At 42.1% G+C, this 288,358-nt stretch overlaps 2 protein-coding genes across 4 annotated transcripts; one reads left to right on the top strand and one right to left on the bottom strand.

The window, feature by feature from the left end:
• The first annotated feature begins 7,406 nt into the window (after window positions 1–7,406).
• On the top strand, window positions 7,407–177,894 carry PTPN14 (protein tyrosine phosphatase non-receptor type 14). Of its 3 annotated transcripts, none has more exons than XM_090049008.1 (19): window positions 7,407–7,907; window positions 83,222–83,546; window positions 93,936–94,105; window positions 125,392–125,489; window positions 129,923–129,990; window positions 132,771–132,841; window positions 136,115–136,202; window positions 140,139–140,224; window positions 141,906–141,993; window positions 142,922–143,004; window positions 145,325–145,382; window positions 147,309–147,387; window positions 149,498–150,963; window positions 154,118–154,261; window positions 156,363–156,581; window positions 161,785–161,913; window positions 162,985–163,219; window positions 165,539–165,702; window positions 171,244–177,894. In XM_090049008.1, the coding sequence occupies exons 2-19, from the start codon at window positions 83,373–83,375 to the stop codon at window positions 171,370–171,372; spliced, it is 3,549 nt and encodes a 1,182-aa protein (XP_089905134.1). In that variant the 5' UTR covers window positions 7,407–7,907; window positions 83,222–83,372; the 3' UTR covers window positions 171,373–177,894. The 3 variants fall into 3 exon arrangements, with proteins under 3 accessions (XP_089905134.1, XP_089905144.1, XP_089905153.1); XM_090049018.1 differs by having other exon boundaries at window positions 7,407–7,903; XM_090049027.1 differs by lacking the exon at window positions 7,407–7,907 and adding an exon at window positions 8,214–8,318.
• Window positions 177,895–179,319: 1,425 nt separating this feature from the next.
• SMYD2 (SET and MYND domain containing 2) lies at window positions 179,320–227,275 on the bottom strand. Its single transcript, XM_090049041.1, has 12 exons — window positions 226,896–227,275; window positions 219,807–219,870; window positions 210,292–210,402; window positions 207,866–207,926; window positions 206,477–206,601; window positions 202,374–202,441; window positions 195,382–195,484; window positions 192,366–192,476; window positions 188,281–188,401; window positions 185,303–185,477; window positions 182,289–182,397; window positions 179,320–179,762 (listed from the first exon to the last, which is right to left on the bottom strand). The coding sequence occupies exons 1-12, from the start codon at window positions 227,093–227,095 to the stop codon at window positions 179,682–179,684; spliced, it is 1,329 nt and encodes a 442-aa protein (XP_089905167.1). The 5' UTR covers window positions 227,096–227,275; the 3' UTR covers window positions 179,320–179,681.
• Window positions 227,276–288,358: the final 61,083 nt, after the last annotated feature.

The raw sequence follows: 288,358 nt of genomic DNA on the forward strand, positions 1-288,358 counted from the left end.
AAAGTGGTGACCAAACTTAGGTTAGCAACGCGAATCAAGGACAACAAGAAGTCCTTCTTTAGGTACATAAGGAACAGAAGGAAAACAAATGGGAGTGTGGGGCCATTAATCAATAACTCAGGAGAGCTGATTACCAGTACCCAGGAGAAAGCTGAACTCCTGAATTACTACTTCACTTCAGCCTTTCACTGGACCAAGGGGAAAACCACACCAGGTAGAGCAGAGGATGAGCACGGTAGGAATAATCGCCTTCCTACTATTGCCATAGAATTGGTGTATGACCAATTAAAAAAATTAGACCTATACAGGTCAGTGGGACTGAATGATCTTCATCCAAGCATGCTGAAGGAGCTGGCCAAAGTCACTGCAGAACCCCTGGCAAAACTTTTCCACAACTCATGCCGCTCTGGAGAAGTCCCTGAGGACTGGAAGATGGTCAATGCTGTGCCCATCCACAAGAAGGGCAGGAGGGAGGACCCAGGTGTCACAGGGACACTGAGGTGTCCTGTGCCTTAAGTAAAGAAGGTGGGCTGATGTCGATCAGCAGGGCAGCCCAGGTGCTGGTTGCTATGGCAACCAAGTAGGTCATGTGACCTGAAGGGGACAGGGCCGGCCCTGTATAAGCAGCTCAGGCTGGAGCCTGAGGGCAGTTCCCCTCTGGCCACTGCAGGAGCAGGAGCTCTGTGGCGGAGAGCTGAGCAGCAGAGCCTACAGTGGCAGTTTGACCGCTGCAATGATGCGAGGGGAGGGAGAGAGCCCTGAGAAAGGTATTGGTGAGAGCCAGCATTGTGTGTGGTTTGTATTATAAGCCGGTGGGCTTTTTGCTTGTGTTGTAGCCTCACGGTTTGTTATGACTACACCGGAGGACCGGGTGAGGCTGTAGGGGTGAGAGGAGGCCTCATGGGGGCTCCCCAGTAGCTTGGGGTCTCCCGGTGCCCAGCGGGGGCACAGTGAGTAGTGCCGCAGGGGCACATTGTGACGAGTGCCGCCGAGGTGCTCGGCGTGGCTGTGAGAGGCGCAGCTAAGGCCCTAGAGAGGGCGAGAAGCACGGGGAAGCATGGTAAAGGCCCTAGAGAGGGCGAGAAGCGTGGGAAGTGTGCCATAAGCGCAGGAAGTGCGACTTAGGCCCTAGAGAGGGTTGACAGGCCCTAGGCGGGCTGCGTAGTATATCAGGACCACCCCAAGGTGGGCGGCAGGCACTTTTGATAGGCACTCAGGATGGGTGCGGACCGAAGGGGGTTCCAGAGGGCTTCCACGGCAAGAGGGGAGCCCAAGGAACCAGAGGGGCCAGGTAAGGCTCCGGCCGCCTGAACCTAACTGGACTTACAGAAACAGACTACCATTAGTGACAGGATTCAGAAGGGGGCCAGGCAAGGCTTGGGTCGCCTGAGCCCAATTGGATGGTTGTTATTCGTAGGACTTGGAGAGGGGACAGGTAAGGCTCAGGCCGCCTGAGCCCACCAAAGTAAAAACCCAATGTGGATTGCGGGATAGGCCCAAGGACTCCCAGAGAAAGGGGCGCTGGTGGCGGGCTGAGCCCAGGGGGCGCTAGGTAGGGCGCTAGTGGCACCAAGCCCAGGGGTGCCAGAGAAAGCGGGCACTGGTTGTAGACCAGGCCCAGGGGTCCCATGGAGGGGCGCTAGTGGCAAGCCAGGCCCAGGGGGTGCCAGGTAGAGTACTGGTTATGGGTTCAGCCCAAGGGGGCGCCAGACAGTGCGCAGAAGGTTAAGGACCAGACAACATCCGGGAAGAACTGCGAGGCTTGGGGCGTGCTAAAGGGGAGGTAAGGAGGCACGCATAGCCCTTAAGGCAGGGGTGCGCAGAGGCACCCATATGGAATAGGGGTAGTAATATTCATACCGTTCACCAGGGAAAAAGGCAGCCTCCCATCTGAACCAATTATCATCAAAGACGTGGCGGGTGAGAACCAGAAGGGACTGAGTACACCTTAGGGGACGGTAGGGGGCGCTAGGGAGTTCATGGCCGCTCCTAGGCCCCACTCCCTGACATCAGGTAACTATAGTCCAATCAGCCTAACTTCCATCCTAGGGATAATCCTAGAAAAGTTCTTCAAGGAGTCTAACTGCAATAAGTTTGCAGAAGGTAAGAGTCTGAATGATGGCCAGCATGGCTTCTTCATGGGCAGGTCTTGCCCTACCAACCTCATCTCCTTCTATGACCAGGTAACTTACCACCCGGACACATGAGAGCAGGTTGACATTGTATACCTAGACTTCCAAAAGGCCAGTATCCCACAATGTCCTTGTGAGAAAACTGGAGTATTGTGGGCTTAACTCTGAGACAGTCCGGTGGGCGAGAAACTGGCTGCAGGACAGAACCCAGAGAGTCGTAGTGAACGGATCTGTGCCATCCTGGCGAGAAGTGGGCAGCGGTGTCCCACAGGGGTTAGTGCTTGGTCCAGTACTTTTCAACATCTTTATTAACGATTTGGATATGGGGGTAAAGAGCTCACTGGCCAAGTTCGTGGACAACACCAAGTTATTGGGGAGCGTGGTCATGCTTGAAGATAGGCTACAGATACAGGTGGACCTAGACAGGCTGGAAAGTTGGGTGGATTGGAACCTGATGAAGTTCAACATTGAGAAATGTAAAGTGCTCCACCTCGGGACGAGCAACCACCAACACACCTACAGGCTTGGTGACACCAAACTGACTAGCACCATGAATGAAAGGGACCTGGGGGTAATAATAAACCACAGTATGAATATGAGCCAGCAGTGCAATGCTGTAGCCAGTAGGGCAAATAATACTCTGGCATGCATCAGTCGATGCATCTCCAGCAAAACCAAGGAGGTGATTCTTTCGCTCTACTCAGCACTGGTGAGACTGCAGCTGGAGTACTGCATCCAGTTTTGGGCACCACACTTTAACAAGGACGCGGACAAGCTGGAGAGAGTCGAAAGAAGAGCTACCCATATGATCAGAGTCTTAAAAGGCAAGCCGTATGAGGAAAGGCTGAGAAATCTGGGACTTTTCAGCCTGAGGAACAGAACGCTGAGAGGGGACCTGGTAGCAGCTAACTGCTACACTAGGGGAGTACATCAAGGGGTTGGTGAGCAACTGTTCACCAGGGCACTCGAAAGGAAAACCAGCAGTAATGGCCATGAACTCCAGGAAAATTTCATAGACATTAGGGCTGGAAGGGACCTTGGAAGATCATCAAGTCCAGCCCCCTGCCTGAGGTGCAAGAAGTCAGCTGGGGTCATAGGATCCCAGCAAGATAAGCATCCAAATTTCTCTTGAAGGCGTTAAATATGAGTGCTTGAACCACATCCAATGGCAGGTTATTTCAGACCTTGGGGGCTTGGACAGTAAAGAAATTCTTCCTTATGTCCAGCCTGAAACAGTCTTGCTGGAGTTTATAACCATTTGACCATGTCACCCCTTGGGCACTCTGGTGAACAATCATTCCCTCAGATCCTGGTGAACACCCCTGATAAACTTATAGGTGACCATTACCATCAGATCGCCCCTGAGCCTGCGCTTTTCCAGGCTAAAGAGCCCCATAGCTCTAAGCCTATCATCATAAGGTCTGCTTTCCTGACCTCTGATCATGTGCGTGGCTCTTCTCTGGACTCTCTCAAGCTTCTCCACATCCTTTTTTAATTGTGGAGCCCAAAACTGGATGCAGTACTCCAGCTGCGGCCTCACCAAGGCCGAGTACAATGGGAGAATGATGTCCTGGGATTTACTTGAGAAGCATCTATGGATGCAAGCCAGCGTTTTGCTTGCTTTGCTAGCCGCAGCATCGCATTGCAGGCTCATGTTCATCTTGTGGTCAATCATGACCCCCAAGTCCTTTTCATCCATAGTGCTAGTCAGCGTAGCACTGCCAAGCCTATAAGGATGCTGCAGGTTTTCCTTCCCCGGTGGAGTACCTTGCATTTTTCAGTGTTAAACACCATCAGGTTCTCATCTGCCTGTTTCCTGAGCCTGTCAAGGTCAGCCTGGATCACCTTTCTGTCCTCAGGTGGGGATGCTTTACCCCACGGTTTGGTATCTCTGGCGAACTTGGCCAGTCCACTTCTGACTCCAATGTCCACATCATTAATGAAGATGTTGACCAATACAGGTCCAAGGACAGAGCCTTGGGGGACCCCACTGGTCACAGGGCACCATGACGATTGACTTCCATCAATTACTACCCTCTGGGTCCGACCATGGGGCCAATTCCCCAGCCAGTGGATCGTGGTGGACCCAAGGCCACATTTGGCCAGTTTTGCCAAGAGGTGATCATGGGATACCAGATCGAAGGCTTTTTTGAAGTCAAGATATATAACATCAATCTCCTCTCCCTTGTCCAGGTCATAGGTAACCTGGTCATAGAAAGAAATGAGATTGCTCAGGCAAGATCAACTCATAACAAACCCATGCTGGGTATCCCTCAGGATATTGCCATCAGCTAGACTGTTAAGGATGGCCTCCTTGATAATCTTTTCCAAGACCTTCCCCAGGATAGAGGTCAGGCTGATGGGCCTGTAGTTTGCCAAATCTACTTTCCTCCCTTTCTTGAAGATAGGCACCACACTGGTCTTCTTCCAATCTTTGGACACTTCACCAGAGCACCAGGAGCTCTCAAAGATCCGATTCAGGCTCAACATTAAGAAAAGCTGCTTCACAGTCAGGGTGTCCAGACTGTGGAATAAGTTCCCTCCAGAGGTGATGCATTCACCTCCCTTGGAAATCTTCATGAGGAGACTTGGTAGTCACCTTGCTGGAGTCACCTCACCCCAGTTATCTTTCCTGCTTGTTGCAGGGGGATGGAGTCGATGATGTTCTGAGGTCCCTTCTGGCCTTACAATCTATGAATTAGTGTACCCCTTCTGGGCACATGTGGTGGGGAGGGTGGTCCTGGGTCTGTGTGCGGGGCATGGGTGGGCTGGGACCAGTGCTGCACTGGGCTGTTCCTGGGGGGTAGGGAGAGGCCTGGGCCAGGCTGTGCTTGGGGTGGGCAGCAGCAGTGCTGGGAGAGGGGCCATGGGGGGGGGGGGGGCTGCAGCCACCCCAAAATTCGTCATAGACCCCACTCCACCCCTTTTCTCAGCACACCGTGGCCCAACACCCCCATCAGGAACAGCCCAGTGCTGGCCTGGCCCCAGCCCACAGTGGCCTGCACCCACTGTGCCCTGTGTGCAGATCCAGGGGCACATGCCCCATGCCCTCTCAGGGTGAATGCAATGGCAGGAGCTGCTAGCCCCTGCATGCCCCAGATGTGCCACTCGCAGCTCTGTCCCATGCTCCACCCTAGCTGGGCAGCACCTACCCGCTTCAGCCCCAGCGCCACTCCCTCCCTCAGCGCAGGGGCCTATGGGAGTGGGGCTATGGGGGGGCTGCAGCCACCCCAAAATTTTCTGTAGCCCCCCCAATCCCCTGCCCAGCACCGCCACCGCCCACCCGGAGCACAGCCTGGTCCAGGCCCCTGCCAGGAAGAGGCCAGCACGGCCCCAGCCCCAGCCTGCCCCTCCCCATGCACAGATCTGGGGGCACCCCCGCCCATGCCTTTCCAAGGTGCGCAGTGGTAGGACCCGCCCCCACCCCACATGGTTCAGGCCCGTGCCCCACCCCAGCTGGGCATCCCCTACCCCCGCCCCACTCCCTCCCCGCACAACAAATGTACCTGCCAGATCTGCCAGACCTGGTTGCTCTCCATGTGGCCAGGCTGCATCCTGGCTGTTCATGTGCTGTGCTGCGGCTGCATGCATGCACGCAGTTCTGCGTACCCCCTATGACCCTTATAAGTACCCCTAGCAATATGCATACCCCTGGGTTGACAGCCACTGGGGTAGGGTATTTAGGAAGGAATCAGGTAGATTACAATGAGCCATCAAGTCAAGTTTGGATTTGGATTGAAGTGAGTCTGTCTCAAGTGGGTTACCTCTGGAGGGCCTTTCCAGCCCCGTTTCCTCTGTGCTGCCTGAACAGAAATGCTGCTGACACTGTCCATCAGGTAGGGGTGTGTGTGTGTGCGCGTGCGTGCGCGTGTGTGTGGAAAGCCACTGATTTTACCAGAGGCACCGTCTCCTCTCACAGTTTGTAAGCCCACTCTGCCCTGAGCAGCTGTGCTGTGGCTCTGTCCTGGCAGCCCGGCTCTCAGACCTTAGGGAGGTGGCCAAGGTGGGTCAGTGCACAGCTCTCCCCTCAGGCCTGAACAGAGGAAACAAGCAGGTGGGAGCCTGGCAACCTTACATATGTGGCTGGTCCCTTCATATCTCCCCCACATCTCTGGGGCAGCCCCAGCCCAGCTGCACCCTGGGCTCCCCCCTCCCCCAGCCCCTCCAGCACAGCTGTGGCACTTGCCCTGCACCAGCACCTCCATGCCTCTCCCCTTGGCTCCCGGGCAGGGGCTGGGCAGACACCATGCAAGCAGGGGCAGCAGCAGCTGCAACCTTTGAGGCCCAACCGGGGCCAGCAGCCAGGGAGCTTGGGGCGCTAAACTGAGAGGTGGGTCTGAGGGGGCTCCTGGTGGAGCATGGGGGCAGAGGGCAGAGCAGTCCTGAGCAGCCAGAGGTGGGGAACCGGGGGGCAGAGGGGGTGGGCTAAGAGGGCAAGGGCTGTATGTATATGTGTGTGTGTGTGTATGTGCATATGTATATATGTGTTTGTGCATGTGTGTATATGTGCATGTGCGTGTTCATGTATGTATTTATGTGCATGTGTGTATATGTCTGTGTATATGTATGCATATATATGTGTATGTTTATGTGTGTGTGTATGCCTATGTGTATATGTGTTTGTGTATATATGTGCATGTATATATGTGTGTTTGTATATATGTGTATATGTGCATGTGTATATGCAGGGTTCAAATTATGGGGGAGTTTGGATAGGGAGGGGGCTGAGCCCCCCTAAGAGATGAGAGCCCCCCCTGTAAGATTTGAAAATCATAATCTGGGGGGAGGGGGCTCCAAATTTATTAGTGTATTGTGATGGGCAGCCCAATTTTTTTTGCATACCCCTGCCCTCAGTGTCAAAGTGTAATTAGAACCCTGGGTATATGTGCATGTGTGTGCATGCACACATATGTATACCTGTGTACATGTACGTGTGTGTATGCACATGTGTATGAGTGTATATATGTGTGCATGAGTGTGTACACGTACATGTGTGTCCATGGATGTGCATGTACAGGCATACATGTGTCTGTGTGTACACATGCATGCAAGTGTCCATAGATGTGTGTGCGCGCACACGTACACGTGTGTCCATACATGCGTGCGCGTGTGCAGGTGTGTGTACATGTACACGTGCGTACATACATATGTGTGCAAGTGTGCGTACACGTGCGTGTGTGCAGACATGCGTGCGTGTGTGTGAAGCGCGGGGAGCGGCGGCGAAGCGGGCGGCCCTGACAGGGGGAAGCCCCGCGCCGCCCTGCCCTGCCCTGCCCCGCCGCGCCGCGGGCCCAGGCCCGGGCCGGGATTGGCAGGAGCCTGTTCCCTCCTCTTCCTCCCCCCGGGCCGCGGGGCCGAGGCGGGCTCCATTCCTCCGCTGTCGCAAGTCCCGGCCGGAGCCGCCGCCGCCGCCGCCGCCCAGCCCGGTGCAGCCGCCGCCGCATTCCTGGCATTCCAGGGCGGGACCGCGCCGAGCCCAGGGCCGCGGGCGCCGCGCTCGCTGCTGCGGCGGGACAGCGCTCCGCTCCCGCCCCCAAACTTCTGCCAACTTCCAGCGCCTCGGCCTCCCTCCCCAGCCCGCAGCCCGCAGCCAGCGCCGGAGCTTTGCAGCTTGGTGCCCCGCGTCGTCCCCCCTCCCAGACGGCAACCTCCGCCTCCTGCTCGGCCGGGAGAGGCTGCGCAGCGCACAAAGCCGGACCTGCCCTCAGCTGCCTCTTCCCGGGAAACGGACATCCCGGCGCCTCTGCTCGGCTGCCCGGCGGCATGTGAAGGCAGGTAAGGGGCGCTGGGCTTGGCCCCCGGAGGCTCTTCGGCCCGCCTGGCCGCTCGTTTCCCCCGGGGGTGGGTGGGGAGTCTGCTTGCTGGCGCCTCCAGAGCCATGGCCACTTCCACCGGGGAGAGGCAGCAAGCGCGCTGGCATCTGCCTCGGCTGATGGGGGACCGGGCTGCACCTTCGATGGGCGAGAAAACATTTTCCAGCTCTTTGAGTTGGTCTAACAAAAGACATCCGATTCACCCAAAGAGCCTCGTCTGCCTGTGTCCTTAGACCAACACGGCTGCAGCCTACACCCCTGTAGATTATTAAGGGGAAACTTTCCCACCAGAAGGGCTGGAGCAAGCTCCCGGGAGAGGTGGAGGAGTCTCCATCCTTAAGACTCGGGTAGACAAAGCCTTGGCTGGGATGAGGTAGGTGGAGAAGTGCTGCTCTGAGCAGGGGTTGGGTGATGCAGGCGCCTACCCTGGAGATCTTCAGAAAGAGACTGGACGCGCACCGTGCTGGGGGTATTTGACCCCAGCAGTCTTTCCTGCCCAGCGCAGGAGGGGCTGGACCTGATGATCTCAGGAGGTCCCTTCCGACCTTCATTTTCTAGGAGTCTGTGGCTGCTACATCCCTGTGTGCCGGTCAGGGAAATTTTATGGTATGTGAGCTGGGGGGAAGCCAGAGTGCCCAGAAACTGGCATGGGTTTAGGTAGGTAGGGCCCCATCTAGGCAGCCCACTTCCTGATCATGCCTCCCTTGTGCCTCCAACATCCTTGCAAATAGCTGGAAATGGGCTAACAAGGTTGTTTGGGTAAATCCGATATCTTTTCTAAGACCAAGTGAAATAGTTGGAAAAATTCTTCTTTGCAAGCTGTTGGGCGCAAACACCCTTTTGTGGGGCTGAGGAAGCATCTGCAGATGGTCTGTGCTGGAAGAGAAATGGGCTATGCTTTCTGCTGAGCTCTGATTGCTTATTGACACTTCTGTGTGACTGTTTAGCTTTCGGCCATCCTTTCTCCCGCTTGGATGATTTACCTTGTTCTTTGTTAGTTACTAGGGAAGTCCCCCACTGGCCACTTGTCTACAGCAAACAGGGGCTGGCCAAGTTAGGCAGAAAGTCTTCCACCAAGCCTGTGTAGGCATTTATGACATCTGCTCTCACTTCTGGTAGTGCAGACTCCCTCAGTCCCGAGTTAGCTGCCTTTCTTACAGTCCATTCGAGGTCAGCACTATGTGGGAGTGAGGTGCACGTATGTTGGTGTGTCGTATGTGACATGCAATGGCTGTGTGACTGCAGCTGCACAAAATAGTCAGGTACTTCTGTTGCAAGCACTTTTCTTTAGTTGCTTGTAACTAATAATATGGTGGCTGGGGAGGGGGCAGAAATAGGGGAATATTCATAGGTTCATAGATGTTTGTGGCTGGAAGGGACCTTGTAAGATCATTGGGTCCAGCCCCCCTGCGCTTGGGTAGGAAAGACTGCTGGGGTCAGATGACCGCAACAAGGTGGGCTGCTTGTAGGTTGTTCTTGAGACTGTGGTATGGAGCCCAAAACCAACCACAGTTGAAGGAGCTATGCTTACCTGATGGTGGCTGTTTGGGGTTTTTTTTTGATTGTTTCCTTATTTATTCTATAATAAGCATATTACTAAAAATACTACATTGAAGTTCTTCAGAGCTTGTGGCTTATATTGGCTCCCCCAAATGGGAATTATTGAAGTCACCTGCCACCCCTCTTCACAATGGATTTTGATGGAAAGAGCCACCTCTTACTGGGATATATTTAGGGGGGTGGGGGCACTATGTAGGTTGGTCTCTTCTGACTATCTATTTGACATCATGTATTTCAGGCAGAATTCAGGACCTGGAGAATATTAAGGTCCAGCATTTTCTTTTGCTCTGTTTAGGGATCTCTAGCTGCTGTCAAATATTGGTCAGATATTTTTAAAACATGGGTAGTTTCAATGGTGGGCTTTATATCTGTGTAGAATAGGAGTTGGGCCCTCGTTTGTTAGGGGACTCTCCAGTCTTACCTGTGTTGATTTCATGGACTTTTTGTACAGGAGCTGCTTGCAGGAGGGGGCATAAATTCAAATCTAGTGTGCCACAGTGCCAGAGTTTCTGAGCCAGGTCATTCTGTACTATTATTCCAAGGTTAGTCTCTTAAATAGCTCATGGGCCCTGGTTTGTAAATACATCTGCTTGAGGGAAGGCCTTGAACCTATATAATACCGCATTGCCTTTGCCCATCAGAAGGGATTGTCTTGCAAGCTGTAAGTGCTGGATGAGGGCCCACATAGGTAAAGGACTGCAGGACTGAACCCGTGGCATTGGCGTAGTCATTTTAATTGTTCAGCCTATTTAGTAAAAGAAAATTCAGTACTTAAAATCTGCTTCTCCTGCATTTGTATAACAATAGCAGTAACAACTTCTGTACTGTGTTGTTCCTGGGATTTAATTAGCCCCTGGTGTTAATGGCAGTTGATGCAGTTCTGCTGGTCCTTAATCACCAGTGGATGCCCTGTGCTCCAGTTGCTGCTGTTTAAATATGGGACAGCCTTCTCTGAAAAAGCTTTTTGCACAAATTGCCTCATTCACAAGTGACTAAACCACATGTGGAGAAAATATTTGACCCAAAGGAAGGTCCCTTAGGCACTTCTAAAAAATTAACTCCTATTCTTTCATAGCTGTCTGGTACCATTGCAGCTAAAGGACACTGGAAGTCCCTGTTCACCTTTTTTGTCCTCCTGGTGAAATTGGATTTGATTACTTAGGAAGAAAGCACAAATGTAGTATTCAGTTATGAATTCAACAGCTTTGCATCAATCTGTGCAGTGTGAAAGTACAGTTCAGTTTGTTTTAATTTAAGTTGGGCTCTTCTCTTTGGTTGGAAAGTAAAATATTTTTTGTTGAATGCACACTGTAGCTAGCTACTGGATATAACTGCCTTTAGAATGCAAGTGTTCAATATGTCTTTAGTTTTCGGTATGTTTTCTAAATTAAATACAGGCCCTAGACTTCAAGGACTTACCTGTGTGCTTAACTTCATGCATGTGGGCAGTCTCAGTGAAGTCAATGGTATTACTGGTGTGAAAAACATCTATTTCTTGGTAGGGTCAGCATCATAATAATTGGTTTGTATAGAATATATTTGTGCATACAGAGCTCAGTTAGAACAAGGCTCAGGCACAAAAGCAAAGATGTTATTGTATGATTGCTGTTGTGGTCTTCATTTAATTCTGTTGTTCTTATTTAATTCTTCTTGTTCTCTAGAGCGGGTTCCTCAAGGGTAGTGCTTGATATTATGCAGTAGTTCTGTAGAATTTGCTATAAAGGAAATCCTGAATTAAAATCTCTTAGCTATTTAAGAATTTCTTTCTTTTTTTTTTTTTTTATATTATACAGGTAGTTCAGAGTTACTACCCTACAGAACCCTGTTGATTTAGTTTTTCCAATTCTAAAAGACTTTTCTTCTTTGGAAAGTAAACATTCTTTGCAGTTTTATGGTACCTCCTACCCGGGAACCATAAAGTGCTTTATAAATTGTTACCCTAACTAATAGACAGGGAAGCAATAAGACAGGGCTGTCCAACTTGTGAGCAGTTGGAGGCTGCATGCTACACTGGTTACGGGCCCCAGGCTACATGCTGTCTGGACTGCATGGGGTGGGTTGGCCTGCCACATGGGTGCCTTGGATTCCCGGTGTGCAGCCAGCATAGTTCTCCTTATCACATGGGCAAGGCAAACCCCGCTTGGCACTGCTGCACAGGCAACACAAGACCCTTTTCACAGTTGCACTGGGAGAATAACACCCCTTGTCCCCCATGTGGTCATTTTTTACCATGTTGCCCTGCTGCAGAGATCCTGGTATTTGCAGCAGCAGGAGCAATGTGGAAGGTGGGCATCTGTGGATTGCATGTCAACCCCTTGCAGGTCAGATGCAGCCCACAAGCAGCCTTGCCATAAGATATAAAGCTGGAATGACTTGCCCAGGGCTAAACAGGAATTTGTGTCAGTCAAGAAGAGAAATCCAAAGTTTTTTGAGACTGCATGCGGGATTTGTGTCCCTATTTAGCTTTTATGCCTCCATGATAAAAGTTGGCACACGATGAAGAAGGCAGCAGAAATAAAGTCACTTTCCTTCTCTTCCCAGCTGTTTTCCTCCATGTACTATCTCCTTTCCCTAGTTCAAGAGAGAGGCTGCTTTGCCTTTCCACTGAATCAGTGAAGAGCTGTAATCTATTGAGACCTATCTTCCAACCAGCATCCCAGTGTGCTCCTCCTTGCTATGAGATGGTTTAGAATAACTTGAAATGAAGGTACACTGTATCTGAACAATGCAGCATAGTGGTGGGGGGGTACTCTTTCATCAACAGTGGCTTCTCATCTTGGGCAGCATTGAGTAGCCCACTATGAGACTCCTGGGGAAGGGAAGTTTTTATGATTCCAGGAATTTGTTTGTGTATGTGTTTACCGATGGAGTCTGTATTGTTTTTGTGAGATGTGTGAGCTGACTGGAAGATATTTTAGTTTGCAGTCAGTATGTACATATAGTGGAGGGAAGTTGTTAGCTATGTCAATCTGAAGTTAGGCAGAAAGATATAGACTAACTGGTTTAGAGAGGTATGAGTTTGGTAGGCTACAGCATCTGATAGAATAGGCTGCAGAAACTGTAAGTAGTTGCTTAATTACTACTGGTAAGCATGCATACTTCACTAGTTCTGTGCCATTTTCTTTAGCCATCGTCTATGTTTTTCATGATTTGCATGACATTCTCCCAGTTTTACGAATTGAGAAACATACCTGGATACCATGTTCTTCTAGTTACTAATCTTATGTTTTAACCACAAGAGAAAATAGTCACTATGCATTCAGTTTGTGTCTACATTTTTCCCTCCTCCCTATAAATTTCATCCATATAGTAAAAGAAATATTTGATTCTTAGTAACATGTGTTGTCACAGATTTCCAAAATCTGTGTGTCCTTGGTTCTGGACCTTCTGATATGTGATTTCAGAACACAAAAAACATGAACGATTAAGATTATTGTGGAACTATGACTCAATTTCCATGGTTTTTACAGTCCTGCATCTTATCATAAACATTCATATAGTTCTCTTGATTCATTTTCTTTCAGATATAGAATTGGAATATATTTTATTTAAAATCATAATATTGGCTGCAGTGATTTGATCTGCTATTATTCTTTTGTACTTGGAGAAGGGATGTTTTTGAAATCATTCTCATTGAAGCCAAGGGTAGTCTTAACTGAGGAAGGCTTTCAGGATCCAGATTGTTTAACTTAATTGCCTGTAACTTGTAATGAAAAATAATAAGAGAACATAGTAAAAAAACTAAGCTACTGGTGGTGAATAAGCAATATTAGAGTATGGTAAAATAAATACTATGGTACTGTGTGTGTCCAATGGTTTCTCTGCCATTCATACTTGAATTTGGGTTGACCCTTTTTGGCTTTAGATTTCTTCTGCATTTGCATGTTTGAGCTTCCTACTATTGGGCTCTTTTGTGGTATCTCCTGCCCTACCTCAGATGCTCTTATTACTTCTCCGGATAACCACAAAGAAATTGCTCAAGGGCAGGAGTATCAGTTTCCCCCCACCCTATGTGTTCATTCTCCACAGTTTATTCCTGCCATTGTGGGCCTACTAATCCATTTTTTATATTTTCAAGTAACTATGAAAATATTTTGATAGTCTGGAATGTAATGAAACTGTAGTCTTAATACAGATCTAAATAAGGAGGGAGTTGACAAGAATATCTAAAATACAGACCTGTGATATTTCCAGCATGTGCAATCTAATCCCAGTTTTTTTAAAGGTGCTTTTTTTCTTTCTGGTGCTTTCCTAATGGACGATTAAGGCCAAATTTAGAAACTCCAGCTTTCTTTTTCATTGTGTGAAAAATAGGAGCAGGACATACTTTCCTATTATGTTTATTATAATAGTGCCAAGTGATTGTCAAGATGGGGAGTACTGCTTGTGAGAATGCTTTAGTTTAATTTTGTAATAGCAATCTGAACTTTGATATTTAGATTATAGTCAAGAAAAAATATCAATAGTTCTTCAGAATGTTGTGAGTGTGTTGGTGATTATTAATAAAGTGGTTAAACAAGATGTAAAAATTGATGCTGATATAAAATTATATGGCTTAGTTAATACTACAGAATGCTACTCACAGTAGAAAGGAGAATTGAACTGTTTTTTGTGTTACTTGTTTCTAAAACCACTACACTGAGAAAAAAGTCCAGTGATCATTTCTCACTGACCTCTGCATCTGCCTTTGTGTGGACAGTAAAGCCAACCAAATGCTAGGCTGCATAAAGGATAGGTTTCAATACTGAAAATAGTTAAATTTAATACTTATTATCACCCAAAATGCTTTTCACATATCTGGCCATCCTATCTCCAAAAAGAATTAGAAGGTGAGTAATTGAGAGACTTGCATATGGGTTAAAGACATTGGAACTGTTTAGTTTAGAAGGAATAAGAAGTATAATATGGGTATACAAAATAAATGCTGCAGTGGTAAGTCAGGTTAACCTACTTATCCTTTGTTACAATACCTGCCTCTGATACAGTCAGTGAAACTGAAAGGCAAGAAATTTTAAACTGGTGTATACTCTTGTATGCAACACATACTTAATCAGTGATATGCATTGCTATGAGCTTGTCAGAACAACAACAAAAGGAATAATTTATGTGGAAAGCTTTTTCAGTTGTATACAAGTCAACCACTGTATGAGAGGAATTAAAAACAAACTACCTCTAAGACAGATTATCCCAAATGGGGTTCCTTTACCACCTTCCAAAGCATGGAGGTTAAGCAGCATCAGAAAGAGGATGTTGGCTTAGATTGGTCACTGGTCTCACCCAGTATAAGAATTCTTTTCTGGTTTGCTACTTATGATGAAGACAATGATTTTGAACAAAAAATATATGAAGTGAAATAGAAAGGTTTTATATATCTTCTAATGCTGGCAAGGAAAACATATTTTGGGTCTTTTATTTGTCATACTACTAGACACAATATTGTGTGATGTTTCGTCAAGGGTCCACTGGCTTATGACAAGAGTTGGACAAGAGGAAAAAAGAAATAGCTGTTAGCATTGGCATCTCTCAGTAAAATAATACAATCTATATTATATTATTGTATTGTATATTCCTGAGTTCTGGGAGATGTGGACTGGGATAAAATTTACATTGAAATGTTTATATTAAACATCCCAGATCAAGGGTGTCAAACATCCAGTGTGCAGATAGGATTTGACCTGCAGAACCCTGCCGTCTGGCACTCCGTGTTGCCTCTGGGTTTGATCTGACCTACACAGGGCACAATGCTTGTCCATGGTGTGGGACAGGTCCTTGGGCTGCATCCGGCCTGTGGTTCCCCTTCCTATCCTCTTTCCCTCTCCCTCCCCTGGCATACCTGATCCAGTGGCCACTCCAGCTGGGCTGGGACCCATGTCGTGTACACAATGTGGATCCCAGAGCAACTGGAATAGGCTGTGTGTGTGGTGCAGTCTAGCTGGACCTATACTGTATGTGGTGGCCTCCCTGACTGCTCCAGAACCTGCGCTGCACCCAGTGCCTGCATGCAGCACAGGGCCTGGGCCAGCTGGAACACAGATGCTGTGTGCAGCCCACATCCCAGGGCAAATGCTGCTTGTGGCACAGTCTGGCCTCAGCAGCCACCACATACAGAGTACCTGCTGGTATGGTTGGGTTGCACTGCACATGCAGCTCTTTCCAGCCACTTGGGGATCTACGCCGCACGCAGCACAAATCCCAGCACAAATCCCAGACCGGATGGAGTGGCTGCCAGATCAGATCAGGTGCATTAGGGAGGGGGATGGGAAGGGGAAGGAGTCTGGGGGCCTGATCCACCCCCTAGATAGCCCCACACCATTCATTTGGCCTACGTCTGTCCTAGATGTTGATATTTTCTGAATGAAAGAAATATAAAGGCCCTTCTTTGAACATAGGCAATAGATCTTTGTGAGTGTGGGGGCTTTCCTCTCACAAAAAATTGTAATTTATAGCAATAGAGAGCTCTTACTGTCTGGATTATCTACAATGTTTAGATCTCTACTGCATTTAAAATCATGCTTTAATCTATATCAGGTATGAACACAAATAGAAACCATTTAGTATTTAGGCAGCTTGTGACAGCTTTTTGTCACATTACCAGGGAGAATTGCAGTTTTTTATTGTAAGGAATAAGAAATGCTTCAGAACTTTCTTGAGGTATTGAGAAGGCCCCATTATATGTAGGATCAAATCCCTCCATTAGCTCAGGTCAGAAACATCATTGCGAAATTGCAAGAAATCATACTTGTACTCGTGTTTGAAGACAGGCCCATTTGTGTTGTTGAAGAGCCTAAGGACCATTGCCATGGAGCAGAACCTGATTATACTGTTCAGATACCACAAAAAAGAAGATCCTCGCTCCAAAGAGCTAGTGGTCTGGTTTAGCAACAGAGACAAAAGATGGATATAAATAGACTGGCCAGCCTCATAAGCAAAGGTATCAGTGCAGCAGCAGCCTAATTGCTATTCAGTTTTATGACAATCTAGCCAAGGAGTTTTAGGGAGGGACCTGAAGGACAACGATCAAGTCATTTTGTGAAGGTTGACAGGAAACTCCTCCTAAGTGTGGAGGACAGCATGAAGGCAATGCTAAAGGTTAGTAATAATCACTAGAAAAAACAGGACTACAAAATGATAGACACTGTCCTATAAAGACTTTTCAAGGCATGCACTCAATGCTTTACAGGGCTTGCCTCATTGGCTAAGATTTGCCTATCTATCTGTTTTAGCGTGCGCTTAATCTGCAGGAGAGAGGGATTTTGCAGATGAAGATGACGCTAATAGTGCTTCTTGTTCATATTGGCACACAGAAGCTGGGTTTTTGGTTGGTAACTTTCATAGTATAAATTGTATGTTACCTAGCCAAATTTATAAGCTGTGCAATGTTCCGTACAGCCAAAGGGGGACAGCTAATAAATTGTTCCCAACTCTTGCCACCTGTTTCATAAGAATCTCTCCCTCTACAAAAGGCAATGTTGCATCATAAGCTTCTGTACATAAAATGTGGAAACTCTTACATCCTTCAGTTTTAGGCTGGCTGGAGTCAGAATTGTATTAAGGTAGTTTAAACTGTTTTTGAACTCCCACAGCTTTATAGATCCTATGTATTTCCAGTTTTTTGCCCACTTAGCAGTAAGCAGTATTCCATATCATCTTTGTATCATGATATAAATTAGGAGGTTCACTCCCACTGACCTGGAATTTGGTATGTATGTATTCAAAGCACCAGAAATAAGAAGCATTTTTCTGTCAGCAGACAGAGTTAAAATAATTCATGCAATGCCAATATTTATAGGTTCACTCTAATGCCTAGAAGAGAGTCTTAATTTGTTAGCACAATGATGGTTTTTTATGGTAACATAGGCAGCATATAACTTTTAATAAAATACTAGGATCGTTTAAACATTGCATACGTGCTCCAAAATAAACTTATAAATACCTTGCATATAAAGAAACAAAACACCCTCTCTTCTGTAGACATTAGTGAAAAAACAAAACATTTCAGAGGTGGTGCTCTTCAGAAAACAGATTGAATTATTATTATTCCTGATGGCAGTGTGTCCAGAAAGGATGGCAAGGCCATTGTATGTTGCAGGCTATTGAGCTTCACCATCAACCCTGTCATGCAGTATGTGCTATACATATATGCATTCTGAAAAGCAAAGCTGTTTGTCATTTACCAGCAAAGCCATCACAGTGAACTGTTCCACACTAGACATTTATGTCAGGAAGCAGTGCAGGTCCAGATATGACAAGAACTGGCCAAGTAACTTTTTGCCTGATTTTCCCCCCCAGCATTATGATACACCTAAAATTCCAGTTTTAGTCAGGGAGAGCCATGAATACTCAGCATCTCTGAAAACTAGTACTTTTCTCTCTCTGCACTGTGGTGTTTCTCTCTCTTTCCTTTCTTTTACAAACCTGAGATCTCATCCAAGCATGTTGACTTCAGTGGCCATAACAGGAAAAGGATCCAACCCTGGAGAGGAGTCTTTCCAGAGAGAGTTGAGGTCAACAGGAATCTTTCTACCTTTGTGCTTGTGTGTGTGTTTTCACTAGCAAGAAAATAGTTTACATTCTTCAGGTGTCTTAGATTAGCTCTTATCGCAGGACTCCCACTTTTGAGGGAGCGAGCACTGAATGGCAGATAAAAGGATGCAGCCCCTTTTCTGATTACAGTGATTCAGATAGGCTTTTGGACAGGCCTGAGCAGAGTCGAGGGCATTATCAGCTAGCCTCAAATCCAGTTACTAGCAAGCCACATTGCCATGTTTGAGCTTTCTAATGTTTACTGTATTTTCTTTCTCTTCTCCCAGTGGAGACAACCTTTCTGGGCCACAATTAGCTCTCACCCTGACTGAATGCCACTCCAATCCCTTTCCCCTACCCTATATACTGCTCTGTTTTCTACTCCATATCTTCTGCTCCCTGCTTGAGTGGTGCTTTGCTTACTGCTCCCTGCCTTATCTGCCACTGTGTTTCTAGTCTTCTTCCCAGTTTGCCACTTGCCACCCACAGAGGCTGCCCATGCTACTTGTGGAACCCATGTCAAAAGTTGGCCACCCCTACCTTTAGAATAGATCATTCACTTCCCACAGCGCAGCTAGTTTCCCAGCCCACACGAAGCAGCCTTTCATAGCCTGAACTAGGAACCCCTTACTACCAAAACTTGTAACAGGTGAAGTTTTCCTCATCACTCTTTATATGCAGTGCCACAAGCTTTGACCTTACTGATGATAAAACATCAAGAATGGGATTTTCAAAAGCTTTCACAGATTTGGCTTAATTATGCTTGTGCTTGAACGTAATAGTAAATGGCAATGCCCTGCTGACATCAGTAGGAATAGAAGTAGACCGATGCTTTGAAAATCCCACCTCAGTGAAGGTGAGTAGGACTTCTGAGGAAAACTAATTCTATTCTTTATGGAAGAACTAGTTGGAAGGCTAAAATGGATAAAATAACCTTAGCAAGACCATTGGACAGTGGGATTAAAGAGAAGTTATCTCCAGAGCCTTGAACATGATCAACAGTGGGCTTCCTTAAGCTTTCTTTTTGCAGGCACAATTTTTAATTGAGTTTTCCAGCTATTGGATTAGAGCCACCATTTTGGGTTTGGCAGTTTAAAGACTTTCTGTCCTTTTAGAAATGGTAAAGATTCAAACTGTCAAGGGTAACCTGTTGACCTATTGCAACCCAAGAGTACTTTTGCCATTAACTTACTCTAGTTCCTCTGTCTTCCTGCTTTGAACACCTTTTTTTTCCTTTAACATGTACTTTTCAGCATCTGTGAAATGGCCAGATCACTGCTTTGTAGCCTTCCTACCAAGTGACTGCAGCCATCAGTGTAGTGGTTGCACATGCTTTCAGCATTTTGAAAACACAGAAGAAAAATGGTGAAATCATTATCTCATTACTTATTTGTTGCAGACACCTAAAATTCCTGTCTGCAAGGTTCTCAACAACATCTATTTGTGCTTGAAATAACATATGTTATCCATAAAATTCAAATAATTAAAATGTTGCAGATGACTATAGTCTAGATAATTTAGTGTTTAGCAGGGGAATATTAAGTATGTTCTGTCATTGCTGATGTTTGCACTTCAAAAATAGGCTTTATTCAGTTCCTTTGTGACATTTAAGACATAAAAGCTACTCAAAGTAGCAAATTTACCCTGCACATTATACATTGTACAGCCTCTTGCTAAATTTTGCTCATTTAATATTATTATATGATAGAATAAAATATGTTGTTAGAGTAACAGTTTTTTTGGCCTTGTCAAGTGAGATGGCCCTTTATTTTTCCTATTCTTTATTTTTATATTGTGATATTAGTGAAAATGTACTAGGTGATGTGCTAGTATAAAGAAATGCACATTTCCTGTTTCAGAAGAGCTTACAGTGTGACGGGGAAAATGGAATGGTATGGGAATTAATGCTACAGACAGGCAGGGTAGAAGCTAGCATTTGTACTGGATTTGTAGGCTGGATTGCCCAAACTGTTCTCCATGTGTCTGTTCTACATTGTGATTAGCTGGCTAATTTCCTGAAGGTTGGTTGTTTTTGGGTTTTTTTATTTTAAATTCCTGATATAATGGAAGGCTATTACCAACATGCATGGTCAGAAACAATGCATTTTCTGCATTACATGCTAATCTGAAATTATGGCATTTGCAGTCACATGGCTGTGGGAAGATATCTTTACTGTCATGGGGCTGATTTTATGAAGATATGAATACCTCCTACAAGAGTTTGACCACATTGATTTTCCTTTGGGGTCAGGAAGACACCAGAGTGCTCCATTCCTCTCAGGGACAACTCAACACATCATTTCTCACTCTTCTTCCTTCTTACCAGCCATACACTGCTTGGCTCTATTTCCTTTTACTTTTTTCTCTCTTGTCAGTTTAAGTGACAGCTAAAAATACATTTCCATTGCTATCATAGAGAGACTCCATAATTTTGTGACAAGTTGTGAGTCATGCTGTAGTGCTGGAAACAGCAAGAGAAAGGAGCTGCATTTCCAAAACACTCTTAAGATTTGCCTAATGCATGCCTTGATGTTACCTCTGAAATACAAGTGGATTTATCCACAGAAGTTGTAAATGTGATTTGTATTTGTTTCCCCTAAAGTCTGGCTAGGATTTCTGTCTTGTCAGCCATGTGGTAGTTAATGTATTTGTGCCTCTTTGAAGTCTTGACTGGTAATGTTAACCTTTGTTAATATGAATATAGGATTTCTCCATTTGATTTACAGATATAACTCTTGTGTTATACAAATAACAAATAGTGCAGTCCTCTAGGCCATGCTGAGTGTACTTGACAACTGTTATTGGATCTCTGGGTATCCCTGTGAAATTTCTTTCTTTCAGTCTTTTACATGGAATATCTGAAATAAAGACTAAACTCTGGCCAGTATAAGCAGTTCCAGGCAATAAAATACTTGGAGCTAACTTCAAGGAACAATGCTTTGCTGCTTCTCTGTTCATAGTTAGCAAAGTTCATATTGCAATGCAAAAATTCTAGTGATAAATAGGGACCAACTAATTCCTGGTGGCTGCTGACTGATTTTATGGGCATAACATGGGGTCTGGCAGTCATTTCTCAGGCAGAGCGTGGCAGGCCCCCCACACTTCTGATTGGCCAAGAGCCCCAGTGACCCTGCCCCTCACCGCTAATTTGCCGCGAGGGTTGCCTGTCATACAGTCCTGCCCCTCACCACTGATTGGTGGAAGAGGTGGAGCCACATGGCAAGCAGCCCTCACAGCCAGTTGGCACCAAGGTGCAGAGGTGGCAGCCTTCTTGCCAGCAGAGCCCCTCTTCCCTCGTTCCCTGCCCGGGTGGGCTGCTGCAGTGCCCTGAAGACTGCTGGCTCCCACTGAGGAGCCAGCATTTTATTTTTCTTGGGGTTTTTTCCCCTCACAGATTTTGTAGGCATTGCCTGGATTTTGCAGGATTATGAATGCTTTGATCATGGGGAAGCTTTCTTACATAAGAATGGAACATTTGCACAGTCTTCATTTATATTTGTACAGGATTTAATACTAAACCACTAATATTCCTGTATGTAAAAAAAAAAATTGGAAACGAAGGGAAAGAATTTTGGATAGTCATTCTAAGGTCTTCTACTAGAACCGGTGACGTGCGGTACTACTGGGGTTATTAGGTAGGCTTCATAGAAGTTCACAGTATTGGAAAAGAAATGACAAAATGAGGTTCAAAACTGAAATGTTGGAAGAGACATAGTGATGAAAAAGCAAATGAAGTGTGTCTGAACATTTAAGAGAAGCAGCCTAAATTTTCTGTCAGGAAAATCTTGTGAATGAGATCTGCTGGGCTTTGGAGTAACCTCCCATGTGTGACAGTGGGAATTGGAAGATGGGTGAAAACACCACAACATATGCAGGAGGCAGCCCTCGCAGCCAATCAGTGGTGGCTTTCCTAACCTACTACTTCCAACTTTCCTAACCTACTAAGCCTCCCTCTTGGAAGTATTTGATTTATAAAACAGATTTTCTAGGAAGCTTTTTCTTCACAAGGTTTTTTTTTATTCTTATGCAAATCTGAGAAGATGGAGGAAATTTAATATTACACATAGATTCATAGATTTTTAGGGTCGGAAGGGACCTATTAGATCATTGAGTCTGACCCCTTGCCCTGGTAGAAAAGAGTGCTGGGGTCAGATGACCCCAGCCAGTTGTTTGTCCGATCTCCTCCAAAATACCTCCAAGGAAGGGGACAGCACCACCTCCCTTGGAAGCATATTCCGTATTTTGGCAACCCTCACAGTAAAGAATTTTTTCTTGATGTCCAGTCTGAATTTGCTCTCCTTCAGTTCATGGCCTTTGTTTCTAGTTACCCTGATGGGTGCTCTGGTAAACGTTGTATCCTCTATTTCCTGCTATTCCCCTCCCCCCCCCCCGCCATGAGTTGGTAGACAGCCTTAGAAGGTTTTAATATTCTCGGCCTTGGGAAAAGGTTTCAATAATTTGACATCATGTACACTTCTTAAACTTTATTTAGCAATGACACTTGAATAACCAATTATGATAGCAAAAAAAGAAGCTGTTAGGAGGTATCTATTGTGCACTTTCAGATAACCAGGTTTCTTAGTGCCTTTATTCATTAGGGGTTTTGTTTTGCAACACAATTTTATATTCTTGGTTATACTTGGAGTTTGGGGCATATTGGCATGCTCTCTCTCATTTGCTGCTTTTAGCCTGCCTGTGAAAGACTATGTATGTATACACATAGGGAACTTTTACTTGCACCCAAGGAAATAACTGCAGAGTAAAAAGATCCAAGCTAAGTTTGAAGTAGCTTGTCTGTATAAATGGAAGCAGTCTAGCCAAGGGGACAGAGATAAAGTGACTGTCAGGGCACATTAGTTTTGTAGTGGGCTCTCTGCTGTAGTGGCTGGACTCCTTCCAATATCCAAAGTAGCTAGCTCAAAATTAGTTTGGGTATACTGTGCATTGGGGTCAGCAACCTTTTAGAGCAGCGCACTGCTGCTTGTGACCTGGCCAGCACCACAGGCCACAGATTTTTTTTTTTTTTCCCCTCCCATCCCCCCAACAAGGATCTCCCTCTGCACTGCTTCCCTCTGCAGCAGCGAAATCTCCTGTGGCTGCATTCACCTTGTGGTACCAGCTCCACCACTGTCTCCACCACGTACTCTTGATTCCCCTTCCCAACAGCAGTTCAAAAAAGCGAGATGTGGTGGCACTGGTAAGCAGGACCTCCTGAGAGGTTGAGAATTTACATAGATTTCATAGACATTTGGGCTGGAAGGGACCTTGGAAGATCATCGAGTCCAACCCCCAAAGGGCAGGAAGTTAGCTGGGGTCATCGGATCCCAGCAAGATAAGCATCCAATTTGCTCTTGAAGATGTTCGATGTAGGTGCTTGAACCATCTCTGATGGCAGGCTGTTCCAGACCGTGGGGGCTTGGACAGTAAAGAATTCTTCCTTATGTCCAGCCTGAAACGGTCTCACAGTAGTTTATAACCATTTGACCTCGTCATCTCTTGGGGTGCTCTGGTGAACAAACATTCCCCCAGATCCTGGTGGTCATCCTGATTAAACTTATAGGTGGCCATCAGATCGCCCCTGAGCCTGCGTTTTTCTGGGCTAAAGAGCCCCATGGCTCTCAGCCTGTCGTCATAAGGTTTGTTTTCTTAACCTCTGATCATGTGCGTGACTCTCCTCTGGACTCTCTCGAGCTTCTCCACATCCTTTTTGAACCGTGGAGCCCAAAACTGGATGCAGTACTCCAGCTGCAGCCTCACCAAGGCCGAGTACAAGGGGAGAATGACGTCCTGGGATTTGCCTGAGAAGCATCTATGGATGCAAGCCAGTGTTTTGGTTGCTTTAGTAGCCGCAGCATCACATTGCAGGCTTGTGTTCATCTTGTGGTCAATGATGACCCCCAAATCTCTTTCTTCCATAGCGCTAGCCAGCGTAGCACTGCCGAGCCTATAAAAATGCTGCAGGTTTTTCCTCCCAAGGTGGAGAACCTTGCATTTTTCGGTGTTAAACACCATCAGGTTCTCGTCCGCCCATTTGCTGAGCCTTTCTAGGTCAGTCTGGTCAGCCTGGATCACCTACCTGTCTTCAGGTGTGGATGCTTTGCCCCACATTATTAATGAAGCTGTTGAACAATACGGGTCCAAGGACAGAGCCTTGAGGGACCCCACTGGTCACAGGACACCAGGATGAGTGACTGCCATCAATTACTACCCTCTGGGTCCAACCATGGAGCCAATTTCCCACCCAGCGGATCATGGTGGACCCAAGGCCACGATTGGCCAGTTTTGCCAAGAGGTGATCATGGGATACCAGATCGAAGCCTTTTTTGAAGTCAAGATATATGACATCAATCTCTTCTCCCTTGGGAAAGAGAGCAGGGAGGGCTGTGGAGGGCGTGCTGTGAAGGATCAGCAGCATGGTGAAGGGCAGAGAATGGGGTTGCGCCATACCCACTTATGCTGCTGATTCGCTGCCCCCCCCGCCCCCCCCGACTGGATCCAGTCACTTAATGGGCCAGATCCAGACCACAGGCCATAGGTTCCTGCCCCTTGCTCTACACTCCTCTGGAGTCACTTTTGTGCATTCTTGCTCCTGGGGTTGCACAAGGTATCACAGCAGGGTTTTGGATTAGAATCTCTCATTAAAATTGCTGATCTTATTTGGTGTAATGCTAGGGGGACAGGAATTGCTTACATGGGAGCTCAAGTAGTGTGAAGAGTCTCCTCAGTTACAATTGTACAAGGCACAGATCAGTGTCTACAGGACCTGTTTTGTCCACCTTGTGCATGGGGGTCAAGCTTGCCTGAGGCAACTGGCTCTGATAATAGTATTGCCATGGAAGTTATTCTGACTTGTTTTAAAAATATGATATTAGCAAAAAAAATCCATACTATTTGACTTCCATGTAGATAGAGCCTTAAGCCTACATGGAATAAAGTTGGTGGAGGCTTGTACTGGTGCAGGATTTAAATGCTTTTATTACAGACTGCAGATGGTTATACTGTTTGCAACAGCAGTGTCATGTCGCCTGTTGCACATACATTGTAAGCTGCTGCCTTGAAAAATTATGTCTAGACATGCCCATAAAACATCTCCACTGTTATGATCCCTAGGAGAAAAATATGAACTCGTGAAATAATGAAACAAAAGATCATATTTTAGGGGGAGTGTTAGGGACCTCGGAATGCTGAATTAAAAAAAAAATCTGTACGTTGGATTTTATTGCATATACCCCTGACACATGCACACCTTATTTAAAGGTGCACAGTCACAAGTTAATTTTATCCAGTAGCACTAGCTTGTGAGTCTCTGTGAACGGTGATCTCTGGTTTAAAAAAAATAGGAAAAAATTACAACTGCATGTGAAAATTGGTGGAAGTGTAGTCAAAGTATATGACCAGACATATGTGGTGGTACCTAGTGAATGAGCTATTTTAAACACAGTTGTGTTGGCTGACATATAGGGAGAAGTTACAAAGACAGACTCTAAGACAGTGGTTCTCAACCTTTTTTGTACCAGGACCCATTTGTAAACATCAGTAGCCAGTCCTGACTCAGTGCCCCTCACTCCTGACCTGCTGCCCCCTAGGCCCAAACCCCTAGCCCCTCAGTGTATGGGGCAAGGAGTGGGTATGTGTGTGGGGGGGGGAGAGGAAAGCGATCCTGAAAAGGCAAGGTTTTCCATGTTTTTCTCCTTTAAAGGAGAATCCATTTTTAAAGTGTGTTGATCCATTTTTCAACTTTATTTGTAACCCTTGCCTATATTCTTGCGACCCACTTTTGGCTTGTGACCCATGGGTTGAGAAACACTCTAAGGGACAAAAGAAATTAAAAAACAAACAAACCCCAAACCCTCCTGACTTTGCCGTGGTGTAGAAGCCAGCTGTATTTGTTTTCAAATACAGTCAGCATGAGAGTGGTTGTTAATGATATATGAAATGCTAAATAAAGTGGTGTTAATAATACATTTTAGTATATAGAGTACAGGTATTACATTCTAACATAGTGAATATTTAGTGAGACATTGAATTGGGGATCTGTTTACTATATGATAGTTCCGGTAGCTCAAGTTGTGAATGATAGTTGTGATTATATGTCATAATTAGTCATCGTCTTATTGCAACTGTCCCACAAGAAGTTTAGTTAGCTGACAGAACCCAATTCTGAAAACTCTTCCCTGTGTTAATAGTCTGCTCCTGCAGTTCTCCGTCACAAAATAGGTTCTAGTCTAAGATGAATGCATAAAAGAGCCTGGACTTTTAGCAGCTTGTTTTAAGGTTAATTATTTTTTTACTGATCATGTTTATTTTCATATTTAATTAATATCAAATTATTACATTATTTTAAACAGAACTGTTTTTCAGTCTCTGGGTTTTCTCATTTGTCTGAGGAGTAAGCAGTATTTCTTGTATCACAAAAGTCATCAGATTGTCTTCCTGCTTCACTTTTTTATTATTATTATTTCAAGGTAATCTTTTAAAAATCAGTTTTCAACTGCAGTTTTTCATTTGAAATTTTAGAATATATTCCTCCCTCCACCTTGCTATGTGTGTTCATATGCACACCCCCCACACCTTTCCTTTCTTTTACAAATAGACCTTCATCATTTTGCCTCCCTCAGATTTGCTTCAGGCTTAATTTTAAATAGCAGTTGCCATTGTGGTGATAAACCTCACTGTAGGACAGAGGTTGTCAACCTTTTGACTTAAGAGACCCTTTGATAGGCTCATGGAACCCTTGGAAAATGCAGCTATTAGTTTCCACTTGTTTTTTGACTAGAGAAAAATAATAGAGCAATTGTTCTGTTGCAGAGAACTCTAAAATATCTCAACAGATCTGAATGCTTTTGACATTATGGATTCCTGTTTGAAATCTCTGGGTTTATCTTGTGAAAGGATCTGAGAGCACCCCTGGGTGCTGCAATACCCTGGCTGAGACTCACTGCTATAGGGACTCACAAGAATATTCCTTTGTGAGACTGGTGCTTTTCAGCAGCTTATGCAAGTAGCAGAGCTAAACAAGCTGTTCAGTTCATTGCTTCCTACTTTAGCTTTGTAAACTGCAGTACCATGTATACTTTTTAACTCTAAACTCACTTGCAAGGATCTGATCCTGCAGCATGCTGTGTACTTCCTGCAGATGAACGCCCTGTATGAACTCTGGCACTTGGGAACTTCAAATTTCAGTTCACTAAACTAACGGTTGAGGGTCCTTAGCATTTTACAGATTGGTGCTTACATTTAGCTGCCAGACTCACTTGCTAAGTTACTTGAGGTGCACAGTTTATTTCTGGCTTTCATCTAGATGAGAGGTTTGGAACATGCAAGTACCTAAAGTGGGAAGGGAAGCCGAGTTGTTTGTTTTGTGTTGTTGAAAATGGAAACTAGAGGTGCACAAATACATCAGTCCAATTATCGGATTGGCACCAATATAAAGAAAATTGATTGTATCAGAAATTGGCCTGATTTCACCAATAAATGCCCATGCATGTGCACAGCTGCAGCACAGCACACAGGGAGTGAGGAGCACAGCCCAGCAGCGTGGAGAGCTGTGTGCAGCTGGTAAGTCTGGTGTGGTGAACAAGGATGGGGGGAAGGGGCATGGGTAGATCAGTGACCCCTGCGGTGAGGGAGGGGCTGGGGCAGGCATGGGACAGAGCTGTGGGTCGTCCTGGGGTGTGTGCGGGGGTAGGGTGGCTCCTGCTGCTGTGCATACCCTGAGAGTGCAGGGGGGGTGGGGAATGTGTCCATGGTTCTGCATGGGGGCGGGGGGCAGCAGCTGTGGGCTGGGGCTGTGGCTGCTCCAGGCTCTTCCTGGTGCATGGGGGCTGCTCTTGGGGTAGGCAGCAGCAGCAGTGGGAGGGGCCTACAAGGAAGTGGCTGCAGCCCCCTCTGCCTACCCTGGGAGCTGGGAGCGCAGCACTGAGTGCAGCCCTATAGCCCTGAGTGCAGCCCCCATGCACTGGGAATATACCGGCACAGCCTCAGCCTGCAGCCCCACCCCCATGCAAATCCGGGGCACATGTTGTCCCCCCATCGGTGTACATGCAGCGGTGAGAGTTGTCTCCCCTGCATTTGTCCCTTGATGAGCCACAGCTCCATCCTGCACCCGCCGCACCCTAGCTGGGCAGCATCTGCCCCAGCCCCACTCCCTCCTTCACTGCAGGGGCCTTGGTCTGCCCCCTCTCGCCCCTTCCCTCCACCATCCCTGTCCACTACACCACACTTACCAGCTTCAGGCAGTTGTATCAGAAATCAGATCAGTATCAGCCGTAATCCCTCCTTAAAAATCGGCTATTAGTATTGACCCCCAAAATCTCTATTGGTGCACCCCTAATGCAATCGTTTCTTTGAGAGAGGTTTTTTCCGTGTTAAACACTTTAATGGTATAGGTATTGAACTGTGAAAGTCATTTTGAGAGATGGTAAATTTCAAATATGGTCAGAACTGGTAGATCAAAGCACAAGCATAGTCTTGGAAATGAGGTGGTAAATCAAAAAGCAAAATATATTCTCAGACTTGGGACGCCCCAAATTATTTCTGAATCTATATCCTTCCAGCATTGATTAGACCTTGCCCAATACATGATCAGGGCTCTGGCTGCCTTTTGCGTGTCTTTTATGATGTTATAAGTTTAATTTGGAAGTTTTGCTTGCTGGATGGATTCTTATGGTCAGTCTTTTTTATGGCTGCTAAGTGGCACAGCTGCCACTTCAGATCACATAATCAAAGAAAAGGAGAGCTAGAAGGGGCCTTAGAAGGACATTTAGTTCAGCCCCCTATTTAAGGGAGGATCTAAAGCTCTTAAGTCAGTGTGTGTCTGTTAGACACTGTCTAACAATTTCAAGAATGGTCCTCACACATTACTAGGTGTAATGCCTGAAACATCAAAAACTGCCTTTAACTTGTCACATATAAAACATGGAGACAAGTGTTCCTTCAGTGTCCCACCAGTGGAAGGGCAGGAAGTAGTTCATTAAAAATGTGTTCAGGGAATCCAAGGAAGAGAACTATGCCCCTGCTAATGAAGAAGGCAAAACCCCCCACAGTCTTTGCCAGTCTTATTGTGGGGTAAAAATCCTTCCTGATCCTGAACTTGTCTATTGGTCTGACTCTCTGAGCAGAGGAGGAAGATCATTTAGCCAGGACATCCAATACTCTGAAGGAAATGAACACCCCCCTCCCCCCCACCAACACAAGGAGAAAAACTTCCTTCTTGGCCCTATGTAACACCCTGCAAGGCCCAGAAGCATAGAATAAGCAGACAACTTCCATTATGTACAACAACCTGGGAACACAACTCCTTATATTGCATACTTTGAATGCAGAGCTGGAACTCCTTTTGTAATCATCTTATCCCATCCATGTGTTTATCCCAGCTCCTTTAATCTTTCATAACTGGTTGGAGAGTTTTTCTTCAGTCTCCTGCTGCTAAGTATGGGCCTTTCTAATTTCCATATCCTCTGGACTTCAGGTGTTCTCTTCTGCACCTGCTCTGATACTGTAGGACACAAGTGTCAAAGTTGTAGCTTATCGTCCAAATCCATCCTGCGGAGCCATTTCATTCAGCCCTTGAGGCCTCTGGAGGGGCTGGGAATTTGTGGTGGGGCGAGTAGGGGTAAGGCTTACTGAAGTCTGGGGTATGGAGACCCGCTGGGGACTCATTTCACTGTTGGGGGATGAGGGGGAGGAGCAAGAACTGGTTGTATAATGGTGAGAAAAAAATCCTCCAGCAGCAGAGCAAACAATCCAGAGAGGAAAGGACCAGAAGAAGAAACTCAACTGTGGGAAAGGACCAGAGAGCCACAGGACCAGTAACAAGTAGTACAAAAGGAAAATGAGTAGATCAGAATGCCAAATATGGCGTGTGTGTGTGTGTGTGTGTACTAATCTGAGAAGTCTGGGGATCAAATAAGCTGAGCTGGTAAGTTACAGCCTGTGAAAGGAACCATGATGCGATTGGCATCACAGAGACTTTGTGGAACAGCTCTTATGACTAGGACATCAGTATTGTGGGCTACACTGTTTCAAGAAGGTCAGGGTTGGGAGAAAAGGCAGTGGTATTGCCTTGTATATGTGAAAAATACATATACTTGTTCCACGGTTCAGAAGGAAGAAGGTGGCAGATCAGAATGTATTTGATGATACGAACGGTGATGATAAAAGGTAAAAGATAGAACACTGATATAATGGTGGGGAAGAAGCAGATGATGCTCTCTTTAAGGAGGTGACAAAATTATCCAAAAGTTTTGAAATGGTACCGATGGGAAACTTCAGTTTTCCAGGGATCTGCTGGAGGAATTATATACCTAAACAAAATGTGGAGCAAGTTCCTAACTTGTGTGGAAAACAACTTTCTATTCCAAGAAGTTGGGGATACAACTTCAGGTATAATCTACTTTGTTTTGCACTGACCAATAGGGAAAACTGGTGGAGGATATGAAGGGGATGGGAAAATTGGGAAGAAGTGATCGTGATATGAGAGAATGTATGATCCTGACATGGGAAAAGCATGAGGTCAGCAGAATTAACGCGTGGGGGTTCTCTCTTGGCAGCGTCGGTCCACCGCCGGGCCGCCCGCCCCTCTGTGCGGTCCGCGCCCCTCGCTCGTGTCCCTGGGTTTCCCTCCCCGGCCCCCTCAGCGCTGGATTTAAAAAAGTTGGATTTCAATTGACGTAAGGAGATGGTAGGTATGGTGCCATGGAAGGACAGACTGAAGGTTCAAGGCTCCCTAAAGGGCACTGTATTGGAAGCTCACCAAGAAGCTTTTCTGACACGATGGAAGCACAAGAATGGTAAGAGCTCAGCGTGGTTGTACCAGGAGCTTCTAGGATGCCTCAAATGCAAAAAAGAAACATCTAGGAAATAGATAGGCAGGTCACCTAGGGAGTGTACCAGGAAATAGCAAGAACTTGTAAGACAAAATTAGGAAGGTAAAGGTAAAAATGAACTTCATCTGGTGAGGCAAGTTCTGTAAGTATGTTGGCCAGAAAAGAAAGACCATGGAAGTTGTGGGCTTAAACACTGCTTAAATAGCCCAGATGAACTTGTAGCAGTAAATGCAAAGAAGGTGACACTGCTCAACAACTACTTTGCAGCTTTAAAAAAAAAAAAGGTTGTAATCAGACAGCTAACAAAGATTATTTGGGCAAGGAAGGGAATAAGCTGAGGGATGAGATAACAAAAGAAAATCAGAGAACTGTTTATGGGTCTGAATGGATTCAAGTTTGCAGGGTCATCCCAGGGTACTGAAGGAACTGGTAGAGGAAAACTTGGAGTCCTTGGGAATACTTAAAAAGTTGTGGGAGATGGGCAAGGTATCAGAAGAGTGGAAAAGGGTCAACGTAGTGCTCTTCTTTAAAGCAAAAAAACCAAAAAAGGCAAAAAGGAGCACCCAGGCAACTGTAGACTGGTCAGCCTCACCTTGATACCCAGGAAGTTTCTGGAGCACAGCATAAGGAAGTCCATTTGCAAGCACTTGCAGAAGAAATGGCTGATCAGGAGGCGGTGGCATGGATTTACTATGAACAAATCAGGTCAAACAAACTTGATCTCTTTATTTGACAAGAAGAGATTCAAAATAAACATGTTGAAAAGCACCAGACACGGCTGACCTTTCTGGAGCCCGTCTTCAAATCTCCTGCCATTCCAACATTGATCCATTTATAATTGCCCTTTGCTTGTGGCTACTGAGCCATTTATCTATACTTTGTAGTAATTGTATATAGCCCAGGTTTCTCCTGCTTACGAGGAAGTCATGTGGGAATTTGTCAAAAGTCTTATCTAAGGTCCAAGTACACTGTATCCACTGAATTTCTTTCATCTGCCCAGCTACTTACTTGATTGAGAAGGAGATAATTGTTTGGCACAATTTATTCTATGTGAGCTGCTCATGGAAAGCCTTTTTCTTCCAGATGCTTACAAACTGACTTCTTCAGAATTTGCATGAGTAACTTCCTGGTTATTGATCTCAGGCTAACTGGTCTATAATTCCCTTCCATTTTGTCCTTTTAAAGAGGGAATCTGCTGGCCATATTCCTGTCTTTTTGTACTTTACCTGTCTCCCATGACTTGGTAAATATAAGGCCAAGTGCTCCACAGTCCCTTCTGTCAGTTCCTTCAGTACCCTGGGGTGAAGTTCATCCTGCTGCCTTGAATTAGTTCAGATCAGTCAAAACTCTCTGATGGGCTTTTTGTTTATTCTGAACCTCAGCTGTTTCACTTCTGTGTCTATATATTTTTCATTAGCTGTCTGGGTGTAGCTTGGTGTTAGTGTGTGGTTTTGGGGTTTTTTTTGTGAATACTGGGGCAAATTATCTGTTGAGGAGCTCTGCCTTTGCATCTTCTTTTAAAAGCTCACCTTGACTATTTAGCAGTGGCCCCGCGGCTCCTTTAGCTTTTCTTTTCTGACCAACATATTTATAGAACCCTTTGTTATCTTCAACTTCCCTCTCTCAATGTAACACTTTTTTCCCCTTTCGCCTTGCCTCCCTGGTTTTATTCTTTCAAGCTCTTGCCATTTTTGGTATACATTTCTTAGTGACCTGCTCAGCACTCCATTTTGTGTATGTTTTTCTCTTGATATTTAGGCACCCAAGAAGTTACTTGTATTGGCCTCTTGCCATTCTTCTGTATCATATTAGACTAACTTCTTGGTAAGCTTTCTATACTATGCCTTTTAGAAACTGCCAGCCCTCCTGGGTTGCTTTGTCCTTCAGTCTGTTCTCTTATGGCACTTTGCCTTCTGTTTCCTTTAGTCAGTTGGAATTTGCCCTGTTGAAATCCAGCAGAGGTGTAGCAATTTCACTGAGTGTCTGAGGTGGGGGGTATGCCAGCCGTAGCAGGAGAAGTAAGTGAGGGGAAAGGAAGGCTTACCTTCCCAGGCTGCTGCTGCTGCTACTGCTGCTGCATTTAGCAACCTAAGCTCCACTTGGTGGCAGTTGCCCTGTGGTGGTCTGACCCTGGTGTCCCATTCACTCCCTCCCGCGATGCTTCACCGTACATGCATATTGGCCCTAGGGCTGTGTCTGCTTTGCAAAGGCTCACAGACAGTGGGGAACGTCATTATGCTTGTTCCACTTGCCCCACAACCTCCTGATACACTGCGTGGTGTGGCATGGCAGTGCTCTGTTTGGCTCCTATGGCAGAAACTATTGTGGGGGACAGTTCTGCACTCCCTCAGTTGGTGCCTGGGGCTGGTGCCTCACTAACTCCCTTCTAGTTACACTACTGAAATCCAGGATCTTGGTTCTGCTGACCTCACGCTTTCCCTATCTTGGAATCATGACTACTTCCTCCCAAATTTCCCCTCATCTTCAAACCCCCAACCACTTTTTCCTGATTGACTAGAATAAGTTCCTAGATGTTTGATTCCCCCAGCCATATCCTCAACTTCCTGGAACAGAAAATTGTCTTTCATGGAAGTTTGGAACTTGCTTGACATTTGTGTCGGCTATATCATTCTTCCAGCAGACACCCAGAAAGTGAAAATCCCCTATCAGTACTATCTGCCCCATTATCTTCTTCCTGATATGGCAGCCTGAAACAGACTCCTGTTATAATATCATAATTATATTTTCTCCTTTTATCTTATTACAGATGCAGTCAGATCTGCTATATTCTTTTTCCTAGACCAGAATAACTTGTATATTTTTTATGTATAATGCAGTCCTTTGTTCCAAAACCTATCCTTCTTAAACAGAGGATACTCCTCAATGTTTAGTCATATGAGTTGTCCCACAGAGTCTCTGTGGGTGTGTCTATACAAGATGCTTACTGCATAGTGGGCTAATTAACTATGCAGTAAATGTCTTTCAGACAAGGCCCTTTGGGTAAATCCTATATCTTTTATTAGACCTAGTCAAATAGTTGGTCTAATAAAAGATATCAGATTTATCCAAAAAACCTTGTCTGCCTATGTCCTTAGACCAACACGTCTGCAACCTATACCCCAGTAAACATCTTTGCATCTGCATGTGCACCCTTAGGGCACACAAAACGAATAAACTTTGCAGCAGGATAGTCTTGTAAAATACCCTGCTGTGGAGTTTTTTCATGTATGTTAATCACATGTAGATGTGCCCTGAAAGACTTACACTAATTAATTTATAGCTTGCTTTACAGACTGAGACTTGCATTTCATCCTGTTTGTTCTTCACACTCCTTGGATTTGTATACATGTGTCGTTAGATTTTTCATTTTGACCTGCTTGCTTTTGGGGGTGTACGAAGCAGGTAGTATTCAATTCAGATTCGGCCCGATTTGGGGGACAGTGATTCGATTCGCTGATTTGGATCACTGTCCTGATTCGATTTGGCTGAATCAGAAGATTCTGTTCTGATTCAGAGAATCAGTGATTCGGCCATAGACACAGCTTTATATGTTTTTTCTATGTACCTTGAGGTACCAGGCATGGCTTCTGAACGTTGAGATGGTGGAGCGGATGGGCAAATCTCTTTCAAGTTGAGTCAGCGACCAAAGCTTTGCACAGCCCTACTTGCTATCCTTCTGCATCACTTTTTGCTGCTTTATGGCTTTCCAGCTCTTCCTTTGAATTAAACTCCTCATCCCAACCTTTGGCATTCATCCTTAATGCAGATCCTACATGATTCCTCCTCTTGACATCATTAGATGGAAGAAACTGTTGAAATCTAATGAACGATAACGTTTGTTATAAGTTCATTAATAGCTGGCATTTTCCTGAGGCTTTGGTTTAAAGAGGCATTTATGAGTTTTTTGTGATGGGTGGATTTCCAGTACAGCCATATTCTAAAATGGAAAAAGGTTTTAGTTGAGAAGCTGTAGTTTTCTCTCTGAGGTCTCTTTGACTAGATCTTAATGCTTATAAATGTGGCTCTCCCCTTGCCATGTTTTATGGAGTTCTTTCCTTGTGAATTTGTCCAGTAGTTTGTATGTACAAGGTATACAAATTTTATTCCTTTGCTTTCTGATGTAATGCTTGGGAATTACTGGGATTCTGATTACACTTTTTTGGCAATTTTCAGCAGTCTTTGCTTGTATGTTGGTAACCATATTTACCATCATTTATGGTATCAGAAAAATATCTCTTAGTGTCCTGTTGAAGCCATGTCACTACTTGTGCAGTATGTATCCATCTATGCTTTTTTTGTAATTATGATGTCAATGGCTGTTCCAAACTAGAGAGGAGGAAATGACAGTAGCTTGACACCAGTGTGTGTGCTCAAATCTGCATTTTCCTATTCTGTGCAAATGGCACTTTTGACATAAAACCTTGATGCTGATTACATCCTGGCTCTTACCCTTTAATAGTTGCTATCATAATGTAAAAGCTAAAAAGGAAATGCTTATTAAAATGGAGTGTGTGTGTGTGTGTGTGTGCGCACATGTATATGAAAACTTGGAAATCATTTTGATTTTGCTGTCCTGTTTTTGCATCTGTGCATCCCCGCCTTGATAGTGATTAAAGCAAAGCCCTGTGAAATGTCAAACACCATATTGCATTAAAGCAGAAGGGTTTGACAGTTGGAGAGAGCAAGTTTTATGGCCAGGTTCCTTCTGTAGAGAACACCTTGCTTGACTTTTTTTTTTTAAGTGATTCAGTGTATTTAGCCATTCACAATCCATTCATTTAAACTTAATAGAAGTTACACAGCCAACTCCTTTTGATCTGGTTTTAAAATGTCAACTGCAGTACCTCCAGTCCTGGACAGCTAGATTCTCTATTCCAGCAGGTGTGCTTCTCTAGATCTTGAATTGTGAATGGAAGACAGAATGGGAAAGCAGTCACCCGAGATGTTCAAGTTTAGTGCTTTGTAATAAGGTTTACAGGAGAAGTTGGATTCTTCTTTATACAAAACAGACCTCTTTAAATCAGTCCAAAATTGATGGCAGTGTTGTTAGTATTTAATATATTTGAGTCAAGAGCTGCTAATGCATCATTGCTGACTCTTAAAATAGTAGACTTTGAGAAATGCTGTACAAGAAAAATGGAGGGAGGCAGGAGAATGTATCAAAGCAGTGGGTTCTCAAATGCTGACTGTGATACGCAGAAAACAAGGAGAAGGCATATGGTTAATGGGGAAGGATCCATGAGAAGATGCTGCTTTTGCAAAGGTCTGTAGAATAATAGAGTTTAAAGCATAAATACGCATGCAAGTTTATATAGGAAAAAGAATAGCATTCTGATCTCATCCTTACTGTGAATTTGCTTCCCTCTATTTACTCATCTTTTTCATAAGACAGCATATCAAAACCAAGATTGTCAGCAGTTCAGATTATATACGTGCATTTTCACATTTGTTTTTTCTGATTTCCACTCTTCTGTAAATGTTCTTGACCTCTTTACCATTATTAAGCAATAGCTTAGATAGTCTTTATGTATTTAATCCTTTGTAAAGTGGCCATCAATGTAGCAGGGTATCCTTCCAGGGGTGGCTTTGAAGCCCCTCAAGTTCTTTCAGCCCTCTCTTTCTTGGTTAGTCACCCCTTCTCTTTTCTGCCATGCCTTGATGTATAGTGTTATTTATATAAAGGCGGCTGCCTAAGGCCTTCCCAGTCCTGATTTTAGTGGAGAAGTGTTCCGGAATCAAGGCTTACCTGTAATGCTTTTCTTGTCTTTTCCCTTTCTTCCCTTTCTTCTTGAAGAGCATTTAATGAATGATGGGGGCTTATATGTTTTCCTTGTAGCTTGAAATTAATTTTGGGAAAAAAAAAAAAGAAGACTGAGTTGGTCTGAGCATATTCCTTTATCCTTCAGCATGGAGACTCAGCCTGGGCTGCCATTCCTGTATTTCTGGAGTGGAATCCAGCCCCTAATTATCACATTAGATGCACATTCTGGTTCTTTGGCTCGACTTCACTGCTGCCCATCTGTTATTTTGGCACTGTGCCCACTTACAAAGTAACCTACTGGTTTCAGCAAGAGCATAGGAGTCGACCAAAGATGGGTTAAGAGGGACAGCCTGCAGAAGCATTTATGTTCAGTCTCTTCTGCCAGAGCTCTTCCTGTTAGCAGACAATAGCATATAAGCCCACATGCTTCGCTACATGAGATCACATCTTGGGAAACAGATGTGGACATAGTTGTACAAACACTTGATAAGGGAGGGCATACCAATAGGTGCACCTTGGACCCCAGTACAGGTTTCTAAAGCCCTGTCTTACGGGATATTTTTGTACCTTTGTAGCTGAGCTTTTCAACATCACTGGTATGAATGCCAGGCAGAGAGATGCATGTAACTGGTTGGTGAAGTAGATTAGATAAAGTAATGATTCATTTGTACCACAAAGAGAGGAATGAGAGGAATCTGTTTACTCCTTCTCCAACTATTCTGGGTTCTGGTTTAGAGTGAAGTCACTCTTTTTTCCCATGGACTTGTCTTAGTTTGAGGGCCATTGGCATGTTTGTAATGCAGTTCTTTCCCCTGCAGTAAAATTAAACCAGGTAGCACTTCAGGGACAAACCAATATTTAGTCAGTTTTTCAAAAGAAGTTCCAGGTACTACTTAGTTTGCCCCTGAGTTTGCCTGACAATTTTTCTAGTTTTATGGTTGCTTTTTTAAAATGTTTCTCCATTTTATTTATATTTATATTTTCTCTATTTAAAAATATTTCTCCATTGTAGCTATAGTAAAAACACAGAGAAGTAAAGGACTTGGGGCTACACTTTGAGCCCCTTATGCCAGTCTCATGAAAAAACAGTGTAATAACAATGAAATACAACTACTCTGGAAGGAGAGGAATGGAGCAGAAACTATGGGACTAGATCAGGCTGTTATGCTGTAGTCATCTCAGCAGAGCTGATGGAGAGAAGGAAGAAGGTTGACCTCAGAGCAAGTGGCCACTGGGCCAATGGCTTCCACCATTCACCTACAGAAAGGAGAAGGAAACAAGAGCTCTTTAGCAAAATTGCATGAGTTGACCACCATTGCTATCTCCAGAAACATGTGTGACAGCTTCTGCAGTGGCTAGATGTTCACCAGGAGGTGTAGACATACCTGGGGGTGGGGAGGAGGGGATGTTGCAAGACCAGTGCCCACAGATCTGGGGCTGAGGCTAACCATCAGCTACTTGTTGGTTCCAGCCTCCCCCTTCACCAGGGTCTTGAATCAGCTCCTGTGCCGCCTAGGGCTGACAGTCATCTCATTGTTAGCCTCTGGATCATACCAGGGCTGATTCATGACCCTGGTGCAGTACTGGGATTTACTGTCAGTTGACTGTTGGTCCCTGCCCAGACAGCCCTGAGTCCAGTTCACCAGAGATGTCTGATCAGACAACGAGCTGATTGTCAAAACCCCTTGCTTGGTGGCTCTGGCTAGGCTATTGGGAGTTGGGAGTGAGAGGCTCCTGGTGGGGGCAGCCAAAGGGCTTCATGGCAGGAGTCTTTAAACTGACAAGTGTGAGGTTTAGAGCCCTTTGCCCTTTCCCCTTTCCTTCTCTCCCCTGACTCCTGCCATGAACAACAATCAGCTGATTGTCACCCCCAGCTACAAAGTAAATTCAAGGTGTCATAGAAAGCAGGTGTAAAAAAGCTATATATCTGGATGGGTGACCCCTGGCATGTGGGCCACACCATGGCATGTAAGGCTATTTTTCTTGGCATACTATAGCTGGCTTGGGCTGCAGGCAGGAGCTGCCGGCCATGGAGTCCAGGCTGCTTGCTGCAAGCCCTGTTTGGGCTCTGTGGCAGGCAGCAGGTGCCTGAACCCAAGTCAGATATGGCAAGAAAGCTACAACCAGAGCACCAGGGTCCAGAGCCTTGGCTCAGCTCTGTGGCCAGCAGTGGCTGCATGCATGCCTTGGGGCGCACAGTAGGGAAAGGGCCTGAAACAGCGCAACTCCAGCCCCTTCCCTACCATGCTCCCCAAGGTGCACATGCAGCTGGACCAGTGCTTAGGACCCTGATACAGCCACTTGTAGCCTTGTGGCTGCTTGCTCCGAGCAGCCAGGGCTCCACGGCGGGTGTCAGAGGCCTGCCCAGAGCCCAAGTTGATTGCAGCAGGCAGCCACAAGGCTACAAGTGGCTGCACTGGGGTCTGGGGCCCTGGCCTGGCTCACTGCTGACAGCAGCTGCATGTGCACCTCGGGGAGCATGTCAGGGCTGCACTGCCACAACAAGGATTGGACCCCTCGTGATTCTCCCACTGTCTGCCTTGGCACACCATCATCTTTCAAATCCAGGTTGTGGGGGGTTTTGGCACTTGTCCCAAAAATGTTGCTGACCCCATTCTGTATTATTTGTGGAACATTTTTAAGGCTTATTTTCCATTGTATGGTGCCTTAAATTGCGTGCACTTGTGGCACCCTTGCCATTTATGTGGCAATTAACAAGTTAATTGAGTCTTGTGTGTAATGTGTGGAGGGAGCCAAAGTAACACATTTGGCCTGGCAGTGTCTCAGTTTTGCCATATATGTGGAATTAATAATGCCTTCCCATCTTTTCTAAAGCACTTCAAGATCTTGGTATTAAAGGTGTTGAAACTTCATTATTTGTTTAACCCAACTTCATGCCTAATTTTTATCATCAGAGTTTGAGCATGTCTAATCCCACTTCATTCTGAAGCTGTCTTGGCAGCTGCATACTGAATAAATATTTATGGTTTCTGATATATTAGATGAAATGTCCATATACATACTTCAGAATACCATAGAGACTGCATCATGTACCAGTATTAATCTTGCTACAATGTTAAGATGCTAAAAGGATAGCTAGTCAGAAAATCAGCATGACCATATGAAACTGTCTGTTTTAGCGGAATGTGATATGATTATGTAATATCAGTACTTTGTGTGCATTTTGAATAGGTGATTGATTTCTGTTCTGTTTGAAATGGGAGTTTGTGGATAGCTTTAATTCATTTCCTAGTATCATATTTGACCTATAAAACATTTTTTTTTCTTCAAATTATTTCTGGATGTACAAACATCTATAGCTATATTATAGCTAAGTTGTTTTTTTTCTAGTTCCAGGATAGTTGATTGGGCACAGAAGAGGGTCAGATTTTGGTTAGTCCTTATGGTGTTTTACTGAGGATGCTACTATGTTACAAACCAAAGTAAATGGAAGGTAAGTTACTTAGCAGAGTTACCATAATAGTTTATTTTGTGTATGCTCTCAGCAACTAGTTCCTCAATTGCTTGGGAAGATCACAACTTACATATCCCACTAAATAATGTAAGCTGCTGCTGTCATTTGCTTTTTGTGCAGGGCATGTGAGTCTTGCTCTGGCTAATGTTTCTGAATAGTCTTGCAGAGAAGAGCCAGTGACAAGGAGATTCCGGACCTCTGACTTTGAATTAGCTTTCCTTTCCAGTAATAAAACAAAAATGGAGACAACCTTGTGAGCAATCAGTTAAGGTGGAATAAAGGGCTTGTCAGCTTCTCTTTCTTTTCTTTTTTTGCTTTAAGCCCAAGGCCTTCTTTCCTTACTTCATTTCATATAACCATTCCTTTTACAGTGCTCCTGCTGCTCTTAATGGTGTGTTCCACATACTGAAATGTGAGCAGCCCTTTGTGACTCGGCCACTTTTGGTTGCAGAAACTCCCAACTCTTCTTTTGGACAGTAGGCTAACTTGCGATCTGGCAATTTTATAGAATTTTGACTTGGCTTGATGGTTGGAAATGACTTACGTGGCCACTTTGAAAAATGTGGTGTCCAATCAGGACCTACAGTAAAAATAATTCTCCGGTACAGATCATCTCTTTTCAGTGGTGGTTAGAGCATTCAGACATTGGAAGCATTTTTGGATATTTCCTTTCCAATACTGCTGACTTGATAATTCACCCTGAAAAGGCTGTTTATCCGAGCTCTTTGCTGTCATATGAGCTCAGGAGTGGCAGCTGTTTATAAGGAAAGAGTAGGACAACACGGAAATGCCATCTGGACCAAGGTGCGGGTCAAACAGTCTCTGTTACAAGCAGGGGTACTGGAAGAAATTCCAACATTGGGGGGGTGGCTGGACAGATGGTCTGTGATTGCTGAGTACATTGACACCTGCAGAAAGCAATGAGCTATAACAGCAAAGTACTTTTTTTCTTTGGAGCTTGTTAAACTTGAGAACAAATAAGCACAATAAATGACTTAAAATAGCTAGCACTATCGAATGCACTAGCAAAATGAGAATGGCACCTGCTTTGCAGTGACTGATGAATGAAAGATTGGCCAGGGGAAAACCAGCTTAAAAGGGGGTTTTCCAAAAGATACGGAAAATTCTGCTTTCTCCATAATTAATTTCTTTGTCAACACAGTCTTTAGTGACCTCCAATAACTGGGAAAACATTAAATCTTCAGTTTGTGACTGTTACGAGACTCAGGGTGTCTGTGCCATTGAGTCAGAGGATTAAGATGTAGTAAATACTTTTAGATTTTCTCATACCATAAGCATTTGTCAGTGGTGTTTTAGGGGAGTGAAAATGTCACTAACCAGATGGTTAACTTGAGCAACACATCATACTTAAAAGCTACTGTCTGGTGAGTCATGTGCTGAGAGACAGTTGTAGTTCACTGATTACTACAGTTGACTGAGACAAAATGTATCTTAAGTTTAGAGTATCTAACTTTTTGTGAGTTGTAATCACTTTAAATACATTTTACATTTACAAATGTAGGTACAGTGTAACTATATCAAAGCTTCTGATATGTTAGTTGAAATGAACATTAGCATAGGATCACCTATTGAGGAACCTTGCAAATATCTGGGTTGCAACCCAGCAAATATCTCCAATACTTTTACTAAGTATTGGAACTGTGAAATAGTCAAACTTGGGTGCCTACAGTTAGATTGCTAAACTAGTGTCACTGTGCATCCTGTTTTTTACTGGGACAATCTCATCTGAAACATCATTGGTCAAATGAAGACTTTTGTCCCATTTATGTGACCAGATTCAGCAGTGGCAGTGGTTTCCAGAGAGACAGTATGAGGGATTGCCAGTCCTCTGGCATCCTGCAGCTCTCCACATGCCTGGCTCTATCCTTCTTCCTGGTGCCATCAACTGAGACTGGAGCTCAGAGACAGCTGAGTGTGTTGGGAAATGTGGGGTTGGGGCACACAATGTCCTTTTTTTGAGTCATGGGAGATACTGTCACTGTTGTAAACTTACATTTAGCCCTGACATCTCAGCACCTTTGAAAATTAAGCTGTACTTGCATCCTGGTTTAAACTTCTGCCTACACATTTTTGTCTGTCCAGACAGCAGAGTTTTTGGGATGGAAATGATTTGTCATAAAAAGTAAAATCAGGGCTTCGATTATACACTATTACCAATGAACTAAACTTATATATATGGGTTTTTTTTCTTTCTAAAGCCCTCCTCTCTCTCATTTTGATCAATAAAGTTTTAGATTTTTAGTACCAAGAGAAATGGATAAAAAATTAATATCTGACAATGTGCTTGCTATCTATTGAAATATGCTGAATCTTGCTATGAATCTTCACTCTTCACCCATATTTCTGATCTAAGGAAATGTGAAGAGTTCTGATTTTTGCCTCCATTCTTTTCAAATCCAAAACCTGCTAAAAATATTTGTAGCTTCCACCAATGTGCTATATAAATTAAAAAAAAAAAATGAGATGACTTGGACAGACATGTTTTATTTTGGTTTCTAAGGAGATGGTGTAGATTTGAACAGAATTTCCCATAATGGGGAAAAATTCAGAATAAAAAAAATGTGTTATGAGTGATATTTAATTTTTGTTTACTATTCATGCGCTATAATGATGTCATATGAGATGAAATGATGTGGTAAAATGGAGTACTCTGTGAATTTATTATGTTTTAACTTAAAACAACTCAGGAGAGCTGCTGCTTTAATGAATGTAACATTTTTAATAAGATGAAACTATTCTTTCTATTGAGACAGATGAATGCTATAATAACTGGGGGATAAGATGATGATGTTATTCACAATGGGATACATTTTGCACTTTGCTTCACCTTGCACTGATTAGTGGGAATATATAGAGTAGACTATAGAGTACATGTAAGAGTACCTTTGGCCTTGTTTCTTTTCAGTCAGAGAGGCATTTGTGTGGAGAAAAACCAGAGAGAGTAAAATTATTGTTCCTTCCCAAAGCTTTTATTCTTACCGGTCTTTAAGAGATGGTAGGAGATCACATCTTAAACAGTTTACATTTTTAATAAGTCTTAGAAAGTTTTAATATGTGACGAGCCAGTTGCAGTTTGACTGTCTGTCATGCACCTCAGTAAATGGCCTGCTTTTCAGAAGTGTTGCAACTCACTGGGTGTGTTGAAAATTCAAGTACTTGCGTATGAATTTAGGAGTCTCACAATAATCGCCTATGTGTATACTTTAAATCTTGGCGTGACCACTTTACTGTCAATATAGACTTCCCAGAGCTGTAACAGAAACCCTGTTTATGACAATGATATTTTGGATATAAATAACTATTTTCTGTGCTGGATTCACTAGTAATTAGTCATTTCCAGAGTGTGGTGCATTTCATGTAAAATTACTCATTACTTACAACATTTACACTTGGCTAATGAAAGCTATGGAACTGGGTATGCTGTGGAATTCTGAGTGACTAATCCAGCACACTACTTCTGTGTTTATAGACTTTTTCGTGTGTTTGGAAGAAGATAAGAGCATTGTTTCTGGTATCATAGACACACAATGCACAGGGCTTTTAGTAAATTGCCACTTAATTTTTTAAAACAAATATAGATTGAAACATTCCATGCTATAAAAACAACTGCATGTAAGCCAACTTCTTTGTTAGTGTGGTTTACGTATCACTTCCCCTCAGGAATTAACAATGTACCTTGAACTCTACTTTTTAAACTGATTGAAAGAGAGAACTTTTCACACAGAAAAATAAAAGCCCCTGGACTGTAATCTCTTAATCTCCATTAAATGTTTGACTGTTTAGCTTTGATAAAATATGAAACAAATCTGGTGGTCCGTAACATTTCTGAAGTTCATTCTCTTTTTAGAAGCAAAAAGAAAACAAAGCAGACATAAAACAACGCATGACAGATAGGTTGATCTTGGTAAGGGTTTGCCCTCGAGCATGAAGAAATTCCACGGCTGAAACTCTACCTCTTAATAACTGAGTAGAAAGGCATTTTTGGTGGCCTGAGATGATGATGAGATTGTTGATTTTTCCTACATGTAGCAATTTTCCCCCACCAGAAGACCCTCAATCACTTTTCAAACTTTTATGTATGGCCCATTCTGGACTATAGAAATAACTGTGACAGGAAATTGTTTTAAAAATTGAGCTTTTCAGTTGGCATGGTTTGGCTTTTAAGGACATGATATAGTTTTAAGAAACTGTTTTCAAGACTACCTACTGGTTTAAATTCAACTTGTCAACTAGTGTGAAAAGATAAACAACTGCTTCTTTGGTTTAACAAGTGGTGTTTTTCTTTCAGTTAAAAGGTAGAAGGCAGGACATGGTAACTGCTAGCTAGCATTTTCAACTGGAAGATAGTCAATCAAAGTAGGGATAGAAGTCCATCTACTTTTTGTATAAAATTTAATAACTAATATGGGTTCATATACAGCAGTATTGTAGACCATAAAAGAATCTATACTGACACAGCCTCGTTGTTCTTTCTGTGGTGATACCATATGTAGAGAAGTAACTGTTGCAATTTGTGTGGTTTCCTACACATACTTCCATGAGGGTTGGGCCCCAGATTTGGAGCTCTTGTGGGGTGAATGGACTTATTTAAAAAAAAAAAAAAAAAAGCCTTTTTCCCTCCTTTTTTCCATTGGTGGACATTAAAGGGCAGCACTGAGCTCTGAATTTGGCACAATCAGACATTTGTGGCCATACTCAAAACTGGTATAATTATCAAAGTCATTAGAAATGAAACTTCTTGCAGGAGGACTGCATATAACCCACTGGGATAGAAGGACTTTTATAAGGGTTGACCAGGGTGTGTGCAGTCAGTCTGAGCAGACCATGCTTGGCCAGGGGTTTACAGTAGCGGAAGCCAAGGTCAAAACAGGGTATCGGTATAAATTCAGGGTATCAGGTTGAGGGTTGGGACAAAGTTGTGGTCAGGGCCAGGGGATCCAGAACAAGTGAGAACAACCAGGAATAAGCAGGAGGGTCCGGGATAGTAACACCTAATACCCAGGGATCCTGACTTTCTCTGATTTAAAAAAAAAAAAAAAAAAAAAACATTGACAAAGAGGTTATATTAGCTTCTCGCCTTCCAAAGGGTATAACTGGCTGATTTAACCTGACTTGCTACCAAGTGACAGTGTCCTTTCCCAAGGGATCTGACTTTATCTTCTTTTTCTGTTTTTTAAAAAGAAAAATCTATCTGGTCTTTTGAACACTAGCTCATCCAAGATCAGGAATAGCAGGAGCTAGAGCTTTAGATTTATTGCTAGAGTTGATTTCCTGTTTTTGATAGGATATGGCCCCTGCGCTTTCTAAGCTACTGAGCTCCGTCAAAGAGACCATATCACATTTCAGATCACCATGACTTTTAGTTGTTGAACAAATGCATATTACCTGTGTCCACGCTCCTTAGGGAGTCTTTCTGGTTTGGAATTATAGTTCTTATTCACTGATCTCTCTCAACCACTGTTGACAAAGATTTAGAAGTCTTTGTTTAATCTGTATTTAGTCAGTACCAGTAGCTGTAGAAGTCCAGAATCTGTTTGCTGAGGTCTGCTTGGTGTGTATAAAAGTAGGGTACCAGGAAGCAAGCCCTAGCTTTCTGGTATAATTTATTCCACAATTTATGGGTTAGGGAATTCCTAGCTGGCCATTCAGAGCCACATTCTTCCACTTTGTATTGCCTGAATGGTTGGAGAAGGGGAGGAGAATCTGACTGTTAAATTTCTAGTACATTGAAATTCAGAACAAAAAGCCACACTTTAATAGAGGGGAGAGGAGACTCAGTTTGCAAGACTAATGTGCGAATAGTTGGCTGTTTCCTTGATCTGCTTACCATTTATGCAATACTATATGCTAACGTCAGATGTTTAATATGAATAACATTTACAACTTGAATAAAACTAGTAGTTTGAGCCATGAACTTCATCCCCAAACTGTCTCACTGCCAGGAGTCTTACCTCTGTGGGTTTGTTTTTGTTTTTGTTTTCCACTGACTACTCTGAGACCATCCTTGAGGTCACAGATTTTTTTGTGAGAGAAAAAGTGCAGAATTCCAGGTTTTCTCTAAGCCTTTTGTTTTGCTCTCCAGGCAGTTTTTATTGGTATCATCATTAATGAGTAATTAAGATTAAAGTTGGTTCTTGTTCTTTAATTTAGTGCATTTTATTCGTGTTGTTAAGCTGGTCCAATTGCTAAATTGACTGTATTCTTGTAACCTAATTAAGAAAACATAGCTGTCTCATACAGTGGGACTGCGCCAGCCACTGACTTTTCTGCTCCACTACCTCCACAAGTGCAGGGAATAAGTTGTACAGGTCCAAGGAATGAGATTTGCTGCATACATTTTTGGCCTAGTGCCCAACTGAAAAATATTAGTTTGAAGGATTCAGAAATACATATCTTAGTCATTTAGGAAGCTGACATTATAAGCTGTTCAGTTAGAGACATTATTTCTGCCCATGGAGAGTCGTGGTATATTGGGCTTCTAAAATCACAGTCTTCTCATTTAATTTGACATAATTTTTGTGGTTTCTGTTTTGAGAAATGCATGAAATCAAACAACAGCACTTCAGATCTGGAATCTCTGACATATAATAGTTTCCAATGACAGATTCATGAGCTGCTACAATTACGTGGAATTTTTGAAGTGTAGGGTTGGGGTCAAGAAAGATCAGGATAAGAATATATATATATATTTTTTTCAAAGTCCAAAGGACTTGGCAAGGTAAGAGAGAATTAGTGTAATGCTTCAAGACCAATATTTTTTTCTGCTGATACATGGCATGTGAGGAACAGAAACAGAATTTTTCTTCCTAGAGTGAGCTGACAATTTTTATTTCCAAGTATTAGGGAGTGTTTTTGTTTTTGTTTTTTTTGTTTTTTTTAAATAATTCAACAGTGCTATATAAATTGCATAACACAGTTGGAAGGTATTGCTGAATTATAGGGTAAATTTGTAATTGAAATTATCCCATTGTCTAACCTGCTTATTAGGTGTATTTAATTTTGCTTAATGAATATTTTGATGAACTGTATACTAAGAATGGATTTGTTCCAGTGCTGAGCCCTAGTCACTCATGAAGGAACCATACAGTCTTTTAACTTAAAGTCCCCCCCGCCTTAGATCTGGCATTAGTTTTCCAACATAAAAGGCTTTCTAATATAATAAAAGCCTTAGTTTGTCTGTATGTGTGTCTGTCCGTAACACTTCTGGGCAACTGCACATGCGCCACCGAGGGGGCAGGCGGCGATTTGGCTGTGCGTGGGTTGCATGTGCCCAAGTTTGCACTGCTGCCAGGGAAGTTGTGGCGGTGGCAAACGCACCCCAGCTGCCCAAGCAGTGGGGCTTCCCCCCTGCCTGAGGGCGAAGGATGGGGATCATGGTGGCAGTGCCGTCCCCCCCGTTCCCCCCCCTGCCACCACTGCCTATCCCTGCCACCCCCCAGAACAGCCGGCAGGGAGAGGGAGGAGGACAAGAATGCAGAGTTGGGGGTAGAGTGGGACCAGATGTGGAGTGGCAGGGAAGTGGGGTAGAGCAGGGCTGGACGCAGAGTGGCAGGGGGGAGGGCAGATGCAAGGCTCCGGCCCCTCTGCCCCCCCGGTCATTCTTGCCAGGCAATTTACTAGTAGATATTATATTCATAAGGAATGTATCTTTATCCAATCACCTCCTTTAGAATGAATACCGAACTATTACTTTGCATAATTCTCTTGGGTATCTTTCATATTTGTTCCCTGGGAACTAATTTTGCAGTAACAATGGGTTACTGAGCATAGATGTTGCTTAAGGGGTATAATCACATATAACCTTACATAAAATAGTTGAATATGAACTTAAATTTTGAAGTGAAGAATGGTTTTACATTTGGGAGAATGAAAGAGTACATGTATTTTCAAAACCAGTGAAAAAGTATCCCAAGAAGTTTTCTGTAACACCATGGAAGACCCCTTTGTTGCTCTAACCAAAATCCTTAAGAGGAGGAGCTTTCACTACCAGAGTTTCTGTGTTGTGTCATTATTGTCTCATTTTGGGAAGGAAGAAGTTTTCAGGTCACAAAAGTCAGCTTACTTGGTCTGCCACTTACAGATGATTAGCAGTTTGTCATTTGATTCACCTTCATCCTCTTTTGGTATCTCCATCGAGGACCACTAATAGTTTCCTCACCATTAGGTCTTTTATGCTGCTTGGACCAAGAGGGAGTGGGGGGAGCTGCTGCTCCAGACTGTGCAGCAGCTGTTATGCTGTAACAAGGTTATGTGGGTTTGTGTGCAGGAGGCAATAGCCATACAAATATAACAAAAAATTGAGCACTTTTTTGCTCATTTTTATTGCTATAGGCTCTTCTACAGCTAGCCAGCTACAGGGTAACAGCTGGTGCACTCTCAGGCATCAGCCCAAGCAGTAGCTTCCCCTTCTCTTTTGAAACCACTCCACGTGAAAACTCCTCCGTGCTTTTGGACATACCAGCGCTCTCACCAAAAAGGGAATAACATCCAGTATGTCCCAAATATACACAGGACTTTGGTAGAAGGAATATGAACCCAAAAAATTCCAGAGTTCTTATTCAAAACTTCTTTCCTTTTGTAGGTTATATTTCATTTGTGATGCTGAAGAAAAAAAATTTCAGGTGAGATCCAGATTTCAGCTGATTCGATGGTACTATAAAAGTCAACAGTCAATGAAAATGACTCAGAATACTAGCCTTCAGAGAGGTTGAAGTCACAAATGGCCAACACACAAATTACTCTCTGCTTCAGACTTTAGATATGACTAGACACTCAATTAATTATGGTAAGCTTTCTAGCCACTATCTCCCATCACCACACTTCATGCTCTGCATAGGAGACAGTGTTTTAACTAATTGTATGCTTGAGTCATGGTCATGCAGTCAGAAGAATTTCTGTCACGCTGTTTATGAACATGAGATGAGACTTCAAAATGTCTGCTAAGATATTAAGAGCATACTGTCTTTCCTAAGGTCTGCCTGCCTCATAAGGTTTCAGAGTAATATCTCTTTGTGTACAAAAGGATCATAAGGAAGCAGGACTGAAAATGACCCCCCCAAGGTCATCTAGTCCAGCCCCCTGCCCAAGGCAGGATTATCCCTTACGAAACCATCCCAGCCAAGTGCCTGTCTAACCTGCTCTTCAAAACTTCCAAGGATGGAGATTTCACAGTTCCTTTAGCTAGCCTGTTCCAATGCTTGAGCACCCTTATGGGAAGAAAGTGCCTTCTAATTTCCAGCCTAAAGCTCCCCTGCTGAACCTTGAGGCCATGTGTTTAGACTCTTTCCAAATTTTCCATATTCTTTTTGGAGTGTGGGGCCCAGAACTGGACACAGTACTTCAGATGAGGTCTCACCAGTGCTGAATGAAGCAGAAAAATCGATTCCCTGAGTTGCAAGTGACTTTTCTGTTAATATAACTGAGTATGCTGTTGGTTTTTTGCATCAAGAGCACACTGTTGGCTCGTATTCAGCTTATGGTCTACTAAATCCCCAGGTCCTTCTCTGTAATGCTGCAGCCTAGCCATTCATTCCCCTATCTGCATGTAAATATTTCATCTCAAGTGTAGGACTCTACATTTATTCTTGTTGAATCTCATCTGGTTGATTTTGGACCATGTCTTCAGTTTATCCAGGTTATTTTGGATCCTAGCCCCACTCTCCAGGGTATCAGCAACTCCACCCAATTCGGTGTTGTACACAAATTTCCTAACTGTGCACTCTATCCCACTGTCCAAATAATTAATGAAGAAGTTGGAGGCTAGATGTACACCTTGCTGGGGTCATTTGACCCCAGTACTCTTTCCTGTCATGGCAGGGGGTCGGACTTGATGATCTGCTCAGGTCCCTTCCGACCCTATCAGCTATGAAACTGACTTGAACAGTACCAGACTCAGGACAGAACCCTGGGAAATCTCACTTGATACCATCTCCTAACTAGACATTGAATCATTGACTACTCATTCAGTATGATGATCCAATCAGTTATGTTTCCACCTTTCAGTACGTTTACCTAGTATATACTGTATTTCCTTAACTTGTTAATGACATTGTCATGAGAGACTGTCAGAAGCCTTGCTAAAGGCAAGATATATCATTCCCACTGCTCCCCCCTCTCCCCCCATTCACAAAGTCTGTCTCCTTGTCATAGATGCTTTCTGCTCTGAACTACTGCTAAACTCCCCAATCTTGGGAAAACTATGTGTGTGTTTGTTATGACATATAAACAAGCTCCAAAGACTCTGGTACTTGAGGACCTCTGATCATCCAAGTTCAGTGAATCAAAACAATACATCTTCAGAGCTGGAGGTAGCTAAAATGCTTTCATTGATCTTTGGGTCATTCTACCTGCAGAGTTTAGCAGCATTTAACTTAGCGGCTCTCAACCTGGGAGGAAATGAGAACCTGCTAAGGGTTTCACAGTGCTGGCACTGCCACTGGTATGGCAGAATTAAATTGACCCCTGCCACCTGTTTTCTGGAGGCATGTTAGAGCCAAACTGAGAGCCACTGTATTAAGCAGGGAGGTACGTTTCTGTTGCAGCCGTTCCTGGTTCGGCTTTGATGTGGCTCCTGAAAATAGAGGTACGTGGAGCAGTTTTACCTAGTGAGTTGTCATTTATCTCCAGGCTGCTGCTGCTTTCAAGTAGAACACACCTCTTTTCAGGATGCAGGTCAGAGTCGAACTTGGAAGAGCTGCAGCAGAAATGGCATGCCTGTTCACATCATGGAGTGCAGATAGCTGCAGGAAAAAGTTGCACCTATGGGATAGTTCTGTCTGCCCTGTGCATCTCTGTTCCCAGGAGACACTCTGCAGGGTCACACCAGAAAGGACTGCAGGACATATATGCATTCCTGTCACAGCAGCCTTTTGATCTGACTCTGCAGGAGGTATGGTGGAGTAAATATAATACAACATATAATTAATTATTAATGTATTAATAACAATGAATATATAGTAATTAATTATTATAATATATAGTATAATAAGTAATTTATTTTTAAATGGGGTGCTGAGTGTGAAAGTTTGAGGACCACTACGCTACATGGAGAGAACAGCTGAGTTAGTTAAGTTAATGAGACATGCTAGTATGATTATTCTTAACACTACTGTAAAAATGTTTATGAAAAAAGGGGCATATAATGCCCATGTCAGGGGGGTCATCCCAATTTAAACAATTTGGTGCCAAAATGTTTACCTAACCATTTTTTTTCCTTCGGTGCACGTTTTCATCCATTTTTTGTTTTCATATATCTTTCAGTTGCTGCCAGTACATCAGCCTATAGTATTTTCCATCCTTTTTAACTGAAAAATCCAAATCATCCTTTTTTTCTGCGTAGGGATTTCTCTGCCAAATTTTTGCCCTGGTCATAACTCATACATACCAAAACAGCTTCTCTTGTATGACTTGTAATAACTGCTGTTTTCCTACCATCTTTTTTCAACTACAACAGAACTGTTTGTCCTTCTAAATTTAGATGTCCATGGATACATATAATATTTTTCTCTGTTTAAGCTTGGCAGTATAAATTGCATATGAAAAGAAACATGGATTCTACCTCAGGAAGTCTGTGCTGTACTTTTGGCTTAAACAAGAATAAGCTATTACTTGTACAATTTAGCTCTGTTTTTTTTAAATATACTTCTATACATAAAGGTTTGCGCTTCTCCACATAGCCAAACTCTTCCTAGTCTGTTGGGAAGTATTCTGACAACCAGCCTTTGTGTGGGAGATAACTATGTCAGTTGTGTGTTTGTATATGGTTTTTCATGCAAGGTAAAACTACTGAATTTTCACTATTGATTCTCTCCATGAAGAGAGATTTTTAGGTTATCTCATAAGAGAGACAGCATCTTACTACAGCAGGTCTTTCAGTGTCTGCAAGATCTAATGACACTGACATTAGTTTGAAGTAGTTTAGGCATTCTTGAGTTCTATTTTTTTTTTTTTTAAATCTGGTGAAAATCTACATTTCACTGATACCATTCTGTTGCTTATCAGTATTAGAGTCAGATCAGAGTATGACACCATACCACTTTTAGTAGGTGTTTTGTTATTTTGACAGTTTTCCAGCAAGCCATTTAATCAGGGATAATAAAAGAGAAGCACCAATATACCTAAACCTGTACTTCAGTGGAGACTGCTCAGACCCATAAACTGTAGTGGAAAGTGTTACATTACTGTGTCCTGGTATACTATGTCTAGGGAAATTGAATTTGGTATGCATGCTTACTTGTTTAGCTGCAGTGTCTTCTAGTAAAACTATCTCAGGGAAATGAGAATAATCATTTTGGACAGCATCCTTTGTTAAAAATAAAAATAGTAGTAGTCAGCATCTATGGATACACTTTGCTCAATGAGCCCAATTTTTCCATGAGCATAGGTTCTTTTACCTGTCTGGGTCGGTGTTTTCTGGCGTCTATAACAAGCCCTTCTCCTGTAAAATACATCTTTGGCCCTACTTTTAAATATATCAGCTCTTTATTGACCTTCATGTATCTCTTTTAATGTTTTCTGTGATGTCTTAAGAGTCGTCATTCCAGTGCCTTAAGCAAAATTCCATTTAGCATTGGTAGCTCCCCCTTAAATTAACAATAAGGGCTAGAAATAAGTCATAGCCCACCCAGTGCGAAAAGCCTTAGTTACTTTGTAATAGCCCTTCTCAGAAAGCCATTGACAATGAGAACCCATGTTTCAGCTGAAACCGAACTATTTTTTTAATCCTATTGATGTATAAATAATTTAGTTCTTGTCAGATGCTGTAGAGCAGTGGTACTTAACCTCTTTTGTACCAGGACCCATTTTTAAATATTGATGGTCAGTCCTGACCCAGTGCCTCTCACTCCTGACCCACTGCCCCCCACCCCCAGGCCTCAGCCCCCCAGCATGTAGGGCACAGGGTGGGTGTGTGGGACAGAGGGGCCCCAAGCACCCCCTCACAGACTGGAACTTTGCCAGCTTGCAAGGGAAAAGCCACAGTTTCTCACATTTTTCTTCTTTAAAGGAGAATCTATTTTTAAAGTTTGTTCACGGACCTTTCATATATTCTTGCAACCCACTTTTGGGTCACAACCCATGAGTTGAGACACTATGGTAGAGTATACGTTTGTATCCACCCAGTGTCTTCCAAGTTTGGATTCAATTTGAAACTTAAAACCCCCCAAAATAGATGTATTCTTGAGAGGAGGTGTTCTTGGCCTTTCTGGGCTTATATTCAGTTTTCATTAATACTGGGCTCCGTAAGTAAAGAGGTAAACCTATTTATATACTTTTGAATTAATAAGGCAGCTTTGGTCTTAAGTGTATTGACATTTACTTTTTAGTAGTAACTCTGTTCCACAAGTGTCTGGTTTTATACTGCTTCCCCCCCACCTCCTAATCAAAATGGAATCTGTTTAGACTGGTGGTCCAAAGGCCAGATTCAGCCCCCCAAAGTGATTAGATCTGGCCTGCAGCACAAGGGTGCGTGCTTGGCCTGATGCATCCTCTTCCCTGCCCAGTGCCATGTCTTTGATCTACTTCACAGCCAGAGGGATGCCATCTTCCTTTCTTCCCCACGCTTTCCTTTCCCTCTGACATTGACACTGGCAGCCAGCTTCCTCCCGACCTTTGGCTTTAGACTGCTAATATCATGCATAGTTTGTACTATATATAAGTAGGTGCTAAAGTGCTGCTCAAAAGTGTGTTTATGGAGCATCTGTCCTAAAATTTGCAGCAGTTTTAAAAAAAGATGATGTGTATTCATTCTGAATAAGTGTATGGGTACTATATAGAACTTGCTGCGGTTATGTTTAATTTCAAGGTTATTGTTTCTGAATTTGCTTCTCACTTCCATGTGCTCGGGGAGAGCAGGGTCTGACAGCAAATACAGGGGGAAAGGGCTGCCAGAAGAAACAGCTGGGGGGAAGCAGAAAGCAAAGGGCTACCTGACCGACTCAGATTTATTTTTCCTGCTGTAACAATGGGAGGAGGACAAAATCAAGGCAAACCTCCAATAACTAGATTCTATACCTGGATAATTGTAACAAATTTATAAATTTTCCTTATATCGAATCTAATTATTGGGAAGTTGTCTAATGATCAGGGTTATATATTCGAGTAAATACAGTAATGACCATATCCAACAACTTTTTTAGCCTCTGCTTTAAGATGAGAAGAACTTTCCAAGAGGCATGAATTGTGGGGATGACTGGACTTTTTCAATTCTCTTGTGTCCTGGAGAGTTTCTCTGTCCCCTGAAGAGCTCTTCAAATTCTTCCTCAATGATTTTGGTCCCTTGCCATACCACACTGACCCCTCCTACTGTGATCAAGAGTTTTTAAAATATTTTAAACCTAATACTGGGTACACCTCCCTTCCCCCTCTTCCTCCCCCTCCCCCTCCCCCCCAGTGTTAGATACTTCCTTTTCTGATTTATTTACACAATACATTTAATTGCAAATCTGCTTAGTTGAGATCACCAGTGTGAACCCTGGGGTTCTTCACCCATGTACCTTGTATTGTCTTTGCCTTTTCTTTCAGTACTGATATTGCTGGTTCTGGTACCATATTATTAGCTTGAACAGGTACACCCTACTTACAGTTAGTAAAAGTTTTATCGGGTTTCAGGCTTGCAGTCCAATAATCATGTGCTATCATGAATAATACTATTCATTTTTCCTATGAAGAATTCCTCTGAACTGATGGTGCTGTTGTCATCCTCTTTTTCAATGTTGTGCAATTATTACAGGCAAGTTCTTGAAAAGTGATGTAATCTATTTCAGTTCTTGCATCTTCTTCCAAATGAAGTGTCTTGACTTGTGATACTTAGCACAGCATGTGCAGCTCCATGTGCTGCTTTCTGTGGACTCTGAATTCCTGTGCTTTTCTTGTTTAATTTTAAATTATCTATGAATTCCTCGGTGTCAGAGCACAGTCCACCTGTGTAGCCTTCATTATGAATTCAGTTAGTTCTTCTGCTTGTCAAATTGGAATTGGTTTGTCAAGGGTTAATTCTGGATTTTTCACTAGTCTAACTCTGTGATTTGGATCTTGGACAAAACATTGAATCTGTCTTCTTTTGCTAGCAACTCCATCCCCAGAATTGCAGTATTGATACTTCAGCCTTAAATCAAGTCCCAGACTCTTCTGTGTGTCTACCTGTTTTTTACTCTGTTTCAAAGCATATTGGTCATGTATTTAATTCTTACATGGAATCCGGCATTCCTTAGATTTCTGTAATACAGTTTCACAGTTAGCTTTCTTTGCTGGTAAGAACTGAAAACTCCTAAAACATCAACAGTTTCATAAACAGCTTGCATCAGAAATAAGGCTGTCTTCTGAATGTTGGGTTTTTTTGCACATTTACAAATATGCTTTTTAAACCTTCTTCAGTTGTTACTTTAATTTTTGGAGAATTTGTAAGTGGATAAATAACGTGATTACAGTGTTTACTTGGTTTGTGTTATTTCTGGGAATGACACAACCTGGATAACACAGTCTGGGAATCGCAGCATGAATCCATTACTGGAACATCATCATCAATCCTCTGGACTGAGGGAGGGAAGATCCTAATACTTTGTGTGTAAAAATGAATTGGTAAAATTCACTTGGGTTTCATAGTATCAGTTCTCTACAAATGAAGTAGGTAAGTAAGATGTCTTGGAGAAATCAGTGCTGGGGGCCAAGAGAACTTCATGAAGATATCTAGCCTTCAGGATTGTTATGGAATGAATCGATGGCTGAGTTCAGGTGTTAAAGGAAACACGTTGGCTACTTCACGTTTGGTGGTTTTTTGTGCAGCTCAGTTCTCCTTTCCCTGTTTTAGCATTCTTCTGCTGCTCTTCGTGTCTCTATTTACCTTTCTCTGTCTTTCTCTGCCTTCTCTAGGTAAGGTAGTTTTCTTCCCTAGAATTATTTTTCCCTGTGCAAACAATGACAATGTTAAATATCATGGAAATTGTCAATAGGAGACGGTCTCTGAGAGCCTACAGAGGCATACAGTCTTTACCAAGGTGCAGTGAAATCTATTTCCAAACTATAACAATGTATACAAATAAAAAAACAAACACTAAAGTAATGTATATTGTGTGATTGATGTATATGAAAGTTAAAACATTCCCTGTTTAAACCAGTGGTATTTCAATATAAACCATGTTTAAAATTTAACATGTGTTTATCAGACTTCCCTCAAAGCTAAATCTTCAGTAATATCTACCTGATCTGAAAATCCTAGATAGTGAAATAGTGATTTTGTACCTAGTCAGGAAAAAATAATTAAACCCCTTCTCCTTCTGTTAAACCGAAATTTCATTAATACATTAATTCATGAAATTTGCCCCTTCAGAAAAGAATCTGAACAAAGCGTATTCCCAGTTATTTTAAATTAAAAGTAATCTGTATTTTCAGACCCTCTGATGGAAAACAGTGTGGAAATGTAGAGCATTTTATTGTTACTTTTACCACCTTGTGTATAGGTCTCTTTCTTTTTTCTATTTTATTGTGTATGAGAGAGCATTGCATGCACCAACAAAAGGTTTCCTTAAAGTCATCCATTTAGCCTCCATAAAGCACTTCCTGGAAATTCTGTGACATCTTTCCATGCTATTTTCTGTTAGGTAGGCAGAAGGCAAAACACCTGTAATGTTAAGCGTTTTCACTACTGTGTACATGCAACTTATAAAGTTGCTGGTATGTTGTAATGATTACCAGGGAGAGTGTCCACGGGCCCGCCCACAGTGGCGCGAGTTTGGGCGCCCGCGGATCGCTGTGGTGCTTGCCGTCCTGATCCAGGGGTGGCTCCCGCTCCTGGTATGCTCTCGCCAAGTCCGCCTGCCACAACTTTGCTGTTATTAGGTCCAGTGAATTCCCTGGCGCTCGCACGTCCAAAAGCGGTACCTCCTGTCCAGTCCGGTCCGGGGTCCTCGAGGGCTTCTGCCTCCCCTACACCCTCGCCCAGGCCTCCGTAATGAGTCGAAAGGGGTGTCCCCTTCTCCTCAGCTGAGGTGGGGTAGTCCCTCAAAAGAAAATCGTCCCGTTAGCAACACGCGAGCCGCTCCGCCAGCTCCCCGCCGGGGCTGGCTCAGGTCTCTTGTTGAGTCCCGTCCGCCTCCTGCCGGAGGCCTGTGTTCCCCGATTGGGGTTCCCTCTGTGCGGCCAGAGCACGCCGCTCCTGCCTGGGCTCTGTTTTCTGCCCAGTACAGCACGGGCCGGCCCGCCTCCGCCGCTTCCGGCTATGGGCCGCGCTGCTTGGGGCTGGGATGGGGAGCTCCCCCACCCTGGCCTTCACCATCTGGTCCACGGCTGACAAGGCCCTCCGTCCCTCGTGTCCTGCCCCTGCGGGGCCCTACCCGGCTCCAGAAGACCCTCCCCAGGTGCCGATCTGCCGTCCTCCGTTGTGCCGCTTCCCCGCCAGGAAGCTCCTCCTCCTCCTCCGGCTCTTCCGATCCACCAAAGCTCTGCGCCGGCGCTGCTTTTGAGCCACCCGGCTCCTTGCATCTGGGGAAGTTAAGGCGCGGGCCGCCAAGCATCTCGTGGGGTTCGCCTCCCGGGCTCTCGTCCCTGCCGCGGCCGCGCCACCACTCTCGCACCCTGCGTTCCTGCGCTGCCGGCCCCGGCCGGGCGTGCTCCGACCGGCCTGGTCAGCCCTGGGGCTCTCTGGGGTCAGGGCTCTTCCACAGAGAGATAGTTAGCCATGTTAGTCTGAAGTTAGGCAGAGCTCAGGGTAAATATACACCTTTATAGATTACATGAGTTTACAAAAGCTTGTGCTGTCATATATATAGCAAGTTCAGTTCATCAGATGATGTGAGAGGACAATCATAGAGCAGTGTATAAAGTGGAGTGAGTGATTTGAATACAAAAGGTGGGAAGAGGGAGAGGAGGGGGCAAAAACTTAATTGTTGAGTGTGCTTCCCTTTATGTGAGTTCAAAATATTTATTGCTTCACTGAACCCTGGACTCCCGGGCATTAATTCGTTAAATGTGATGTATGTTACAACCAAGTTACCTTTTTTATGTTAAATTCTCTCCCCGCCACCTGACCTGAAAATTCCATTTTTCCGTTTTCAGCCTTTGATGCCACTAGATATTTTAAGGGGAGGAACCCTGACAATGTGCTCAGAAAGGGGAGAAAACCAGTTAAAACCAATGGCTTTCAGTTGGAGTATTTTCTACAGCAGCCATGACTGCTCTGGGGAGGTCACTTACTCTTTCCAAACTTCAGTTTACCTGTTTGCAAATGATTATGATAAAATCCTCTTGTCACATGAGTGTTGTGGCATGTATTTTATGCTGCTAAAATGGTTTGAAATCTTTGGACAAAATAGCCATATACATGCAAATGTTTTTACATTTCTCAGGAAATACCCTGAGCTTTTTGACTTTTTTAATTGGTTAAAAGTCAGCTGTTTGAATGTTTAGCAAAAGCAGTCACATTGGCTCTGGACTAGCATTACATTTATGCCTTTGCCTGCACAAAAAGAGCATACAGCTGTTCAAGTAGCTTTACTTGGAAGCGTGTGGACTTTTCCACAAAAAATGAGACTGCTTCCAACTAGGCAGATCGCTCTCAGTCAGAATTAAATGGGTGTATGCTCCTGAGAGCATCCAGTAGCCACAGTAAAAGTTATCACCAAAAAAAAAAAATTCTTGCCTTGTTATATTCGGTTGTTTGTTTGTTTGGAGTTTTTTTGGCGTTCTGGTCTCAATGATTTTATAACTCAGTATACTTTTTTTTTTTAAGTAACTCACTTCTAACAGGTGGAGGTCAGCAGTTGGGAGGCAGCATTAAGTGTTATTAATACTCATGTTATGAAATTGCATAAGGATGCCAAAATGTTCCACAAGTTCTTTTTGTTTTCACCACTCTTCAAACCCAAAAGTCCTGTGAGTAGTTAATTAAGCATATTTCATATTATTTGCCATAGGGCTTTTAAAAACTTGTTTGTAAACATTCCAGAGCATGTCAACGATAGTTTTATAATTGTTCCAAGGATATCCTGAGTTTGACATGCTAATACATGATGCCTTTCAACAGAAACCTTGTTAAATATGAGTACATGGTTTCTCTTTTTGAGGCTGTCCTTTAGAAGGATTTTACTGTTGTTTTTTTTTCTTTTTACCACAAACAACTGTCTTTATATTATGCATCCTCTTAAGATTCTGATTGGATCTGCCAAAGGAGGTTGCTGCCTGAAGAAGAAATGAGATGTTTCTTCTTTTACTGGCAAAAACGTGATAATGGAGTCTCCACAAGAATTCCTTTATGGGAGGTGAGGGAAGAGATATAGGGACACATTCCCGCTGGCCCAGGTAGTGCAGGATGAACTCTGACTGCTCTGTCAGTCTTATCCTACTGTAGCCACATATTATGCTTCTGCATTGGGCCAGAAGCCTAATCGGAATACCATCTTGGGGGGTGGGGAATAGTTCCCAGGAAATCAAGCAGCTGTTGATGGCACGCTAGGACCTGGACTTCAAAGTGCCATATTCTGAGCCCATCTTTATATTGACTTTTACCTTGCTAGGGCTGCACTGGAAGTTCAGCTTCTGATGGGTGTTTAGCTCAAAGGGAAATTCTATCCTCCTTTTTTCCAGTCATTTACAGATTCACAGGATTTTAGGTCTGGAAGGGACTTTGTGAGATCATAAGGTCAAGCACCCTTGCTCTGGGCAGGAAAGACTGCGGGGGTCAAATAACCCCAGCAAGTTGTGTATCACATCTCCTTTTGAAGATCTCCAGGGTAGGTGTCTGCACCACCCCTGCTGGGAGTTTATTCCAGAGTCTAGTCACATGAACCGTGTAAGTTTTTCCTTATATTCAGCTGAAAAGGTTTTCCATTCCTCACTGGGGAGAGGCATTGCCCCTTCCTCATGCCTTCTGGCAGACAGCTCAATTTATCATTCTCTTCTTTCCTTTGGAACCCATTCTGGTGTAGGTGGGCAACCATTGGTCCTTCTGGATCATAGTGTATGCATGAGAGGTGACCCATGCCTTCAACATACACCTAGGCAGGAATGTGGAGGGGTGGAGGCTGCCCAGGTCCTTCCATCCCTGTTGTAGGCCATTGAGACAGAATCCAGAGGCCAGACAGTCCAGAAATTTGGTGCCCCAATGGCTGTAGTTATGTGCTCATTCAGGGATCGAACTGGGGTCTTCCACATGGCAGACATGGATTCTACTGCGGAACTACAACAACGGGTTATTTTGGTGTAGGCCCTATGTAAGATGGGAGAGGAGGGGAAGCTGAACTGAGTTCCATCCCTGCATGCTGACACTGACCATAAATTTTATTCTTGCCATCAGATATTAACAGACCTTCCCACTTTCCACCCTATAGTTAGATTCCCTATTCTGTGCCAGAGCAAACTTGGAAATCATGGTTGGCTGCAGTTTTAAGATATGCCTGTATTCTTTGGGGAATGTCTCATTTCTTATCTTTGTGATCTATGTTTGAAAGTTACTCTTGCCCCACTACCTCTTAGGGTAACCTTATAGGTCAATGTTAAAAGTAATTTAACTGGAAAGAAGTGTTGGATTTCCAGAGTGCATTAATTTAGCTTGGCCTCTTAAAAAAAATTGTTTGTAAAAGGCAAAGAAGTTAACTTCTGACAAGATTTCATGTCAGCCGTATTATAGTTAATAGGAGTAGTAGTGGGCTTTTAATCAGGACGAGATGATCAGCACAGCAGTTCAGTTTTATCTGTTCTTGTAGGCCATGTCCTGTACTTTGTGAGTAATCAATGTTTCCTAGCATGTTGTGTCTGTTACTGGAACATAAATGCAATATATAAATGGTTTATTTGCTATACTTTCATCTTTGTGGATAATGACTATAGCAAGTTGCGAATCTATTATTATAAGAAAAGTATTCTAAAGTGTGTGCTCCTTTTTTTTTTTGATGTTGTGACTGCTCGCTCTTATCACCAGCATCGTGTTGTGGCACATCAATGGGTATAATACATGATTTCTAATACAGCCCAGTGCTGTTTATAATTAGCTGTCCAAAAACTGTCATTGGATATATAGTTCATTTGTGCATGTTATGTGGGTTTCAAAGATATTGGGGCCATATTTAGCATAGTAATCTTAATGGAGTTGTATTCCCTAATGTAGTGTTGAGCTGAACACTTGATCTTATTTATCTTGGTTACTGACCATAGTGCATAATCTGGGTTGGTCTATGACAGAAATAGATACCACAAAACTTGGTGATTTTTTTTCTCTTTGGAAGTAAATCCCAATACAAGGCCTCTAAGCCTTCAGTTGTGGTGCTAAATTGTTTAGCCTTTTTAAGGCATTAATGTATTCTCTTGTTCTTATCCACAATAATTTGCAAAGGAATCTGTGTATCCGTGTTTAATTGAAAGAATCAACTGCTTCTCATTGATTCGCCGAAAACAGAATTACAGGAAGAGCAGTGTCATATGGTCTTTCCATGTTCTTTTTCTTTTTCTGTTTATCTGTTAGTCTTTGGGCTTAGCTTGATTTTTAAGTTTAAATATTAGAGATACTTAGTGGGTGTTTTAGGTTGCTAAGAGAGCATTTATGTAAGGCCAGAAACCATGAAACTTGTCTCAATAGAGCCAGACCAATTTTTTTTCTTCCTACTTGGCCTTCTTAAAATTATATTGTTGGTAGCACTGGTCTACCATTTAGTTTTTGTATAACATATAACAACAATCTTACAGCCTTGATGTTTTTTCTTTAGCTGAATTGTAGCTCTTACAGGACCTGCCACTTATGTAGAAGTCTGTCATGCTATCATTGTATATGTAGGGAATAAATGCTGTCAAAATTAAATAGAGAAGTTATCATTTTATTTTTTTTAGAAGGTGGATTACGAAAACTGCAAAGGAATGTTTCGATCCAAACACATTTTGCAGTCTGACTGCATATGAAAACTACGAAGTAAGAATGACTTTCTTGAATTATTCAAGACTAATAATGGGCCCAAAACATAGAAAAGTAGATTGCTTGTTTTGTTTTCCCTGCCCCCTCAATATTTTAATATTAAAATATGTTTTGAATTAATATAGTTAAGGAAACTTCTGGACATATTTTACCATTGTTGAATACCAGAGTATCATCTTAGGATACATAATAGGAATAATGTGGTGGTGAATCAAACTCTATTTTCAGATGGAGGTTCTAACCTGCATATCCTGTGAAATTTTCTGTAGTGTGTCATTCAAACAATTACTTTAAAAAACAATGAAAAACTAAGGGATATAATACAAAAATGGCAGATCTGCTGTGCTTCCCAAGATACGCACTGTACGCTAGGGCCAGGTTCAGAAGTTGCACTTATTGCACAGTAGGTGTACAGAAAGCGCTCTACAACTGTAACCGAAAAGATGATCAGGACACACAAAGTCCTGTAAAAATGGCAGATCCTGCTCTGAGATAACCCTGAATGAATTATCTGTACCACATCCTATCATGGCTCATGGTAGGTCACATTCCACCGACATCTCATGAAGCATTGTGGCAACCTGGTCACCTCTCCTCCCAGGGTGGTGCTCTAGCCTTGCCCAGAGCTCATTTGGTCTGCTTGAGCACTGGCCTGTCCTTCTCCCAGGCTGTCTGTGACCCAAAGTGGTGAAACCCCTGTTTCCAACCCCGCTCCAACCCTTTGTTCTTTCTGGCCTGTGAGCACCTGTCTGGTACTATCACTCAGTGTTCAGATTCTATCTACCCCATCTAGGCATTTGTAAAGGCTGCAGCTTTTGATTAAATGCTGTGCTGTTTGATGGAAACCACGTTCACACAGGGGGCTCTCCAAGATGTTCATCTTGTACAGTGTTGTTTTGAAGTATTGATATCCAGATGTCAGCCTGTTCAGCTTGACCTGTGTTCCTCTGTAAAGGTTGTGGCCAATGGAGCACTTGTTTGGCATTGGTATAAAATGCTGTAGGAATAGATTTTAGACCAGATTACTCTGAAGGATCATTTCATTTCTATTAGCCCCACCCCTTATCTAAATTTAGCATGACACACAGTACCTGGCCTGCTGCGGTTTCTACGGGCCCAGAAACCTGGCAGCAGGGGAACTGTTAAGGTTTGTCGTCTTATGACACTTGGTCTAATGCCAAAGAGTGCAGGGAGCACGTGTGTGTGTGTGTGTGTGTGTGTGTGTGTGTGAGTTGTGCAGCCTGTTTGAGTCTCCGCACGCTTAAGTGTAGTGTCAAGTTTTTAGTGCGACAACTTCTGGGCCATAGAAGAGCACAGAAATCTGATGGGGTATATACCATTGCAAGTGTGGTGGTTCTGTGCACTTTTGAACTTTGCACCCCATGTCATGCTGGTTAAAGGTCTTAGCTACCTGTTCAAAGACTTTACTCTTGACCTTCTGAATGCGATGTTTATAGGTGAGGGAATGGTTTACTGTGACTCCTTGGTAGCTTGGGGTATGCTTATAGGAAAGGATGTGTTTGCCTACTCAAATATTTAGCATGCTCGTGGCTTGATGATTGTCCACATGGAAGAAGTGATGATACTGATTTATTGATGCTCCCCACTAACCTCATGCCTTGTAAATGTTTCTTCCCCACCCCAACCTCCACGTCACTGGCTTGGAATGAAACAGAGGTGCCAGTGTTGGGACACCTTGCTGTTGTGGGGGGCTTATCAGTCTGTGTTATGTTGAGTGGGGCCAACAGTCAAAAACTACACATTTTCTCTGGTGATCTTCCAGGTACTGTTTGACAGAGAAGCTACAAATGAGCACTGCTGCAGGTAAGGTGCAATAGAAAATGGGAATTCTCCCTAGCAACCTTCCCTCCTGCACCAGTCTCTCCATCCCTCTCCTCCCAGAGAACCAAAGAAGGCATATCCCTCCGGGTCCTTGACACTTGGGTTTCTGAGCCGTCCTGGCTCCCACCGCAGGGAGGTGGAACCCAGGTCTCTGGGTTTTCACAGCTGGGAGGTGAAATGCAGGCATTTTGTGCTGTGGTCAGTGCCAGGTTGCGAGGAGCTGTGCAGTTGCCAAACCCTAGCAGGGGAAAGGGTCCAGACAGGGGACTCACCAGAGGTCCCTCTGTGTCTCCCTTGTCTGCTGGCTCTGCATTTGTGCATGGGAGGCCCAGTCATGGAGCCCGAGATGCTGGATCTAGGGTGGTCAGCCAGATACCTGCAGAGTGCTGGAGACGTGTGTAGATGGCACTCGTGACATGAAGACTAAAGGGGATCCTTGATGTGGGGGTTAAAATGGATGGTAACGGCTTGCACACGTTGTGCTGCAGCACTTCAGTAAGTGCCCAGTCCCAGAAGATGTTGCTAAGGTCCAAGAATGAGGTCTATGAATGGCCAACTGGTCTCTGAGGGAGGTCGCATGTACCACTGTGGAGCTGAGAGAGTTGCAGTGCCACGATGAGGAGTTTTTGCATAAGATCAAAGACTATGACACCCCGATCAGCGCCAGCATTACCTCCCGCAGGAAGACTGTTGCCCTCCAGACCAGAATGGTGGGGCAGGCTGCTTCCCACCCCCTGGCATGGAGAGCCCCACTCCAGGGACTTCTTCTTGGGACAGTGTGCCTGGGGAGGCCCTGGATGGCACCTGAGGGGGAGCACTCCACACTGCACATTGATTGTGGCATGCTGAGAGACAAGGGTGCCCTGGGACAGGAGATGTGGTGCATGGGAGCCACTGACTTGTGGTCTAAGGAGCCAGAAAAGCATCTGATGGGGCCTGTTCCAGGAAGCAGCAGGGTAGAAGGGGAGGGGAACCATGCTGCCTGAAACCCAGTGCCAGGGCTGGCACTGATTCAGCCTGTCTACCAGCCCTTGCTACCCGCAGCTGCTGGCAGTTGCCAGCGCAGGTGCAGGGCCCCAAAGAGACCAGGGTGACGGGCAACCAACCAGCCCATTGAGCCAAGCCAAGGATGGTGCAGCCTCTGCAAGGATAGGCAGGCCCCTGGGCTCCAAGTTCTGGAGCAGGCAGTGTTCCACAGGTTTAGTTTATTATGCACACAAAAAGTTTGGCAGCTGCAACATTTAATTAAACCAAGGGATGGCAGTTTTGCTCATGGCGTTCCCCCTGCCACCCGAAGGTTTCATGTTGATTAAGTTGAACCTCCGCAGCTGCCCATCCCCCTCTTCCGCTTCAACGTCATAACTGTCCAGTGCAGCCTATGTTTTTCTCCACTCTCTCAATGTTAACTGAGATGAAGGTTTCAAGTTCTGGAGCGGGCAACGTTGGATAGTTCTTGTTTAATAAATGCACTAAAAGTTTCGCAACGTCAACATTAGTTAAAACGAGGCATGTCTCTTCCTCACGCCACATTCCCCCACATGCTGGTGTGTGCCCCTGGGGTGGGTTGAGTAGGGAGAGATGAAGGGGGATGGATGTGGGTTTGTGGGCAGCAGTGCCTAGGACACGGGGCCAGATGAGCCTGGGGCTGGAGACACATGGCCTAGTAACAGGGCATGGGCACTTGAAGCCCTCTGGTCCTCCTCATCTGGGGAGGGCTCTGGGTCCACACGGGTGAGGAGCTGCCAGGGCTTCATAGATTCAGACAGCCTGCCACAGTATGGCACCAGGACCACCATGCACACACGCACATGCACCCTGGGCCCGCCAAGTGTGCATATGCAGGATGGCCAGCTGATGGCTTATGGCCATGATGAACTGCAGCTGCATCAGGTCCAGGTGGGCAGCTGTGATATTCCCACCAGCCAGTCATGGGTGGCTTAGCCATTTGGCTCTGCTCGGGACCCATTGGCAGCCCAGGGAGTCTGTGGGGCACACTGGGAGTCATGCAAGAGACCCCCCCCCACAACCTGCTGCGCTCAGGCCATGCGAGCACACTCCAAACCCTGCCCCTCCTCCCGAAGGCGAATATGTTCTGCTTCTTCCTGCATTAAATGGGCGCGCTTAAAGTAAAGCTTGAAAGTTAGAGTGCTTCTGCCGAGAGCTACTTAGCCAAGAAGACAAATGTTTCATCTGATTCAAAGTTGAAAGCTTTATTTGGTGTGCTGCTTTAGGTTACCATCCTACTCAAAGGCCAAACTTCATGTTAAATCCTCCTAAGAATAAAGATATTAAAGGACTTATCCTTATGATATTGTATACATTTTTTCCAACTTGAGTTCAGGTGTTTTACACATACAATTATAACTTAGAGTTTGCATTCCAAAATCTAAATTTACTGGCCTTTACCTCAAAGCTATTATCTCAAGATTAATTAAAGCTGAATAAGATGTTGGAGGAAGTAAATTATTAACAAGCTTTTGAATTGGAATGGGCAAGTTATTTTGATCATGCTATAATTAGACTTTTGAATAACACTTTTGCATTAAGAAACCATGCTTGATTAGACTTTCTACAGTTTTCCTCATCTGTAAATGGGGATAACAAGGGGCACAGTGAAGCTAAATTCATTACTGTTTGTAAGGACTTAAAAGCATTTTTGTCAAAGAATCCGAAACTCTGAAGGATTAGACTTGTTTGTGTGTTTATGCAACCATGGTAGGCAAAAGTATATTACTCTCTCTGTTTAGAATTATTACAATAATGGACACCTGTTTTAAATAATATCCAAATTCTTATGTGCTGTTCAAATCTACTGATATCCACATAATTGTTTTCAAACATTGTTTATCAATAAAATCATATGCAGCAGAGATGAAGGAAAAATGTAAAGGGCTGCTCACAGAGAGAGGTCCCTTTTGAAGCTTTTGTAATTCTGAGCCACCAGGCAAAGAAGTCAGTCACTTCAAAGAGAGATCCCCCTCATTTCAGCTGTAAATCTTGCTTCTAACTGTGTTGGCTGTTTCAGGCTAGTGTTTTAAGCCCACACAGTGGGTACTGGAAAATAATCTTGTAATACAAAAAGAACTGTATCATTAGCTCATTTCCGACCAGTACTCTCTGTTCAGAGGAGGTGTTATTCTGTTTTGCTATTGAAACAAATGCAGTTATTCATAAACTAGGGCTGCATGATTTACATCAAGGCTTATATTCAGTTAAAAGAAACAGATTCACTTTCTTCATGCATGCATACACAATATACACTTTCTTTGATAGGTCTTTAAAAGGTTTTTTCAGTGTTTTATACAATCTGTGTTTTGTGGAGATGGGGGGTAGTAGCTAAACCTCAGCTATGGTTCAAAAGTTCATGTTGCAAGCTTGTACCAAATAACTACTTGATGTATTTACAGTACTTTTTTTGTGTTCAGATTTGGCTTTTGGTAACCATTCCCAGTTTTCCTGTACCTCAGTTATCCAGCTTCAGTATCCAGTGGTTGTATTGAATTAAGATAGTACAGTTACTTTAGGCATCATGAAGAGAGTTGAAGCTTTACTGATTTTGCTGTAGGTAAAGCTGTAGGTATTCGGGTAGAGATTTTGCTTTACATGTTGGAATAACTTGTGTAACAAGTTGGAGTTTTGCTATGGATTTTACTGAGGGCAGAATCAAGCCATTGGTCATAAAAGGAAAAAAAAAAGGAAGTTCTAAAAATCTGCAGTCTTTTCCTGCACTGATTTGTTTATATTGGTTTGGTTAGCAAGTTAAGCATGTGTCATACTTTGTTTGGGTTTTTCTTTTCTGTGTTTTTTTTTTTTTTTTGTACACTGCTGAAATGCTTAGTCCCCTCTCTTATGTTTTGCGGTGTATATATGTTACAGATCACATCCTCTCCTGGATTCCAAATACCATAAGCTACTGTGAGCTTGCTTTATTGAACAGGTCATTTTACTTTTGTATTCTTTAAAGGTAAATGTGGCCTTTCTTGTGTATTTTAGAAATCTGTGCTAGTAAATTAAGTGTCCCCTATATATGTGTGTGTTTTATTTGTTTTTCTGTTTCTTTTTTTTTTAAAGAATGCATGAATAGTGCTGCTAGTTCCTCATCATGATTCTGAATGGTGAAGACCTTGCTGAGAGCTGAGCAAAAGGGGCAGCATGAGTGGTTATCTATCAGTTAAACCAGAAGTGTCAAACTCACCCAGGCCCCTAGATTGCGTCCAGCCTGTATTTCAGCATTTTATCCATCCTGCTGCACTGGGGGACTTAGGTGGTGGGAGGGCCTCAGTGGTAGCCCAGCCACCTGGAGAAGTGGTGGCAGCAGCACTGTGCAGGTTTGGGTTGGAAGTGTAGGGGTGCATTGAGAAATTTTGGGGGCTGATAAGATAGCCGATTTTTAAGGACGCATATCAGCTGATACCAATCCAATTTCCGATACAGCTGCGTGCAGCTGATAAATCTGTTTTGGTGAATGGTAAGGGGGGAGGGAAGTGGCGGGGGGGGGTAGATCAACACCACCCATGATGAGGGAGGGAGTGTGGCTGGGGTGGGGGTAGGTGCTGCCCAGCCAGAGTGGAGCGGGCATGGAATGGAGCTCGTCCGGGGAGCATGGTGGGGTGGCTCCTGCCGCTTGTCTGGGAGTGAATGGGAGTGGGGGGGTACTCCCATATCTGGGCAGGGCAGGTTGCAGTTGTGGGCTGGGGTCAGGGGCCATGCTGTGCTGGGCAGGGGACTATGGGGTGGGGGGCTGCAGCCACAAATTTCACCGTAGTCTCCTCCCAGCACTGCTGGTGCCCGCCCTGAGTACAGCACAGCCCCAGCCTGCAGCTGCAGCCTGTTCAGCCTGGCCTGGCCCACCCCATACAGATCCAGGGGGCACATGCTTCTCCTCCCACCCCCGTGCCCTCTTGGATGAGTTGCGGGAGCCACTGGACAAGCCACTGACAGTCCTTCCACACACCCCGAGATGAGCTGCAGCGCCCACCCCAGCCTGCTCCCTCACTGCGGGGGGGTGTTGCTCTCTCCTCTCCTCTTCCCTCCCTCCTCCCCTACAACAGACTTACCAGCTGCGTTCAGCTCTCCAAGCTGCCAGGCTGTGCTCCTTGCTGCCTGCGTGCTGTGCTGTGCTGTGCTGCGGCTGCACACACACGGGCATTTATTGGCCACTTCAGGCCGATTTCCAATATAGTCAATTTTCTTTATATTGATGCCGATCCAATATTGGACTGATGTGTCAGTGCACCTCTAGTTGGAAATGGCCTGTGCTCAGAACCAAACTCCATTAAAGTGGCCCCTAACTCCAAACCTAACTCCTGACTTTCCAGGATCAGGAATCCTAGGGGAAAACCTGGGACAAGAGATGGGGGAAAAAGTAATGAGAAGAGGGAGGGGAAAAAAAGACATGAATAGTTCAATAAATGACAATGCTCATTTTCCTAACTGGAAGAAGGTGTGAGATACAATGCAGTGATACAAATGCAAAGACTTTGACATATCTAGTGGTTATATAAAATTCACACACACAGTCTGCTTTCACAAAAATTCTAATTATTGTGCTTCAGGGTAGGAAAATTTAAATGGATTATAATATAGTGAAGAATAGTTTGAAAACATTTCAGCCTTACAATGTGCAATTGAAATTTTCAAGGAATTTGGTGGCAATATTTTTTTTCAGCATTAACCACAGTGGTGTAGAGAATGCTTGAAAATGTTTGCTGATGATTTGTAAATACTTTGCTTGCATCAGTAGAGATTACATAATACATCAGTAGCTGGCACTAGTTTATACTAATTTTCATTCTTTCTCCTACCAGCTTTTCTGTTGGTTGGCTTAGCAGAAGAATTACTGTTCATAATGCTTATAGTCCTTCATTAATCTATGTACTTTTATTGATCAGCACACTTAACACATTTCTGGACAATTTTTACATATGCGTGCCCAAAATTTGGATCCCAAATTTATATTGAATAATTTAAATTGGTTGCTGCTACAAAGACCAAAGTTCTCATAGATGCTGAGGTTAGGCACCTCATAGTGGCTTGTTTTATCCAAGGGGCTGAGTACCCAGCACTACTGTGGACTTAATACATGTAGGTGCTGCAGCCGTAAAGTAGGGTGTCTGATTTTTAAGCACCTAATTTGCAGCTTTGGACTATGTAACAACAACTGATACATATTTGTATGATTCGCCTTTCTTCTTTTGTGCTTTTTATTTTAGTTACTTGCAGTAAGTTTCTCTGATACTGATGATTTTGTGCCTATAATTCCATCTGTTTCAGATCACATGTTCTAAGGGGCAGTGGCAAGCACACCTGTAGCAATAAGTACATTTATTTATAAAATGAATCATTTAAAATTATTCACTTAATTGATTCTTTTTAGTAAATACTTGCTTCTTTCCATGGCTATTTCTCACAACAGTCTACTGATTGCCTGCTCCACTTTGGATTAGTTGAGTGTGTTCCATCATAAATTGTATGAAAATGCATACAGAAATATCTGAAAGTACTGTATATGTTTCTCTTAACACCATTTCTTTGCTGCTTGCTTTCTTGTTTTTCCATACCATTATTTGTCCGTTGCAGGAAATAACCTCTTATTTATATAGTTCTGTTTTTTGTGAAGACTCTGAAGACATTTGACAAATGTAAAACATTGAGATACATAGTATGTGGGGAGAACACTTTGTTGCCATTGAATCACCTGGATGTGAAGCATGGACAAGGTTTAGAGCAAGAAATGAAGAACCCATAATCCAATTAAAATTGGATTTGAGACTTAATGAGGCAGAATGTAATTATTCAGATTATCATTTGGCCAGGCCCTTGGGGCTTACACATTCCTCTCTTTTCACCAAAATACCAAGGGATATGTTATAAACATAAGGGGCTAGGATTTGGGTATTACGTCTCATTGTAAGATGGCATCCCCAGCAGTACAGGTAGTCACAACACTGCATTACCTTGAGACATGCCAGGCATAATTCTGTAGCACCTAGAGGGCTCGTCTGCCCGATTGCTTTATTCTATGTTAGCTATTCTGGAATAGCTCCCTGTGTGGACACTCTGTGGTGAAATAAGTCACTTCATTTCGAATAATTCCAGTATAAGTCCACTGATTAAAAGTCTTAATAGTCTGAAATACTTTGGAATAGTGTCCAGTCAATGAGCTATTCTGGTCATCAAACATTAAATGTTCTGTAGAGGCTCTCCATCCACATGTCGGTTATATTGGTCAACAGTTTTGCCTATGCTTAGTTTGAGATCTGACATAATCCTAGCTGAGGTAATAAGGTTGTGAAGGGTTAACACTCCTGTATTCTTCAGAGTTGTATAATCCTTTAAAAGAAAGGTGGAGTCCCTAGGAATGCATTCCTGGCATGAACAGGCAGATTATACATATTCAAAAAGGAAAATAATTTAGAGTATTTTTTTTCAGATATGAAGTTGAAAAAGGTAAATGTGCAAGAGGGGAAAGCTACTTTATCATTGACATTTTGAAATGAATGAAGTAAAATAATTATAGTATCACATTATGTATCATTCATGCATATCGCTTCTTAAATGTGTTAATATTAAAGCTGAACACCTATTCAAATCAAAGGAGAGCTAAGTTTGTCACAATAGAATCACAATACAGTACTTAAAACTAAAAAAGATCTATAATAATGAAGAAAAATGATCTCCTTGGTATTTGGGAAGCAGAGGTTTAACTTTCGACTCTTGCACAAACTTTTTGCGTGTCACAGAGAGGTCACTTAGCTGCTTTCCACCTCTGTTCCACATCTGTAAAATGGTCAGTTGCACTTGCCTATCTCATAGGGGTGCAAGGATGATGACTATGCTAATGATTATGAAGTGGTGATATACTAAGGTAATGAGTATTATCAACATGATAGATGACAATGATAAAATGCTGTCATCCAATATAGGACACTGTATTTTGCAAGGATATGACATTGATTGTAGGCAAAAGGTAACAACTAAAAGACAAACATTGCAATGATATTTTACTAGAACATAAGAAACCAGGGATCGAGTTCTAATATTACACCAATATCAAAATAAATTTGTTCAGTTGCCAAGTATGATGGGATTGGTGAGAGCAGAGTCTGGCCCAAAACATATGCTGCTTTGCGTGGGAGGAATGTGGTGCAAAGTGCAGATAGTATATATACTTTTTAAACACCTTGTTGCAGAAGGGTGCTGGGAGGAAGAGATGGCAGTGGTATGAAGCAGTTGCTATTTTTCTTACGCTAAGGTGATTAAGGAGGAATCTGAAAAGGACAATCTTGTCATTCTTAGTGTTGGCAGTGCTGATGAGAAAGTGCACATGGTTTGGGGTTGCTAAGGATGTGGACAGATACACATTTGAAGTACTCCTAAATACCACTTTGATTGGGAATGCATCCAATTCTGACCACTTCAACTCTGTGCAGATATGTAGCTCCCTCAACCTCCCCTCTCCAGTACACTTCATCATGTCATGAAGGCATAAAGCAGGGAAGCTGGAGAACAGAAATCCCTGCATAAGTCTTTGCCTCTGGATTGCTCCAGAGGTTTCTGAGGACAGCTATGAGTACTTTTTGGATGGATGGTCCTCCATCCCTGCCCCGCTGGGGTGGGGGGAGCACTACGGGATGCTGGAGGATAGATTCTAGAAGGAAACCCTTTGCATTCTGTTGGAGTATGTGGATGTTTCAAGAAATGGTTCAAAATGAAGCACTTCAAAAGTTGCTCTTTTTTTTGAGGATCATTTTTTGAAGCACTCGGGACATTTTTGAAGCTGTACTTTGGGTGTGAACATCTGGACTCTTGTTGCTTGTAGAGCTTCAAAGACACTTACAGCACTTCAAACACCATGTTTGTCCATGGCCTATATAACGGTGGTACTATATACCATCACAGGAGACTGCCCTTATGAGTTACCCAACATGAGGCAGAGAGTGCAGCAGTAGTAGTATACCCACCTGCTTTGGTTGGTATCCAGTGGAGTTGAGGGGCCAGCGGAATCTGTTTTGAAGAATGTTTTATGGTACATCTCCAATGTAAAATTCTATTTTAAATATGAAAATGAAATGCAATTGTAAATTGAGTTTTTTCCCATTTATCAAAAAAGTTAAGTATGAATATTGTGTTTGTGCATGTGTGTCTTACAGTAATATATAAGAACTCCAGCTTAGGATCAGGGCCCTATTGTGCCTTATGCTTTACAGACAAGTAACTACGATGGCAGCCTTTGCCTTAGGAGCCTTCTCAGCCCAGGTGGGAAGTATTTTTTGTCCACAAATATAATTGACTCTCGTGAGCCATTTAGCATTCTTTATCCAAATCCCATCTATGTATCTTATCATGAAGACACTTCATTAACCACAAAAATATTACCTGTCTTGTTTGTGTGTTAACCTGGATAGACTTCTGTGTAAAGTCTGTGGAGGAAAATTTCATGTAATAAAAGTTAATCAACATGGAAAATACTAGTTAGGATGCTCACAGAATCATTCATCTCTACCTCCTATGCACATTTATTTTTCTTCTTTAACACTGCAGGCTTTTACACCATAAACAAGTTTCATCAGTTATTCGCCTCTCACACCCAGCCCAGCGTTACATAGTTTTGTTAGGTGTGCTGCTGTTCTGCAATATATGGAATGCTGGAAAAATTCCAGGGGCTGTTGGTAAATACAGGGCTCAGTTTAGCAGTAATTGGTTTCTTCCTGAATTTCATAAATTAAGGTAAAGAACAAAAGTTGTAAGCAGGAAGTAAGCTGTCTTCCGAAAATTATTTTAGACAGGATGCTAAGTGCTCACTCAGTTCCTTCTTTGCAGAAGACAGTACATTTTAAAACATTTGGAACCTGTAACAGCAGGAGCTGTTCATGTGTGACAAACTATCTTTAGAGTTGTCTTGATATTAAGATTAAGGCCAACACTGAAGAAGAGCCTTTTCAAGGGGAGGTGAGACAACTGCTTGTGTCGGGAGCAGGGGACGCTTTACTGCCCTTCGCCTTAAAAGGAGGCTTCTACTGCTGACTGACCTGAATATGAGGGTCAGTCAAAATTAATGTCTCCTCATTTTTATCTCCTAAGTAAACTATAGAGTGGACAGGCTTTCTTCTTGTAGACTTGCCTAAAGGAATAACCGTAAACTCAGAGGTCTATGTCGAGGCCCTGAAGAAACTGAAACATTGCATGCAAAGAGCTCAACAGAGAGATGTCTGAGGTACTGCTTCTGCACTACAACACCTGCCCATGCACCAGCTTGTGCACCACAGAGGCAATTTCACTGTATGCTGCTCCATTTACCATCTTCCATATTGTGTATATATACTAGGGCAACATTTTGGGGCTAAGAGAGAAGTGATGGAGGCTATGTGACAGTGGCTATGCACCAATGCCACAGTGAAGAAGGACATAACGTATCTCTTCTGTTTTATCCAAGCAGTTGTCCCAAGAACATATTTATTTTTCACTATACGTGATATTACATGTGAGACGTGGCTGGATCTGAGAAATTGGGCCTTACTGGACTATTTTAAAATGTATACCATTGGGGAGAAGGGGCCTTTAATGTTTTACCAAAGTACTAAAGTCAAGAAGGAAGAAGCATTTTGTAGTCATATATGGCAGATTTGTATGTGTATGGAGACATGTATACATAGACCAAAATCATTTTTTAAATTTAACCCACATAAGTCTCCTCTCTTCCTCTGATCGGGTAGTGCATACCAGATTTACCAGTTTTCATTTTCACATTGAGAATTTCTGAAGTATAGAGCATATGGATTCATTCATTCACTGCTTTACGTTTTAACTTGTTAGAATTCATTTTTGCAAAAAGAAAAGAAATAAGGGCACTTACTTCTACCCTTTCAAGGAGCTGTAACAACTGTATGTCAGCTTTAAGTTATTTTTCAACAGAGACACAGAAGAGTGATGCATGTATGATATTTTCAGTGGGGACCTGGTGGTTTGCAAGATCTAATGATCCTCTCTAGCACAGGGGTTGGCAACCTTTTAGGAGCAGCTTGCCAAATTAGCCTGGCTTGCTTTGAAGGCAAATTTTCCCCAGCTGCTGAATTACTGCTGGACGTTCTAATGCACGAAAGAAATCGCTTCACAAGCCAGCTTTGGCTTGTGGGGCTTTAAGTTGCTGACCTTTGCTTTAGAGCATAATCCCATAAGAATATTAGCATGTTATTTTTCCTTGCATAGATGCCTGAGATCTAGGAGAGTGGATCTATGTCACTTCTTCAGTGATTAATGACTTGAACCATTGTTTTCAATGGTGAGAGAAGGCACAAACTTCAGCATTAAACACACAAAAGCTGAATCACTTGACTCCAAGAAGAAATGCCTTCTTCAGTGAAGAGGTAGCTATTTCTCTGCAAGCCAGACACATTAGAAGAAGACCTGATATCTCTTATGTGTATGAACATCAGTTGTTGGTCTAAGTATTGTTTTTTACTGCCCAATTGGAGAAGTGCCAACATCTTGCTAGCATCTCATGATGTTTCTTTTCATAAAACTAATGTTTGCAATAGCACATATCCTTCCCCTTCTTTTTTTTTTTTTCCAGTGGGATGGTAATGATTGCATCTCAAATAGAGGAGCCAAATAGCAACAGAGGGGATACTTCAGTAATTTAGTTTTTACTGTAATATGCATCCAGATTGCCTGTGTGTGGGAAGTGTTTTGGCAAGTCAGTAGGATGTATGATAGGGAGGTAGATGAATGATCATATCTCCAGTAGAACGTGGAGCCTGAAATTAGCAGCCTGTAATTTGGAAGGTGTCCAGGAAAAGCTGTGAGAAATTTTATTTTGGATTTGGAATGAACCAGGAAAAGGGAGGAAGTTTGGTCCTGCATTGTGCCAAATCTGTGTTCATGCTTTATCTTCCTAATGATTTTATCCACATGGCTTTCCAAGCAAGTAACATGGCAAATCAAATTTGACATCCATGGTAGCAGTGGATTGGTTGGTTTAATATTTCTTGGTATAATATTTATTGTTTAGCTGCAGATTCTTAAAGCTTTCCAGATCACCTCTAGGATGTTATCTTTTACTTGCTCCTTTTCTAATGGAAAGGGAAGATAATGGTAAATAATATGCAACAATTTGTATGCCATAAAAATTCAAGCACAGTATTCTGTCAGACAGTGGCTGCCTCTTTAAGTCCTGAAAGGAGCTGGAAAGCTTTAATTGCAGTAAGAACACTGCATGCTGGCCTAGGCCTGCACATGCAAAAAAAAAAAAAAAAAAAAAAAGGATGTTATATTGTTTTTAATATTCCACCTTCCATCTTCAAACCCCATTCCAAACTGGATAATTCAGTGAGATATTACCATCTCCTTTATGTATTTGCATGTTTTTAGTTCTTAAAGAGTTCTTTAAAATACCACAGTTTAAAAAAAAAAAAAAAAAAAAAAAAAACCAACCCAAAAAACCCACACTTTTTAAGGAGATCTCCAGCCTCTAATTTAGGAACTTCAGGTTTGAGCTGGTGATTAAATGTAGATACCAGTGATGAATTTAAGTATCTTCTTGGGTAGTAGGTGAAGTCAAGTGGTAGGCAGACATTTACATTCACCATTGCACCTCCAGTTTTTCACCCAGAGGTGTTTGTGGATGGAAGGTTGTTGGACCTTAAAAAGTAGAAATTAACTGTAAGAGATTTTTTACCCCCAGCAATTTGCATAGGGCAAGAATGTGAGGTTTAACGCAACCTTCACTGTATCACGTCTGTTGGAGTACCATCCATTTCCTGTTTCCATGGAATATTCCCAGAACTTTGTGTGTTTATTTGAATAAAATCTGCCAAATTAAAACATGTTTCTGTGACGAACAGAATTTTCTTAAAGTGCATGCTAAGAGCACAAAGAATCTCCCATTTCAGATTAGAAAAACAAATAGGTTCTAAATGGTAAACTTTTTAAATTTAAGTTGTCGCTTCTTTCTCTCACATCAGTGATACATTTAGCTATAAAGAGAAGGCTTGGTTGAAAGCAGAATGAAATGTGCACATTTATTTATTTATTTTTTTGCTGTTACTGATTTCTATATGTGGAAGTACGTTAGCTGAAAGTTGATACAAATATTTGTTTAGTTTGTCAGTAAAAGTTAACTTGGTTAAAAATGGTAGCACTCTGGCAACTTTTTTTAACTAACAGGTTGGTCCTGTAATTATATAACTATGAGATTATTAAAATTGCAGGGGTGTGTATGTGTGTTTTCTCAATGTTTATATATACAGTTTACTATGTGGACATTCATTTGCTTTAGAAAAATACAAAGGACAAAATCAGCTTTCCCACAGCTTATATTAAATAGTATCTTATTTGTGATTTTTTTCCACTTGTTTTTAATTAAATGACTTCTAGATACGACTTAAGTTTAAAATTTAGTACAAGATACCTTGCAATAAGAACTTTTTTCCATGCATCATTCAGGAGTATGAACAGAATCTCTATCTAGAATTCATTGGCTTCTGCAAAAGTTCTCTTGAAGGTGAAGAACAACATAAGCTATTATCTTCAGATGCAGGAACCTTGGGGTTGGGGTAATCTTTAAATTATGTGTGTTCACAGAGCCTGTTTTAAAAAAAAAAAAGGGACATCAAGCTGAACTAGAACCTTTAGGCCTGTTGACCACATAAATATTCATGAATTGAGAGAGAAGAGATATCTTTAGACACTTTTAAAATGCTGTGGAGTTTTGTTTAATTCAAAACAGTCAGTTCTTCTTGGAAGAGAGTCTCTGAGGGTAATGGGTGGGTATCACTCCTGTTCCTTTAGCTGAGGCCCAAGAAAATTTTCCTAATGGCAATTTACCTGATTTGCATTCAGTGCCGAGAAATGCAAGGTGCTCCCCCTTGGGAGAAAGAACCCACGCTACTCTTATAGGCTCAGCAGTGCTATGCTAGCTAGCACTGCATCAGAAAAAGAATTGGGGGTCATGATCCACCAAAAAATGAGCACGAGCCACCAATGCGACACCACAGCTGGCAAAGCAAACAAAACTCTGACCCGCATTTTTCCGATGCATCTCAAACAAGACCTGGGAAGTCATCCTCCCACTTTACTCGGCCTTGGTGAGGCCACAGCTGGACTACTGTGTGCAGTTTTGGGCTCCACAATTCAGAAAGGATGTGGAGAAGCTCGAGAGAGTCCAGAGGAGAGCCACGCACATGATCAGAGGACAAGAGGGCAGGCCTTATGAGAAGAGGCTGAGAAATGGCACTCTTCAACCTGGAGAAACAGTCTCAGGGTGACTTGGTGGCAGCCTTTAAATATATAAGCGGTGTGCACCAGGAAGTGGGAGAACAACCATTCACCAGAGCATCGCATGGGAAGACAAGGTCCAATGGTCACAAACTCTTGGAAGACCATTTTAGGCTGGACATAAGGGAAAACTTCTTTACTGTCCGAGTCCCCAGGGCCTGGAATAAACTCCCCCCAGAGGTTGTGTAGGCACTTACTCTGGATTCCTTTAAGGAGCCCTTGGATGCCTATTTTGCTTGAATCATTTGACCCCTGCTGACTGTCTGCCCTTTGGGCAGGGGGCTGGACTTAATGATCTTGCAAGGTCCCTTCCAGCCCTGACGTCTATGAAATCTATGTCTATGAGGTCTATGAAATCTTATTTTTTTCTACATAGTTCTTCAACAAGGGTAGACACACATTCAAAAGTTTTGCTGCTTTTATCATTTAAAAAGAAATAAAAAGAAGAAAAGAATATTTCAGGCACTTTTAAATATGTTCTAATGAAGGGATAAAAGCACAATATACACTCCAGTGAGAGAATAAAAGCACTATGCCTCTTACAGATTACATTTAAGGACCAGAATTGAGTACAGCTTCTGTGTTGCATCTTAGTCTGAAAGCTTTATTTAAACCTGAAATGTCACCTTCAAACAGTGAGGAAAGCCAGAAAGCAAACCTGTCTTTCTTCTAGAGGAGTGTTGGATGTGTGCACAGAACTGAGAGTACCACTTTCCTTTGATAACAGTTATTTGTCAGAACAGTTCTGGCTGGCTCAACATCAGCTTTCTGGGCAGTTCATGGGTGGAAGTAAAACTGGATTTTTTTTCCAGTTTATCTTCTACTTGGAAAGTAATTTAGAGTAAGTGTTATATGAAAGGTGCATTGGGTGCCCACAAACCAAATAATGCAGGGGTGGGCAAAATGCGGCCCTCCAGACCATTCTATCCAGCCCGCGGGGCCCCTAAAAAATTTAGAAAATTAATATTTATCTGCCCCTGGCTGCCTGTCATGTGGCCCTTCATGGCTTGCCAAACTTAGTAAGCAGCCCTCCACCCAAAATAATTGCCCGCCCCTGCGATTAATGATATAACATGAAAAGTGCTAACATAGCCATTCAGAAAATGTCCCTTTTCTCCCCTTAAATGTTGAAGATTTGTCACTATTGGTAGGACAAGAACAGTGGTGACTGAATTACTTTAGTTGATACTGTTCTAGTTAATATATTATGTGCTTGTCAGTGTGCTGTGTATAAGAGATTTGGGGAATTTTAACTGCCCTGTAGAGCTGTACAGTTTGGTTTACATCTGTTAGAGCTATTGTTGTAGGTTGTTAGATAAAAATGATGAAGGTTAGACACTTTGATTTTTTTTTTTTTTAATGAAAGCCAAGATTCTCAGATTCCACGAGCTACAGCTGTAGGAGGGACCTATAGTGTCTGGACCGTAATCCTGCCCACTAATGGGGCACTTCAGAGTCATTTGGAAACTGGAACTGGCTCAGAAAACAGTTTCACAAGACCACCCAGCAGTTGTCGTAATACACTGGCTACCTAAGGATGGAGATTAATGTGTGGAGTCTGATTGATAAAGCTCTGTGGCTTGTGATCATCCAGTTTGAGAGAGAGGTTGTTGTCCTGGGTCTTACCTCCACACCTGAAATCTGAAGCAGCTCTTCAGCTGGAAATTCTCTGATGTTTGAGAGAATGGATGGTAGGGAGTTCAGCTTTGGAATTAATTCATTTCTCATCTTGCTTTGAAATAGCCCTACATTCAGACATTGGTTCAAAGCTTATTTTTTGTGAGTGGCAAGGATTTTTGTGTGTGGTGGGTATTTTTATTGGACCAATGGCACAACTGAGATAGACTTAAACCAGTTTTAGAATCTGAAATATTAGAAAGCTTGCCTAATTCTATCTCAGAGGTTCCCACACTTTTTTTCTTCTTGTGTACCACCTTCCATATTTACCAGCTGCCCATGTACCCCTACTAGCATACGGTTTATATTTTAACCCCTTAAATGTCATTTATTATTATAATGAAAATGAAATCTGCCATTACACAATTTCTCCTGTGTGTCCCTCAGAGATGTCTTGCGTATTCCCAGGGGTATGCATACCACAGTTTGGGAACCTCTGCAGTAAAAGATAACATACACAAAAATCCTTGTCTCTTGCATGCTTCCTAGATCGGCAGTGTTTTTGGGCAGAGTGCCAAAAACACTTTCAACCTTGACTTGTAAGATGTTGGTATGCCAGGGAGAGATGGCAAGGGTGCTGCAAGGGGTCCAATCCTTGTTTTGGCAATGCAGCCCCCGCCCCTTGCTGCCATCTGCCCTAAGCCACCCTGCCAAACAAAATGCCTTTGTGTAACACACTTGGCTGCCCGTGCCAAGGGTTGCCTACCTCTGTCCTAGACCTTTACGGCTACAATTACTCCAGCACAGTCAAAACATGGAAGATATATCTTTTTGAGTATCATTTCATAAGAATAGAAGTGAGTCTCCCTGGGAAAAAAAATTTTGCCGTTCCAGAGTAAGTGAGCAAGCAGGTTTTTAAAGATTTATTTGTAATGTCTTTATGCTGTGCATTTTTAATTGATGGCTAGGATACCTAGAAGAAGAAGATATTTTGGGTGTTCGCTTGCATTAAGTTAAATGAATAAAATGTCCTCTCTGGCTTTCTTCAGCCAAAACTAATACTATGGGGATGATTTTGTGCTGCATATTGTCTGTGTTTATATACTATTGCATCCTTGTTATGAACTGTTGTGCAAGTAACACCCAGAAAACTATGGCAGGACTGTTAGAAACCAAATTATTATAAGATATAGGTTCAAAAGAGTAAAATTGTTGGGTGCCCAGTTTATACTGACTTCCTTTGTAAGTTGGGCACATAATACCCTCATGCTCCAGTTGAAGATAGTTCTAATTATTCAAGTAAACTACCTCATATACACAAGGTCAGTTCATATTATTTGTATACCAACATAATTTATTACCTTCATATACTATTACAGTCATCTAAGAGTTAACGTCTGAAGTGGTAGCCTGTGTGTTGCAAGGAAATGTATACAATTAACAGTTACCCAAGATAAAGGGTTTCTAAAATAAGACTGAGTCTTTAAAACTTTCCATGTGTCCCCACTAAAAAATAATCTGCAAAACCAGAGAGCAAACAAAACTGTTTGATAAGGCATGGATTTACCCACGCTAAGCTGTGTCTGTGATTTCCTTCCATTCTTCCTACTTCTCAGCTTCAAGCTGTTGTCTTGGGCACATTGATGGGAAAAGTAATTCTCAGACAGCTCACCAGAGCAGAGGGTTAAGGCACTGAACTTATGGGATCTGGACTGAATTATTGCTCAGCTCACAAAGTCTGTAGGAGGCACCGTCTCGGAAAAGTTCCTTAATCTTCCTTGGTCTTAGTTCTTCATTTGTGAATGTTGCTTCCCAACTTCACAAAATGGTTATAAGCATAATTCATTAATGTTTGATGTTTTCAGAAATGGTGATGTTGTGAGGCATATAAATATTTTAATATATACGTGTGTGTGTGTGTGTGAGAGAGAGCAGAGGAATTAGAGATGGATTAGAGAATTAGAGATGGAAGATACACCTACAGCTACTAAACTGTCTATATCAGTCTCCTTCACTTCTAATTTTTGTGTGTTGTGGGTGTGCCTTTGTTCTTCAGGGAAAAGTTAGCATGCTGGCTTGGTAATTGTGAAGCTGGACAAAGAGGGTGGTCTGAATGTTTTTTTAACCTCCTAGCAAATGCCAAGAAACAAGGATGTTATGAAAAATATGCTTAACTAGTAGTGTGTTGGTTGTTTGCAGATGTAATAGTTATTATTGCAGTCAGCTGGGTTGCTTCTAATAAGTACCATAGCAACTAAAGCTCAGAAAATACTGAAAATAACTGCTGAATGCAGCTTATGTCTTATAGTGCACATGGCCACTGTGTTATCTCTTCAGAATGTCATTGCATTCAGTTAAATGTAATGTATAATATGGAGGCCGTGCTTTATATTATTACTTTTTAGGAAGAAAAAATGGTAGCTTGATGTTTTTCAATATTGATCTTTTTAAAATTTCACAAATGAAACAAAAATCCAGCAGACTTTCCTACTGAGACTTTCCTTTTTTTAAAAAATGTAGTCCTGTCTCCATGAGAAAGCAACACTTTTTAACTTAATATATCGTTTTGAAACTAGCCTGGTTATACCCAGGCAAACTCTTTATTTTGCCTTTCAAGTCTTTTTTGAGTTTCTCTTAAACCTGACTTCAGCTGACTTTGGTCTTCAAAATGAAAAAAATAACTTCACTATATGCTTTTGGAAATCTGCCTCTTTTTTCTTCTTCTTCTTACTTTTTAGCCCATAAAGGCAAGACTTGACAGGGTTGTATATGATTAAGAATATTTTAATTAACAACCCCCCCCATATCTAGAATATGTGATCTCTTCCTCCCACTTGGCTTTACCTTCTTTTTCTGCTGCAATCATAGTTACATATTCCAGCTCTGAGGCTGAGAAATGTAAATTTGTTGAAGCTGAAATGAGTTAGAATGGCATGAATTGCTCAACAGGAAACTTCTGCCTAAAGTTTCAGATATTTCTCTTTCACATGCATACATGTTACTTTGCGCCTGACTTTTCAAGTGGTGTTGGAACACCTGCAGCTCCTGCTGACTTCAGCACCTATGAAAATCAGGCTCCTTTTGAATACTTGAGTCTCATAGTGTGTTAATGGATGCCCCGAGGTACCAAAGCTTTAAATTGAGGCTTGGTTTAGGCTCCTGAGTAGGGCTTAATTGTGGGAGAGTTAGCACCTATGCATGACTGCCCTGTATAGCAGCTGCTTGTCTGGAGTCTCAGAAGTTTGCTGCTGCCATTACAGTCCCATTTTTAAATTCAATACCAAAACATATTTGTGAACCACTTGTATGTTTTGACAGGGTGGACAAGGAAGAGCTATAAAAAGTTTTTTGGAATTTATTGCGTGTCAAATGCAAGTTCTTTTCTAAATTGAAATCCTTTAACAGTTCTGCATTTCCACTGACCTGTGGTATCATCCCATTCCACATTACGTCGTTAACTGTAGTTACTACTTATGTTTTACAGGAATCCCTTGGCACTTGATCCAGGCATGGCCAAATATTTCCAGTTCTGGAGGAGAGTGCTAACTTGGGGAGCGACTGTTAAGACAAACCGAAAAATTTGCTGAGAACACCAGAAGTGTGACAGGAAGGGGCAGCCTTCCAGCCCAGGAACCATGCCTTTCGGGCTGAAATTGCGACGGACCAGGCGCTATAATGTCTTGAGCAAGAACTATTTTGTGGCACGGATCCGTCTGCTGGACAGCAATGTGATAGAGTGCACGCTCTCCGTAGAAAGCACAGGTCAGGAGTGCCTAGAAATCGTGGCCCAGAGGCTGGAATTACGTGAGGTAAGGGTGACCCAGGAATGACCATCTATCACTTGTAATTTGGCATATTTTTAGCTCAAGAAATTTAGCATTTGGAATCTGTTTATTTAGAATCATGTTATTCTTGGAGTTGGCCTGATCCTATCAGTGCATGGCACTTCAGCAAACACCTTCTGGTCGCATGAAAAATACGGGCAGTGTGCTACCTATGGCTTGTGCTGTGATTCACATTCACCTTTTGGAAGAACTTACATTATTTTCAGAAGATAAAATGAATCATTTTATTCCTTGCCTGAACAGCAGATGTTCCCACATCTTGGCACACATTAAATATTAAACCTCCTACTTGTGGTAATCGTAGTGGCTCTGGGTTTTTTTTTGGTGGTGCGGGGGGTTGAGGCGGTTGTTTTTATTATTTATTTATTTTAAAGGACTGCTTTTAAAAGACCACAGACAGCACTGTAAAAAGATGTCTTAGAAAACGGTACTAATATTACATCATACAGTCATCTGGTTCTTGCATAGTTCTGATTCAGTCCTTCTTCAGAGAAGCTAGAAATAGGCTGGATTTTTTTTCATTCCTTAACTTTATGAATAGTTTTTGTTTCTTTGATCATCTGTCTTGTTTTCCATGGATATACGGTGTCTCCATATTTTGCCTTTTTTAAGGTTGAAATGAGTAGAGAATGAGATCATTCCATCAGTTTAATTTACCAACAACTCTCTGGGAGCCAATTGTTTGTGGGATGTTACAGTCCAAAGTTATAGGCATGTGAAAAAATAGTTTACTTTACTAGAGCTCTTCAGAAAAGCTGTGTAAAGAGTGTCATGAAGACAGTCTTTCTGCTTAGAGCTCAGTAACATCAAGTTTCTCTTGGTGTAACAACACTGATTTCAGTGATTCTACTAGTTGAATTACACTAGTGATTCTATTTAAGCATTGTAATGCATTAACATTTCTGCACTTTGTCCCACAGGCCAGTCCTAATCAAGGTTAGATGCTTAGGTTTCCTACTTAGATGTAAAGACTTGGTTACCTCCTAAAGCTGATCCAGATTGCCTAACTGCTTTTCAGCAAGGTGTCTTCAGCTTACCAACAGGAAATGCTAGGCCCAGAGTGTATCTGAACTCCTGCTGCTCCTCAGAAGATGGGTGTCTGACTCAGGTGTGCAAGGAGGTGTTTCTATTGTGTCTGGTCAAAATTGTCCAGAGGGGGAGATGCTGATCTAAACTAAAAGCCATTAACTCACAGCAGTGTTGACTTAAATAGAAAACAGAGTATCGTAAAGAGGAGCCCACCTTTTGCCCATTAGCCTAGTAGTTCGAGACTTTACTCCATCACAGATCTGAGCTCTAGACTCTCTCCAGCCACAGGTGCCACTGTCAGCAGAGTGCCCTAACCACTCTCTGTGATAGGCTGCCTGAGGGTTTCCTTCATCCTTTCAGTAGAAACTGGCCCACAGGAATGGGATTATAAAGGTAGCAAGCACAGTGGGGCTGGGGTTCCTGACCCATTTTCAGGGGAATGTCCCCTTCATTGGGCTACTGCCAGCCTCCCTCTTCCTTGCTGTTCTAGACCCATGAATCTCATTGTCTTGGTTGTCCTGTGGTATACCTTCCAAAAACTGGAAGGGTGGTTTGAGTCTCCTTCAGCTGAAGATAGTTTTGAAACTGGGTCTTCCCTTTTCTAGATGTGTATTCTTGGCACTAGACTATTGGGAAAATATGAGTTCCTCCTCTGTTTTCTTTTGAGAAGCATGCAAGCTTTCAGCGTGTAAACAGTGACAAGCCTGTTCTGTCCTCATCTAAAGAATCAGGTACTAGGTGATGTTTATTGTTTTCCAGAACCAATGTGGATTACAACATGTGTAGGCAGAGGTTAGTTTTGTAGGTGGCTGATCTGGGTTGGTTCTGAGCATTTGCAGTAGTCAAAGCCCCAGGTGCTTAGGGATCTAGATGTTTAGGCAAAAAGGGAGGTGCCTGCTATATCTAGATGTCTGAGCAGCTTTGCAATTGTTGAGTAGAGCACATTAGGATTACTTTTTTTTTACTTAGAATTTAGGCACCTCAATCCTGTTTGCATGTCTACAGGGTCATTTAGGATCTGGCCCTGAAATCTTTATTGCTTGGTAAGTTTCTCAACCTGGATTTTCCAACAAGAAGCATATGTCTTAAAGGAATTTCCTTTCAACCCCTGCTGGCAGAAGGTCTGTTACAGCGTCTGGATTGACACGTTTCTCAAGTATTGTTTAAAAATATGACAAACTCATGGCATCACAGTAAGTTCTGTACCTGGAGATTATGTTGTCACAAATGGAAGAATATCAATAGCCAGAAACGCTTATTTTAATTGATAGCAAAAAAACCAACCCTGTTAAAAACGAAATTTGTTTCCAGGCCAATTTAGTAGTAATAGAGAATGAAGGAAGAACGCATCCTGTGGATATGTGTGCACATGTATAGGCAGACAATGAGGCAAAAATCAGCATGTTAAAGAGCAGTTTTTTTCATAAGCTGTTATTAGCCTTGACTTTTTGAAAGTAGCATGGTATATGGTGCGCTTTTTGGGAAAGCTCAGAGTTGAAAGGTTTTGATGCTTTGAGAAACAAATAATGTCTTGTCTTCCACAGCTGCCATGCAAGTTTCCTAGTCACAGTGTAATCGGTGGGGTTCTATTCATGGAGAGAATTTGGTGAACCAGCGTCCAGGTTAGAAGCCACCTGGGCAGCTTTGAGTGTAGTTCTTCTCTTGGGCTACATACCCGTATTTAAATAATCTGAGAGAATTCTTCCAGGTTTGTTCTCCTGGTAGGAAAACTTACAGCCTCATGTACAGACATTTGAAAGCTGAACCCCTGAAGAGTGGAGAGCTTGTAATGCTGACACCGTGTAGCCAGAGGGGCCCTATGCACATGTCTCAGCATGCTCCCCTAGTCTGCCTAGCAACAGATAGCATTAGTGCATAGGGCAGCCATTTTTACTCTGGAAGAGAACAGCTGAGTATCTGTACACTCATAGTTTCTCCTGTGAGAGCAGCCACTCTCAGGAGGAATTGAATGAGTATATGAGGCATTGATTCCTATTGAGCTCTGCTGCATAGGCTGAGAGGAATGTTGGGCTGGCAGACCTAGCACTCTGCATTCCCATCTGGCTTTGGGTGGTGGTCTTTTGCTAGAATTATGCAAAAGACCACAGTTCCATGTGGAGGTAGATTTCAAGATTTCAGAATCTAACTTCTTGCCAAACAGGAACAAGCTCTATAACTGTAGAAATTATCTGGAAAGAATGGGGAAAATCATTAAAATATTTAAAACAAGAAGTTATTTCAGAATGTTGGAACTGACATTTGTTTTTTTTCAATGTTCCCAAGTTTTCTTCCAAGTGAAATATTGACAAAATTTAAAGCATTTTCCAGCGCATTCTAATTTTTTTTTGTTCCATATTTTTATTGGTGGGATATGGTTCTCCAACCCAGTGTAGTAGCAGTCGCCAGCCTGATCCATTAGTGTTTTTTATTCTGGAGCCAGGAGAAAAGTTCTTTACTTTCCAGCTTTGTTTTTTTTGGGGGGAGGGGTTTAAGCCCAAAGAGCTGTGGTGTATTTTCCCTTTACCAGCTAGGACCAATGTTTCCTTTTTCTTTTTATCTTAAACACTGTCCTCACATTTCCTTTACCTACATTATTTATACACAATCCTTTCTTCAATCTGCTTTAAGATTGTGTGATGTAATTTAAAAAAAAATTGAGGTAGCATTTTGTGCTATTTCATATCATAAACTGTATTTGCGTTTTTGACACATCTGCACAAGTCTTCCTATTGTATAATTTCCAGGTGTGCAGTAGTCTGTATCTTCAGGATCAGGAATAAATGCACCTTCAGTCGAGATGATTTGTAAAGAAAAAATTTTGTTAAAAAAACAAAGCTCTGCTTTCTTGAGTTGACTTTGTGCATTATTGTGGAAGAGCTGTCAGTCATTATCCCACACATGATTGAAGAACAGTATCTAATGGATTATGTATATTTTTATTTGATCTCCAGGGAATGCAGCACTGAGTCAGGGTTCAAGCATGGGTCAGCAGAAAGTATGTACAGCCATGTAAACTATTGAAAAATGTGTTTGAATCCTGTCTAGCAACAGCCTGAGCTAGAAGACCTGATACATTGACAACTACCAGTTATAATAAAAAAGAGCTTTATCTGGTAGCATTGTCAAGGATTAACAGTACTAGAAATGAAAATCTAAGAAAGAAAAGCTACAGAAAAGATGCCATCAACCTGTATCTTTCGCACAAATTATAAGGCTTTAGAAAAAGACTTTAGTATAATAGGACTTATTCTTTCCAATAAAAGAAGTAGTAAATATGTACTAACTTATGATCAAAATTAGTTTGCTGTACTTCCTAGTCACTTTCTTTTCTGTTTTCCTTAAGTGTATGCAATTCAATAGTCATGCAGTGTCTTCAGTGGCCAAGAGGTGAATTTGTTAATACTGAAGCAAGTGCAGGAACTATTTCAACATTAGGCTCCTTTCAGAAGCCTGAGATAATGGGCTTGTGCGTTATCTACTGGATCACCAGTACCATTTACTAAAGCACTCTGGGCTTTTCCTGGACGGTCTCTCATCTTCACTGGACACAGTGGCTGGGCTGTATTCTGTAGCTATGCTGTCTTGGGCAGGTCACATTGGACTTGCCTCGCAAACTAGGTAGGATGATATTTACTGTGAGCATGGATGGGAGACCTTTCAAGTACAGTAAAAAGTATTGTTTGCTCTTGTAAATTAGCATTGAACTAATGCCTAGCCATGGGATTTGGAGTACTGTTCCTTAAGAGGGAATTTTTGTACTTTACACCAAAAGGGTCTGAGACCATCTCTCGCTCAGAGTTTATTTTTTAGTTGGCCTGCTGGCTGAAGTTCCATTAAGTGTTGTGTTTGGATCATCAGATTACTTTGAGGGAAGTTGCTTAGTCTGGTGCTTGTCAGCTGATGAGCTTCCTTAGGTCTCCACCTCCAGGCATTTCTGCCATTCTCTCTGATAGATGAGTGAGGGCATCTCCATTAGACTACAGGATATAGCAATGCTTATTCGTTGCAAAGTTTCTACAGTGGTCTTGTGTAAACACAGCTTCTGTTTTTACTGAATAATTATCTTTTTAACCACCGTAGCTTACTCCATAGGTTGCTTTTAGTTTGTTGTCCTTAGCTGACACAGGTTTCCTGCTTTGTCTCATATCTAACAAAAACAGGCAGCTTTTAAACCAGAATGTGCTTGATAACACCAGCCTTACATATGTTATGAGGTATTATGTAGAACACAAGGCAATTTGAGAAAAAAGTTACAGCTTCTTGCTTTTAGAGCTCTTCCAGTATATTCAAGGCCCCTTCCACATGTTACACTTAAGGTGTGATTAACCAAGTAATCATTCCAATCAAACCAACTACAGTTCAACCAATTAACAGCCTGATAAAACAAGCAATAAGCTACAAAGTTATTCCATAAAAATGTGTAATAACTTTGTAGCTTGTTCTAAGCACTCCATTAACTGAATGTGTGGCCAAGTGCTCCTCTGTGGCAGGAAACCCCTTTAATTGTGGGCTTCCCAGCCCTGCAGCTGAGGAGGCTTGCAGTGGTGGTACCATAGTCAGCTGCAGGGCTTGCAGTGGGGAGAACACTGTCCTCTCTGTGAGTCTCCTTGGGTGCAGGGCTCCCAGGAGGGGCAGCAGGGAGAACGCTCCCACCGCTGTGAGACGTGCATCTCATGGTTTGCAGTGGTGGCAGTGTTCTGTGCAATGGGATCTAATCTGTGATCCCATAGTTGGGCCTCCTGCCATGCACATACGACATGGAAGGAGGTGCAATTGTATGGATTATGCATTTGATCCCATTGCACCTTTACCCATACATGTTGTGGGGACCCATAATGCACCATCCTCAGAACATGAGCAACCAAACTTTACAGCTCAACCACACAATACGTAGTGCATAGGTAATAGTATTATACTTTGTTTTGCAGCCAATGTACCTTGGCACTTCTAGAAGCAATCTAGAAGTTTGCTTCAATCACTAGTCTCACTGTAGTAAGAGTGCTCACTGTTTCAGTTACTGCTGCTTGTGACAGTGGGCTCTTGGTTGGTTGGCAGAATGGAAATAAGACTAAAATCAACAGTTCATTTCATATAGATGACCAAAAAAGCCATCTGATAGATCATTTCCAAGTGCCAGTACTATCTGAGCAGACTCTTGCATCAGTTGCCTGAAGGAAAAGACTGATGCATCCCATAGCCAGTTCTCTGAGACAGGTCTCCATATTTGTAAATTATATACTGGTGTAAGAGTCTGGTAATCTTAAAGAGTGGGGGATGGTTGCTGTTTAAGTCCTTAGGTATTATGAAATGGTTGTGCCCTAAAAGAAATAAAAATTACTGAGGTGTTAAGCTGGGGAGCTGAATCTTAGCTTCTTGGTACAGATTTCTGTGATGGGTGTAGAAATGAATTCTTTGCGTTCCAAGTGACTTGCTTTCTATCCTCTGTTTAAGCCTATACTATATCACTTCTTTTCTCCATCGCAACAAAGTCCACTCTACCCTCCTCTGGAGAAGAAGGCTGTGCAAACATACTTCAACTGGTACAGTCTTCATTTAATTGTATGAGATACATTGGACAATCTGTCAGATCCACTGAAACATATGAGGTACTTCAGATATAATGCTTGGTTCATTTTCCTTGGAAAATTGGAAGCAAGTCAGATGATACTTCCCTTCCCCCCCCCCCCCACCATTGTGTTACTGTAGCAATTTTCCATAGTAGCAAACCTGTTTTTTATCACTGGAAAAAAAAACTTTTGCAGCTTTAAATCTGTTAGCTACAGTACTTATTTTAACTAGTTTTTGAATTAATCTAAATTTTAGACTCCATGTCTTGGTTACTAGATGATTTTAAAATATTTGACATTGGTAACCTGGACATTAGCCTACTTTTTGGTCACTGCTAATTTTTTAATATCCTTCAAGTAAGTACAGTACAGCATTTTCACTTAGAACTGTGCTATTTCATGTTGAGACTGAACTCTTGTCCTGCAGTTAGTTTCTAGAGTTCATGTATTAAAGGATTTCTCTTATAAGACAGTGAAATCTTATATTTGTTTTTTCTGACCCCCACACATTCCTTTTTCTTACAGTCTCCACTCTGCTCTTACCTCTGATTTTAATCTAATCTGCTATTGCAGTGAGTTAGTAAGAAAGAACATTTGTTCAAAGATAATTGCACATATGGAATGACCATATAGCAATGAATTTATTTTAACTAATTTTTTTTTTGTGGGGGGGAAGCTTAGACTTTGAGGCACATTCTTTCAAGTTATTGCTGCCTATTCCTTTAGAATATTGAGAGAACTCTTACATTGATTTTCGTCAAACAGGGATAGGTTTTTACTTCCATATATGAATAACAGTTTTGAAGGGAAAGGAAAAACCAAGTTCCAAACAGCCTTACTTTTAATGATAACATTTTATTTTTGTTTAAATATACATTTTCAATGAGAATTTGAGGTGGTGGAAGTTTTGCATTTTTAGTTTTAAGTTATTTTCACTCTGCAGGATTCAAAATGGATCCATTTTCCATTTTGTCATGAAAATTTTTATTGCAACTTTTATCAAAAATACCTATATATATCTATATCTATATATGTATATATTTGAAACCATGTAATACTGGAGGTAGCAGTGGAAATGAAGATGTTAGTTAAAAAACCTTTAAATGCTGATGTGGATAGTTATTCAGAAATAAGGTGGCCATAGTTTCCTAAAGTTTAATATGTGTTCATAGGTTTTAAATTCATGTTTTTGTGTAATTCAGTATATTTTCCAAATGTGGGTATGACCTGAGACTACTAACAAGAGTTGAACAGGGAAATAGTCATAAGTGTCTAATCAATTTAGGAGCATAATCCTCAGTGACTTTGAAATTCACTGGAATTTGAGTAATTAAATCCCATGGATCAATGTTTCTCAATTTTTGTAAAGCCCTCTAACTTCAGGAAGATAACACAATAAGCTTTATTGTAGCTTTTCCCTCTACGTTTTTAAAAAAACAAATGGTAATTTATAATCTTCCATGTTCCTTCACTGTCTCTCCAGTCACACCTCCAAAGGGAAGTATATCTGGAATTCTGCTTCCAGGATAAAACTGACGAGTGTCTAGATGGGTCTTTAACAAAGATGCTGACTATGTCAAGTTAAATGGAGTAAATAAACTCCAAGAAAACAATCTCCAGTGTGTAGATTACCTGACCTTTTGGTTTAGCTCTTTAGAGTATGATCCTTCTTGCTTTGAACATTGAAATAGTAATGCTGCCACAGTTGGTTTTTGAGGTTGCAACCATAGACTCAGTGGGCACATCCAGATATGTTCGCACATGCGGTTTACAGTTACAGTGCTGCAGACCCATCTGCGGCACCTTGCCCTGCACCAAAGCATGTATGCATGGGCATTCCCCAGGGACAAGTAGCAGTGGCACAACTGTGCTGCTGCTATTTGTCCCAGGGGAAGCACACTTGTATGGACGCTCCTACTGTGTCCATGCTCTTCCTGGCTAATATATCCTGGCCCTCCTAAGACACCTTTTCTGCATCATTACAATTCTGCATTAGGCGCTTTTGCATGTTATACCCAGTTGCTGGAGATGCAGTGATTTTGGAGGTGTAGTCCTTTCCAGGACCAACTCTTGTTTTGTGATGGTGTTTCCAGGGTACTGCAGTAGTTTGTCTGCCCTCTATGGAGAGCATTGGTGTAAATGTCAGTTCCAAAATTGAACATAGTTCTTCTTCATTGCCTGATTTATTTCCATTCAGCAACTTTTATTTGTTTTACAAGGCAATCCCTTTTAATATACTTGTTTAAAAAAGGGGCCTTTTAACATGGCAGTGAATTTTTTATGTACTTTTCCCCCAGGTTTGAGGAAATGCTCTGTATGAATTGAATATTGTTACAGAACGTAGACTGATTTTTTTTTTTTTTTTTAAATAAGAACTTAGTTGCATAGTACTCTGTTAATGATACCTTGCAATATACTATTTTTAGATGGATCTTATTCAGCCCAGATGAAAAATTCCCATTGATTGGAATGATGCAGAATCAAGCCTGAAGTCCTTTTCTCAAAAGAAAAGCAGGGGAATATTCAGAAGGAGGAATTATGATCTTGTTTTCAACTTTTAAGTCTCTCTAAAGTCTGCAGAAGTCTCAGTGCTTTTATTTTTTCCTGACAAGAGGAGAAAATCTTTAAAAAGTGTTCTCAGCTTTGGTGCAGATTGCCAATTCATCTGAAGTACGAGCAGAGAACCAAGCAGTGTGGAAGAAATTAAGGTTCATTTAAATTTTCCAGGCAAGGCTGGGTTTTAGTCTCTCTATAAAACTTGAAAAATACATTTCTTATTCCAACGTAGCTATTTTCCTAACCAAAAATGTCACTGCTTATTGTGACGAGTTGCATGTAATTTTCATGCCTAGAAAGAAATAGGATTAGAACTATTAGTATGATAGCTCAATAGCTTTTTGCTGAACTGCCTTAACTGGTGGTTGCTACTATTTAATGATTTGGGCCTTTGTCCTGCTACTGTTCTGCAAGGAGAATACACTGCTGAATAAATGACTGCACTGTCCACTGCAGTCATTGGGACTTTTGCAAGTATGGCAAGTATCCTCATTTTTAAATGAGTATGTGTATAAGATCTGGAGTCTTTTGTTTTAATTTACAGTTCTCAATTTTCTTGTCTGGGAGTGTCTAGAATTTCTTGCTTTTACTCTAAAATTCCACAAACAGATTATTTGCAGAGGAAGAGGATGGACCTCCTCAGACCCCTCTACAAAATAGATTTTGTTTCAAGTTTTTTTGTTAGCTGTCTGGTTCTAGTTTCTTTGAGCTGTGCAAAAATGGGTCCCTGCCTCTGCCAACAATGGGCCTGATCCACAGCCAAGTGAAATCATTGAGAGGCTTTTCTTTGGCTTCACTGGTCTTTGGTACAAATGCAGTGTTTGCTGTTTGGGCATGAAGCCTATGCATGAGCATGTCAGGTAAGAATTGAAATTCTACAGATCCTTTTTAAAGAAAAAATCAGATATCTGTCTTGTAAAGTATTCATTCCATCAGCACCATAATTTCAGCATAGCCATTTAATGTACAAGCTTGGTTAGACACTGTGCTCTGTAAACTGGATTTCAACATTATTAACATCTTCTTCAGATTAGTCCTGAGAAGCAAAGGAAAACAACAACATTTAACTCTGGCTTTGCATATGGAGTGGAAAAATTGACACAGTGCCATTTGTTCATAGTTGCATTTATGTCTTCAGTTGTATGTGTGGTCTTGGTAAACTTGCCCAGAGAATATACTGACACTGTTTTACTTTATCTAGACGCACTACTTTGGCCTTTGGTTTCTCAGCAAGAGCCAACAAGCACGATGGGTGGAACTGGAAAAACCTCTGAAGAAGCAGCTGGACAAATTTGCCAATGAGCCTTTGCTTTTCTTCGGGGTAATGTTCTATGTGCCCAGCGTATCCCGACTGCAGCAAGAGGCCACAAGGTATGAGGATTCCTTTTGTTCACGCTATTGATAATAAATCTGTAGTATAGGTGATTGTGGATGAACAACTTTTTCTGTTTAGCTTGGGATTTTAAGATTCCTTTTGAGTGCTCTGGTCATCTCTTTTATTTCTCCTCCTTCCTGGTCCCAAGTAAAATTGGTGAGAGAAATCATCAGTTATTCTATCCATTTGAATAAATAAATTATGTGTCTTGTATGAGCAAAAACGAGGGAGAATACATGTTAAAAGAGGCAATTCTACAAAGGAATGTATAGTAGCTGTTGGATCTTCTTGCACTTTGGTGTATTTTCATGAAAACTAAAGCTTTATACCCATGATATCTGCTTATATTTTGGTTTCTACCTTATAATGGCTTTATGTCTGTAATACCATTTTATCTATATTTTATTTCTGTTTTTCTGATTTTTGCAGTTTTGAAAAAATTCAAAATTAGAACTTTTTAAAATCAAGATAACTGTTTATGCATCATTTTCCACTACAGTGACGACACATTTCAGGACACTACAGCTGATTCCCATAAATGAATAGATCAAAAGCAAAATACTGCATTTAATAGGTTCTGCATAAAAACTGGTGTCTTCATAACACTGAAGTGGTGGCTCTTAGTGTGAGGAAATGGACAGGTACATGCTTTAATAGGAATGCTGTTGCCACTTTGTCCCTTTGTAAGCAGATATTTAGGGTCTGAGAAATAGTCCCATCAAACTCTGGGCTAGCCCTTAAACAGATAATCTACCTTGATTAAGGTGCAGTCTAGAACTGTACTGCCCAAGGCACTGACTAGATAGTGCATGGTGACTCCCAATAGTCATGTTTGTACACTTGTGCACCCATAGTTGTGCATTTACCACCTGCAACACAGAAACATTGTGCCCTAATGTGTTTGACTATACCTTGCTGATTTGTGTGGAAGAGAAAACAGTGGCTCCTTGGATACTGTTGTATTTTTGGGCTGCAAATTGCATTGCTCATAGAAAAACAGATCCTTATACCTCTGCCTGTGTATGTAAAGCAGTTGGTAATGTTGCCTTAAATCATTTTCAGAAATTTAATTCTGCAGCCTTGTTATACCCCTGTTGCACTTGACAGTAATGCTAGTTTGAATAGCTCTTGGGGTTTTTTCCTCCTGAAATAGTAGACAAAAACAAGTCACTGTGGATTTTTGTAATTGCATGTCCTTTAAACTGTTTTATCTTTCTTTTTGTAAAAAGATCAAGATAGTAATAGATGACTGGTGCAGAATACTCTGATTTAAGGTTTTGTATAGCAAAGAAGCTGCATAATTTTGGCACTTGGCATTTAAAAAGGTAAATAAGGGCAGTATGTACCATATTTAAAGACAGAGGATGGTCATTGTGGGGATTGGGAAGGATTTTTCATTCCATCACCACCACCATGGATAATAGAAGGCATCTTTATCTGAAGGATCAAGGAACAGTTGATTGAAGTCCTGATGGACAAATAGTCTCATAATTTCTGACAAAGTATAGCTTCCTGTGCTAGTCAGAACTTAAAATGTGAAGCATGCAAGTGGAGGGCTTTGTACAACCCCTGCTCTGGTAGAGGCTCCTGTACACCAAAGTGGGGACCTCCCTCTCCTAAAAATCAGGAAGTTAGCTTTAAATTCTGATCTGGGCCCCTTAGACTGAGTACAAAATATTCTGCAAATCCCTGGCTGCCCATGCCATGCCCCTCTTCAGACTGCAGTGACGTGTTGTGGGATGCTGAGTAGAGCTTCAAGAGTGATCCGGCTCCAGGGATTCCTGATCATCAGTGTACAATACAAGGCCTGGTAAACTGAGAGCTTACCAATTGGAAGCGCAGCTAGCACAGCTTCCTGCCACCATTGCAGTATGGAAAGCAGTTTTTTTCTTACTTAAGATGTTCACCGCAATTTTGGATGGCTACGTTTTGCAGGGAAAGTTGCATGTAAATAAGTATGGTAATTGTAATTGCTTTTCTTGGCATCTCCTGATTAAACACCTCCTTCGTTCTTTCTTTAAATTACAAAAGTACACAAAAATGAAAAACGACACCAAAAAGAGAGTTTAAAGAAAAAGAGAGGTTAAAACCCTAACATCAGTGTCAGTGCTTTGGAGAACTCGTGAACTTCAGAATTCACTTCTCCTGGAAAAATGTCTAAACTTGAGGTTGCCTGATCATGTTTAATCTGAGCTAAGATTCATCATAGTCCAGGCTTTCCAAAAACTGCAGGCTCTAGAAATCCTGGTTTTAATTAATATAAAAGATAATTAGAAATGCACCTTTTTAAGAATGCACTTCAATAAATACACAAGAGCCACAAATATGGAGATTTTAAAGTATTTGGTTCACTGGCAAAATTACCATTGTCTCTACTATATAAAGGCAGTACTATTTTCTGTTTTTCTCATTTATTTAGTCTTTTTATTGTAAGTTGCCATAAGTCTTTTTGGGGAGACTGTGTAAAAAAAGGAAATAATTTATGGGTTTGGGACACTGCTGGTAGAGGGGAAGATGGATATTGTATTGGCAATGTGGTGCTCTAGTACACTTTCCCTTGTGACAGATGGACTCTAATACGTTAATTATCCATGATACAGAGTGAAAATACTAGTAAGAGGAAATGTCAGTGTTTTCATTTTAAAAGCAGAATGAGCTTGACTCAGTCTGATAACAGACATACCAATCAGGAGCCTGTCATTTTGAACCTCTAGGCCCAACAGGTACAGGCAAGATCAAAGGGGTATTCCAAAATGCTAGCTTTTGAGAGGAATTTGGAAAACTGTTCTAAACTATGTAATGGGCAACTGGAGGAATAAGGTGGGGACAGTTAGCCCCTGTGCTGAGAAGAGATGGTATCCAGTAGAACTTAGATGCTTCATCTAATCATACATGGTTCAAGTTGAATTTTTCACAGTGCTTATCATTGGTCAAATTCAAGAGTGTTTTACCACAGTCTTTCAAGAGGGAGCAAAGTGAGTTTCATATTGAGTGCTTCTGAAAATCCCAGCTTACATTGCTGAAATGCTGTGGGGAAATTCACACTAGCATGCTATATTATACACAGATTAATTCGCACCCTTAACATAAAAATAGTCTATCAGTTAAAAGGACTGGAATCCACAGGATCAAGATATCTGAAACCTTGTCCTCCTTTGACCCTAAAAACAGAGTACAAATCTGTAGTCTACACAGGGTCTGTGTTTGGAAAGATGTACTGGGTGTGTGCCCAGGTACAACGATGATGGATGCTTTTATGTAGTATCATCATTAGATGAGTGAGTAGAATGTCTGTGCTGGCAGAAAATTCTGCATCTTGATTTAAAAGGAAAAACAAATTTCCTTCCAGTTCAGAAATTCACAGCAGATTTGAGAACAAGTGCATTTTTGGTGTAATCAGTGACAGATTTCCCCCCCCCCTTAGGACTTGCATAATTTGAGAAATCCTATGAGAATCTGGGGATAATAAAGCAAGTAGTAAAACTCTCCACTCCTGATGGCAGCTTGAGCAGAAGCAATTGGAATGGAAAGATGAGATTGGCATATCTGCAACTTTCCAGTCACCCAGCTGTTTTCAGAGTTGCCAGCCATCACAGGTGGAGATGCTGTGGCTGCTTTGGCATATTTAAAACACCTGGGATTTGCATAATATGCAAATTTTAAATGGCATAAAACGATCTGTGTGATGCCCTGTAGAGTAGATATTTTGCATAGATTAGAAATATGTCTGCCTTTTATTTGCTACCAGCTCCTCAGAGGAGACATCCTTTCAGCCATTTGTGCTTAAAAAATAAGCCTTTGTACAAATGTCTAAAGCAAGCAAACTGTTTTCACTGCACTCTTGTTATACAAACAGACCCTGCCCCCCGCCATACTGCTGTGGCTTCTAACATGGGCATAACACTGTTTTCTACTGTCAGGCCATCCATGCTTGCTTTGGATAATTCCAAGAGAAGCCTAAAGAATAGGTTTTAGTCCTTAAATCATTATACTCTTCAGTCCTGATTCTTCTGTACCCTGCTTTGATGTTGTGGGACTCTTTTAAATTCTGTCTTGTAAGAACCACTCTACCCCATTGCAAGATTGAATTAACTCTTTAAGTGGTAGTTGAAAGTGCTCAGTCTCTTGCAGACCTGTGATTTAGGGCCTAATCCTGCAGGATCCTGAGCACCTCACATTCGCATTGAAGTTGGTGGGGTTTGAAGACCTGCACTCCTTCCAGAAAGTTATTCTGTCCATTGGAAGATGTGCATGGTCTCTGAAGGCAGATCAGAATGCTGTTCCTATTACTTGAGGCACTCGGCATTATGCTGGATTGTGGCCTTTAATTTCTTCTCATGCCCAGCTCTGCATTGTCCTTGGGGAAGCTACTGTACAGCTTTTAGATGAAGGAAAACATTGAGGGGCCACATTTGGAAGCAGACAGCTGCACCTGCAGAATATGGGAATCAGTACATTTGCAGGTGGAAAATGAGCATTGGTGGCTGCCAAGAGAGTTTTTTGAGGCTCTTTGGAATATTGGCCCTCACACTTTCCTCTCTCAACTTTTGCAGTACATTTATTCCTCCTTATGTTTCATTTTCTCTGCCTTTTCTTTGCCAATTTTCTGTTTGTTTTAAACAAAGCCTTGTTCTTCTTCTCAGCCCTTCTCTTCCCACTTTATTTTGCTTCACATGCAAAGTGGGGAATTTATACAGTTACCATTTACATAGCAACAGATTGTTATGAACATACGATTTTGACTTCACTGGAGAACAAGGCAAAAGGAAAAATCTGGTTCATGACTACATGTGGAAAAGAAATTCATACAGGAGAAAAAGCAGAAAATTGCTGGCAAAGCCAGTTTTTATTAATCTCTGGTGGGTTTTTTTTTCCATTAAGAAAAAGTTCCTCTTAAATTTCTCAGTTATGTGAGCTTATCTTTACTTCTAATCAATTTTGTTTTGTTTTTAGATACCTGGTGTTGCACATCTTCATCAAGTGTTGCAGAGTATGATAACTGTTTTATAATGTTAAATAGTAGTACCATTTAATAGTTTTTGCATTAGTCACTGTGTTGTTTTTAAATTGTGCTTTTAATTGCCTTGATAAGGTTGGATAGCATATCCTCCTATTCCAGACCCTCTTTGTGGCAAGCTCATTGATGTGGAACGATTTTGGCTGTTAATGTGGTACAGTACATTAAACTGCTTTGCTTTTTAATCTCAGTTGCATCTGTACCTTGTGGTTGGCTGAGAGTCTCTTTGTCTGCCTCAGAATTCAAAGTGGAGTAATTGGTTTGAGCAGTATAGTGACTTTGTTGGCCAAAACAGATCTTGAGTATGTCATAATATATGTCGAGAGAACCATGGGATATGTGCCATAAGATTTGTTCAGGATGGCCAATGGTGCATTTGCCTGAAGTAATGAGATGCGACAGGCTGTGGGGTAATGCTGATTAGTATACACCTCTGTATGAAGTGAGGCAGGAAGCAAAGAAATACTCCACACTTGTACTTTGCTGAAATTTTAACAAATAGGCATTTAGAGCGTCAGTAAAACATTTAAGATCTTTAAATAGTAATGGTTTGTAAAACATTCCTGTATTTTTTTCTCTAAATGATATTGTTTCACATTGAATGTTAACATTAAAAAAAATCATAAAATCTTCCTTTCTTTTCTGTCACCTTATGAGGTAAGACACATGATAAACAGTGGAAGACAAAAGAAACCAATGGCAAGCAAAGAGGATGGATTTAAAACATGGGCAGAGTCTTCTCTCTCTTATCCATGTAAATCTAGCTTAACCCCACTGTAATCATGACTGTTGGTTCAATCTTTTCTTGGTGTACCTAACCTAAAACTTTGGGTATTGCAGTGCAGTCCAGTTCTCAAATGCTGGAAGCCTTATCAGGCTGTCCAGAATCTTATTCTGAATTGCTTTATGAATGCATGTGAATTCATTCAGTGGCTAAATGCTGTACAGAAGGCAGGATAGCTATGTACTTTATAAACTAACTAAATAAGATATAGAGAGAGGATAAGCTTTCATGAGCTTGAGCTTAATTCCATGAAAGGACAAGCATAGAGCAATGTATAAAATGTAATACAGGGGCTGGCAATTATTTTGGGCAGAGGGCCGCTTACCTAGTTTTGGCAAGCTGTCGAGGGCTGCATAGGTAGCCCTTGACAGGTGCCCTGCCCTCTGGTCACCATCTTTGGACCAACATCCTAGGGCCAGTGCTGGTGGGGCCACAAGCAGGGTGCAGGCTGGTAGAGGGTCTGTAGAGCCGAGCTAGGCTGCACCAGCAGGGAGAGGGGGGAGCTGGCTTGGCTCCATAGAGCCCCTGCCAGCCAGGACACTGTATTCCTGCTGCCCTGCTCTGGGCCCCACGGGTGCTGGCCCTGGGACACTGGTGTGGGCCCCATGCACCCTTTCACTCTGTGCCTCCCCAGTTCCGTGGTACAGGCAGGGGGCAGGTCACAGCCCTGACCCCCTGCTCTGCAGCAGGGAACGAGCTGGTGCTGAGTGGGGGAAAAGCAGTTCCTCCCTGCCCCATGGCCGCCACTCCCTGCTGCAGCCGCTCACAACTGAGCAGGCACAGGCAGGGACCTGCAGATGAGAGGCAGCAGATGTTTGCAGCTGCCCCAGGTTCTGGGTAGCTGCTGACAGCTACAGAGCCTGGGCTGGAGGCTGGGGCTTTGGGTGGAGGGCAGGGGTTATGAGCAGGGCATCCTGCCATGTACTCCCTGCCCTTATTTTGTTTTGAGCAGGCACAGGCAGCTCCATGTGGGCTGTGAGCAGCAGCAGCACAGGGCACCGGCCACAGGGTGGGTGAAAGGCCGCTTTCCCCCCCACACACTCAGCACCAGCTTGTAACCCACCCCTGCTGCCAGCCTGGGTCCCGCACTCACTTGTGGGGCGGCACACGGTGGTAGCAGCTGTGGCTCCCTGGTTTGCTACACCAGGCAGCATTTGCCACCACTGCCTCTGGGCTGCCCAGTGTGTGAGCTCCGGCTGGGCAGCAGCAGACAACACTGCCTGTGGGCCAGCCTGGAGCCAGTGCAGGGTCCAGGCTGGCAGTGGGGGCAGGTTAGAAGCTGATGCTGAGCATGGGGGAGAAATGCCGCCCCTTCCCGCCCAGTGGCTAGCACCCCGCATTGCAGCCGCTTGCAACCCAAAAGGGGTACCTGTACCTGCTCTGGACAGCCCCATGCAGGCTGCAAGTGGCTGCAGCAGGGAGTGCTGGCCATGGGGTGGGCAAGAAGCCACTTTTACCCACACTCCACACCAGCTCCTCCCCTGCCCTCCCCACCCCGCCTTACCTGAGGTTCTGGCATGGGGCAGCCATGTGGTCCCAGGCCAGAAGCCCCTGCTAAGCTGGGGCTTCTGGCTGCGGGGGCAGGGCCGGGCGGGCCCTGCTGTTGCAGGAGCCTGCCAGGCTTCCCCTGGGTCCTACTGCCCCTGGTTCCTGTCATTTTTGGCAGGAATGAAAGATAGAGAAATATTCATTTTCAAAAATTTTTAAGGACCCCACAAGCCAGATAGAATGGCCCCATGGGCTGCATCTGGCCTGCAGGCCATATTTTGCCCACCCCTGGTGTAATGCATGATTTTAATACAAAAAAGGAGGAGGGAGGGGAAGTGGGGGCAGGGAGCAAACAATAAAACCCCTTATAATCTGTAGTGCCCATTAAACCATAATTTACACAATCCAGTCTGTTGATCATTTATTGTTCTGCAGTTTTCTGTTCAAACTGGTTTTAAAATTTTTGCTACCTGAGAGCAGCAGTCCTGAGGTCAACAATGGGGTGTCCAAAAAGGTTAAGTGTTTTGCCTTCACTTCTTTCTGCAACTGATATCAGATCAGCGTCTATTCTTCTTACAAAAAGAGATTGCCTCATCTGGCTGATGTAGACAACAGAGGGGCACAGTAACCAAGTGATGATGCATTGGTAGTATTGCAGGTGAATGAACCTTGGATGTTGTACTCCTTGTTCTTTGGTCCAGTGATGATGTGGTCTATATTGAACTGAGAGCATAGCAGGCATTTGGGTCCATTGCAAAGCCTGCTGCCTCGATGAGGATGCGAGTTACTCTGTTGTTTGAGAGATGCTGAGGTTGGGGGGCTGGCTTTAAGTGGACAGATTTGTTCTTCATAGCTACCTTGAGATGGTTATCTTTTTCTAGGAGGGGCTGGAGGTCATTAATGATGTCTTGGGTGTTCAAGCTAGAGGCTGAAGGTGATAGCCAGAGAGAGTCTGTTGTCCTTGGCCCAGGTTTGGTATTGTAGCAGCTCAGAGGGAGGTCTGAGTCTGGCATTGTTGATTTGAGTGGCTACAATTTTGGGATTGTATTGTAATTGTAGGAATCCCTGCTCTACATCCTATCATAGCAGGTACGGTTGTAACAGAGTTTAATAGTGTGCTTAGGGTGAAAGCTGATGGTGTGAAGGTAGCTGTAGCGCAGTCAGTTTGTTTCTAATACATGTGGTGACCATTGCAAGCCTTCACTATAGTATCTAGGAAATGAATCTATTGGGTGGAGTATTCCAGAGTTAGTTTGATGGAGGGATAGAAGTTGTAAAGTCCTGGTTATTTTTTTTTCTAGAGACTCATTCCATCCCTTTAGAGATCTTCTATGCATCCTAGGTATACCAGAAAGATAAGAGGGCAGCTGCACAGGAAATGGACCTCAAGATCTGTCACATAAATAGGTTGGCATACTGGGGGGGCCGTATGTGTGCCTTTGGCAGTGCCTTTCATTTGTAGGTATAGGGAGTCCTCAAACCTGAAACAGTTGTGTCTGAGGACTCAACTCAATCCTTTCCTTTAAGAGTTTACTAGTTGTTTCTGGTATTATGCCATGGGGATTTTGGTCAGGAGTTCTAAAACACTGTGTTGGAAACTTGTCTCTCACCTTCCCATATATATGCTATTTTGTCTATGACAACAGGGACACCCCGCTTAACAGCCTTACCCCATGATAATACCATGTTTACTCAAATATAAAATAACCCTGATTATAAGATGGCCCCCAATAATTAGATTTTGTATATAGAAAATTTATAAATTTGTTATAATTTTCCAGGTGAAGATTCTAATTGTTGGAAGTTTACCTTGAATTTATCCCCCTCCCACTGCTACAGTGAGGAAAATAAATCTGGGGCGTCAAGTAGCCCTTTTGCCCTCTGCTTCCCAAGTGCCTTCCCCCTCTCCTTACTGTTAGACCCTGCTTTCCCTGTGCACATGGAAGTGAGGAGCAAATCTGAAAACAATAACATTGAAATTAAACATAACTGTAGCAATTTTTATATAACACCAAAAGATTGTAGTTCATCCAGAATTGATGAATGTTACCTTTTTTGAAACCGCTGCAAATTTTAGCACAGGGACTCCATAAACACACTTTTAAGCTGCACATTGGCACCTACTCCTATATAGGTGTAACTATGTATGATCAGTCCATAACTATGCATGATTAGTCCAAAGCCAAAAAGCTAATGATTTACCACGTAGTTCACTGGGCTGGGCTGCACCCAAGTCAACAGTATTTCAAACCCCATGGTCAATGTACAGCTCAGCACTGCTGAGTGTGTATGTGTACTCCAGATTCTGTCCCCCCCCCAAAAAAAGTAGCCATTTGCTAATTAGCCCCCCACTTATGACTGGAATCAGATGTTCTTGTCGTGAGTCCCAGGATCCTCCAAAAATTTATGTGCAAATGAGGTGCAGGACCACCTGGTCTGGCTTTACCTCATGGAGGACAGGGCCACGCTAATCATATGTACCAGCTGGAGGCAGGGAGTGATGTAGAGATTCTGGGTGAACGATTTGGGGCCCTGTTTGGTGATGTTTGCCAGACATTTAAGGCTGGTGAAGAAATGGGAATCTTTGCAAATGGGAGAAAAGTGAAGAGCAAGTTGAATTGCATGCACTTGTGGTGGCTTACCATGACTTGTAAGAGTCGGCACTATGTGGGCTTGTGCTTAATGGATACTACCATATGTTTTATTTTGATGGCCTGCGCTAATCTATCCTTATGGTAGGTTCCCATCAGCATGATTGCCCAGTATGGGCCATGTGTTTTATAGTCATGCTCAGTGTTGGCTGCATTTAATCAGCTTCACAGTTAGTTTCTGTTAGTCAGCACAAGCTGCTTTTGGCAGAAGTCTGATGATGGATAGTGTATTTAATGAGGTTTCCTTGTATACAAATATAAGGCAAGGACCTTTTTTCCCCATGCTGATTGGCGGAAAAAGCCTCAATCTTATTTGAGATAATACAGTATCCATGTTATTTTTAAGACTGAGTATGGCTCTTCATTCTGTAGGCATGAGTTGTAACATAAATGTTGCTGTTGTGGATTTTTTATTCCATTACCTGGATTAATTGTTGTGACCCCTTTGTTCCTATGGATTCTTTTGTTTGTTGCCTCTCTTCCTCCATCCCCCTTCCTCTCCTTCCTTTTTCCCCACCTTTTGTCTTCAAATCTCTCACTGCATTTTATACATCGCTCTATGCTTGTCTTTTCAGAACATCTGATGAAGTGAGCTTAAGTTCACAAAAGCTTATGCTCTCTATATATCTTATTTAGTTACTCTATACGGTACATATCTATTCTGCCTTCTGCCTGACTTCAGACATGGTTAACTACCTCTATCTGCTCATGTGTGAGACACCCAGCCCATGCCACAGAAAGACTTACTTAAGATTATGGCTTTAATTGTCTTAAGAGCCTTTAATTTTCCCCAAAGCTTTCATTTTGCAGTAATGTTTAGCAATGCAGCAGCTTCCCCTTAAAACAGGCTGTCATTTATTTAAATCAGTGGGTACAATTTGATTTCTCCTTCAGTGCAGACCTCATTCATTCTGTTCAGTTTACTGTCAGAAGTTGGCATCAGGCTCTCAGTGTTTCTGGACTCTAAATTATCAGTTCTGCAGCTTATCAATGCTGTATGGGAAAAGAAGACTCCTCTTGGCTAATACCATACTTTCTCACATATAACTTGCATCTTTCCCCCAAAAAAGCAGATGGAAAAAATTGGGATGTGCACTACACATGAATAAAAGGGGTTTTTCACATATCCATAAATTTGGTGGTGGTTGGAGGGAGGGGAAAGGGATACAGAGGTGACAGTATTAGTTGCCATGGGTCTGGAAGCCATAGTCTCCCACACTCTCCTCCACCACCAAACTTCTGGAACTGTGGGGAGCCTCCTTCTCCATCCATGCACCAAATCAGGCTGTAGCTGGAGCCAGCATATGGTGTCCAACCCAGCACATGGCCCCAGACCTGGTGTGCTGGATCTGACTCCACCCGCTGGCTCTGGAGACCCCTCCTAGGTTGGATCCAGTGTGTGCTGGCTCCAGAGCTGCATGCCAGGTCAGACCCAGCGAGTGGCTCCAGAGCCAGTGGGTGGTCCTGAACTCACCATGCCCTCCAGCTGTGCAGCCCCAGACACATGGGCGACTGGTGCCTCCTGAGTTTGGGGGGGGGGGGGGGCATGTGGTCTCCCAGTGGCCAGTCAGCAACTGGGTGGAGTGTCCCCCCTGGCCGATCATGCTGACCCAGAAGTACCAGTGGCACTTCTCCTGGCACCCTCACTCCCCAGCTGGCGCTCTCAGGGGAGACACCGGCGCTTCTGCCTACCCTCCCTGCCCGTTGTCTAATTGGGGAGTGCTGGCTGTCAGCATGACATTCAAGCCCTGCTGGTGCAGCCATCAAGTCATAGCCCCTGGGAGCTAGGAAATGGGACAGTTCTGGATTAGATAATCTTTCTCTTATTTCAGCACTTCCGTGATTTTATTTTTTTTTTTTTAAAGTACTGGTAGTTGCTGCACCATGAAATACATGCTTTGGGCTTATTGCACACCTAATTGTAAACAAGGAACTGTCCATTTCATTTTAGCATATAAAAAAGGGATAATGAAATGCTCTTTTGGGCTTAAAAATAAGAGCTCCTTCAAGGAAGACTTAAGATTTAGCATTAATTCTCTGTTTATAAAATAATTTGCTGAGGAGGGCAAACGCTTCTCCCTGCTGACTCCATCGGATGAATGGGAAGCTTGTTCTCTGTGTGTCGATTATTGAAAGCTGAGCTTTTCGTGCCAGATATTTTAAGAAGCTGTTGACACTCAGATCTAATCTAAAGCATTATACTATGCTTTTAGCCCAGAAAGTATGTTTTCATGAGTGTGGAGGGGGTGGATGTGGGAGTCATTCTACTGAAGATGCATAAATATAAACATTAAATCCCAGATTCCTTAACCAGTAATTTTTCTTGCTTTACTGTGTTTTGAAGGTGAGAAATCTGATGGTTATAAGTATTGCAACAGCAATGACCTGACATTTGAAAATATTATGTTTTCATGTTAATTGTTAGGAAATAGCACTTCATTTTGTTTTAGGAGGCTTGTTCTTGTGTTCATCCATACATCTGCCCAGTGGGAATTTATTTGTACTTTAATAATGATAGAAGAGATACTTTGAAAGTCATTTTGGGTGGGGTTTTGTTGTTGTTGGTTTTGGAGGGTTTTTTTTAAATAGTACATTTGTAAATGGCAGCATTTCCCCCAGGGTCAGGTTTTGAGTTCCTTGCATTCTAGAACTTTGTATCTTTATTGGATATTTATACACATGGGGCCATATCTTCCTCTGCAGACATGGGGAAAGTACATTGTTGCTCTGCTGTGCCATTGGGAAATACTACTTGGCTGCAGCATTCACTCCTAGGAGAAGGCAGGTGCCAGTGCTGCCACATGCCTCCCTGGGCATGCCAAAGAAGATTTCCAGGGCCGGCACTGAACGAGTATGTCACTTAGATGGTCTGATCTAAACATACCCCCTTTGTGGTGGCTGCTGGCTCTGGTCTTCTTGCTGTGGGGGCTGAATAATGCTAATGGTGTGCAGTATGGATTCCTATTCTTATTCCTTTACCAGGGCAGGGACCGAGAAGTAATTGTAAAATGATCTAATTTTATCTGCCTATAATATTTAGGGAAGAATATTGTAGGAATTTGTGTTGTCAACTCTTGTGACTTTTTTAATTAAGTGTCTTATAGTAGCTAGTGACTTTCTTAAACCCTAGGGCTAGGGACAGATGTTCAAAAAGCCTGAGCCCAAATTGATTCAATATTTGCATGTTAGTCTAAACTGGCTAAGCTGAACTGGTTTGTAACCATACAGACATCCCCTCTGAACTGAAGAAATGCAGGTACATGCCTGCAGTGGCTCAGGCTAGAAGTCGGGGGCAGCCCTCCCTGCCCTTCTGTAGTGCTAAGCTGAAGGCAGGGGTGTATGGCCAAGCCGGCAGAACTCTGATTACGAAGGGGCTCCCCCTTTCGCTGCTCCTGACCAGTGAGTTGATAACACAGCATTTAGCACCCCATCAACAAAACAAAAGTTTCTCTCATTAGTTCAAGCTCTTCTTAAACAACTATTTCCAAGGAAAGAACTGAGGCACATTACCAGCTGACCTCATGGTTCCCTCCAAAAAGCCCTAAGTGGACACTGTCCTGTCTGCCTTACCCAGGCACCTCTCAACATTAGCTAGAATGTCATATGCTGGCTACAGTCCGTGCTGTGAGAGAGGGGAGGCGGGGGAAGCCAGGCAGGCCCTGCTGTGCGTGCTGTCTTTGCCAGATCTCCAGCTAGGGAATGGAGGGGCAGGGCCAGCCCTGTTCTAGAGCAGACAGCCCAGCTCAGGGCTGCAAAGCATCTGGGATGCTGTGGAACTCTGGTTTAACTTAAACCAGGAAGGGGTCTGGGTCAGATGTTGCGTAAACCAGTTTGACCCAAATCGGTTAAGTTTGATACCACATTCAGCTAGGTTTGCACTGAATATCTGTTCTATTACAGATTTAAAGCAGTTTCTGATCACTTAAATGGGTTTATGTATAATGTTTGTACCTCACGTAAGTCACTGGAATTATGGTTTTCTGTGACAGTTTCACCTTTGACGTTTCAGAAAAGTAGTAGTTTTTCAGGAGCCATCCATGCCAGAAAGCCTTTCAAGGAGGGTCAGAGTCCTTGGGGTGGACAATACTGGAATGGAAGCAGTTGATCTTCACCTCTGTTAGAAAGAGAGTCCTGGATGATCCAGTACAGCAACTTTTGTATTCCTCCAATTTAACGTGACATTTTATTGCCCTAAGTTTTTTCTGCATTAGATTTTCCAGTGTCCTTTGTAAGTGTGTATAATTTCCTTAGTTATAATGTTGATAATACCTAACCACTGCTGTTTGTTTCAAAGAAGCTTCCATTTGAAATTTATTTTAAAATGTGATTTGAATGTGTTCCCTTGTTTCTGTTTTATGCTTGACTGAGTCTCATTTTCTTCAGTGAAGCCAAAGTGTTGATTTTAAAACTTCTTGTGATGTTCTATAGCAGAACATGCATGAAAATTAAAACTTTTTTCCCTTTTGAAATGAAGTGGAAAATTATAAGTCTAGCTTCATTTGTGCTGCAGACGGTCTGAGGGAGAAGAATAACTAGATGAATAATGAATTTTAAAAATAATAGCCTAAGGATTTATAGCAATCTAGCTGATCATATAGCATTGCAGATGACAGTGCAGCAAGCCATAAGGTATCTGTTTACTTTTAGAGATTTTGTCAAGACACACAGGTTTGGTTTGGGGTAGAATGAGAAGGTGAAAAAACTGCTTGTTAATAAAGTGAAAAAAATTAGAATTTCTGAGTAACATTTTCTTGGAATGGAAGTAAATTTAGTGGCTTCAGCCCATTTCCAAATGGACAAAATCACCAAATCTGGCACCAGAGTGGACAATGGATTACACCCTGCCTTCAAATGAACTTTGAGGGACACGAGTAAAGTGACAGGCACTATTGCTGCTTCTCATGGGGCTTTCTCATGGACTAAGGATTTCATTCCCTGGAGTTCTCTATCTGTCACCTTCCTCAATTATTTTATTTGCACCTAAAAATATGAAAGAGATTGGATATATTTGTCAAAGGTTTCATTTCATATGTCATAAATCTTTCAGATTTAATTAATATTTTTTTATTCCATGAAGAAGAGTGACCTAAAGCGACTTCAGTGTAGAGAGTCATTAGTTTCAGCTAAAAAGAAATTTTTGTGTATAAGCATTCTATGCAAATTGGTTTTAGAGACTTGAGTTTTTTGTTCCCCATTCCTCTTTATTGCAGAGGAATTCTGAGGTGAGACAATGGCATCGACATGTAGTAGCAACAAAATATAAATAGCTCTCTCATCTGAAATAAAGCAATGAAATGACTTCTGGTCTATTTCTTACCAAGTTTAGTTGCAGTTCTCTACCTTGTATTCGGCAAGGTGACAATACAGAAAAAAATTCAAAGAACCAAAACTGTTTAGCAAGTTGTAAAACTTAGGTTTTAGTGAGCCCGAAAGATATTTTGGGATACTGCTCTTGTCTGGGACTCCAAAACCATCTATGGACTCTGTCAGTGAACATCTTAAAAGCCTGGGCTATATCAATTGACGTTTCAGAGTTTGATGTTCTAACTGCATTACACTGATCTGATTCCACAGGCCATTGAATGTCCTACTGCAATAGGTAAGCATTAGAGGTCCCCAGCAACATACAGGATCAAGCCCTTAATCTTTGTAAATGCTAGAAAGCTTGATGATGTCTGCAATAAAACTTACCAAATCAGAACATCTAAATGAGTTGTGAAAACTAAAGACATGGTTTGGGTTGGTTTCTCATGTGGAGCTTGTAAAGCACCTAATTTGTTAGCTTAAAACAGCTCATATTTTAATAGTTTTATGAAAATATGCAAACAAGCCTAGAAAGCTTTAGTAGCAGGAAGGTGATGTGTTAGAAGGAAAACCGTTTCCTTTGTAAAGCTTATTTTTCATTTCTCTCTTCTCTTTTCAATTAAATGTCATTGTCCATGAATTGGAAGGGAAACATTTCATTAAAATGAACTACTTCATAACTTAAGACCAATACAGAATTATTCCCCAATGAAGGACAGTTTCTCCTAAACATACCGGAGACCACCCTGCATCTTTCCTTTGGTTTATGTTCCTTTCTGCCTTTTATGCTAATATTAGGGTTTACTTAACTTTTTTAGGGGAAGGATTTTGTCATGCTGCATGGAAATACAAAATTTTAAATGTTTGTCTAAAAAATTAATTTATTGTTAAACTGACCAGATCTGCTCTTGTTTTGTTTATGCTTTCATCCCTGAGGCTGACTGAGGGATTTGATCATAGTTATACTGAGTTTTAGTGAATGGATAACCTGTACTAACTAATCTGATGCTGTCCCTTTTCTCCACCGGTAGGTTTGGCAGAACTTTAGTACAATGGGTATGCAGATGATTAGTACATGAGAGCAGTCTGTGAATTCCCCTCTCCCCCACCAGAGTAGTAAAATAGAAGCTTATTCCACCAAGCTGCTTTGTCAGATGAGGGAGGGAGGAAAATAATGATTTTGCATCCCTGAATGTGCAGATGGCAGGTGTCCTAGCAACACATGCAGCATCAGTGAGTACACAGTAACTTGTGGATGGTTTTGCAGAGTAGCTACTCATGCTACAAATGCATGGGCTAATGAGTTTTCACTTTTTTTTTTTTTAAAATTCAGTATGTCAACAGTCAAGCAGAAAAAGCCTTATGCTGCAATAATGCTGCTTCTCTGCATTAAAACGCGATTGAATGTGATCATTAATACTACGTGGTAGTGGAGCAAATTCTTTCTTTCGCTGTCGCTAAGACACAATAAATGGAACAAGTTCTAGAGGCAGCCTTTTTCAGAGAGCCAAAAATCTTCAGTGTTTTTTACACTGCTGGCAGGGTCCAACTAAAAACACTACAGTTAGATGTCAACATGATCCTGAGGTCTCTGAGTGAGTTTAAAAGAAGCATTTGTGTGGAGGCCCTTATGCAGTTGAAAATCTCAACAAGAATTTGGCAGAAATTTCAGTGTAGGAAGATGGCAAATTCCTGTGCAGTGAGATGTTTACTGGTCTGCTGTTTTATCTTTGGCAGCTGCTGTTGCACTTGATATCTTCAGCTGTTTTTGAAGGTTTTACAAAGAATAATTATTCATTTCATAAAATAAATCTACTTCACCCAGCAGGCAGGCATTGATTCACATAGCTGCTGGCATAGTCCTGCCTTTTATCAGGGCAACATTCAGTAATGTAGAGTTATGCTTGCGGAGAATTTAAAATCTGCCTGTCTTCCATCATTTACACATTGTTTGCTAATAAGGGTTGACTAGTTTGTGCCATACCTGTGGAGCTGTGAAGGTCTCCAAGACCTCTGGGCAGAGGATGGTTGGGGTTTTATTGAATTTTGCAGGATTGCAAACTATTAATAAGCACTCCAAAGGGAATGTACTTTCAGTGCCCAACAATCCTTACACAGGAATGTACATGTTACATAACACTGATGCTTAATAGTGATCAGTTGTCCTGGGCTTCTGACTTCCTTATGGTTCATTTTAAGCACTATTACCTTAATAGTTTCCAAGGTGAGTTAGCATAAGAAAGAACCTGCAGTGAATGGCCTAGATTCTTATACAGCTTCAGGATAGAAAGCCATTAAAATGAATGGCTTTTACACTTTTGTGAGGCTGGAATCTGATGCAGAGGATTTTTCTGATGACTTTTAGACAGTCACACACTAACTCCTGGCAGCCTTGTAGGATTTTCAGCACTAAAATACCTAAACATACCTTTTCAGGTAATTTATCATTTACTGCAGGCACCAAAGCCTGCATTTTGCAAGCGCATATAGATGTACTCCTGTCCTTTAACTAAACCTATACCCAAAGACACAAGAAAGTTGGAAATTATACCACAAACCTCACTGTTTTGGGGTGGTGAACCTAAACACATGAGTACATGTGAGTGCTATTGTGAACACTGGTGTTTGTGCCTGCTGAACAGCAGTGTGCGAATGCAGCTTTCTACTGAGAAAGGGAGGGGGACCTTGACAGTATAGAATTTAGTGCTTTTTAGGAGCAGAGTACTTCTTTAAAAAGCCTGTAGTTGGCTTGTTTATACCTAAAGAATAAATTTAAAGGGGATTTCAAGCTATGTCTGTACTGCCCTATTAAAGAGACATCTCTCCTACACAGTTCTCTACTTTCCAGAACATGGTCAACATTACGCTTGCTGTAGTAAGCTCTACTAGTTTTTTCAGCATGATACTCTAACCTGTTTGACCATTAACCTGGCTGGCTACCAGAAGAATTTTTAAATTGTTGACTCACTCTGCTTCTACATGCAATGTATACCCTGTTTTCCCACAGTAGAGATGGCTCTTATATTAGTCACATATACTTTTTAAGACAGGCAACAGCATATTTTGAACTGAGTCAGTCAGTGTTAACAAAAAAGTAGACTGTACTTTGGACATCCGTCTGTTAGGACATGCATCTAACAAGAGTTTTTCTCTGGTTCTGGAAGAGGCATCTGTATGGTGTTTGTGCTGCTTTTCCTTGCCAGGTGAATTATTTGCTGGCATGAGCAGCTATGGATCATTTTTTAGTTTATACATCTAATGCTTAGGATTGCAGTTGCATAAGGTAAACCAGAATATAATTAAACCACACAAATATAATCCACTGAGCTTCCCATTTTTACTTTGAACTCTCTTCATTACTAATAAAAAAGAAGGTGGAAGTTTAGTAAGAGATTTTTCATATCAAGTTTGCTATCTGCTTGACCTGGAGGGATCCTAGTGTATCCTAGTGGCTTGGTTACTAGACTGGGACTTGAGACTTCCAGGTTCAGTTCATGGTGCTACTATGTTGTGTGATCTTATGCAGCTCCCTCCCCTTCCTATGTCTCAGTTTCCCCACATGTAAAATGGGTAAACTGACCTCTTGTGAAAATTGGTTTGATTTCATGGGTGAAAAGTGAGAAGAGGTTTAATTATTGACTTCAGAAATAATTTGCCTATAAAAGATTCTCCTATTAATTTAACATTTTTATATTTTGTCACTCAGGCATATGAAATGATAGGAGTGTCAGTAACTGATCACGAATTTTTAAAACTTTTTTTTCCTTTACATCGAGGTCCAGAATAACCATAAAAGGTCTTGTTCAATGGGGTGGAAAGGGCGCCTTCAGTTAAAGCCCTCGTTCAAAACAGCATTTAGGCATATGCCTAACTCTAAACACATGAATGGTCCATTTAAGTCAGTAGAGCTATCGTACTGGAAATTAGGCATGTGGGTAAGTGTTTTGCTGGATAAGAAGCTCAGTACCTTTTAGAGGTCTATAGCTAATGAATCATTAGCATCCAAATGTCTTGTACTAGATTTTCTATATAATGTGCATACTTTTAACAAATGTGTTATCTGTACTGAAAGTCTGCCAAAATGCACATTTTTCCCTTCCTTGGCTCTGAATGTGCTTTTCTTATTTTCTCAGTTCCTCTCTATGCTCTGGAAATTGTGCTAGCTGAACTGTATACTGTTGTGTTTGTTGTCACATTGGTGCAAATTTACTGAAATCCATGAAAAAGTCCAGCTCAGCCTTTCTTGTGAGTGTCTGAAAAATGAGACGACAAGATTTGTCTAATTTTTATTCTCAAAAGAAAGTTAGTTTTTCACTGAATATGTCTTTTTTGTATTTTGGATTCACTCTTATAAATTTAAAGATGATTATTAGGGAGTTTATCCTGCTCATATATTATACTTTAGCTCCCTGTAATTTGTCTGAATTAATTCAGGAGTTCAAGGGTAGAAAATTGGGATCATGTTGTGGCATGCCTTCCTCTCTTGCAGAAGCGTGCTATTACTGGCCTTTTTTATCTAAGGTTTAACTTCACAACTGTGGGTTTATTTGAACCTGAAGAGTCCAAAAAGTATAATGCACCATTAAAAAAACCTAAAGATTCTAGGTTGGAGGTTGGACCTGTTGTGATTTGGGTTTTATTCTCTCTAAATATGGAAAAAAAAAAGATGGATAGTAAAAGACTGAATGTGTTGGGTAAGTCTTTGAAGAAAGAAATGTGTGTTTTGGAAGGCTCATATCATGCCTGCACGTCTCAACAAGGCCAATACACATGTAACAGCTTGTGGTCCATAGGAAACGGCAGGGAAAACAAAACACTTTGCAGAGCATTTTTTCATCTCTGTTTCTTTTCTTTCAGAAGAATTTAATGCTGGTGAAAAGTGCTGGACTGACAGCCTAGAGACAAAAGGGGTCCTCTGTTAATCAACAGAAAAGGCACGGTGTGAGCAGCAGTGGCAGAAGATCCCCCCCCACCCCACCCTCCCCCCACCTGTCTTGTCTATCTACTTCACTTCTAACACAGGGAAAGAAATTCTTGGGCTGAGTTAAGTCTCCAGACTTGCTCAGTATTTGGCCTTTCTGCTGAGGCTGCCAGCAAGGAGGCTGAATATGATGTTGTTGTTTGGCACCTGATGACTAGGAATTTCGTGAGCCGTTCATTCAACAGGGGCCACCAAACAGCAACTGCTCTTTTGGCACAAATGAGTTTGGCTGGATTTGAGTCAACAGTTTACACATGAAAGGTTCCAAACCTTGTTTTGAGTGCCCTAAGCCTCCATTCTCCATATGTATACTTTCCAGTTCTCCCTTAAATGCCTGGTCCTTCTCTTATACCAGATTAACTTCCTTTGCTTTCAGTTAAGTTTCTCCTGATTTCCAGCTGTCTGAGAGCAGAATCAAGTCCATCATCTTTGGAATGCACATTTTTGTTTGCAATCTGATGTTGATTAGGAATAAGAAAATCCAAATAGGTTTGACATGTTGATGTCATGTTTCACAGAGTGTGTGAAAGAGAACTACTATTAAAGTCAGGCTTGTCTAACTAGCAGCTGTCAGTCTGCCCAGAGCCCCAGAGCCTCCTGTGGCCCCTGGGATCCTGGTCCAGGTACCACTCCTCTCAGTCCTCCAGTGGCTGCCACTACTGCCTCCAGATTCCTGATCCCTTCTTCTGCTTTCACTGGGGGTCAGGGGCAGCACTGTACATGGGGCCAAGGGTGTCTGTGGCAGGGGTGCCTGAAACCTCTATGTGGTGTGTTGGCACAGTACAGTGGCAGGAGGGGGCAGAGGTACGCTCTGCACAGTGGGGCAGGGGAACATGGCATGGTGTACAGAGCTCATGGGTACTGGTATGGTGCAGTGGGGTGGCTGCTTGCCACATGGCACAGCAGGTGGAGGACACATGGCGCAGTGCTCAGCTCATGGAGCATATGGCCCATGCACGGGACATGTGGCCTGTGCAGTGTGTGGCTGAAGGGTGTGTGGCCCCTGGCCACTTACAAATTGAACAGCCCTAAGTAATAAGTTGAATGAAGGGAGCTTGCAAGTAACACAAGTGATGCAATACTATCTTTGATTTGAGTGGACTTTTAATTGTGCTAAGATTTTTCACACTGGAGCTCCCTTAGGTCATAGATTATACTGCAGCTTAACCTCGAAGTTTGAAAGTATTGGCAACACTGGCCATTTTAGAGCTGGAATCAGAACTAGTATTTCACCTTTGCTTATGTTTCTTGGTACTGGTGAAACAAAGGAGGTCCACTAACAGTATTTATCTTCTCTCTATGCCCCCAAAAGCACCTGCTGAAATGTGAATGTGAATATAGAACTATAGGGTTGGAAGGAACATTGAATCATGTGGTACGGCCTGCAGAACAAATGAAGGAAGTGCTGTTCCAACACTATCCCAGATCTGTGCCTATGTAGCTTGTTCTTTGAAGGCATCTTCTTTGGTCCTACCAGCAAGGTTACACAACTTCCCCAGGGCAGCTTGTTCTACTCTCCTACTGTTCCTATAGTATGGATTTTTTTTGTTCTAAGAATTAATCTAAATCTGCTTTGCTGCAGTTTAAACCTTTTGTTTTGTGTATTCTGCTCTTCAACAAGGGAGGACAGTTGTGTTCCCTCTTTCAAATATGAATCTACTTTTCTCCAGACTAAACATACCTAGTTCTCTCCACCTTTCCTTGTACAGCTTGCAATCCAAACCCTTCATCATCTTTGTTGCTCACCTCTGGATCTTCTCCAGTTTCTTCACACCCTACTTAGATTGCAGAGTCCAGAGCTATCTCTGAAGATGGTATTTTCTGTGCTCTTTTGTTGTCTTTTTGTTGTTGATTCCACCCAAACCTTGTGTTGGTAGGGCCAAATGATGGCTCCTCTTATCAGATAATCATAAAATTCACCTGGTACATCTACTACAACAAAGAGTTTGATACATTTCCCAATGAGCTTTGTGAAAATAGTGGGCCCTTCAGAGGACCATACCCTACGACTGACCATGGAAGAAGTTCTTTTGACAAGTTACAAGTGCATTTAAAGAGTTTTGTTTGTTGGTGTAGGTTATAAGAACTCTCCTTTTTTGGTCCTGTGAACAGATACAGCAGGACTGTGTTCCTGTGTTATCACTAGATAGACCTGAAGAAATGCCACAAGACTTCCATCACTCATTTTTTAAAAGTTCAATAATGTTCAGTATGCTTCTTCACCCAGGGCTAGAAAGGACACAGGTAGATGATTCTGGTTCTGGTTTTGCCTGACCTCATTTTTCAGCTGCTGTTAGCTTTTCACTTCAGCTTCAGGAATTCCTGGCTGCAGGAGCCTTTTATTTAAAACTGCATTTAAAAGTTGGCGTTGATTAATGTGTTACATTCAGTATTAGATCTTCATTTTCCTTCAGTGTTTTCTTTTCTGGCAAAACTGCTGATCTTTTTGAAGGTCTGCTGCAGGGTGTGGTAGACTTCTACTAATGATACTTTTCCAAAAATATTACCCTTCTATGGTGACACAGTTGCTCTTTTTGATATTCTACCACAAATCCCAAATAAGCGGTACTCATGTAGTATCCAAAAACCTCAGGCTTCCACTGGTTGATTAGCTAATAGAATTCCAGTAGAGCAAGCTAGATTCATTCTGGTATTTGTCATCATAAGCTAAATTTATCCACTTGCAGAGAATGAGGCCTTGCTGTGGTTTCACCAATCAAAATGTCAGCAACGTACATAATGTTTTTTAAAATGTCTTTAGATTAAAGTGTGGTGATTGAATTACAGCTTCTAAAATGTGTTTCAGCATGTGTGGGCCTATGTATCATGTTGTGATATTAATAACATTTATGCCATTTCTGAGAGGACTGAGCTTTTCAGTTTCTGCATTATCATTTCAAATTCAGTTCAGGTCTACAATGAATGTTATTCCTGTCCATTGGCCAACCCACATGAAATTAATAGGACCTAGTAGTCGGAGTACTGGACTGGAACTCTGGAGACCTTGGTTCTAATCCCGCTCTTTCACTATTCTGCTCTGGGGCTTTGGGCAAATAACTTCACTGCCCTGTGGCTCAGTTTCCCCATCTGTAAAATAAAGTTAATGGTACCAACCTCCTTCTGTAAAGTGCTTGAGATCTACAGATTAGAAAGGATGCGAGGCATAATTATTGTCCCAGAGGCTGGTAGACAGCTGTCTCCCACTACATTCATTATCCATCAGCACCTTTTTATAGTTTCATAGTTGGTAGGGTCGGAAGGGACCTGAGCAGATCATCAAGTGCGACCCCCTGCCTTGGCAGGAAAAAGTACTGGCGTCAAATGATGTCTTTTATTTGATGTCTTCTTACACAGGGCCATGGCTAAATCATTTTGCAGGCTGAAATTACAAAAGATAACCAGTTTAAAAGGGGAAAAAAGGGGATCTTTATTTCTTCAGCACAACATAAGTAACATTTGATGGTGCCTGTGACAAATAGCATTAATATCAAAACATTTGCAGGATAAAAAAAAAAAAAGATATGTGTGGATAACAAAACCATCCATAGCTGAAACATTGATATATAAAAAATTACCTTCAGTTACAAAAGAAACATCCCTCATAGGCACCTTGTTCTAGAATTGCCCGGTATAAGATTTCTCATTTCCCACACTCAGATGCAATCCTGCACTAGGCGGACTAGTGTTTTGATACAATATGGCATTTGTCAGGTTCCTAATGTGATAAATCCACTTTATGATCTAATTAGGAATAGGCAAAATACAGGCCATGAACTGGATCTGGCCTGCCAATTGATTGCATCTGGCCCACAGCTGCCTCACCCCTGCGGCACCTGCCTGGGGCCAAGTCATGCCTGCTCCCTCCCAGACCAGCTCATGCTATGTTCCCATCTGCACATGCCCCATGCCCACTGACAGTACCACCCCAGTCTCAGCCCTGGCTGGTGTGCACAGTTTCCCAGTTGAGGAGCTGCTGCTGCAGCTGCAGCCACAAAGCTACTGCTTGGTTCCCCCTGCCTCCAGTGGCTCCTCCTCTTCCTGCCCCTGCTGCGCCACTTCAGGGTAGGGGGGGAAGTCACAGCCAGTCAGCTCCTGCCTCCGTGTGTGGGGCTCTAGCTCCAGGGTGCCTTATACCCACTCAGCATGATGAGCAGCCACCTGTTGGTGGCCGAGTGGGTGGAAGGTGGGTGAGGGTTAGAGCTGGAGCCCTGTGCACTAGGACAGGAGCTGCCCAGCTGCAGAATCACCTCCCCACCCCACCCTCGAGCAGGGGCAGCCATGGGGCAGATGGGGGAGCAGAATGCACCAACTGGAGAAGCTGTGCTGAATGTACCTCCTGGCCCCCCACCCCTGGCTTCCAGGACCCAGCGCACAGGCAGCTGTTATGCAAGAGTAAGGTTTTATTTCGAGCTGTTATGCAATCACCTCTGTATACACTACTCAAAAAAACATAAATGAGGATAAACAGTGTATTTTGAAATAAAACATTATAGTAGGTGGCTGATTTTTAGTATATGATTTGTTTTTATCTGTGGTTTGTTAAAATGATACCTTCTGAAAGATTTTGTGTGGCCCTCAACAGCTCACTTAAACTCATTAAGTGGTGCACCAACCAAAGTAGTTGCTCACTCCTGATCTAACGGCATTTAGTATCCTGTTTTTATAAAACTAAAAAGAGCTGAATAATTGATAGTTAAAATCATGAACTGTAACTACATGACAGCAAAAGCACCTTTTCTCCTTCCTGAGGATTTTTATTGGATCTTTGTAATGCTGGAGCCATTCTCTTCTGTCCTCCATTAAAAAGAGAAAGAAAAACAACATAGTTATGCAATTATCTAATAGATAGGCTTGGCTCCAAAAAGGTACCTAATGAGTTACGAAAAACTGTTTGTCAAGCCAGTAATTACATCATTAGGAACAATTGTAAAGGAATTGTACCTCTTAGGTAAGTAGTGCACATTTTGTAAGTAACTAGTAAAAATGTGTATTTTGTTTTTCAGGTAAGTCCAAGGTGATTCATTTTTAAAGCTTCTTAAAATTAGTCAGCTACAGGAGAGTGAAAGGAAGCAGTCTGATTGCCCCTGATCCTATTGTTTTGTTCTCAGTAGTGGGTAGTTGAAAATAAATAATTAAGTGTTTGATGCTAGGGTGGTAGACATACCTGCTATGGCCACATTTAGACAAGCAGGGATGCCTGCTTGCAACAGCACAAATTTGTGTCACTACTTTGTACTTAAGGGCATGCCCCTGCACGTGCTTTCTTGCAGGACACATTGTCCCACTTTGGGCAAACTGCCCTTTTCCAGCTCCTCCCTGCTCCCGGTGCGCTGGCTCAGTCAGGGCACAAATGGAGCAGTAGAGACACTGGCTGGCAGCCAGAGCATCGTATTGGAGGACCAAGCCTCCATTTGTTGCAGCGCATGCTTTCACATGCTCTGCGTCAATTTTTTCTAAGGTGTTTTTTTTTTTTTTTTTTGCTACCAGGAAATCCTGGTATCAGATTTTGCCCCTGTGCTGCAGATTTGTGGTGTAGAGCATATTTTAACATTCCACACTTGCGGTTTGGGGTGCCACAAACTGCACATGCCTGCATGTGGGGACACAGTCTGTGACACTGTCTTTCCTTAATTCATATGTTTTCGTGCTCTTGGGGAAAATCTCTTATGCAAATCAATGCATACAGGTTTGCCAGGAAATGTGAAACCAGAAAAAGGAAGGATAGCATTTCCTCTGTGTGTGTGTGTGTGTCTTTATATCTAGATGTAGATATATCTATATTTGTCTTCAATATTAGCTGGCAGTTATCTTGTGTGCTGTGTAGCAATAAGTTTTTATTCCCCCTTGCCCCCAAGCAGGGATCAGTAGGAGGTATTGAATAGGGAGCAGCATTGTTCCTTGCATTCCCCTTTCTGGCCAGAGTCTCCCTCTCCCACCTTCTCCCCTTCCCCCCATTATTTCTGGTATTTGTATTCCACCTAGCACAAGGTGGCTCTGGTTCATAAATAGGGCTTCTAGGTGCATTGGTTCTACAAACAATACTCTTCCCTTTTTCTCCCCTTATCCTGCCCTCTGAACTCTTCAAGATCTTTTTTTTTTTTTTCAAATATTTTCCAGAACATACTTTGCTTAGCTTATGAGATTTAAGAAAGTTACCACCCCAGATAACAGAAATCTGTATAAATGGTGTATATATTAAGGATGAGCTGAGGAGCTAAGTATTTCCATGAAACTCAAAATGAAGGGACCAGTTATGTATCAAAAAAGGTATCGAATCAGGTATCCCATTAAGTGAAGTCAGATTACTTGTACTACAGTAAAAAATATGCTGAAAAGATAAACAGAGTTTATTACTAATATGTGCTATGCTACACACAATATGTAGTCATGGGGACAAATGGAGTTACTCCAGATTTACACAGCTGTATTAGAGACAAAATCTAGATCTCAGGATGAAGTTTTAAATCATCACATTTTGCTTTTATTTCTAAACTTCTTTAATTTCTCTCTTGTGATCTTGACTGACTTTAGAATCAATATGTCTGTATTTTAATGACATTCAGAAACTGTCTGATAGCTCTCCAACTTCTTTGCTTCTTAAAACATGGAGCATGCTTGCTGAAGAAATAGAAAGAAATATATTCTTAATGTTTTTTGTGTTTGCTAAATGGAGTTGTGGGAAATGATATCCTTGTAATTATGGCTTTGTTCAGACTTGTTGTCCACTCCCATTCCCCTTGGAATTAGCTACAGGCTGGCAAACTGCAGTAGCATTTATTTTATTCTTCTTCTTTCATATGGCTTTAGGACCAAGAGCTATCATCACTGTTCTAATTCCAAATTCCCCAACTAGACCATTTTTTTAAATACACACAAAGTATGATCAAAATGTTACTCTAAAATGGCAATGTTGCTAAAATATAAGGGTGAAACCTTAATTTTCAATTTAATTGGTTGTTTTTTCCCAATTTTGTCATTACTGAATGGACAAAAGCCTTACCTTCAATTAATTTGTGTAAGTTTGTAACAATGTGCAAACTTACTCATCTCTAATAAATTTCTTTATTTCTCAAATAAACAGCAATTTTTAATGGAAGACCTCTAAAAGTACATATTTATCTCTTTTGCTGTGGTGTTTTTTTTCAAATGGAAATGTGTGGATAATATTTGGAAACTTTTATTTATATAGGATGAATAAAATCTTTAGATAAAACCAAAAAATGCATCACCTTGACTACTGACTTAATAACAAGTGTTAATTTCAGATAAGAAGCCCTGTTTATTTCAGTCATGTTTCAGCACCTCCTTGCTTTTTGCAGTGAAGAGGGTTGTTGGGTAGGGGAGGGGGTTAAGATAATACAAGGGAAATGTAGGAGAAGAGAGACGCAGTACCTTACAAATGATAGGCCAGGTTCTGATCTTTCTGAATGGACAAAGTTTAACACAGCCCTGCTACCCATCTGAATTGTATACTTTTAAACCAACAGTGGAGCTTTTCTTAGTTTCTTACATGATGGATGCACTGTGGCAACCTTAATCAAAGTATGGACCACATAACAACACTGTCCTCTATTCAGATTTGATGGTGACATTCCAAAGATACATTCTCATTCCTCAAGACCATTAGATTGGTTACCTACCATAAACTGGATTTATAATTGTTGCTCCAAGGCAGCCATACAAAATAAGATTGCCTGATGGTCCAACACAATCTCCTGAAAAGCAGAGATTCTTTTTCTTCCCTTACACCACCACCATTGAGCGTGATGTTAAAAATGCTTCCTCAGGAACCTTCGTGGTTGAACATCACCACCCTGTATCCAGGAGTAAAACTAGAATTGGCATCTAAAAATACCTGTTCCCCACTCCCTTTTACCTTTTAGCCACTATAGGATCCTAAGTTTTATTCGGCTCCTGGTAGGGCTCATTTTTTAAAACGGGTGTTTGTATACTGGAAACACTAACAAACATTCCAAAATAAAATACCAATTTTGAATTTGTTTTTCCTCTTTATCTACCAGGTCCTTTAAAACCCTTTAGCTAGTGTTAAACATTAAATGCAGGATTTTTTTTAAACACTTGTTCTACTGGCAGCCACGTACTTTTGTGAGTTTAGTTTGAAATGTCTCTGAAGGGACTGTCAGAAGGTGGGATTAAAAGCAGGTCTTTCGAAGTGGGCAAGTCTAGAAATTAGGGTACCGCAAGTCATGAAATGCATAGAAATATCTGGATCATAGCATTTTATCTAGTAATCATAATATCCCCCTGTATTTGCTGCTGTTTCTATATGGTTACTGTGTAGTCATATGCAGAGGGAGAAAAAAATATTTGGGGGTGCTGAGTGAATGCTCAGCCTAACCCCCCCCCCTCCCCCCAGGGTGCGGGATGGGAGGAGTGGCTCCTGCCACTGTGCACACACTGGGAGGCATGGGGAACATCTGCCCCCGGATCTGCATGGGGCAGGGTAAGCTGCTACTGCAGGCTGGGGCCAGAGTTGCACCAGGCTTTTCCCAGCAGGGTGGGGTTAGGCCGCACTGAGCTTGGGGTGCTGTAAGAGCAGGTTGGGGAGGGCTATGGTGAATTTTGGGGTGGCTGCAGCCCCCCACCCATAGCCCCCTTCCCAGTGCTGCCGCTGTCTGCCCCAAGTGCGGCCTGGCCCTAGCCCACAGCAGCAGCCTGCCCTGCCTTGCACAGATCTGGGGGTGCATGACCCCCATGCCTCTCGGGGTGCACATAGCAGCAGGAGCTGTGCCCCCCAGATGAGCTGCTTGCGGCTCAGTCCCCTGCCCCGCCCTGGCTGTGTAGCGTCTGCCCCAGCCCCACTCCCACTCCCTCTCCCTCTCCCTCCTCACCCTTGCTGCAGCTGCTGGAAGCCCACAGCTGGGCTGCCTTGCGGTCCAACAGCTACCCTGCGTTTGTGGGGCTAAGCCCTGTTAGCCCCCACCTTCTGCCACCTGTGTGTGCAGTGTGGCTTATCTAAGGTTTTTACAGGAATCAGGGCTGAAGTCCCAGTTCCAAAACTAGCAGGAAACTCGATTGTTGTAGAGCCAGAATTCCACTGTTAGTTTTACATTTCTTGGCAGTCTCTTAACATCATGTTTATTTCATAGTCATGTTTCAGCACCTCTTTGCTTTTTGCAGTGAATAGGACTGTTGTGGTGGTAGGGGGGGTGGTTTTTAAGTAATACAAAGGAAATACAGGAGAAGAGAGATGCAGTGCATTTACTTACTATTTAATCACATCGTGGTTTGTGCACTTGTAGAACCTGACCCAGTCAATACATGCACGGGGGACTAATCTACAAAGGTGCTTTCATAAGTAAAGTCTCATGTACCTGCATAAGGGCTGTCAGATTTATACATATTGTACAGAATTTAAAATTACAAGTATAATTAGTGTCCCTTCTGCTGCCACATGGCAGCTTCAGGCAGGTCTGCAAATCTGGCAGTCTTTTGATTTGATTCTAGTACTTTTGTTTTTCAACCTCATGTTTTCTGTGTTGCACAGTGCACTGAATTCTGAACCACGCAGTCCAAAAAATTGTGAAATTCACATTGAGAACACAATAAGCCAAGAGGCAGTGTGCTACTGTTACTGGCGAATGACTTCCTCTCTGTGTCAAATTTGTTCAAAGCCTATTGAAGCTAATGGGAATCTTCCAGTTTTTTCCAGTTCGTATGATCATATCAAGTCTAAGCTCGTGAAACAACTTTGTTTTCATGTTATTTGAGCAGAAAATACATGAATTTCTTAGCTGGTGTTAAAAATGTATATACTTTTGGCCTACTAGACTGTTTTTATATTATATATAAAGATTTTCTTTCCTCCCATAATTCAACCTTTTTGAGCTCATGAAGAAAACTGGTTTGGAGAGGAACTCTTCAAATGCTGAAAAATAAAAACAAGCCTTATGCCTTAATGCTTTCTCAAAGCCAGCTATAGTTGTTACCATGCTGTATTCCTAAGCATGCAGGCCTGGTCAGAACTTTGGTGCTGTCTAGTGGCAAGTTACTGCATCTCACTTGTGCTGGCATAAGAATTGTCTGTGGAGGATTGTGAAAGATGATGTTAGATTACTATACAGAAATGTAGGATGGAGTTTGGAATGACTTATTCTTGCTGTTTCAAGTGCATGGGTATTTTCTTACGTTATATTATATTATGGCTTCATCTATCGACTTTGATTCTGTACATAAAAAGATATGCTAACAGAATTGCATCATTGCTAGAAGAATTGTATGTACAGAAACTAAGCTTTAGTGGTCTGTATAACGCACTTATATGCTGGTATAATGATTTCAGGAGACCTCTACAAGTTGTTAACTGTTTTGGTTAAAATAAAAAATTGGACCTGAATAGTTAAAAACCTAATGCCAATCTTAAGGCTCTGAGAAGCCCTATACCTTTGCAGTTCTGTAGATATGGTACCTACTATTAGTAAGTCTGAGGAGTTTGGAGGTGTAACACTGTCTGCATACATAAGTTGTACCTTTTTAAGTAAATATATTAAATCAGAAAAATCCCTTTAATGTGAACACAGGAATTGCAGTATGAAGTTGCCCTTTTTTCTTTTCAAGAAGGTTGGTGTAAGTCAGATGCAGCAGTTTAAATGTGATAAAATATCACATGCCTAATTTATAATAGTACAAAACCCATGTAAAAGGAGTTAAAATAATTTCATTCTGTCCCATACTTGTTTGTGATTTGGGAATGCATTTTCCTTGGTTATGCCAACAGTGTTGATTGGAGGGACATAATTCCAACAGATGTCATTCTTGGGGTGTGGTCCAATAAATGGAAAAAATGTTTGATTTACTTTTTCATGTATTTGGCACACTCACGGGCAGCACACTGACTAATCTACCCTACATGTTTAAAGTGCTATAATTTTTGGTTATGTGTGGAGTTTGTAACATCAGGCGCACACAGATCTATTTATATATACAACCTGTTTATATTTTTAAAAAATCAAACAAAAACCCTTTTATCTTCAGTAATCTCTTGTTCTGTAGAAATTATTATAGACTTTAGGTCTCAGTGTTTCTCTTCTTTACAGATATCAGTATTACCTGCAAGTGAAAAAGGATGTTCTTGATGGTCGATTACGTTCGTCATTAGATCAAGGAATCCGACTAGCTGGCTTAGCTGTGCAAGGTGAGTTAGCTGTTAAGCGAGGCTAACAAAGTTGCCTTTTTAATTTCAAGTATCTGTTTGCCAGAAGTCAGGTCACATCCAACTCATGTTAACACTGGTTAGTTATTCCACTGATTTTAGTACAAGTGAGATTGGGGTTTTTTTTTTTTTTGATGAATTACTTGTTCCTGCATAGGTAATGGGTTGTATGGTAGGTCTCATATGATGGGTATTTTTCACGCGAGCATAGGATTTTGCTAGATTACAAACAAACACAACAATTCAAGTTGGAGGGGGGAGGTTAACAATAACTGAAGTACTTTAGATATTATATTCGCATTTTCTTTTTGGTGTCATTCCCTTTGAAGCCAGAATAACAGTAGGATATAATTTGTACTTTAACTGAAATTTCCCTTTGCTATATATGGCACTTCCTATCAGAAGTACATGAACAGTTGTTGGTGGCTGTGATTTGTGGGTCAGTATTAATTCACAACAATTACATGACTCTCAGAAACAAAAGATCTTGCAATGCAACAGATTCTTGTGCCATTTTGAAGTCTGTTTTGAAAATTTGATCCTTAAACAGCCTTTGAATTCTGGCTCCGCTGATTTATGGAACAGTGGTTTTGGAGTGGAAATTTCTAGAGCTTTGTTGTTGATCTCTTGGGATAAGTACAGACAGTCAAAAAAGCCAAGGCTGAATCAATTCAATCTTTGCAGGTTATTTTAACCTGTGTAGCTTGAACAGATAAGCAAGTAAACAGACATTCACTATTGATTCCAGAATTCCTGCAGTATCCCAGCACAGAGGCCAGGGGGTGCCGGAGCATGGCTCGCTGCTCAGCTGGAGTAAACAGCTTGAGCCAAGACTAGCCCACCCATCCTGCAAGGGGGAGTGGTTGTTGGGGAGGTACAAAGCAAAGTATTAACTTGAATCTGGAGGGGATCTGGGACCAGAAGTTCAATAAACCAATTTAACCTAAATCAGTGAATTCTGATACTACTACACCCATCAAGGTTTATATTAAACCAGTTTCAGCCATTTTGAAAGTGGTTTATGTTCACTGACTTCTGTTGTGTTATAGATTTTAACTGGTTTCTGATTACTTATACCAGTTAGTGTGTAATTCTGTCCCTCGCCTTGCAACTTCTGTTTCTACTGAGTCTGATGGTTAGAACAAGGAACTGGCTGTAGAGAACTCTATATAGTTTCTGACTTCCACTTATCTTTCCTACACCATTTACAGACTTTTTATGGACTGATTTTTTTTTCATAGTTGCTGAGTATCTGTCATTACCACTGACATCAGTGGGAGTGGCCAGTGCTCAGCACCTTGTAAACCAGGTCATTAGCACCCTTTGATCCTCATTTTTTATCTATATTATAGAAATACTAGTTATCACCTGTTTAAATCACTTTGAATTCCCAGGATGAAAATTGTTAGATGTGTTGACAGTAGCGCTGTTAAGAATGTTGATATAATCTTTGCTACAATTGGTGTAAAGACATTATGGTGTCCTTGTGAGGATTTTAAAAACAAAGGGAAAAGTAAATGCTAATATTTCTATGGAATGAATATTGCTTTGAAATCTGTTTGTGCAATGGAAAAAGACAAATTTGCACTAAACTTTGCATCATGGCTTCATGAAGTTTTCCAAAGTATAAATGTGAGAACTTGGTGATGGACACACAGCAGACTCTGTTACCCTTAGGATTTGGGACCCTTCCACTAGCTTTATGATTGCCTCACTCACCATGTAATTGTCCTTGATGCTACCTTTTGTAACTCATTTATTATAACCACTTTTTTCTGTGAATTTTCTGCATAATCTGTTATCTTAACAGAAGCCACATCAGAAATATGCTCTATTTTTTCTTGCTTTTTTCATAACATCATCATGCTCTCTCTCAACCAATGCATGCAACCCACTAGAAATACTTAGAATATACTCAGGATCCTTTTTTTTTAATTACATGTTTGGTTAAAATAAGTCTGTGGTAAAAACAAAACAAAACAGTATTTTTGGCACCCTGTAATATGTGAAATTATCTAAACACTTTGCAAGAATGTTTACCTAATGTAATTTATGATGGGGATTTCCAGCTTTTATAACATGAAAATCTTTTAGATAGAATATGATCTGGTTCAACTGAAATGAAATGAAAATCTCCCAGAAAGTTACTACTTAGATGTCAGTTGCTGTATATTTAACAAGTAGAGGTTTGTTTTGTTTTTAAAGAATTTTAGGAAATTGGTTCCTTAGGTAGCTAACTGAGTTTTAGAAAGAGCCACTTAACAAATTTTGGTGAACTGTCAAGGGCTGCATACACAAAATATTTCAGAATATATCATTTTAACAAATTATAGATAAAAACATATACTAAAATTAACCATCTACTATAACATTTTTAAATTTTATTACAAAACTATTTTTGTCCTGTTTTAGGGTTTTTTGAGTAGTGTATATAGAGGTGATTGTATAATGTCTCAAAATAAAGTCTTACTCTTGTATATTATGTGTGGGGAAGGGGGGGTGTAGGGAGGGTGTGTATGCATGTCGGGGGGGCTTCCCACATGCTAGGTTTTGGGTGCTGGCCGGGAGCGGGGAGGGAGTGGGGAAGAAGGGGCAGGTGCAGCAGAGCTCTCCTGGGCTGTGCATTGGGCCCAAGGCCACCCCCGTGATGCTTTGGATGAGGCGGAGCTCTCCCAGGGCAGCCCACATCACTCTCCCATCTGCACCCACCGTCCACCGTGTGCCCACTGATGGCACAGCCCCAGCCGCATCCCCTACCAGCTTGCACAGCTTCCTAGTGGACCTGCTTTCACTGCTGCTGCAGCTGCCCAGGTACTGCTTGGGTCCCCTGACCTCCAGCAACTCCTTTTCCTCCTCCTGCTTTTGCTGCACCAATTTAGGTGAGGGGAAGCTGCAGCTGGGCACCTCCTGCCCCAGGGCTCCAGCTCCTGGCTGCCCTGCACCCATGCAGCCACCTACAGGTGGCTGCTCATCACACTGGCTGGGCAGAGTGAGTGGCTGAGAGTTAGAGCTCTGCATGCTGGAGCAGGAGCCACCCACTGCAGCTTCCCCCCCCCCCAGCCTGGAGCAGTGCAGTAGGGGCAGGAGGAGGAGGAGCTGCTGGAGGCAGGGGGAGCCAATCAGTACCTGGGCAGCTGCAGGAGCAACCCCACTGGGAAGTTGTCCATGCTAGCAAATGCTGGGGCTGGGGCTGGGGCTGGGGCTGGGGCAGTGCCATTGGCAGGTGCTGGTGGAAGTGCGGCGCAGGCTGCTCAGGGTGGGAGCAAGCATGGCTCAGCCCATGCCAAGTGCCTCAGGGGCAGCTTTGGGCCAGATACAATTATCTAGTGGGCTGGATTTTGCTCGCTCCTGTTCTACAGGTTATCTGTTGGTGCTTTCCAGCCTTTTGTAAGTGCCTGTGACTCCTTATTCTTTGTGTAGAGTATGTAGGTGCCTAAGTCTCTCAGTAAGTCTTGGGTACTTACAATGTCTGTCCATTGACTGTGAAGGAGCTTAAGTATCTGTCCTGATCACAGGTGAATCACTGTCCTGGTACAAGATGTTTGGTACTTGGTGTTTCAGTGTCCAAGTGAAGGAATCTAAGGAACCAATTTGAACCTTACCCATAGCCTTAGGAAACACTTTCAAAACTCCATTATTTTAAGAATGTTTAACCAGCAACAGTTTTTAGCAGGGTGATGTGGATGAATAAGTGCAATGTTGTGAATATTAAGATCATATTAATGCTCTCATGGATGGAAAGTTAGATGGGGTTAAGATAAAAAGCAAGAAGGTAAAGAATAGATGAAATCCAGTACGAGACTAGAGAGCATGGCAGTAGTTTTTGACTAGCCCAGTATATCAGTCGCAGAAGGAAAGTCCAAGTTTTCATAAATCTGCTAGTCATTGGTACTTAATCTGTAACAATTAATAGAACTGGATAGAAGATTTGGCCTCTTGGGTTGTTAATCCAACAACTCTACTATGTTGGGGGAGGGTGAGCATGCATTAGATCAGAGGGAGCTATGACCAGATGATCTCACCAGGATCTTTGTGGAGTAGCAAGAGCCTCATGCAGGCATTTGTCAGGAGTGATCTCTATATGCCGGTTGGGTATTGCAATAGAGACTGGCCCAGGTGGGTAGGGAGGGAGAAGTTGTTCCTGGCATAATTGCATAGACCAGCTTTATCTGGACCTTTGTGGACAACAGTACTAGTCTGAGCCTGCAGATTCAAAACAAAAAAACCAGCCTGTTTTAAAATTTGTTGCAGTACTAAAACTTGGCTTTTAAGGCCATGATTCTGAAAAAACGTGTCTTAGGTGAGACAGTTGACACACGTAAAATTAAGCATGTGCTTGTAAAACTGAGTGAGACCTTAATAACCGTGGAAAGTACTGTATTTAAAAAAAACAGTAAATGTGTTGTTTTTTCCAGCGGATTTTGGAGACCACAATCAGTTTGAATCTCATGACTTCCTCCGAGAATACATCTTATTTCCTATGGTGAGTTGTATTTTTTCTTGTATTTCCTAGTCTCATACGAGTAATTTCTCCGTGTCTCAGATGCAGGCTTGTTGATAGCTCAAAGGTGTTTAGGGGATGTTTTTGGGGGGGGGGTTGAGGGGGGGGAGGGGGGTTTAATGACTAAAATAAGCATGGCCTCCAAAGAGATTTTTATTTCATTGGCTAAAGGAATACATGGAATGTAACTTTAACCCCTTTTGAGCCAGATTTCTAGTTACTGAAACTATGCTTATATGGCCTCTGGAGTGAGCCCAGGGACACTGTTGAAAGATGCCTACACGCTCCAGGTGTGCTTGATCCCATAGCCTCAGCCAGGGAGATGGCTGAGATGCCTGCCCCTTGACTGTCTGGAGAGCCCAAGCACTGCGCTGAAGTGCGTGTTGAGTGTTGCTCAGACACTCATCCAAGTCTTTCTTTGTTGCCTAACATGTGGGCTTGGTTGCACGTGGAGTGGAGGCAAGTGGCTGATACTTATCTTTCAGTGGCACTTGGGCTTGCTTTGGAGGCTGCCTAGGCACTGGGAGCAGGTTTCAGCAGGAGAGAGCTATTTGACCAGTGTGTAGAGCTTTTAGCTTAATCTTACTAGGCATGTCATAATTGTATGCATTGAACTTAAGCCTGAAGAAACACTGAATCAGCGCTCCAGAATTAGACCTACAATAAATAAGTGTCCACTATATTTTAGTATAATTCTGACACTAGCCAGTCATTCACAATATTAAACAAAATGCTTCATGTCCATTGATAGAATCTGCATAAAAATGTCAAATTCATGCCATGGAGTAGGGTGGAGGGAAGGGTGGCCAATAAATTGTTTATGGGTGATTTTAAAAGCTTGGACCAGTGAATTCACAACCACAGTTTGAAAGATCTTAAGATTCTTTGCAAGTTAAAACTAAATATGTAGGGATACGGAAACCCTAGGCATTTACATTTGACTAGGTAAAAAGGGTGTGAAAATCACACCAGGTAAAAAGGGTTTTTACATGCATGTAAGAAACCATGTGCTGTGTATGCTAAGGCAGACCATGTACAGCTTCCATTAAAGAACTGGTACTGCAATCACTAATAGAGATTTTGTTTTCATTAGGCTTTCTTTCATTAATTGCTTGTAGTTTTAGGCTAGCTGTATCAGAGGTGTTTGATTTTTCATTGTCTGTAAAGTATATTGGAAGACTGGGGCTAGCAAATCTGCTGCATTTCAAATTATTGCCCTTCTCATGAGCACTTTCAATATGCTGAAATGAGGTTTCTTTCATTAAAATTTGAGATGGATCTGGGCTTTAGTTTAGATTTTGAGCAAAATTTCTTCATGATCCGGACAAGTTTCGGATCCAGTGTTCTTGGGATCAGTATCTTAGAACTTTTGTGCCCTCTGATTTCTCCTTTGGGGCTTGTTCAGTGTTTGCAGTATCTTCCCTCCTATTTCTATTGCTATTACTAAATTTCTTCAAAGCCAAAGAGATGTATTTTTCTGCTTCCCAAGACTGATCTACCAGTCTTGTCACCTTCTTTGCATCCTTTCTTTCTCAGAGCAGATTGAGGTGACAGGATGCATCTATACGTTCATTAATATGCTTTTGGTAATGCTCATTAAATTTAGTACCTCCATTGTGAGGTACTAGAAAAAGGTGCATTGATCTATTTTAATGTGCATTAGCAAAAGAGCATGGTTTTTGTGATATTTTAATGTGCATTAAAATAAGCTACTATGCATTAAAGCACACATGTAGACATGCCCACAGTGGTAAATATCTCTACTAGTACTGTAAACATTGCTAACTTTTGTAGAGCTATATAGTCCTAGAACAGCGGTGAGGGGATTTCAGCTACTTTCCGGCACTGACAGAAGTTTGAAAAGGAACATTGCTTTAGTAAAAAATTCATTAGTGAAGTGGGCTGATGAATGGGGGAGGGGCAGCTGCATTTGGATTGTGTTTGATGTTGGGAAGCTACAGTATGTGTCAAATGCCATTTCTTCAGCAATGAAAAGAACAAAGTTATGTACACAGAACACCCCACAGGTGTGTAGCTGTGTACAGGCACGTACCAGGCCATTTTTCATTAGCACACTACCACTTTCACATTTTTCTGTGGCAGAAACAAATATCGCAGGGAGGCCCCTATTGAGCAAGAAACAGACAGCATAGTCAAATGTAAGGTACACAGCCTTGAGGCTTACTTTTTTTTTTTAATAAATATCATCACTTTGAGGTTTTGCTAGGTAACTTTTTCAGCTTCCTTTTTTGCTTTGAGTTTATGACCAGGTTTTCTTTATTATCTTGCCCCAACTTATTCAAGAGTTATTCCACCACACATACTACTAAACTTCAAGACCATGCAACCATTTCCTAGTTAGCAGTGTGTTGAAAACACAAGAGGGTTTTATGGTCTTCTGATTAAAGAAACTGCAGTGCTTTTGGTTCTCTTCATTTAAAACATACAAAAGTAAGAAAAGTCCGTTCTGTTCTATATTAGGGCATATATTTCTAGTCCTTATTCATTTCAAGTTAACAATATCATTAACATTTCCCAACCCTCACATTTTCCCTGACAGCTGCAGGATGCTATCCTTGTATACATATTGGTAATAATAATAAAATCAGATTTTTGTTGCAATCAATATTGGGTGTCTTTACTGTATCATCGCAAACTTAGAAAGGTGGGAAATTTAAAACGTGCCATCATAATGGGTATCTTGCATCTCATTCTTTGGTGATTTTCTTTATTAAAACTTCTGCCCATTTGTATTCTTACAGGACTGGACGCAAGATGAAGCAGTCCTAGAGGAGCTGACTCAAAAAGTAGCTCAGGAACACAGAGCTCATTGGTAAGCTCCAAAATATTAAGGTACAGACCTTTTTCTTCCTGCTTACCCGCCAGTGGTAAGGTAGCCTAGGTACATAAAAGTCTTCTGCTGTTTTCACTTAGGTTCTTACTGAGTTTGTTACAAAAAGGTTAATCTGACTTTCACACAGTTTGTAAATGTCAGTGGCCCTGGAACACACACTGCATATATTTAAAATGCACGCAGCAGAAGAGCCTGTCATTTATTTCAGTATGATGCAAATGAAAGCAATTCCAGTGGATGCTTATCAGGCTGACTTTGAGTCTCTTTTCTACAGAAAAGATCTATTAGGATCCAATGGTTCTGAATTATACCTGTGAAAATTAGACTATGCCCCAAGACAAATATCCTTTCTGCATAAGCAAGCTTGAACACTTGGGTAACAGTAGTGTGACCTTGGGAGGTCAGTGAAAATGCTGTACTTTGTGGAGAGCACTACTCTTCTGAGTGTGCTAAAGCCTATTTCTATATCTGGAAATTACTTGAAATATTAACTTGGAAATCTGCAGCTAAACCCTTTGGACACCCCCTTCCTCAGTGTATATATAAACAGGGCAAACTGCATCCCGCTTTCTAGTAAACTAATTCCACCACAGTGGGTGGAGTTCCTCTGTACATCCCCCACAACTTACTCTTACACTTTCCTACCTATAAATCCTGGCAGAGAGGAATGAAAATATGTTCTTAGAGTTGAGACCAGATGGAGAATCCCAGACCTGTAACTGGAGTGTGCACACACAGACACACACCTATGCACACACTTCTCTCTCTTCTGTGTCCAGCATCAGCATTGGATTGGGCAGAGGATCTGTCCCAATATTTAAAAAGTCTCTTACATTTTGGTGCCTCCATTTTTGAGTGACCAATAGCAATATTTGTGGCCTTGTTTTCCTGAGTGCCCTTAACTTCAACTAACTTTCATAACTCATTGAAAATATAAAGCATCCCAATTTAGTGGGGGACTTTAAGTATTGCCAAAGCGCAGAAGAAAGATGCCTCTGTCAGAGGTATAGGTATGATCAATCTGGAATCAATGTAAGGATCTACAGTTTTAAGTTTGCTCCCGTGTTCCATGGCTGTTAGGTGACATGTCTGCTGTGAGACCTTCCAGTGCTACCTATGGTAACAAAACTCAAAACAGAGGTTAACAAGGAGAGCAAATTATGATGTTACCCTTAGTGTATTACATGCTCAGTATGATGGCTTGCAGGCCAGCAAAGACTGGGGACCACTAACCTATACCCATTTCTCAGTCATGTCAACTCCTGACCTGGTGGCTGGTTACTGAATAGCAACCTTCTCCAGCATCCTCAGCATACTGAATGCCTTCTCCAGCATCCTCCCCATTATCCTAGAGTTAGGCATAGTCCTTCCTCATTTTTTTTATTAGAAGTCTTTCATGATTCCTGACAGTGGGTTTATCTACACATACATTAATGTGCCATTAGTACTGCACAATATGTTTAGTACCTCTAATATGAGGCACTAACTAAATGCACAGTAGTGGGCTACTATAGCATAGTAGGGCTGTGTGAAATTTCGCTGGCGGTTTTGTTTCAGTACTGTTTTGACTCATTTCGAGCTTGAAACAGTAAAATCAAAATGAAACAGAGAGCTTCAAAACAGCCTTGAAACAAAACGAGGCAAGTCTAAAAGTTTCAAAGCTCAAGCTGGGCTTGCCTGCAAGGAAACAGAAACTAAAGTAAGGAGAAGGGGTGGGGGGGAAGGAGCGTGCTCATTACTGACTGTGTAGCTGGCCAGTGACTGTTATCCTTTCCTGAGGTCCCATCCAATCCCAGTGCTCTGGGGGAGGGATGGAAAAACTGCATAAAAGGCAGCATTGTTTGAACTGCCCTGCTTTCTGCCTTGGTGTCAGCTGAGTGAGGGTGCACCTTAATACTCATACAGTGTCACCCACCCATGTCTCAAGTTCTGCCTGTTAGCAGCTAGGGGTGCAGGACCCTAGAGCCCAGACTCCCCCTGCACCTACCTCCTTGACACCTGGCAGGCTTCGTGGCCACAGCAGGGCCTAGCTGGCCTGCAGTTTTCACCCCTCATGCCCCAAGACAGACACAGTCCCACAAGCACTATGTCACGGGTTTTGCCTGTCAGCAGCCAGAGGTGCAGGGCCCCAGAACTCGGAACCCCTGCACCTATCTACTTGAAACTTGGCAGGCTTCGTGGCATCAGCAGGGGCTAGCATGCCTGCAGTTTTGAGCCCACTGTGGCTTAACGCATACCCATGACATGAGTTTTTTGCTTTCAAGACTTTGAGGTGCAGTTTCCCTGACACCCTGCACCTATCTCCTTGGATCTTGGCAGGCTTTATGCCCTCAGAAAGGGCTACCATTCCTGCAAGTTTCATCCACATCAGGCCAGAAATGACAAAAGTTATAGGCTGTTTCAAGCTTCCCTATTATAGCCTATGGACAAAACATCGAAACAGCAAAACTGTTTTAACTGAACAAAACGGAACGGCAGTTTCAAATTGAAACAAAATTTGAAATGAAACACTGTTCCGTTGAAACATCAAAACACAAGTCAAAACACAGTGGTGCTGTTTCGCACAGCCCTGTTGCGTGGTAGCAACAGCACACATTCTTTTCATAACGCTTAATGCGCAGTAAACTAATTCTGCTGCTCATTATTAGCGCAATAGCACAGTTTTTGCTGTGACCTACTAATGCACAGTAGGATTAGTCTGTTGTGCATTGTCTTGTGTAGATGTGCCCAGCTTGAAGAAATATATTTCTCACGTTAGACTAGGGTTGCTTCAACCCAGAGAGGAGTCATGAAACGTCAGGCATGAAGTATGGAAATAGTGGAAATCATTATTACTTTCTAGAATGAAGAAAATCTTTCTCTTCCCTCATATACATTTTCTTTGCTCTTACTTTAACAGTGAATGTAAAGGAGTCATCAAAACTTTTGACATTGATTGATGGGTCCCCAATCTGAAAAGCTTGAGAATTGCACTTTTTAAATACTTAAGTAGCTCTCTGTCACATTGGTTATCCAGTTGCTTCTCTCTAGATTGACTGTGCTGTCTGCCTCCCACTAGAGGCAGGATAGATAATGCACTAAATTATCATCATGTTGACCAGTGATGATCTGTTGATTTTTACTATATGTTTTTTGTCAGCATCTCAGAGGTATCTTCTACAGAGGATTGTGGATTTGACATTTTCCGGTTGCCTTCTTAATTTGACTTGTAATGCTGAACAATTTTTTCCCATTTCTGTGCTTTAATTGTAGTGGCATACCAGCAGCAGATGCTGAACTTATGTACATAAAGGAGGTAGAACGTCTTGATGGTTTTGGACTGGAAAGTTTCCCTGTGAAGGTATAGTGTTGTTATTTATATAGCTTTCCTCCCCTCCAAATTAGGTAACAGAGAGCTCTCTGAGATGTATATAACTCACATAAATAAAAATCACACCTATTGATCCAAGAGACAAAGGAACCCTGTAGTATCCCAGAAGATTCAGAATGGAAGTAGTTTGTAGTGGTTAGAACGGGCATTCCTGGGTTAGAACATCCTACATTTGTTTACTGCCCAGCCCCTTCACTGCTCTCTTACCCATGTTCAAAATGAATCTGAAATGGTGATAAATAAAAAAAAAAGGTAGCACTTTTCATCCATTTTACACCAAGGGACGTTATTGCTTCAGGTGCAAGGCAATCACAATTCGAGCAACCCAATTATATCCCAGCATTGCCATTGGCTTGGTGGGTAGGTGACCTTTGGCATTTCTCTCTACTTCCCCAGTTGTAAAATGGCATAAAAACACTTACTGACTTCACAGGAGACTTGTGAGATTTTATTAGCAAAGATAGGATATTTAGATATATATTTTTATGATTGCACCAGGTGCTGTAAACCAGAAGCAGAGTAATGACTTGGCCAACAATTGCTTTTTCAGCTTTTTTAATGGATTTTTTTCCATTTTATGCCGCAATACTTGAATTTTTAATCAGTTTTCTGTATCTTAATGACCCAGGTGGCCAAGTGAAAGCTGGTCAGGATTGAACAGCACATGTTACCATGATTGGCTAAAGTGCTGAAAAACTGAAGAAAACTCTTGCCTCGCTCCAAAATTTCAACTCATTATTCTTTCTATTTTTGGGGGTGACCTGATAACCAGGCCCCCTTTTAACCAAACTTCTTAAGAAAAGGCCATTGTTTTGGTTCAGGTAGTGTTGATCATAAAATAGAAAAGAACCTTTTAGATAGCCAAAAGGGACAGGACAAACAAGCTGCCTGACTGCATTCTGGATCTTGTGAGTACATCCACTGAAGTTAATAGTTTCTGCACTGGAAGGCAGGAATTATGTGGTTGTCTGATGTCAGATCTTTGTGCAGCTGAAAGAAATCAAAGGTTTTGCTTTGGGATTAATTCACATTAAAACTCTGTGCTGTGGCAAATTGTTTCCTTAAAGTTTTTCATTCTGCTGGACTGTTGTTGGTTGCTATGAAGTTAAGCACTGACAGTATGTGCTACGCAAAACACACACAAAAAAAATCATGCCTACCCTGAAGAGCTAGCAGATTAAATTTGTGGACAAAAACAAATGTACTGGATACCCAAGGGACTTTTCTTTCAGAGGCAAGCACAAAAGCTGATTCACTGTCCATGAAAAAAACAAAAAAACACAAAAAAATCCCCTCCTCCTACCCCATTCCTCATCTCTCCACTTATTACAGCTGTTTTGGTGACTAAGCAGAAAACCTCCAAGCCACAGCAGACTTTGAGTATAATTTGAAGAATCTTGGTTTATACAGTATTGGAAATGAGTGTGTGGGTAGGACTTGAAAAATGTACAAGATGCTTGCTTGCCAGAGACCTAACCCTTACTAGTTAGAAACAGAAATATATGTATGTGTGGCACCAGGCCAGTGAATGCTAGGGCAAAATCCAGACCTCCTCTGCGTCTTCTGGGAGGCCCACCTACATATTGTGAAAACGGGCAGAGGGCAAGGATTTCTGACATGGGCTAGGGACAGAAATTACATGTAAACTGGTATAAATGATCAAAAACCGGTTCTAACCTGTAACACAACAGAAGTTCAGTCCAGTATACATAAACCGCGTTTCAAAATGGCCAAAACCAGTTAAAGATAAACCTGGATGTAGTATCAGACTTAACTGATTTAGGTTAAATTGGTCTGTCCTGGATCCCCTTCAGATTCAAGTTAACTCACAGTTCCCCAGCATCCCAGGATGCCTTGCACCTTCCCCTGCAAACCCCACTTCAAAGGGTGGGCGGGCTAGCCTTGGCCCAAGCTGTTTATTCCAGCTGAGCAAGGAGGTGTGCTGTAGTGCCCCCTGGCTTCTGCCCTGCATCACTGCAGGCATCTGGCTGCGTTTCTGGAATCAAAAGTGCATGTGTGTTTACTTGCTTGTCACTTCGATCTATGCAGTTTAGACTGACTTGGGAAAATTTAAATGATTCATCCTTGGGCTTTTTGACTCTCTGTATTTAGCCATGATGTCCCTCAACACCTACAGGATATTACTAAGGTCTTAGCGTTAGGCCACTGAACCTGAGATTTTGCAGCTTCTGCATGGTGAAAGGGAAATGGAACTCTCTTTTACAGTATGGTGAATAATGGATGTTTTTTCAGTTCAGTGGCTGGGGGAAAAATAGTCAAAAAGTAGCGGGGGAAGTATATTTTGGTGATCAGCCCAAAAGTTCTTGTACAAGACAAAATGAAATTTTTTTTGCTTGTTTGTTTTTTTTAAATGTAGGGTTACTTTTAAATCAAAGCGTCACTTCCAAACAAAGAGTCAGTTTCATTTAGAAGATGTCAGAATGAAAAATATTGTCATTTCCTAAATGAAGCACTAAGTTTTGAAAAATGTTGTTGTGAAATATTTAGACTTCTTCAAAATATCTCTTCCTATCATTTGGAAGAAACTGTTTGCCAAATTCATCCTGATTTCACAAATAACATGGGTCCCTCCAGAATCGTATCTTCAGAAAATTTACTATTCACTAAACCATCCCCCCCACCACACACACACACAAACACTTTTCGTTTGGTATGTTTTCAGAGGTGGAGGGTAGATCTCCCTTTACATGCAGAAATATACCCTTAGCCCTTGATGAAAAAGTCTTAAGTTACCGCTTTCAATTTAATCTGTTGTGGGGTGAGAGAACACATGCTAATGTATGTTTTGGAGAAGTTGACATGGAAGAGCACACCACCTTCCACCTCACAGTAAGTCAGTCTTGCCCCTTTTTATGAATATGAGCTATAGATTCTGCAGGAATTTAGTGGTTTAGGTGTTAATCCTCATGAGGCTTTCTACTTGGTGCTGAACAATAATCGGAGGCACAAAGTGACTGTGTAAAGTTGGACAAGTAGAAATGTTGTATGTCAAAGAATTGAATTTGTAACATGAGAATCTTTTCAAATAAACTATGATCCACTGCCTATTGTAAAAGTAATTCTTGATAATCGTTAAATGGTGTTTTCCATTTGAAAAGCATTGTACAGTGGTCTCGGGATACAGGTAAGTATCATCTCCTTTGTACAGAAGAGTACATTGAGGCAAAGCCAAATATCATTGTATATTATTTTTTCCCATCATGAGAAGCCATGTACTTTGTTATTTATACCTGTGAATAGTGGATTGCACCCACAAATCAGATATTTAACATCTAAGCTGCATAAATTGTCCCGTTTTTAAAAATGGAGGCCCATTTATGGCTAGATGAAAATGTGGCCACAAAGGTCAAGTGAATGTGTCAAAACCTTATCGTATGGACTAGCAGATGTTTCTGATTTTTTCTAGAGTTCTCCTAGAACAGGGGTTGTTAGTCTATGGCCCACACGCTGAATTCAGCCCACAGAGCCATTAGATTTGGACTTTGGAGCTGGGGGCTTCAGCAGCAGTGACTTTATCTGGCGGAGAAGGTGGCAGCAGATAGATCTTAGGGCCAGCTTATCTTGGACCTGAGCTGGGTCATTTCGGCCAACCGCCAAAAAGCATTGCTGACTGCTGTCCTAGGGCATGCTTTGCCGTTCCATTCAGTAATCCTTTTAGCCATGTTGTTTTGTGTTCATGATACTTATTTTGAATTATTTTTCAAATATCTTATATGTGAGAAACAACAGCTGTATGTGCGTTTTAGTTTTTTGGTTAAACTACAAAAAACTACCTGTGAACTCTTATGTGCTGTTTGCATGACAGATTTTTGACTTTGTAATTGGGTTCTTCATGTGAAATGACTTTTCTGTGTTTAACTGAATGTTCATGTTGATTTTATGCAGGATAATCATGGAAATGACATACATTTTGGTATTTTCTTCATGGGAATTTTCATAAGAAATAGAATTGGAAGGCCAATCACATACAGGTAAACTTATTTCTGTATTTTAAAATGAATCCCATTTCATGTACTGTGTTGTATTTCCCCCCCCCCACCTTTTACAAAAGTAACTAGTTCTGTACATAAGGAGTACTCGGTGAATAATGATTTTCAGGATTGGCTCATTGCCCATAAGGGTCAGTGTGTTCAAGGATAGCCTGGGTTGTCTGTGAAAGTTTAATGGACAGAGACAAGGCCATATACTTTTAAGACTTCAGTGACACTCTTCCATTTGCCGTTGCAGTAGAAGTTTGCTGAAGTGATTTTCTTATATCGCAAAGTGTATTTTGAGACTGATGGAGGGCCATTGGATGCTCAGTACAGAGGAAAATTTGATCACTTTATTCAAGTATCATGTTATGAGTAAAGAGGCTCATTTAAGCTCATAATTTTGAAAATCTTGGCCACTGCCTTTTATTTGTGTGAACTGAACTGTTCATATTTGAAGGTGTCTGGCAGGAACTAGATTGGAGTGAACTCCTTTTACATTGTCCATTGAACAGGCCTAGATCATAAAAAAATATATATATCGCTCTGAGATCAGAATATTTCATAGTTAGCTCATTATAGATTGTTTGTAAGCAATGCCATTGGTTTGTGAGAATTTGTAGAGATCTTATAATGAAACAGATATTTTAAATAAGCCTGACTATAGGTTGCACATGAAGCCTCTTTTACACCTCAACATTTTCTTATTTCTTTCCCCTTCATTTAAGAGCTTATTTTATCTTTTTTTTTTTCCCTAGCACTGTCAAGAATCTGATCCTGGTCTGTCTGTGTTTTTTTGTATTTTTGATTGTGTAGTTACCTAAAGAAATCAAAGTATATTTATTTTAAATGGTACGATTCTCAAGATCTCTTCAACTTTTCAGTTCCAGAAGTGTAACATTTCATGGGAGGTGGGAGAGGAATGGTGTAGGTGTCCTCTGAGAACTGTAGCATCCTTGTTTTGTTCTGTTTGCAGCAAGCATTCCACTGCATGTCACGACAGGATGTATCACGTGCATTTTTTTTCAAAAGAGCAAATCCTTTCCATCTCACCAGATTGCATGTTGCAGACACAAATGGTGCAATCAGTTTTTAAAAAGATCAACATTTTCTTCTTGGGCAGTGTGAATACCTAGAGGAGAAAAGTTAAAATTGGAAAAATAAAAGACAGATGTGAACTTGGTATCTATAGCTTAAAAACACTGCATTAAAACCTGTCAGGTAAGACTCAGCAGAAGACTGACTATTCTTTCAGTCTAGGGAAATTGCAAATGAGACTTTTTGTAAGGGAGAGAAGGTGAGAGAACTCTGTTTCCTTTCCAGCTAGGTAGTCAAACTATAATTAAACTGTGATCAAATGGAATTCAGCTTAGAAATGAGCATTCATATATTTCCAAAAAAGTCTTTTACTATAACCCTTCAAATTTCCATTATTTGAGAAGAAATATTTTACCTAAAATCTGGAATGGCTTTAATCATGGGATCTGATTGGTTGGTTGGGTGTTTTTGGTTTTGTTTGGTTTGGTTTGGATTTTTTTTCCCGACAGTTTCTTTGTCAAAACAGCTTGTGAACTTTCCCAACATAAAATAAGACTGCACATTAACTATGATATTCTTAACTTGTCTGTGAAATGTTTGAATGTATGCATTGGCAAACTCAGCAACACCTTTTCTCCTGCAGGTGGAATGATATTGGGAATATAGCACATAACAAGTCTACAATTGTTCTGGAGTTGATCAACAAAGAAGAAAACGTGCTGTTTCATACAGTAAGAAAAAGACAAAATATCAGTAGGAGAGCTTTTTAGCACTGAAGAAAGAATGAACTTGAAATCACATTGTTTGAAGGGGGCTGTCTCCTCACTCACCTGTATTGGGAGAGTAGTGAATGCAAATTCAGCCTGTCATCTGCTCACCCTCTAACACATTCACTTCACCCATATTCAGAGGGTGACATCAATCAGATTTTACTTTTAGGTCTCTCTAATAGCTTCCAGACTGCCTAAACTGTTTTGTTGGGAAAGCACAGTTGAACATTGCATTGCCTTGTGAATAAGATGTGTTCCCACACCACACATCATGCTGGCAGAGCTGCAGCACTCTAAACATCAATAGTCTGCTTGCACACTGCAGAGCTCTGGGAGAGGTGGTGCAATGCTGATCTGCACCTCTCTGAGACCCCGTGTCTCCACACAGCTCCCTCCTCTCCTGCAAACCTCCCCACTGTCACCTCTCCTCCCACATTCCCCCAGCATAGGTCAGTATGTAAATTGTTTAACATAGCTCTTATGTTGTTGCTTTTTCACTCTGACTTAGTAATGAGGTAGGAGCATGTTGACATCATTCACTCAAATCACTCATTCCTTTATACACTGCTCTATGCTATCCTTTCACAGTATCTAATGAAGTGAACTTGAGTTCACAAAAACATGTGCTCTCTATATATCTTATTTAGTTAGTCTATAAGGTACATATCCACCCTGCTTTCAGCATGTAGGCATGCGTGGGTAACTCCAGTGTTTCACTCTGGAGGGCAATAATGTGTTCTTGACAGCTGATTTTGTGTGTGACATCCCTCATCGGACATTCTTGCTATTGCATTTTTAAAGTGTTTTCTTTATTGCTGAAACCATTTTGTTGTAACAGTAGCAAACTGAATAATTAGGTGGCTTCTCCAATTTTTCTTGTGTTTCAAAGGATGACATTGAAAATGCCAAATATATTTCACGGCTGTTTGCTGCAAGACATAAGTTTTACAAACAGAATAAAATCTGCACAGAGTGAGTACTCATGCTAAACAATTTTCTGTTTTGATACACTGCATTAAAAGTGCTCTGATTTTTGGCTTGTCTGTCTTTTAAGTAGTTCCAGTTTATACCTTTCTCTTTCTTTTTTAAATCAAATATATGAAAAAAATTCACTCCTGTGTAGTCTGAAGCCTGTGCATCACTAAGTCCAACTTGAGTCCTATTTTATGTACTTACTGATGTAAAGTTCTTGAGTTAGCCCTCACTCCTAAGGGTGAATTTCATGCTAAATGAGAGGAATGCATAAAGTATTAGTTGAGACATAGGGATAAAAACCAGTTTATAAGCTGCAAATATTGCCCTGCTACAGTGGAGAGCTGTGCATTTAGGCTGCTTACAGATGTGAAAAAAACCCAAGCAAATCAGCACTTTAAGCTCGATGCACCCCTGCACCAAACACAGTGCCTGTCCCGAAGAGGCATTGCGTTAGTTTGGCCCAGTTCACCCAACGTCTGTATAGATCACACACTTCAGCAGGGATTTTTGGCACTTATCTAATAGCTGACTGAATTAGCTTCAGATAAAAGCACCAAAAAGCCCCATTGAAGCACATGATCTATACAGACACTGGCAAGCTGGGTCCAACTAACACACTTCCTTTTCTGGTAAAGCGCTGTTTTGCTTCTTTTTTTCCCTATGACTGTCAGCCGCCTTAGCATTTCAGCCATTTTCAGAATAGGCAGGGCTGTGTAGCAGGGACGGGGAGAGAGAGAATTCCTGTAAAACATCCAACACCTTGATTAGTTGACTGTAAATCTGTGAAGAAGCCCCCATCCTATCACTGCTCCACTTCCACAGTTGGACATCCCATCTGTTGTAGTGGGCATTGCCATCTGTTAGAAAATGAGGCCAAAATAATTGAAGGCAGGACTGAAGTGTATATGGCTGATGTAAAATATTATAAACTTACTTTACTGAGCCACAAGAGGGGTGGTAGAGGAGAGCTCTGTATGTTAACGGTGTCTCTTTCCCCTTCTTCTCCCCCCCCCCCACCTCCCCCAAAGAAAATCATGCAGCTGATCAGATTGCATGTCTTGAATCTGGGGGAGAGATGAATGTCCAACAGATATGTTTCTCAGCAGGATGCATGTTGCCCTATCACAGCCTAGTACTGTGGATTTATTTTTGTCACGAAGAGCAAGAGCAAGTTCAAAGGGAATCTTCTGGTTCTCTCCCCTGGAAAAACATGCTGTGATGGCTAAAAGGTCAAAAAACTCCTGGCCTAAAGCAGACCCTGAGGAGGAGAACATTTCTGCTTTGAAACTATATACCAGGGTCACCAAAAGGGATGCTCCTGTTACAGTAAAGGCTGTTTAATTTCAGACCACATAAGCAACGTCTTTTGATCATAGGGTTTTTCTGTTTGTGTTTTTATTTCTTGATCTCTCAGTGTTGAGCCTTAGGTACTCAAATGCTGTGAGTCTGGTATTGACAGAGACATTGCATGCAACGCTCTAAAAATATTTGTATTGTTCTGCCCTCAGGGGAAATGGAGCCTCTGAGGGAAATAAACAGAGTCAAAATCTATTTACCAAGTAAATGAGTCTTGTCCATGTAGGAGTCTCCTCTGTTGCCAGCATCTGCACTGGGGTTAGCAGCCTATTCCTGCATGTGTTTTCTGACTGAATAATTTTCCCAACCTTTGTGTGAAAAGGACTCTGTTGTTGTTTGTATCTCCTCTGTGTGCATTTCCTCTAATTGCACATAACATCATTCACCAGATCAGAAACTGTAAGAGGAGCAATTCCACCTTTCCTCTCTACACGTAAGCATGACTATTTCTGCTTCTTCTGTGTTTTCTTTTTCCCTCTCCTTTCTTTATTCCCACTGCATCTGCCTATTCCTGATATTGTATCTGGCTCTGCTAGCAGTAACCAGTTAGCTGCTCTTTTTCTTCCTGATCTGTGTGCATTGCCTTTTAGTGATGGTTTTTCTGTTCACCAGTCATCTTGAGATTGTGCCTGTGTGATATGTTCCCTTTTTACCCCTCAAGAAACTTGATGTTTTTTCACATTTGATTTTTATTCTTAAGGCAGAGTTGATTTTCGTTCCGTTGTTTCCAAGTTGGCCAAATAGGATAATAGACAGCATGTGTATTTTTGTACTTCTAGAAGAAGCTGAATGATCTCAGTCTATTTCAGTTTTGTTTTTGTTTTTTTGTTTTTTTACATCGGTAATGAATGATATTTTACCACATCTTAGTCTCTTGTTTTCCCTACCCAGTCTTGAATCAGAATGTAAACTTTGTGCTAAGCTCAGTTCCTGGAACGTCTCTCTCCACTTCTCCCCACAGACAATCAAGTTCTCCTCCTCCCATCAGACGGCGGCCCACCTGGAGTAGGTCATCCTTGGTATGTATTGTGATGGGATATTAAATAAATATGCTGATATCACTGCTACCGGGATGGGGCATTCTCTAAACTTCGAATAAAAACATCAGCTGACTAAGCAACTGCATACTTGCAATTTGTTCCTACCATATCTGTCTCTGTGTTTCAGCAGAATCTGTGCTACTTATTCTGTTCCTTCAAAAAGGCATTTCTAGATCTTTGTAGTTCCATGATAGCAGAAGTTGTATCCTATTATTCTTTCCAAATTCTTCCTATAGCTACTGTGTTCTGACAAGTAACTGTTACAAGCTATAGACCAGCCCTGTTACCTCTCCAGAGGGGGTGAATATTTTTGTCAGCAGTTTTTCTCTCTGAAGTAACTTGCCCTCCAGAATATTTCTGTGTGCCTTATACAACAGTTTTGTGTCATACCAAATGACTATTTTGTCTCATACGGTAGCATGGTGATAAATCAATAGATGTCCACTGGAAATGAAGCAGCACCTGGTGTGCGGGTGGCTGTAGCGTATTTCCATCGTGTTCCAGCAGAATCGCCAGTGACACTGACTTTAGATGGCACCAGATCTTTGAGAGAGAGAAACATCCAAGAGGCCAGGAGTTGCCTCATTCCTATTGAGGAGTTCATCGTTCTGCCTGACTTCTCAAAAGAGCACGATTTTCAAATAACAGAAGTCTTTGCCTGCTTGCAGACGAATTGCATAATAACGTGTGTATTACAGTTTATTCCTGGTAGCTCCTGATAATACAATACATTCCTTGCAGAAGGTGCCTCCTTTTTGGTAGAAATTTTAAATTTAGCTGATTCCATTTGCTTAGGTTCCTTCAATTTTTGTCAGTCTAAGCCCTGATATTCAGGCTGCTAGTAGAAGCAGCCAGAGAAGAGTGATGCTATTCTGAGAGAGCGCTCTTCCTTTTTTAATATCCTCAACTGTAATTGGGTGCGGCCTCTTTGCCTCGGTTCTTGCTTTACCTTTCCCCTTCCTTTCTGCATTCAAGGAAGTATATGTCCAATCACGATCCCTTTTACTTCTATTCCATTTCACCCATTTCCATAGAAAATGGAGATGTAAGCCTTCTCCTTCCTTCTTTTGTAATAAATTGACATTGTGATACTTTCTGTGTGTACAGAGGTAAGCTCTGTCCCTTTCTCCCTGGAAGCCATAGTCTTAGTGTTTCTCTTTCCTTGACGCAGACCATGTGAGAGGTGCATCCATGTAGTTGCGTGTGCCTACTTGAAAAGCAAGGGCACCTTTCCTCTCTTAATATGTGCCCACATGCTTTCAAACCTTTTCAACCCAGTCACACAAGAAAAGAAAAAATAGTGGGTGTGATTAAAGTGCCATCTTTTGTGTGAAGTGCCAGAATACAACAAACCTGTGGTAATGACAATCACTGCCAATGATTCCTACCATATCACAGATGGTCACTGCAATATTTATCATTGATGGGTTGACTGCAGAAATTCTTCATTCCGGACACGTTCACTTGTCTCCTAAACCATGGCGTGGTCTTCTTACCTTTACCTTCGTTCTTTGCCTCCTTTTTGTGGTTTTGTGCCTTTACCTGCTTTTGTCACAGTTTAGGTTCTAAACTAAACTCTTTAACGGTGAAGAGTCTGAATAAAATATTTCAAAAGAAGGTTTGCAACATACCATTTTCAAAAAAGCCTTGAGCATTATTGAACCTGTGTTCCACTGACTTTAAATAAGAGCAAGGTTCCTTGGTGGCTACATCACTTTTGGGCTCCAGAACCACTTAGGTACTTTTGAAAATGTCATTTTTTCTCTAACATAGCTCAAAGCACCATTTTGTGGAAGGATGTAGAAAAATTCTTTTTGCATTTCACCTGCAAAGACTGTGGCAAAGCTCCATTTTGCTGAGGTTATTCATGCTTCTCTTTCTTTTTTTAAAATCTTTTTATTCCAGCCAAGACAGCACCCATTTATACTGCCTCCTATGCATGTCCAATGTGGAGAACATTACACTGAAACACACAATTCACAAGGTATCTAGAGCTTATGTGTTTCCTTCTAAGAATCTATAGCTCAGTGTGCAAGCTCATCAGATCTTGATTTCTAATGTCATCCCTATCAAATGATAGTCTTGAGGGAAAAAAATGCAGCTTCATAGTTAAGATTGCAGAAGGGTTAGGTTTAAAAGAGAAACTTTCAAAAGTCTCCAAATTCTTGGATGGGTTTTTGAGATAAAGTGAATATTGTCAAGTTTGCCAAGGAATTGCTAGAGTCATTAGTCAACAGCGATTCATAATTCATATGTTAGCAGGAGATGTTACTGCATGACTCATGCCTCAGCCATTGGCGCCTGAATTTAACATTTTAGTTTTATTAATACTTTTATGTGCAGGTACAAAATAAACAAGAAGGAAGTGAGCTATGAGGAATGTAGCATGTGTATGCTTTGATTCCCTGAGCTATGATATAGAATAAGGTACCACAGTCAAGGTCCAAAAGGGTTGGAGATGTTTGTGTCTGTGCACTGCACCTAACAAATGTTATCCAAGGAAATTCTATAGTTGAAGCCTAAGATTTAGGAAATTAGAGAAGGGCAAGAGACGGAGGAAACTTTGCAGAAAATATTATATGCCCTTGAAGAAAATGCACTGGTTGGGTCATTATGTTTGATCATCATGTTCAAGTCGCATATTCCGCTAACATGCTTCTGCTAACATATGCCTCCATTGTTGTTATTGACTAGTGCCTTGAGCTGTAGCTTTAGAAGAGGCAAATGTTATTTCCACACTCTCCCTTCCACACTCCCACTCTGCCAGAAAAGTTGACTGAAAGGTTTTATCAGGTCACTTTGACTAGAGCTGGGGATAGAGCCCAGATCTGTATTGAGATTGACTCAGAACTCACTTTTTAACTACATGAACTTTAAAATGAATTTGCCAAACTATATTTATCTGCATACCATGAGAGACACAAATGAAGTGCTCTAGTCTGCCTTAATCATCAGTAGTAAATACATGATGGAATGTCAATATTCTGACTGTCAAGAACTACTTTTAAAGATGGAGCTGGCTAAGTTTAGGAAAGAAATTATATAACCCACTTTACAACGATAGCAGAGGACTGGAGTCAGTGCCCCAAGAAGTTATTTCCATGCCAGTGTCCTATGAGGCAGAGGCTGTAAAAAAAAATGAACTGAGATTTTGAAGAATGGGGTCCTGTCCTGATTTTAATCACAGACTACTTGTGTGATGTTGAATAAGTCATCTTAAAACAGATTTCTAGAAAAGACCATTTTTCTGAGTTCTGTGGAAATTTCAGAAGGAGGATTGGCTTGTGGTCTCAACTGCAACTCAAAGCCTGACTCTTCTTCCAGCCTCTGCTATAAACTCTCTGTCAGACCTAGGCTGAATCTTTCCATTTCTCCAGCTCAAAGTTCCAATTTCTAGGCTATTTTGATTTCCCAGGGGCATCACTGCTTAAAACGACTTGCTTAAAATCCCAGAGGCAATGTGACTGCTTTTGATGTTGAGTAACATGCCGTCGCCCCACAGGAACCTCACCATCACCACCTGGATGAGTAGAAAAGGACAGTGACTAGCAACAAAAGGGAATATATGAAACAAGGGTGGCAAACTTGGGGCATATACACCCCAAATATGGCAAATGACTAATTTGTGGTACACCTGCCAAAAAGGTTGGCCCCCACTGGCTTAGAAAGTCTGTTGGCCTGAGGATTACTGCTATATCTCTAGAGAGCAAATGTAAATTCTGCTGAACTGCAGCATGAGTGGGTGGTATAGGAAGTATCCTACATCCTTGTCCTCTACTTCTAGAACTCCACTCAAAACTTAGGTGTAATTTGGATCCAGGAGTAGGTTCAGCAGTTTATACAAATAGGGCTCAATATCATAATTCCCCAAATTCTGGGAGAACTTGGATCTGTAGGATTTTTTTGGTCCTATTTTTGTGACTTGGGGACTAAGACCAAATGTTCTTTGCAGCTGTAAACAAAACCTCCTCTTAATCTTTGGGTCAGATTATACCAGTTCTGGCAGTTTGATATTGGAAGGATTTAGAGGATCGTGGCATTGACTGTGTCCTTGTTTATTAAATTGTCCTTGCCTCTTTCTCCTCTGCACACAGACAGCATTTTCCATGGGAATGAAGAAACATTCTACTGTAGATCTCAGACCAGCTTGGATAGGTGTCCAATGGACTTCAGCTACTTAAATGGTAATGGGCCCAATGGCAGCGTATGCAGTGCCCACAGCATGAACTCCCTCAACCATTCACAGAACTTTGTTCAGGCTTCTCCAATGTCCTCCAATCTCAGCATCCCAGGGAGTGACATCATGAGACCAGATTATATTCCCAGTCACAGACATAGTGCAATCATAGTGCCTTCCTACAGGCCAACTCCAGACTATGAAACGGTCATGAGGCAGATGAAGAGAGGGGTTATTCACATGGACAGCCAAAGTCAATCTCTGAGGAACCTCAATATTGGAAACACTCATGCTTACAACCAATCAGAAGACCTGGTGTACAGCCAACCTGAGATTCGGGAAAGACATCCCTATACAGTTACTTATGGACCCCAGGCTGGTTATAACAAACCTGTTGCCCCCTCTGACCAAATGAACCCTAACACTGTGCAGAATAAGACAGCAGCCAGTGCCATATCCCATACAGTTAGCACGCCAGAGCTGGCAAACATGCAGCTGCAGAGCAATCAGAGTTATAGCACTGCTCATATGTTAAAAAACCATCTGTACAGGCCTCCACCTCCATATCCACGTCCACGTCCTGCCACTAGCACACCTGACCTAGCAAGCCACCGCCACAAGTACGTCAGTGGCAGTAGCCCTGATTTGGTTACTCGGAAGGTCCAGCTTTCCGTGAAGACATTCCAAGAGGATAGTTTGCCAGTTGTTCATCAGTCTCTCCAGGAGGTCAGTGAGCCCCTCATGGCAGTCAAACATCCTGCAGCTGTCAATAAGCGCCATAGTTTGGAGGTCATCAGCAATATGGTGCGTGGAATAGAAGCTATGGCATTAAAGACTTTGAATGCCCCTCTGCCACGTAGAAACACCTTGCGAGAGCAGGTGCAGCCAGAAGAGTCAGTGCAGATGGGACACGAGGTTCAGCAGCTCCCTCACTACCATCATAAGAAAACCTTCTCAGATGCCACAATGTTGATACACAGTAGTGAAAGTGAAGAGGAAGAAGAAGCAACAGAATCTGTCTCTCAGATAGCAGCACTCCATGAACAGTTGCAAGCTGCCTTGGCTAGAATACCAAATAAACCTCCTCCAGAGTATCCTGGGCCAAGGAAAAGTGTTAGCAATGGAGCCCTTAGACCAGACCAAGTAAATATTTCTGCAGCAGTAGCCAGGGCAAGGGCTATGAGACCAGGACCTTCTAAAGCCATTAGTGTATCTCGGACTGATCAAATGACAATAAATGGGTCTCCCCTGGGACCCTCTATCTCAGAACCCGACCTCACAAGTGTAAAGGAAAGGGTCAAGAAAGAACCAGTGAAGGAAAGACCTGTGTCTGAAATGTTTTCTATTGAGGACAGCATTATAGAAAGAGAGATGATGATGAGGGTAAGTACCTTCCTCTAATGCAGAGGCTTTGAACCAAATAATGGATTATTTTCCGTACCAAATTAGATAACAGAAGACCGTCAGACCTACAAACAACAAGGAACGTAAAGCAGATTCATGCAGACAAAAAAGTTGATGGTAATTGGATGTACTTAAAATTAAGAATAACTTAAAATGAAGCCTTGTTTGTGCAGTCATTTAGCAGTTTTTGCCATTTTGGAGAATAGTGAATGAGAACTTATTTAAATGATACAGGTGGAGAATTCTGATTCGGTAGCCTTTTCACACCAACTTTGAAGGGATATAAAGTCAAGTATATGTGATATGTAGTATAATGGAGAGTCTAACAATGGTTAAACAGTTAATGTCTTAATGTTACTCTTTTCTACAGAATTGTGGCATGAACCTAGTCTACAACTGTACTTAATACGGCTGTGTAAATTTATGACAACTAAATGTGGGTTGTAGTAAAACTTGAATAGCTGATTTTCTAAATTAGGAACTTGACACTAAAGGAGCAGCTCTACTAAGTTGAAGGGGTAGAAATGCTATGTTTTTTAACACATACAGTGTAGGTCTTGGAATCCGTAAACACATTTTTCTAGAACAACAGAGGGTATGTGCCTGCCTTCTGCCGCACACCACAAAAGTTTTCAGATAAATGTAACATCAAACAAGTCAGCGAATGAATTATGGCACATACCTGGCACGCCTAGTGTTTAAAGAGATTAAGCTGATATCAGTGCAGTGCTATACCTTGACTGGCTCTGACGTATTATTTTCTTTCAACAGCTTAATTTAGACACCCTGCATTACAGAGATGCCTTTTTGCAGAAATTATATATTGAGGGTAAACATCTCTTCTGCTCGTGTTAGCAATACATGTCTACTAATCTTTAATTTACTAAACAGACAAATAAAATGTCTGTTCTCTGAACCTAAATGATCAGCAGGGAAGGTTTGAAAATATAAAGAGATCTAGGTTCCAGTACTGCAGTGGCTTACATATGTGCTTAACTTTAGAAACTGTGAATAGTCCTACTCAAGTGAAGGAAAGTTATTTGTATATGTAATTCTTTTTTCAGGATCAGAGCCTTAAAACAGATGACACACTGAATTTCGTTTTATTAATGAAATGAGCAAGTGCTCCAGAGGACGTATAAACAATTTTGACTAATTTCTCACTAAACCTAATATCAGCAAAACAGATGAGAAATTACTGAAGATCTATGTTTAGAATAAAATGCTGCTCTGTCTTCAAGGGTATTTTCAAACTTGTTTGGAAAGTTGCTATTTTGTTGCTGATGATTTTTGCATTTGAAGTTTTGGTAGCAAAAACAAAAGTACCTGTTCATCTGTTATTCAACAGGTATTGGCCCTCTCTAATTTCTGCATTTGTATTAGCAGAACTCAAAGGAAACTCTCTTGTGTGTATTGAAAACCGCCTCACTCTGAATCATGTTGTTCTTATTTTCCATCATGATCTTGCGATTGCCCCAAAACTCTATCTTGGAGGTTGCAGTAACGCTGATCTAAGCCTTTGTGATAAGAAAGATGCTCCTGGTTGCAAAACATAATGTCACACACACACACTGTAGTGATAAAGCCTGTTCAGTGTAGAGTGTCCCAGAATATGTTGAGCAGAACTGTAGGACAGGAGCTTAAATGGTTCAGAAGTGTTTGTCAAGGCAGAGAAGTGTTGGGCTACTAGGTTTGTAAGTAGAAATGTAGTTTGAAAATCTCAGTTCTTAATAATTGTTCAGCATTAGATAAACTTTGTTCACCCTCTAAATGTATTATTTCCTGATACAGTTTGGGGTGGAGAGAAGAAAGGAGGGGGATAGTCTTTACCTAACCTAAAATGATGTTCAGAATGGTTTTTAGCTTAAATCAGGAGTTGCATAACATTTTAACCTCTTTCACTACAGATCTCAAAATTGTGCTAGCTAAAAATGAGTGAGTTTTCCATGCCTGAGGCCGTAACTGCAAGGTGGACTATTTTAATTTTGTGATATTACATTTTGTTTCAGATATCAAATTTCTATGAAGCATTTGCCATAATAGCAAAACAAACAAACAGGGCAAAAATACCAGATCTTTAGCTTTCTATAAATCTAGTAAAATCCTAGCTTGCTGCTTTTCCAGTTTCACCAGCAACATGATTTTCTTGTAACACAGTCCTATTGTAGAACCTGATGGCAATGGAAAAGTTTACAAACTGATGCTTGCCAGAAACAAGCCATTCACTGTATCTCTGAAGGGAGTGGGGTTAAGTAATGCTTTCACAGTAGGAGAGCCTAAACCAAATGCAGCTGTTAACTGGACTTGATTTGTGCATGGTTTTACCCTGAAATAAGGTAGAAAGATTAAATAGAGGGAATGGAGCAAAATATTTCCCCCCTCTTCACCTTTCTGAAGTAGTGCAGTCTACCTCCTTGATGTCTCCACTCCCACTAACATGAGGCTGCTGCTGAATGAAATTAGAGGTTTACCTTGTTTGCCAAGCTTCATTTTAATGTTCAACATGAAAATGAAATAAAGCAAAATCTGTATCTGGATGACATTACTTTTCTTTTTGGAAGCCTCACATGGTAGCATCAAATGTAGACATTAAACACTGGACAGTCATCACCCACAGTAGTTAAACTCTGTGTATCCCATTCAAAGTATTCAGCAAACACCATAGCAAAGACTGATACTGCAGAGAAACAAGCAGCCAGTATTTTTCAAGATGTCCACTGCAGGAGTTTGAAGTTAATATCCTTTCTTTTAAAACCAGCTCCAGCATGGTCCAGGTATGTTGGCTAGGTTTTGGCATCACAGTGTGCGGTGGCCTGCCATGAGCTTCACATTAACAGAGAGATGCATGAGATTTCTTTTTGCAAGTCCTTTGATGGCAAGTAAACTATATTATACTTTTAGATTTTCTTTAACGTGAATTAAAATTCTACACTCATGTAGGAGCAGGCCCTTGAGGAATTATAGGAAGAATAGAAGTTGTATTTAAATTGACTATGCTAATGGTGATCATCTGCATTCCTTGGCCAGAGAGTTGCAGATTTTGAAGATTAAAAAAAACCAAAAACATTCCAGCATTTTACTGGCATTATAAATAATCACAGAGAGATGAAAACATGTCTTTTCTTGCCAAAAGAATCTAGAGAAGCAGAAGATGGCAGGCCTGGAGGCCCAGAAGAGGCCCCTGTTGTTGGCAGCGCTGAATGGACTCTCAGTTGCTAGAGTTCCAGTGCCTGAGGATAGCCAGGATGAAGTAGCCAAGGTGCCAATGGACGAGAGGGTAAGATTGAGTTTTGTGAAATATTGTTCGTTCCTTTTGTTTCCAGTGGTACACATTTCTGAATCTGGATTTAAAAATCAAATCTATTACTCATAGATCGACACATGTTAAAACATTTTGTGGAGGAGCCATTAATTGTCTTTGAGTGGACAGGACAAACACTAGGGTGTTTGATCACTGCTGGATCAAAAAGCTCTGAATGCCCTGAAACAGCCATATGAGAGGCAAGAATTTTTTAGGGTGGTATCTTTTACTGGACCAACTACGTAGTTGGGATAGAGTTAGACAAGCTTCGAATGCAAGATGTTTTTGCATAGTTGGTACAAAAAGGGATACCACCCTAAACAATCCTTGCCTTGCATAAGTTTTGGACCCTTACAACTACAACATCAGTGTTATACTACCTAACCATTCATGGTACTGGAAGTTGGGAATACTCAGCACCTTACACAATCAAGCCTTAAAATTAATATTCTGCCCATCTTTTTTGCCAGGGATCTTTCCACATCAGTCACTGTTAGTTGTAAGAAAAAGTCCGGAATTGATGCATGAATTGGATGGTCCTTAATCACTGCTCAAGAGTCAAAGAACTCTTTCTCTTAGTTCTCTGTGTAGGTGCATGCCCATATATGCATGTTACCTCAGGTTTTTTTAAAAAGATCTGCTGTTACTGACATATATTCCTGTTTTGTACATTTAACTTTATACCCAATGTCAGGTGTGTATGCAAATGAGAAAGCTTGTACCTTATTTGTATGTATGTGAGGCTTTGCACATGGACAGAAGTTGGATGTGTACAAATTTAGGCCATATCTTGAAAAAGTAATCCAAGCTGTTTTATAATAGGGTAGGGGTGCTCAACATCTGGCCTGTGGACCAAATCTGGGCCACGGTGGCATGTCATCCAATCCATGCAGCTCCCACAGGTCCAGAAATTTGGCAGTAAGGGAGTGATGGCAACGCTCCCCTACTGCCAAAGTTCCTGACCTGTAGAGAGCCCTGGGCCCTGCCTTGCATGCCAGACAGATCACCTGATCCCAGCACTCAGAGCCAGGCAGAAGTAGCACTGGGTCTCAGGGCCCAGTTCCACCACACAGGAACAATGCCAGGCGCCAGGCCTAATTCCAATTCAGGGGGCCAGGAGTGCTTGGCACTGAGCCCCCAGGGCCCAATCCTGGTACATGAAGACAGGAAAGGCTGATGCAAGGCCCCAGGGCCCAATCCCAGTGCACGGGGACAAGTTAGGGCAATGCTGACCCCCAAGGGCTCAATCGCTGGGCAGGAGGGGCAGTGCTGAGCTCCAGGGTCTGATACGAGTACACTGGGCTTGATCCAGCTAGCTTTATCTTGCACCAAAATCAATAGAAAAGTTAAAAATAAATAAAAAAACATACTGGAAACAAAATTCTTGGCTGGTTACCTCAATGGAATTAAGTGAAGTTGTATATCCTCTAGCGGCATAACGTTGTATAGTAAACCATATGATTTGAGCCACAGTAGAGCATTTTAGATTCTTTACATTTCAGCAGGTGCAGCTACACAAGTTGTTTACTGCAAAGCTAGCTAGCTCCACAGTAATCTACATGTGTGCCCTTATTAGGGCGCAGGAAACTAATCAACTCCGCAGCAGAGTAGTACTTCTAAATATCTGGGATAGAGTTAGATAAACTTCTGCTGCAGGATTTTTTCATGCGCAGCAGTGCGTGTATAGATGCTGAACCACCTGGTTGGGGCACAAAGGTGTTTCAGTGCAGAAGTTGCGTGCCAGCTAGCCCTGTGCTAAAGCACCCTTGTGTCCCAGCCAGCCCCTCTGCAGAACACTGGGCCCGGTCAGAGCAGCCCCGGGCTGGCAGACTGACCTCCAGGGCCCCTCACCAGCTGGCTCAGTGTGTTGCAGTCCAGTCCCATGTGTAAATGGTGTGCCTCGGAGCTTCCCGGGAGCAACAAACTCTGGCACAGTAAGCTCTGGAGTTTATTGCTGCACATTAATGGCATATGTGGATGCACCCACCGTGTAGAGAATCAGCAGTACAAATGCTTTCACAAATTTTCTATCAAAAAGTTTGTTGAATGTGGTTTCTTTTGTGCTGCTAAATCACAGTGCAAAATCTTGAAAAGGAAGTTGGAAGAAGGAATGGTCTTCACAGAATATGAACAGATTCCAAAGAAAAAGGCAGATGGGACCTTCACCACCGCAGCCTTGCCTGAAAATGCTGAGCGCAACCGAATCAGGGAAGTTGTTCCTTATGAGGAGAACCGAGTGGAACTGGTACCAACCAAAGAAAATAATACAGGTTACATCAATGCTTCACACATAAAGGTAAAAGCTTATCCAGCATTGTATGGAATAGAGGATACCATAAGGAAATGTGTGTGGTTATTGTGTGCACAATCAATGTTTTCTGACATTCTAGGACTTAAAAAAGGATTTGCTTACCTTTCCTTAGGTGTCTTAATAAAAATAGGCATGCTATTTTGCCTTTGACATGATATCACTATATTGCATCTTTACTTTCCAGACTGAGGTCACACTGATGAGCTCGTTTACGTCTTGCGTTTGTTACATTTTGGTGGATCTAGAAATAATTTTGCAGAAATACCACCTTCTGTGCAATGCTGTGTGAGCTTGCTTCTGATGGCTTTTGTTAATTAAGTTGAGGAGGGTACTCAACTTGTTTTTAAATACAACTAACATGTAGGGGTAAGCACAGTTCAGTTTCTACCACTCTGAACTTGCAAGAGCAACTGAATCAAAGGAAACGTTTATCTTAGGAGAAAAGTGTAGGCCAGGCTTCCCTTTAGAGACTCTTTAACTAGAAACCTGCCAGAGATGGGAGAGAGACTTATACAGTGCATCCTCTGGTTTATGTGGTCCTATGCCCAGCCGTGCCATTTTGGTACTACATGGCCCAGTTCTGTATCCCCAGGTAGAATGGCCATCTGCTGTTGTTACGCTTTGTGCTGTCTCATGTAACCTGGACTGTGGTTTTGCTGGCACACACCCACTGGTAGCATGTAAATGATGTAGCCCCAAAAGCCGTTATCCAACTTTTATTATTTTACTGCAAAATTTGATAAAACTTGGTGTTTCATAGATTTCATAGACATTAGGGCTGGAAGGGACCTCGGGAGATCAAGTCCAGCCCCCTGCCCAAAGGGCAGGAAGTCAGCTGGGGTCATAGGATCCCAGCAAGATAAGCATCCAATTTACTCTTGAAGGTGTTCAATGTAGGTGCTTGAACCACCTCCACTGGCAGACTGTTCCAGACCTTGGGGGCTCGGACAGTAAAGAAATTCTTCCTTATGTCCAGCCTGAAACGGTCTTGCAGGAGTTTGTGACCGTTCGACCTCGTCATCCCTTGGGGCGCTCTGGTGAACAGACGTTCCCCCAGATCCTGATGAACACCCCTGATAAACTTATAGGTGGCCATCAGATCACCCCTGAGCCTGCGTCTTTCCAGGCTAAAGAGTCCCGTGGCTCTCAGCCTGTCATCGTAAGATTTTTTTTCCTGACTTCTGATCATGCGCGTGGCTCTCCTCTGGACTCTCTCAAGCTTCTCCACATCCTTTTTGAATTGTGGAGCCCAAAACTGGACGCAGTACTCCAGCTGCGGCCTCACCAAGGCCGAGTACAGGGGGAGAAGGACATCCTGGGATTTGCTCGAGAAGCATCTATGGATGCAAGCCAGCATTTTGGTCGCTTTACTAGCCGCAGCATCGCATTGCAGGCTCATGTTCATCTTGTGGTCAATGATGACCCCCAAGTCTCTTTCTTCTGTAGTGCTATCCAACGTAGCACTGCTGAGCCTATAAGTAATTAATAATTAGGGTTACAGTTCCACTGGTTAAAAATGTGTGCAAAACTGCATTCACTTTGTGCACACACAGATATTGCAGGTCTACAGGTGGATCCACAGATATTGCTTGTGCAGTCATATTAATTAGTGCACTCTTTTTTTTTTTTTTCTGTGCGCGCAGCTGCAGGCAAGAAGTGTTGTAAATCAGGTCCCTAAAATTTGAAAGGTCCACATGTCATTCAGCCTGCACTGTTATAAATAGAAGTGTTTTGTAAAAAGCTTTGCTTTGCTCTACTTACTCTAGAGCAGGGGCAGGCAATTATTTGGGGAGGAGGGCCACTTACTGAGTTTTGGTAAGCCATCGAGGGCCGCATGATAGGCAGCCAGGGGCAGATAAATACTAATTTTCTAAATTTTTTAGAGGTCCTGCGGGCTGAATGGAATGGCCTGATGGGCTGTATCTGGCCCCTGGGCTGCATTTTGCCCACCCGTGCTCTAGAGTCATCCATGCAAAGAGTCACTGAAGGTACAGTACATACATTCTCACTCTGCGTGCCCCTTGGTAGCATGCTGTCTGGTCAGCATTAGCAGACAGCTGTCTTGCAGTGTGTGCAAACTCATTTTTATCTTCTCAACTTCCAATAAACAATTTTTCAAATCCCTTTGTCCTAAGAGAAGTACTGGTACTCTGTTCGTGCCAGAGGCTCATGCGGTAAGACAGGGCTCCCTGCTTTTCCCATTCTAAAAACAAAATGAACATGAATTAATTTAAATTATCATAACAAGATATTCTGTTCATTTACACTTTCCAGGAATAAAAGCCTTTACGTTCAAAGAGAATAGCTGGCCTTTTTAGTCATGATTTACGATATTAAACTCTGTTGATTCAAAAACACCTTTCTAAACTAGGATCCTGGCAGGTTATCACTTTTCAACCAGAGTCCTGGTGGGTAGCAGATACTGTTTTTTGGCATCATATGCCATTGCTAGAATGATGGATTACTGAATCCAATTTTTTTCATCTACTTTATGGGAGGAAAAAAAAATACCAACAGCATAAATTGTGCCCATAAGGTGGTATCAGCCAGAAAAGAATTTTCCCCAGCCAGTTTTAAGAGTCCACATTTCATCTTATGTGTCAGCATTGGACATGCTCTCATTGGAGAGCTATAGAGCATGCAGAAATATGCACTAATGTTTTGGTATATCGCCGTGGCTCCTGCCAGAGTTTTTTGTTTCTTGCACTCCAAGTGGCGGTTCCAGAAGCCAAGCAGATGTTCTTTTGCTTAGAAGGTGAAATCGCATCTGTGAGATTTACCTCAGCAGCACAGTGTGTGTTTGCAGCCCAGTACTCCATTTCTGAGATCCTGCCGTGGAGGCATCAGAATGCAGCAAGCGTTCCAGGCATGGCTCTCCCTCCACACTATTTATGGTTCTTTCATATCATGTGCCAGGAGGCTTGATAGCTGGACCAGAAGTCAGCAGACAGAAAACTCCTATGTCTTCCTGATAAGATCCATGCCTGGAGGATCCTGACTCCTACCACCAAGTCTGCAATCCCTGTGGGGTTGTCAGCACTTCTCTGCTTGCTTACAATTGCTCCTCTGCTATCAGGTTGTTAAGCTTGTAGTTTGAACACAGAGACAAAGCTATCATTAAATTTGATTTTTTTTTTTTTTAAAAGAGAAATGCATGTTGTTGCTGTGCCATAGGGCCCTAATCCAAAGATCACTCTGGATGTGCACTGTGTGCTAGGGTTATCTGACCCCCACAGTCTTTCCTGCCCAGAGCAGAGGGGCTGGACCCAATGATCTCACAAGGTCCCTTCCCAGCCCTAAGCTTCTGTGAATAGGAAAAGAAAAGATTCCCACTGACTTCAGCAGGCTTTGGATCAGTCCCATATCATGTTCAGATTTAATCCAATAATAAAACCAGATATGAATAAAGATATGCATATATGTACAGAACCAGATCAAGGGAGATGTTGAGCATCTGAAATGCCAGTTGATTTCAAGGACTGTTCAGCAGTTACCTGGATCTGGCGCACAGATTTTACCTGTCGTGCTCAAACGAAAGCGTTGGATATTACTGAATAGGAAACAGACCAAGAACTAGATTTGAAAAGGAAGAAAGGACCCTTTGAGTGCAGCAGAAATCTAATTGTACAACTATGCCATGAATGTGTAGTATTTAGCTGTAAAAGGCAAACATTCCAAATTAAGTGCTGTTTCAGTAGTAAAAGCTAAACTGCCTGACTTCTCTAAAATTTATATGAAGCCCTGTACTTCAGACATGGTACCTACTTATTCTTGTCAGAATTATTGATTGCTGCTTATAGCATTGTCTGCCAGCCCCTTGATATTTATGACTATGTCAGCATTTCTATTATAAATCTCTTTCTCTGGGATTTATATCTTTGTCATAAAAATTTGCTCCAAGCTAAAGCTTGGAATTAGAAGGTTCCAGTCCTGGGCGCGTGCGTGTGTGTGTGCTTATGCGTGCACATCTTGATCTGGTTTTGCTTATGTATGCTTTTATATATAGTTGTTAAAACTTGCTGTAATTGGTTCATCCGATTCTTGTTTTTATCTGCTAAAATGTTGTTTAAAATGTGTTTTAGCAAGTATTACTAATAAAATGCTATTTTTTATTTTTCCCATTTTTAAAGTGATTTGATGATTTGAATATAAAGATTTTTTAGAGTTCTTTTATAAGATGTCTTGTTCTTAATAAAATATTTAAAATAGACAATTTACCTAAAATGTTGTGAATTATATATAAAATCAAAGATTTTTAATGCTTCAAGATAATGTACCAATACATTGGAATTATTATACAATGTAGGGTATGTAAGTCTTTTTTCAGGACTTTGATTTTAGATTGCCTACTCTGTTACAGGGCAATACACGAAATATCTTTTTACAAGATCTGTTGTGTCAATTGTGTGTTGAATAAAGGCCTGAGTATGGATTTACATAATTTACACTAGAAAAAAACATTCATTGTGCCATATATACTGAACAGCAGACTGCAGCCACCATCCTGAAAACACGCATTGATAAAAGAAGAGTAAACTAACAAAACAAAGCTTGCTATGCTATTTCTGTCTTTCATAGCTGGCCAACAAAAGATATTTCAGACTGGTGTATGATGAGTATAACTGCAACTTTAAAGGAGATCCACATGAAAGTAGGACATTTTAGAAATAATTGTTCTCCATTATAAATTAAGGCAGAATCAAAACTGTTAGAATCTTAGGACAGTTCAGACTAAGACTTGTCAGAGTCGTCTTTCTGGTGCTTTCAGTGGACTTTGAATCAGATCCTTAAAAATACATTTACCTTTCTGAGCCACGCACTGCTTTATATTGATTTTCCTGCGGTAACAGGAAATGACATCATGGTTTCTCTGAAACTGCTGGTCTTTGTTCCCTGCTGCATCTGTGGATAACTATTTAACACGTCATTTGGGAGAATCTTGGGGAAGTCCTTTGTTTAATGCCCAAGCCCTTTAACTCATGGCAGAAGAAGAGCACTTAAAAGCCTGGAAGGGTTAATAGCTTATGCTGATTTACAATAATCATTATAATAATTTTATCCCAAATTGTGGAGTACAGTGAAAGCTTAGGAGTAAAGGGTTTTATTACAGTCTTTTACATTTAAAAAAATAGTACTAACAGCTGCCATAGAAAAGGTTGGCCTTATCCATGTTTTTTCCGATTCCCAGGTTACTGTTGGTGGAGAGGAATGGCACTACATAGCCACACAAGGACCTTTGCCACACACATGCCATGACTTCTGGCAGATGGTATGGGAACAGGGGGTGAATGTTATAGCCATGGTCACAGCTGAAGAGGTATGTACAATTGCTGAGAGCATTTCTTTCTGAATGTGAAACTCTACCATAATCACTCTTACTCAGTCCAATAATCAGTGTTGTTGGGACCCCCCCGGCAGACCTTTTATTGTCTCATTTTCTTCCCTCTGAACACTTGCCTGCACATAAACTAGTGCTGCAAAAAAGAAATTTGTAGCTCTCTAGTATTAGGTTCAGCATGTATTAAAGTTGTTTTGTTTTGTTTTTTTAAAGAAAAAACAGTAAGGCTTTAGTTTTGTTGGAATAATACTTTGATTTGCCAAACAAAACAGAGAGATTTCCACTGGAATTTGACAACCCTGAACTGCTCTTGGTTAAAATGACACACATTTTCTATCCATCCAAGGCCAGCTCTGCATACCATCGTTCTTATCGGCAGAAAGGAGACCAGAAGCTGCTGTTCCTGTAGAAATGTCCATTAAAAAATCTTTTTATTTGTTTGCCAAGCAAAACAGTTATTTCTGTTGTAATCCAAGAAGTATGTGCTATGTTACAAGAACTGGCACAGGTTGCTAACAAACACTGCATTCAGCTTTGTGGCCTGCTGCCGTATGGGAACGTAAGGATTGTCATATCACATCAGACCAGGGATCTCACTAGTCCTGTGTCTAATGCTAACCATTCCCAGATATTTGGAGAAGAATCCTCTTAATAGACAGTTACAGAATAACCTTTCACTAGGGAGAAATTCCTTCTAACATGTTGCAGTCAGTGGTTGGCTTATGCCAGAGGTCTGTGTATACATGCCTCACTTTATTTTAGTTTATCTAGTTTATTTTTTATAAATGTTTAATTCCTAGTTCTTCACTCTTGGATTCAGTGATAATCTGAATTCCACAGTGTAACTTTTATAAAATGTTGACTTCAAATTTAATTTAATTCACTTTCATGGACTGCTTCTTGTTTTTGTGTTGTGAACAAGGATAAGTAGAACTTGGTTTACCTGTGTAAGTAGCCTTATGGACTCAGTTCTTGAGAATTTTGTAATTGTAACAATAGAAGACTAATCATTTTGGTTTTTTGTGGTTTTTTTTCCCATTTGTGGTTCAGGAGGGAGGAAGAAGTAAGAGTCATCGTTACTGGCCTAAACTGGGCTCTAAGCACAGCTCAGCCACTTATGGGAAGTTCAAGGTGACAAATAAGTTCCGCACAGATTCTGGTTGCTATGCTACTACAGGTCTAAAAGTCAAGCATCTTCTTTCTGGGCAAGAGAGGACAGTATGGCACCTGCAGTATACTGACTGGCCAGATCATGGTTGTCCAGAAGAAGTCCAAGGCTTTTTATGTAAGATTCCCTACTTAATGTGCACATTTTTCAGTCAATTAAAAACTATTTACACTGGATTATAAACATGGGGTACCCCAGAATTACCGCTGTTGTTTAACATGCATACTTATGGTAGCATCTGGAGATCTCAACCAGGTTGTCTTCCATTGCAACAAGCATTACACAAAGAGATAGAAAATGACAGTCCCTGCTCCAGAGCTGACAACCTGCAACACCAGACATAACAGGATAAGAGAAAGGTCAGCACAGGAGCTGGAGAGATAGGGCAGTGAAGATGGTAGAATATGCCCAGTTGTTAGTCAGGAGCAGTTATCACAGTACCTCCTCTGCTTGGTGTGTTATATTGGTGTAGCGGGGAAGGTATGGGGAGAGGTGGAATTTTCTCGTTTTTGTGAAAATGCAGCCACAGTAGTTACTTGTATTAATCTAATACTGTCCCTTACTACTTTATTAGCAATTAAAATGAAGTGCCCCAGTAAGTAATGTGTGTTACTTATGTATTATTCTACGTTATGTTACTCTAATCATGCTGAGTACTGCACGCTGCTTTTAATTAATTGCATTACTACTCAAGCAGAATTGTCAGCTGTACCGAGGTATCCTACAAATTATTAATAAAGTTTTCAGTCCATACATGCCCTGAACTTCCAACACCCTCCTCTACTGCTAAAAGCTTCTAATTGCTTATTGTGTTGTGTTTTGCTTTGTTTTTAATGCTGTGCCTCTTGTGAAGTTACATATTACACTTAGACCATACTTAAAACCCAAGCATCCCACCCAAGCTTGTTAACTCATGCTGAGTGCCGTCTGAGCATCTCTAGATTACACCACTTCAGGGGAGGGTCGGCTCTGGGTTCATGCTACCCAGCTCAGTTTAGAGTAACTTGAGTCTGCTCCACAGTGATAAAAGGAGCATTTGCAGTCCTCTAGCATCCCAGGATGCACTACTCTCAGGTCCCCCTCTCCTCCAAATCAGGGATGAATCTCAGGAGTCCTGGCTCCTAGCCATCCTTCTGCTTACCAGCCCTCTAATGGCAAGTCAGAACTGTGCAGGGAGGAAATAGTATTAAGTATTAAACAGCATGTTCTAACCTTAACACTGCTTAACATTCCACAGATTTAGTGTGGTCTAAGTGTAACGTGCAACTTCACCCTTATAACACCCCCCCCACAGCTCTTGAAATATTTGTAGTCAGAACATAGCTGTCCCCTTTTCCCTGAAGAGAGGGCACAGTGCAACACAGCCTTGTATGGAATGAACTTGTTTCCATGTGTGCGAAGTAGTCATAAAATGCTAACTTCCTGAATTGCAATTGTTTTCCACCAAGTTTGCACAGTGTAGTGGCAAATCAGTCCCAGGGGCTTTGTTTGTGTGGTTCATCCAGCTCCTGCTGGAACAACCTGGAGAGAGGTTCAGCAAAGAACCTGACTAGTTCAGGGGTGGACAAAATGCAGCACTCAGGCCAAATGCGGCCTGCCAGGCCATTCGATTTGGCCCGCGGGGCCCCTAAAAAATTTAGAAAATTAATATTTATCTGCCCCTGGCTGCCTGTCATATGGCCCTCGATGGCTTGCCAAACTTGACCCAGTAAGTGGCCCTCCACCCGAAATAACTTCTTGCCTCTGCTGTAGTTCTTGTGTATTTAGCCAGGCATCTGAGTCTATAGGTATGCTACACATTTATCTATGTATGATATATATATATAGGTATAATTTAATGGGAAAAAATTTGAGCATGCTAGAGCTAGACGAGATGACTGTTTTTGATCCCTACATTTTGACAATGATTACAGAAAGCTACATATGAATGTGTGCAAAAAAAAAAAAGTCCCCATGCTTGTTGAAAGCCAAATAAAACACATAGATCTGGTTGATGTTCTCAGTCATTCTACAAGAGAAGCAAGAAAAAGGCAGATGGATGCTCACTTCCCATCTGATACTGGCTCTGACAAGCAGTTGTTTCAAGGGGACTTAGCTGTTGTTTTGATCCCAGCCTGTTAATAGTAGGAATTGCTGTAAGTAACATCTAGAATCATCTGCTTTGGGGACCTGGAGATTTACGGAGGGGGAAAAGAGAATTTAATTTTTTTAAAAGACTATTTAATTTAAAGAACCAAACTCCCAAGTAGTAATTGATGCCCAGCTGGTACTTGCTGGATTCAGTGCTGCTCATTGCACGGTGGCCAAATAATTAGTGTCTTGTAGACACTGTAAATTATCATCACTTAAAAAAAAAACTGACTTCCCCATAAATGTTTCAACTTGTATAGGAAGCCTTGTAGGTTTTTACAGCATAATTTGCATTTTATCTTACAGCCTATTTGGAGGAGATACAGTCAGTTCGTCGCCATACCAACAGCGTGTTGGACAGCAGCAACAATTGTAATCCACCAATTGTGGTTCACTGCAGTGCAGGTGTAGGGAGGACAGGGGTAGTTATCCTAACAGAGCTGATGATTGGCTGCTTGGAACATAATGAAGTAAGTACACTACCTCTCTGTAAACATTTATTTATTTTCCAGTGGCTGATTCTGTACTACACCTGTGGCTGAAGTTAGGAGAAGGGGAAGATATCCCTAGTCTTCCCATTGCAGTAGTATAGCAAGGCATAGCATGCAGCTGTTTCCCCCCCGGTTTTGTGGTTTGTCGTATGTCTTGGCTGTTATTTATTTTATTATTATATTTATTTTGGGATAGCCCTGTGAACAATAGGACACATCTGCAGAAGTGAAGTCTCAAATTATGACATGTCCATACCTGTGTCTTAATTAATCAGTCTGGAGATAGAGCTGTGCAGAAGACCAGTCTCAGAGATGGTAGAGAAGCAATACTGTTTTCCAGATGGGTTTAGACTGACTCCATTGATTTCTAGCTTCTTTCTTGGGTGTCTCTCTGAGAGCTGCTGTCTCTGGGGCCTAATCTGAAATAAAGCTCAGCTGTAATTGGGAAAAAAAAAAGACGTGGGGGGAAGGGGCACAAAGGAAAAATATCCAAAGAAAAACTGATGGCCCTAGCCAGTATTATGAGATGTGTCACATAAGCTGAGCTATGTCAAAGGGTTGTCAGTGTTTCAGATGCAAGTGCTTGTTCTGCTATATCCTGTGTCAGTGGAGAAAGATCCAGCAAAAACACCAGTTTCTGAAGAACAATATGGATGCATCCCCACAAGTGGGACATTTGTTTCCTTGGGGTCAAATAGCAGTAGCACATATATGTGCTGCTGTGAGTTGTCCCTGGGCATGCCCCTACACACGTGCTCTGGTGTGTGGCAGATTGCCCCAGGTGGGGTAGGAGAGGCTGGGCCCAGCACCTGGACTGGGCTCAGCAACCTTACCTGGGGTCCTGGAGGCCTCCTGGGGCTGCAGCAGTGGCAAGCCAGGCATGCAGAGCCTCCCAAGCAGCCACAGTGTGGCTCTGGTCAGCTAGGCTCCAGTTTTGGCAGTGCACACTGCTGCCACATGTGCCACCCTGTTATTTTTTTGCTGTGGGTTTTTTAGGTAGCGGGGTTTCCCAGTATCTGATTTTGCTGCCACGCTGCAAATATGCAGCATGACAAACAGAATCACAAGTGCCACGTGCATTTTGCGGTGCCTCAAAAGGCTTTGAGGTGCCACAAACGGCACGTTCCAGCTCATGGGGATGCAGCCTATATAGTGTATAATGCCAACCTGAGAAAAACAGGTATTGAAACCAAGGGGCTTCCTACATCAAAGGAATTACTGGAAGACTAAAATCTCTTGGTAGAAATGATGATGACAAAAGTATGCTGCAGGGACTGCAAATAGATGTACCATTTTGGTGTCACCCGTGCCCCACAGCAAATGTGTATTTGGCCTGTTTGCTGGATTGGAGAGAGAATCTGCAACAGTTATGTTAAGGGGTGGAAATTATTTTGTGTATTATCTTTAGAGCCTTTAGTCATGGAAAGGCTCCAGCTTCTGAGTGAGAGCTACTGGGGGCAGGGAGGCATTGCAGCACAGGTTTTAACCCTTTGTGGGCCATATGCAGCCCACCAATTGGGCAACCTTGTTCGTGCACAAAGTTAAAACACTGCTTGTCACTTAAGAATTTGAGCCTGTTAGCATGGAGGGATGATTACCAGCTGAATTTCCTTTCCTTTTTATCTGATAATGTGCCTGCCTCTTTCTCCACCCTCCCATTTCTTTCAAAATGCTTATGACTGTTGGCCCGCAAACAAAATGAATTTGTGTCTATGTGGCACTGCAGAATAACCACGCTATAGTTATACGGTGATCATTTAGAGATACAAGGCTTAAATCAGCCTGCATGTAATTCTTTTGACTTCCAATGGACTTTGCCTAGCGATGAATTTGGCTCAGTAAATTTAGCACAAATTAAAAGTGTTCCTTTTTAATTTATTTATGCTCATTTCATCCCCACCCCTCCTCAATCTGTTTTCTCCACACTCCCATGTAGGGGGGAGAGTCAAGCAGAGATTTGATTCATTGCTCTTGGGCTAGGCATGGGGTCAAAATGCTGCTGAAAGAAAATGTGCAGCCATTGGGGTCAAAAGGCACTTCACGTCACTCTAGCGTCTTCCACACACCAACAGAACTGTAGACATAGATATACGTAAATCAAATAACAACTTGGCAGCTCCTCTGGTGACCTTGTGAATGCCTCTGGCTTCACCTCTTCTGTGAAGAATGGTTTGGCATGATGCTGAACTTCTGAACATCAAGGAGAGCATAAAAATCAGGGATGTTCAGCAAGGAAAGTTCAGCAAAGTCACTGGGAGTTGATGTGTAGTGCTCATGAAAATGAGAGACCCCCTTGTTTTATCCCTAACTAAACTCTCCTTTTTACATGTTACCAGAATTCATAATATTTTTAAGCCCAGTTTTCTCCTTTTATGGTGATAGCCCTCCAGAGCCGGACATTGTTTTACAGCAGATGAATATTTCAGCTCTCTATTCTATGTTTTTGTGATCAGCTGAGCTATATGTTTCCAGGTGAATCAGGATGGATGGTTTGTAGTGACTGTCACACCTAGAACATCTTTTTTTTCACATACAAAATATTTCTGTTGTAAATGACCTGACTTCTGTATTTGTTCTTGAAGCCAACGTATTTCTGTTTACTCTGAAATCAAACTGCTGGTAATTTAATCCTCCAAAATGCAACTTCTGATAGTGTTTTACAGTCTTATGAGATGAGCAGTACCTCACAACATGCCTTGTAGGCAGGTGAGCCATTGTATCCCCATTTCACAAATGAGGAAACTGATGCATAGGGCAGTTAAACATCTTGGTAGAAGTCCTGCTAGAGCTTGAAACAAAAGCAGTCCTTTTGATTTCTGCTTCTGGGGTTTACAAAACCAGTAATCTCTTGTTGACAGACACATTGCAGTTGATTTTGAATAGAAAGAAATCCCCTTTTATGGAATAAAGTGGGTAGTCCTAGGAGTCTGAGATACATTAGGGGGTCTGTTGTACCTCCTTATAAGATTAAATACTAATAAGTTAAGATGTTCATACATTAGGTGTCCATAATAGGTTTAGTCTTCCAGTACACACTAATGCACATCCATACAAATAGCTCTCAGATTAATCAAAACCTGAGCCATGACACAGGGACAGAGTCACCAGATCTTACTAGTCTTGTAGAAGTCAACAAATTCCATCAAATGTTGAACTATAGTAATTAAAACTTGGTTATGCAGGTCCAAACTGGCCTGCATTTTTGTTGTCATTATTTGTCAGGCAAGATCAAGTTTTGAATGATTGGGTTGGCATGCTCTAATTGCTTTGCTAACCATCAGCCTCCTTGCTGAGGCATTCTTTGATTTGGCCGCATAAAACCCAATAAAAACGCTTAAACTCTCATCTGCACTGGTTTAAAAATGGTTTAAACTTTTTTCTTCATTTCTGTCCTCTTCTGCTATTATCAACTGCTGCTTCTGTAGCAGAATTTTTGTCATGCTGTAGTCTTGCTTCCATAATGGCTTATTTATAAGAAGGCATAAAATTAGCTACATTAAAAAATTAGTATCATAACTGTGTTTACTTTAACATTAAGAACCTTGATCATTTTACAGAAGTGCACAGAAATGCATGTGACATGGCTTTCGAATTTTTTAATGTTTACTTTCTAGAACCAGTTCCCATAATACAGTGGTTCTCAACCTTTTCAGACTCAAGGCACCCTTCAATAGACTTGGGACACCACTTGGAAAAGGCCAGGAATTCGTTTTTGTGTTTTTTGCCTACAGAAAAATTATAGGGCAGTTCTTCTGTTGTAGAGAATAAAGACCATAGCAGGTCAGACTGATTTTAACACTATAGATTTCTATTTGAAATCTCTGGGTTTATCTTGTGAATCATGTTTGCACATCTCAGTGGTAACACTGCGACGCATGTTGAGGCACCCTTGAAAGGATCTCAAAAGCACCCCACAGTCCACGGCACCTGGTTGAGAATCACTGCCATAATGCATGGAAACCACATCCTTCAAGTCACTAAAGGCGGAACCAGAACTAGTGGCTAAAGACACTCTTAAATATATCTAGCCAGGCTCCATACCACCCTTAAGGCTGCTGAAAAATAAGTCCAGCCCTTCCACTGGGACCATTCCAAGTGAGGATGTGTAGGCACACTTCTCTCCTGCTCATCTGGAGATCCCCAGTGTCCTCACTGCTGTAGTTCTGAGTTTGGAGCAAGTAGGACAAGAGAATGGGTGGGACTTACTTTTTAGTCCCAGTCTGAAGAGTTGTATGGAGTCAGTGTAGACATGCTCAGAATAATTCTGTTTTTTCAACCAGTTCAACCAGCAAATTTGCTGGATTCTAGCTTGTGCCATCTTATGATATGGGTTGTCCTTTAGGTTCATTTTTCAGCATGTAAGAGACAACACAACTGTATTCTAAAGGAGCCTGGAAAAAAAGGGTTGCTGGAAACCCTGACTGACTGCAGACCTTTCTGATATCCCTCACCCTTGGGGTTATTGCTCATGGTGGTGTTCTTCTCCCCCCTCCCTCCCCAAATTATCTGAGAATTTCACACAAGCATGGTGTTTCTTCTCCCATTGACTCTTTATACATCGGGGGAAAAAATAATGCAACTAAGGTTATGAAAAGAGTTATTTACACAAAAGAAGTGAATCCTTCAATGTTTTACATTTGCCGCTTGACTGCTTTTGCCTCTCTTGTTCTGAGACATGCCATGCTTTGCATGCCACGTTTGGGCCTCGGCAAGTTGAGCACTGTAACAGAACGACTTCTGAATTACTCCTCACCTGCCTGTTGTAACAAGTCCCCCTAGTTGCTTTCTGTCCTCCCGTTGCTCTCTAAATGCTGATAATAAAGTGGCATTGCCTAATATATATCTTAGCTAATGCTTCACCTTGCATACCCCTTTGTGTTTTTCAAGTCCTGATTCATGTCCTAGTTCTGACAGTTAAGGTCAGAACATCTGTTGAGCATCGGGTTGCTGAGCCTTGCAGACATTGGCAAGAAACGCAGAGACTTGAGAGGGAACAAAAGTTGCAGAATTGTCATGCTAGATGTATTTGCTAGCGTTTCAGTTTTGGCCCAGAAGCTCATGTTTCCAGGACTCTTGATTTGTCTCCTGTGATGGCCATCCCTCCTGGAAAAAGGGCTGACTGAAGCAGTGTGTCAATATAGCTGCAATGCCTACAGGTCCGTTGACTGGCAAAGAGAAGCTGACCCAAGATATTTCAGTTTAAACTATCTAAAGACTACACTTTGGCACCATATCCTTATGTATGTATAACGTGTCAGGTGACTTGACAAAAACCATTTACTTTAATTAAATGTCTAGGAAGAAATCTCCAGGATCCAGGAGGTCACTCTTTCCTGGGAAACCTTTCCTATATAACACCCATATTTCTTGCTGTAATATGGAAACAATACCAAAACAAGCGGTGTGATTTCAGTATAAACGAAGTGTTCTTTTCCTTCTGCTCGGTTGCGTGAGGTTAGTGGTGGTGTTTGGTGTAATTAACATACCGCCTCATATCCTTTTTTCATCCTTAATTTACAGAAAGTGGATGTTCCGGTGATGCTGAGACGACTGAGGGAGCAAAGGATGTTTATGATTCAGACCATTGCTCAGTACAAGTTTGTCTACCAAGTGCTCATCCAGTTCCTGCAGAACTCCAGACTCATTTAACCTCCAGCATTGTGGATCTGACTGAACCTTCTTGCCAAGGGGCACTCCTTCAGCAGCATGTCTTCTGGCATCGTATGCATATATTGTACTTGCTCAAGTTGCCTCAAAAGCAAGGAGTCCTTGTTCTTGACTAAAGAGTCCTGTGAGTTATTTTATACACAGTAATTTATTTTTCTTGAAATAACTTGTGAATTTCTTAATAACTTGTGAAACTGTATGATGACTTTTTGAACCACATTTACTATGACTGATCTGCATTGTAAAATGTCCATAGGGTAGGTTATCCTCTCTCAGGGTGTTTGTTGGCCTTTGTGTTATATGGCTTATAAAATGAACAGTTCTTCAGGAAATAGGTTTTTTTTTTCCCCAGCAAGAGCCAGATATGTGGCTTTTGCAATGAAAATAAAACCTGATAAATGTCAATTGAAACTCTGCAATAGTCAGACTTGATTTCAGATAAAATCCTAAAATGCAGAGTGATCAAAGCATGAATCCCTGAATAGGTGACTGGAAGAACTGCAAAGCAAGAAGTGGGGTAATCGGGTAGACTTCTGTGGCACTCAACAGTTTATGAATTTGGTAAGAATTAATATTGCAATACAGTACTTGACAAGAAGCAGCATGACCTCTAGCATCCCCCATTCTGTGGTCCCATGGTAGACAAATAGTCATAAGCAAAAGCACCCTGAAGTCAACAAGAGTCTTTCCATTACACTTACTGGGCTTTGGATTGAGCAGTAGAGAAGCACTTCAGCCAGCTTGCACCCCAAGAATATTCAAGGCAATAAATATGTTCTCATTAATGACTGAAGCTTTTATTGTTGGCACATATAGTGCAGTCAAATCCTGCTCACTTTCCTCAAGCAAGGCAACTCATTACGGTCTGGGCATCTCGTTGTGTACACGTTGCCGCCATTGTTTAGGTTGTCTGTTTCTAATACTTTTTTCAGTTTTTAAGTGATGACTTCTGTCTCAACTACATCTGTTTCCTTTCCTGATCACTGCCAAATAATGAGCCTGGAGGTTTTAAATTAGAGTGTTGCTGCCCTCAGATTTTTTCCCAGTCAGCACCTTGCAGTTTATGATCATATCAAGCATCACCCACGTGGGTACTGCAGCTCTAATTTTCTTACCTTTTAATCTTTTTTTCCTACGTTAAATTGCACAGGCCACTTGCCCACTCAAACTGCAATTTGTATTGCCACTTGCCCACTCAAACTGCAATTTGTATTGCGATTCTCTTTGCCCCTATCATTAGTAGTGAGTATTTGTATTCTAGTAATACCTACAGATCTTAATGTGGGGATAGGAGCCCCACTGTGCCAGCTACTATACAAACACAAAAAGGGAACACTATCCCTGCCCTAAAGGCTTTATAATCTGAATAAAAAATGTAGATGGAGTCTAACTTTCTCCATCTCCTTATGGGAGAAGAGAAACAGATACAGTAGAACCCGGATTCTCTGCAAGGTTAGGTTACTAACCCCCTGCAAAGTTACAAAGTACCCAGGGGCATATACAGCCACAGCAGACAGCTGTGCAGGACTTCTGAGGGGCTCTGGCTGCTTGCTGTGGCTTTTCTTCAAAGGGCACTGCTGCTTCAGTCAGCCAGGCAGGGCTATAGCTCATCTTTTGCTGTGTTTCAGCAGATGGGAGAAGTACTGCTGCTACAGTTTAGCAGGTTGTCCTTAATTTGGCACCTAACTCTGAACTGAGTGGCTTGCGAACCACTCTGAGATAAACCATCTTGGTTCTACTGTGCCTCTCTACATCTGTCCACAAGTAGTAGCTGCATTTGTGGGTGGGGGGAATAATTGTACAGCTAATATGGACTTTACAAATAACAAAGGAACCAAAGCTTCTGTGTTGTCAAAGTACTTGATAAAGGGACAAAATAAGCCAAATGGAGAACAGCATTTGCTTTTATCAGCTCTATATCCAGCTTTGATTTCATACTGTGTAAGGTTCAGGAGTATAAAGCTTCCTAAAGTGCAGATAATAGTGCAAGATCAGGCCCCAAGCAGGCTTTGCTTAAAACAAAGACCTGGGAGAGTTCAGGCTTACAACTTATCTTCAATCTCAATTTTTCCCTTAAATTTTTGCCTTCAATTTTTGCTAAACATGAAACTTTTTGTCAATGAAAATCTTGAAAGGTCTGGTATAGCTCCTTGGTGTTACATTTGGGTGGGTCTGTTTTTCCACCAGATTTGGATAGAAAAAGTGACCTTTAATTCTAAACAACCTCTTGGCTGTGTACCTTTTTTTGGCAGTGAGCTTCTACAATGTATAAACCACAGGCAGTTTGTAACGTTAGGTTTTCTCCCCTGAAATGGCACGCTTCATTGCTGCTCTTGTCTGTTTTATTTGCTCTATGTAGCTTCCATTCACCTTATTCCAGGAGTAATTCAATCTGATGTGTATGTAGTGGCTCCAAGTGACTTTAGAGTTATGCCCCTTACATCTTACCCTGGAAACATCCATGCTAATCCAGAAGCCTACATTGTATTAAACAGGATCAACCTAGAACCTTGAGCCTCATTATAGTTACCTGTAACTTCTGCTTTTCCAAAGTAGTCTCCTAAATTCTCTGGCAACAAAATTGGAGCTTTTCTTCTTTGACTCTGATTACATTTGTTTGGCCCTCAAATTCAGAACCTTAAAGGTATTTAGCTTAGGTCCCACTAACATAAATGAGAGTTGGGTCCCTGTATGCCTTTACCAATCTGGGATGGAATGTTTTATATAAACAGGTTGTCTTTATCATCCTAGCTGGCATTTGGTGACTTTGCAGGATGAAGGCAAAACAGTGAGAAAAGAATATTGATTAAAGAGTGAGGCTTTCATTCCATGCCACCAGAGTGGCTAGGAGAGAGAAAAATACTTAGCTAAAATATCTTGATCATGTTCCTCTTAAGATTCAGTTGATTCTTCAGTCCACTTAAGTCTTCCTCTAATATCTTCTGCCAATGCCAGCATCTCTCTTGTTAAATTAGCAATAGCCATTTAAAGTCTTTCCAGTGGCATCTGCATGATAATTATGGAGATGCTTTATATCTGGGAAACAGGCCAAGGAGTAAACCTTGAAGCAAAGTATATTAAATTAGTTATCTAGTTTATAGCTTTTTGAATAATTTCCTAATGATGAATTAAGTTTGAACTCGAAGCTGTCAAGTCCCATTGCTCCATTTGGATTTAAAAGCTAGAAAACCAACAGGGAAAATAACTTGCTCATTGTTTTTATTATCCAGCTCCCCTGGTCGAAATTTATACGGGTATTTTGGATCTGTTCGATATTATTTCAGAAGAAAGCACAAATAACCACTAGGAGAAAAAAAAGCACTTATTGTGAAATGGCTTCTCATAACATAAAGGTATCTTAAGAAAAATATAAATTACAAAATGGTATAAAAAATTCTCTTATAGTTAAGTCATCATCTTTTAATGAGCAAAGTAAAAGGCCATGTAACAAACAACTACTTTCAGTGTGCTCTTAAAATGGCTGCTATCATATATGGAGTCTAAGGTGACTCACTTTCTTCCTTTTATTGAAGCGTGGTAATTTTAACTTTCCTCTCATCTGACTCGCTGTATTTTATCTTGGCCTGATAGTTAGCATCTTAGGTGACTGGAGTGCTATACATCTCTAGAGCTTCCTCTTTCAGCCCCATTTGCAACTATAAACAGACACGTCAAGGTTTTATACTGAGAGAAGCAAAAATACTCCTTCTGATTTTGAAGTACTGCAGCTTTATCAGAACTAAGTTCCTTGGAGTATGTTCCCTAACCTTAAGGGAGGCACAGGAAAAAATATTTTCTATCCAATTCCATTAGTCACAGCAGGAATGAAAGCATGAGACTTAAAGGAACCAGTCCTTTTCATTTCTTTCCCATTTTTAACATCTGGTCTGTATTAAAAAAAAAAACAGAAGTGAGAGAAAAGGGAGACTCAGTTTAGGTTTAGCTTTAGGTTTTTTCCAGTTCATGTTGGTTCCCATTAAATCTGTTGGCCTACGCTGTCTCCAGCAATGCCTACTACTTTACAAGAGGAATGTTGTGTGGACTAGTAACCCTGACTTGTAGATCCATGGCCTAATAGCTTCCTTCCTTCCTTCATTCCATCCATCCATTTTTTGTCTAAATGTGATGCTGCCATTTAACAGACAGTTTTTTTTCAATTTTGAAGGTATATTCTTAACTTGGGTTGTCTATCCTGAGTTAGCCATAACTGAAGTTAAAATAGCACTGAAGATCAGACATTACCTGTTTGAATTCAGTTCCAGGCTTTCATATAGGCTTTACTTTGGAACAGCTGTGCAAGTCATAATGTCTTATGTTCAGTGCTGTTTTACACTAAGTTAGTTAATCTGAGTTAAGAGCACGCTCTTAATAGTAAAGATGCATTGCGAGTCTCATCCACATTGACATACACCTAAGGGTTCAACGGGAATTCAGTACCAGTAGTAGTCTTGAGGTTTCTGTGCTAAATCTAATGTAACTTTGTACTGGAGGCACTCACTGATCTACAGCCTCTACTAAATCAGCGGGAGTTTTCAGTGTTTGGCTTTACCTAGAATTTGTTCCCACTGGATTGGATCCTTTTGCTATTATGGTCTAGCTCAGTCCAGCAATTCTCAACTAAGTGGCACAGTACCCTGGGATGCCTTGAAATCCTTTTAAGGGTGCCATACATTCTTAGCATGGCTTGATGTGCAAATACTAACACAGTTTCACAAGATACATCCAGAGCTTTCAAATGGGAATCCAGTGTCAAAAACATTGTGACCTGTTGTGGTTTTTTGGTGTTCAGTGCAATAGAAAAATTGCTCAATTCTTCTGTAGTTAGACAAAAGAGTGAAAGCTAAGACCTGACATTTTCCAAATAGTGCCTTGTGTCTGAGAAGAGGTGCTTGAGAATTACAGGCTTAGATGTAAATGTAATGAGAAAAACAGGCCCATAGTTTGAGAAAAATGCTCAGTCTCTTTGTAAACACAAGAGAAGATGGAGTCTCTAAGGTATTTTCTAATACTGGTGGTTTTTAGGCAGTTCCATTCAGCTTTGGTTGCAAGGTAGAGTAGTAAATCAGACAGAGCATGAATAAAAACATTATATTTTTATATATATATATTTTAAATATAAAAATATATAGCATATATATGCCATAATATGTTATATATATATAATATGTAGGTACTGTTTATATTAAATCCAGGTAGATTTTGCTAGGCTTAATCTATATTAAATCTAGCAAAAGAGAGGTCCAGTGAATGTAACATGCTCTATTTAAAAGCATTTTGAAATTTCCCAGGCTTTCACATGCTTGTTGGATAGTCAATATTTCACTGTAAACCAAGGATATAAAGGTTTTGCCTTTCCAGCACCCATCCAACTGTGAGTGAGTTTCACAGGCAGAAGAATTGTTGGAATATGCCAATAAAAAGGAAAGGGAAATTAACAGTAAAAAGGAGAGCCAGTCCTGAGCAAGTCAAGCACCAGGTGAAAGGCACAGAACTACTAGAACTGTTGTTTTTTTTTAAAAAAGGATGTTGCACTTTTAGGCTGATTGTTTTTGCACCGGGCAAATAATCCCTCATCCAGGGCCCCAGATTGGTACTTCCTATGTAAGTGAGAATGCTAGTCAGCTCAGTGGGATTTTTAACTTGAGCCAGGTGGGCAGGAATTGATTTGAACATAAGGATTGCCATTTTTCTCTGTAACTACCCGTTTTCTTGCTGCTATCCAGTCTTTTATCCAAAACAAACCATTAGTATCCAAAACATCATTTGTGAGATTATTGTCCCATTGAGGTTGCTCCATATGGAAAAATATTTTTCCTACTAGTAAAGTATCATACTACAGATATTTTACAAAGGAAAAGAGTTTACACATGCAGATGACTGTAATATGCTCATGTATAATTGTGTGGGACTTGTGTTACATGAAATAACATGTTAAATTAGTTTTACATCACTGGATTTTGTTTTATTTTACTTCAGTATTTTGATGTTTCCAGTTGTTTGTTCTGTAACGCTGTACATTATAGTTTAGTCTATGACAGTGACTTAATAATCTCCAGCTTCCTGCTACATACACATTTTTGTAGACAGTTGAGAGGTGAGTTATTTCCACCTCCCCTTTTCAATTCGAGATGAATGGCAAATCCATTTTATACTATTGAAAGCCTTTTTTTAAAAAAAATCTATGCATGCTATTTTATATTCTAATGTATTACTCATATCAGTACATAAGCTTATGCTTGTCGGTTTTATCTTGTGTATAAAACTGATTACTTTTGACAGTATTTTTGCACTGTTTCTCTTCTCTTTTTATAAAAAGTTCTATTCAGCATTAATTGACTGCAATAACTTTTTTTTTTTTTAAACATCTATTTCACTGCCTTTATGTAAATAGTTTTCTATATGCTGTTTCAAATGTGAGAGTGTCTCAACTCACTAAGCTATTTTTGGTAAAAACTGTCTATCCTTCATATTCACAATATACAATAAATATTTTTCCCAAGGACATCCATTAATTTTCCTTCCTATGTAATGACTGGGGTTTTATACTTGCACCCATCAACTCTGTAACTGAAGCTAATGAGATTTATATCTGATCCTGAGGCCCTAACAGGGCTAAATATAGTGCATCTATTTAGGTACCATACAGTGCTTCATTTTAGGCCTCCAGTGTGCAATCTTAAGTCTTAGCATCCAGGTTCTTTATACTGTCCAAGGAGCCTTAAGTGTTTAAGAAAAAAAAAACCCTGTGCACTAAGCGGGAAGCCAATAAGAGACCTTAACCACAGAGGTAAGTCTGACCTGCTTTTCCACACCAAAGCTTAGGCATTTGACTCAGAGCTACAAAAGGCACGCCTCCACCTGTTCAGGATCCAGAATCTACTCCCGAAGGTAGGTGAATGCCTTGAACTCCCTAGGGAACAGAGCAGGGCTCCACATTGCCTACCTTTTTGTAATAGCTCAGTGATGAGAGCACTTGCCCAAAAACTGAGATACCCTCCCTAAGGTCCTCTAAAGCCTGAACAAGATTCATACTTGTGCCCCATGTCTCAGGAACGTACCCTAACCACTAAGTTAATCCGTTGAGAGCTCTACAAAAAAGGGAAGGGCTGCTTTATGGCATGGGGAACATGGGATTCATCAGCAGGGTATCTGAGCCCTTTCTTCAAAGGGCTACAGCCCCTTTTCTTCCCTGACAAAGCTCATGCTCATGGTATCCAGCTGCATGACATCAGGCTCCCTTGAGGTTATATCTACCTTAAAACTAGAGGCATGTTGACACATGCTCTGGGAGTGGGAGGAGTAGCATCCCACACTTCAAAATAGCAGCAGGGGTTCTTTAACTAAAGCTTGTTCAGTGAGCTCCGGTTAAAACGCCCCCACCATTTTGAAGCATGGGGCTGCTGAAGTACACTACTTAGCGTGCACCAGCAGACTTCATTCATCGAGTCTGCTCTGACATGCTGTAATTACAGCACATCAGAACAGTGTCCCTGCACATGTACATGGATGCAATTCCAGTAAACTTTAACAAGAGACCTCAGCTGGCTATTGTGGACTGTATTCCTGTCACAAGCTGTTTGCAAAAGCTACTGAGGAATGTTTCACAAGCCTTGACTCCACAAGTAAAATACAGTAATGACAACCTCTTATGCAGCAGCTGTCCAAGGAATGACAAAACTACTGTATGTCCTGTGTTACCTGGAACATGCACTCCCTGAGATAGTGACACTCCTGCTCAAATGCATATATCAAACTCTTGTGGGTTTCTTAAATAAAATAAAAGCAGTATGAACAGAAGTAAGTTTCAGAGGAAAGTATCGAAAACAATGGACTATGAAAGACAGATTTAAAGAACTTTTTTGTCTGAATAAGAAGTGCTCAGAAAAGTGGATGTACTAATTTGGCAAACAAATGATTAAGAAACAGCAGTAGGGTCACAAGAGTAGTATGCCAATTTAATTCACTTTTTACACTGATAAGATATAATACATTAAAACCTAGAGAGAAAAGATTGGTCATTTTTGTGGATGATCTGTCAAAGGTCAGCTCTGCATGGAACAATGGCCACCTTAAAAAAAATAAAAGATTAATGTATGTAAAGAGTAAGGAATTGCATTTCATGTAAGCCTCAGAATGCAAGATACAAGGCCCAAAGTGCACAACATTTGTCATTCAATTATATTATAGAAATGCTTTCACACTACAGCAATTTTTAAAGCACTCCCAAGGCTTCCAGGTTTCTGTAACAAGGCTTCTATGTAAAAGTTGAAGAATTGCATATATTCAAAGGCTTAGTGGTCCTCTAATTCCTTTTTGATCTCTGAAATGTATAGATGATCTTTCCCGTGTGCTACTTCCATGATACCAATTGCCTGTGAAAAGAAAATAAAGGTGACAGGAATCAGTTGTATGAATAACACTAGGTGAATAGCCATCTCTTCAGGGGTTTGGCATAGCCTGAGGCCTTTTGGGATTTTTGTCCCCATTAAGAACTAGTCTGATTATCATCATTTTATATAATAAAGGTTTTTATTCATACAACACCTTTAAAAAAATTCCACCTAAAGGACCAGTGGTACACAGCTAAGTGAAGGGCAGGAAGCTTGCAAGCAAGTTGAGAAGAGAGGGCACATTTTGGCAGAGGATCCAACCAGCATGGAGGGCAGCTCAGTGTCAACATCTTACCCTCCACATAAGAAAATTGGGTTCCAGACCATTTTCATACTTGAAGGCTTCAACTACCGTGAACCTAGCAGGATTAAACAATGCCTTATTCCAGTAAGACAAGGCTCTTTGGGTGAATCTGATATCCAGTAAGCCACTACACATCAACTTCCTCTAACACTACATCAGAAAGGAAGCAAGTCTCAGTATGACCTAGATGTTCCTATTGCAGTTGGGCCCAGAGGCTCCAATCAGGATCAGGGCCCTGCTGGACTAGGTGCTTTTCAATCATATCCAGAGCCAACCTGAACCTCAGGAGTGTAACATCCAAAACAAATTCAAGCTGTTCCAACTATCAGATGGCATCCAAAATGCCTGAGAGCACTCGTCACACTAACAACACCTGGGCTTTACAATGGGATTTAATGAAGAATGCTCAGAGGCATCTTACCAGCCCCTCACAATCTATGAATCTGAAAGGGGGCAGAAAAACACCAACTTTCAGAAACGGGCAAGGAATGAGGCAAAAATAAAAGGGAGATTGGAGGAGCTTAATGAATAGGACTGTGAGTAGAAGTCGGACAGACAGGTTTAAGAGGTAACCGCCAAGTGCAGGAGCCACCATGAAATAAGGTATTGCAGCATCTTAGAAACTAGCCTTGAATACTTAGTCACCACTGCCTTAAATAAATCAGGACTGCAATGATCCTCACTTTTAACCTCAGCTTCTACCTGATCAGCAACTAGAATTGACCCCAGATTGCCCCTCAAACAAAAAGGATTAAATGTAAAAAAAACCCATGTCTGAGTTGTGGGTAAAGCAATAAAAGTGGACAACTTGTTGGGTTTTCCAGTAAGTCCCAAGATACCACATTTGGGACAGTGTGTTCAACTGTTCATGCAGGCAATTTCTGGAAGAGAGTCATTAGAAAAATATATTTGTATTGGGAAATGGACAGTATCAACAGTTTTACCTATGTGACTATCTGCAACTTGTATGCTGGAACATTTTTTTTGGAAGTTTTTATAACCAAACTTAAGCAGATTCTTGTGGCACCATCACCATGGCAGGGTGACTGCAGGAATGCTAAACTGGAGCTTAATAATGATAAAGAATGCCAAAAGTAGGGAATCCCACTCCAAAGCAATACATCCGGTCACTGAGGTTTAAGAAAGTAAAATGTCTCTTTTCATCCAAGGGGGAGAAAAAAATAAAATTGGGAAGTCTACCACAGGTTAGGGGAGGGGGCATGGAATCAAATTAAAATGGGGAAACGTTTTTTAATGTTATGTTTGCCAAAGCTGACAGCATTCTTGCTGCTTAAAGCAGTGAATATTCAACTCCACTAATAACCACCAATCCAGCCGATAGAAACATGCTTTTAACCACTCTTGCAATATATAAACCACAGACAAAGTGTGTGGTGCTTCCCTGGCAAGGCTACTAAAAAAACAAACCAACAAAAAAAGGATTATCTCATTTTGTCAGCCTCTAAACAAAGTAGGACTGTAGTTTCTTCTCAAGCTGAAGAGGAACACTGACCCAGGGAGGAAAATGCTATAAATGGGGTCTATCTACACAAGACATTTCCTGTGCAGTAGACTAATTAGCTGCATGGTAAACGCTGTGTGTCTACATGTGTGCAAACTAATTTACTTTGCAGCAGGACAGTACTTATAAATAGCTGCAAGTTTTTTTACTCTGCAGCAGCACACGTGTAGACACTGCCCCACTGCTGAGCACCAAGGGTGCTTCAGTGCGGGGGCTGCCTGCTAGCTAGACATATGCTGAAGCACCCTCATACCCCAGCCAGCCCCTCCACAGCATACAGAGCTCAGTTGGAGCAGCCCCAGGCTAGCAGGCTGACCCCTGGAGCCCCTCGCCAGCTAGGGCTGCTCTGACCTAGCTCAACATCCTATGGTCCCAGGCGCACAAGCAGTAAGCCCCAAAGTTTAGTGCTTTGCATTAATATGCCCAAGACATGCCCACATACTGCAGTATTATGAAGTGAGAGTATCCTGAAAGCCCACTGTGAACAGAGCTAGCATTACACAAATGCACTGGAACAGAAGGGTAGAAACTGCACTGTTTCACAGAAAATTAAACAGGCTGAACATTAAGAGTTGCTGCACTAATGCATGCTATGTTTTCTTGTTAAGAAGCAGTTAGTTAGCTTAGTTAAATCACTGAGCAGTTGTTAAATCACTCCAATTACACAATATGATGGAAGTACCTTTTTTAGAGCCTTCATTCCAGCAGTTCTGTTTTCTAGTGCCATGTAGAGCCTCCCTAACTTCAGCCACATGGAGGCAACATTGAGAGAGTATAATGGATAGTGTTTGCTGGAAAAGAAAGATTGGACTTTATCACATCCTGCAAACAGTTTCACAGCCTTTCCCTTAAACCTTACCCAGCTCAATGAGTAAGAAGCTGGCTCATTCTCTTTGCCCTCTTTTGCATCTGCCAACGGTTAGTGCCCATTGTTCATGTGATGGCAACATCTGTCCACTGGGAACTGGACTGAAGCCACTGAATTCATTTCAAGTACCACAGACCTCTGAGCAACTGTCAGATGGCAGGGACTTGCAGTCACTGGATTTAATCTGGCCAGCTAAAAGGGTACCAGACTCTTTATCATTAGCAATGCCCTAGGCCACCCTGTACCTACAGTGCGAGCCACTCTCCTGATTGCAAAAGGCATGATTTTGTCAGCATCTGGGGGAGAGAAAGCATTCACAGAGCATTTATCTTGTGTATTACGACTGCAATTGCAGCACGAGGAAGGTTCAGCAGCTGACCTGGAATGCTAGGCTGTGAGCCAACGGGAGCTAGGCAAGTCATGGGGATGATAAATAGTATTCACCCCCAGAGAAAATGTGCTGGCTCTCTCGCTGTACCACTGCTCCCTGACAGATGATCTCCAACTTCACACTGGCATCAGGTCCAAAGAAAAAGCTTTGCTTGCACTCTTCTAGCTGGAAAGAATCAGGCCTTAAGGTGAGACTTTATGGGGGAGACAGCTGCAGTTCACATGTCTGACCCCAGCATCTACCTAGTGCATAACAAACTAGGTCTCCACTATAAACATAACCTAGGGTGGGCTGGGGGAAACCAGCAAAGATTAGGAGAGCATACTTTTCCTCTCCAAGACAATTTCTGGGTGTTTGTTTTTGTATGCTACACTGCCCCCTGCAAGAGACCTGAGCTAGTACATTCTCCCCAGTTCATGCAGTGGAGGCCAAGGACATTAGGAGTTGATACAGTCAGTCTCAGCAATAGGAGCTAAATTCTACACCAGCTCCCCCTACTGCTCAGTCCACGCTAACCAGCCTTATTTTAACTAGTTGCCATCGCTGGTGTGATGAATCATAGAAAAAAAATCATAGAAAGTAAGGGCTGGATGGGACCTCAGGAGGTCATCTAGTCCAACCCCCTGCTCAAAGCAGGACCAGTCCCAACTAGATCATCCCAGCCAAGGCTTTATCTAGCTGGGTTCTGAAAGCCTCCAAGGATGGAGCTTCCATCACCTCTCTGGATAATCTGCTCCAATGTTTTACTACCCTCTAGTGAAAAAATTAATATCTAACCTAAACTTTCCTTGCTGCAAATTGAGACTTTTGCCCCTTGTTCTGTCACCTGCTACCACTGAGAACATTCTAGCACCATCCTCTTTAGAATCCCCTTTCGGGTAGTTGACTGAGGGGAGATTTAAATAGCAGCCTTCTTGTTTTCTAGGTTAAATAAGCCCAGTTCCTTCATTCTTTCCTCTTGTCTCCCAGCCCCCTCACCATTTTTGTTGCCCTCTGCTGGACTCTCTCCAATTTGTCCACATCCTCCTTTTTTTTTCGCAGGCATCCAAAACTGAACACAGTACTCTAGATGTGGCCTCACCAGTGCTGAATAAAAGGAAATAATCACTTGCCTTGACCTACTGGCAACACATCTACCAATGCAGCCCAGAATGCCATTAGCCTTCTTGGCAACAAGGCACACTGCTGGCTCATAATCAGCTTATTGTCTACTGTAACCTCCAGGTCCTTTTCTGCAAAGCTGTTGCCCAGCCCATCAGCCCCCAGCCTGTACTGGTGCATGGGATTGTTCTGTCCTAAGTGCAGGATTTTGCACTTGTCCTTGTTGAACCTCATGAGATTCCTTCTAGCTCAATCCTCCAATTTGTCTAAGTCATTCTGAATCCTAGCCCTACCCTCCAACCTATCTACTACTCCCCCCAATTTGGTGTCATCTGCAAACTTGCTGAGGGTGCAGCCTATGAAAGTAAACCAATTGGAAGAGTCAAATCCATAATATTATGCATATTAATTACACAACCTGTAGCATTCTGATTCTGAGACATGAATTTCAGAAAGACAAGTGCTGCTAAATAGGGGTGTGCGAAACAGGCTGTATTCAATTCGGATTCAGATTCAGCCCAAAATCGGGGGACAGCGATTCAACTCATTGATTAGGATCACTGCCCCAATTCAATTCAGCCAAATTCAAATCTGAAGATTCAATGCTGATTTGGAGAATCAGCAATTCAGCCATACCTTGAGGTACCAGGCACACAGCTCATGAACAGTGCGATGCTGGGGTGGATGGAGCATCCCACAGGAGCGCAGGGGGGCCCCCACATGCCCCAACCCTGCACGTCCCCAGCTTGGTGATCAGCTGGGGGGGGACCCTGGGTGCCCCCCCAGACCCAGGAGGCACCATTTACTGAGCCAGGGGTCAGGGGGAGGGTCGCCCACACACTCTGTGGCAGACCCAGAAGTGGACCAAAAGTGCTTCTGGTCTACTTCTGGGTCCGCTGCCGAGCGCACTGGGGACCCCCTCCACGTGCTGCCGCGGGACCCTCCATCTGCCCCACCATCACAGCATTCGCAAGCCACCTGGTACCTTAAAGTATGTAGAAAAAACATATAAAGCTGTGTCTATGTCGGATGCTTCCAATTCGATTCGGAGATATTAAAGGGTCTCTTGATTTGATTCAGACTCGGACACCCAGTCAGGCCAAATCTCTGCCAGACTGAATCAGCGACTGACACTTCGCACAGCCCTGCTGCTAAATACCTCAGGCCATGTTTTGATTGCAGTTAAACTGTTCTAAAACAGGATTTGTAATATTTCACTACTAAGCAGTTCATCATGTGTGGTGCATTTATACACTGTGCAATCAGGTAAATGTCTGTCCTTATATTTAAAATACATGAAGGCATTGCATAATTAAAAAGTCAGCCTCAAAATTACCTGTATGGTTTGATAATTTTTTGCCCATAGCGCAATGCACCTTCCCAGTCTTGCATGTAGAGACAGACTCCCATAGCCTGATACATCATATGCAACATGTAAACATTACTGTCTTCAAACACTGAGCCCATTTTGTCCAGGCTAAGCTCACAAACCTCCAGTAATTCACTAGGAGGTACCATGAAGTCAAGGAAAATAAAATGAATAGTCTCTAACTGAATACTGCTGCTATACAGGTAAAGGAGATTCACCTTGTATTTATCCAGTGAAGAATGGACAGAAGTTATTGTCTATGTCAGTGGGTTTCAACCTTTTTTCATTTGCAGACCCCTAAAAAAATTTTGAATTATAAGTATGGGTATTCACACAGTTTTGATTGATCATAGTCATTTTTTGTGCACCCCTTAGACAAAGTCTGTGGAGCCCCCAGGGTCCATGGACCACAGGCTGAAAACTACTGCCCTAGATACAAGTCTACTCTAAAATGGTATTGAGCGGTTCCAAGTCTCAGTGACTCCAGATAAAGTGTGAGGTTTTTTTGCACGACTTCCCCGCTCCTTCTCTCCCTTTCCTTCACCGCCCCCCCCACTTCAGCAAACCCAAACTGGAGATCTTAATGCAGACTTCTTCAGTAAAGTGGCATATTTGGGGGGGCATAAGTGTATAAATTCCCCCAGGCCCTTTCTTCCTGGTCCCTAGGAAAAGGGGAACTACAGAGTTTATTTGGCCCAGAGGAGGTGCAACTCAGTAGCCTGTTTCACTTAGCCCCACAAATGCTTCAGTATTCTCCACATCAAAATGTCTCATGGCAATGCTCTGCAGTGAATGGCAAGAGTTACTTTTTCCTTCTGCCTCCAAATGATCAGCAAACCAAAAAGCTGTACTGCTACTGGACTCAAACCTGATTTACAGAGACACCTTGTTGTTGAAGTATAATACTCAAAAGGCAACAAGGTCTGAACAAATAATGTGTAATCATTTCAAAACTAGATGAATCCTGAGGATTTAGTGTTGAGAGTTCAGCTATCCCTAACACTTCAGGAGCTGTGACTATCCATATTAGGCTAAAATCTTGGCATTCATGAACTCCAAAACACCAACTGATTTCAGTGGAGCCAGGACTTCACCCCAACTCTTTACTCTTCATACTAACTGGCACTGCAAATGTCTGTACTAAGCAGTAAGGATGCTGGATTAAATCCAAACTCAAGAACTCCAGAGATTTTATCAATCCAAGCTCTGTGAAGGACTTGCAATTTCACTTCTCTGTGCTTCAGTTTATGCAAGGAATAAGGCAGCATTTCAGGCACTTTGAAGATTAGTTAATTTTTACAGCATTTGGAAGGGCTCAGGAAGTGCCCGTATATTACACATATGCACCCACACACTCACCCCTGCCAAGCATTCCAAAGGTAATTTTCTTAATTAAAAAATAAAAACCATGAGTGCCTCCATCCAGTAACATTAAACAAGCCTTTTTCCTCCCAGCACAACTCTTTTTGGTTTATCAGCTAGCTCTGTTTTTTTCTCCTCCTTTTGTATAGTCTGACCAGTTCCTCCTTAATGTAATTGTTAGTCAGCTTACATTTGAACCCAATCTGTGCTCCTGTCACACAGTGGCATCAAGGTCACCAAGCAGCTCAGGTGGATGGTTAATCTGCTCAAACAATATTTTTTGTTATACTTCATGTTTCTATTACATGGGCATCCACAGGCTCCCATAACAACTAAGGAATAGCTCTGCTAGGTGCCATGCAACACATCTAAAGACACAATGCCTGTCCTGAAGAATTTACAATTTAATTATCAGTGGAAACAGATTTCTATGGGTCCTACTTATCTCGCCCACTGCTAAGCCAGACTCAGCATGTAACGAGGCATACAGAGATCAGCTTTATTTTTACTGGCTCCAATGTGCTCACACCTGCTGCTCCACAGAGATGCTGCTGTCCCTCTGTGTTGCACCAGCACTGTTCCCACTCCCTCCCCACTTCCTATAAACATGTTTATCATCAAAATTCTATCTTCAGTCATTACCCCTTCACATTATGCAGCCCGAATCTAATTTAGGTGAGGTCAACTGGAAAGGCATGTCAACTAGAAAGACACACTAACATCAGCTGTGGGCCCCTGCTCCCCCTGCATCCACGGACTGCTGTTTTAAGTGCCCAGACAGTATTCCAAAGGGCCAAACTGCTGCAATATAGGCAGGGAAACCAGAGGACTAAATGCAGACCTCATGTAAATGGGCATAAAAAAGTCACCCAGGGCTTAGGCTGGTGCAGATATTATGATCTATAACAGGGACTGATAGACTCACCATGAACATCAAATAAAGGAAACTTCTGTGGTTAGTAATTTGCCTCAATGACTTGGCTACAGGCCTAAAACACAGCTGCCTACTGCACCGACCCTTATCTTTAGGCCAACAATATTTGGCTTCTTTTAAATATGCTCTCATTAACCTTATTAACCACTTCAACACATTTTAAAGATCCAGTTTGGTCTCAGCACCACCTCAGTTCTTTATTTTTCGACTAAGGGCTTAAAAAGTGCTAAAATATAGATTAGCCAAAAGCCCAGCCAGCTCTGGGGTGTGCTGAATCGATCTTTATACTTTCTATCCGTTACAATGTGCCTGAACCAAGACAGGAACTATACCACTCTAAAAGAGAAATAAGCATCCTTTAGCACAACACTATTCATACAGACGAAGTGCAGCAATACAATACCCTGACAGTCTCTCTCTTACACATACACCCCCCACCCCACCACTTTCTTGCCCCAACCCTGCCAAAGAAAGGAAGTTTCAATTTCTTACAGAAACAAAAAGGAGAACAAGTCAGTCTAGTTTCTAAATACTTATAAAAACTCCCCCAAGAAGCTTCCAAGCAAACAAGTACCCTGACATCAAATATTTAAGAATTACAAGGCAAGGCAGAAATGGCAAGATTGAGACAAGGCAAGGAAAAGGATATATTTATAGTGTTTGACCCTCCTGAACTTTTCAATCACATTTCTGGCATATCTGATCATGTCCTGTACAACTTCTGCTGATGGAGGATCACTCAGTTTGCGGATCTCCAGTTTTTCTTTATCCTTAAAGAAACAGAGAAGAGTTAAAAATGCAATCCCAAGGCTTACCAACAAAAGCACACAAATACATAGGGGTTCAAAAACCATTACAGTGAACTCAAAGGCATGGATGGGATCCTGGCTCCCCCAGAAAGAATCACTGATATCTCCAGACAGAAAAAATATATAACAGGTAAATGATACACCTCCAATTTTTCCATAAAACTTTAGTTGGAATGCACTGAGCTTCCAAATTTCTAGACAATGACTATCTGCAAAAGCCATTCCAAGGTGTTTTACAAATGCTGATTGTATGAGCTGATTGCAACTAGGGTAGGATTTTCAGCTTGGAACCAACTAGCAGCTTCTCATGCCACTGAGAAGAAACAAGCAGACCTGTTTAGCGAGACCTCTTCCTCCACCAGAGAAGGCAGTGCTCTCATGACAGAGTTACTCAGAAGCTCAGACAGTTTGATAGCTTACTATCTGAGTGCTCAGACAGTACTGGACAACAAGCATCTCATTAATCCCAATATGCACTGGTCTAACCAACAACACAGGAAGCATTTCATAAGTTGATGTGGCAGAATGGTTTTCCCAGAATCACTTGTGATTTGGGGGTCTGCTACACCCCACAAGACAGAAAACCATTCTATGAAGTCAGTATTTCTGTAATGGTCTTCTCACCTACTACAGACACATCCTAATGGGTCACATCTTTGCATCAATGGGCAACTGCCCATTTGCCTCCTCAGGAAGGCCATGGGATATCCTAAATTAAGGAGGAGAAAGAATCAACATTTGGAAGTTAGGATGCTTTCTACAGAACTTCCAGAAGCTCTTAAATTACTACCCTGTAATGCTGTTTCCTATTGTAAACTCCAGTTTACTCGTCAGTATGAATGACTAGTGTCAGATGTCTCTTGAGCCTAGATAAATATATATATTTTTAAAAAGGACAGAGACTGTCTAGCATTGTGTGCATTACAGTCTGCAAACTAACAGAGCAAAGAGTCATGAGATCTACTGCACACAGTGCAACCTACATAAAAGAATCACTCAAAACTTCAAAAAAATTGGATTAAGCTTCTTTCAGTTCATCTTTCCTATCATTTAAAATTAGAGCTATAAGGAAAAATTCTGCTTTTGGTTATACTAGAGAGATTTCATGGCTCTTAAAGCCATAAGAAACCATAATTATCATCTAGTCTCACCTACTGCACAAAGCTGAACATAGAATTTCAAACTCTCCAATCTCAGTGTTTTCAAATGAGACAGCACAGGCCATATCTATGGTTCCCCATCTACTTGATCAACTGATCTGGAATCTCCCTCCTGTCAATAATCCCTAGTTTTGCAGGATTGTTGTAATACACATTTGTAAAGTGCCCTGCACAACAGTACTTGGGGTGCTCCTCCAGTCACTAAAGTAATTCTTCACGTTTTCAAAATTTTCACTCGTTATTGAAGTTAATTATCTAAATCCCCAAACTAAAAACCCTGACACTCTAGGGTCCATCAAGAAATTTAACTCAATGGAAAATAGATCCCATTCTATATTCCACTTTCCCTTCAGATTTACAGAAAAAAGGGCATCTCCACAAGTTCAGTTGCAAGAGGCTGATTTTCTGCTGTTCCGCTCCAGCCACTATTACATTAATAAACTGGACTGAAAGCTATTGCGATTTGGAAGTGATCATTTGCAGCATAAGCCCCAATTTATTGAAGAACTTTGTCCCATCATGTGCCAATTTTTTCATGCTGGCTACTAGCAAGGGTGTACAGTTCTAAGTGGGAGATAACCTGAAGGGCCAAAATGACAGGTTATTTCATGACAGGTACACTGCTGAGGTGCAACACCAGCTCCAGTGATATCCACAGGCAAAACTCAATGACTTTGATGAAGCCAAGATTTTTACATTTCAGGAAACACAGTTTAAGTGTCATGGAGCTGCTGCAAGCTCTGGAGGATACTATTCACTTCAAGGATCCTATATCCTAGGTGCACCTAACCTTGCAATTAATGCAAACTGATAAACTGTGGAGTACTTTGAGCCAGAGTACACTGCTCCTAGGTGCAGTGTCTACATGTGTGCCTGGGACAGCAGATTTTGAGCCAGGGTGGAGCAGGCCTGGGCTGGCAGCAGGCTGAAGAGGGTCAGCAGGGAAAAGGTGGCTGGGGCACGAGAGCACCAAATGTGCAGAACTATGTGGCTAGGTGGCAGGCATAGATTTGGCCCCATGCTTCCTGGGCTGACTGGGTGCAATTATCACACACAGTCACCATCTACACACACGTCTGATGACAGTGAATTACTCTGCCATAAGATAGTACCGTCCCTGACAATAATATCTTAGGGCAGAGTTAATTAGTATACTGTGCTCTAATACTGGTGCACTTGTAGACAACAATGCTTTACTGCAGAGCTAATTAGTCTACTTAACAGTAAACTACATGTGTAGCTGCATGTACACAGCAGCTTCTAAGCAATCTCCTAAGCAAAATAAATAAATAAAAAGACAGGCTGGTTGTTTAGCTAAGCAGGAGACTGGAGATCAGATGGATTGAACAGCCTCAAAGGAGGTGCCATCTAAAGCATGAGGGAGAAATGGTTGAGATGACAGAAATATTCCAGGTGGACAATACGAATAGGAGGGAGAGCAGCTGATAAAATGTTCATACCTACCTGGATCCCCATGTGGAAATTGTCTGACAAACAGTAAAACAAGCACGGGCATTTTAAAATATGGCATTTACCTAAACTATTTTTATTGTAAACAAATCATATTTTACTTTACAGGAGGCTGTCTCATCATTATATTCCATGACAGATAGGTGTGGAACAGAGCTATGCAATACATTTATTTTTGTGCTGTTACACAGGAAAAAATAAGCCATGTCAACAGGCTGGGATAGCTAGTCAGTACAAATAATCCTCAGGATGCACTCTTTAGTATCAAAGGCCCTTGGCAGACGTTACACTTAAGATGCAATTAACCAGCTAATTGTGTCTTAAATAGTAATCAGGCCACACATTCAGGCAACTAATGGCACAATAAAACAAGAAATAAGCCACAAAATTATTCCACAAAATGTGTAAGAGTATTGTGGATGGTTTCCATCACGCCCTGAATTGGACATGTGGCAGAAGGACCAATCTGGCGTCTCAGCTGGCCCCAGTGTGGGCCACACAGACCACACCAGTGCTCAAACCAGCCCCAATAAGTTTCAACAGCCAGCTGACCATCAGCTGATTGTTGGGCACCAGCTTTCAATTTCCTGAGGCAGAGGGAGTCCAGGATCATGATCCTAGGTTCCCCCTTCACTGGCAAGTATGGCATAATTTGGAACTGACCACAATCCCAATATTGCACATCTTGCCATGCATCTGTGGCATGGGAGGAGGCATGACTGTTGGGACTAAGGATCACAGCCTATTGTGCCTTTAAATGAGCAGGCAAAAGATAGACATCCGCAGGTTTAGGATTAAGCCCTAAACTCCTACAGAACCCTCCTGGTACTTCTGGGGTAACAGAAGAAAAAAAAAAAAATGAATCATTCAGCGACTTTACTGGTATCATCAAGTGCACTGGGACTTCTTGAATTTCTATTGTTACGTTCTGGAACACCTCTAAATGATCCAATGAACACAAGCCAGTTTTGCAATTCTGGGGGAAAAAGGAAAGAATCCTGAATTTGGCATAAAACCTATTTTTGTATTTAAACTCCCATCAATGGAGATAACTGATGGAATGGCCTAGGTCTAAAAGTCTGTATTTTTACTTTGCACTTTACCTAAACTCCTTAAACTAAATACTTACCAGGATATTCCATTACATTATCGTTCATAGTTACAGTAGAGAAAAATGATATGGAAAAGCTTTTATAAGAAACACACTACTACATTCCAATTCATCCCATAGAAAACAAGCCTATGGTATACGACTAGCTTATGAGGAAAATACTTCTTTACTTTTGTTGTATTACCTTTTCTTTAGTTGTACACTCCCTGCAGTCACAGGTAAAGAAATAGGAGTCTCTTAAACGGTCATTTCTATCTTCTGTGGGGTATAACAGATCAATATAACTGGTAAAAACCTAGAAGAAAACCATTCTAATTAATCAAAATGTTTGTACAATACACCCACCACATATGAATGCACAGACATTATCCATTTACATAGAATTAATACTCAATGTGATTAAACTGTCATATGCTTCTACATTTTGCCATATCCCTGTTACTGCATCACCTGCCACCTAATCAATTTCCTTTGAACTAATTCTTACATTCAGCATCTGTTGGCAGCCTCAAACCTTTGCCCCTTTATAAATGCAGTCAGCCAAAGGAATGCTTCTTCCTTCTACCAAAAGCAAAATTTCCTCCAACAATGAATGAGACTGAGATCCAAGGTAGGCAACAATCTAATGTATAGAAGAGAAAGCTCTTCAAATATGTCACAGTTTTAAGAGTGACATCTCAGGCCTCTGCTAGATTAGAATGGTTAGTTATTTTGGTTCCCAGCTTCTGATACCTCAAATCAGCCTTAATTTCAGAGGCTTGGGGCTCAATACTTCCTGGGGAAAAAAGAAAAAAAAACAAAACAGGACTTAAGTTGGGCACCCAAATATTCCCTAACAACTTTCTAAGTTTTAAAGCAGAAGTGTCAAAACTTATGGCCTGTAGGCTGTCGGTGGGCCATGGAGCATAGGGGCCTGATCACCAGTGGTCCTGGTGAATATGGCCCATGGCAGGAGGCTGGCAAGCAAGGGCTGTGCAACACAGAAGTCCACTGCAGTGGGCTCTACAGCCCAGTCCAGCCCAGAAGTAGCCCGCTCTAGTCCAGATGATTACAGTGATTTTGACACTCCTGGTTTAAGGCAAGAATCCTTTTAAAAAAAGAGATCCCTTCTCTCCTGAAGAGACATTGGGCCTATCCCACCTATTATGCATTTAAGTCGACTTAAATAGATTCTATTTAACCCTGTTCAAGTCCTGAATATCTACTAATATATCTACTTTTATAACATATCATCATTATCTGACACTCAAAACTGGGTGGGTCACAAGAAAGCAGCAAGGAGGAAGAAGATCCATTCACCTTTAGCATGAACTGATTTTTGGGAACATGGGTAGCGTGTTAAAACTAAGTCCACTTATGCACCAAACTGTTGGAATAGAACCTGGCTCCCAGAACTTCAATTCTAGAAAGGGTGACTATTAGCCTAAAAAGGCTATGATTTTTTTTTTTGAGTACTGTACAGAAAAGTATTTTTTTGTTACCGTACTCCTGCAAACAAACTGTTCCATCTTTTAAAAAGGTATCTCCCCAAGAAGCATATAATTACACAACAGTGGACTACTTTACAGCCACCACTGCACTGAAACAAATTCATTACAATATTCTCATTTATAATTAAGTCTGAACTGCTGCACTCAATCTGATCCATTCTTTGCTGTGCCTTTGAACACCACAGTCAATTTCATTTATTATTTATGCTTGTCTTTATTCTGTATTGATGCTCAATTTTCCCCCCGGCACAAAACACACAAAAAATAGGAACTGGACTTTACACAATAGAAACTAACAATTTTCTGATGCAATAGCAAGAATAAACCAGAAGATGGGGACACAGGCCACGTGACTGTTTTGCACAAGGAAAATCATTTATTCCTATTCAGTCCTTGTCAACACACAGCAAGTTTTTTATATGTTAGAAGAACAACTCTGAAATATGCTAACATTTTGTTTTGGGGAATTTTCTACCAACAGTTTATTAGTATTTCTGCAAAAATCAGAGTTCAGCCAAGTAACATGTCAAGAAACGTGTTAAATTTTGACTTCAGACAGCAAGCCCAGTTGAGAGATAAGTTTATCCACAATCTCATGTTAAATTACCAGCTTTTAACTGTCTCATGCGAATTAACAAAACTGGGTTGCAGCATTGTTTAATCCTTTAACATCAGCCTACGACCATATCCCCTACTCTCAGAAAGGAGCCACACACCTGCCCCATTTATTCAGGTGAGAAACGGTCCACCACTTCAAATCATTTAATCCCAAAAGCTTTCCTCCTTTTACTGGCTGAAATCTCATTTTATATGCTTAGTAATCACAACCAAAATTAATATTGAACTCAATTTAAACAGGTTAGCCTTTACCATTCAAGTGTTATTAACAGGGAAGTAATTGTAAAATCCTACACAAAACACATCATCTAAATATATAAGACCCTGTTGTTGTCACATACAGTTATGACAGACCAGCTCTCCCCAGTTCTGGCCAAGTCAAACTGGAGATAATCGTGCTTTTTGCTGGTCAAGACATACTAGTGAAGATCACTGACTGAGACTCAGACATGCTGGATGTAACCTAACAGGCCTTATTCTGGTTAAGGAAAATACATTCAGCCCTTTACTGGAAGTCTGGTCCCACCTCCAGTCAAAGGGATCATAACAATCTGGGGTCATGCAAGGCTGTATTTTATCCAAACTGGCAGGGATGTATTCCATATTATGTGGATCATCTTCCCAGACAGAAATTGTTCCCCCGTTTTACGTTGCCGCCTCCTGCATACTTCAACAACATTACTGTAGTACTGTTGTAATGGAAGTTATAGAAATAATAATAGCTTGCATATATTCAGATTCATTTCAGTTGGAGACTTCAATGCAACAGGCAAATAATCAACAAATTAAGCCACAAAACAACCTTGAGGGGTTGTTATTCTGCCCAGGTTACAAACTGGCAAACTGAGGCACAAAGGAACCATATCAAAGTGATGAACTGGTATCAGAAATTGAATTCCAGTTTCCCCTGCTCTTCTCCCAAAATTATGCTGCCTTGCAGGATCACATCTCACCCACCCTGAACGTTTAAGTGAGCATTTTCAGAACCGTCACTCACCTTTAAATGGAGTGAACATGAAAAGCTGGATTCCCTGCCATGCAGTGGCGCATGCACAATACTGCAAATAAAATACTCATATAAAATGGATTTACCTCATCCCCAGGTTCAATCTCTTGGACAGCCCTGACTTCAGCCAAGGTCCCTTTATATGTTACAATTACATTTGGACAACAACTGTGATTCATCAACGCAACACTGTAAAAAGCAACAACAACAAAAAAGCCAGACTTACTTCTTCTCAAAGAAACAGACCAAAAGTTAAGCAACACTTCAGCAGACAAACAAGCTTCAAAGCTCAATCATCTTATTTCAGATGTTTTTATTCCAGGGTTTAATATGAATGTAACATCGGCAAAGGCTACAGAATTGCTATTTTAATATTTACACAAGAGCAATGCCAATAGGATCAGACAAACTGGTCCTCTGACCTCCCAACTCTTATTATACAGCATGCTGATTCTTGGTTCCTGCTATGCAGACAGGTCTGTAATTGAGTGGGCACATCTAAACATGCTGCTATGGAGCCACTGTTACTTTTCGAAGTACTAAAAGATGGTATAGTAACAGCCGGTACTGCACACAGTTATTTTTAGGCACTACATTGCCCTAGCAACAAGCTAAAATGGTGGAGTGCATCGCTACAGCAACATAGCTGTGGCATCATGGGGTCTGCCTGCTGACGCTACGTTGTGTTGCTACGGCAAAGGAGCATTACGTGTAGACACGTCCAGTGACATGCATACAAGGACTGCTCCTGTTCACATTAAAGAAAGTGGCAAATCAACCAGTGGGAAGTAAAGCATACTTGGTGAGTGTCTGGGGATCTTTTTGGAAGGAAAGCCTTTTAAGTATATAATTAAGTATTACTGTAAGGACACATAGATAAACTTGGGAAACAAGACAGTTAGTTGCTTGTACTACTGAGATCTGGGGTAATAGTCCAATTAACTTTAATGAGCACAAAAGCACGCTACAAATTTACCACGAGTTAAGTTTAAAACTGAGGAATTAGTTGTTTCTTCTTGTAGAAGAAGGAAAAAGCTTACCTGCTGGGAGAAAAGTACCTCCTCCTTAACACTGGGCTATGACAATGTGTGTGTGTTTTATTACATATATTATCTAACTTACTTTCTTTATCCCCAAAGCAAATATATAATTGCTTCTGGTCAGAACAAAGAAAAATTCACAGACTTGCTGAGCAGCTAAACACGGAAGTGATGGTGTTGAAGATGAGAGTTGTGAAACAACACTCAGGAGATCTTTTTCTCTGCTCCGCAATGGAGTAATGGGAGCAGGGCTCAGCACTGCCTTCAGTATAGGACTTATAATGAACAGATGCCTACAGCAGTTTTCTTTGCTACAGGATGAGAGTGACCCAGGTGGAATCTGCACAGCCCTTGTTTGCTGCCAAGGGCCATATTCACCAGGACCACTGGTGATCAGGCCCCGAAGCTCCATGGTACCTTTCTTCCTCTTCAGCACTAGAGAGAGCTGTCTGCTCTCTTCCATGAGCAACTCTACTAGCTCTAGTTTATATGCAGAGCTGACAGAGTTTGTGCATTTTTTCTACTGGTGTAGCAACAAAATATATCATGTTAAAACATCTGAGAGGGTAGAGGAATTTATAAAAAAAACCTGAGGGGCATAATGCTGAGCAAGAACTCATCACTTGTTCAGAGAGCACCAGGTGAGGACACACAGACTGAAGAACAGGGATGAATGTGAGGTGAGAACACACATGGGGGGTGGGGAAATGTCACCTCTGGAACTCTTTGCACTTTTTATGCAGCCAACAAAAGCAGTGGAAACAGGGAGAGATTACTAAAGAGGAGTATGCCTCCTCAGCTCACAGTTGTAGGGAAGCAGTTAGAAAGGCCAGAGCTATCGATATCATTGCACAGCCGCTGGCAAGAATATTTGCGCACTCGTGGCACGTGGGCCAAGTCCCGGAGGACTGGAAAAGGGCCATTGAGGTCCCTATTTTCAAGAAGGGGAGGAAGGAGGATCCAGGCAACTATAGGCCAGTCAGTCTCACCTCCATCCTTGGCAAAGTCTTTGAAAAGATTATTAAGGCTCATATATGTGAGAGCCCAGCAGGAAAAATTATGCTGAGGGGAAACCAGCACAGGTTCATAGTGGGTAGATCATGCCCGACTAATCTAGTCTTTTTTTATGACCAGGTTACAAAACACCTCGACACAGGAGTAGGGGTTGATATCGTTTACTTAGACTTTAGGAAGGCCTTCGATATGGTATCCCACCCCATATGGGTGAACAAATTAAAAGGCTGTGACTTGAATGATTACACAGTCCAGTGGATGGCAAATTGACTAGAGGGTCATACCCAGAGAGTGGCAGTAGATGGGTCGGTATTGACCTGGAAGGGAGTGGGTAGTGGGGTCCCAGAGGGCTCAGTCCTTGGACTGACGCTCTTCAACGTCTTCATCAGTGACTTGGACAAGGGAGTGAAGTGTACTCTATCCAAGTTTGCGGATGATACAAAACTGTGGGGAGAAGTGGACGCACTGGAGGGCAGGGAACAACTACAGGCAGACCTGGACAGGTTGGACAAATGGGCAGAAAACAATAGAATGCGATTTAACAAGGAGAAATGCAAAGTGCTGCACTTAGGGAGGAAAAATGTCCAGCACACCTACTGCCTAGGAAATGACCTGCTCGGTAGCACAGAAGCGGAAAGGGATCTTGGAGTCCTAGTGGACTCCCAGATGAACATGAGTCGTCAGTGTGACGAAGTCATCAGAAAAGCTAACTGCACTTTATCATGCATCAGCAGATGCATGACAAACAGAACCAAGGAGGTGATACTTCCCCTCTATCGGACGCTGGTCAGACCACAGTTGGAGTACTGTGCAGTTTTGGGCACCACACTTCAAAAGGGATGTGGATAGGCTGGAGAGCGTCCAGAGGAGGGCCACTTGCATGGTTAAAGGCTTGCAGGTCAAGCCCTCCAAGGAGAGACTAAGGCACCTGGACCTCTTCAGCCTCCGCAAGAGAAGGATGAGGCGACCTTGTGCCTGCCTATAAATTCATCATGGGGGCGCAGAAGGGAATTGGTGAGGCTCTACTCACTGAGGTGTCCCTGGGGGTTACAAGAAATAATGGCCATAAGCTAGCAGAGAGCAGATTTAGACTGGACATTAGGAGGAACTTCTTCACAGTTAGAGTGGCCAAGGTCTGGAATGGGATCCCAAGGGAGGTGGTGCTCTCCCCTACCCTAGGGGTCTTCAAGAGGAGGTTGGATGGGCATCTGGCTGGGGGCATCTGAACCGAGCACTTTCCTGTCTATGCAGGGGGTGGCACTCGATGATCTATTGAGGTTCCTTCCAACCCTAGCATCTATGAATCTATGAAACACCTAATGCCTTTGCAGAAGATTTAAAAGACAAAAAACCCCCACAACTTTGACACGCAGCAGAAAGCTTGGGGGTCAAGGGCACAAGATTTCCTCCCACTCCCATGTGGCAACCAACAAAGCCCAGAAGCATGAGAAATACACATAGCTATGCTTCGGTTCTGCTATGCCCGTGTCATCCCTGACCAGTAGCTGTCCAACCTTGTTGAACATCTCCAGTGGTGGAAAGTCCACAACTTCCTTCAGCAATCTATTCCACTGCCTCACTGTTTCATAGATTCTAGGGTCGGAAGGGACCTCAGTGGGCCATCTAGTCTGACCCCCTGCTCCTGGCAGGCAACAAAAGCGTCACCAAACCTGGGATCATGTGATCCCAGCCAGGTGCCTGTCCAGTCTCCTCTTGAAAACCTCCAAGGATGTGGCAAGCACCATTCCAGATCCTGGCAAACCTGACCGTGAAGAAGTTTTTTCTAATGTCCAGTCTAAACCTACTCTCCAATAGCTTATGGCCATTTCATAGGCATTTGGGCTGGAAGGGACCCTGGAGGATCATTGAGTCCAGCCCTCTGCCCGAGGGGCAGGAAGTCAGCTAGAGTCATAGGATCCCAGCAAGACAAACATCCAAGTATGTCTTGAAGGTGTTCAAAGTGAGTGCTTGAATCACCTCTGGCGGCAGTCTATTCCAGACCTTGGGGGCTCGGACAGTAAAGTTCTTTCTTATGTCCAGCCTGAATCGGTTGTGGACTAGTTTGTGACAGTTCCATCTTGTCATCCCTTGGGGCACTCTGGTGAATAGTCATTCTGCCAGATCCTGGTGAGCACCCCGATAAACTTATAGGTGGCCACCAGATCACCCCTGAACCTGCACTTTTCCAAGCTGAAGAGTCTTGTCATAAGGTCTGTTTTGCTGACCTCTGATCATGCACATGGCTGTCCTCTGCACCCTCTCAAGCTTCTCCACATCCTTTTTGAATTGTGGAGCCCAAAACTGGATGCAGTACTCCAGCTGCGGCCTCACCAAGGCCGAGTACAACAGGAAACGAGATTGGTCAAGCAAGACCTACCCACAACAAACCCATGCTCTCTATCCCTCAGGATATTACCATCAGCTAGTCTGTTAACGATGGCCTCTTTCATAATCTTTTCCAAGACCTTCCCCAGGGTAGAGGTCAGGCTGATGGGCCTGTAGTTTGACGGATCTACTTTCCTCCCTTTCTTGAAGATAGGCACCACACTGGCCTTCTTCCAGTCTTTGGGCACTTCACCAGAGCACCAGGAGTTCTCAAAGATCCACGCCACGGGCTGAGCTATGATGCCTGCCAGCTCCTTGAATTGTTCATTGTTCCTCGTTGTTCCAGGGGGTTCCTGGTAAACAGATCATCGCACATTTCATGTTGCTCTCCCCTTATGAATTTATATGCCGCCACAAGGTCTCCTTCTCAGCCTTCTCTTGGACAGGCTGAAGAGAGATCTCTTAGCCTTTCCTCATAGGGCCTTCCCTGCACACCTCCAAATCAGACGAGTGGCTCTTCTTTGGACCCTCTCCAGGTTGTCCGCATCCTGCTTGAACTGCGGCATCCAGAACTGGACACAGTACTCCAGCTGTGGCCTGACCAGTGCCACGTAGAGAGGGAGAATCACCTCCCTGAACCTGTTTGTTCTAACAGTGAAGAACTTTTTCCCAATATCCAGTCTAAACCTACTTTTGCTCCACCCTTGGTATGGATGCAGCTACTCCGACAGGGGAGGACTGTCGTCAGCTTTGGACCTGAACACAGACACACATTAACACCAGGGTATATTACACCTGCATCTAGATGGGATACCACCAGCTGTTCCAGAGTAAGTGCTCAGAGTAGGCACCATTATTACATCAGTCATCTGCAAAGACCACTGATTAGCAAATTACTAGTTCGTATGAATCTTGGATTTTAGTTCACAACCTGAGTTTTACGGCTTCAAAACAAACTCATAGTGCAACTGAGATGAACCCATTAGGTTTTAAACAACACTGTATGAAATCATAAAACTACCATATTTGCTCAAATATAAGAGGACCTTAAATATAAGTCAATCCCCCAATAATTAGATTCTATGTATTAAAAATGTATATAGTTGTTATAAATTCTCCAGGTACAGAATTTAATTATTGGAGGTTTGTTCTGAATTTGTCCCACTCCCACTGCTAAAGCAGGGAAATTTAAAAAAAAAAAGGGGGGGGGCAGGTAGCCTCCTTGTCCTCTGCCCCCACAATTTCTTCTGCCTGAAGCCCCTTCCCCACCTTACTGTCAGACCCTGCTCTCCCCGAGCAAATGAAAAAGTGAGGGGCAAACCTGAAAACACTGACTTTGAAATAAGCATACCTGCGGTAATTTGCATAAAGGCAAACTACTACAAGTACCTACAGACTAAGTCTGTCCAGAATTGATGCATTTTACCTTTTTGCAAACTTTTAAGCAGCACTTGTGTACCTACTTATGCATAGTACAAACTATGCACGATATTAGTCCAAAGCCAAAAGTCTCATGATTTATCATACAGTTCAGTGGGCTGGGCCTCAGCAGAATCAACAGCCTTTCAAGCCTTTATAATCCCACAGCCCAGCACTGCTCACTATGTGCATACATTCCAGATACCCCCACAAGGGATCCATGTGCTAATTAGCCCCTCACTCATAAATAGAACCAGATGTTGTTGTCATGAGTCCTGGGATCCTCCAAAAATTTACATGCAGATGAGGCGTGGGATCACCTGGTCCAGCTCTAACTCACGGAAGGCAGGGTCACATTAAGCACAAACAACAGGCCAAGAGAGGGGGGTAACAGAGCATCTTACCTACATGGAGGTTAAAGTGATATCTGCCAGGGATTTAAGGCTGGTGAAGAAACAGGAGTCAATGGAAATGGGAAAGAAAGGCAGTGCTCAGCTGTGTGCATGAAGGGGAAGTTGAAATGTAATTAATGTAGTGGTTCACCATGACTTGAAAAAGAGAGGGGGACTGAGTACAATGGGTACTATATGTTATTCAAATAGGCTGCACTAACCTATCTTTGGGGTAGGTTTCCATCAGCATCTCAGTTTTGTTTGGCTAAAATAAAATGTAGTAGCATTTGATGTAGTAGCATTTGATGGGGTGTCAGGGCTGGCTCTGGCGCTCCTAGTGCTGGTCTGGTATTGCGGTACCTCCAAGCCTGGTGCCAGTTCCCTAGGGAGGGAACACCTACCCATATTTTTTTTAAGGGCCACATACAAAGAAAGGTTCCCATCAGTATGTTTGCCCAATATGGGCCATGTGTTTCACAAGCATGTTCAGTGTTGGCTGCAATTAATTAATTTCATAATTGGCTTCCATTTCTGAGCACATGCAGCTTCTGGCAGCAGTTTAATGATAGCCAAGGTATTCAGATTTCCTTGTATGTAAATACAGACAAGAGTCTTTTCTTCCTCATACTGACTGGAAGAAAAAAAATCCTCATCTTACAGTCACGTAAACATGGCATAACCTTGAGTGTTTTATTGAAGTGGGTTGTAGGACACTCCAAGATAAGTCAAATGCAAAATAAATTAAGTATTTTATTAGAAACAATACTAATAGAAAGGCATATCTTAATTTACATTTTAATTCAGTTTGAGTACAACACCCCCTAACATGCAGTAGAGATTTTTTAAAATAAATATGCATATTCCATAAAAAAGTAAAATCCAGCTTACTCAGGAAATACTGCTGACCCCAGGTGAGACAGTTCTTCATCTTCGATTGTGAAGCCATTACAGTTAACCTAAAAGAATAAAGAAACATTAGCAAAGCTCCCTGGCCAGCCCAATCCACTTTAATTTGACACTCGACATTAACATAACAGATCTCCCTGGAGAGGTAACTATACTTAGGGGCAGATCCAGAGGAGGTGCAATATCACAGCTACATCCCTCTTTTAGATCTCACTGCACAAGCAGCACACAGGGACTTAAGTCCCTGGAGCAGATAAGAATTCCCCCTTCATCTCCATGCTCAGCAGTATGTCTCCTCCCTTTGCATTATCTCCTTCTCTCTCCCCTGCCCATCACTACCTACCACTGTCCCTACCTGACCAGGGGTAGGAGGGAATGCCAGAAGCAAGTTTTGCCCCATGCCAGTTGGGCTGCATGAGGCCTGCTAGACTTAGCAGACACCAGCTGCAGCAGGTAGGTTCCCCCTCTGTGCCCAGTCCCCCCAGATGTTTACCACCAGCCCAAAAGCAGAGGGAGGACCAGGTGAACCCTCCCACTACCACCATTGCTGCTGCTGTCCCTGGCTGAAACTGTTTCCCCATGCCTGGCTGGAGTAGGACAAGAGCAGCTCTGGAGCTTTTTTCCCTTTACAAAATCCTGGATCTGCCTATGACTATACTGAAAAGCAAACCTGAATAATATGGTTACAATTTCTTATCTTCATAGTCAGCACATGTACAGAGGCCACTGTTGTCAAAAGACACTTCAGAGAAACAGGAAGGACCAAGTCCTCACACTGATGAATTTGCAATCTCATTTAGCAGAACCTACACAAAAGACCAATAACCAAGCATTCAAGTACAACTGTGTAGAGTCCTACTCTGGTCCACAACATGGAGGACATCAGCCTTGGAAGGCCAGGCACAAGACATGAAACTTAAGAGCATGGAAGAAAGTGGGCAAGATCTGTTCCAAGGAGAGGATACAATGTGAAGCCAGGCATGACACTGAGAAGTGGCAGAACAAAGGAGGGACTGAATCTTGTTTTAACAAAGGAATTTTGCTATCATTTCCAATGGGACCAGAGTTTGGTGCAAAAGAAATGCTGAAAAATAGAGGAACTAGACAACACTACCTGCATGAGGGAAAGTGTAGACATGAACAAGAGCCAGATCATGGTTGTGCAGAGCCTTGAATGAATATATGGTATAGAGGACAGGGCCTAATGGGGATGCAACTGGTTGTGTTTTTGAATTGAAACCACAATACAAATACAAATATATGATAGTAGTGAACAAGGACCTTGAACTTTTCATGGGCAAAGGAGGCAGAAGCTACTGAGGAAATTAAAAGGGGGCAAGTGACAAAGGATGGGGTTAGAGAATGGTTTCACATTTCAACACGAAAATACCTAGACATAAGTCAAAAAGTCAGACAAACTACATATTAAAACATTATTGAATCTTTAAAAAAATTTCCAAAATCCCAATTCTCATTTTATTCATAGAAATCAATTGCATTTTAGCCTAAATGAGAATTTCAGCATTGAAATCAAAAGTCTCAGTGACAATAAATATACTATCAATCAAAAAAAACTCTGCTTCTCATATACATTCACAGCAACTAAAAATGCATGTCCTATTGAATACGTCAGTTGCATTTTCGCTGCCAGCCACACTGAAGTCAATGAAAAGTTATCCCATCACCCTGCTCCTCCTTGTCATAAATCAAAATCTCTTTTTCTTATAGAAATATTGGAATGAAACAAAAATGATTATCTCAGAAGCAAGTGTCACAACGGATTTAGGCACAACCAATCATGTAAATAAAGATTTTCTCCTAAAAACAAAACTCCTTGAAATAATTCCTCCTTTTCCTCCCTGTACTCTAGTTTAAAAAAAAAGTGGGAAGAAATACTAGAAACAGTTTTATACTTTGCTAACCAGCCTATATGTAGCTTCTGTATGCTAGAAGCACAGAAGTTTCCCTCAAATTTAAAAAAAACAAAACAAAACATTGAATTACTTAAACTCATAACTGTTACCACAGATACAATGTGAATTGCAGGGATGCTAAAGGAATTTGCAATAACAAAAACCTTTCCCCTCCCAAACACACACATAATCACTACCTTTAGGACAGTAAAATAGCTTGTAAAAAGTACTATTTATAGCATTGTAGCTTCAAAGGATCTCAAGTCAAGGCTGGTGGCTGCAAAGTGCTGTGTGCTGTATAAACATATTCTTCCCTAAAGAGCTTCTAATCAGATCTAAAAATAAGGTGCAACAAGTGTAAAACAACACATGGGGGGAAGGGGGATGAGGTTACCAAGATATTGGAGTGTGATGGGATGAACGTTGAGAAGTCCAGAGAAGTAAATTGGGGAATTTCATGAGAGTGTGATGTGGTCAGGTTAATAGGCTAGGGGACTGACCTCAATAGCTGAATTCTATATGGATAAAAGACAGGAAAACTACAGGGCTGCTAGAGAAAAGGAGTTTGTAGTAACAGAGAATGGGAGATAAAGAGAGCTAGGAAAAGAATTTCTGCTTTGCAGAATATAAACAATTGCATCTCAGAGGTGCCGTGGACATTGCATCCAATACTGAGGCTCACACACATTGGGGTGAGACACAAAGATGACCAAATCCCAGGTTGCTGGCCTTGGCTACAGGAGTAGGGATAGGTAATGTTATCACCAGTAACAGAGAATAAGCTAGCGAGGAAAACTTTGGGGAGAAACAGATCACATCTACGCTACTGTTGTTCATTTGACTTAACCAATCACTACTTAGCATGCATTTGTAAAGTACAAGCCTGGACTCTCCCTGTCACCCCGCTCCAGGTTTTTTCTAGAAAAAAAACTTTACCCTACAGCTAAAACCAAAAGGAGCTTGTTCCAGGACACAAACATTTGATAGCTGCCCATAATGGCTATTGACAAGCATGTTAAATGCTAATCAGTTAACCTGAGCTAAAAGTTCTAGTGTAAACACACTTTTAAAAGTTCACCTTAAGCTGAGAGCAATGTCTCCAAGAGTCAATGTCAGAGAGAAGACTCAGCTGTGGGACTGGGTGAAGCAATATATTTGGCAGTCAGTAGAAGTAACACCATGTGGAATGATCACTCAAGGATAAGATGGAGAAGGAAAAACTACTGTTTTAGTGAAAATCTAAATTTCTTATAATTATATTTATTGAGAATACTGTCAAAGTATAATAATATCCCTTGACTGTTTTGATTACTTTCTAGTAAAAATATTCAGAAGCAAAGCGAGAATCTGAACAGTTTCAGTTTGGATGCTTCTCTATTTTACATCACTCACTGAAATAAAAACTCCAAAATAGATTTTTATTTTGTTTTTGATTATAGAAAAAAGGTATAAATATCATGGGAATGTAGATGGTTCAGTGAATGCAACTGAAAGTGTTCAGTACAGAAATGTTCAGTATAGTAAATTTTGAAGGTGACTATTATTCACCTCTAAAACAGAAATTTAATCTCTAATTAGACTATCATTGACCATCCCTTCTTGCTAGTAGATAGTGATCTACCTGAAGGGAACAGGCAGACACAAACTAATAATTGAGATCTTAAAAGAAAGAAAGAAATCAGCACCAGAGCTGGCAGTTTGTGTTGGTATTTTAAACTACTGAAGGCTGGGGCGATATTTCATCATTTTGGATTAACATGAGCTTTCACATTTTTGGAAGTAGAGGAAAGAGGGGAAAAAGTGGGGTGAGGGGCATCGTTCTTGGGTTTTAGTAAATACACTAAGTTTAGAGAATTTAGATGGGTTAAATTCAGGTAAGAAAAAGAAGGGGTAATTAAGCATTTTAGGATTTCTAAATGTTATGCAAAATGAAATTTTGCCTCTTCACTACCTTTGGCAGATGGAAGGTAATAACCAACTTAACACATTTAGAAGCTGTGCATTGGCAGAGATTAACAGAGTAACATAGGAAGTTTTAGCCACTGTCATCTAAGGCTGTGGATAAAAAGAAGGCAACAATCTCCATTGCTGTTGATAGCCTGTTTCTTTCATGATGACTAAGTCCTTGTACAGTAACACCTACCTACGCTGATTTTATTCTAGCCAACTTACTTGTGCAAATAGGACTACAAGGGCAGCATTGTCAGGGTATTCGATGTGCTTTGAATAAAAGTGATGAAGAGCAGCAATGTCATTCTGAATCAGCTCTCTCTTTTCATTGTCTAGTTTATCAAGGTCTGTGGAAAAAGAAGACAACCTACTGCAGTACAAGAAACAGGCTCCTTGTTAACTACAGCCAAATCCAGGTTAGAACAGGTCAGTACTTGTATGGGAAACACTTATCTCCTGCTCCCCCCACCCTGTCACACACAGAACAGACAGCTGGAAATATTGCAAGCATTTGCATTTCAGTGAGAAGCACTTCTTTCAAGGCCATGTGTAAACTGGAAAATTGTGCCAGATTAGAAAGTAACATCTAACACCATTTTAAAGAGAGAGACTAAACACCAGTAGTGGACAAGGACATTATTGCTACACGTTACCTTATTAATCCCAAGGACTTTTACAGAGGAAACCCTTCAGCCATCACCCACTCTCCTCAAGCGCTCCCTCCCCACCACCCCACTAAAATACCTACAAGTTACGTTTAGAAATGTTTTCAAGTATGGGCCACCATGGCTTAGGTAAAAATGTTGGCAACAGTCTACCTCATTTCCCCAACTGGGGTGGTTATCTCATTCATCTGCTCTGTTAAAACTATTTAGAAGTCTACTGGGTTTGGTTAAACAACTGCCACCTCTCACCCCAGTGATGGACTATTGTGGACCCTGACCACTTTCACTGACTGACATGTGCATGTCAGCATCTTCTCATTACTGCCAGTACCAAGAAAGAGAGCAACCGTAGAGAGCTGTGAAGACTATTCTAGGCTGGTTAGTTTCCTCAACAGTTGCTCAATTTCTAACTCTGCCTCAAGGGAGAAAAGCAATAACCTTCAAGATAAAAGCTAGCTATTGGCTTCTCTCCTTCCTCAGATCACTTTGGAGCATTCAGGACATGGAATTTCAACACAATCAAAGATAACATGTCAGATTTGACTGGCAGTGACAAATACTGAACTGCAGTCCAGAGGGTTCTGCAATTAGCCCCTTAGTCATTGTCACCATCAAGCAACTGTACTGTCTGATTTTATGCCCGCTGGTAACAAGACCAGCTATTTTAGTTCTGCAACATTACAATTCACAGGAGTCACCAGTGTCTATCAGATGGATGGACACTATGTAATTAGTCTGTCTGAAGTTTCAACCTCACTTCCCTACTCCCTAAGCTACCAGGAGACAAATAAAGCAAAGAGGTATCAAAACTCTAGAAAATGTGGTTCTCTTTCATCCCCTCCAAAAACTGAATTACTCTGAGAAGATTTTGATGAAGGATAATGCAGCAGTTCCTGAATGCTCTATGAAGGACTGCCCATGCTACCTGAAAAGCTTCTCTACTCACGTGATTCGAACTCTTTGACACCGAGGAGTTTTTCCGATTGCGTTCTTTCAGGGTGGATTTTCTAAAAATAGAAAAAATATTGCAAAGAAAAAAAAAAGAAAAAAAATTTTTTTAAAGCTAGCAATGATTTTATCAGCTGACTCCTACACTGATTTTTTGCCTGCAAACCAAAACAAAAAACTCTTAGTGTATGGGCCTTACAACTGTTAAAAGAAAATGATCCAATGAAATTCACTAACCTTAAAAAAGAAATATCCTCTGTGAGCCAAATTAAGCAGTTAAAAACATTAACTCCTATCAAATTTGCATACATAAACAGAACAGTATTTTAAATATGTCATTTGCTTTGTTCCAGACACCCAGAAAGCTGCTAACAATAGCAAGCAGGCAGGAGACAGGTTTCGCTTTGAGGAAAGTGAATAAACTCACTGTTGACAGAGTTCAAAAGCAGTGCTCCATTGTTGGCCTAAGGCCACTTCTTTGTAATCTTGGCCATTAAATATGGCTTTGCAGGTGGCCCAGCAGCTGAGGTTCAGGGACTATGGTTTGCATATTTAGCTTTTATATGACATGGAGGGTTCTCCCCCAGCACCCGTAAGCTATAAAAGCACAAATTTATTCCAATGACTTTTTTATCATTAAGCATCTAATTTTGTTTGTGGATCACCACTCAACTGTGCTTTAATTACCACATGCATGCACTTGCACACACACACACACACACACACACACACACACACACACGAGTATGCAGGCTACCTTCCCAGCAGGCCATCAAAATCCTCTCTCTCTGCATACACTATCCAGGTTGCCCTTGTCACATAAGCAAACCTCAATCATACAAATATGCTTCAAAGAGCATTTATTTTTACAGATAAAATTTAGAGCTTTTCCAAAGATATACACTGTAATAACCTTGAAATTTACAGGCCCCATCTGCTCCCTCCAAACACTTCTGTGCCCTTCTTACCATCACCAAATTCTGTATTTCAAGGAATATCCCAGATACAATTAACCATACAAGATTAAAGCTTTTCATTCCATCCAGAAAATGCGCACACCAATTGCTGAAACTTCCTCAGCCTGACGAAGGGTTTTTGAACCCAAAAGCTTGCTTAACATTTTTTTTTTTTTGGCAACTATTCAAGTTGATCTAATAAAAGATATCAGATTCACCCAAAGAACCTTGTCTGCCAGATTAGAGCAAATACATTCATGTGAAATTTTCCTACAATTTTTTTTCCTCTCCCTACAGATCACTGACTTGGGTACCCTCTTTCAGACTTTAGTTTTACACCACAGGGTAACTCCATTAATCTGGCAGCTGTAACTGAAAATCAGAACCACAAAATGTATATGGAGCTTATAGAATGGATGATGCTGCAGCAATATGATACTGTACAGTAAATGATGTAATGCAGTTGGTTCTGGAGGAAGTAAGACTTACGTAAAAAAGTGTGGTAGTCCAACACAAGTGGCTACCAATGAAAAAGCCAGTGCTTACCACACCAAAAGTAGCATGCGTTAGAATTTAACAAACCAAACCAACCACTGGGCCTAATTTTATCACTTATGCTAGTTCTGCCCTAACAATTCCAATGGCTTCATTGGGTGCATCCCCACAAGCATGCACATGCAGCAGCATGTGTTTCCCATGGGACAAATAGCAGCAACACATATTTGTACCACTGCTATTTGTCCAAGCATGCGCCTGCGTGTGCGCTCTGGCACGCAGGAACGGGACCCGGGTGGGGTAGGGGAGGCTGGGGCCAGCACCTCTGCTGGCCCCAGCAGCCTTACATGGGATCCTGGGGGCCTCCTGGGCCAGCAGCAGTGGCTCTGGCCAGCCAGGCTCCAGCTTCTAGTAGCACAAGCTGCTGTCACGTACACCACATCATTTTTTTTTAGTGGCAGTTTTTTTGATACTGGGATCTCCGGTGCACATGTGGGTGCTGTTTACAGTGCCTCAGATGGCATTGACGCATGCTGTTTGTAATGCCTCAAATGGCTTTGAGGCACTGGAAACTGCACGTGCACGCTTGTGGGATGTGCCCATTAAAGGGCTCCAATTTGCACTGGCATAAATGAATGGAGAATCAAACCTCTCATCCTTGGAGAGCTGTTAGTAAACCTGGCCAGTTTCTTGTCTGTATTCAGCAATGCCTCGATTCTCAAGAGACTGCTTCAGAGCTCATGAAAAAAAGGCATAATGGTCCCTCACACTACTGTAGCAGCTTCGGTCATCTTTTCTGAAGTGGCTCACATGCAGTACTGCGACCTGTCTATACACAGGACAATGGTAGGAAACATCCTCTGCAGGGACAGTTACTATAGGTCAAATTTTCATTTTCCTGGCTCCCTTCCCCATGCCTCCTCCCTCCGGGAAAAAAAAAAAAAAACGCTCCCAAGTCTTGCATTCCGCTCACCTGTTTGGCAAGAATCCTTGCCGTTAGCCTCACAGTCTCAGAGGGATTCCACTTCTGCCCAAAAATGCACATGGCAGAGCATTCCAGCTTGTGCATCGGCCAATCTTCTTTCTGAAAGGTTAAAAAAAAAACCAAAAAAACTGTTGTAGATAAAGGGCTGAAAAAGAGGACGCAGCAAGTCCTGCCAGAACCTGGAGGTCAAGTGAAATGTGTTTCCTTTAGAAAAATAAGATGACACTCACTAAACTGGAACAAAGCTTGAGTCATTATTAAGGGATGTGTAGCCATCCTGCATTTGTTTTTAATGTGTTCACAAGAGATGAGCTTTGGTCAGATGATCTTCATTTATTTGGTAGAAATAAAAATATACATTTTGAAGAAATGAATATGCAATCATCAGTTCTCAGTGTTCAGAGGAAAACAGATCCCTGCTTGATGAATATGCGGGTTCATTTCCTTCTAATGCATACACTGGCCCTAATTCAGATATGACTGGCACACTCAGGCATAAGTCACCTAAAAAAAAAAAATCAATGAATTTACATTAATACAAAGACAGTTATGCAAGATCAGGACCAGCCGTGCTGACCCAATTTATCAGCATTATTTTATTAGTTAGAACAATACACAGCCAAATAATAGTGGAGCTAACCAATAAAATAACTGAACGATTAGAGATCAGAAAAAAGGAGGAGGAAAAAAGGCATTCTTTAACTTAAAAATATCTATGTTACGTATTTCGTTTAGCACATAGTAAAATGTTTAATGTGACTGTTATCAATTTTGTGCTATCCCTCAAAGTCAGGAACAGCTGTTCTAAGGCATCTGTGACTTTTTTGATCACCTTATGAATGGAATCTATCCAAGCAATGAAGGCCTCCACAAAGTGATGCATGTTAATAGTGGTGCGGTCCTTTCTCCAACCAGAGCACATTCTACCTTATCTGCATATTCAGAACATAAATCAAAGTACAATGTCTAAGTCCCTCCATAGACACAAATGCACACATTTATGCACCATCCTCTTAAATGATTAAGGAGCAAATCAGCTCTACCATCAAGTAAGACACCTTAGCTAGAGAAAGATTGGTGGAGGTGAAAGAAAACCATAGAAAAATCCCATAGGCTTACTACAGAAGCAAATGAAATGGAAATATAGAAATTTTTGGCAGTTCCAAGAAAATTACTGGCATGACATTCTCATACAGAAGTCAAGGTCACAAGCCTTTAAAGTAGGCTCAATATGCCACACTGAATGAAATTATAGCACCGTCCTACCCTGACCACCGTCAAGTATCACACAAGGATTAAGAGCAACTCAAGTGCCCCGGAGACAAACTGGCCCACTATTATTTAAGACATCTATACCAAAATTAAAAGGTCAGAGACATAGCTTCATCTTAACGTTTCAGGAATCCTCAATAAAAAATGGCCATTTTAATTACCCCATATATGGGCTCGCCTTCTGAGGGAACAAAAACCTTCAACTCACACCATGCTTAAGGAGAAGGTGGTGAGGTTTAAAAATGTGCAGATATTCAGCAACTTGCAAAATCAAGTCCAATGCCTTCAAGAATCCAATTTTACATTTTGAAAACAAACAACATTACAGACAAGCTACATGAAACAAGCTAGGATGCGAAGTTCTAAAAGGGCACAACAATATAAAGGAATAGGTTGAATGGGAATTAAAGTAAGTTCCATTTTAGCCGTATCGTTAAAAAAGAAAAAAAAAAAGGAAGAAAAATCTTAAGTAATTCCACTGATGCAAGTTACACTGCAAACTTTGTCCTAAGAAGATACCATTTCCTATTCACAGACCCTCAGTCTTTATTTTGTGTGTTCTTAACCAAGAAGAAATACAAAACACAGACCCAATCCTTCAATCAATGAAAAACTCCAAACTCCCAGTGACTTCAGTGCAAGAGTTTTATGTATATGGTGAACATAGGATCAGTCCACAAAGTTTTTATACCTGCTCCTGTTCACATGTATTGCCTTAAGAGTGCCTGAATAAAACAAAACCAAGATACTGTCTTAAAGTAATGTTTTTTAAAATGCATTTGCTGCTTTTATTCTTTAAGCACTGTTAATTAAAATCTTTCCTCAGGCAGAATCATACTGAGTTATGAGAACTAGTAGGGAGGTTAAAGGAACAAGATATGGCTGAATTGTGCAAAATGAGATAAAAGCCCCAAACATTGCAGGAACAGAGAGTAGTGATGACTGAATAATACGTGGCATGGAAACATTCTGACAGAAGCCTTCTCTGCGATCACAGCAGGACTGCATTTAGCATTCTTTTCCACGTTTTCTCTAAGTGGTTTAAATTATAGCAGGTAGCATTGTTCTGACTGAATCCCTAGTGCTACATTAATGATATTTTCTTCCTATTTTCATTACACCTACAGTACTTTTCCCTTCAGTAAAGGCTGAGTGACAACACTTTTGGAAAGGAAGTTTGCTACGGCTTATGTTTTCTACATCAAAGAGTGGAAATATAATCTCCTCAACCAAGTTCTTCAAAGTGACTCCATCTGTTGGGACTACCTGATTATTTGCCAGAAGACTGGACTCCCATGAAGCATATCATCAAAAAACTCTAGTACCCAGGAATAAATACGTAATACAAGTCCAAAAAGATGATTATTTGGGTATTCTATATGACCTTAAATATTCATTGGCATGTAAACATTACTCTTGTTAGTTAAGACTCAATGATGTGCCTTGTTAGCACAGTAAAAGATTCATATAAGGACAGGTTTCACCCAGTGGAAATCCATTTCAGAAGACAGACATACACATAACACAATGAGTTTGAGAAAGCAAATGGAGGACCTAATAAAGTCTGATACTGCAAATGATTAGGTCCTATACTCATGTTAAATAGTTCCAAATACTCCAACAGTTCCACAAGTGAATCTATTATTCAGTGTGAGTAAAGGTATTGCAGTATAACTCACTCAAAGCACTACATCACTTAGAAGGTCACACCCTTGTTTTTTCTGCCACTCTCTTCTCTGTATACACACTGTCAGACTGGATGGTATTTCTGACTGGCATGGATGAATGTTTGAACAGTTCACAGACATAGCAAGCTTTTAAGAAGGACTGGACTAGAGAAAGATCGGGGAAGGGAGATCACTAGGCATAGAGAGTAGCAGGGAATGAGACATGAAGATTAGTAAGAGTGAGAAGTGAAATAGGTGCTGAAGCAGTTAGGGCAAAAGGAAACAGGTGTCAAGTTAGCAGAAATGAGATCAGAGATACTTCTGGAGCTATGCACAACTTCAGTGAATGAATATTCAACTGATGGCATAAAAGACAGAGAAACAAGCATCTCCATACACTAATACTTTCAAGACAGCTTTTCCCTGGAGGGAATGAAGTTTAGTAAACCTTAACACAGCCTTAGTTGGCATACCTGTCCTACAGAGTGCTGTCTTTAATAACCTGGGAATAAATCAGCATTGGTTCTACACCATTTCCATGCAGGGGAAAGGAAACCTCATAAGCAGATTCAGAGTTTCAGGCAGATCATGCAATACAGGATTTTTTTCTGGGTCGGGGGGAGCTTACCCTCCAGAATTGTCAGAATTTAGGAGACTGTCCAGAAGTGCGCAGGCTGACCTCTTGGGTGTCTTTTGCTTCCATGTAAAGCCCTGACTGCACAGATGCTCCAATAAAATCCTACTCCCTACCGTTCTATCATTCACCTCCTGTTCGCCACTGCTTTTCAGTTTGCTTCACTTGCAGAAGCTGAAGGGACCACTTGGTCAAGCATTAGCATGGGTCAAATCCTGTAGTTTTTACTTTACTGCAAAGTCCAGTGAAATCGAAGCAAACTTTTCTCCACTCAAGATTCCAGGTATTGTCCCATTAAGAACAGTTATCTAATCCTTTGACAAGTCCCACGGCTGTATTTTTAAAAGTGGCTGCTTTAAGCAGTGAATTTTACCACTGGACTTTACAGACCATACACACTACTGAAGCATTTCCTCTTATTTGTTCTAAATCTACTACCCTTAAAGCCTCCCCCCAGCCTCATGCTCTCACATGGAAGGCAAGGCTAAAATACAGGTTCTGATTAGTAATTTTGAATAACTCTAGTAATAGAACTTAACAGTTGCAAGTCTCATGCTTTTTTTCCAAGCATGGAGGTATATTCAATTTAATCAATTTTGATGTAACTATACCAAGTTATATTTGTGTTAAATACATCTTTACACAGATGTGCGGAGTTTTTGCAAATACAAGGCTATTCATGAAACTATAAATTAGATGCATAGGAAACAGGTCTAAGAGCACCTGGAAAACTGCCTTAACCCACATCCACAAGATTACCTCGTAATGATATAGTTGTCAAACAACTTGGGTGCCACTCCGAGCAGCCTGAGGTTGTTCTAAGTTGCACTGGGTGACAAGCCCAGTCCTTATATGATGGAGGATGAGTTATAAGGGGGAAGACAAAGATGGTTTAAAAGTTAATTTTTCTCCTTCTGAGCTGTTCAATTGCATTGCCCAAAACTGTACATCAGGGACTAAAGTATTTCCTCACTGGAGTCAACAAAAATGTTGACATCAATGGCTTTATAGATTGTAAAACCATGCAAAACTACTATGAATTTCTAGTTGTACTTCCTGTTTAACTTAGGGCATAGGAGTTCTCAGAATTACCCATAATCTTTTATTTATACGACAGGTAATTGTTCTAAAAGATGTCATCTTGATTTTAAAATTTCCAGCAATGGAAGTATCTTCTACAGCCCTGGGAAAATTGCTCCAACGGTTAACAATCCTCACTGTTAAAATTTTTCACATTATTTCTAGTCCAAACATGTCCCACTTCACACTCCTAAAAGCTGAACCTGTCATGCTAGCTAGGCTGAAAAGCTTTCTATCTGTCAAATGCCCACTTCCCATGTACATATTTGTACACTGTAATTTAGATCACCCTTTACTTGGTTATGCTAAAGAAATCAATTTAAGTCTTACACTTTATGGCATATTTCCAAATTCTATTATGAGTTTTATCTTCTCACCCTCTCCGATTTATCAAAATCCTGCCTTAATTGTGAAAGTAACATAGCCTTGTCATCGCTCTTCCCACTTACATAAGCAAGGGTCATATTACCCCTTTTGGCCCCAGTGTAGTTGTGGAAGTTCAGATTTAGCCAAGTATTCATCATGATCCTCAATCCTCTCAAAATTCCTTCTTCCTACGACAAAATCCCCCATCCCATAAGTATAGCCCTCACTCTTTGTCCTGGGACACATGACTTCACATCTGGTTACATTAAAATGCAAACTGTTTGCTTACACCCAGCTTCCCAAACAATCAAGATCATTCTGTCTTCTTCACTACTTACCACTTCTGCAATATTTACATCATCTGTAACCTTCATAAGCAATGATGATAAAGCGTATTATTCCTTTAGGGGCTTGGCTATATAAACAGGCAGAGAAAGCCAAACAAAGAGAAAGGGACTACAAACAGTGCAGACTATGGTGAGATGCAGTCTCCTCAGTCCCCAGAAAACTAGCCTGACTAGACCCAGATTTTTTTTTATTTTTTGATTTTTTTTTAAAGATTTTAATCACACTCCAGAGGAAACTTTTTCAGACTGCTCCTTCCAAGAGCCCTTACTAATAGGAGCTTGTTTCTCTAGTTCTGGTTTGGATCCCCCCTGGCTTGGTTGGATCCTTCGCAGTATTCCTTTTGTTTTCTTCCAAGTCATAGGCAGAAGTGTTATATGGTACACTGCCAACACCAGATTCCTGGGAGACCTCACTAAAAAACACAGCTTCTTGAAGAGTATTTCCTGTTTACAGTTCGATTTTGAGACCTACTGGTTGATGCCAAATACATGAATTTTCCTTGCTGTGGAAACAGACATTGTAAAACAGTTCAACACACACACAGAATCTCCAAGTCCTCTATTTCCAGAGCACATTTCACATGCTGAAGGGAGAGACAAGTTCCTAGCATTCTGCACTATGATTAGCTAAACATATCTCTCCTTAAAGGATAAACAATAGCTGTGTTTAATAGCTGAAAAAGGAATGCTACTAACTGGCTTATAGTTCACCATCTCCACATTTTAACCTTCTTGAAACCCTCATAAAACATTTCATTTTACAGCTGTCCAGCAGCTAATTTCTGAGGGGGGAAGGGGGGGAAAGGCATAGGTCCCACACCATTTTACTAAAATTATGGTAATTTTAAAAGGCAGCTAGCTACACATGGTATATGAATTTCATTAATGTAATAACAGGCCAGTGCTTTGTAAAACCAGGAGTATAAACCAAAGTGATATGAATCAGCTGTAAAACCAGAGTTGTATGAATCACAAACTGTATCAGAAGAAGGTCTGGATTGCAAGACAGGACCAAGGAAGATATAGTGACCTTGGGCTACAGGCTAAGCTCCAGCCACCATGTACACAGGGAAGGTCAGACAGGGTTTGGGTATAAAAATAATAGTAATAAATGGTTACTTCACTAATCCCCTAGTCCTAGGCTGACTCCGTCTCTAAGAATTTCCCAACTTAAGACAGTCGAGCCTTCTAGTTTCTCTAAATTATACCGGCTGCCAGCTGCCTAATAGACCAAAACCTTCTTGACACCAGTGAGCATTAATTAAGGGAACCTGGGACACATCTCCTTGGCCAATTGCAAAGTATGCAAATATAGAGACTGCCAGGCCAGCTCTGTACCCCTGAAAAAAAATGTTTTTCCTCTGTTCTAATTCTTCCTTAGCTAACTGTGGCAGATTTAGGTTTGCTTTATACTGAAAGTAAAGTGAAAAGGAATCATGCTGCAATCTGGGCCCTTGTGTTGCAGGATACATTAAAAAAAAGCACAAATGTATCTCCCACGTATCTAGGGGAAAAAAAACATATCTGCCACAAACTTTGTGTGTAACCCTGAGCATGTCAAAATATCTATGGGCTCTAGCATCACCACTTGTGCAAACAGAAATACCTTCTGCAAAGACATGTTGCAAGTCTTAATTTATTAAGGCTTGGAAGCTACTTTAAAAGCTGGCAATCAAGGCTACTACATATCTCCAAATACTGCCTTCAAGTATGCTCATGCCCTTTAATTTCTGAAGACACTGGAGTTGCAGGGGTGTATCTGAAGACACAATACAGATCACTAGATGCAGAGTCTTGATTACAGAGCGCAATTTCTAGGAGTCACTGAATTCATAATTACGAAAAACTTATACAAATGATTTTGTTTGCAACTTTTTCCACTTTTTTTTCCAAGTTACACTTGGAGAATAAATTTCAAATTAGCTGAGGTACTGCAGCTTTTAGAAAAAGAAGTATGAGTTAAATTGAAATGGACTGCGTATCCCACAGAGTACATTAAACATGATGAACAACCAGCACACTGAAGCATATTCAAAGTTACTGAAATAATGAGTTAACCATACCAGACGATTATTCTAAATGCAGTTTTTAACCAAACTGGGCAGAGGACTGTGGATTTATAGAGTTATGGACAAAGGGGTGGGGGGGACAAATAAGCATTGCCTCAAGAACTCTTAAGTACAGCCCCAGACTTTTATCAGTTTGGCGTGAAGAAGACCAAAGCACTGAGTCTCACATCCATGGGGGCTGAAAGGGAAACATTTACTGTATATTGCAGTGTTACAAGTTCAATATCAAGGCACAGATGTCCTTCTCAGCTTCGACAAAGATTTTCTGAACTGCTGAGAAGTGCCTTTGAACAAGACAAGGATGAAGATGCAATGTAGATTGTCTGTGCGGCACGTACAGTCAGTTGAGACTGGTTTCTAAAGTACATTATGCTTGAAGGTAACTTTGAAAGAACGCCAAAAGAATTCAATCCCAGCTATGTCTGTAAATTTCACCTCTGTGATTCGAGAAGGCCCAAAACCCTGAAGATAAATTTATGCCAGTTAGACAGCTAAAAACCCTGTGCATTTTCCCTTACAGTAACAGAGAACATGCTAATGCCAGTGCTCAAACTACAGTCAAGACACAAGAACATTACTGAAGAACTTGATAACTAAAACACATTAGTGTTACATGAAACTTATCAGACAGCTAATACTTCTGCTGAATGTTGTCCCTTGCAACTTCGGAGATATTCAGAAATCCTGAGTAGATGTCAAGCTTGCCTTCTGGAAAGACATTTTATTACAGCAAAAAGAAAAAAAGAAATTTGGAGAAAGTAAAACATGAGCAGTAAAACAGCAGGTGATCTGCAATGTATTAATTATGGAATAAAGCACTAAGAGCAGTGGAATTGGGCCTCATGTTTAGTGGGTTTTTTGTTTTGTTTTACTTTCGGTTACAAGAGGATCGGTTACTTTTGGTTACAAGAGAACTACAAACCACCAGTAGGAAAGCTAGAAGCTTGGATCTAGGTAAAAGAGAGGCAAAAATACTGAAGTGATAATACATATAATACATTAATGCAATATTATCATTTAGAAGAGAATATAACTTCTTAACATAAGCTCTTTCTGAAGCAGCAAACATTCTAAATCAGCTGTCCTGTTCCTAGATGCAATTACAATGCATCCACCTACCTAGCAGGAATGTGGAATATTTGCAGGCAAACTATAAACTGATAATCAGCACATCACTACCTAAGGGAGGGCTTCAATGATTTGCTAGCTTTTAAATTTTGTTTACGTGCCAAGAGTTTGGTCACCAAAGTCCTTCAAGAACAACGTTCAGCACCATGGCCCTAGCCCTATAGGGTTCCACACAGTTAGAACATCTGCTTCGTTATTTAGATAGCTCTTGGATGGAGTTTATTTTTCCAATGTGTAATCAGCACGGTTCCTTTAGGTCAGGTTGACAGCATGCAAAGGCTAGATACTGGATTTGGCTAGATTCATTAAGCAAGAATGAGCTTTCTTTTCAAAACAAAATAAAAATAGAAGGATAACTGCACTGCAGTGTTTTAGATGGTCTGTTTTTTTCATGATATGCTACCTTAGAGCATGTTCATATATTTTTGTTTTGGAGCTTTTAACATCAGAGCATACCTACTGTGGTTAACTAGCTCTTTAGTGGAAATATATGATTAAGAGGGGGAGTACAGGAGGTTTGTAAATATTCAGGCACTACTATCAACAGCCACAACACATTTGCAAATAAATTCCGAAAAAAGCATATTTATTTTTTCAGCTAGACATAGGCTTCCTCACCGGACTAATGTTAAACCACCTGCACACTCTTAAAGAAGAAATAAGTTACTGTTACTAAGATAGAGAGTGGACTGAAAGGTGGCCCTAATCAAACAGAAACATGGCTCAGCACAATTAATTTTTACCAATTTATTATGATTAAATCCTGTAGTTGTCCAAGGCACAACTTTACTCTCAACATCTGTGGGTGATCAAAGTGACCTGTCTGCTGTTCCCAACTGCAGTTGTGTTAATTATAGCCTGTAAGTACTAATGAAAAGTGAAGTTTACTGCTTTAGTGAACTGCATCCCCACCATTCTCACGAGGTATCAGAACACGTACCTGACATTCCACATTGCAGTAAAACGCCTGTTTACATCTTCCACACTTGGACAATCCTTCTTTCCTTAAAAACAAAACAGAAGTTATATTTACCCTCTAATAGTGAATGCAACAGGGACATTATAGCATTCACTACTGCTCTAAAACAGAGACTATATAGCCTACATGCCCTACCTGGCAATGATGCACTTATTTTAGAAGAGTACTGCATGACACACCATGTTTTCATAATCATATGGCATTTACTTCAGAACATTGTGACTACAGCTTGAACCTCCTCTTCAGAATGAGGAGGAGATTTTTATTTGTTTAGAGTTTCAAATGCAAATTTTCCTAACAGCTGTTACTAAGGGGGAGTCCTAAAAAGCATCCTTTTTTAGAAACATTATTCTATGCTGCCAGACCTCTGCTTTCCCTGGTTTTAAAAATATCTGTTGCCTGATTTATTTGATCACTGATGCTACTTTTTTGCTTTCCTGTTCTTTTAACTCCATTGCTCCTACATCTAGTCCCAACCTCTACCATCTAAAAAGATTTTGTATTTAAATACCTTGCTTAGTAACCTGTTACCAAGCATCTTAATCCCATTACCATGTGTCCAGCATCTGCTCTGTGATCAACGTATTATGAAAGTTTCCCTCAACCCTGCCTTTTCTTTTTGTATTTGTAGATACCCTGAGCAGTGTGTGTTGTAAGAAAGTTCTCACTCTGCTGCAAAGTACACTGCATTGCAGATCTGCCCTAAAATGATGTCTGCAATACAGCACACTGCACAGGAATTTCCCTGTGTTCTCTATCATACATTCTGTAACACATGCTTAGAAAATTCTCCTCCTCATTTCAGGGAAGATCACTACATTATGTTTAAGTTTACATGGGATTTTTAAAAAATTTAAAGGGATAAAATAAAGTCAAGTGTCCTTACTAGGATATGAGTATGTACAACACCTCACAGGTCACGTGTAACTTGAAAAATTGGGGCCCAAAAGCCTTGTATTTCTTGAAACAGTCTTGCTGGCTTTTAAGAATATACATATACTTAAAAGAAAAACTTCTTCATGGTTTGTGTGACCAGACTCTGAAACAGACTCCCAGCAGGCACCTACCCTGGAGATCTTTGAAAGGAGACTGGATGCAAACCTTGCTGGGGTTATTTGACCCCAGCAGTCTTTCCTGCCCTGAATTTCCGTAAATCTGTGAATCTATGAGCTGAGCTAATGTGAAGATTCTGTTTAATGGCCAGTAAACAAACCAGGGGTGGTTTTACATTATATAATTAGAAAATACATCAGCCTACTTTCATTGCGTCAACCGCATGACAGAAGTTTCACAAAGTTTCTCTGCCCTGAGGTAAGTCTGACCATGAATCTTTTCTTTTATCCCTTCATGTAAGAAAATTCATTCCAGACCCATCCCCTTATTTCCCTGATGTATGGTCATGGTGAACTATGGGGAGCAGGGACACAAATTGCATCACTGACTTCAGCCAAACTGAATCGCACTGCTAGGTTATTTTTGCTATTAGCATGACCCATCCAACCATGCTGAGGCCCCCTCCTGCTTGCCTACTGACGATCTTGAATCATAGGGGAAGTTGGAATAGAAAATGCAAAAAAAGATTGAATAAAATACCATTATAATTGACCCTTAGGCCAACTGTCAACAGAAGAATAATTCTGTGTCATTATATTAAACTAAGGTTAAAGTAACACCATGGTATATGTAACATTGGTACCCTTACACACGTTAGAAGACAGACTCCCCAGACCTGAAAAGCTGAATTAGACAAATACAATGCAACATAACTAAAGATCACGCACAAGTATAAGGTCTAAACTGAAGGTCTAAGTAATATCATGTATTTGAAAGAGAAGAGAAAGTTTGCATAGTGTCTGATTTAGAATACATTGCAACCAACAGGAATCTTTCCATTAACTTTGAGGACAGTCAGATTGGGCCACATGGGAACAGAGAGGGTAAAATCCAAAAGTAGCAGGAAGAACTGAAAAAAAAAAGTCAAGACAGAGGAGGAGACCATGGGAAATTCACAAATAGACAAGATGATGAAATTTACAAAAATGAATTAATCATATCATCCACTCTCAGCCCATTCATCCATAAATCAGTAAAAGCTCTATTCTTCATGGAGATTGCCATGTTTCTTAAGTATATCTAGAAAAGTTGGCAACCTATGTTATATTTTTCAGATCAGATTTACTATTTATCACATTGTAATTTAAAATGCCATCAGCATGATGACTTTTTATCATCCAAATACCTGACCACTATAGACATAGCCAGTATTAGCCTCCCTGCCATTCAGGCTGGTTTTTCTTTCCCTTTAGGGATATTTTTACATGTCACAAGTACTTTTCCCCTGAACTTCTGAGCAGATGCAGCCACCCTCAGTCACACTGAGCACATCTACATGTACACTTTACTGTGGAGTTAACTAATTAGCTCTGCAGTTAAGCGTCACCATCTACATGTGTGCCACTATAAGGGCACAGTAAGTTAACTCTGCCTAAGATAATATTGTCAGGGACAGTACTGTTTTATGGTGGAGTTATTAAGTGCACAATACATGTATAGATGGTGACAGGAGCTGGCTGAGACATGAAGGTGCTAATGCGAAGGCTGAAGAGATCCAGGTCTCTCACTCACTCCTCACAGGGCTTTGCCTGCAGGCCCCTAACCATGTGTGGCCCTCCTCTGAATCCTCTCGAGGTTGTCCAAATCCCTCTTAAAGTAGGGGGCCCAAAACTGGATGCAGTACTCCAACTGCAGCCTGACCAATGCCACATAGAGGGAAGCATCACCTCCCTGGACCAGTTCTTCATGCACCTGCCGATGCATGGTGATGTGCGGTTAGCTTTACTGATTACTTTGTCTCACTGACAACTCATGTTCATCTTGGAGTCAACTATGACTCTGAGATCTCGTTCTACTGCTGTGCTGCTGAGGTCCTCCCCCAGCCTGTAAGTGTGCTGGTGATTCCTTCTCCCTTTGCACTTGTCTTTGTTGAACTGCATCCTATTCTGATCTGCCCATTATCCAACCTGTCCAGATCCACCTGGATTCGTTCCCTACCCTCTAGCATGTTAACTTTACCCTATAATTTGGGATCAGTCTACTTTGCAGTAAACATCTCGTATACATGCACCCATTGTAGTACCTTATTCTACAAGTACTCCTGTTGTTTTCTCTGGTGCAACCCAAGAGAACAAAGTCTCTAGTCAACTGGGGAAAGGTAATAGAATTTGATCCTAAGTGCTCACAGGCCAAAAGCCAAATCCTTCTCTCACTAAGGGTAATGGGAAAATTCCCACAGACATTACCATATGCAGGGCCAGACTGGAATAGAAAACGTCTCAAGTTGATGTTATGTGAGTTTAACCATGCACCTCTGTCAATGCTGAGGTCAGCTGCTGTAGTCCTGTGCTTCATGTACAGATCAGACTGCACTGAATCTTACACGATGGCATACATAAATGAGGTTATAATGCAGTCTCCTGCAATTCTTTTCCAGACAGCAGACAACAGCTAATTTAGGAGCCCAAATGCATAAAGTTTACTGTCTCCTGTTGCACTGGCAACAGTCATATCAATCTATGCTAAAGTGATTGGGGTTTGAAGATCAACACCAACAATATAAAGTTTTCACCTGAAAATGTTATGCCTACTATTAAGGAACACCTAAGGCTACTAATTTCTTTCACGTATAAAACTATTTAAATATCTCCATGTATTTCAACGTATATGCATTGTATACTTGACCTCATTTTGTATACTAGTTTCACTATTTCCAATGTACAACTCCTTTTGGATGGATATTTGATGTAGCAACAAGGGAAAGAAACATTTTAAAATAACCAGGATCTCCTGGTTACATTAAGAACACAGTGAAATTCAGGGATTAACTCATGTTGGTGAAAACAATAATTTTCAGCTCAATTCATTTGCAAATTTAACAGGAACTAAGACTGTAAATCACAAGGGAAAACCTATGAGTAACAGAAGTTTATATATAGTTCGCTGGGCAAATTTTGTCATTTGCCTGGGCATCAATCAAGCATTGACACTTGTTTTGGATATGCTCCATGGGACTTAATCCAACACTTATATGTGCATAACTTTATTCACATGAGTAGTCCCAACAAATTCTATGAAACTACTCGCACAGGTAAATTTACATACAACTTGAGCACTTGCAGAATCAGGGTCACAGAGTATAAAAACTTCCAGGAAAGGATAGGGTCTGTTTTTTTCCTGGGACATTTAATAAAATACAGAACTAAAAAGAAAACCAATTTTAAGTTTAGTAACAGTGCTAAAACTACACAACCAAATAAAGCAAAACAAAGGGGGGGAAAACTCCAAAACTGTGTAAAGAAGAAAGATACATAAAGAAGGTTCACAACTTCAAAGGCATTTGTATTACATCTACTGGATTATTTTATCAATACTTCTATTGGGATCATCATCTCCCTGTGCATTTAAATAAAAATACAGAAGGAAAAGAAGAAAAAAAAATCAGAACATGAAGATCTCATTTAAATGTAATAAAGACAAACTCATGGGAATGTCACAGATGCATAATGGAAAGAAAAGATATAGGGAAACTAAAGGAATTTGAAGGCCCTGATTCTGAATTTTTTTTGTAGTGCTCCATCAGTGACACTGGTATGGATCTACTCCATGGGATTTGATTTGACACTTATATGTGTGTAACTACCCATACAAGTAGCCCCAATGAGTTCAACACATAGGTAAATATATGTATGACTTAAGCACTTGCAGAACTAGAGCCAGAGAATATAAGAGCTCATTGGAGAAAGAGAGGGCTGTTTTTTTCCTGGGACAGTTGAAGAAAGAAAACAAAGAACTGAACTAGATGGCCCTGTGAGGTCCCTTCAAGCCCTACCCTAAAACTATGCCTGGAGCAATACTGAACTGTTTGCCAGGTTAGCTAGGCAACTATTTCTATACACACTCACTACCACAGCATATGGGGGTCTTGCTTCTGAATGCATGAGGTGACCAGTTTCTGAGTGCCAAAATCCAGAGGACAACACCAAGTGTCTCACAGAGCTAGGACAGACTACAGACCTCTGACGTGGGAAGCAGTCTAACCAGAATGGGAAGGGTTCTAATCTAGCCAAACTCAGTAGGAAAGAGGGAGTCAGCAAATTAACCTGGGCTGAGAGGCACAGCAAATTAGCATGAGCAGTGAGGCACACGAGCATAACTCTCCAGTTTCTGGTACCATTCTCAGCAGAACTAACTAGCAGCATCTCAGTGGGATGTGGCCAGGCACCATGAAGGGGAAGTGGAGTGAAAGGGGTATCCACATCCTACACAAAACTCCTTTAAGACACAGCCCTAAAACTGCAGGTTGCTTACATAACAGGGAGAGAGGGATAGTTAAATCAGAAGCTTATGCACCTCTGATGCACTCAAGTCTAAAACAGTGGTTTCTCAGCCTTTTCAGACTTGAGACCCCCTCATCAGGCTAGAGGCAGCTCTTGCAAAATGCCAGCTCTTCGTTTACCCTTGTTTTTTTGACTGTGGGGGTGGGGGGGGGAAAAAACAAAAATGCCAGAGCAGTGGTGCTCAAACTTGTTCCCCAGTGGGCCAAATGAGTGCTCTCCAGTCTGTCTGTAGGCCAGATCCAGTGCCTGGGATAAGCCAAGTGAGCACCTTCCAGTCATACAGAGAGGGTGGGAGACAGGTCAGCCCCAACGTAGCTCCACTGGGGAAAGGCACCTAATGCAGCTCCATGGAGAGGACAGAGATGTGGTTTGGCCTCAACCAGCTGCATGGGGGCTTGGGGTTTAAGAATTTGGCAAGGAGCAAGGCAGTACATTAATGGCTGCTGCTCCCTCGCTGCCAAATTTCTGGGCCCTGGATAGCCCTGTGGGCCAGACATGACAGATCCATGGGCAGCATCAGCCCAAAGGCTGAACACCGCTGCACCAGAACAACCTTCGCAGTACAACACACTCAAAATCCCTGCGACAGGTCAGGATGCTTCTGACACCACAGATTCCAATCCAAAATCTTGGTGGGAAGAGGGGGAAATCAACCTCCTGACTCAAGTCCATGTACCTCATGGTGCAAGCCCTATGTGGGCTCCTCCCTCCCCCTCCCCAACCTCCTTAGGAGGATCCTGTGGCATGGCAGGACTGAGAAGCACAGAGGCAGGCTCTCCTACTCAGGTAAAAAATGCAGCTGCTGGGCAGAGCGATCCTCATGGGGGAAAACAGTCAGTGTTTAGGCCAAGACTGAGGGCTCCCATCCACATTACTGAGCTGCACAAACACTAATGGCTTAGCGCTAGCTTGCAGTCACACCTTCAACTCGTGCAGCACATCCATGTGAGGAGATGCAACAGCAGCTGGGGAGCTGAGAGCCAACTTGTGGGTCAATCTCCTGCTGGACTAGAAGAACTCCTGAGGTCCCTTCCAGCCCTGTTTCTCTCTACGAACCGCTTCTCTAGGAGCCCCTCATGCACGGTTGAGAAGCTGCAGGTCTGTGGGGTGCTTCCCTCCCTTCTGTCATAGAGCAGTGGGACTGCAAGGGACCTCCAAAGGTCCCCAAGGGACCAGTGGTCCTCAACCTTTTCTGTACCAGGACCTGTACATAAATATCAATGGCCAATCCCAGCCCAGTGCCCCTCACTCCCACCACAGCCCCCGAGTGTGTGAGATGGGGAATGTGGAGCAGGGGGTGGGTGGGGGTGGGAGGCAGGGGGGGATGTGTGGGGCAGGGGGGTTTGGGGGTGCAAAGGGACACCCGTGGTTTCCCACCTTTTCCTCCTTTAAAGGAGAATCCATTTTCCAACACTGTTTGCCGCCCTGCCCTGCCCGGCCCTATGCTCCTGCGACCCACTTCTGGGTCTGGCCCACTCGCTGCGGGAGGCCGGCTCATCCCCCGCCCCGGGCCGTGCTCCCGCCCTGCCGGCACCTGCCCCCCTCGCCCCTGAGGAGGACGCGGGGCCAGGCGCGCCGCCCTCCCGCGCACACGTGCTGTCGCCGGGGGGGCCCGGGCCGGCCCCTGGGCTGGCGGCGGGGCCGAGCAGCCTCCTACCTGGCGAAACAACAGTCGCAGTGGTTGCCGCGCTCCTGCACGGCCAGCACGGCGGCGTAGGCCGGGCAGCCGAAGACCAGCTCCCCCACCCCGAAGCGACGCCGCGCCCGCAGCCCCCGGCCACGGCCCGGGCTAGCAAAGCGCTCCAGGCCGCCGCCGCCGCCGCCACCGCCGCCGCCACCACCACCTTCCGAGCGCATCCCGCGGCCCCGCGCCCCGCCGGGGAGTCGCCAGCGCCACCGCCGCGCGCAGGCAGCGGGTCCCGGCGACGCCCGCCGGGTCCTAGCGCTCGCCGGCGCCCCGCCCCGCCCTGGCCGTCGGGCACCGCCCTCCCGCAACCCGCGCCCTCGGGGCAGGCAGCCGCCGCCGCCAGGGCGCCGGGGTAGATCGGCTAGAGGCCAGGCTGGCGGGGGGGGGGTGCGTCCTGGCCCTGCACATGCACCACTCTCGTCCCCGTACACGCACTGGTGGACAGTGGCCGCTCCTCACACACGTGCACAACCCACACGCGCACGGTGGTGGGTCAGTGGCCTCACACATGCTCTTCTCACACATGCTCCTCACACATGCACGACTCCCCCACCACACACACACTGGTGGGTCCACACAGAACCCTGCATTTATGACACCGGTCACACATTGGTGGGTCAGTGGCCATACACACATACCCTTACATTTTTGGTGCAAGTCACCGGTGGGTCAGTCGCCACCCCCAGATGCTTCTCACACACATTCACCACACATGCACACACACTGGTGAGTCAGAGGCCACACACACCCTTACATTTATGGCACAAGTCACTGGTGGGTCAGTCGCCACCCCCAGATGCTTCTCACACACATGCATGACTCCCCACAAGCATTGGTGGGTCAGTGGCCACACACACGCACCATTTATGGCGCAAGTCACTGCTGGTGGGTCTGTGGTGCAATACGTCAAGAGCCGTCAGGTGTGCAAAGTAATCAAGCCCTAAAAACGTCCTGTCCCTACAGTTACCCAAAGAGCCTCCCCCCCCAAAGTTAGATGCTGGGGACCTGTTATACAGTTCCAGTAAAAGGTGGCTAAACACCAGCTCTAGGACTGTTACACATTTTCACACCCTAACATCATAACGGGCTGGCTCTTTTGATGGCCGGATAGTCATTTTTACCATGTAAGAATGACTTGGCAGTTGGGGCAGCCTACATTAATTGTGCGATTCACCAATTAGTTTGTGTGATCATTCTTTTGCACTTGTGGCTGGTCTTACTTGGCACATCTGGGTAGTCTAACTTTAGTCCATGATTCAGCAGTTAATTTCATTATGTATGATAACATGTAGCAGGGCTACAGAACCATAGAAAATGAGGGTTGGAAGGGACTTTAGGAGTTCATCTAGTCCAGTGCCCTGCTCAGAGCAGCACCATCCCCAACAAGATCATCTCAGCCAAGGATTTGTCTACCCAGGTATACCCAGGTCTAAAAAACTCTACATCCTCTCCGGGAATCTTGTTCCAGGGCTTTACTACCCTCCAAGTGAAAACAGTGTAACAATTTCACAGCTAGTTTCTGTCCAGTTTTCATTTGAACCTATGGCAAGGCCCAGGATGAATTCCTTCATTGGACCAACCATATATAGTCAGTATAAAGTTAGGCATTCACATGTAAGACGTATGCACACAATAGCACGTGTGTATATATGTACACACACACATACACACGTAGATACATACATATACAAAATTGCCCCAGGACCGACCCCCAGGTCACTCCACTTGATACCAGCTGGCAACTAGACATCGAGCCATTGATTACTACTCTCTGAGCCTGACAATCCAGCCAGTTTTTTGTCCACCTCACAGTCCATTCATCCAACCCATACTTCCTTAGCTTGCCTATGCAAATGTTGTGGGAGACTGTATCAAAAGCCTTGCTAAAGTCAAGGTCACATCAGCCAAACTGAATAGCCCTCTAATACCATTTTTAAAAATTCCCTTTATTTATTCTCCATGGTCCAAAGTAATTATACACTTTGGTAACATGAAAAATGGTTCACAACTTGCTTCATAAAACTCATAATGTAGCTTTTTATAGCCCAAAGATGACATCATGGTTTCATTGAAGTTAATGGCAAAATTCCCATTGACTTCAGTGGGACCAAGATTTCCCCTCACTTGTCTCTCCAATAATCCAATCCCTAAACAAAAAGATGGCTACACATTATCACAGAAATCAGCAGACTAATGTTACACTTGAGGATTAGTCTCATATTCCCATGTGGGGACTGGTTTAAGGTTCAGTCTTGCAAGGTGCTGAGTTCTCTGACCCTGGCTGTACAAATCCTGGGTGAAACTTGTGCCCCATTGAAATCAAGCAGACGTCTGCTTAACTGCAAAGGGATTGTCATAGCATTCCAGGTGCCTATTTGTAATGGGACTACTCACACACTTAAGTGTTTGAATGAATTAAGATCACAACACTCAGTGTTTTGCAGAACTGAGCCCTTGAACACGGTAAAAATACAACATGAAAGAAGTATATTAATTTGCTTATGCTGCAGGTAAAGAAGCAGAATTTGAATTTCACTAGCCCGTCTTCCTAATAAACATTTATATTTAAAATCATTTACTTAATAGGCTTTCATCCACTCTGGATAACCTAGTTTATAGTGTAAAATAGCCAAGAGTTAATGTATGAATTTATTCAGAAGGATAATATGCACCATGGGCCTGCAGACCTATTTAAAATCATAAGGAGAAATTCACCCAGCTTTTAACTTACTGTGGATGTTTTCAGAAAATAAAGCTGGCTTTATCATTTATTAATTAGAACCACATAGTAAATCCTTGTCTGTAAATCTATACTTTCCTTTGTCCTATATTATAACATGATTTAAACACATTAAACTAAAAACATATTATTTTCACAGCAATTTAATTAATTGATTTTCATGCCTTACTTATTCTTATGGCTAGTGAATGCCTAAAAACTGACTTTTTTTGTGAATCAACCTGTATGACAGCTTAATTAGTTACATGTCAGGGATGATGTAGATCAGTGATTCTCAACCCTGGGGTGCCCTGGGATCCTTTTAAGGTTGCTGCAAGGTGTCATGCAATGTTCGTACTGCTAGGTGTGCAGACATGATTCAAAAGAAAAAGTTGGAGTTCAGATAGAAATTCATAGTGTTAAAAACATTCTGACCTCTTGTGGTCTAAGTTCTTTGCACCTGCAGAATTGCTCTATTATTTTTCTTGTAGTCAAAAAATGAATTAAAATAAGAACTGGCATTTTCTAAGGGGTGCCCTAAGTCTAACAGGTTGTTTTTCAAGCTGAACTAGGGGTGCCTTGAGTCTAAAAAGGTTGAAAACCACTAAACTACACAATGCTAGCTTCCAAGTATTGTGTGTGTGTTGTAAAACACAGACATGTTAATCAGTTTAGTTGAGTCACCATATACTAACCATAAAATTATTAATGCAATTGCTCCATATATAGCAAGCCTTGCAAGGTCCTGGCCACCTATGAGAAAAGCAGTTATCTCATTTTCTACTGCCTACAACAGAAGTTGAGAAAATGCAGTACATTGAGGGGTGTGCTCGACACCTTGCAGGCCTGAGTGAGTGATAAAAGTGATAAATCATTAAGTGATAGATTATGCCCCTGGAGACTTCTAGTTCTCTCTCTCTTTTATTCAGCTACAGTTTATGTGTGTTTTAGAAATGAAAGGCAAAAGCTCATGAAAGGTTCTGAAGTACAGTATAGGCTTAAGACAGTTGAAGAACAAAGTGTTATGACTACTCTTTGAATTTCTTAAAATTAAGAAGTTCTTAGAACCAAAGCTATTCACCTTCACTCACAACCTTGGGACTGCTCTTTGGAAAACTCTGAGCTCCAGGATAATATCAAGATTTTTAGTTTAGTTAAGTTTAATTCATGAATTCAGAATAAATACAGTAAGAAGCATAGACTGAGTTCCCTAGGAACTTTGGAACAGCCTGCACTGAAAGCTGGCTTGTTATGTAATATGATATGAAGGAATCTTATTATTAAGGATCTGCATTTGGAATTAACAGGGAGTCACTTACTAAGCCCTAAAGCCTCGTGCAAACCCTAAGGCCCAAATAAAGACTAAACAGGAAACCTGTGATGTGTATGTCTAAGAAATGATCCTAGGATTTCATTCTATGAGGAGAGAAGGGACAAAAGGAAACTAAATATTCCTTCTATAGTAGGTGAATTTATTACCAAAGGTCTACTTTGGTAACCTTGTCACTTTTTTAAAAGCATCTGTATCAACAAATTTAGATACTATTAGAGTTTTAGCCAGTACATCTTAAAGGGAGAAATTATAAATGCTGAGACCCCTTGCTCAGATTTTATTAACCCCTTCAAAATCTCTCTGACCTTTAGTCAAATTGGTTAGGGAACTCGGCTCCCTGTCTCAAAAAGAGCTAGAGAACAAGCGTCGCAGGGCACTAAGGTGCCTGCTCCTTTAAGGGCAGAAACTGCCTAGAGAGAGGGCCCTAGCAGCCAGGCAGAAACCCCACAGGTGCAGGTTACTGTGGCAGCAGGCTAATGAGGGAATTAGCCTGCACCTGCACCTGGTTAGCTGCCTGGTAGAAGGCAGGGCCCTGGGCATATAAACCCGAGGGCAGGGATAAGGGAGTTAGTTCTCTGGCAGCAGCTAAGGGGGAAGGAGTGGTCATGCAGGATGCTAACTGGAGCTGCTTGTTCTGCTTTTGGTAGGATTAAGGGGCTATAGGAGCTCATAGGTACTGGGGAAGAGGCCCAGTACATTGAGAGAGATGCTTGTCTTCTTAAATGGGCTAGAGTGTGGACCCTGTGTTATGGTTGTGTTGTAGCCCAGGGGCTTGTGCTCTTTGTTTATTTAGACTGGTGGACTGGGCTGAGGCTAGAGGAGGAGGAGGATGAAGAGGCCTTGTTCAGGCACGCTACAGTGTGCAACCCCCAGCACCAGAAAGTGTAGTTACTGAGGCTGGACTAAACTGAGGCCTCAGTGAAGAAGATGGCATCCTCATAACATCTGTGAGGCATGGGATATGATAAAGGTGTGGTTTTTGGAGTTGCACATCTAGCCCATAAGGCTTGGGGATATTGGACGGCACCTCCTGAGTATGGGACTCAATGAAGGGGTCTAGCAACCCATAGGATGTAGAGGAGTCTCACAGGACTGTGACCAAGCAGCAACTCAAGGGCGGCCTCCCAATTCCTCATCTATATCCGCAAGATGTGGCAGGAGAGATTAGTAGGCATCCATAGTGTGTAGCTGGCACAGTCCTGGTGCCCTAGGGGCATCATGGCTATGTCAAGAGTGGATGTATCATAATGGTCAGCTGCTATCTTTTCTTGTTGCCAATTGGCTTTCAGAGTGATCAAAGCTTTTAAAGTACAAATAATTAAGGCCCCTATGCTCTTAGTAACTTCCTTGTGCACTTAAAGTTTATGGGTTATATCTACACTGCCGCAATTCAAGCTCACTTGTACAAACATGAGCGGTCTTTAAGTTAGCTAGCTTATGTACTGCTCTGTGCAGCTGGGGCTAGACTGCTATGGGTGTGTGTACAAGCTAGCTTAGTTCAAGCTATCCCAGATATGTCTATGAGCTGCAGTCACTGCAGAATAGACATTCCAAAGCTGTGACTTGCAGGTGAGGTAGTCAGGGGGTGGAAAATGCTACGTATACCATATACCTCTTTATTCAGCAAGCTCCAGAGATTTCTTTAATAGTGCAAGATGCGCTGGGGGAGCAGCTGAAATATATCAAACTCTCCTTCTAGATACAGGAGCCAAAATATCATGAGTTCCAGCTGCCTCTGGATCCCTTTGGTCCCTAGAAACTGAAATCTATTTTAGTCCTTGTATTAATGAATGTTCAAAGCCAGAGGTCTGCTGGCCATGCAGGGGCAAAGAATCTCCATATGGATGCCTCTTGCCCTCAACCTGTTCTGTCCATACCAAGGATTTTCAAGTTCTTCCCTGAAAGGTACTTCCATCTCCCTAGCATCTCATGAGAGTTCACATGGAAACACTCCATAATGGATTTCAGCTCCAAAAAGCTGTTTGCAATTGCAGGTTACTATTGCATAGACTGTGAGCCCCTAACAGCTATAGAGATGTATTTCCTATTGTATGGATTTAATTGGCTGGTGGACAAATGTATTAGAATCCACTAAATGAAGTTTGCAAGCATCTTCCACATTTCCGTATAGAAAGCCTATACACAAATTTCCAAAGACAAAATGACAGCAGTATAAATACAGTTTCAGGAACATGTCTTAGTGACAGGACTAGATGACTATGAGGAACAGGCAAGGACAGCTGTTAGGTGTGAAAGTGACACTCAGCATTCAGATGCTCACAGTTTACAATTTGCTTTTATTGGAATCAGCAACCTCACAACTGCCACTCTGTTAACTCCAGCTTGCCCCTGCCAGATCTGCATTAACCTTTGCTTATAAAGCCACTACAGGATGTGAGCAAATGAAAAATCCAGTGCATCAGACCCTCAGCTGGTGTTATTCAGTATATCTGCATTGATTTCAAAGGAGTTACACCTGTATGTACTAGCTGAGGATCTGACCCAACCCACAACTTCATTAAATTGTCACATGCTTTCCCCTGCACTTTCTCCTGCCTAGCTGCAACTTTTACTGGGTTGTGGATCTGAGTAAGATGTTAGATCTTATGAGCAGGTCCTCATGCCAAGATAATTCACTAGGATAGCAAATGAGATATCTAGGATCATCTCATCTGCCCTGTTGTCTGCAGGTGGATTATGAACAGGGGGAGTGTCTGGCATTTTTCACAGACACTAAGAAGTAGGTGGGCTTATGTTTACTGATGTACTCCAAGGCTCCTGGGCTTCTGCCCAATGCAGGATCTATTCTTTTACTTGTATGTAAATTGAATAATCCTAGATGACCAGACCCCAAGATTAAGCAAGACTGTATTTGTTCCCAGTCACAGCCTATTCACTTGCAGTGGGAAGAAACAGTAGCCTTCACAGGCTCCAATTTTGCATAGCTAATCAGAGAAGCAGCACCCCTTAAAATTTAAAAACTTCAGCAACCAGCTGGAGAACATCAGCAATTTTGTGCAGCTCTCCACTACAGTTCTCTGTGCCCCAGCTAATTCATAAATCCTAGGAGCAAAGCTGGAGGCTCTTAGCTAGCAGGTCTTGCCCCTCTGCCAGGAGTTGGACCAATCACCATATTTGGGGTCAAGAAGGAATTTTTTCCCATGGTTGGATTGCTTTTCTCTGTTGCAGGAAGCATAGCTCTCTAACTGGGACCTCTTGAGCATAATTTGACAGCATTCTATAGAAGCAGGACATTCATTGGCTGCTGTGGTTCCCCTGCTTTACTTTTGGCAGGTTAGTGTGTTAGGTCTATATTGTATCTTGTATTCTAAATTATGGTTGTATGGGATGGTTTGGATAGGGATGATCCTGCCTCAGGCTGGAGGGTTGACTAGATAATGTCTGGAGGTCCCTTTCAGGCCTACTTCTCTATTACTAAGACTCCATGACTCATTTTTGCAAGAGGCTAAGGAACTTAGCCCAATGAAAAAATCTGCATTCTACTGTATCCCGTAAGTGAGCCTAGTAACCTTTAAAGCATGTCTTTAAGAAAAACATCAGTCCTTGTTTGAAGACATAATTAAACAAAAAATCCACCAGTATACTTAGTCATTTCTCCCAATGGTTTATTAACCTCAATGTTAGAAGTTCCTGCCTAATTTCTACTTTGTCTCACATCCTCGTTCAGACATGGGTACTTCTTGTGTCTCTCCACTTGGTTGAAGAGCACTTTACTATTTGGCAATTTCTGCCGAATATTTATATACTGCACCTCTCAGTTTTTATTAAACTTAAATTTTATTAAATTTGCCACAGTAAGGCAAAAACTCCAGCCAGCTCGCAAATAATTTTTGTGGTTCTTTTTCATACCCCCTCAAATTTTTCACATCCATTTTATAATATAGGGACAAGAACTGTGTGAAATATTTCAGTATGAACTTTACCAGTGCTGCACACAACAATAAAATCACACCACTATTCCTACTGTTCCCCACTTATACTGCAAGGATCTCATTATTGATTTAAAAACAAAACAAAACAGCAGTGACTTTATATTTACTCCATTCTGCAAGCTTTAATCAAATTGTTAACATTGTGTTTTCCTAGGGAAGATATTTCCTTCTGTTCCTTATGCTGTTTTATCTTTTGTTTTAGTTGGAATGAAAGTACTGAATTTTTAAAGTAATTACTAAATAAGACCAATTAAAAAATAACTCAAAAAAATATAGTAGGTATATTTTAAAAAGCATACTGAGAAGTACGAGTGAGAGGCAGTGGAGGTATTTTAGGGTTAGAAGGGCAAGAATTGTCTTTTTCAGTTTGTCGCAGTCTGTTCTATGTGCTGCTTTAAGTTAGCTCAGAAAACACCTTTATGTGTACATTTTTCCTGCCCACTTTCAGATGTCATCAACCTCTGCTGGTGAGAGTTGGACATGCAGACTGCTCTGGACTAGAAGAAGTTTCATAGTTTCTAAGGTCGGAAGGGTAGTTATTTATGGAGAATTCTCAGTGTATTAGCCTTGTTGTGTAAGAAAAACAACCATAAGTAAAAAAGGGAAGCAGGAGATGACCTTTTAAAAGCAGAAGCTTGAAACCCTGCCCCCCCTTGATTGACAGTAAGTTTAGAGACCACCAAACCAACTTCAGCCAGCTTAAGTTTGCTCTGTTCTGCGTTCTGTAACCCAGCAAAGGCATGTAGAAAGACCCCAGACTTGTGGAAATACTCCAGAGATGTGTGCGCATATGTGCCTTATGCCTATGTATACTTATATTTGCATATGTATGATCTGTTAACATAAAAAGTACTATTGAACTCAGATCAGGGGATCTCTTTGTCTCTAGACTTTGAGTACCCCTCTACAGAGCAATAAACTCGCATACTGGATACTCCGTCGTTCTCTGCCTAATTGATCGTGGCTAGGAATGAGCCCAGAGATGGGACATGGCCAGTGGTCATCGGTGTATGAGCACACCCTTTGGTGTATAGGTGCTACGCAGTAGCTGGCCAACTACCCTGACAAAATTGGTGACCCAGAATGGTGCCACCGCCCCCACGACAATGTCTAGCTGGCAAAAGAGGGTAAGTTTCCCCTCGGTGTCCTTGTTGGGGGAGCGGGCGGCCCTAAGTCGGAGGTAAGGTGATCTCAAATCTTTTAAGGGTAGGAGTGTCGGCTATGTGCCCTGAGTACGGTGATTCTCAGACACCAAATTAATTGTTTGTTTCATGGTGTGTCAGTCTGAGTACAGTGATTCTCAGGCTCCTTGTCTGTCTGTCTGTCTGTCTGAGACCTGTCTCCTCCCGGTTCCTCAATCTGGTGACACAGGCAACCATAGAGCATTGTCCATCTGACCCTTTGGGGCTGGAAAAGCTGTGTGGCGCAGCTTTTGTCTCCATTAGCGCACTGAGGAACCAATTTCTAATGTTCTCTCTTCCCTTTGACAAGTCCCCTTTGCTATTTGGGGCACTGGTCAGGACAGGTGTGGTTTGTGAGTTGACTCTGGTATTCTGGTTTTAAAGGCAAAGGGGTACCCTGCCAAGGGAGACAGGATGGGACAGACGGAGTCAGTCTCTGTCCCACCAGGAAGTTCCCTTAGAATTGTCCTTTCTGTTTGGTCTAAAATCCTGGGAACTGGTCAGGTTAACAAGCTTAAATTGATCCAGCTATCTACAACTGTCTGGCCTGGATACACTTAATGAAGATCCAAGCTGACAGTGGCCTAGTCTTGGTTTTTTTGACCGAGAAACCCTGAGGTACCTCAGAGGATCTCTGAAAGATCCTCAACCCTGTCAGATGAATTGCTAGTATGTCTGAGCCAATGCTACAAACAAAATAAAAGAGAGTCACTTAGGCTCCTCTAAAAACAAAACCCGACACCTGGCTCCACTCCAGATTGATCCTAAAAGCCACTCTGAAACTCTGCCACCTCCATATGCTCCAACTGCCCCTAAGTCAGAGGAAGATGAGTGGTGTCCAGTAGGACCACCACCACTCCCAGTGCCAGTCGCACCCTGACCCCCGCATCCACCGCTTCAAGTGACCGTTCCTCCAACAATGAAACAGGAAGTTCTTCCCTTGTGTTGACACACACACACGAAGTTATAAAAAAAACAAAAAAAACCACCCCAGCTGCCTGCTCGTCTAGCTCCACTGCGTCAGTACCCTATTGCCACACAAGAAGGAATCCAATATCCATATACATGTTCCGTTCAATCCTCAAAATCTCATCCCGTGACAAGATAACACTCCCAAGTTCAGAGATGACCCAGAGTCAGTGAAATGCAGAATAGAAACTATAATTAACACCCACAACTCTATGTGGACAGATATGAATCAGCTTCTAGATGCTCTTCTCAGTAAAGAGGAGAAAGCAGAAATTATAAATCAAGGAAATCAATGGGTGTTAGAAGACCCACAGAATAGAACTAACTGGCTAGTTCAAGATCCTGGGTGGGATCCAAATCATGAATACCAGGGCCACAATAACTTGGTGCGCTTGCAAAGAGCCTGAGAATCCCTTTTAGAAGGACTGAAAAGAGCGGACTGGACTTTAGTCCAGGCTATCAAACAAGGACCAAATGAACATCCAAGTGATTACTGTCAAAGGCTTCTAAGTGCTATGCGTAGACACAGTGGTGATTTTGACCCCAACAGTATTACATGCAAAACAATAGTAAATTCCACATTCATTGGTCAAACAACTGATGATATAAAAAAAAAAATATCACTAAACACCATCCTGATTGGATCAACAAGACACTTCCCCAGTTAGTTGACCTGGCTACCTATGTCTTTGACCGACGTCCTGAGGTCCAGAAACAAGACAAACTAAAGCTGAAACAAAAGGAAGTGAATATGTTAGCAGCTGTTCTCACTCAACACTTTAAAGCACCTCCCAGGCAAGGCTACAGCCGAGGCTAAGGGAGAAGGCGAGAACAAGACAGACCCCATACTTGGTCTCCCCAACCATTCAACCAACCAACAAGGGGACCTCAACCGGATGATACCTGCAATTATTGCAAGCAAAGAGGGCGCTGGAAGTGAGATTGTCTGGTCCATCCACAGGAGACCCCTGCACCATTTAATGCTTCCCGCATGCCTGCCCTGCCTGAAATTGACCATTACCAACAATACCTGGAAGAGTCACCTGAACCTGAGGATTGACATAAGAGGGCGGCTCTTCCATGAAATGAACCTTAGGGATTTTAATGAAACTTCACATAAATTAGAATGTCTATCCTCTGAACCATATATTAACCTAGAAGTCCAGGGTCAGATATACAAATGTTTAATTGATACTGATGCAGATCTTTCTTCGCTGGGTGTCTCCCCAAGTCAGGCCAAATTAAGGTTAGCAAAAACTGAACGGGTGGTAGGAGTCTCAGGAAAGCCCTTTAGCATCCCGTATAGTGTTCCTACAAAAGTCACCATTGGACCTTTAACAACTGAGCATTACTTCTTACTTTCAAGTGGATCACCTGTTAACTTATTAGGGAGAGACCTGCTCTGCAAGCTCTATGCCACCTTGCAGTGTAGCCCAAATGGAATTCAAATTACTGTCCCGAGTACTAACCTCTTGGCCTTTCAGGCCATGCTTAATGAATCTGAGCGTCCTTCCCTCCCTGAAGATCTTCAAACTCTGCCCAAATCACTGTGGGGATGGACCCCCACAGCAGTAGGGCTCCTTAAATCTGCTACCCTGATCAGCATCCAAAACAAAGCCAGGTCAACCCCCATCGGTACTCCAGTATCCCCTGTCCAAAGAGGCAGAAGAAGGTTTAGAACCATTGGTGGCTAGTTATCTAGAACAAGGAATACTAAAAGAGTGTCTCTCACCCTGTAACACCCCCATCCTTCTAGTCAAAAAAACCTAAACCTGGTCCCAATGGTAAACCAGTGTACTGGTTCGTACAAGACCTTTGGGCAATTAACAGTTACATTATTCCATGACACCCTGTAGTTCCAAATCTGGCTACCATTGTTACGACCATGCTAGCCACAGCGATTTGCTACACCATCATTGACCTGTGTGCAGCTTTCTTCAGTATTCCTATACACCCAGACTCACAGTACCTGTTTACTTTCACTTGGAAGCAGAGACAGTTAACCTGGACTCAGTTACCCCAAGGGTACGTGGAATCCCCCACACTGTTTTCACAAATCCTGCATAAAGATTTATCTGCAGTCACTCTGTCCTCAGATACCACTTTGATTGTTTATGTAAATGATCTCTTGCTAGCTTCAAACAGCACGGAGAGCTGTTGAGAAGACACTGCAAAGCTACTCTCCACCCTTGCAAAACAAGGACATAAAGTGTCTCCCTCAAAGCTTAAATACTGCCAGCCTGAAGTTGAGTATCTAGGCTACATACTCAAAGCAGGCACCAGGAAATTATCACCCAGACGCTTACGAGCCATCCAAGATTTCCCACAGCCCCAGAATAAGAGGCAAATCTGTGCACTCTTGGGCATGGCAAGATTCTGAAGGCCCTGGATCCCAGCCTTTGGAGAAATAGTCTGTCCTTTAGTTCAAGCTACTGCTAAAGAAGCTGAGGATCCTGTTTACTGGTCTAAAGACAAGGAACAAGCATTTCACCAAATAAAACATACTTTTATGATTGCACCAGCCCTGGGTCTCCCTGATTATACTAAGCCTTTTATCTTATATGTTCAAGAAAACAGAGGAGTTGCTTCTAGAGTACTAAAACAACCCTGGGGAGATCGGCCTTGACCAGTTGCATACTACTCAGTTCAGCTGGACCCTGTCGCCTGAGGAGCCGTTGCGTGCCTCCGCTCCATCGCTGCTGCTGCAACGCTGGTACAGCGGGCCCAAGATCTAGTCTTGGGCCACCCGCTTGTCATAGGAGTGCCACACTCAGTCGAAGCTCTCCTCCTCCAGCATAACACTCAGCATTTCTCAAACCAGAGACTAAACCAATATGAAGTTCTTTTGCTAACATCTGAAAACTTCACCATACAGCGATGTGCACAACTCAACCCAGCCACCCTTCTGCCAAAGGCAGATGAAGGACAGCCACACCATGATTGCTGCAAATTGGTTGAATATGTGGAAAAACCTCAGAGTGACCTTAGAGATCAACCCTTGCATAGCCCAGACTATGTCCTCTTTACCGACGGATCATCATCAGTCATTAAAGGCACAAGATGCGCAAGGTATGCGGTAACCACAGTGCAATGGGTTTGGGAAGCCAAGCCCCTTGCGCCAGGTACCAGTGCCCAAGCTGCAGAACTTATTGCCTTACAGAGAGCATGTGAGCTCACCACAAACTGTTCAGTAACCATTTATACTGGCTCTCGATATGCGTTTGATATTTGTCATGCAACCGGCCAACTGTGGAAGCAGCAAGGATTCCTCATCTCAAAAGGACACTCAATTGCTAATGCCACGGAAGTCAACAATCTTGTAAACGCTATCCTGTTACCCAAAGAAATTGCAGTTGTCCACTGTCCGGGTCATTCCAAGGAGAGCACTGAAGTTGCTGCTGGGAACAGTATGGCTGACGCTGACGCAAAGGCGGCGGCCCTTCAACCCGTTTCTGACAACTCTAACTCTCGCCTCTTATGCATCACATTATCCAGCCCAACCTCCATATATCAGCATCTCCAACTGACAGAAGTTCAGGAATGGAAGACTAAATATGAAGGCATTGAAGGAACAGATGGCATCTGGCGAGTACCTGATGGGCGTCCTATCACCCCCAAAGCTGTTCTCCGCAGGCTTGCCCAAGGAGCTCATCGACTAAACCACTCTGGAAAAGAAAACCTAGCGCACAGTATTCTCCGTAACTGGTTTGCACCTGGCATTTATGTAGAAGCCACCAGGATTGTCAACTCCTGCCCTACATGCCAAGCATTTAATCACAAGACCAAAAAGAGTATTCACAAAGTGGGGAGGCCATTGGCCTATCTACCATTTCAAAGACTTCAAGTTGATTACATAGACTTACCAAAAGCCTTCCGTTCTAAGCATCGTCTAGTGGTAATTGACCAGCTCACCAGATAGCCAGAGGCTTTCCCTGCTTCGCGAGCAGATGCTTCAACTGTAGTTAAAGCCCTCCTCAGAGACATTTGTACCAAGATTTGGGCTCCCTGAAGTTATTGATTCAGATCGAGGTTCGCACTTTACAGAAAAAATAGTGCAAGAAGTATATAAAACATTAGGAATTCAAGCACAGTTTCATACCCCTTACCACCCACTATCCTCAGGTCAGGTAGAAAAGTTAAACCTATCCTTAAAAACCCTTTTAGGAAAGATCTGTGCCAAAACCAAATTAAAATGGCCTGAGGTCTTGCCCATTGTGGTGTTTGCCCTTAGAACAAAACCGCGCAAACCTCTAAATCTGTCACCCTATAAGTTATTGTTTAGTCATCCCCCACTATTGTACAAAGACTGGCAAAGTCCACATGTAAGTCTGTTTGGGGAAGATGAAAAGCTAACTAATTATGTCTTGACATTACAGCAGTCTCTCAGTTCTCTTCACAGGTCCGCAGCGTTGGTACAACCAGTAACCCTTGACACCAATCTCCATCCTTACCAACCCGGCAATTGGGTGTGAATCAAAAGCATCAGTGACAGAACTATCTAGCACCACGTTGGGAAGGGCCCTTTCAAGTCCTGCAGACGACTCACACTGTGATCAAAGTCACCAAGAAGGAATCCTAGATCCAGCATAGCCACTTAAAGCCCAGTGAAGAGCCAGCATCACCAGCACCACCAGATAAACAAGCTGTAGCCACTAACATTAACAGAGCAGCCTTAGCCAGCAATAACTAGTTTAGTGAGCTAGCTAACTCATTTAAATGAACTATTAGTAACTGGCTAAGTTCTCTCCTAACCCCCCTGCTGTCTCTGCTTGCTATGCTTGTTATAGGGTGTACGTTTGCATCTTGTATTATCGCTTACGTAAAAAAGCTGTTTGCATGTGCAATGCAGAACAAATACGTCATGTACGCTCAAGAATGGCAGCCCTTAATATCACCCACTGCGCTAACACTTGAGGCTGAAAGGGGGGAATTGTAAGAAAAACAACCATAAATAAAAAAGGGAAGCAGGAGATGACCTTTTAAAAGCAGAAGCTTGAAACCCCACCCCCCTCGACTGACAGTAAGTTTAGAGACCACCAAACCAACTTCAGCTGGCTTAAGTTTGCTCTGTTCCGCATTCTGCAACCCAGCAACAGCATGTAGAAGGACCCCAGACTTGTGGAAATACCCCAAAGATGTGCGCGCATATATGCCTTATGCCTATGTATACTTATATTTGCATATGTATGATCTGTTAACATAAAAAGTACTATTGAACTCAGATCGGGGGATCTCTTTGTCTCTAGACTTTGAGTACCCCTCTGCAGAGCAATAAACTCGCATACTGGACACTCCGTCGTTCTCTGCCTAATTGATCGTGGCTAGGAATGAGCCCAGAGACGGGACGTGGCCAGTGGTCATCGATGTATGAGCACACCCTTTGGTGTATAGGTGCTACGCAGTAGCTGGCCAGTTTCCCCAACAGTTGTAATGATCCATGAAATCTGATAGCTTTCCAGTTCTGAACAAAAAAGGAGTTATCGGTTCTACTTGTTTTATTTTTCCAAATGTCTTCTGACATACTGATCTATTAAGCTGATTTTATTAAATTATTCAGTAACTGAGAGCACCAGTTCCTTTCATTTATGAAATAGCAAAAATTGCTATTAAAAAATTACTGATCTCTTAACATGAATATAATGGGCTAAATCCTACTTTGTTTTATAACTAAGTAGCAGCTGCATGACTACAGGTTTGGGCACTTGCACACAGTTACAGGTGTCATGCACATTCCTTTTGGGAATAAAATGGAGAAAGAGGATGAAACTCTTGAATTGGACCTACTAACAATTGCATTTAGTGTTTATTGGCTGCGGGGCATAAAAGGCCAAGGCCTCTTCCAATAGGATGGCATCCACCTCACTCAGCTATAGACCTACTTGCTTACTTATTTCCTTCTAGCTCCATGCATCTTCCTGTCTTGGTTGCTTGAGGAGCCAACTTCAAGAAAAAGGCTAGAGAAGGTTTTAAGACGTGCCTAACCTGTGGCCCAGTGGTTGGACTACTTTGCTATAGAAGTAGGAGATAACAGTTCTCTGAGGGTCTCTTGCTTCCTGCGTGAATGTTCTAACTACTAGGTTCTTGAGCTGAAAGTGTGGGGAGGACTTCAGATCTAACTTCTGTTAGTCAAGTGTTTTTGTCCAGCTAAAATTTTGGGACTTACCCCAACTTATTAATACATGTTGTTGTGTACCTGCATAGCAAGAGTATAGTCCTGCTGAGCTTTTCCAATCATTGTGTATGCACCCATAACTGAATTGCAAACTGTGTGTTAGTGCCAAAAGCTATGGCACTTCAGTTATGGAGCTTGGTATGTGCCATTTAGGCATGTACATTTGAAACATGATTTAGTCCAATATGCAAGGTATTTAGTGTTAGAATTCAGTCCATAGAAAGCCTGACTATTCTTTGTGCTTTACAGCAAAAGAAGAATGACAGAAGCAAAGAATAAAGACATTTGCTTTGAATGGATATAAAAAGTGCCTATTTTAGAAACATGTAGTAGGAATATAGGAATTACCAGTCATTTAGTCATTATTATTTTACATTTATGTTTGTTTGATTCAATATCTTCAAATGTTGCTACTCCCAATATGTGCTTTAAAACACAGAAAAATATTTTTGGGAACCATCCTACTCATTCAGAAAGTTATGGTCCTATGAGGTTACCTCTGAATGCAATGGCATAGCTTAAGCGTTCACAGCTCTGCACATTCTGCACTACCGCATGCCATCAGCTTAGATAATCATGATAATATTTGGAGATAGAAATGAGTCATGAATAACAGAGGCATCAGTAACATTGAGTAAGTATTTTGCTGTTCTTCAGAAGGAAAAGATGTGCGTCAAAGAAGTGAAATAAATATTGAAGAGTATTTTGGGGAATGAGTAAAAATCTTGAAACAAAACTGTATGAGTAAGTTGCATTTAAGGTAACTAACCTATATACAATTCCAGTAACAAGCTAGACAAAGATTCATGCCCTGCTAGAAGGAAGTGTGATGACTAAAGGAAGTCAGTGCTGTATGAAGTAATGAATGTGAGCTCATATGTGGACAGACTTTATTCTGACAGGAAGGATGAAGGAAAGGACTGAGAGCAGTTGAGGATATCATGGAACAGTAATGATAAGCAAAGCATAAAAGAGACAGAAAACAAACTGGATTTTAAATCCAGTGCCAAATCTAAATGAGGAATATATTTATTAAGTAAAAGTAGTCAGTGTGGTAGAGGCACTATCTTTCCTTAGACCAACTAGTAGTTGTAAAAAAAATTCTTTATTTGCAAGCTTTCAGGCTCATGCAGCCTTACTCAGGCAAAGAAGAATGCAAAGATCATAAAATTTCTCCAGGTAGAAATGAAACTTCATATTGCACAGGAGAGCTGGAGGGTCGTAGAAATTCTTCTGACTGGAAAAATTCATTTTATACAAATTAGGCTTGGATAAAAGTTGGAGCAGTCTATTTACCTCGCAGGTGTCTGATGGCAAGGCAGGATGTTGAATTATGCTTCTTATGCTACAACCTTTTTCCCTGAAACATGGAAGATATCATAATTAACCATTTTAAAACAAAACCTTCATAATTTTACAAGAAGGAAGCAAAATTAGACACCCTGAGACTTGGAAGCTAACACCTCTGGTCCAGCCCTTTGTTTGGAGCCAAACTTGCAGAGCAGCCTCAACACAACAGAACTTCCTTGCCCTGGAGAACCTTTCTAACACCAGTCCTCCCGTGAAATATGAAACATCTTAACAAGAAAGAAGTGAAATTCAACATCCTGCTTGCCATCAGACATGTTTGAGGTAAATAGACTGCTCCAACTTTTTATCATGCCTATTTTGCATAAAATGAGCTTTTCCAGCCAGGAGAACTTGTACCACCCTACCTTTTACAATCTTTGCATTCTCCTTTGCCTGCAGTAGGGTGTGAGAGCCCAAAAGCTTGCAAATAAAGACTTTTTTTGCAACTATCTAATTGCTCTAATAAAAGATATTGCCTCTGCTACACTGACTGCTTTTGGTTTTAGACCAACACAGCTTACAACATTTATCCGTTTATTAAGTAATTTGAGAGTAATTAAAAAAGCAGACAAGAACAAAAACATACATGCGGAGGAATGGATGGAAAAGGAACTACAGGAAACCCTTGCTATTCGCAAGTTTGGCATTTGCAGTTTCAATATTTGCAAAAGCTGAACCCACATTTTAAATGCACCTTATACACTTACAGGAGCTCCTCGAGAGCTCTGCGCTTGCTGCCACCACGTTCCTGTGCCATCACTGCTGGAGCCATGTTCCCCCCCGCCCCCAGCCAAATTATGCCAACTATTGATACCTGTTCACTGGGAAAAGAATTTGTATCATCCAGCCCATTCCTCATGGGCCACCAACTATTGGCTGATGGCACTAATTTTGTGAACTAGAATAGATAGGGACTATGATTTAGTGATGAGAAGTCTTATATGCTTATTTGGAACCTGATAAGATGGTTGTCTAGGACTAATTTCATAAAATTGTGATGAGTAAGTCATTGTTAATATGTCATTCAGGATTCTCCCTTGTCTTTAACAAAAATACTTTTGTTAGTAATATAAGCAGTTGGTGCTTCAAACCCACCAGAAAGATGCTATTCAACACTACTGAGTCAGTCTTCTCAAAGAAGATTGCTATAATTTGCCGCTCATGTTTTGTTCATCTCTGAACAAAATCATTTTCAAGATTATTTTGGTTTCAGCAAACTTCTCTGGGGGTGTATGACACATCCTTCCAGCCCACAACAGCTGGAAACTCTCCTTGTAAATATTCAGTAGTTAACAAGATTTGTCTTTAGGTGATATGACAAATCCTGCTACTTGCCACATCCAGTAACTCGCAACAGAAATCTGATCCTTCTGTCCTCCACCTGCTCTCAGATAATACAGTTTCTCCTCTGTCAAGGTCACAGAAGAGAAAAAGACAATAGATCATAGGATAGGGCCTTCACTGAAATTCTAGCTTTAGCTTTTATTGGTATCTATATCTTTCTAATCATAGCTAATGCCTTTACTATATAGACATCAAGTTGCTTATGACAGTTACTACCTCTGTGAATGAAGATGTCTGAGTAACTGAACATTTTTACATACTGCAGTATTTCTTCAGTTGTGCATTGCAGTGGAATCCCCATACGAATGTGTGGCACTAATTTACATTCAGAGCCATTCGGGGCACTTTCCTGTTTGTCACCTTAAGTGTAACAAACAGTGGGATAGGAAATTTGGTGGTGCTATACATAGTTTATTAGCGACCGCTAGAAGGAAATGTTCTATTTACTCTAGCAGTGGCCTGTAGGTCCTGCTGAGCAGGCTGCCAAGCAACTTCTGTCTTGCTGTTCATTCTCCTGGATCTGAGGGCAAAGAACAGACTGGAGGACAGACAGGTCAGTAGTAGTAACAGACACAGCAGCAAGCACAAGATTTTAAACAGAAATCTGAGGGAACCCAGTACTAGGCTCTTTACGCCAGCCAATCCTCTCATATACTCAAATTCCTCAACCTGTCATCCATTATCTTCTCCAGCTTCTCTTTCACAAGTTAGCTGGACATCTCAACAAGATCTACTTGCCCCCTCACCTCCCCAGCACAATACTCACAATACTCATATCCTCTCAGATACCCTTTGATGTCTCAGCTATGCTCCTGCTTCAGCTACTAAAACTGCGGCTTGGGGTAAGGTATGTCAACCTTAATCTCAGGTTTAAGGTTATACAGAAACTAATTAGCATAAGATATTAAACACAGAAGTACAGAAAACTTGGTATCTCTGCAGCTTCATTGAATGAACCTATTGCTTTTGCTACCTAACTCTTTTTCCCTTAAACAGTAAGGTGCAACATGGCCATCAGTAAGGTAAACTTCCTACATAAGGTTTCACCAATGTGCATCACACCCGGCAATCAGACAGGCCACTTGTACAGTGTAAGAGAGCTTATACTTTTTGGCACTCTGCTTAGAAACCTTTGTAAACTGATGTGGTTCAAAGTAGATTTAAAGTAGTCAGAAAGCAGAAGAGAACTGTTCATCCGCCAATGAAAAGCAAGGGAAAATATGGTAATACAGGCACTTCCGTTGCAGGTAACTTAAACCTCATCATAGTGTTGTAGAATTAAATTCTGCTACACATGAGCCTTTACTGACATTCACTACCTGTTTCATTACAGTCTATTTATTCATGTAAGGGAGTCTGGGCACTTTGGGTGCATTTCCACAAGCGCACATGCATTTTGTAGCACCTCAGAGCAGTTTGAGGCACTGCAAACAGCACACGGTACACATGCACCCCTTTGTTCTCTGGCTTATTAGCAGTGAGGTGGGTTTTTTTGACACTGGGAGATTTTGGTGTCAAAAAAAAAAATCCCACTAAAAAAGCAGTGTGATGCATATGGCAGTTGTGTGCACCACCAGAAAGGGAACCTGGCTGGCCAGAGGCACGCTGGCTGCTGGCCAGGATCTGAAGAGCTGGCTTGGCACATCTGCTGCCCTGGGAGATCCCCAGAACCCCAGGTTAGGCTGCTGGGGCCAGCATGGGTGCTAGCACAAACCTCCCCTGCCCCATCTGGGTCACTTTGCCATGTATTGGAGCACACATGCAGAGGCATGACCAGGGACAAATAGCGGGACATATTTATGCCTGGGGACATATTTGTGCCACTTTTTGTCCTGCAGGAAACATGCACCCCTATACCTGCACACTCACTGGGACATGCCTTTTGAGGGCAGATAGCCACAGACAGCTGTTGGTTGGCCCTTAATTCTTGTCTCTACTGGGGACAGGCTGGATGGTAAACCTGCCATCCTTTTACTACTCCTACTATAATCCAGCTATTTCTTTAGCAGCAGGTCTAATTCCATTTAGGCAATTTTGGAGGAAAACCTTAAAATATAGTGAAACTGAAGAGTATGGCCATATAGACTAAGAGGGTATGGATTTATTGTGTAAAAGCTGTTCATGGTAAATAAAGCTAAGCTGCTGTGGCTTAGTCCCTGTCTGCCCTCTTTTACTGAAGGCTAAGTTACCATGGTTTAGCTTTTACTTGCCACAGGGTAAGGGTGTGCACACTCTAACAGTGAATGTGAAGCAACTGACAGGTAACACAATTCTTGCCCACTTTCATCTTGTGGTAACTTGTTCAACCCTGACTCGCATTCAGCACATGGAATAAATGTCACTTTATTTAATAATATATAGATGCTTAACACTGGACAACTGATTTACTAATAAAATGAGAATCTCTGACATTTTGAAAGCATGTCACAAATACGCAATGGGAATAAGAGATGTAAGAAATACAGTGTGATTTTTATTAAGCAATCTTCTTTCTTATGAGCAGGGATCCTGGCTTTCTCTGTTTAAAAATCCCAGATTCTCTGATTAAAAATCCTCAAATCCATGTTTTTCCATAATTAAAATGAAACACCACTATCTATTTTGGAGTCAGCTCAACACAGTATTTTGTTGATATATTTACAATTTTAAAGCAAACTGGAAACCTACCAGTGCTTCAATTGTTATAATAAAAAATTCTAAATACCATTATATTTTGGCTTTTGATTTTGGTTTTTTTATCATAGAAAATCAGAGATCCCCCCTGTCCCCTTTGCTCACCAGGACACAGGTCCAGCTGCAGCTGTCCGTTACCCCCACTGCCGCTGCTTTGTGATGCTGAGCATCCCTGATATGCTGGGACCCTGCCCATGCCATTGCCCCTCATTCCCAAAATACAGCCCTGTGGTCCTGCTGATGCCCCTCACTCCTGACCCACAACTTCCCCATGCCTAAGTGTGTGAGAAAGGGAATGTGTATGTGTGCACAGGTGATGCATGGTGGGGGCAGGGAGGGTATAAGCAATGCAGTGGGAGGGGGGACATGTGACCCCCCCCAAGATTCCTATGCCTGCTACAGAGTGCAAGGCTGCAGCTGGGCCAGAGCAGTTCTGGTCAGCGGCTATTTCCACAGCCCAGAGAATGGGACCCAGTGCAGGAGAGAGCGCTGTACATAGGAAGAGGGAGGAGAAATTTATTGTGGGGGGGTGCTGAGTGTGTGCGCATATGTGTGCATGGTCTGCCCTCTCTCCCTCACCCAGCAGGTAAGTCCATTGGGGAAGGGGTGGGGGGAAGTGGAAAGGGTGGTGGGGGTGCAGATCAAGGTCCCCACAGTGAGGGAGGGAGCTGGGCACAGGCAGGGGCTGGGGTGAGTGGGGCCCTAGCCGAGTCGGATGGTGAGACGATTAGAGCCTGGGAGGCTCATCCAGGGGGGCAGGCTCCTGCTGCTGCACACACCCTGACAGAGGCCTGGGGGTCTGGGGGGGACACGTCCCCCCCAATCTGTGTGTGGAATGGAGGTGGCTGCTGCTGCCCTCCACAGCAGCGCGATACCATGTACATCCTGCCACTGGGCAGGCAGGGGCACAGTGCAGCCCAGCAGTGGCAGGCATGTGGCATCACGCTGCTCCTAGGGCAGCTTCAGAAGTACGCAAAGTGCAGTGCACAGAGGCAACCACCTCTGTCCCACGCACAGACCAGGGGGGCCTCTGCCAGGTTGCGCACAGTGGCAGGAGTCTGCTCACACCCTTGAACAAGTCACCCGGGCTCCGATTGTCCCACCACCGATCCTGGCTGGGGGCCCACTCTCCCCTGCCCCTGCCTCTGCCTGAGCCCCACTCCCTCCCTCAATATGGGGGCCTCAATCTGCCCCCCCAAGCTCCACCCCCTTCAGAGTAGACTGGTACTTGCCTGCCATGCTGCTAGTGAACCACATGCCGGGCCCCTCCCTGACTGCTGCACCTGCCCATAGCCAGGCTGCCCTGTGGCCCTACCAACTGCCTTATGTTTGGTGGTGTTGGTGTCACTAGGCATAACTCAGAGGGATGGAAGACCACGAGTGTCGATGAAGCCCCTCTGCTCTAGGCCCAGGCGAGCCAGGGCCCCCCCCCACCCCTTTCCTGAACCTTTGTAACCCTTTCCTGAACTTTTTGTAACCTCCTGTAATACTGGAAAAACAGGATGAGTAGCAGGCAGGCTGAAACTCCCTAAAACTGTTATCTGTGGAATGCAAGGGCACCGCTCAGAGAGAGAAGGGAGGAGGGAAGGGGGAGGGTAGAAGGTGGGGGTGGAAGCCAACTAGTGGAAAATTACTGCTGGGAGTGACCGGGGTATAAAAATACACTGTTGCAGGACTAGGGGTGCAGGATTTGAGACCATACAGTCTCCCTGCATCTTTTACTTGAGCTCAAATAAGCTCTGTCTGCTTCTCCCCCCAGTGTGTTTATTTGGCGCGATGCACACCGGGCAATGAACCCAATTGTTGCCTCTCTCGGGCACCTTGTGCCAGCAACAGTTTTTGGCACCCAACGTGGGGCTCGAGGCTAACATTTTGCCTTGCCCGGATCCCTCCTGGGGTCAACGACTTGTGGCAACAACTGACGCCCAGCGCACCGGTGGTTTCATCGGGGGCCTCGGCAGAGACATGGTTTGATCGACCCCAGAGAGCACAACGGTACAATGCACTCAAATAGTGGAGAAGTGATCGTGGGCGACGGTGTGGATCCGTTCCCTCAGACAAGGTAGGATAAGCTCAGCAGTCTGAGCATTGCCTGTTAAGACCTGGGGGCACCCAGTGTCTCCCTGGAGTATGGGCAGGGACAGAGTACGGTTGGCAGGGCACAGTGTACACCCTTAGAATGCATTCTGACAAATTGGAAACTGTTTAAGTCAGATTTAATGACTAAAAATAATCTTAAAGGGTTCTGTACAGTGGAATGGCCTCAATATCAACTGGAGGATCAGGAAAGGTGGCCTCCGGAAGGGTCAATTAACTATAATACAATCCTCCAATTACTCCTGTTTTGTCAGCGGACGGGTAAGTGGAATGAACATTTGTATGCGCAATTGTTTATGGCTTTACGAAATAAGACAGATATTTTGCAGAAGTGTAATTTGACTCCGACAGGATCAGTAGTTGTTAGTGTTGAGTCTCAGCATTCCCCCCCAACCACTGTAATGCCAGAGTCGGTGTCCCCTTCGGCTTTAACACCTCCACCATATAAAGATCAGATGCCCCCGGTTCCAGAGATTCCTCCCTCAGTGGGATTTTATCCTTTACTTACTGAAACTGTAATAGCCCGGCCTGGGGCAGATGGGCGTGCAGCCCAGACCATGCAAGTATACATCCATGTACCTTTTAATCCAGTGGAGCTGGCGGCTTTTAAGGCACAGGCTGGAGAATTTTCAACTAACCTGAGTAAGTTTATCTCTGTCTTTGAGGGGTGTTTAGCTAGTCACAAGCCTGATTGGGACGATTGTAATATCCTTATGTGAACCCTATTATCTGAAGTAGAGCAGAATCAAGTTATTTCCAAACCAAGGGAGGAAGCACAGCGGAGGCATGAAAGGGATCCCGTCAATGTTCCTGGTCCGGCAGATGTGGTTCCCCTAGCAGACCCTAGATGGGACCCTAACAACCCTGTGGATCATATCCGTCTTACCTCTTACAGAAAAAGGAAGACTTAATGGGTATGTCTGTAGCACAAATCCTGGAGACTGCAAACAGGGCGTATACGCTCAGAAAGGAAGAAGAGGAAAAGAGACAAGTTAAAATGCTAGTAGCAGCAGTACAGGCTGGAGTCAGAGAGAGGCCACAAGAAGGTGGGAGAGGCAGAGGTATAAGGGGTCATGGGCGTGGGTGTCCTGGCCCACAAGAAAGACGCCTGGGACGGAACCAGTGTGCCTTATGCCGGCAAGAGGGATACTGGAAGAATGAATGCCCAGAGAAAGGGAGAGACTGTACTCCAATGATGGCAGCAGAAGGACAGGAGTAGGGGTGTCAGGGGAAACGGACCACCCCACCCCCGGAACCCCGAGTAAAAAATGCGGGTGGGGAATTCAGAAATCGATTTTTTGGTAGACTCTGGGGCAGCACGGACCGCTGTAAATCAACCTCTTCAACTTCCCGTAGTGGACTCTCTCACCATGGTGAGTGCCACGGGAAAAAAGACTCAGTGCCCAGTGTATGCTCCTGCAGAATGTGCTCTGGGAGACCGGGGTCTCTCTCACAAATTGGTCTACCTTCCAGATTGCCCAACACCCCTGCTAGGACAAGACCTGCTTTGTCGATTAGGTGCATCACTGCATTTTACCCAGGATGAAATAACCTTCACATTGCCCCCTGAAAATGCATGGATAATGACCCTCGCGGTTGAACCCTCAGCTATGAACGCTCCCCCGGAGTGGAACCAGTGGGAAGACCAGGTATACCCTTTGGTGTGGGCAAGGAGGGGTCCCTGGAAAGGCTACACATCAAACCCCCGTTAATATCCAACTACTGCAGGGAAAAGGTCCAGTACGAATCAAGCAGTACCCAATCAAAAAGGAAGCCAGAGAGGGACTGCAAGAGACTATAGACCATTTCCTAAAGTACGGCATACTGCGAGAGTGTCAGTCAGCCTGGAACACTCCTATCTTGCCTGTACTAAAGCCTGATGGCACATATCGACTGGTGCAGGACCTAAGGGCGGTTAACGAATGGGTTAAAACTATTCATCCCCTCATCCCAAACCCGTATACCTTGCTGGCCTCCATAGGGGGGCAGTATACTCATTTCTCAGTTCTTGATTTGAAAGATGCTTTCTTTGCGATTCCAGTTGACCCCCACTCTCAGGAGATATTCTCTTTTGAATGGAAGGACAGAAAAAGGGTTAAGAAACAACTTTGTTGGACAGTATTAGCCCAGGGATTTAAGAACTCTCCCACCCTTTTCAGCCAGTCCTTAGCCAAAGACTTGGAGGAGTGGAATAATGAGCGTGAAGTCCTCTTGTTACAATATGTGGATGATTTATTAATTGCTGCTGTAGAGTTAAACTCTTGCCTTAACACCACTGTAAGCCTCCTGAACTTTATTGGACTTCGAGGATATCGGGTGGCTCGAAATAAAGCTCAAATTGCTCTCCCCGAAGTACGATACCTGGGATTTCACATAAGACAGGGGGAGCGCCAGCTTTCAAGCGAGCGAAAGGAGGCTATATGTCAGGTTCCCACCCCAAGCAACCGTAAGCGGCTCAGGGCGTTTCTCGGCATGGCAGGTTTTTGCAGAATATGGATCCCTGAATTTGGACTATGGGCAAAACCACTATATGACTGTGTAAAAGGGGCAGACCATGACCCCTTTTATTGGACTCCAGAAACCAACAAGGCATTTAAAATACTAAAAAGGAAACTAATGGAAGCCCCCGCCCTGGGTTTACCGGACCTTTCTAAACCTTTCCAATTGTATGTGCATGAACGAAAAGGGATGGCTCTGGGAGTGCTTACTCAATTGTTGGGGGCCTGGAAACATCCTGTTGCTTATTTCTCCAAACAGCTTGATCCAGTTGCCAGGGGATGGCCAGCGTATTTACGAGCAGTTGCGGCAACTGCCCTAGTACTTGAGGAAGCTGAAAAGTTAACGCTGGGAGGAGTCATGCAGGTGTATACCCCTCATATGGTCCAGGCTCTGCTAGACGTGAAGGGGGGTCTCTGGCTCACCCAGGCTCGGGTGGCTCGGTACCAAGCTAAGCTGTTGGAGAACCCTGAAGTGACTCTGCAAACCTGCCCCTCCCTCAACCCGGCTACTCTTTTACCTGAAACAGAGGAACAAGAGCATGATTGTTTAGACATCATAGATGCACAGTACTCCAGCCGTCCAGACCTACAGGATCAGCCACTTCTGAATGCTGATTGTGAGTGGTACACTGATGACAGTAGCATTGTTGTAGAAGGGCAAAGGAGGGCAGGTTATGCTGTTGTGGCCCTCTATGATGTTGCTGAGGCCAAGGGTTTGCCCGCCGGAACATCTGCTCAACTTGCTGAACTGGTGGCCCTGACCCGGGCGCTAGAACTGTCAAAAGGGAAACGGGTCAACATCTATACCGACTCTAGGTATGCTTTTGGAGTACTGCATGCCCATGCTGGCCTATGGAAACAAAGGGGACTGCTGGCAGCCCAAGGCTCCCCAGTGAAGTATGGACCCCAAATTCTCCGACTCCTGGAAGCTGTTCAACTTCCCTTAGCAGTGACAGTAATGCACTGTAAGGCGCATCAGAAACAGGATCAAGACATAGCCAGGGGTAACGCCTGGGCGGACAGAGAAGCTAAAAATGCTGCCACCCTGAGGACGCCGAGACCTGCTGACACCCATATGCATGCCCTCATTCCATCAGTGGGGGAGCTCCCGGATCCCCAGTACTCGCATGAAGAAAAAGAACTAGCCGATACGCTTCGTCTCCAAGAAAAGGAGGGATGGCTCTGCTCCACTGATGGGAAAATCCTCCTACCAAAGAGCCTGACCCGGCTGGTGCTGCAACAGCTACATCAAACTACTCACACTGGAAGAGAAGCTCTCACACAGTTAATGAACAAATATTTTCTAACCTCTGGACTTCGACCTCTGGCCTCCCAGATACAGTCCAGCTGTTCAATTTGTCAAAAGAATAACCCTCGACCCAGTCTCTCAGTACTTCCAGCCGTTTTGGAACCTACCCCAGGCCCAGGACTGGTTTGGAAAATAGACTTTACTGAGGGAAGATTAGGGCAGGAAGGAAGGAGGGAAGGGGGAGGGTGGAAGGGGGTAGGGGGGTGGAAGCCAACTAGTGGAAAATTACTGCTGGGAGTGACCGGGGTATAAAAATACACTGTTGCAGGGCTAGGGGCGCAGGATTTGAGACCATACAGTCTCCCTGCACCTTTTACTTGAGCTCAAATAAACTCTGTCTGCTTCTCCCCCCAGTGTGTTTATTTGGCGCGATGCACACCGGGCAATGAACCCAATTGTTGCCTCCCTCGGACACCTTGTGCCAGCAACAGTGGGGCTGAGCCTTGTTAGCCACAGCCTTCCACTGCCTATGGCACCGCACCTCCGCGGCCACCAAGGTTATGAACAGCAGCAGCATGGAGTTGTGCCCCCATGAATCCTGGGTGGGCAGGGGGTGCCTCACTGTGGTGGCCATGGAGGGATGGCAGTCCTCCCACACCAGGTCCTGCCAGCTGGGAGGTAGCTGCTACCTGCAACTGGTTCAGGCTGGCTGCAGCTCTGAGTCCTGTTGTGGGCACAGAAATCTCAGGGGAGGGCATGTGCCCTTCTGCCATGTCATCTTGGCCCCCCTGCTGTGTCACCTGTGCTCACCTGCCCCCCAGTGTGTCACCTGTGCTGCCCCCCCTCCCTGGCCTCATGGACTTACCTGGAGGGAGCTGCGGGGGCTGCTCTCCACTACCATGCCTGGCTGCCAAATGCATGGGTGCACACACATGCATGTGGTATCCCTGCATCCTGATCCCCACAGCCCCAAGCAGCCCCATGCAGGCTGAAAACGTTTTCCATGTTTTTCTCTATTAAAGGAGAAAATATACATTTTTCCGCAGCAAATGGAAAACACAGAGCCCTGCTTAGGAGGCAACCCTCAAGTATCCACAAATGTACTAAATACGATTCTTCATCTTTATTAAGAACTTTGAACAACCAATTTGCAATGGTCACTGTTGACAAGTTTTCCTGTACTTATAAAAGGCAGACAAAAAATAATACACATCTGTGCCCCCTAGGATATTTAATAGAGACTTCCCTATTTAGTGGAGAAAATAAAGTTAAATGTGTAATTTTATTGACTTTAGATATTCCAAGGAGGAATGTGGCCTGGTATGTTCAATTAGAAAGAATAATTTTTATAGGCAGCATGGTATGCATACCTATGCCTATACCTTTCAAAATGATTTTCTGAAAGAACTGCACTTCTAGATTGACATAAGAATTCATAAATTCAGATTATTTTAAAGAGGCAAAAAGCTATTTTTTCTTTTTCCTTCACTCCAGTTTTATGTCAGTGTAGCTTTGATGGCCTCAGTGAAATTGTTCCTGATTCACACCAGCTTAAGGTCTCTCTTGGGCATTTTCTACCATTTGCTTTCTTATTAGTGTACTAATAAAAGGACCAATCCTAAAATAATTTATTGCTGGGCATATTTCTTACTACAATCAGCAGTCCAGCTGACACAGCTTGTGTAGCAAGAAATACGCCTTGTAGCTAATGTCTGCAAGAACAAATTTTCAGTTTCCACACATATTTCCTTAACAAATGGAAAGTGGGAGAACAATGTCAGAAAATAGACCTCTGAAAAAAGTTCTATATTATATAATTGAAATGAAATGAAGAGCGTCCTAAAAATATACTCTAAGCGCTTCTACAGAATGAAATATTGTAGTTAGTTTTCCCCCCTTTTTGAACCACAGCATATAATTGTATAGCAGAGGTAAGTGTTTTAGAGAATAGGTCAAAAGCCTGTGGAAAGAGTTTACCATGTATTAAATTAAATGAAATAGTTTACCATTGTATTAAATTCAGTAGTAGTATTACAGAAGGCCTGGCCTTTTCTGAGGTGTACTATTTTGGGTATTTTAATTCTGTGGTTAATTGATCTTTGGTTTTGGACTACAGAGTAATCTGAACATGAAAGTTGTCTTTTGTGTATAAAAAAAAGAAAGAAAAAATATTTGTCTCAGTAATCTTCAAATTCCCATGGAAGTTTATGCCACCCTAAGTCAAACTGGCATGTCACTAGGCAGCTGCATGAGCCATTGCATTTCATTTGTAAATGGAACATGCGATAGGTGCTGTGCCTTCTGAAACAAAACATACACAGATAATCACCTGCCACTTTCATGAGTAACTGAGATTTTGTATTATTTTAATGAACTGAGCATTTTTTTCAATGCATCAGGGAAATAAGAAAGTGCCTCCCAATAACTGTATGATAATGTCCTTTCCTGACCTGGTGGAAATGTGCATGGCTCCATTTTTAGTTCGCGCCATCTATTTAAATTAAATAGGTAAGATGACGTGTGAAACGAGCAAAGATTTAACAGTAGATTGTAAACACTGTATTTTGATAAAACTGTAGCAACTCAGACATTTAAACCTATCAGTCACTCTGTGCACACAGTTAAAAACATACACTCGGAAGACTCATGCTGAAGACAATGATAGCAGAGATTAGATATGACAGCAGGGTGTAAGTGCTGCCGAACTTAGGAAAGAGAAAAAAATGTCAAAACAGTAATAAACTACAGCAAGGCCAACAGGTCAATCCACATGAGAAAGCCAACAGGTAACAGAAGGGCCTCTGAAACTTCTGAAGAACAGAATATCAGTAGGAAAGCAATTTTATGAGAAATAAAATGCGCCTTCCTGTCAGGGAGGAAGGGAGTTACAGGGTGCTTGAGAAATGGAAAAAAATGCAATTAAAACCAGATATGAATAAAGATCAGGTGAGAGAGGATGTCACCTTGTGGCCTCTGGAACTGTATTTCTGCTGCCTCCTGAAATTATGTTTTCCTGAAACAAAGGAACAATGTTATGGAAAACTGGGTGCCAGGTACTTTAGGAAAATGAGACACAGCGAAGCGGATAAAAGAGACAAAGACAATAGCAATCATATGCAATAAAGTGAAGGCAGCTGAGGTCTGAGACAAAGGTGAAAATTCTGAGCCAGCAAGATGACTGAAGCAGGGGAAGGAAGGAGGGAAAGGTGATTCACAATAACATTTGAAAGACATTGGCTTGAATATTTATCAATGTCACAGTAAACTTAGCTTGGTGGCCTTGGTGACTGACTTTGTTCAGTTAGCGCTTTCCCACCCTTGAGATGACAAACAGGAATGCAGCTTAAAATATGGCTCTTACTGTAAGCTAAGTGCAACAAATCTAAGCTGTGCCAACTGTCTAGGCACTATCTTACACTTCTGTAGCTTTTGAACAGAAATAATTTAAATAATAATTTGAGCAAGTATTTAGTGGCTGCCTTCAGTTAGGCAACATAGATTCTTTTTGCAACTATTGAATGACATGCCCATATCACACAATAGACCAAGCACAATATGCTGCACAGTTGCTAGGAGCACCTCACTCTCCATTCATTTAAAAATATTATTCCCATTTCCTTGTTGAGGATGTTGTTATTATTTTTTATTTGGAAATAGCTAAAGGAATTCTGAAGTGATTTATTGAGCCTTATATAATGAATGATTTCAAGGTACTTAGTGTAAAAATTTTGACTGGTACTACCAAAGACTAATTCTGCTGTTTTTATCAGTGATGTTTTTGCACATTTAAGATATATTTGTTTCTAAAGTGACCAAGTTGCTGAAAGTGAAGACCCTGGAACTATTATATACATCACAGAAGGGCCTAAACATCAAAATTCAGAATTATACTTGTCATTAAATGTAAATTTTCCTGATGTTTCAGTTAATAGCATGCATGTGGATACAAATACAGATGTGTGGTATATTATACAACAGACACAAGCGCTGAAAATCTGCTCTTGGTTAAACCTATGTAAATGGACCTACTCCAGACATCATGCAACTGTAACTGAAGACAGAATCTGGCCATTTGTCTGAAATTAATGGTATCAATAAAAGCCTGCCAAAAATAACCAACTGGTAAATATTAATTTAAACAGAAATTTTGGAAACCAGATTCAGACTGATTTGCAACATGGGGCTATTGGACGCTGGTGCAGAGATAGATAATGACTCCGAGTGCCAAAAAAATACCTGGAAGGCGCTGCTTCTGACATCCAGTAAAAATGCAGCAAACACCCCTACATTTTTCAGCAATTAAATGTCTGCAAATGAAAGCTCCCTCCCTCTTCCCCAGTACTGTATCTGGAGTGGCCAAAATATGGCCCAGTCTCACTGTAATAGATGTTCTTCAGCATGGCCACTTTGCACAAAAGCTGTTTCACAGTCTGATAGTAAAGTCTACAACCAGCTGCTTCAGTTTGCTCCCGGCTGTCACTGCCATAGGTTAATACAAATAGAGGCAGGAGAAGGGCCTAGGCCAGCATAAAGCAGAAATAACAAAATTTTCTGCCAAAAGGGAGTGTGGGATAAGAACTTTAATGGGCAAGCAAACAAAGAATGAGTCTGAAGCCTGAGGCGCTTCAGTGCGTTGGCAACAGACAACAGTCCTGGAACAAACGCAGACCAGAATCTCAGTTGGAAATGACTGTGTCCCCCACGTGCCAAAAAAGTTTGGCTCTGTGTACATATGTGTGTATGTATATCTATATCCCCACACCAAAGATGTGGTACACCAAATCATGAAATACATTACAATTCCATATGATAAACCAAAACACATTTTTGACCACCTCACTTGCTCCCTGCCAACTAGTCTGCAACACTTGGATTAATTCTAGCAATATAAAGCAAGGCTTTAACCCTGCAAACACTTAGGTACATGCTTAACTTTTAAGCATACAAGCAGTTCTATTAAAGTCAAGTTTGATGCATTTATCTCCTGAAATAAGTCCAGGTGAGTTTATTATATTCCCTTTTTCACTTAGTATGAGGGGTGAACTTCTCCATACTGTGATTTCTTTCAGTTGATATAACAATTGTTCCATATTGGGCTTGATCACTAATTTAGTTTAATTGTCTCTTGCATAACTCAGCATAGGTCCTTTGATTTCAATGGGGCAATGCCATTTTACACCAGCTGAGGATCTGTGCTTTCATTTCTATGAAGGAAGTTACATATGCATAATTTACATACTCTACAGACACCAATATTGATAATCATGATAGTTGAGTATGTAGCAGTGTGTTCATATTCCCATGAGTTAGGAACAATCAGTGATGGCACTTCCCCATTATATGACCTGAGCAGTTGTCCTTAGCTCCTGAAAATAACAAAGGTATTATGGTATTTGCTGTCACTTATTCTTGTGTTGCTCACAACCCACCTCCATACAATGTGCAGAGAACCAAAAGAGAGAGGGAGAAAAAGAGGAGCATGATTGTATAATCCAAAATAGCATTCATAAGTCACGCAAACACTAAAACCTATGTATAATGAATCTGTCCTTTAGGGACAGTCCTTTCCATGTCATTGTCTGGTACTTATGTTGTTGTTCATCTAGCTAATTACTGCTTTGAAAGGTATAGTCCTGCTGTCATGCCTAGATTAGCAGCAAGTGTTTGGCCAGCTACTTTCTTGTCACAGTTGATAATTATTTAATGAGTTCTGCTCTTCCCTCGGAAAGCAAGATTGGGATAGAATTGGACTTATTTTATCACAGTAGCATTGCTGCGCCTGTTGGCAGGTTTGACAGTAACAGTGTTGGATTCCAGTAAGACAGAAGAAGAAGAATTTCAATAAGTAGTTCCTGAATCAGTCAGATGCCGTGAGAAAATTAATAGTAATGAGTGAAGCTCAGTAGAAACAGGCTCATTACTATGTTAGCTGCCAGTCTTTTCCTACAACAGTAAGTTTGCTGCGGAAACGGATGATGCTGGAACGTCCTTCTTAGCTAAAAGAAAACATAAGAAAGTTTAATGTATTGCAAAGCTTGAAGGTCTAATTTCAAATCTCCAAACCTACCTCTGTCATGGTGTGTGAAGTAGCACTGCCATTGTTGTACTCTATGAGAAAGTATCAACAGTCTCTATTGGCAGATATAAAAAAGGCATTAACAGGTCCTTATCATAGCATTCTCCAAATCATCATCTGACTGGAAAAAATGGTTTGTGCTTTGGTACGACTGATATCAGTTCAAGAAACAAAATTGGGTGATTTAATATTTTTAATGAATGACTAACATTTTTAAACTTGTTTTTGGCTAGTAGTAGTAGGCCACATTAAGAGTTTATGTTTCATGGGGTTTGTGACGAGATTAGAAACCCCTAATGAAAGCTTGTTGCAAAAGAAGGGGAAGTTACAACCTGGAAATGGGGTATATTTTAGACATTCTCTGACTATTAGTCTCAGCTGTTTCCTAGAGGTGGTCAGAAATTTTCTAATGGACAGATTTTCCACTGGAAAACGCCAGTTCAAAAAATATGAAATTTTATTTTGGCAGAAGAAAAAAGTTTTCTGGTATGCTCATAATACTTATTTAAAATATTTAGAATAGAATTTCTTTAGTTTGCATTTCAAAATGACTTTTTAATTAAAATAATTATTCAAAAATATATATTTTTTAAATTTACAGACTAAAATCAAAATAGTTTAGTTCAGCAAAATATTTTGACTGACCTGAAATAAATATTGCTTGTTTGTAATTTTGTTCCATGGGAAACTTCAAAATGTTTTCATTTCCATTTAGTTTCAGAAAGGGGAAAAAAATCAAAATTCAAAATATGGCAAATATTCAAACTATGGCAAATATGGTAGTTCAGTCTGTCTGTCATTGTGAGAAGTTCTAAAAATTATAAAAGTTCTAAAAGCTGTGATTCTGAAGAATGACTTTGAATCACTAAATAAACAATACCAGTCAGTGCTGTGACCTTTTACCCTGAAGTGTCTTCTGTAGGGCCAAGCCCTACTGAAAACAACATCATTCAAGACAGCAGCCGTAGCCAGATGGGGGAAGGTTGGATTGTCTGAAATATCTGACCTGAAAAGCTGGAGTACTGCTAGTCTCAGCAAACTGCCCCTATAAACAGCAGGAGCAGGTGAACTCTTAAAACATGAAGGATTTCTTGTCAAGCAAGTGTCCCCAGTAATAACAATAAATAATAATAATTAGTACAAAGGAAACAAAACAGAAAATATGTTGCACACAATTCAGGCTAGATGGGTTATTAGTGTTCATGTTTTTCAGAATTTTCCAAGAGGCAACAGCTGCTCTTTAAGAGACCCGATCCAAAGACCCCTGAAATCAATTGGAAAGACTCTCACTGATTCTAATAGGCTCTTGGTAGTAAAGAGCATCTCACAGATCAGGTCCTCAGTACTAAAGAGTATCACTTAATTCTGTATTTGGGTCTTCATTATAAGTTCTGCAAAAATGTAACCCAATGTAATAAAATTATGTCTAGGAACCAAGATTCAAATGCAATACTAAGAATGTAAGTCTGTATACATTCACAGGGTAGAAAGGCTATTAAACTAAATGGTCATGTAATCCTCTGAAGAAATTAGGCCTGTGTTAAGTGAGATGCCTACCAGGAGATATGGCATTCTTACTAAGAACTTAAGAACTGAATGCCTTTCTCTCAGTGAGGTACTGTACTGTGCACTGTGCATGGAAAAAAAGTAATAATGCAATAATGTATACAATTAAATATTCATTTTCATTTCTTAGGCTGAAATTAACTGGTTAAAGAGTAATGTTGAAACTATTAAAAGTACAATTACAAGTTCTTTCAATATAGATGTTAGGGTCTATTATATTTTTCAGTTATAGTTTTAGTGGATGTAGCACCATATATTCTCTCTGAGATTTTTTTCCTGTTGGGTACACACACACACGTGTGTGTGTGTGTGTGTGTGTTTATATATATACACACATACATACACGCGCACACGCACACATTTCATTTTATGTATTTTTCCTGTACTATTGTATTTACTCAGATCCAAAATGTGGTACTCCCCACCCCCATTTAACAAGGGGAAGATGCTCCTCTTCTTGGATTTGAGTACAAGGTGGAGGTGGGAGGAAGGTCAGGTGGCTGTTGCTCTGTTCCTTCCCCAACACAGGGCAGCAGGAAGAGCAGAGCATCCAACTGCCACCCTCTCTACCTGCTCCCCCACCTCTGCCCCCCCCAGTCTACTCCCCACGATGTCTGCCACTTGGTGCTTGCCCTGCAGCTCCTGATCCCCCACTTGCCCCTGCTGCCTCTGACCCCATAACCCTATTTACCATCAGTCATGGATCTGGCTCCATTCCAGACTGGGGCATAGAGGACATGGTAGCTCTGGCCTTGGCTCAGCCAGTCAGCAGTGCTGGTAGTGGAGCAGATCCAGCATCCTGGGCTGGAGCTTCCAACCCTGCAATCACTGCTGTGTGGATGGGCTGGGGCTGCAGCTATCCAGTGCTCCATGTGCCAGGCTGGAGCTGTGATTGATGGTAAGCAGGAGGGGGAAGAAAGGGGGGCAGAGGCTGGGGGGGGAGGCAGGTGGTCAAGGGTACAGGCACATGGGGGAGGCAGCAGGGGGTACAGGCACTAGTGGGGGTAGACACTGGGGGGGGCAGGTGGTAGGTGGGACAATTGGTGGGAAGACTGGCGTCCCAGGTCCGGCAGCTTGCCCCCCTGCCACTTGCCCCCCACTGTCTGTCCTCCTGCCGCTGCTTTCCCTGATGCAGCAGTGGGGCAGGGGGAGGGAAGAGCAAATTTACGACAGCACTCCAATAATTAGATTCTATGCATGGAAAATTATAAGACAATTGTAAATTTTTCATATGCAGAATCTAATTATTATGGGTCATCTTAAATTTGAAGTTATCTTGGATACAGATAAATACAGTAACTAATCCAATTTATTACACTCAGCAGGTGCATCTACATGTGTGCTTTACTTAAAGTAGAGTAATTTGCTCTGGAGTACAGCTTCATAGTCTACCATGCACCAGTACTAAGGCACAATAAACTAACTCTGCTGTAGGATAGTACTGTCAGGGACAGTACTATTTTACGATGGAGTAATTAAGTGAAGTTAAATGCCAGTGACTGTGGGCATAAATTGTGCCCAGTCAGCCCAGGAAGCAGGGGGAGTCTCCTGCCTACAGTTTTGACACTGTCGTACTCCAGCCAGACCCTTTGCTGTCTGACACCACAACCCACAGCTAGGGGTTGACCTCCTGAGCCTCCTGCCAGTCTGGGGCTGCTCTGCCCCAGCTCAAAGTGTTGCTGTCCCTTGGGCACCTTTATAGACTCTGCATCTGGGAGCAGTATACTCCAGCATAAACTGCTTTGGAGTTTATTGCATCATGTGTAGATGCACCCAGTATAGATTTATTTACGGAGCTTTGTGCAAAATCCTGTATAATGTCCTTTTTGGATAGTGACTCCACTTTTATAGTGTAATATAGGATTTTTTCTCATTGCTATGGGATGGATGTTGTGTGCCATTCCAGAGGGACAAAACTACTATAACATTAAAACGTGTAGCCAGTTGGAACATTTTCTCAGGCTGAGGGAATGCCTAGTTTTTACTCCAAGCCATACCCAATGATCTTTGAAGCAGGGAGCAGGTTGGGAAGGCAAAGAGTATGGCTGGGTCGCCTGTGGTGAAACCTGAGGTAGGGAAACACAGGATTGCTATCTTATTCATCATGCTGCACTGGATCAAGAAGGAGGTCAGAAAGGTGGCATAAAGTGTACTTTACCTTTCTTTCCTGCCTCCCCTGTTTGAGAAACATCAATTGCAGTGGGGATAAAATTCAAGATATGACATGTGTGCATGTGTATAGGTATACATGCATACACATAAATAAACACATATTTATGTGTGTGTGTGTATAAGAAACGGGTAAAAATTTAAAAACAAGCATTTTGCAGGATATGGGCCAAGATTAGAAAGTACAGCACCAAATGAATCTCGTATCTGCAGGGCACAGGTCTATTATATATTCTGCGGTTGTCCATGAAAATGAAAAATGGGAATAAAAAATTGCTAGGATGAACCTTTAGTCTACTCCCTGCCAATGCAGGGTGGTTCCCTACAATACCTTTTCTAAGGATTTGGTATTATTGGGAGTTTTGCACATGAACCAAATGCAGAAGGCTAATAAACAATAGGTTTATTCCTTATGTATAAAAGAATCAAAATACTGGAGGGCAATATCAGCCTGAACCAACTGAGCCAACATGCGGTAATGTTGTAAAGCACTAAACATTTACTCACTCGACAGGGGTGAGTGACACAGAAATCTGCATCTTGTGATCAACAGGAAAAGAAAAGAAAAAGAAGAACACTCACTATTCTGATGTCATCTCCCATTGTTATTGTCATTGTTCCTCCAAATAATGGAATTCTGGAAGCAAGACCATAAATCTCAATACTCAGCATTGTCTCATTCTGAGATCAAGGTCCTTGTTGCTGATTGATTCATGCATTTTTCATTTGCCTAGCTAATGGAAAAGACACTTAGGCAGTGAAACTGGAACTTATTCTCCTTCCCTCCCCCAAGGGTAGTTGGCATTTAAGTTAAACTGTTTCTCAGCCCACAGAAAATATCATTTATTGGAAAAAATGAATTTTATTAATACAAGTTATTTTTATTAATACAAGTTATTTTTTATTAATACAAGTTATTTTTTTCTCAAGAAGTCTGTTCCTGCAACGTATGTAGTGCACTTTTCTTGTAAGGTTAGATTGTGATTAGTCTTAATTGGAGGAGTACCTTAGTTTCGTATTATCTCATTGAAATCAGTAGGATTATTTGAATATTAAAATGCCACCCCAAATGGGTAAGAGTATTGGAATCTGCCCCTTAACCAAGCCTGTAGGAGCTAAGAGTGTTCTCCACAAATACAGCTCCATAATCTATATTTATTCTATTTTTACTGATACATTTTACTCATGTCACATTCTTTAGCTAATCGTGTGGTATGTGGCTATGCATCAGTACCATGGGCCTGTTCATCTCTCCCATGCACACTTATTTGCACCTTATACAGACTTACATAACATTAGAGCTGGATGGTATTTTTTAAAGTTATCAAATTGGTAAAGAAACTGCAAAAGTAAAATTTTCCATTTTTCATACAGAGTGTAACTTTTTATTTTTTAAATGTCCTTATAAAATGCTATTAAAATGTTAGTTTACCAAAAATCCAGTATAATATCAGGACCCAGAGGTTGTAACTGAGATCATAGCCCCAGCCTGCTTTTTGCTGTGCAAACACAAAGGAAGGGACATTTTCCTCCAAACACATTCTATCTAGCTAGAGAGGATAGAAAGGACTTATTTATTGATAACAGACAGAGAAATTAAATGGCAGGCCCAACATCATACAGAAAGTCTGTGGCAAAGCTGAGAATGAGATACATACTTCCTGTGTTTTATTCTTGTGTCATAACCACAAGAACAACTTTCCTTCCAGCAGGAGTATGACTAATGAATTGTGGAGACTGTTCTATGTACTGGATCAGGGACAGATCTGTTTGTCATCCAAACTGGGGTCAAGCAAGAAAGTCTTATCACCCCCGCTCTTTTCTCCATTTTTTGACAGTCATCTTGGTTTTCATTAAGGACCACCTTCCTTCTGGTATTGACACTCAATACCAAACAGATGGAGGGCTCCTTAATCTGGGACATTTTCTGTCTAAGACCAAAGAACTTCAAAGAGTGTGCACTATCCTTGTACAGACTGAGGAAAACCTCCAGACTGTGCTGGATCTTTTCAGGGAAGCCTATTAAAGTTTGGGCCTCTCTCTCAATATTGAGAAGACTAAAGTCACTCTGCCCTGGGCCATCAATATGATCCCTCTCCCCAAATTACCACAAAGGGCAAGACTCTGGAGGTAGTCAAGCACTTCTACTACCTTGATAGCCCACACGGTGAACACTGATGAGGTGATCCAGCCCAGGATCTGGTGTACAAGTGCCTCCTTTGGGAAATTTTTTTTGCATCTTTATTCATTGCAATCTCTAGAAAGACACCGAGATCAAGGCCTACAATGCGGTCATTATCCCCACTGTTCTCTACAGATTTGAAACGAGGGTGATCTAAGAGCCTGGAAAAGTATCATCAGCCATACCTCCAGAAAACCCTTCATATCAAATGGGAAGATCACCACACAAATGCCAGCATCATTGCTGAAGCCAGTGCTACCAGCATTGAGTCAGTGATCCTCAAATACCAACTTTGTTGGACCAGACATTGTGTGTGGATGTCTGACTTTCAACTCCCAAAAGAAGCACTCTATTCCCAGTTTACAAATGGCCTGAGATCTCACAGTGGTAAGAGGAAATGTTACAAGGACACATTGAAGGTATACCTCAAGAAAATGGATGACAACATCAAGACTGGGGAAGGGCTGGCTGCTGACTGAATGCAATGGCACTGCAACCTCAACCAACTAGTTGTCCATGTTGAGGTAAAGCATCTCACCCTGGAGCAGAGAGGAGAGAGTAGAGGAAGGAAAAGGAGATAAATCCTGGCTTACAGTTTACCTTCCTCTGCAGAAAGACCTGTAGCTTCTGTGGGTGGGTCTGTGGCTCAAGGATTGGGCTCTTAAGTCACCTCAAGATCCATCAATAAGCCATGGTAGAGATCATCCTCAAATCAAGGGATTGCTGATGACAGCTAACAAATGAGTAAGGGTATCCAAATTTTTACCCATACATACAGTTATAAAGTCTATAATTATTATAATCATATAGTCCTTTATAAAAATAGATATTGTAAACATGCTTGCTAATCAGATAAGTTATTTTATGTGGCTAGTGTTGGAATTAAAGCCCAATTAAGGTTCACCAAAAAGATTTAACCACTTCTTTTTAATCAGAAGAAGCTTTCACGACAGCGTTGGTTTTGCTTGCTGTTGCCCTTCACCTGCAAAAACAGGCATGACTGGAAGGACCACTCTATAAACTATATGGTCAGTAATGGGGGGGAAAACAAAGCAAAACAAATCAGTGATATCCTGTTAATTTGTGCCTTGATTACCATCAGTTTTTGAATAACTGAACTTGCATAATTTTGCAAGACAGCTTTTTACTGAAATTACTGTAATTTCCCAATCAAGAATATTGTTTTAGGTAACCCATAGATTTCAGCCAACCATATAGCAGAACTAGATTCTGGGTACCTATCTGGCTAACTAGCGTCTCCCATATTAAAGGCAAGTCTTTTTGTAATTTGGAAATATGCATTCTTTTAAATAGTTCATCTCTATGGACCACCTTGGGATGTAGGGCTTCAGCAGCATTTGTCAGCAGGGCATTTCAACAGCAGTCATTCTTTCTGTGCTGGTAGGGGAGGAGAAGAGCAGGAGCTGCGATAGCTGCCTTGTAGCAGAGAAGTGGCGCTCGCAGGGTCCTAGCACATGCTCTGACCTGAGCTGGGTCATTCCAGCTGACAATCTGAAAAGGTTGCTAACCGTTGGCTCAGTTGGTATCTGCAAGCAAGATCTAGAGGGCAAGATCTAAAAGGTCATTACACAGTAACAAGATATGCCTAGGAAATCTAATCTTATATCCCTTCATCAACACTTTATTTTTCCTGCATGCATAAGAAGTGTTGAATTTTAATATTATATGACAATGTAAGACTGCAACTTGAAAAGCCCATTGGCATATACATTTCTGGAGGTAGCCCCAGCAATGGGACCATTTTCCTTTCAATAATCAAGTATTTCAAGCTTCATATTGAATTGAAGTGCTGATCAGCATTCAAAATAACACTCCAGGTGAGATTGTCTCCATCCTTTATTAGATGGACAAGCCAAGGTTCATTGTGATACAAAGGCTGAAGGTAATCGCTGGGGACTTTAAATGAAGTAGTGATCATGGAAGAGTCCAGGTGAAAGAAAAGTTTTCCCCAGGTGAAATAAATATTCTGTGGTATTTGCTTGGGTAATGGGTGCGGATAGTTGAGATATATCGTACTAGTTCTGTAACATTTTCGGTGGCAAAATGAGACTCAGAGAAGAGAGAACAACTGATAGAACTTTCCATTAACATTAATTTAGGCATCAAAAGAGAAAGGTGACAACAGAAAGAAAGTTGCAGTCAAAGATCTAAATTGTGTGAACAGACAATAATAAGGCAGAATTAAATAGCTGTAAAATGCATAGGTTTTGGTGCCTCTAGAGAACAGTGCTACAGTTCTTCCTGTCACTTGTCAGCAAACATCACACCAATAAGAAAAGTAGAAATCTGATACATCTGGAGCAGGAGAAAATAACTGATGGTTTGGGGTTATGTTTTAGTCTTACTTGGATTTAGGGGAAAAAACATGCCTGATAATTAAGCTGAAGTGAGGGAGGCTAGTGAGAATTAAATACAAAGGGAGAATAATGGATGGGCTGCAATATGATATGAAGAAATAATTGCACTCAGAGTTGTGTTATATGAGGTAAACTCATTTCCATGCATTGCAGGAAAAGCAGCAGTGAACTAAGGAACATTTTCACTTGAACAGAGTTCTTCTAACCGCATTAGGTTTTCCATGCAGAAAGAGGAGCAGGACCATCCAAACTGCTGAGCCGCAGAGGTTATTTCCAGCTTTGTCAGAACATTGTATGTGACATGGGGATGTGGTGATACATTGAGAGAGATTGTTATTGAGACAGATACTGAAAATGATATTAAAACTGGAAATGGAGGATGCTGTTGGTAAGAACAGAGATCAAGAGGAAAGCTTTCAGGTTGCTTTTTAAATTTCCTTTTAACTAGAGAGGACAAGTTACTAAATTCACGGTATCCACAAGTTTTTCATTTCAACTGTGGATAGTTACAGTGCACTGAGAGGAGTGTCATGTGTTCCAGGCCCCAAATCAACAACGCATTTAAGCACATCATTTAAGCCCATCTCTTTTCAGCAGATGATTCAGACTCAGGTCCTATAAATAGATGCCTAAATTTAGGCTGAATATAGATGATCTGTGAGTAAAGATTTTCACTGTTCTAATTAACAAGATACTCACGCTAACTCTAAACAGTAATGAGTATAGCTATTTTAGCAGAGATAGCTTGAGCAGAGAGCACTGTCCTAGATTTCATAGATTTCATAGACATTTGGGCTGGAAGGGGCCCTGGAGGATCATCAAGTCCAGCCCCCTGTCCCAGGGGCAGGTAGTCAGCAGGGATCGTAGGATCCCAGCAAGATAAGCATCCAAATGCATCTTGAAGGCATTCAGAGTGGGTGCTTGAACCGCCTCTGGCAGCAGTCTATTCCAAACCTTGGGGGATCTGACAGTGAAGAAGTTCTTTCTTATGTCCTGATGATCACCCCTGATAAACTTATAGGTGGCCACCAGATCACCCCTGAGCCTGCACTTTTCCAGGCTGAAGAGCCCCATTGCTCTTAGCCTCTCATCATAAGGTCTGTTTTCCTGACCTCTGATCATGCACGTGCCTCTCCTCTGCACCTCTTAAGCTTCTCCACATCCCTGATGCAGCTGTACACTGCTAATGGAACCTAGGCTAGCTCACTGCCCGTCGCCTAAGCGGGAAGCGTGGCCTGTCAGGGGGTGCACCAGCATTCTCAGGGGGTGCATGTACACCCCCATGCACCCCCATATACCCCCTACGCATTGCCACTGATTGTAGCACTACACAGGAACCGTATAATAACCAATGATTTTGTATGCATGCATCCTTTTTCAAACTTTTAAGGAGTTATCGCATGCAATAAAGAAAGAATATTTACAAATGATTAATTCATTATTTAATTATCAGAATGGAAAGCTGCACCGTTGCTTTCTTCCTGGTTCTATTGGGGAAGATTGCTTTATTTGTCATATTTGTCTCCTTTTTTTTGTCAGCACACTGAACCTACAGGCACCTAATATCTAATGATGTCTTTAATTAATATTACATTTTCTCACATGCCCCCCAAAGAAGACACACACCTTGTGTTTGGAAGGCAGAATGTAGGAACAAGGATTTTTCCAGAGTCCTGGCTAACTGTGAGAGACAGAGTAAGTCCTCCTAGAAACATACAGGGCTCAGGAAATGTCACATCCCGGGAAACAGCCTGGGTGAGGCAACAGGAACTTCCTAAGGTGGCAGGACAGCAACAGAGTTAGATACCAGATCCTTGCAACAGGAGTAGCAAGACTGTTACTTCTTTACTATAAATAGTTCTTTACATAAGTGCCTGTAAATAGTAAGTGCTGGTTCCATACCACTAGCCTCATCAAGATACCATAGACTGCATGCAGCAGATCACTTGCCCTAAGCCAGCTCAGTTGTTGCTTCAGGCACAAAGGCCAGTACTCAGCCAATAGCCACTGCAAATTCCTTAGTAATTATCAGAGGGTTAACGCTGAACTCTGTGCTTTCTGCTGGCTGGGCAACAGAGAAACAGCAGCCATCTTGATAGCTATTTGAGTACAGCATTTGCATGCTTTTATTCCAGTTAAGAAAAATCAGCTTTCCTAAGTTAAGACATTCACCGCCATTTTGAAGAGTTGATTTTGGGGCAAAGGGTGTTTCTGGTATCTGTGTTAATATGGTTTTGAGAAAATACATGAGCATTTTTTTAAAACCTCATTTGTAATCTTCTTATTGATTTCCTAGCTTATTCAGTAATTTTCCAGTACTTTACTCCAAAGCTTTTACACCACATTAACACCTCTTAATCGTAACTACTGTTTGGACTATTTGAACATCTGAATTGACCTTTCACTTTTAGTACTTCAGACATTTGTAAATGATACTCATAACCTTTGGCCAGGTTTCCCATTTTCCCTTTGTTCTTTCCATTCATTGTTTACATTATTTAATTTCTCCCAGAACTTCCTGAGTTTTGTTAAAATTTGCACTACTGAATTTCAACATCCTTGCTATCATCCATCTTTGACTTTCTTAATCCATTAACTCATGGACTACACATGCTGTGTTGACCATCTCCTAATAAAAGTTGGATAGAAGACTTTTGTCTCATCTCACTGTTCAGTAGTTAATAAATCTTACAAAAGATGCCTTTTTGAGCTGGAAAAATTTCCATTCTTGGTGCCAACCTGGAGGTGAATTGATTTGAACATTTTGAGTAACATTAGCAATGCTGTTTTTGACATATTTGATTGTGAAAAACATTTTCTGCATGTATTCCAACCAAAACTTTCAGGCTAGAATAACTTAAAATGATTGAAGCCAAAAGCTGCAAACATGGGACCAAATACCGTCCAGCTTCCTTACCCAAGCAGTATAAATGAAATTCATTGAAGTAACTGTATGCGAAAGACAGTAGACTTGACCTCTGAAGATATTTGAGACTTAAAAATCAAGCACAACTAAAAGAAATTAGGTTTAAAAGTTTTATATATTTAGGACCAAATTCCAAGGTCCTTTTTCATACTTTTAAACAGAGCAAGCCTGTGGTGGGGCCTAGGGTAAGTAGGAGAATAGCCATGAAAAATAATCTTTCCACAGCCTTTGGACTGGGATCAGCTATAAGCACACTGTTTATATCTGCTTTCTCTTCTTGGTGTTGTCAAAGTCTCAGGGCCCTTTGCTACCAAAAAGCATATACTGAGGAGTTTGGGGAGATATTGTGCTTGCAGGATACCCAGAGTTTATCAGCACGGGTAGAACCAAGGAGCTCTAGCATCAGAAGCACATGCTTCTGCAAGAGAAGTTAAATGATTAATAGCAATAGTACTAGCAAGCTTTCTTTCTTCTGTTTACTAGCTGGGGCCTCACCACACACAATTAGCTAGTATATGACACTTAGAGTGTACTTACATTTTAATAATCTATGTTAGAACTGAAGTATAGAAAACCTTGACTTTGTACTCTTAAATGAGATTTTTTTAAGAGTGCTATGTTAGGCTGATTCACCATCATGTAACACCATTTTTACTTCAGAATAGCTTTATTAAAATTAGGGATATTAATTACACTGTTCTAAAAAGAGTAGAAAAGTAGGTCTCTACTGCTGGGGTGAGGACAGCATAACTGATTGGCTTGGCAAGTCCAGATGACTTTTGGGCGGGGTTATGTTAATGTCTCTTTTTCCATTAAAAAAAAAAAATCCTTAATTGCTTTTTAGTCAGGTACTGTCCTTCACTAAGGGGTGGAAACAAAATAAATCATAATAACCACATTACCTGTGGCCCCCAGTGAGATGAGTAGATTTTTTTTTCCAGTGGACTACAAAGGAGACTAAATCAAATAAATAAAACACTGGATCTTTTGTGTGTGTTGACCTGCTTGCCTCCAGGATGCCTCCACACAGAGGTTCACTTTAAAGTTCAGCTGCAGGCTTCAGGATGCTGGAATTTGTTCTGCTTTGCTGAAGGCTCGCAGAGCTGCATGCACAGAGGCAGTTCAAAGCTTCGTTGTGAAGCTTTCATTCAAAATTCCTAGCAAGAGCAAGAGCATAGTCATTTTCCATGTGCCTGTCAACACTCACATGGGCTCAGTTTCCTCAGGGAGGGGGAGAGGTGGTGAAAGAGGGGAAACATGGGACTAAATTTTCCTGCCTCGCTTCAGCCCTATTAGTGAGATTGGAAAAGGAATCGACAGACAGAATATTTAGAAGGATATTTGCCTGAGTTTTCACTCACATTTACCAGTTCTAGGAGGGGTAGCTAAGTTACACTAAGGACTGGTCTGTATGCTGTTTTTGGTATAACTTTATCAATTTAGAAATTTACAGAAATTAGCTACCCTGATTTCAGCAACTCTGTAATGGCATAACTGCATCCATGCTACCGGGGAATATACCATTTTAACTATCTTGATTTCTAAACCAATACAGGCTGAAGGCAGGGCACTTTATATACTAACTTATTCACAAAAGCATGAGCTTACACACACTACCACCTATTTTGTCAGGTGCTCTGCCTTCTGCCAAACTTTAGACTAACTTCTGCAGCTAAGTATCTCTCGCTAACCAGTAAAGTTATAGCAGCGCATTGAAAGTGTAGATCAGTTCTTAGTAAATTTAATCTTTGTAGATCATAATTGGCAAAGAGAAACAAGTAATACTGAACACAGCAGAGTTCTAGTTTTAGAAGTAATCCTGAGGCTGTCAACACTTCAGTCACTGCTCCAATATAGCACATGGAAATGTAGATGGGATTATAGTACAGTGTAGAAATACCAAAGGACTTTGTTACACAGGATATGTGGTTTATTTAGATTGTAGTAAGCGTTCCCATGCTGTATTAAAAGTTAGAATATGTTCTGAGTAGTCACATGGTAATGCTTACTATGATCTCAGCCCACTCTGGACAAGTCTGGATCTGGCTGTTACTCCCCTCTCTGACATTGACCCTGGCACCAGGAGCCACAGCTTGTATGTTTGCCTGTGAGGATGTGCAACCCCTATACCCAGAGCCCATGCCGTCCCCACCGCATGCAAAGGACTTAGCCCAGGAGCAGCCCAGCAGGTTCAGGCAAGCTAGGTCTCTACCACTAGTGGTAGGCAGAGGAGACATGAGGACCCAAGATGCTCCTGCCACTGGATCCTTACCGGTGGTTGAATTCACAGGATAAGTTGGTTCTCTGAAGATGGCAGCTTTGAACTGGCACTGGTACAGTGCTTGGGGCTGGGACTGACAATCAGCTGCTTGTTGGTCCCATTCTCAGCACTGTGTGGGAGTCTTGAACTCCTGTTAACAATGTGGAGCAGTCCCACAATAGCTTAACACATACTTAATATGATCTGGACATACCCCTCCTGCGACAAGTTGTAACTGCTGTGATATGATCACACTTCATGAATATTTTACTGCTTGGACGCATGAATGCTCATGTTTTAATTGCAGTAATACGTCCTAAGTATAACACGTGACATGGCCCTAAGTTGCCTTTAAACAACTTATTAGTATCTTTAGGCAGAGGACAGGGTAGAGGTGCACCTTATAGACTGACTGAATCAGATATGCACACGTTTTTATGAGGGCTCACATTGGATAAAATATATACGGTACATTTCTACTTTGCCTTCTGCCTAACTTCAAACTACCTATTTCTCTCTATTAGTAGCTTTGTTCTGGTAGTCTGACAGAGAGTTCAGTTTGGGTGCCAAAGCCTGCCTGGGAGGTAGGGTAAATAGTTGGGGAGTTAGCATGTACTGAGTTCTATGCTGCTGCAATTAGTCTGTTATGAATATCTGAGCTAACCTAAATCTTCAAAACAAGGCAGTTACAGCATTATTGCAGTGCAGACATGCCCTAAATATGCAGAGACTTGGGAGGCTATTCTTGTAACAGCAGTCGTATTCTCAGGCACGGAGATTACTGTTGAAATTTTGCTTCAGTTTGAGCTTCAGGGTCAAACTGTATTATTTCATCTTTGACGCCTAATAACTAGTCCTAATCATATTTCTGGGCTATTTTCAGGGAGAGGATCCCCACAAAAAACTTATTGTCCTGCTCCTTGCCTGGATGCCACAGAAGGCTCTCTGTAGATTTGGAATGAAACAGAAGTGAAGGAAGGAACGATAGGGAAGGAGAAGGTAAGGTGCAGCTTAGACACATATTCTCTCATTAACTGTCTCACACCCAGCTGATGGTTCCTCTGCCTGCTTTTCAGGAACAGGTAGCAGAATCACACTGACACCACTGGGGCCACAGTGCTAAGGATCAAGAAGGCTCATCAGGCCTCAGGTCTGGCAATTATTGCTAGCACTACTGAGCACCCATAGGAGGAGGTAGGGCATGAACATCACTCTTTCCTTCAGTAGACTGAACCATGCTTGGAGGGCACAATTTTCTGGCAGAGCTCAGGCAGCAGAGAGAGAGTAGATGGCAGCAGAAGGGTTTTTCTAGTAGCTTCATGACACCAGCTTTCCAAATGATAGATGTTCTGCTATTAGAAGCCGTCTTCTGTTGGTATAGTTTCAGCCTTGATGGTGTGGCAGTGGGGGCTCCCTGGCACAATTAGGTTGATTAGGGATGTGTGATCTTTTTAGACCTTTGCTTTTTAGACCCAGCAAAGCTATGTTGGCCAAACTGTGTTGCGTAGATTAAGCCTTTGTGCACTTTTTCAGTGCGCCTGGAGGCATGCTGCTTATTCCGGGCCCTTCAAACACTAATACTGGGCGGGACGTCACTTCTTTCCTTCGCATGCTCTTATCATCAATACAGCATGCTATAGGTCTCAAATCCTTAATATGGTTCCAAGCAGCTGTATACTTTCTGTTCTCTTCAGAACCTGAGGGTTGGTCTATACTACAAAACTTTTCTAGCATAGTTGTATTGCCCTTGGGGTAAGACTGGGGGGAAGGGGGAATTGTTTGCCACCATGCATCCCCTTGTGAGGATACAGCTATGTCAACAGAAAGGCATGGCATCAGGGCAGGACAAGGACCGGCGCTTCTGGTGCATAACCATTATATTTTTGAATGATTGGCCCAAAATGAGGCCTTCCATAGGACCCTTTAACAGTAAACCCCATTGCCACTGACAGAAAATAGCTTCTGTTGGTTTCACTTACATCATTCAGGAAGAAGGTGTAGCCACACAACCAGAAAAAAAAACAGGCCTTTTTTCTTTAGCGGGGGCTCTGCTGACATAATGCTACAGAAGCGCTAGGTAGCAGACACAACCTGGTCATTGCACTACAGCACACAGAGGAAATGCTTTCCGCCTCTGGCATTTGACATCTTGTTTAGGCACTGTCAGTCACTGAGAAGAGCAGTTCTGTATTTCACATGCAAAATTAGGATGTGCTTCACAGAGACATAAACCCCTGATTCAGTGGTATTTCTTTAACGCGTGACAGAGGACATTATAGCCTTGACACAAGTGAGGGTGCAAGGCCAACTGCAGGTAACCAGGATCTCCTGCAGCTGGTGCAGCCTGTGTTTTATTATCACTTACTGACATCTGCTGGCTATAGCATGAATTATTTCTGAAGGCTTTGTTTAGTGGAGATTTTAAGTGGGGCCTGAGACTGAAAGAGAGAGCAATATGCAGGGCTCCAGCCAAGCGTTCAGTGTTTCTGAATTAGACACGTCTCTGCACAGTTAGCCCAAGGGATGGGACTGGTAACAAGAGCGAGGGGATCACTGAAGCACCGGTGTACCCAGACCCAGCAATGCTCTGTCTCCCCCAGGGTCTCGTGTTCAGGGGTGAGGCTCTGTGGGACAGTACATTGTACTGGAATGTAAAAATGACTGTGGGGGTTGGGGCACAGAAATCAGACCTGTCTTCAGTCTTTCTTGCTGTTCTTTGTTTCCCATGGAAAGCTCTTTAATTCAGGGACACATCCACTCCCTTGCTTGTTTACTCCAGATGGTTGCTGAAGAGACATGTGGGTGGTGACAGTGGCAGATTAAAATTTACTGGGGCTCTGGGCAAACAGAAAATTGGAGGCCACCATCAGGTGAGGGCAGGTTCCCTCTGCACCTGCCAGGGGGCTGCAGTTGGGTCCGCCTCCCCTCCTCTGTGCATCTGGGGCACTGGTGACATGTACGGGGTGCACGTGGGTACACGTGCACCCCCTGAGTGTGGCTGTGCACCCCCTACAAAAAGGCACTGCCGACACTGTCGGCAGCACCTGAAGGTGGTCACCACTTGCTTCCTCCGCCGCTGACACCGCCAGCGATGTCTGCAGGCAGTCAGCTATTGCTGCTGGCTGACACTGCCACTGCCGGTGGCATCTGACGGTGGTGACTAACTGCTGGTTGGCACTCGCCACCCCCCTCTTCCCTCACTGTCAGCAGTGCCAGTAGCATCTGCAGGAGCTCCCAGCTTACTGCCGCCGCACTCCCACCGCTGCTGCAGCCCCCCAGCCACCGGAGGGGGTGTCATTCATGATCTGGGGTGAGCCAGGGGCACAAGCACTGCTGAGATGAAGGTGGCCCTGGCCCTGGACCCAGCTCAGCCTGGCCCCTCTGCCTGGTGGGTGTCATGCAGCTGGGGCTGTGGTCCCCCAGCACCATGGAACTGGTCAGGGCCAGGGCTTGCCTGGGGGGTGGGCATGGGTCCCTGACTGCCCACATGCCCCTCTGCTGCCTCTGCAGGGTAGAGCTGTCCCATCCTGTCCTGTCCCAGTGGCACTGGTGCTGGTAGCCACCTGCAGATGGCAGGGAGCAGGAGTGGGGCCACCCATGGTATCAGATAGCCCTGGGAAACTGCCACTGCCCACAGGGAGCCTCATGCCTGCCCCTAGCACCTAGCCCCTAGCCCCTGGCCCTGGCCCAGCTGGAGGGGAGGAGGCTTATGCTGCCCACTCCAGGTGTCTGTGGCCAGGATGCCAGCCTGGGCCATGCTACCCCTGGTGCTCCAGGGGGCTCCTGATTGGCAGAGGCACTCAGGCCTGGGCCCTGTGGGCTCATGCATTAATCCACCCCTGCCTGCTGAAGAAACAATCTGTGCAGAAGCTGCAGGCTTCTCTGTAGAATCTGCTTTGGGCCAAAGCTGCAGATCATCTAGCCCTACCTTTCCCACTTGACCAACTCTCCCCCAACCACGTGCTGTTGTAGAGGGGACTCCTCCCTCTGAAAGCATGTGGCACCCATGGCCAGTATCTCCCACAGTAATAATACTTAGCACCTTGGTGATACCTCCCAACTGGGGCTTTCATGGAGAGCTCAAAGAAAGCAAGTAACTTGCTCCACCTTGCACAGTGAGCCAGTGGCATTACTGGGAGCAGAAGCTAAGCCCTGCTCCAGCCATAGGTCTTTCAATAGCACCTTAAAAATGTTTGCAAATTAGTGCTCTGAGATGCCCTGGCAGGCAAAGGTGTGTTTTACAGATGGGACAATTGACACAAAGTTTAAATGAATGTCCAGTATGGAGCTAGTGTCAGGGTCAGGATTATTACCTTGGAGTCCCCATGTTCTAAGTTTGTGCCAGACACTTGGGCCAGGACTATGGTTGTCACCTTATTTCTAATTTAAGTAATTTATTTGAATATGTTTAAGGTAACATACATATTCTTAACTCATCTTTTAGGACCTTTATTTACAGCTGTAGGGTGGCAATGGAGGAATTAAGCTTCTATTATTCCAAATTTGATGTTTGCCTAATCTCTCTGTGCACTATGCTGAAACTGTATGGTTTTCTGTTGATTGTATATCACCTCCATACCACTAGCAGAGTCTCTGCCTCACCAGAAATGTCACTCTGTTATAGCCATGTTGTAGGATAGTCTGAAAATGAAAGCTGAGTTTAAACAAATTAAACAAAGGGAACCCAGTTTATGGAAAGATTTGAATGAGGAGGGAAAAAGTCCTTTTTACTTCATTGTGCATTTTTTGACTGAGCTAGAAGAAAATAAAATAATCACACTGATTTGCATGAATATGCAGGCAATAATCACATTGTCTCTCTACATGCAGGAGCTGATCAGCTTTGTATTTCAATCCTCTCTGCACCTTAAAAAGACAACAAGACACCTGGTAAACAGACAAACTACTCTCTGATAAAACTGATGAAAGAGGAGACTATTTTAACCAGGAAGGTATTTTGCAGTTCTTTCAATACAAAATGTAGAATTAGCTTCCCATGTCATGACACTGAGAGAACCGATATTTGAGTTTACCAACTAGCTAGTATCTAACAAGGAATCTGTCATATCAAGAATTTATGCATCACCAAGAAAAGGGAAGTCAGCATATTATATCACCTTGGGGAGAAAAAACATAAAATCATAAGGTCTTTGCCAGTGGGAGTCATGGCTGAAATATATTGTGAATAAGCAGACAGTGTGGATTGATATATAAGCACTTCTGGCCATTCCTATCAGAAATGATGCAACGTATGTGATTCACTGATTCAAGCCAAATGATAAGCATAAAGAAATCACGAGTTGTTCAAAGGAAACTTTCAGTATTCTCAGAACTCGGGGAGTCATCTCATAGGTAGGCACATCTGAATCATGTGGACTGTCCCATTCCCAGAAAGAATACACTAAGAAATAGCACCAGGAAAAGGACCTGAAAAAGCACCCTTTTCCCATAAAAAAGTCACAGAGGAGCTAATTCTGAAATTCTTGTTCAAGTGAACAGTTCGCAGGACCTGTCTGAAATGCTATGCTAAATGGGAGAGCACACATGCATACACACACAGATTAAAACAGTCTACTGTAAAACATTATAAGAATATGTATTCCCATTGATATTAAGCTAAGAAAAGCAAGGTATTGTGGCTAATACCAAAAATCAGTATGAGCCTGATTTGCAGAGGTGATAAGCCCCCAATTGCAAGTAAAATGACAGGACTTCAGCCCTGGTGAATAACAGATCTTGAGGTTAAAAAATATTTCAGCTCTTGAGGCATTATTAAGTGAATTCTGGATCAGGTGGTCTCTAGTTAACCAAAAATTGTAACATAGTTTTGTAGATGTGATTTTCTACATACAATATTATACATTATATAGAAAAAAAATCAAAGCCAATATTTTGATTGCACTCTAATAATTAGGTAATGTATAGGCATAGGTATTTGCTCTTAAGTTTACAAAATTACCTGCTTGTAATAGGTTAGTACAGTAAGTGGAAGTAATGCTAATTAACATATCTGATGCTTTATATCATGATAAGAAACAATTATCTGTTGATATGTCGTCTCTATTCTATTTATTAAGCTTATTCTTTGAAGTGGCTTGTGTTAAAAATTCAGCAAAATCCTTAGAGAAGGATCCTTAGAAAATAATGGGAGAGAGATTGCAGAAAGACATTGGCTCATTGTCTTCGTTAGAAAAATAGTATGTCATGGTAGCTTTTTTGTCTGCGTTGGTCATTCTCTTCAAGTTACTAGCCATTTGAATAACGTGTAAAAAGCTTTCTGCTAGCATGAGCTGGCAGTGATATACATGTTACTTTTACCATGCATCAAATACCTGGAAATCCAACTTTTAGTCACATCAACAATTTTGACTTGGTGCTCATTCATCTAAAATCACTACAGCCTTACAGTACTTTCCTTATGGTCTTCCCATATAGATATTTGGATGCTTTAGAGAGTTTTCACAGATCATGGTATGCCTCAGATTATTTCAGTATTTTTTTAAATTTTGATGAGGCAAGTAAACTGTATGCTATGTGTGGCAAACCAAGAGTTAATAAAACCTTTGTCCCAAGCCAGCCAGAGGCTCTACAGCTGCCACTAGCAGCCAAGCAATTAGGCTTGTCAACATCCCTCAAATAAACTCCTGCAGTATGATCAAACCCCATTGTTACCTGATCCCCCAGAGGCTGAGGAGGTTATAATATCAGGGCTGCAAGCTGCAAAGAGCTGTCTCTGTGCTTTCCTTTTTTTTTTGATTCTGGCTAAGCCATCCCTTAATTTTCTGTTTTGAACTGTGGCTGAAGAAAGCTTTATCTTTTTGGAAAGGACGAAAGCTAGACTGTATGCCAGACTGGTAGAGAGAGGTTATGAGTGTATGTCCAGTGGAGGGGCTCAAGGACCGCAAGCTTTTGCAGAGAGAGCTCTTCTTGTCGTTTGGTATTAAAGGTGTAACATATCTTAGCAGAGAACCTTAAAAATTGAGGGGTGAGAGCAGCCATCTTAAATAGAAAAGCTGCAGAGTAAAGAAAGATATATTCCTGACCTGCAGCCAAGATTTATTCAGGACATTAAGTTCATAAGAATATAAGAAATGCCATTTCCTGGGTCAATCCACAAGTCTAGTATCCTGTATCTCCTACTCCTTTCACTCATCCATGCACATCTACAGGCAGGGTTTCACTGGGCAGCATCTTGGGCTCTTTAGATATGTTTGAGGGGCAGTGGGTGCTAGTCAGTGTTCTCTAGTTGGTGTTTCCCTTGGGAACCCTAGTCCCTGTTCCTGTTTTTCTCATAATTTGTCCCAAGCTGTTTTGCAGTTAGAAACCTCCTTCTGACCACTGAGAGGGGCTTGTAGTGTCCTGGTGGGTCTTGGCCTACCAGGCTAGTTTAATAAATAGACCTGTATCTCACGCTGGAAGAAATGGGATGCAAATGGCAAGACTATTTATGCATGTCCTCTACAGATTGACCTGTCACCTACCTGTCTTCACTTACAGTTTCCAGGATTTAGAGGCTGAGGAATTCCTAATTTGGAGGTATTTAAGATGACAGCCTCACTATCACGTTAAATATCTACCTATCCTGCATGACTTCGTCTAATGTCCTTTTGAACCTGATTAAATTGTTAGTCTTTACAACATCTTGTAGCAATGAGGCTAGGAACAGATGATGCATTTGTCCCTAGACAAGTTGTGGCTGTGTTTGTCTGGAATGGAAAAGACGTGAGATTAGTGGTGCCCTTTAATCAAGGTTTTCCGAGTGGCTGAATGCACTTCCACTTTTCTGCCATTGATCCAATAATGCAATCCCAGAATAACTGTTCAGATGCACTTTGCAGTGTCCCAGGACAAACTGCTTACACTTCTTATCCTGCAAATTTTTTTAGTGTGTGTTCTGGGATGATGGATGTGGATATCAGGACAGCTGCACTTCGTCCTGGGAGAAAATGGTTTCTTCTGTGACAATGTGAGTCTGTTCATTGCCTGGGTTCCACATGTTCATTACCTGCGGTGAAAGAAAGAACTCCTTTTTTCTTTTAAACCTGCTTCCTAATAATTTCCTTGTAGGTCCCTGTTTTGTTTCTAGTTTTAGTTTTGTGAAAGTAATGCCATTCCCTACTTACTTTCTATTGCTTGGCTTCATGGATTTGTATTTGCTAGATAAATAAATTTACTTTCTCCAAACCTTTAAGTATGTATAGGCCTGTATCATGGCCCCACTTGGTTGTCTTTTCTCTAAGCTGGAAAGTTTTAGCTCATTTATTTTTGCCTTATTCAAAAAAGCCTCCGGGTATTCCAGATCACCTTTGTTGCCCTTTCTGTACCTTTTCTAGTTCTCATGTACCCCTCTTGAAATAGGGGGACCAGAGCTGCATGCAGTATTTAAGGTGTACACCAGTGGTTTTCAGCCTTTAGATTGAAGGCATCCCTTTGCTAAACTCAAGGTACCCCTTTTAGACTATGTGAAAAAATAGTAGAGCAATTTCTCCATTGCAAAGAACTCAGAAAGACCAGAACTGGCCAGAATGTATTTCATACCGTGGATTCCTATTTTAAATCTCTGCATTGATTTTGTGAATCATATTTGCATAACTAAAAGTGCTAACACCCTGCAGCACATTTGAGAGGATCTCAAAGTATTGCTGGTGTGGGTAAACCATGAATTTATGCAGTGGCACAGTGGCATACTCTGTGTTGTTTTTAATTCCCTTCTTAATAATTCTTAACATTCCATTTGTTTGGGGTTTTGTGTTGTTTTTTTTGCAGGGGGGTGTTAAATGCTGCTTAATGCTGAGTTGATGTTTTATGAAATTATCCACAATTATTCCAAGATTTCTTTCTTGGGTAGTAACAGCTAATGGAGAGCCCATCATTGTGTTTCTTTATCTCAAGTTATTTTTTTCTCCTGTGCATCACTTTGCCTATATCAACACTGAACTTTATCTGCCATTTTGTTCCCCCTACACTCAATTTTACAAGATCCTTCTGCCGCTCTTCACTGTCAGGTATGTTTTTTACCACCTTGAATAATTTGGTGTTATCCACAAACTTGGCCAGCTTACTATTCACCCCCCTCTTTCTGAATCATGTATGAATATGTTAAATAGCATAGACCTTTGAAAGACCCCACAGCTTACCTCCTTCCATTGTGGGAACTCATCATTTACACCCACTGTTTTTTACTGTTCTTTAGCCAGTTACTTTAGTCCATGCCCCTAATGCCATGACAGCTTAATTTAATTGCGAGCCTTTGGTGTCTGTTTTTGTCAAAATCTTTTTAAAAAATCCTGATACACTATATCAACCAGATCACCCTGGTCCATATGCTTATAGATGCCTTCTAAGAACTCTAGCAAATTTGTGAGGTGTTTGTGACCTCCCTTTACAGAAAGTCCTGTTCATCCATATAATGGACACCCTATTTTTTTATTATGCTTTCAACCAAATTTCCAGGAAAAGAAGTTAGGCTTACCAGTCTGTAATTCCCTGGATTCCCCTCTCAAATCTTTTTTGAAGATTAGTGTTACACAGGCTACCATATGGTCTTCTGGTATAGAGTCTGTCTTTTGGTGATAGGTTACCAATCAGTTCCAGATCTAGTAGCCATGCATTTGTTGAGGGGGAGTCATGTGATGATGTCAGACCTTCAGCTTTTTTTTGTACATTTATTTATATATTTAAATGTATATATACCTCTCTCCATTGAAGAGAAGAGATGAAAATGTGAGCTGAGTGATGCAGTGACATCTCCCTGCACTAATAGATGGCTTAAAACAACCCTTCTGGAAAGTACAAATGCTCCAGTGCATTACACTTTCTTTTTTCTACTCATTGTTATAATAAAGCCTCTTCTTCTGGGGAGGACATTGGGTAGGCACTGGCACCACCTCACCAGAGTGGCACGAGGTGGGATTGCCACAATATTATGGCTCTGCTATGTAGAGGTGCCCTGGGTGGTAGAAGCATGTGGGACAGTGCCAGTGGCTGCAGTGCCAGTGGTGGCAACAGTGGCAGGTCGTCAGCGCAGTGGCTGCTATCTTTGTGTTTTCCCCTTCCCACAACTCAGCCCTCAGGGCTGGTACCCCACTGCCTCCTTTGATTATGCTACTGCTGCTACAGCAATATGAAGAAGAGCTCTGATTTCTATGGGACATTCTTCTGTTTGTATGGGTAGAAGCTGTGTCTTCACCCCTCTGGGCTCTCGACTTCATGATGGCAAGACAGGCTGTGGAAGCCCCATCCAGTTCCCCACTCCCAAACTGACCTAGGTAACAGGACAGGAATACCGCGTGGAGCAAACTGCTCCATCCTAGTTTGTTGGAGTGGATTGTTTATATGCTTTACCTGCAGAGAAACCCAGGGAGAAATTTTGCCCCAGTGTTTGCCAGCTGTGTAACTAAGGCAGAGTGAGGAGGGCACCAGTCTCGAGCACTGATTTGGAGGGGGCACCAACACAACAGCCCCCAGAGAGCCTGGGCAGTGGTAGCAGCATCCAGGCTGCACACCCCCAGCCCTTCTCCAGCATATTTACCCAGGTTACCAAAATAGCTAGTTTCACCTTGACAGAAACATGGCATACATGCCTCAATGTACTGAGGCAGATTTTCATATGTGCTGTGCCATTTCCTTCTTGATCATCCCATTGTCTCCTTATTGTGTGACTTTCTGCTTAATTAAATTTCCTGGTCTTAAATCTAAGCAAACAGACTGAAAATTCTGTATACCATATGCAGAAGAAGATAAAAACCAGAAGAGTAGGTGAGTATATTGTATCTTTATATGATTTCCTCATTTTCATCTGGGGTAGGTTTTTTTTTCACTCCCTGCTCTAATATTTTAGATAGTGTTTTTGTGAGTTGAGTCTTGCTCCTTTCCAGACATGGATGCATTTCTATGGCTGGTGAAGAGATTCCTGTATGTATAACTTGAAAATCAGTTTAGGGATTTTTGTGGATGAAAATTTATTGTGACTCTCTAGTGAAATCTACAATGAAAATCTATTGAACATGACCAGTAAAAAATAATTCCTACATATTTAAGTATAGGACCAGAAAAATATCTGGAAAATCTAGGGATACTTTTGAGATACTGAAGTCTCTTGTGATACTGAGTTGCACTCTGAAGGTGGTTTTAGTACAGATTTCACTCTTTCTAAACATTTGGATTCCAAATTACCTTTGACTGAAAAATGCTAATTCTCTCTCTAAAATTATTATTTTTTTAATATCAGCATTACCTATATAAATTCTTTTCTTTTTAAATGAGAAACCAACCCCTACTTTTCAGTAAAAGTGTTTGGAATTTTGTACTATTTTAGTTTCTAATAACTGGGTTTCGTTTTTCTTTTTTTACAGAAAACTGAAAAACATCACTCAAAAAAATCAGTTCCCTGTTTCTAGAGGAGGATTACTTTTTTTAACCAAATTGTAAAATTTCTGGATAAATGTTTATTGTGTGAGAAAAGATGTTTTCATGAAAAAATGTGCAAAAGGCACAACAATGCATGATACAGGAGAAAAGTAGAACTCATGTCAAGATAGAAAACACTCAGCACACAAAGCTATTCTCAAGAAATAAGTAACATACATTTGATTCAGGCGGATGATGTTTACAGTAAACATGAACACTAGTAACCCTTTTACATGGAAAGAAAGAGGCTGACCCTTTAATACCACAGCTGTGATTTATTCACTTCCATTGTAACAGGATGACTCTCAGTGTTCAAATATGCTTTTTTTGAGGTATGGGAAATTATATTGTATTAAGGCCAATGCTGAATTGCAAACTCATTTTCACTCCCAACCCCCAAAAATGGTTTGTGTTATTTGTAAATGTAACAATAACAAAGATTCAAAGGTCTATTACTCAGCGTCTCTTGATTTCCCTGTTTTATTTTGTGCCCCTTATCGATACTCTTCAGAGCTCAGGGCTGAAGCTACATAATGGGAGCCTGGAGACATTGTCTGCATCTCAACTAGGGTCTTGGCATTTGGTAACAACACCAGGTTGTCTTTTTTTATTATTATTCAGAGAAAAACAGCTGGTGAGTATTTGAGTGTTCAGTGGTGACAGAGAAGTTAAACTGGCCCTGATTCCTGCTCTAGAAACAGTTACCAGATATGAGTACCGGGGAGTCCTGAGAGCTAAACATGACAAGAGAAGAAAATAAATGAAAAGCAAAATAAGAGAGAGAGAGAACAATCAATTTTCTATCGGCCAACAGTTGCATATTACTCAAAAAGGCTCTGGATTATTTTTGATGGTGAGGTACCTGTCTTTAAAATATGTTTATGTTCTGCATGACAACAAAATCTTCCCATTGACCCACAGGCCTCTCCGATGTAAATCTCATGCAACCCCTCAATACTACAGTGACTATTTAATGATGAAATTAGCTGACATGCCAATAATTGTTATTTGACTGGCTGATTTTTTTTATATTGCTCAGGGAAAAAGTCCTGCATGTTTCTGATGCCTGGAGACATATAATTCTTGACAAAAGGGGAATCTCTGCAAAAGAGATTTTTTATACTGCCCTTGCCAGATGCACATAATAAATGTGCACATTGACTACACATTCATACATTAGTCAGTCATTCAGATGAACTGAGACATTTATCTAATCCACTAATACATTTTACTCAAGATCTATGGTAGAGATATTATTGGCAGGCTCCAAAAAACTTAAATCCTCTTCTGTCATTGTACTTTATATTCCCCTCCAAAATGTAGACTCTTTGATTTCACTCTTTACAAATACCTGTCACACCTATCACAAATACAAACTGTCCATGGTATTGGTAATGGATATTTCATTTTTTTCATATGTCATGAATATGTTGGTTAAACATTTAAATTATCACTAAATTCACAAATTTGTATTTTTATAATATGGAGCCATTTATTTAGTCATACATATACATACAGACATACACACACACATATATGTATATATGTATATGTGTAAGTGTATATATGTATATGAGTATATGTACCTCTAAATAAATGGCTTAATTTTCAAAGGTTCTATCATTGACTTGAGAGGGCACTACAGGAACCTAGGTATGAAAAGAAATTGGCTCCTGGCCCTAATGAAACAGAGAAGAATGCTTTAATTTAAAAGAACATTAAAGAATTTAGAACTAGGACTGAAATATACCAAATGGTGATTTTTCCCTTCTTGCCATTCATGTACCATCTTCCTCAAATCATGTATAGTGTCTACATGTGCACTGTCTATAGCTACCTGGAGGTTTTTGTTAAAATGGTGTAAATCAGCAGAAATGCTCCTGGAGTGAACACAGTTGTACCAGATTTACATTAATGGGACTGATATCACAGTCTGGTCCCTACCATTTACTGACACAGGCAATTCCCAAATCAGTTCTGGAGCCCATGAATTTCTTTGAAATACATAACAGTTTCCAAAGCACATACAACTACATGCGCACACACCCATCAAAGTGTGTAATGACTTTCTGTAGATTTCACCTTACTTTTTTCCAGTGCTCTTTTTTTCTTTGTAGGTGAGAAATACAGAAGATTTTTTTGCTTTTAACTTCCCAATATTTGATATCATACTGAGACAAGAGTGCTGCCTACACATTGGGTTAGTTTATGTCCCATCCAACATACCATAAAACACAAAACAACATGATAGAAAAGGAAAAAACAAAGCATTTTGTTTAATTTCTGAGACCTGAAAAGAAAAAATACGGTCAGCATATACCTGAATTAAATACTTATTAGGCAATTAGCTGATTGTTCATGTCAGGTACTGACAAAACAGTGATACCCACAGTTAGTTTGGAAGTATGGGGATTTAAGTCCCAGCACTCAAGTGCAAATACATTCCTATACCTCCTCTTTGATATTTTCCATGGTTTAGGTAAAAAGATAAACAAATAATATGTCTTGATCATTTATTCCTCAAATACTGGTGTCAAGGGGTAGTAAAGCATCACAGGGGAAAAGTCTATATGACAGTATTCCCAAATGGATTTGTGCAGAAATGGATAATTAAGTAATGATCAATTAAAAAACAATCAGTATAACTAGCAACTGGAAAACAAAATGTAATAAAAGGCTTTCATTGGTATCACATTTTAAATGATACTTTCCTGCTATTAATAATTAGTACTGTTTTAGCTCACCTTATAGATTATATTTTATCTGTTTCTCCTTATCTCTATTAAAAAACCACACATACTTACATTTATATAGCTATTTGCAAGCATAATGCTATAAAATAATGTGTTATTTACTACACAAAAGGCTTAGGAATCTTTGTCTTCCAGAAAGATAAATCATCCAAAAAAAAAAAAAATTTAAATGTTAA

The sequence above is a fragment of the Crocodylus siamensis genome, chromosome 1 (assembly GCF_052110815.1).
Source record: "Crocodylus siamensis isolate JL-2025a chromosome 1, ASM5211081v1, whole genome shotgun sequence".
In the NCBI taxonomy this organism is placed as follows: Eukaryota; Metazoa; Chordata; order Crocodylia; family Crocodylidae; genus Crocodylus; species Crocodylus siamensis.

Excerpts from the sequence above, each read along its gene's own strand:
- SMYD2 (XM_090049041.1), bottom strand. The coding sequence starts at position 227,095 with ATGCGCTCGGAAGGTGGTGGTGGCGGCGGCGGTGGCGGCGGCGGCGGC. Across the intron at positions 185,478-188,280 it reads GAGGGTCAAACACTATAAAT|CTCCTAGTGAATTACTGGAG; the intron begins ATATCCTTTTCC and ends ACTTCATGGTAC. Across the intron at positions 182,398-185,302 it reads AAAATTATCAAACCATACAG|CAAACACTATCCATTATACT; the intron begins GTAATTTTGAGG and ends TTTCTTTTCCAG.
- PTPN14 (XM_090049008.1), top strand. The coding sequence starts at position 83,373 with ATGCCTTTCGGGCTGAAATTGCGACGGACCAGGCGCTATAATGTCTTG. Across the intron at positions 143,005-145,324 it reads CAGAATAAAATCTGCACAGA|ACAATCAAGTTCTCCTCCTC; the intron begins GTGAGTACTCAT and ends TTCTCCCCACAG. Across the intron at positions 156,582-161,784 it reads TCAATGCTTCACACATAAAG|GTTACTGTTGGTGGAGAGGA; the intron begins GTAAAAGCTTAT and ends TCCGATTCCCAG.